At 35.7% G+C, this 288,358-nt stretch overlaps 7 protein-coding genes and 8 long non-coding RNA genes across 22 annotated transcripts in view; 14 read left to right on the top strand and 1 right to left on the bottom strand.

Moving 5' to 3' along the window:
• Positions 1 to 98,901, top strand: part of LOC106161885 (uncharacterized) — a 104,149-nt gene extending 5,248 nt beyond the window's left edge. Inside the window, exons 2-12 of one of the 3 annotated variants that reach the window (XR_015335697.1) lie at positions 78,495 to 78,731; positions 79,982 to 80,095; positions 84,441 to 84,567; positions 85,037 to 85,239; positions 87,064 to 87,413; positions 87,749 to 87,885; positions 88,091 to 88,204; positions 95,902 to 96,048; positions 96,347 to 96,446; positions 97,497 to 97,654; positions 97,916 to 98,901. This is a non-coding gene — a long non-coding RNA (uncharacterized LOC106161885). Of the gene's footprint in view, positions 1 to 1,662; positions 1,904 to 7,636; positions 7,780 to 8,026; positions 8,777 to 78,494; positions 78,732 to 79,981; positions 80,096 to 84,440; positions 84,568 to 85,036; positions 85,240 to 87,063; positions 87,414 to 87,748; positions 87,886 to 88,090; positions 88,205 to 95,901; positions 96,049 to 96,346; positions 96,447 to 97,496; positions 97,655 to 97,915 lie in introns of those variants that run through there. The other 2 variants (XR_015335695.1, XR_015335696.1) reach the window with 2 other exon arrangements.
• Positions 3,034 to 76,108, bottom strand: LOC147760190 (uncharacterized). Its single transcript, XM_087019205.1, has 2 exons — positions 74,665 to 76,108; positions 3,034 to 4,223 (listed from the first exon to the last, which is right to left on the bottom strand). Exons 1-2 carry the CDS (start codon positions 75,601 to 75,603, stop codon positions 3,945 to 3,947), a joined length of 1,218 nt encoding a protein of 405 aa, XP_086875331.1. The 5' UTR covers positions 75,604 to 76,108; the 3' UTR covers positions 3,034 to 3,944.
• On the top strand, positions 15,065 to 18,466 carry LOC106166307 (uncharacterized). The gene is made up of 3 exons (XR_001238787.2): positions 15,065 to 15,333; positions 15,590 to 15,682; positions 16,445 to 18,466. It is a non-coding gene; the product is annotated as an uncharacterized LOC106166307 (long non-coding RNA).
• LOC147760191 (uncharacterized) lies at positions 45,167 to 46,335 on the top strand. The gene is made up of 2 exons (XR_015330798.1): positions 45,167 to 45,333; positions 45,858 to 46,335. It is a non-coding gene; the product is annotated as an uncharacterized LOC147760191 (long non-coding RNA).
• Positions 89,353 to 93,462, top strand: LOC106155276 (retrovirus-related Pol polyprotein from transposon 17.6). Its single transcript, XM_013530019.2, has one exon. The coding sequence runs from the start codon at positions 89,353 to 89,355 to the stop codon at positions 93,460 to 93,462; it is 4,110 nt and encodes a 1,369-aa protein (XP_013385473.2).
• Positions 98,902 to 109,385: 10,484 nt separating the features above from the next.
• On the top strand, positions 109,386 to 132,798 carry LOC106174103 (protein bark beetle-like). Its single transcript, XM_086994084.1, has 17 exons — positions 109,386 to 109,861; positions 110,584 to 110,802; positions 120,379 to 120,926; positions 121,187 to 121,370; positions 121,781 to 123,973; positions 125,135 to 127,141; positions 127,327 to 128,151; positions 128,560 to 128,763; positions 128,969 to 129,063; positions 129,217 to 129,339; positions 129,597 to 129,705; positions 129,939 to 130,120; positions 130,381 to 130,584; positions 130,956 to 131,057; positions 131,365 to 131,539; positions 131,966 to 132,082; positions 132,539 to 132,798. The coding sequence occupies exons 1-17, from the start codon at positions 109,450 to 109,452 to the stop codon at positions 132,796 to 132,798; spliced, it is 7,959 nt and encodes a 2,652-aa protein (XP_086850210.1). The 5' UTR covers positions 109,386 to 109,449.
• Positions 132,799 to 132,938: 140 nt separating this feature from the next.
• LOC147760189 (uncharacterized) lies at positions 132,939 to 134,272 on the top strand. The gene is made up of 3 exons (XM_086994674.1): positions 132,939 to 133,166; positions 133,564 to 133,729; positions 133,984 to 134,272. Exons 1-3 carry the CDS (start codon positions 133,021 to 133,023, stop codon positions 134,245 to 134,247), a joined length of 576 nt encoding a protein of 191 aa, XP_086850800.1. The 5' UTR covers positions 132,939 to 133,020; the 3' UTR covers positions 134,248 to 134,272.
• A 250-nt stretch (positions 134,273 to 134,522) lies between these two features.
• Positions 134,523 to 135,135, top strand: LOC147760188 (uncharacterized). Its single transcript, XR_015330797.1, has 2 exons — positions 134,523 to 134,685; positions 134,973 to 135,135. It is a non-coding gene; the product is annotated as an uncharacterized LOC147760188 (long non-coding RNA).
• A 213-nt stretch (positions 135,136 to 135,348) lies between these two features.
• On the top strand, positions 135,349 to 153,835 carry LOC106158307 (uncharacterized). The gene is made up of 21 exons (XM_087019321.1): positions 135,349 to 135,447; positions 136,090 to 136,258; positions 142,452 to 142,695; positions 142,961 to 143,045; positions 143,306 to 143,446; positions 143,770 to 143,903; positions 144,091 to 144,263; positions 144,510 to 144,653; positions 144,968 to 145,163; positions 145,461 to 145,600; positions 146,007 to 146,207; positions 146,503 to 146,663; positions 147,106 to 147,223; positions 147,732 to 147,821; positions 148,573 to 148,662; positions 149,145 to 149,234; positions 150,026 to 150,178; positions 150,411 to 150,669; positions 150,963 to 151,132; positions 151,438 to 152,427; positions 152,786 to 153,835. Exons 2-21 carry the CDS (start codon positions 136,129 to 136,131, stop codon positions 153,121 to 153,123), a joined length of 4,047 nt encoding a protein of 1,348 aa, XP_086875447.1. The 5' UTR covers positions 135,349 to 135,447; positions 136,090 to 136,128; the 3' UTR covers positions 153,124 to 153,835.
• A 4,819-nt stretch (positions 153,836 to 158,654) lies between these two features.
• LOC147760187 (uncharacterized) lies at positions 158,655 to 162,429 on the top strand. Of its 2 annotated transcripts, none has more exons than XR_015335712.1 (3): positions 158,655 to 158,977; positions 159,156 to 159,248; positions 160,206 to 162,429. It is a non-coding gene; the product is annotated as an uncharacterized LOC147760187 (long non-coding RNA). The 2 variants fall into 2 exon arrangements; XR_015335713.1 differs by having other exon boundaries at positions 158,671 to 158,899; positions 159,156 to 159,231.
• A 2,050-nt stretch (positions 162,430 to 164,479) lies between these two features.
• LOC147760186 (uncharacterized) lies at positions 164,480 to 183,960 on the top strand. Its single transcript, XR_015335718.1, has 3 exons — positions 164,480 to 165,227; positions 182,867 to 183,064; positions 183,341 to 183,960. It is a non-coding gene; the product is annotated as an uncharacterized LOC147760186 (long non-coding RNA).
• A 10,735-nt stretch (positions 183,961 to 194,695) lies between these two features.
• On the top strand, positions 194,696 to 215,963 carry LOC147760185 (uncharacterized). Of its 2 annotated transcripts, none has more exons than XR_015335714.1 (7): positions 194,696 to 195,279; positions 197,263 to 197,848; positions 210,419 to 210,532; positions 211,745 to 211,860; positions 213,933 to 214,065; positions 214,407 to 214,543; positions 214,749 to 215,963. It is a non-coding gene; the product is annotated as an uncharacterized LOC147760185 (long non-coding RNA). The 2 variants fall into 2 exon arrangements; XR_015335715.1 differs by lacking the exon at positions 194,696 to 195,279 and adding an exon at positions 195,725 to 196,328.
• Positions 215,964 to 216,627: 664 nt separating this feature from the next.
• On the top strand, positions 216,628 to 220,873 carry LOC147760184 (uncharacterized). The gene is made up of 4 exons (XR_015335717.1): positions 216,628 to 216,763; positions 218,838 to 218,970; positions 219,312 to 219,448; positions 219,655 to 220,873. It is a non-coding gene; the product is annotated as an uncharacterized LOC147760184 (long non-coding RNA).
• A 660-nt stretch (positions 220,874 to 221,533) lies between these two features.
• On the top strand, positions 221,534 to 231,598 carry LOC106159501 (uncharacterized). Of its 4 annotated transcripts, XM_087019325.1 has the most exons (8): positions 221,534 to 221,669; positions 223,742 to 223,874; positions 224,216 to 224,352; positions 224,560 to 224,673; positions 226,215 to 226,293; positions 226,809 to 227,043; positions 228,910 to 229,009; positions 230,067 to 230,226. In XM_087019325.1, the coding sequence occupies exons 3-6, from the start codon at positions 224,324 to 224,326 to the stop codon at positions 226,824 to 226,826; spliced, it is 240 nt and encodes a 79-aa protein (XP_086875451.1). In that variant the 5' UTR covers positions 221,534 to 221,669; positions 223,742 to 223,874; positions 224,216 to 224,323; the 3' UTR covers positions 226,827 to 227,043; positions 228,910 to 229,009; positions 230,067 to 230,226. The 4 variants fall into 4 exon arrangements, with proteins under 4 accessions (XP_086875451.1, XP_086875448.1, XP_086875450.1 ...); XM_087019322.1 differs by lacking the exons at positions 226,215 to 226,293; positions 226,809 to 227,043 and adding an exon at positions 230,475 to 231,598 and having other exon boundaries at positions 221,535 to 221,669; positions 228,910 to 228,992; XM_087019324.1 differs by lacking the exons at positions 221,534 to 221,669; positions 223,742 to 223,874 and adding an exon at positions 230,475 to 231,598 and having other exon boundaries at positions 224,333 to 224,352; positions 228,910 to 228,992.
• An 11,564-nt stretch (positions 231,599 to 243,162) lies between these two features.
• LOC106172693 (uncharacterized) lies at positions 243,163 to 246,879 on the top strand. Its single transcript, XM_086994083.1, has 4 exons — positions 243,163 to 243,166; positions 243,745 to 243,935; positions 244,181 to 244,256; positions 244,928 to 246,879. Exons 1-4 carry the CDS (start codon positions 243,163 to 243,165, stop codon positions 245,047 to 245,049), a joined length of 393 nt encoding a protein of 130 aa, XP_086850209.1. The 3' UTR covers positions 245,050 to 246,879.
• Positions 246,880 to 288,358: the final 41,479 nt, after the last annotated feature.

The following is a 288,358-nucleotide window of genomic DNA, read 5'->3' as shown; positions in this document are numbered from 1 at the left end:
ACATGCATGCGCATGGGCATTCGCAGGGGGGGTCAATGGGGTCACTTGTGCCCCCCTCCCCCTCTCCTGGAATTTTGGCGGGCACATTAATTGTGGGTATACAGCCAATCATTATCTCCCCCTTCAATGACTTTGAGCCCCCCCCCCCCCCCCCCACTCCGCCCTGGAAAATTTTCTGCAGACGTCCATGTACACGCGTAAACATTGTTTCCCATTAGGTATGAAATGGCAAGTTTACAGGCATGACATGGAAGCCATCAGCACTTAGTATGCTGCAGCTGTCATTACTGGTACTGGTTCAAAGGGCTAATATACAGATTACATTTTTAAAAGAAGCTTCATGGTTTCTGTTTCGCTAAAGTTTTCCCTTGTTGTATATAAGTGGTTTTCCTCAGAATTAATATATTAAGCATGTCAATTAACAGCCTCATTATTGAATTAATTAGATGGGTAAAAGTGTTATTTTGACATTTTCTGCATTGTGGTACATTGTTGTACATATTTAGTTGATCATATTAAAATAATGGTAAACCTGTTATCATGTATTGTGCAGTACTTAAAGTGTCAAAAATGGGAGATAAACCCATGTCATTGCCATTTGTCAGATGATTTCACTATGTTCAAAATATCAGAATGGAGCAAATTTGACATTTAAAAATGTTCTATTGCTATTTTTCCTATCTCAGCAATTTTTTTAATTGATCATATGAAGATGACATTAAATTGTTTATTTTGTATTATGTAAAAAAAAAGTGTAGAAAATGGAAATAAACTTATTTCAGTGTAGTTATCTCTTGTCTGTACAGTTGGCAATTTTGCTGCCTGGTTTTAGCACTGTTGAAAAAGATTTTTATTTTGGGTGTTTGTATATTTATTAGTACCACCAGGGTGTACACTGGGGGTACTCATGGTTGTAGTCCTGGCCTGTATCGTACGGCTCTGCTGGCTCCGTGAGCTCCGCTGGCTCTGCAGGGTGGCGTGGGATACAAGTCACCTTTACTGCTTTTCCTCCTAGACCGCAAGGACCTGTGTCTCTACTGGCAATATAACTGTGACCTTGAAATTGACCTTTGACTTACATTTCATGACAAACTGTTTTCTGGCCTTTATATCTCCAAAACTGGCAAAGATATGCCCATAGTTACTATTGAACTTGAATAGGAAGTCATGTACTGGCAATTTAACTGTGACTTTGAAATTGACCTTTGACCTTCTTTTTACCATGAACTGAACTTTGCAAATTTTCCATCCCTTGTATTTCAAAAACTGGCAGAGATGGGCCTATTTCTTTTTTCAACATATATTTAACACTGATTACGCATTCCAAGGAAAACTGACAATCCTATTAATTGTCTAGAAAATTGGCTTGATTGGACAATTTTTATAAAAGTTGTGCTGTTTTTTTTTTTTTTTTTTTTTTTTTTTTTTTGAGGGGGGGGCACATTTCTTGTCTTGTTTATTGCATTTTGTAGAGCTTAATTGTCAAACACAGCACTTTGTTTTTGGTTTTCAGTACGAGTGTGCTTACTCCAGCTGATGGTACAATATCCGGAGGCAGTTTCGCCTCTCTGATCCTCTAGTTAACTTTGCTGTCTAGTTTCAATTATTTTCTTTCATGACAAACGCAAATAAGTTTTAATTTTTTATTTCTTTGATTTTTAGTGTATGGAAAAGGATGTGATACTGGGTATAATACCGTATATTGTTGAAACGGGGGAAGATGGACTTAGAGAACTGATATGATGCACTGTAAGATGTGCTATCCAGGAAGATTGCAGCTTCATTCAGTCCCCCATACTACTGTTATCTGATGTGCTTTACAAAGTGTAGCTGCCCAAACCATCTCAGAACTTTTAACCACTGTATAACCTAGAGAATAGTTCAAGGTTATGAGGGAAGACAGGTAAGAAAATTATTTTGGTCACTTTACCACTTTATAATACAAGATAAAACTTTGCTACATATTGTATTCAATTTAATATCTCTTGTTGTTGGAAATTTATTGAGCATTTAAACAACAGCAATTGCTGATGTATTATGGGAATTAAAACATTGAACTCTGCTATCAAGTCTTGCTTTTGTATTATGGTTAGACATTAAACATTGTGACATCAACAATTGCTGTTGTATTATGGGAAGACATTGAACATTGTGACATCAACAATTGCTGTTGTATTATGGGAAGACATTGAAAATTGTGACATCAACAATTGCTGTTGTATTATGGTAAGACATTGAACATTGTGACATCAACAATTGCTGTTGTATTATGGTAAGACATTGAACATTGTGACATCAACAATTGCTGTTGTATCATGGTAAGACATTGAAACATTGTGACATCAACAATTGCTGTTTATTATGGAAAGACATTGAACATTGTGACATCATTAATTGCTGTTGTATTATGGGAAGACATTGAACATTGTGACATCAACAATTGCTGTTGTATTATGGGAAGACATTGAACATTGTGACATCAACAATTGCTGTTTATTATGGAAAGACATTGAACATTGTGACATCAACAATTGCTGTTGTATTATGGGAAGACATTGAACATTGTGACATCAACAATTGCTGTTTATTATGGAAAGACATTGAACATTGTGACATCAACAATTGCTGTTGTATTATGGAAAGACATTGAACATTGTGACATCAACAATTGCTGTTGTATTGTGGTTAGACATTAAACATTGGGACATCAACAATTGCTGTTGTATTATTGAAAGACATTGAACATGTGACATCCACAATTACTGTTGTATTATGGGAAGCAGTAGGCAAATACAAAATTGCATGTCTCTGTAAGACTATTAACCCCCTCACTCTCAGCTAAACATTTTCAAATGTAATAACTTTATTGTACCAACAGTGTAGGTGCTGGCGGTACAAATGGTTTTAGTCCTGTCCGGATCGTTCCGCCGGCTCTGCCGGCTCCTGCGGCTCCGCTGTGTAATAACCAGTCGGTGGTTATACACTTTCTTTAAGTTACTTTTTTACCAATAAGTCAGCCGAGACAGGCGGGTATAGTTTTCTGCTACATGATTTATTCAACCAACTGAAGACTCAGGTCTCTTCTACCATCTCTCTCTCTGTGGTATCTATAACTATCTCTAACTCTCTCAGTCTGTAAGTCTATCTCAGTGGCTAAGTCACTGCCTTTATACTCTATCTTAATTTGCATTTCAAATTAGCTTTCGTAACTGTCATGAAACATATCATGCCTATGTACATTAACTTAATTGTAGATACATTTAAATTAAATCTTGATTTGCATTTTAAATGAACTTCTCTTAAACTTCCATGCAACATGTCATGTCTATGTATATTTGAATAATTAAAACGTACAAATATATACATATCTGATGTATGCAAATTTAGAAGACTCAGTTCTAATTAACGGATCACTACACATATATCTCCCTTTTTTACCGAAAAAAATTAAGAAACTTAATTTTTTTTTTTAAACCTATTTCACTGACACCTATTTATACACTGTAATTAATAGACTGTTAAGCTATAATACAAAGTACATGAACATCTTCTAATCAAATTTAACCAATTTTTAACAATTTAAACAATAATATAACAACTATAGCTTCACATAAGCATTTAAGGACTTTTATACATACTTTAGCTTTGCATAGACATACACACATATTTAAAAATAAAAATCTTACTGCCTTACATCTTTTACTTAAATCAGTCAATAGATAGTACACATTTCACAACATAAAAACTGGTGCATGCATTTTAAAAAAATTGGATGCAAATAAAGGAAAGTACCACATATAAAAATTAACAGAAAATTTCATGAAAATCAATCTTAGGACAATTTAGTTGCCTTATTGAAAAAAATCCAGTGAAGTTGATACCTCCATTTTTTTATACATTGAATAAAAGAAAAAATAATTATTAAAAAATTACTCATGGACAACTTACTTATTAGAAAAATGCCTTATTTTGCAATGAGGTGGGTACCTCCATTTCTCTATACCTTTCAAGTGAGGTTTTTCAGTTCTTTCTAAAACATCAAACAAGTCATTCGTTTTCTTCCCTTGTTTTTCATTTCTGTCTTTATCCTTGTAATAAGCAGGTATATTCAAATTCACCATATCATTGTCCCTTTCCTCAGTACGCAGATCATTCTCTTCCTTCACTTGTTCGTCATTTTCTTCATTGTCCTCATGGTAACACACATTTTCAAACAGCTTGGCCTTATCATTGTCCGTTTCCCCAACATGCATTTTTTCCTTTTCCATTACTTGATCATCATTTCCGTCATTGTCCTCATAGTATCTCTTTTGCTCAATCTTTTCCTTCTTTGTTCGTCATTTTCTTCGTTGTCTTCCTGGTAATTAACACTCATTTTCAATCAGTTTGGTCTTATTGGTGGCCATTTCTTCAACACGCAGCATTTCGACATCAGGGGTTTTCATCATCTTCTCACAGGGAAACTTCATCTTATCATCAGTAGACTTCAACAGTTCAGCATCACTGGGCCACAACCTCTCTTCACCAGGGAACAGCAACATTTCTGCATCAGGGGAATTTAATACATCAGAATCACCACTGGTCATAAAGGGTTTCAAAATCTCATATTCGGGAGATTTTGCTTCGTCAGCAACGTCACTGACCACATTATTGTTGCCTCCATCGGGGAGCTGCAACATCTCGGCACCAGGGAATTCATCTTTTGGAGATTTGTTAGCAACACCGCTGACCACAATCTCATTGCTCTGGATCCTCTCTCCAACTTCTTTACATGTTACGGTATCTTCACCACAGCTGTCATCATCCATTTCCCTTCTCTGCCCCGCTTCCATCTGAATGCTACGTATTATTGCTTCGAAAGATAGTTCGTTTCTGTTGTCAAACTCTGTTGTTTCTTTTTTCATAACTTCCCACAGATTTGCAAGGGAATTTGACAATAAAAGTGCATCTTCTTTGCTAGTTTCCTGCGTCTTCAGAACACTACTGATTCCACCCAGACAATCTAACAGCCTGCTGTAGATGTCTGGGTCTTCATACTGGTCCTCGTCTTCATACAGCATCTTGACTATAAACTGCCTTTCTGTCTCAGCTGCTTAAGGTGAAACCTGGGAGCTCACCATTTGTAATAACCGGTCGGTGGTTATACACTTTCTTTAAGTTACTTTTTCACCAATAAGTCAGCCGAGACAGGCAGGTATAGTTTTCTGTTACATGGTTTATTCAAGCGCCTGAAGACTCAGGTCTCTTCTACCGTATCTATAACTATCTCTCTCTCTCTGTCAGTCTGTAAGTCTATCTCAGTGGCTAAGTCACTGCCTTTATACTCTATCTTAATTTGCATTTCAAATTAGCTTTCGTAACTGTCATGAAACATATCATGCCTATGTACATTAACTTAATTGTAGATACATTTAAATTAAATCTTGATTTGCATTTTAAATGAACTTCTCTTAAACTTCCATGCAACATGTCATGTCTATGTATATTTGAATAATTAAAACGTACAAATATATACATATCTGATGTATGCAAATTTAGAAGACTCAGTTCTAATTAACGGATCACTACAGCCGGCATGTTACCGTTACCGCTTCTCCTCCTAGACGGTAAGGGCCTCCGTACCTATCTCTGAAAACTGTGTCTAATTCGGGAACCGTTAATGCTAGAGACCCATTCTTTTTTGCATTTTGTAGAGCATGTAAAGCCCAACACTGGAGGTGGTCTCCGTTTTTTTGTATTCCATACGGTTTTCGAGTTATGCTGTATCAAAAAGTACATTTTGGTGGTGAAAGCAAAATGTGCAGTACAGTAATGGATAATAAATTTTGAACCCCGGAAAAATAAAACATAAGGCTTGGCGAGGCAGACAACTTGTGTTCAAAAATGACATTATTTCATCAAATTTGAACATTTGGAACTTCAGAGCACCTCCCATTTCAAGAATTTTGACCAAAATGACCTTTTCTTTATTTTAATTTTTTCTGTAGGAAATTTATGGCACATTATTGTAACTCCAAAATTATAACATTTAGCCCCTTATATCTCCAAAACTGGCATAGATAGGTCCATTGTTACTATTGAAGTTGAATAGGAAGTCATATACTGGCAATCTAAATGTGACCTTGAAATTGACCTTTGACCTACTTTTAACCATGAACTGAACTTGGCAAATTTTGGTTCCCTTTTATCTCCAAAACTGACAGAGATAGGTCCATAGTTGCTATTGAACTTGAATAGGAAGTCATATACTGACAATCTAAATGTGACCTTAAAATTGACCTTTGACCTATCTTTTACCATGAACTTAACTTTGCAAATTTTGGTTCCCTTTTATCTCCAAAACTGGCAAAGATACGCGCATAGTTACTATTGAATTTGAATAAGAAGTCACATACTGGCAATCTTAGTGTGACCTTGAAATTGACCTTTGACCTACTTTTTATCATGAATTGAAGTTTACAAATTTTGGTTCCCTTTTATCTCCAAAACTAGCAGAGATAGGTCCATAGTTGCTATTGAACTTGAATAGGAAGTCATATACTGAAAATTTACTGTGACCTTGAAATTGACCTTTGACCTACCTTACTATGAACTTAACTTTGATTGTACCATTTTTAGTTATATATTTTTTTTGCATTTTTTGAGAATTCTTGTTGATTGCATTTTTTACAGCTTGTCAAGCACAAGACTGGTGGTGGTGTCCCTTTTTTGTGTGTGGGGGGTCTATACCATCGCGCTTACTCCAGCTGGTGGTACAATATTCGGAGGCGGTATCGCCTCTCTGATCCTCTAGTTTGTTTTAATATTTATTCAACTGAACTTGCTAGGGGGCAATTAATTATTATTTAGCAGGTTCAGTAGGTGTAGACATCTAAGCTGAAAGCAACTGAGCGAGAAACCCTTTGGAGTTGGACTGATTCTGATGGATCGATCTAAGTAGGGGAACCCAGTCTTCATATTTGCTATGTCTAAAGGTTGATGTACTAATAGATAATATTTTCTCCTATTACATGAATTAATATTATTGAATCAATATTATATAACCTATATTTGGGTTTTATATAAATATGATGATGGTTTACTCAAACTGCCAATGTTAATGAATGGTTGTGTTCAGTTGATAGATTTAAATATTGAAAGAATACAGACAAAGTAATATTGATGACTGGCCAGAAAATTAAACCAAACCGACCTAAAAGATTTGGAACAATGAAAAACAAAAATTCACTTCTATTATAGACAGACCATACCTGTTGAGGTGAAATATCTGATTTTTTCAAAGAATTTACCATCTCTCCTGCCTATAGATAAATCTGCTTCATATAGCACAGAAGATATTTGTTTGATGCGTGTCTTTGTGTGTATATATTCTGATCTCTATGGGCTCTCACAGACACCATGGGTCAACTTAGAGTGATCCAACTCTGTGCCTAGACTCTTGCAAAGTGCAATCAGCTTAATTGACTGAAGCGCCTCCGCAGGCATTGAATAGAATACAAAATAACTGCTGATTATGCAAGTATGTTGGAAACAAGAGGAGGCATGTCATTCATTTAAGCTGTTTGCACTCAGCAAGAGTCCCTGCAAATCTAAGATCAATGTCAGATTTGTTTTTTAGTTGTTTTTTTCATTTCAGAATTTCTTGCGGAAGTAGTGAGCAAGGACCAGAAATTATGGGTAGTTACTAAGCCTCTGGACTCCATCGTTGATCATCTGGATCTGTTGTCATGGAGATCAGAGTGACAGACATACTCCAGACCATATGGTACCACAGCTAAGGTAAAACTACTCCCTGTGGTTTTCTTTATATATTTATTTTTTATTTACCAAAACAATTAAAGACAGCAGTTCCATCATCTGCGTAGTGAACAATAAAAAAAAGTGTCATGTTTTGCTTACTAAAATGATTCCTGCAGTTGGGTATTTAACATATTCTTTTACAGTGTAATAATATCTTTATTTCAAGACATATTGATCAATTAAAGCAATGGGTATCTTCTGAAAGAATATTGTGAAAATTTTCCAGATTCATCAACAGAAAAGCAGCCTGGGAGCCCACCTTCTTATCAATGTGACAGCAAGGACAAATCTGGTTCAGTTCATCAAATACAAGTCTTGACCAGTAGATTAAATTAGACCCATTCCCATACCTAGATCGATCTAGCAGGATCGACCCATCCCTGAGGGAATTCTCACTAAATTTGAGTTCAGATTAAGCAGCTTAGATATCTGGCACACCTACTAAACTGTATGAGTGCTAATGCGTTTAATTCTAAAAAATAAAAGATAATATACATATCGTAATTTTGATGTGATGAAAAACTCGAAAACTGGATTAGGAAAGACAAGGGAGCCAAGGTTCAGATTTATGCATCAGGTATTATTTTCGGAAATGATGATAAGTAAATAAATCTTGTAATTTCTCAGGTAAAATAATACATTTACAGAAAATCAAAAAAATGGAGGGCATCTATAATTTAGTGACATCGAATTTTTTCTGAACAAAAATATAATGCTTTGCTTGTCTATATATGTATTTATTCTATACAGTAGTTACATGTAGCACACAATAAAGTGGCATGGTAGGGTATATGGATATGAATGTATGTTTTTGAGAAATGTGTATGTGAGAAGTGATTTGTATTGTACTGCACATTTTAATGCTTATTTCTTAAGTTTTATTAAAGAAGATATACATTCTATTTCGAAATATACATCTTTAATAATCCTTACATAGAATACATGTGTAAATGTTTGTACCATGTATAGTTTATTTCTTTTAAGATTAATTATTAAATGTAAAATTTAAATAAAATAAATTTAGAAAAAGAATTTACTTTAACATTTTTAAACGTAAATCAGAAGTCAAATATTGGTGTATTGGATGAAATAATTATTAAAGTGCTTCATTTATTATAAATAAAAGTCAAGTTCTGGCTTCTTGCCTGACGTCCGAAATGCCTTTAAATAAGAATTGCTATTATTATTATTATTATTATTATTCTGCTTTTTCAAACTTTTTCACTTAAAGGGTCCCATTGGGTATACGTACATGTACTGTATTTTTGAATTTGTTACCTGTGTAAGCCACTTTTTATTTCCCCGAGATGCGTGAAATGTTCATATCATTTAGAGTGGTCTGTGAAGCACCCCATTCACGTGACTTGTGAATGTACCTTTTTATTCTTTGCCCTTTGTGAAACGAAGTATTATACTCGTCGATTCGTGATTATCAAGATTTTCGATTTGCATTATCAGTGAGATATGATTCAAGTTTGATTTACTGTGATTTGTACACACACACACCAATGGTAACCTCAATCAAAGAAAGAAAAAACTAATTTGTTTACAAAAACTAATGTTTTATTGTAAAATTAAGGGAATGACATTCTGAAGGTTTTCAACTGGCTGCTACAGAGGCGATAACAGTTCTGCACTGACGATCATAAAAAAGTAAAAGATGAAAATATTAGCAATTCAGTTTTCCTTCATTCTGTATTAGCTGTAAAAAGATGTTGACGGTACCACCAGCTCCCGACTGCTATGATATAATTACTAATTTTACCAGCTAATTGATATTGTTTTAATATATCCTCTAAAAAACTGAAAGAAAATCCGCCCCATTACTATGAGAGGAAGATCCAAAATTAAGGGTGGGTGGCTGGGTGAAAAGACGAGTGTCCACGTACTGGGAACAGAAGGCGACAATTTCCAAAAAAGTTACATTTTTTAATAAAAAATGAGATTGAACTAAATTATTTACTGTATAAAAGTTTAAAAAGCGAATTTGCAACGACTGCAGACTCAAAAGTAAAAGACGAAAAACGAACAAGGGCAAAAGACTGCATTTTCGCTAAGGCATACACTGGAGAATACTCGTACTTTACTCTTATTGAACTTTAATTCTTTTTCATCCTCTTTTTTTGGCTAAACTATCTGCCACTGTGAAGAATATTTTAAGTGAACAACCTTTGTTCAGAAGTGAAATGTGCCACAGGCTGCGGTGTCTTGTTATGACTGTCTCAACCATGATTGTGACGAACTCCACAAAAACCACACAATTGTGTTAGTGAAGACAACGTGAGACGGGGCTGGGGGAATAAAGATGTTTCTTCGAGTAATAATTCATGACTCGTTACTTGTACTGCACGTTAGATGAAAAAAAAAGAAAGTGTTATGACGGACTCAAGCAAATTGTTACTGTGCCTGGGTCGCGGATTGCTCGGTGATTCGAGGGGGTGGGGGGAGGAGGAGTAAAGAGTCAGCCCATGTAGGCCTATCAGGAAAGTATACCACTCCGCTGAAACTGTGTTACAGCATGCACGCACGCACACAAACACCCACGCACACACACACACACACACACACACACACACACACACACACTGAAAGCTGGTTTTGTTCTATTAACAACCAGATGGAAAAGAGCTGATCTTTGTGTGCAGTTCATTCGTCTGACCAGAAGCTCCAGCTTAGAAATGAAGTAATTGTTTCGATTTTTATTCATGTCTCGGCCAAATCTACTCTTATTAGCCTTGAACTCTTTTTCATCCCCTTCTCTTATTTATTTATTTATTTATTTATTTATTTATTTATTGCTAATCTATCTGCCACTGTAAATTTTTTAAAGTAAACAATCTCTGTTCATAAGGGAAATGTACCGCAGGCTGTTATGTTTTGATTTTGATGCTGGCTCAACCATAATTGTGACGGACAAATACAGGGCAGCTGCCCCCCCTGGGATTTGAGGTGCAAAAAAAATAATCGCAAAAGTGAAAAAAAATAATTGCAAAGTTGGTATCAATTCTGTGAGAAAATGCACTCATGGCCACTAGACAATCATTCAACAATCTGTTAACAAAGGTGTACTGTTTTTAGCCAACTCAGTTCATGCCAAAAAGCTCACCCTCCCTTAGGGAGCTATCCCCCAGGCTGTTATCAGGTTATTGTTTACCCTGAATGTTTGAAATGAAGTCCAATTGGCGTGTTGTGTTGAAAAAATGACTGTACTTATGGCAAAATGAACCCACAATTTCTGACTTCTGATTGAGCAATAAATAACAGTTAAAATGCACCAGAATGCAGTATTATACATACACTTTTTAAAAATTTTCCACACCGTGGGAAGGGGACAACCCCTCCCACACCCTCCCCCCTCGGGGGTTTCGCCCCCTCGTGTCCGCTTACTGCCCCCCCCCCCCCGGCATTTTGCTCAGGCTACGGCCCTGAAATATCACCCAATTGTGTTAGTGAAGACATAACGCGAGACAGGGAGGGGGGGATGTTCTTAAGTAATGAAATAATAATTCATGGGTACTATTGGAAGACTATTTTAGTTAAGAGTAAATGTCGTGAAACTTACATATACAGTACTGCACGGTAGATTAAACGGCAATGTGATGAAACCAGCCTTCGACAAAATATCCAGTGTTATGAGGAAAGTGTGCGGTGTGGGTTGTGTGTGTGGGGGGGGGGGGTCAAATATGACAACAGATAAAGGTGTGAGGTAATTTGTGAAAATTGAGTTTCGGATGTGCTTGAGTACGTGTATTGATACCCTTCAACATGGATGAAGCGTACCCTCGCGTATATTAGTCAGGAACGCCAGCATCAGGACACATCCTGACATAGGGACACAACTGGTTAATTCTCCACCTTCATAGAACATTTGCCCTCCCGAACTTGTCCCAGTAACGAGAAAATCCTCCAACAAGCTGTACACCGATACAATCATTGCGGTCCAAGCTGTCCGTCTTAGAGCAGGACGCCTTGAATGCCATGCTTCTTCCATGAGGATCGTGACCAATTTTCGATGGCGTCATGGCGTCCTGAGTAAATGTCACTTGGACTTCGTCTTCTCTGAACAACAAGCAACATTCCAGCAGGTAAGAGGATTAAAGACGCCTGGTTGTGTCAGAGACTCTGTGGCAAAGACAACGTTCCTGTAAGAGGGACACGTACAGTCGCTATTCAAAAAATGCCCCTATACCATCTTTATCCGCCCTATCTTGATTCTTGCCTCTTTTCGCCCTACAAAGTAATTCAGGGTAGTATAGATACGCCAGGCTACCATGCACTTACTCATTTCCGTTTTATTCGTATTTAAAAATTAACCCATTGAGTAGATTGCACTGTAATGTAATCTCTTTCAAATTTCACATGAGAAAGAATCAAGATTATTTTAATATAGTAATTACGTACATTAATAGTTTTTTATCTACTTTACATAAATATTTTTCTACGTATTTTTGATGTGTAAACATACACTAGTAGTATTAAAAGTAGCACAGATACTCAACGTTTACACGCAACATCAAGACCCGAGTAAATCATTATTATAGTAAAGTCACAGGAAATAATGTAACGAAGGGGGAATACTGAGGGAGAAGTCATACATATAAACTCTCTGAAGTATCTGGTAACAGTTTTTCGAAAAAAGATTAGTATGGACAAACTTTAAAATTCAAGTCATATGTTAAAGATTCATATGCCCTATATAATACGTGCTTAATAAATAGAAAAGATTAACAGAACATCTGCAGTTTATTTCACTCTGTTCATTTGGGTATATATTTATCTTTTCAATTGATTTAATTCTTTAATAATGTGTCTACGTGAATCGATGATGAGTTCTTCGGCAAATATAACAAAGGCGCCCACGGACTTCAGGAATAGGGCGCACAAAATATATCCGACCAACGATACATAACGTTTTACTAAAATCTTACATGTGACGCCAATGCCATATTAATATTTTAATGAGATGGTCAAAATACCGAAATCAAGTGAGCCATATGCAACGCCCGCGTCAAGCCAGAACACGTTCGCCGTTCTCTACCCGTTCAATGCCCCTTGCCGTAAAAGTCTTTACTACTGCATACAAATTAACACAGGCGGATGCTCATTCCATTGCAATAAATGAAGAGCAAAATTAAGGACTGAAAATATATCTCTGAGATACATGTAGAGATGTATGAGATATTTGTATAGGAAAATTAAATAAGTCATTGGCAGTGATGACATGCTATTTAAACTTGAAATTAAAGGCCATCACTTGTACTGAAGGGTAGATAAAAAAAATTAGTGATATGATGGACTCAAGCAAACTGTAACTGTACCTAGGACGCAGATTGGTCGGTGCTTGGCCCGGGAGGGGGCAAAGTGTCAGTAGATGTGTCAGGAAAGTTTACGGCTCCGATAAAAAGTGTGTTACAGCATACACGCATACACACACACACACACACACACACACTCATACACACTGAAGGCTGATTTTGTTGTATTTGAAACCAAATGGAAGAGCGCAGTGGTAAATACATTTGCGTTGTGCTGGTTAATTCGCGGGTTATGTGTTATAGATGGGTGTTAGAGCTAAAAGATCTGCGGGGAGGGTAAGTTAACGCCTAGAATCCGTTGATAAGGCCTGGCAGCTCCTGCTTTTAAACGAAGTGATTATTTTATAACGTCTTTGCTAAATCTACTTTACTCGTATTGGCCTTTAACTCTTTGTCATTCCCCTTTTTAGCTAATCTATCTGCCACTGTGAAGTGAACAACCTTTGTTCATAAGAAAAATGTGCATATAAGTTTTATGACGCTGTCTCAACCATGATTGTGACGAACTCCACAAAAATCACACAATTGTGTTAGTGAAGACAGCGTGAGACGCTTACGGGGCTGGGGGAGTAAAGATGTTATTCAAGTAATAAATCATGGATAGTTTTGGAAAGCTATTTTAGTTTAAGAGTTAATGTCGTGAATCTAAAATATACTATACTATACTGTAGGTACGTCTCGACATATACCTCTTGACAAATAACGACACCCGGCACTGTAAACCCATAAATGTACTGATAAATGCACGTGCCGACAGAATAATAGCCTAGAGTCTGCTTTTGAAAATGGAGCTTCTTAAAAATTATAGAAATCACAACCCAGAGAGTACATGGTATCTGATAACATAACAGTATTAGTCTACTGAAACACGTACTGAAACATCAGTGGTTGTCATAGGTAAATGTTCTGACAAGCTCACCTTATTTACTTGTTATTTAATAAAGATTATTTCTTGTGATTAAACAGCAATTACCATTATTTGAGGGTCATGGGGAAGACACATTTACCATGTTTTACCCTCAGTAACTAAATTTTGATAACTAAATTAAAACTTCGCCTTGATATCTATTATAGAAAGCATTATATTTACCCTCGACCTTGAAGTTTGATACAGTTTACCATACAAACATTGACAGCGTTGCTACATGTAGCTCTCTAATGTTACTTCCATCTTTAGTCAGATTTGTGCTGTGTGAAAAATAAACATACGGAGATATTTGGGTCCTAAACATATACCAGTATCTTTAAACACATAATTTGATCATATAAAATTGGAAATTTACCTTTCACAAAATGCGTCCTTTCTCTGAAATACTATACTGGTAGAGACTGAGAACATTGCGTTTTTCAGGCGTATGGGCTGGTAGTTTAATTTGATGCTTGGGAGGGGGAAAACATCTTCAACTTTGCAAAAGTGAACTTCTAAGAGTAGGTACTGTAGCTGAATTTTCGTTCGCAAAGGTAATTAAAACATTTGGAAGTATTGTTCGTACTCTGGTTATCACAGCCCGATACAAGGTATTTTGCTTACCCTTGAAAGACACTTTTTACCTCCCAAGATGCGTGAAACGTTCATTTTATTTAGCGTGAAGCACCCCATTCCTGTGACTCGTACATGCGGCTTTTTACTCTCCGTTATTCGTGAAACAAAGTCATTATATTTATGCACGGTGATACGTGATTCGTGATTTTTGACGCGCATTTTTCAATGAAATACATGTATGAGTATAGTTTTATTTACTGTGATTTGTGAATTAATGATTTTATTTCCCGTGAATTGTGATCCCCCCCCCCCCCCCCCTCGGTGGTGCCCTCTCATACGGCAGCTGGGCTGTATCCTCCCGAGACAGGTGAGAATATTTACACCTAGTCTGAGTCAGTAAAAAAAACGCATCTTGTCTTCTCTAACACAACCCAGCACAGGTGATTTTTTTTCGGGAGGGGGGGAGTGAAACATAGCCAAATAATTTGACATCAAACCTAATGGTTGATAAGATGTAATTATTTTTGCCATTATGATGGTAGAAAGCCTAAATCACCATCACGGGATTAAGACCCCTAGCGCCATATCAAATAACAAAAAAATATTTTAAATCGAAACTTGCGTTCAAAAAGCGGGTGCCCTTGTACATTATTATGTAATACAGGTGAGCATTTCGGTGAGAGGTGTTCAGGTTGGACCAAGGTCAGTAGAAGATGGAGAAGACAGAGGTTCTTGGTATGTTGTTGCAATTTCCACATGTAGGCAACACATTTAGCACAGAAAATGACAGGAAGTTGTCGTAGTATTGTATAGGTGATATAAGATAATGCTGTGTATTTTGTGTTGACGACAATTGCCCAAATGATGCTTTTCGCACTAGGACATTTTAGTCCTTATGACTGTGGGAACATTGCACTTATGTCCAATCCACTCTCCATTAGAATTTCAAAATCAGCTCAAAGTTTGAATGATTTATTTTCTGTAATTTCAGAGAAGGAACGCACTTGCTAATGAGGAAGTGAGAGGCTTATTGCAGCTGTCCAAAGGTCTGAACAAGTCCTCGACAAATAAGACGACTGGACAGGTATCTACACTATCTTAATTGTTTTATTGGCGAGATCATTGACCTGTTTTCAAAGTATCAAAAATTTCTTGTATATGAAAGTAAACTTCAAACAAACAAATGCACGTTCAGTAACAAGATGTTGTACTATTGTGTCATTGCATTCCTGGAAACGACGGGACCAGGTTGGGGAGGTGAGGGATGGGGACGGGACCAGGTTGGGGAGGTGAGGGGTGGGGACGGGACCAGGTTGGGGAGGTGAGGGGTGGGTGGGGGGTGGTCGGGGGTACAGTGTCCCTCTCTTAGTTTAAGAGATATCCCTTTTCCCTCCCAAAATAACAAATCAAAATAAAAACAAGAACAAATCAAAAGCGCAAAAAATGTACATGGCACGAAACTAGACGAAATACAGCTGATGTATCCTCGCCCCCCGCCGCCTGAAAACCCTGGCTTGGTCAGTGAAAACGTGCCTAAGGTCTTTTTTAGATCCTGTCAATTTTATACTAATTGGGCCCATCTGCCAAATGTTTTCATTCACTGAATTTCATTTCCGTGAATATTTCCGTAATTCGGGCACCTGGTCCTTTCATACCGCATCTTACATATGAATGCAAAGAAGTATGTTGTCATTAAACAGTGTGCACAGGGTAGAAAAGAATAGGAATGGCACAATAATGTTTTGTTAACATAATCCCTTGTGTTCCAAAATAGCATGCTGTAAAGATATACACACACTGCTTCTTCAAACCGTGTCGTGAATGTGATTTTCCTCTTTTATTTCAGTGGCTCCCAACTGCTGTTTACCGGGTGATTGGATGCGTCGCTGATCAAAGACATCATATTCATGTTGGACATCGCCTACGCCCATGCCAAGATTGTCTCGCTTCTTGAAGTTTGTCTTGTAGTTTATTTGCAGGGTTGACATTTTATATGAAATGTAATCTTTGCCTTGGACAGTAATATTCTGCATAAAATTTGTATAAAATAATTGTTGTACGCAGCAAAAATTTTTAACGAAACTTCTGATCAAGGAAAAAAAAAGAAATGAATGACGTCGACCCTGCATGTCGCTGGTTATATATGATACATTCTTTCTAAATCGTAGTACAGTACTCTATCCGCTCATATCGTTTCAATGAATTTTATTTATTATGTATATTTATTATTGTGTCGGAAGTAAGTACCCATCAATTCTCAAACAAAAATACGGTACTTTTTGGAGTTCACTTTTAACAAAGTAATTTTAATGCAAAAAGTATTTTGCTGAAATGATCGATGAAAACAGAAATGATAGTTATCAAATATTATTATTATTATTATTATTATTATTATTATAAGGCGATTTTTAGGTAGAGCACTGTGCCAGTGCTATTGTTTTTCAAGTTGAAGGTAAAATTGTCTGTGGGCAAATCTTCAGTTAGTCACTTAGCTGTGCATTTGAGGATATTTGAAATATTTCTTTTGAATTAAATTGAATTGAATTCTGAGATTCCGATAAGAAAAATATCTCAACTTCATTACATGAAACTTTTGAGACACAAACGGTTTCATACAATAACCGTTAAGTTTGAAAAATGAACAAGTTGTTAATTTAGAATAACTTACAAACACTGTTCTTCAAGTTATAATGCTTTGGAAATTACAGCGTTAGGAAAATGATAAATTTGTCCACGTGATTGCAGAATTGCCCATGTATAAGAAACGATCCTTCTTTAAATTGCGGACATACGTTTGTGACACATGTTAAGAATGAACTTACTTTGGTTTCGGTGTTTTGATATTTTTGTCTGATCAGTGACAGGTACACATGTACTGTGCTGGGAGGGGTCTAAAACAATGTTAACAAAATGAAACCAGGAGAGAAATAGGGATTTTCACGAAATTACTGCGCATTCGTTATTGCAGTAGGGGAATATATGTTACCAACGTGATAAAAACTGCCCGTGCTGAGGGCCACCCAAATTTATCAGCATTGCATGAGCTCATTTGTGTGTTGTTCTACTTTTTGCCAATATCGCAAAGCAGAAATGTAAGTGCTCCCCTGGAAAACGTCTTTGTTCATATGCATAAAAATATTTATTATTAATTGATATTTCTTTGGTTGTGATTGAGGGGTGATTGAGAGAAAAAGGTCTGATTAGATGCCAGTCTCGCGCGTCCTGTTGGGGTATTTTTGCTAAGTGTTTCTTGATCACTGAGCACCGGAGACCAGAGTAAGGGTGTTAGCATTTGTGTATAAATGAATTTTAAGTCACCGTTTTTCTTTCTGCGTAATCTTTTCAGTTTTGTTTGTATATTTTTCTTAAATTGTCATGACTAGAATAAGCTTGGAAATTGACCATGTCTTTATGCCGTTCCTGATTCGCATGTGTGCAAATTTAAGTTTTCGCTCAAAGTCGTGCCATTAACCTACCAATATATGGATGTAATGATATGAAAACAAAACGTAAAACACTCGATTCTTAAAAATGACCATTTTTGACTACCTTTTTCTGTGCGAGAATCACTACGACGGCATAGAACAAGGTGTGCGTGAGTGCACGTGCACGTGAGGGGGAGACGCCTATGTGAGATTATATGCATTTAGGAATTTCGATATCATTCACACCACTGAAATTGGACACTTTGCTCCTCAATGGAATTAGTAATCAATTATTAACGTCAACTTTGAACAAAATTTGACAAGTACGATATGATTTCATTTTATATACCACTCCTGGTCATTTTTTATATGAATTTTGTTTTAGTAAGAATTATGTCGAAATCCTCTTTTATATAAATAAATAGAATTTGTTTGAGCTGCAATTTCCAAAGTGCATAAAATCCTTCATATGTGTTAGTTAGTCTACTATCAGGTAGACTTCTTGTATTGTTTTTGTAAAAGCATAATTTAAAGAATTTTTTAGAAATTTGACACTATTGTAATGGTTGCTATCAACGTAGAAAAAATGTAACTTCACGTATTTTGTTTTGTATAAAACTTCGTTGAAATTACTTGGAATTTGTTGAAACAATAAATAATGAAAATAATGTACATATATTTGTATGTTGAATTTCCTTTCATTTTTCACCTACTTTCCCCTTTAACTCTCGTTCTCTAGTTCACATGTCTTACCTATAGAGCCTCTTGTATTAGTTTACCTTGATTATTTGAATATTTTTTTGCAAAAGGTAATTTGCTGGGACCCAGAAGCGCCAGGTTTCGAACTTGGGACTTTTTGACTCAGAGGCAAGCGCGTTACCTACTCCTCTAACTGTTCCCACCCACCCTCCGCGAGAAGACTTTCCTCTTATAGTAACCAAAGGGAAATTTCTGTAAAGCCCCTTGAAAAGTATTCAATGATTTACAAGTACCCGAACCAAGAAACGAACCCAAACCCGAGGGGTACCACTAAGTCAAAGAAATTATTGTAGTAACCAAAGTAAAATTCTAAAAAAATCGTAATACATTAAAGAAATTTTAGAAACGTAAGACAAGTTTGAAGCCCAACCCCAGGTTGCCGCTGAGAAACGCAACCGTCAAAGAAATAACTAAGACATTTTGTATATTTGGAAAGTCTTTATTTAGTGCCAAACAACTATGTATTAATATTTAAGTATTTCATTGTAAAACTACCAAGTTTAAGAACACTTAAATCACTACTTAATCACTTTGAATATCTGTAAGACATGCATATAAGACAAAGTTATACCTCAAAGGTGTAACATATACAACAAATGTATTACATTTCACTAATAAATGGTCAACTTAACTACTCGTTCATGGTTTGGTGTTATCAATATCTACAAGCATTTCTAAAAAAATAGAACAAATTTGAGAAATTGACAGTAATCAAAAAGATATAAAGCAGTTCATCAATTATTACACAAAATGTGTGCGTCACTGACTAATAAGATCAATAACTTGTGGCTGTTTCTATATTTACATGATGTATTTGATTAATTATTACCATAGCATAAAACATGGAAAAGGAACAGATCATGAAAATCGCTGTCGGGAAAATATATCAGTAAATTGTTTAACTTCCAAATGATCTTTCTAAACACTCACTTTTGTCAAATGAAAAAATTGTAAAACTGAGCTATTTAAGCTTTTCTGGACAATCAAAAGTTTCCATATTTATGCGTAATTTATTCGCACGACAACGTAACGCCAAGTCACCACTCGTTACCTTGCTGGTACTTTCGCCCTAAAAAGTTCGGAAACATCGTTATTTTGAATAGTTATAAAATAACCATGTTTAGTTACGGTAAATATTTTAACCAAATATTGTTGGTTAATGAACCCACAATTTGTTAATCTTTATTTACACAGGTAATTTTCCCAACACATTACATTTTTTTATTATTATTGAAAAACAATTTCACGTTTCCGAACTTTCTTGGTCGCGTGTATCATAACCAACAATCTCCAAGGGCCGCTGATTTCATGTGCGCTTTTCTCTGACGCATGCAGGTCAGAAAAGTCCCATCGTTTAACTAGAAACATATCTGTGAAAACGTGTATCTAGTGAAAAACCAATCTGTGGCCCTGGTAGAGGGTAATCATTATTGTAGTACCATTTAACAAAGGCCACGGCGGCAAACTTGAAGGTCTTACGAGAATAGAGCACGTTGAAAGGCATAAGGGGCAGATATCTTTACTAAAATAAACCAAACCTGTATCTGACGACCACGCAGTCTTAGACATGCCATGTTTCTAGTACCCAATGCTTTATTTTAAAGGTATCAACATGATGTATCAACAGAACGATTAACATTTGTTTGAAACAGTATTTTGCGCTATCAGTTCGCCCCCTATGCCTTGAAGGGTTTACATTGTTGGCCAGTGAACCCACAATTTTTAAAGCTCCCGTCATACAAAAATCTGTACAGTGTAGCTATAATTCAACTCATATATTCAACGGACTGAAATAGTACAACTGGACTAGTGAAATCGTGCCGAAGTTAGAAGTGTAATACTTATACAGTGTACCTACTGTCTGTTATGCTTTTATTTCGACCTCCAACCGCTTACTACAAATATTTACATGTCAGTAAATGGGAATTTATATGGGAGATTCCACAGCATTTCCCCTTTTTTGTCTGCTTCTTGTAAATATACTCCTTGTACGTCTTCAACTGACGATACTTTTTCTACCAACGAAGTTCGAAATAATTGTCATTTTCATAGGACGTTATAAGGTGAAGTAATGGAGGAAGCAAAATGTTGTGGGGGGAAAACACTTGGGAGTGGTCAAGCCATTTTTATGCATGCACGCGTCACAGTACTTCTTATAAAATAAATTACAAATAAGTGAACATTAAATCCCTAACACTGATACAATAAAACGTTATACTGAATAGGTTGAAACATAAATATTCGTATACTTAGTTTCCAGACCGCCTCGCATCCACTCCCTGATCACGTAAGGTGTAACAACTCTTCCCAGAGTAGGTTCAATTTGCTTTATGGGGGAGGGGCTAAAGCTTTTCAGTCCAACCCTCACCCTTATCTGACGAACAAAACTTGATTAAAAATTTACTAAAATCAAAATGCATATATATAGTGCATTTGTGTTAAATATATTTAAAAAAGAAACCAGAAGAAAACACCCAAAATGAAATATTATTATGTAGGTCAATGGCGATTCTAAATTGGTCCACTGCTTTTATCTGAACAGTTTTCTCCATGTTTGACAAACTGGGCAGTACTATAACGCCACCTGGAGGAAAATATGATCGTCTCTGTTGCAATAAGTACCTACCACATTATGATATCAACATACTACATGTAGCTGTATATGATATCTACGTCTTTGTATGTCCACACATGAATCTACAGTGTATGCACAGGTGTATGTGAGCAAAAAACTAATAAGGTTGGTTTTTAAACGTTAGACCTACATCTGTGTTTCAGTCTAGAAATAGCAACTTGATTATGATTGAGGTAAGCTTATCTGTTGAATGTGTGTAATTGAAGTGAATTTTTGAGAAGTGAAAACAAGACTTAAAAGACTGGCAAGTTCCGATGATAAAAACAGTCAAATGTTAATAATAATGACATAACAAGTCCAATGGTTGTGACATTTGTACAACTGAAGCTTAACAACTGTATAAATCTGAGATAAGCTTATCAGTTGATTGTGTATCACGAAAAAGATTTTTTGGACAATATATTTCATTATTACATTTAAAAACTGGCAAATCACATGGCTTACAATAGTTAAGCATTAATAATTTTGACAAATCTAGTCCATTATTTGTGATACTTGTACAAATGCTGCTTAACAGCAACAGGAATGTGATAACTCATCAGTTACACTGTGTGATTACTGATGACTGTGTAACTGCATATTTTTAAAACATTTTAAAAGAGTGAAAATTACATTTAAAAAACTGCTAAATTCAACAGATTAAAATAGGTAAACGTTAATAACTCAGTTCAGTTCATGGTAAAAAGTAGGTCTAGGGTCAAGTTCAAGGTCAAAGTTAGATTGCCAATGTATGACTATGGGCATATCTCTGCCAGTTTTGGAGATATATTGATGGAAAACTTGCAAAGTTCAGTTCATGGTGAAAAGTGGGCAAAAGTAAATTTCAAGGTCATATATTGCCAGTATATTACTTCCTGTTCAAGTTGAATAGTAACTTTGGGCATGTATCTGGCAGTTTTGGAGATATAAGGGACAAAAAAGTTGCACAGTTCAGTTCATGGTGAAAAGTAGGTCAGAGGTCAAATTCAAGGTGACAGATTGCCAGTATGTGACTTCCTATTCAAGTTTTATAGTAACTGTGGGCATAATTCAGGCAGTTTTGGAATATAAGGGACAGAGAGGTGTAAAGTTCAGTTCAAATTGAAAATTAGGTCAAAGGTCAATCTCAAGGTGACAGATTGCAAGTCTATGACTTCCTATTGAAGGTCTATAGTAACTATGGGGGTACCTCTAATTTTGGAGTTATTTCACATTTTATTTTCACCAATGGATATTGCAACATTGTACTTTCTGATATGGTGCAACTCGTTTACCATATGGCAAACAAAAACAGACACCATCCCCAGTGTTGTGCTTGACAAGATCTATAAAATGCACTAAACAAAAGGTTTCTAGCATTTATGGTTCCAGGATTAGAGATTGCAGTCAAGAAATCTGGCTGCTTCTCCCATAAAAATGCACCAACTGACCTCAAACTCACGAAGATGAAAGATAACCCTAAGGGTAATACCTGCCCATAATTTTATAGGATAGGTCTGTGTAGATTCAGAAAATCAGCATGAATGAAAAAAATTTTAAAGAAAATTTTGGCCCATTTAACCTTAAATGGGCATATTTCAAATCCCACATACCACTTTCAGTCATCCATAGAAACTTTCTGCAATGCCTTCAGTTTGGGAGATATTTTGCATTTCATTTTGCAAATTTTGGACAAGGGTGCAATGTGACGAACACCACACCTACACCCCAGCACCGTGCACCCAAAATTCACATAGATCAAGTTGAGATTATATCTGACCTACATACAAGAGATGGATACATGGTCTCTTACAGTTTATGAGGAGAAGCAGTAACAGGTGGCAGAGCACAATGTGCAATAAGACTTAAAATGTATCAAAATTACCATCATGAATATAATTAAATATTAACAATTTTGTCAATTATATTTTATTTCTTTTTAATTTTGAAAAAATGACATTTGACAACTGCAGATATCTGCGATAAGCTTATCAGTTGACTGTGTGTAACAGAAGTGCAGCCTATTGGCAATTTATATGAGAAGAGTGAGAATTATTGAAAACAAATATTTTAATACGCCAATATATCATATATATCATTCAATATATGATTCAGTCTCCAAAGAAACATCAAATGTGATAATTTGTTTGCTTGTGTAGAGGTGACAAATTGTCCAGAAATGTGACCTAGAAAACAACATATACCCATTCAAGACTTCTTACTACCAATACCAGGTGCAGATTCCTCCTTACAATCAGTTTCTGGAATCGGGGTTTAGCACACCATTTGACAAAATATATTTGAAAAAAGTGTAAATTAAATATTAAAAAGTGATAAATTTCCCAGATTAAAATAGTTAAACATAAATACTTTTGATACAGTTTAGCTAAATAGATGACTGTGTTTAATAAAAAGGATATTTTCAGTCAATATATTTGAGAAGCTGAAAATAACATTGAAAAAAATGCCAAATTCGATAACTTAAAATAGTTAAACATTAATAATGTTGGCAAATCTACTCCAATACTTGTGAAATTTGTACAAATCATGCTTAACATCTAAAAAATCTGTGGAAAGCACATCAGTTGACAATGTCAAATGAAAAAGATTTTTTCAGAACATATATTTTTGAGAAAACTGAAAATGACATTGAAAAGACTGCCAAATTCCATGACTTACAATAGTTAAACATTAATAATTTTGACAAATCTGGTCCAATCTTTGTGAAATTTGTACAAATGATGCATAACAACAATAATAACTTCATCAGTTGACTGGGTCCTATGAAGAAAATTTTTTCAGACAATATAATTGAGAAAAATTAATATTACATTAAAAAAGCTGGCAATTTTCATGGTATAAAATAGTTAAATGTTAATAGTTTTGACAAATCTAGTCCAATATTTTTGAAATTTGGATAGATGATGCATAACAACAATAAAATTCTGTGATAAGCTCATCAGTTGACTGTGTCTCATTAAAAATATTTTTTTGGACAATAAATAAATCTTGTCTAATATTTGTGAAATTTGGATAGATGATGCATAACAATAATAAAAATCTGTGATAAGCTCATCAGTTGACTGTGTCTCATGAAAAACATTTTTCAGAGCATATAAATGTGAGAAAACTGAAAATGACATTGAAAAGACTGCAAAATGCCGTGCCTTAAAATAGTTAAACGTTAATAATTTTCACAAATCTTGTTCAATATTTGTGAAATTTGAACAGATGATGCATAACAACAATAAAAATCTGTGATAAGCTCATCAGTTGACTGTGACCCATGAAAAAGAATTTTCAGAGCATATAAATGTGAGAAAACTGAAAATGACATTGCAAAGACTGCCAAATTCCATGGCTTAAAATAGTTAAACGTTAATAATTTTCACAAATCTTGTCTAATATTTGTGAAATTTGGATAGATGATGCATAACAACAATAAAATTCTGTGATAAGCTCATCAGTTGACTGTGTCTCATTAAAAAGATTTTTTTGGACAATAAATAAAGCTCATCAGTTGACTGTGTCTCATTAAAAATATTTTTTTGGACAATAAATTTGAGAAAATTGAAAATGACACTGAGAAGACTGCAAAAGGCGGTGCCTTAAAATAGTTAAACGTTAATAATTTTCACAAAACTTGTTCAGTATTTGTTAAATTTGGAGAGATGATGCTTAACAATAACAAAAATCTGTGATAAGTTTAACAGTTGACAGTGTGTGATAGAATTGTAGTTGTTTGACATTTTGTATGCGAAGAGTGAGAATTATCTACAATATTTTTTTTTCAATTTCACAACATCTAATTAGACTCACATTAAACATCAAATATTATGATTTGAATTTGTTTGTGTAAGAGGTGACAAATTACCCATAATTTTCCTCTGGAAAAGAATATATACCCATTTAAGACATCTCCTTACTACCAATACCAGATGCAGATTCCTCCTTGCAATCGGTTTCTGGAATCGGGTTTAGCACACCATTTGACAATGTCTTTAAGCTTGCCATATACCATCTATTGTACACATGGATGAGACATAGCATTGCTCTTGCTGTTTTCTTTTTCTGTCTGTTTTTTCTATAGGAATTAGCCCTGACCAGACAGGAAGAATCAGTTCACCAAAAAAGTCATCATGCTGTATGGAAAAGGTCACCTGGAAAAAGAACAATATGTTTGATAAAAGTGAAAATTAAATTCTAAAAATTGACAAATTTCCCACACTAAAATAGTTGAACAATAATTTTGATAAACTTAACCTAAACAGTTGACTATGTCTAATAAAAAGGATATTTTCAGAACATATAAATTTGAGAAATAATGCAAATGACATTGAAAAGACTGCCAAATGCGGTGCCTTAAAATAGTTAAATGTTAATAATTTTCACAAATCTTGTCCAATATTTGTGGAATTTGGAGAGATGATGCATAACAATAATAAAAAACTGTGATAAGCTCATTAGTTGACTGTGACCCATGAAAAACATTTTTCAGAGCAAATAAATGTGAGAAAACTGAAAATGGCACTGAAAAGACTGCCAAATTCTATGGTACAAAATAGTTAAACGTTAATAATTTTCACAAATCTTGTCTAATATTTGTGAAATTTGGATAGATAATGCATAACAACAATAAAAATCTGTGATAAGCTCATCAGTTGACTGTGTCTCATGAAAAAGTTTTTTTTGGACAATAAAATTGAGAAAACTGAAAATGTCACTGAAACGACTGCCAAATTCCATGGCTTTAAATAGTTAAACGTTAATAATTTTCACAAATCTTGTCTAATATTTGTGAAATTTGGACAGATGATGCATAACAACAATAAAAATCTGTGATTAGCTCATCAGTTGACTGTGTCTCATGAAAAACATTTTTCAGAGCATATAAATGTGAGAAAACTGAAAATGACATTGCAAAGACTGCCAAATTCCATGGCTTAAAATAGTTAAACGTTAATAATTTTCACAAATCTTGTCTAATATTTGTGAAATTTGGATAGATGATGCATAACAATAATAAAAATCTGTGATAAGCTCATCAGTTGACTGTGTCTCATGAAAAACATTTTTCAGAGCATATAAATGTGAGAAAACTGAAAATGACATTGAAAAGACTGCAAAATGCGGTGCCTTAAAATAGTTAAACGTTAATAATTTTCACAAATCTTGTTCAATATTTGTGAAATTTGAACAGATGATGCATAACAACAAAAAAAATCTGTGATAAGCTCATCAGTTGACTGTGACCCATGAAAAAGAATTTTCAGAGCATATAAATGTGAGAAAACTGAAAATGACATTGCAAAGACTGCCAAATTCCATGGCTTAAAATAGTTAAACGTTAATAATTTTCACAAATCTTGTCTAATATTTGTGAAATTTGGATAGATGATGCATAACAACAATAAAATTCTGTGATAAGCTCATCAGTTGACTGTGTCTCATTAAAAAGATTTTTTTGGACAATAAATTTGAGAAAATTGAAAATGACACTGAGAAGACTGCAAAAGGCTTAAAATAGTTAAAGGTTAATAATTTTCACAAAACTTGTTCAATATTTGTGAAATTTGGAGAGATGATGCTTAACAATAACAAAAATCTGTGATAAGCTTAACAGTTGACAGTGTGTGATAGAATTGTAGTTGTTTGACATTTTGTATGCGAAGAGTGAGAATTATCTACAATATTTTTTTTTCAATTTCACAACATCTAAGTAGACTCACATTAAACATCAAATATTATGATTTTAGTTTGTTTGTGTAAGAGGTGACAAATTAACAATAATTTTCCTCTGAAAAAGAATATATACCCATTTAAGACATCTCCTTACTACCAATACCAGATGCAGATTCCTCCTTACAATCGGTTTCTGGAATTGAGGTTTAGCACACCATTTGACAATGTCCTAAAGCTTGCCATATACCATCTATTGTACACATGGAGGAGACATAGCATTGCTCTTGCTGTTGTCTTTTGCTGTCTGTTTTTTCTATAGGAATTAGCCCTGACCAGACAGGAAAAATCAGTTCACCAAAAAAGCCATCACGCTGTATGGAAAAGGTCACCTGGAAAAATAACAATATGTTTGATAAAAGTGAAAATTAAATTCTAAAAATTGATAAATTTCCCACACTAAAATAGTTGAACAATAATTTTGATAAACTTAACCTAAACAGTTGACTATGTCTAATAAAAAGGATATTTTCAGAACATATAAATTTGAGAAATACTGAAAATGCTATTGAAAAGACTGCCAAATGTGGTGCCTTAAAATAGTTAAACGTTAATAATTTTCACAAATCTTGTCTAATATTTGTGAAATTTGGATAGATAATGCATAACAACAATAAAAATCTGTGATAAGCTCATCAGTTGACTGTGTCTCATGAAAAAGTTTTTTTTGGACAATAAAATTGAGAAAACTGAAAATGTCACTGAAACGACTGCCAAATTCCATGGCTTAAAATAGTTAAACGTTAATAATTTTTACAAATCTTGTCTAATATTTGTGAAATTTGGATAGATGATGCATAACAATGATAAAAATCTGTGATAAGCTCATCAGTTGACTGTGTCTCATGAAAAACATTTTTCAGAGCATATAAATGTGAGAAAACTGAAAATGACATTGAAAAGACTGCAAAATGCGGTGCCTTAAAATAGTTAAACGTTAATAATTTTCACAAATCTTGTTCAATATTTGTGAAATTTGAACAGATGATGCATAACAACAATAAAAATCTGTGATAAGCTCATCAGTTGACTGTGACCCATGTAAAAGAATTTTCAGAGCATATAAATGTGAGAAAACTGAAAATGACATTGCAAAGACTGCCAAATTCCATGGCTTAAAATAGTTAAACGTTAATAATTTTCACAAATCTTGTCTAATATTTGTGAAATTTGGATAGATGATGCATAACAACAATAAAATTCTGTGATAAGCTCATCAGTTGACTGTGTCTCATTAAAAAGATTTTTTTGGACAATAAATTTGAGAAAATTGAAAATGACACTGAGAAGACTGCAAAAGGCTTAAAATAGTTAAAGGTTAATAATTTTCACAAAACTTGTTCAATATTTGTGAAATTTGGAGAGATGATGCTTAACAATAACAAAAATCTGTGATAAGCTTAACAGTTGACAGTGTGTGATAGAATTGTAGTTGTTTGACATTTTGTATGCGAAGAGTGAGAATTATCTACAATATTTTTTTTTCAATTTCACAACATCTAAGTAGACTCACATTAAACATCAAATATTATGATTTGAGTTTGTTTGTGTAAGAGGTGACAAATTAACAATAATTTTCCTCTGAAAAAGAATATATACCCATTTAAGACATCTCCTTACTACCAATACCAGATGCAGATTCCTCCTTACAATCGGTTTCTGGAATTGAGGTTTAGCACACCATTTGACAATGTCCTAAAGCTTGCCATATACCATCTATTGTACACATGGAGGAGACATAGCATTGCTCTTGCTGTTGTCTTTTGCTGTCTGTTTTTTCTATAGGAATTAGCCCTGACCAGACAGGAAGAATCAGTTCACCAAAAAAGCCATCGCGCTGTATGGAAAAGGTCACCTGGAAAAATAACAATATGTTTGATAAAAGTGAAAATTAAATTCTAAAAATTGACAAATTTCCCACACTAAAATAGTTGAACAATAATTTTGATAAACTTAACCTAAATAGTTGAATATGTCTAATAAAAAGGATATTTTCAGAACATATAAATTTGAGAAATACTGCAAATGACATTGAAAAGAATGCCAAATGCGGTGCCTTCAAATAGTTAAATGTAAATAATTTTCACAAATCTTGTCTAATATTTGTGAAATTTGGACAGATGATGCATAACAACAGTAAAAATCTGTGATTAGCTTATCAGTTGACTGTGTCTCATGAAAAAGTTTTTTTTGGACAATAAAATTGAGAAAACTGAAAATGTCACTGAAACGACTGCCAAAATCCATGACTTGAAATAGTTAAACGTTAATAATTTTCACAAATCTTGTCTAATATTTGTGAAATTTGGATAGATGATGCATAACATTAATAAAAATCTGTGATAAGCTCATCAGTTGACTGTGTCTCATGAAAAACATTTTTCAGAGCATATAAATGTGAGAAAACTGAAAATGACATTGCAAAGACTGCCAAATTCCATGGCTTAAAATAGTTAAACGTTAATAATTTTCACAAATCTTGTCTAATATTTGTGAAATTTGGATAGATGATGCATAACAACAATAAAATTCTGTGATAAGCTCATCAGTTGACTGTGTCTCATTAAAAAGATTTTTTTGGACAATAAATTTGAGAAAATTGAAAATGACACTGAGAAGACTGCAAAAGGCGGTGCCTTAAAATAGTTAAATGTTAATAATTTTCACAAAACTTGTTCAATATTTGTGAAATTTGGAGAGATGATGCTTAACAATAACAAAAATCTGTGATAAGCTTAACAGTTGACAGTGTGTGATAGAATTGTAGTTGTTTGACATTTTGTATGCGAAGAGTGAGAATTATCTACAATATTTTTTTTCAATTTCACAACATCTAAGTAGACTCACATTAAACATCAAATATTATGATTTGAGTTTGTTTGTGTAAGAGGTGACAAATTAACAATAATTTTCCTCTGAAAAAGAATATATACCCATTTAAGACATCTCCTTACTACCAATACCAGATGCAGATTCCTCCTTACAATCGGTTTCTGGAATTGAGGTTTAGCACACCATTTGACAATGTCCTAAAGCTTGCCATATACCATCTATTGTACACATGGATGAGACATAGCATTGCTCTTGCTGTTGTCTTTTGCTGTCTGTTTTTTCTATAGGAATTAGCCCTGACCAGACAGGAAAAATCAGTTCACCAAAAAAGCCATCACGCTGTATGGAAAAGGTCACCTGGAAAAATAACAATATGTTTGATAAAAGTGAAAATTAAATTCTAAAAATTGATAAATTTCCCACACTAAAATAGTTGAACAATAATTTTGATAAACTTAACCTAAACAGTTGACTATGTCTAATAAAAAGGATATTTTCAGAACATATAAATTTGAGAAATACTGAAAATGCTATTGAAAAGACTGCCAAATGTGGTGCCTTAAAATAGTTAAATGTTAATAATTTTCACAAATCTTGTCCAATATTTGTGGAATTTGGAGAGATGATGCTTAACAATAATAAAAATCTGTAATAAGCTCATCAGTTGACTGTGTCTCATGAAAAACATTTTTCAGAGCATATAAATGTGAGAAAACTGAAAATGACATTGAAAAGACTGCAAAATTCCATGGCTTAAAATAGTTAAATGTTAATAATTTTCACAAATCTTGTCTAATATTTGTGAAATTTGGATAGATGATGCATAACAACAATAAAATTCTGTGATAAGCTCATCAGTTGACTGTGTCTCATTAAAAATATTTTTTTGGACAATAAATTTGAGAAAATTGAAAATGACACTGAGAAGACTGCAAAAGGCGGTGCCTTAAAATAGTTAAACGTTAATAATTTTCACAAAACTTGTTCAGTATTTGTGAAATTTGGAGAGATGATGCTTAACAATAACAAGAATCTGTGATAAGTTTAACAGTTGACAGTGTGTGATAGAATTGTAGTTGTTTGACATTTTGTATGCGAAGAGTGAGAATTATCTACAATATTTTTTTTTCAATTTCAATACATCTAATTAGACTCACATTAAACATCAAATATTATGATTTGAGTTTGTTTGTGTAAGAGGTGACAAATTACCCATAATTTTCCTCTGGAAAAGAATATATACCCATTTAAGACATCTCCTTACTTCCAATACCAGATGCAGATTCCTCCTTACAATCGGTTTCTGGAATAGGGTTTAGCACACCATTTGACAATGTCCTAAAGCTTGCCATATACCATCTATTGTACACATGGAGGAGACATAGCATTGCTCTTGCTGTTTTCTTTTGCTGTCTGTTTTTTCTATAGGAATTAGCCCTGACCAGACAGGAAGAATCAGTTCACCAAAAAAGCCATCGCGCTGTATGGAAAAGGTCACCTGGAAAAATAACAATATGTTTGATAAAAGTGAAAATTAAATTCTAAAAATTGACAAATTTCCCACACTAAAATAGTTGAACAATAATTTTGATAAACTTAACCTAAATAGTTGAATATGTCAATAAAAAGGATATTTTCAGAACATATAAATTTGAGAAATACTGCAAATGACATTGAAAAGACTGCCAAATGCGGTGCCTTCAAATAGTTAAATGTTAATAATTTTCACAAATCTTGTCTAATATTTGTGAAATTTGGATAGATGATGCATAACAACAATAAAAATCTGTGATTAGCTCATCAGTTGACTGTGTCTCATGAAAAAGTTTTTTTTGGACAATAAAATTGAGAAAACTGAAAATGTCACTGAAACGACTGCCAAAATCCATGACTTGAAATAGTTAAACGTTAATAATTTTCACAAATCTTGTCTAATATTTGTTAAATTTGGATAGGTGATGCATAACATTAATAAAAATCTGTGATAAGCTCAACAGTTGACTGTGTCTCATGAAAAACATTTTTCAGAGCATATAAATGTGAGAAAACTGAAAATGACATTGCAAAGACTGCCAAATTCCATGGCTTAAAATAGTTCAACGTTAATAATTTTCACAAATCTTGTCTAATATTTGTGAAATTTGGATAGATGATGCATAACAACAATAAAATTCTGTGATAAGCTCATCAGTTGACTGTGTCTCATTAAAAAGATTTTTTTGGACAATAAATTTGAGAAAATTGAAAATGACACTGAGAAGACTGCAAAAGGCGGTGCCTTAAAATAGTTAAATGTTAATAATTTTCACAAAACTTGTTCAATATTTGTGAAATTTGGAGAGATGATGCTTAACAATAACAAAAATCTGTGATAAGCTTAACAGTTGACAGTGTGTGATAGAATTGTAGTTGTTTGACATTTTGTATGCGAAGAGTGAGAATTATCTACAATATTTTTTTTTCAATTTCACAACATCTAATTAGTCTCACATTAAACATCAAATATTATGATTTGAGTTTGTTTGTGTAAGAGGTGACAAATTACCCATAATTTTCCTCTGGAAAAGAATATATACCCATTGAAGACATCTCCTTACTACCAATACCAGATGCAGATTCCTCCTTACAATCGGTTTCTGGAATAGGGTTTAGCACACCATTTGATAATGTCCTAAAGCTTGCCATAAACCATCTATTGTACACATGGATGAGACATAGCATTGCTCTTGCTGTTGTCTTTTGCTGTCTGTTTTTTCTATAGGAATTAGCCCTGACCAGACAGGAAAAATCAGTTCACCAAAAAAGCCATCACGCTGTATGGAAAAGGTCACCTGGAAAAATAACAATATGTTTGATAAAAGTGAAAATTAAATTCTAAAAATTGACAAATTTCCCACACTAAAATAGTTGAACAATAATTTTGATAAACTTAACCTAAACAGTTGACTATGTCTAATAAAAAGGATATTTTCAGAACATATAAATTTGAGAAATACTGAAAATGACATTGAAAAGACTGCCAAATGCAGTGCCTTAAAATAGTTAAATGTTAATAATTTTCACAAATCTTGTCCAATATTTGTGGAATTTGGGGAGATGATGCATAACAATAATAAAAATCTGTGATAAGCTCATCAGTTGACTGTGACCCATGAAAAACATTTTTCAGAGCAAATAAATGTGAGAAAACTGAAAATGGCACTGAAAAGACTGCCAAATTCTATGGTACAAAATAGTTAAACGTTAATAATTTTCACAAATCTTGTCTAATATTTGTGAAATTTGGATAGATAATGCATAACAACAATAAAAATCTGTGATAAGCTCATCAGTTGACTGTGTCTCATGAAAAAGTTTTTTTTGGACAATAAAATTGAGAAAACTGAAAATGTCACTGACACGACTGCCAAAATCCATGGCTTAAAATAGTTAAATGTTAATAATTTTCACAAAACTTGTCTAATATTTGTGAAATTTGGACAGATGATGCATAACAATAATAAAAATCTGTGATAAGCTCATCAGTTGACTGTGTCTCATGAAAAACATTTTTCAGACCATATAAATGTGAGAAAACTGAAAATGACATTGCAAAGACTGCCAAATTCCATGGCTTAAAATAGTTAAACGTTGATAATTTTCACAAATCTTGTCTAATATTTGTGAAATTTGGATAGATGATGCATAACAACAATAAAATTCTGTGATTAGCTCATCAAATGACTGTGTCTCATGAAAAAGTTTTTTTTGGACAATAAAATTGAGAAAACTGAAAATGTCACTGAAACGACTGCCAAATTCCATGGCTTAAAATAGTTAAACGTTAATAATTTTTACAAATCTTGTCTAATATTTGTGAAATTTGGATAGATGATGCATAACAATAATAAAAATCTGTGATAAGCTCATCAGTTGACTGTGTCTCATGAAAAACATTTTTCAGAGCATATAAATGTGAGAAAACTGAAAATGACATTGAAAAGACTGCCAAATTCCATGGCTTAAAATAGTTAAACGTTAATAATTTTCACAAATATTGTCTAATATTTGTGAAATTTGGATAGATGATGCATAACAACAATAAAATTCTGTGATAAGCTCATCAGTTGACTGTGTCTCATTAAAAAGATTTTTTTGGACAATAAATAAAGCTCATCAGTTGACTGTGTCTCATTAAAAATATTTTTTTGGACAATAAATTTGAGAAAATTGAAAATGACACTGAGAAGACTGCAAAAGGCGGTGCCTTTAAATAGTTAAACGTTAATAATTTTCACAAAACTTGTTCAGTATTTGTGAAATTTGGAGAGATGATGCTTAACAATAACAAAAATCTGTGATAAGTTTAACAGCTGACAGTGTGTGATAGAATTGTAGTTGTTTGACATTTTGTATGCGAAGAGTGAGAATTATCTACAATATTTTTTTTTCAATTTCACAACATCTAATTAGACTCACATTAAACATCAAATATTATGATTTGAGTTTGTTTGTGTAAGAGGTGACAAATTACCCATAATTTTCCTCTGGAAAAGAATATATACCCATTTAAGACATCTCCTTACTACCAATACCAGATGCAGATTCCTCCTTACAATCGGTTTCTGGAATAGGGTTTAGCACACCATTTGACAATGTCCTAAAGCTTGCCATATACCATGTATTGTACACATGGATGAGACATAGCATTGCTCTTGCTGTTTTCTTTTGCTGTCTGTTTTTTCTATAGGAATTAGCCCTGACCAGACAGGAAGAATCAGTTCACCAAAAAAGTCATCATGCTGTATGGAAAAGGTCACCTGGAAAAAGAACAATATGTTTGATAAAAGTGAAAATTAAATTCTAAAAATTGACAAATTTCCCACACTAAAATAGTTGAACAATAATTTTGATAAACTTAACCTAAACAGTTGACTGTGTCTAATAAAAATGATATTTTCAGAACATATAAATTTGAGAAATACTGAAAATGACATTGAAAAGACTGCCAAATGCGGTGCCTTAAAATAGTTAAATGTTAATAATTTTCACAAATCTTGTCCAATATTTGTGGAATTTTGAGAGATGATGCTTAACAATAATAAAAATCTATGATAAGCTCATCAATTGACTGTGATCCATGAAAAACATTTTTCAGAGCATACAAATGTGAGAAAACTGAAAATGACATTGAAAAGACTGCCAAATTCCATGGCTTAAAATAGTTAAATGTTAGTAATTTTCACAAATCTTGTCTAATATTTGTGAAATTTGGATAGATGATGCATAACAACAATAAAAATCTGTGATTAGCTCATCAGTTGACGGTGTCTCATGAAAAAGTTTTTTTTTTGGACAATAAAATTGAGAAAACTGAAAATGTCACTGAAACGACTGCCAAATTCTATGGTGTAAAATAGTTAAACGTTAATGATTTTCACAAATCTTGTCTTATATTTGTGAAATTTGGATAGATGATGCATAACAACAATGAAAATCTGTGATTAGCTCATCAGTTGACTGTGTCTCATGAAAAAGTTTTTTTTGGACAATAAAATTGAGAAAACTGAAAATGTCACTGAAACGACTGCCAAAATCCATGCCTTAAAATAGTTAAACGTAAATAATTTTCACAAATCTTGTTCAACATTTGTGAAATTTGAACAGATGATGCATAACAACAATAAAAATCTGTGATAAGCTCATCAGTTGACTGTGACCCATGAAAAAGAATTTTCAGAGCATATAAATGTGAGAAAACTGAAAATGACATTGCAAAGACTGCCAAATTCCATGGCTTAAAATAGTTAAACGTTAATAATTTTCACAAATCTTGTCTAATATTTGTGAAATTTGAATAGATGATGCATAACAACAATAAAATTCTGTGATAAGCTCATCAGTTGACTGTGTCTCATTAAAAAGATTTTTTGGGACAATAAATTTGAGAAAATTGAAAATGACACTGAGAAGACTGCAAAAGGCGGTGCCTTAAAATAGTTAAACGTTAATAATTTTCACAAAACTTGTTCAGTATTTGTGAAATTTGGAGAGATGATGCTTAACAATAACAAAAATCTGTGATAAGTTTAACAGTTGACAGTGTGTGATAGAAATGTAGTTGTTTGACATTTTGTATGCGAAGAGTGAGAATTATCTACAATATTTTTTTCTTCAATTTCACAACATCTAATTAGACTCACATTAAACATCAAATATTATGATTTGAGTTTGTTTGTGTAAGAGGTGACAAATTACCCATAATTTTCCTCTGGAAAAGAATATATACCCATTTAAGACATCTCCTTACAACCAATACCAGATGCAGATTCCTCCTTACAATTGGTTTCTCGAATAGGGTTTAGCACACCATTTGACAATGTCCTAAAGCTTGCCATATACCATGTATTGTACACATGGATGAGACATAGCATTGCTCTTGCTGTTTTCTTTTGCTGTCTGTTTTTTCTATAGGAATTAGCCCTGACCAGACAGGAAGAATCAGTTCACCAAAAAAGTCATCATGCTGTATGGAAAAGGTCACCTGGAAAAATAACAATATGTTTGATAAAAGTGAAAATTAAATTCTAAAAATTGACAAATTTCCCACACTAAAATAGTTGAACAATAAATTTGATAAACTTAACCTAAATAGTTGAATATGTCTAATAAAAAGGATATTTTCAGAACATATAAATTTGAGAAATACTGAAAATGACATTGAAAAGACTGCCATATTCCATGGCTTAAAATAGTTAAATGTTAATAATTTTCACAAATCTTGTCTAATATTTGTGAAATTTGGATAGATGATGCATAACAACAATAAAAATCTGTGATTAGCTAATCAGTTGACTGTGTCTCATGAAAAAGTTTTTTTTTTTGGACAATAAAATTGAGAAAACTGAATATGTCACTGAAACGACTGCCAAAATCCATGGCTTAAAATAGTAAAAACATTAATAATTTTCACAAATCTTGTCTAATATTTGTGAAATTTGGATAGATGATGCATAACAATAATAAAAATCTGTGATAAGCTCATCAGTTGACTGTGTCTCATGAAAAACATTTTTCAGAGCATATAAATTGGAGAAAAATGAAAATGACATTGGAAAGACTGCCAAATTCCATGGCTTAAAATAGTTAAACGTTAATAATTTTCACAAATCTTGTCTAATATTTGTGAAATTTGGAAAGATGATGCATAACAACAATAAAATTCTGTGATAAGCTCATCAGTTGACTGTGTCTCATTAAAAATCTTTTTTTGGACAATAAATTTGAGAAAATTGAAAATGACACTGAGAAGACTGCAAAAGGCGGTGCCTTAAAATAGTTAAACGTTAATAATTTTCACAAAACTTGTTCAGTATTTGTGAAATTTGGAGAGATGATGCTTAGCAATAACAAAAATCTGTGATATTCTTAACAGTTGACTGTGTGTGACAGAATTGTAGTTGTTTGACATTTTGTATGCGAAGAGTGAGAATTATCTACAATATTTTTTTTTTCAATTTCACAACATCTAATTAGACTCACATTAAACATCAAATCTTATGATTTGAGTTTGTTTGTGTAAGAGGTGACAAATTACCCATAATTTTCCTCTGGAAAAGAATATATACCCATTGAAGACATCTCCTTACTACCAATACCAGATGCAGATTCCTCCTTACAATCGGTTTCTGGAATAGGGTTTAGCACACCATTTGACAATGTCCTAAAGCTTGCCATATACCATCTATTGTACACATGGATGAGACATAGCATTGCTCTTGCTGTTGTCTTTTGCTGTCTGTTTTTTCTATAGGAATTAGCCCTGACCAGACAGGAAGAATCAGTTCACCAAAAAAGCCATCACGCTGTATGGAAAAGGTCACCTGGAAAAATAACAATATGTTTGATAAAAGTGAAAATTAAATTCTAAAAAATTGACAAATTTCCCACACTAAAATAGTTGAACAATAAATTTGATAAACTTCACCTAAATAGTTGAATATGTCTAATAAAAAGGATATTTTCAGAACATATAAATTTGAGAAATACTGAAAATGACATTGAAAAGACTGCCAAATTCCATAGCTTAAAATAGTTAAATGTTAATAATTTTCACAAATCTTGTCTAATATTTGTGAAATTTGGATAGATGATGCATAACAACAATAAAAATCTGTGATTAGCTAATCAGTTGACTGTGTCTCATGAAAAAGTTTTTTTTGGACAATAAAATTGAGAAAACTGAAAATGTCACTGAAACGACTGCCAAAATCCATGGCTTAAAATAGTTAAACGTTAATAATTTTCACAAATCTTGTCTAATATTTGTGAAATTTGGATAGATGATGCATAACAATAATAAAAATCTGTGATAAGCTCATCAGTTGACTGTGTCTCATGAAAAACATTTTTCAGAGCATATAAATGTGAGAAAACTGAAAATGACATTGCAAAGACTGCCTAATTCCATGGCTTAAAATAGTTAAACGTTAATAATTTTCACAAATCTTGTCTAATATTTGTGAAATTTGGATAGATGATGCATAACAACAGTAAAATTCTGTGATAAGCTCATCAGTTGACTGTGTCTCATTAAAAAGATTTTTTGGGACAATAAATTTGAGAAAATTGAAAATGACACTGAGAAGACTGCAAAAGGCGGTGCCTTTAAATAGTTAAACGTTAATAATTTTCACAAAACTTGTTCAATATTTGTGAAATTTGGAGAGATGATGCTTAACAATAACAAAAATCTGTGATAAGCTTAACAGTTGACAGTGTGTGATAGAATTGTAGTTGTTTGACATTTTGTATGCGAAGAGTGAGAATTATCTACAATATTTTTTTTTTTCAATTTCACAACATCTAATTAGACTCACATTAAACATCAAATATTATGATTTGAGTTTGTTTGTGTAAGAGGTGACAAATTACCCATAATTTTCCTCTGGAAAAGAATCTATACCCATTTAAGACATCTCCTTACAACCAATACCAGATGCAGATTCCTCCTTACAATCGGTTTCTGGAATAGGGTTTAGCACACCATTTGACAATGTCCTAAAGCTTGCCATATACCATCTATTGTACACATGGATGAGACATAGCATTGCTCTTGCTGTTGTCTTTTGCTGTCTGTTTTTTCTATAGGAATTAGCCCTGACCAGACAGGAAAAATCAGTTCACCAAAAAAGCCATCACGCTGTATGGAAAAGGTCACCTGGAAAAATAACAATATGTTTGATAAAAGTGAAAATTAAATTCTAAAAATTGACAAATTTCCCACACTAAAATAGTTGAACAATAAATTTGATAAACTTTACCTAAATAGTTGAATATGTCTAATAAAAAGGATATTTTCAGAACATATAAATTTGAGAAATACTGAAAATGACATTGAAAAGACTGCCAAACTCCATGGCTTAAAATAGTTAAATGTTAATAATTTTCACAAATCTTGTCCAATATTTGTGAAATTTGGACAGATGATGCATAACAATAATAAAAATCTGTGATAAGCTCATCAGTTGACTGTGTCTCATGAAAAATATTTTTCAGAGCATATAAATGTGAGAAAACTGAAAATGACACTGAAAAGACTGCCAAATTCCATGGTATAAAATATTTAAACGTTAATATTTTTCAAAAATCTTGTCTAATATTTGTGGAATTTGGAGAGATGATGCTTATCAATAATAAATATCTGTGATAAGCTCATCAGTTGACTGTGTCTCATGAAAAACATTTCTGAGAGCATATAAATGTGAGAAAACTGAAAATGACATTGAAAAGAGTGCCAAATGCGGTGCCATAAAATAGTTAAACGTTAATAATTTTCAGAAATCATGTCCAATATTTGTGAAATTGGGACAGATGATGCATAACAGCAATAAAATCTGTGATAAGCTTATCAGCTGACTGTGTCTCATGGAAAAGATTTTTTCAGAGCATATTATTTGGAGAAAACTGAAAATTACATTGAAAAGACCTGCAAATTCCATGGCATAAAATAGTTAAATATTAATGATTTTGACAAACCCAGTCCAATATTTGTGAAATTTGTACAAATGATGCTTAAAATCAATAAAAATCTGTTCTAAGCTTATCAGCTGACTGTGTGTAATAGAAGTGTAGCTTATTAACAATTTGTATGAGAAGAGTGAGAATTATCAAAAAAATGTTTTTTCAATTTCACAACATCTAATTAGGCTCTTATTTAACATCAAATGTTATGATTTGAGTTTGTTTGTGTAGGAGGTGACAAATTACCCATAATTGTCCTGTGGAAAACAATATATACCCATTCAAGACTTCTCCTTACTACCAATACCAGATGCAGATTCCTCCTTACAATCGGTTTCTGGAATAGGGTTTAGCACACCATTTGACAATGTCCTAAAGCTTCCCACATACCATCATGAGACACAGCATTGCTCTTGCTGTTGTCTTTTGCTGCCTGTTTTTTCTATAGGAATTAGCCATGACTAGACAGGAAGAATCAGTTCACCAAAAAAGCCACTAGCTGTATGGAAAAGGTCACCTGGAAAAAGAACAATATATTTGAAAAAAGTGAAAATTTTAAAAATTGACAAATTTCACAGACTGATATAGTTAAACAATAAGAATTTTTATAAAGTTAACCTTAACAGTTGACTGTCTAATAAAAGGATATTTTCGGTACATATAAATTTGAGAAAACTGAAAATTACATTAATAAGACTTCCAAATTCCATGGCTTAAAATAGTTAAACATTAATAATTTTCACAAATTTCGTCCAATGTTTGTGAAATTTGGACAGATGATGAATAACAATAATAAAAATCTGTGATAAGCTCATCAGTTGACTGTGTCTCATGAAAAAGATTTTTCAGAGCATATGAATTGGAGAAAACTGAAAATTACATTGAAAAGACTGCCAAATTCCATGGCTTAAAATAGTTAAACGTTAATTATTTTCACAAATCTTGTCCAATATTTGTGAAATTTGGACAGATGATGCATAACAATAATAAAAATCTGTGATAAGCTCATCAGTTGACTGTGTCTCATGGAAAAGATTTTTTCAGAGCATATAATTTGGAGAAAACTAAAAATTACATTAAAAGACCGGCAAATTCCATGGCATAAAATAGTTAAATATTGACAATTTTGACAAATCTTGTCCAATATTTGTGAAATTTGTATATATCATGCTTAACATCAATAAAAATCTGAAAAAGCACAAAAGTTGACAATGTCCAAAGAAAAAGATTTTTTCAGAGCATATAAATTTGAGAAAACTGAAAATGACATTGAAAAGACTGCCAAATTCCATGGATTAAAATAGTTAAATGTTAATATTTTCACAAATCTAGTCCAATATTTGTGAAATTTTTACAAATAATTCCTTAGATCAATAAAAATCTGTGATAAGCTCATCAGTTGCCTGGGTTCAATGAAAAAGATTTTTTTTTTTTTTTTTTTTTTTTTTTTTTGGACAATATATTTGAGAAAACTGAAAATATCACTGAAAAGACTGCCAAATTCCAAGGTATAAAATAGTTAAACGTTAATAATTTTGACAAATCTTGTTCATTATTTGTGGAATTTGGACAAATGATACTTTACAATAATAAAAATCTGTGATAAGCTTATCAGCTGACTGTGTGTAATAGAAGTGTAGCTTATTGACAATTTGTGTGAGAAGACTGAGAATTATCAAAAACATTTTTTTTTTTTCAATTTCACAACATCTAATTAGCTTCATATTAAACATCAAATGTTATGATTTGAGTTTGTTTGTGTAAGAGGTGACAAATTACCCATAATTGTCTTCTGGAAAACAATATATACCCATTCAAGACTTCTCCTTACTACCAATACCAGATGCAGATTCCTCCTTACAATTTGTTTTTGGAATTGGGGTTTAGCATACCATTTGACAATGTCCCAAAGCTTGCCTACCATCTATTGTAGACATGGATGACACAATCCATTGCTCTTGCTGTTGTCTTTTGCTGCCTGTTTTTTCTATAGGAATTGGCCATGACCAGACAGGAAGAATCAGTTCACCAAAAAAGCCCCCACGCTGTATGGAAAAGGTCACCTGGAAGAGAAATGTACGATGTATTTAAAAAAAAAAATGGAAATTAAATTTTAAAAAGTGATAAATTTATCAGACTAAAATAGCTAAGCATTAATAATTTTGATAAAGTTGGATTTAAAAGTTGATTGTGTCTAATGGAAAGGCTCATCTGGAAAAAGAACAGTAAGTTTGAAAAAAAGTGAAAATATCGCCAGTTTTCGAGATATAAGGGATAGAAAATTTGCAAAGCTCAGTTCATGGTGAAAATTAGGTCAAAGGTCAATTTCAGGATCACAGTTAGATTGGCAGTATATGACATCCTATTCAAGTTCAATGAGGGTAAGAAATACTCCCCCTTAATCACCAATCACGAAGAATTAAAACAGGTCAATCACCAATCACGAAGATATATTCAGGTCAATCACCAATCACGAAGATTTGAAAGCTATCACCATTCATCAAGATAGAAAATTGCTATACTTGCAGGAATGCAAAGAATTCATAACATTCCCAGAATAATTAATTTCGTATGTTGAATGACATGAATCGTCTGTTTAGAGATATTCAGCCATTCTTATTGGTCAGGATTCCCGTGACAGAGACTAAGGCGATGATATACGAATAGAACAGGAAAGTAGCAAACTACTCACATTTCCACTTTCCCAGATAGCAAGATGACGTTGGGCCAACGTCGGCACCGTTGGCAATTGGTCGGCATTGGCATGCCGCCATCGGGCCAACGTTGGGCCAACGTTGGCACTGTTGACGTTGGCCTGCCGTCGTTGGGCCAACGTCGGGCCAACGTCCTTTTTTTGACGTTGATCCGATGTAGGGCCAACGTTGGGCCAATGTAGGACCAACATCATTTTTTGTCGTTGATCCAATGTAGGGCCAACGTCATTTTTTAAGTATTAAAGTATTAAACTTATGTTGGACCAGTCTTTTTTAATTTCATGTCAAACCGCCATCAAGCCAATATATGATGTCATTTTTTTATTTACTTTTATTATTTTTTATTTTTTATTTATTTTTTTATAGACCAGTGAGCTGAATGCATTGAACTAACATCATTTGATCAATTTTGATTTAATTTATCTCAATCTCTTTCTCTCTTTTTTTCAAAATCCCCTCATTAATCCACTATTTGTTTAATTTGACTTGACATTTGAATGATCTGTTAATTTGTTAGAGCTATTCGTTCCGCTTTTTTAAAATTCCGCCTTTTATGATAAGCCGGTCAAGGACCCGGATGTAGCGTTTCTTAGAGTTATGGATATGAAAAAAGCACAAGTGTATCAAACCAATACAATTCGTCGAGTGATTTGATTCGTGATGCGATTTAATTCGAAGACATCAACACTGGCGACGAGGATTAACTCTAGTGCAAAACTGCGAGCCAACTTTCTTTGAGAAAATGGAGGAAAAATGTGAAATTACGAAATTCGAACCGTACAGAAGTCCGGAGCGGGAGACATTAGGGCCACGCTGGACGCGCTGGCTTTACAGTTTTAAACTCTTCGCTGACGGAAAAGGATTGATCGTTTCAGAACCAACGGACGGAATAAATAATGAACAAAGACAGAAAATTAAAAATACATGTCAGAGGAGACGCGCGCTTATGTTGCATTCAGCAGGGACAGGTGTACTGTACAAGATATTTTCAGGGGCCGGTTTCACAAAGCAGTAGTTAGTTAGAACAACTAACTACTGAACTACCTCGCTAACGAGCAAACTTAGCGATTTTCGAGGGGTGTTTCACGAAGCAGTCGTTAACTCATCGCTAAGTTCAGTCGTAAAGTTCGGTCGTTAGTTCTCTCGTTACTCTCCGTAGTCTCGAAACCGTCTGCCGGAAGTGGAACTCTTGCGTAAAAGTGTCACGAAAGCACTAACTCTCCAATTTTTGGTGGCTGAAAATGCATAAGAACGTCTGCTTTGAGGTCGTCGTAAAGGATCTCCACCACCTTTTTGCCGCTCTTTTTGTCACAGCTAGGCGCAACCTCTTGTAAATTGCATCATCGTGTGTATATTCTAATAGATTCTGCCTTTCATGAAAACGTCGTAGTCTACGTTGCCGTCTGGCGGTACGGATAGCAAGAAAAGTAGCCGCCATATTGGATACAAAGACAAACGACAGACAACGGTAACTAAGCAACCTTTTTATTTCACTCATTACGCATGCGTACGATGAAACTCTAGAGTTAGCGACTGGTCTGACCAGTCGTTAAATATCCAAGGCAACAACGAGACAATAACGAGCGAGAGAACTAGCGACTGCTTCGTGAAACGGCACTATAACTAGCGAGAGGCTAACTACCGATCGCTAACTAACTACTGCTTTGTGAAACCGGCCCCAGGACTCTCTCAAACACTGTTACACAGGTGAGAAACATGAATAACGCTTTAAATGAAAGTGGAACACCAGAAACTGTGAGTATGGTGAGACCGAAGTCATTTAACAAACCAACTCAGTCTAAACACCACGAGTTCAGACATGAAAAACGAAGTAGAAACCCACCGACTGAGAAAACATGGAACGTTGGATCACTTTGCAAAAGTCTGCAAAACTGAAACTATTGTTCATGTAAATGACAGTTATGAACATGATAATCCAGGGGTGCATATACATTTGGTGTGGGAACCAATGCAATATACACAGACATGCCAAATATGGTGGAAATAGAGATAGGCGGCGTTGATCTCAGTGTATTACCAGATTCAGGTGCATATTTTAATATCATTGATGAAAATACATGGGGAATGCTGAAATCCAAAAAAAAAAATAAATAAATAAAAATAATAATAATAATAATAATTATAAAAATGAAAATAAGAAAAATAAATGTGGCTCAGGCTCTTGTGGAGGACCACAAAACAAACAGTATTATTCATACACGTCTGAGAAATCTTTAAAAGTGAAGGGAACATTTGAATGTGACATATTGACCCATTAGAGCCTGCGTCATCAAAACAAACGGCAGCCATACTGGAGGGAGACCGGAATCGTCTGCTGCGCATGAACAAGTCATGTCTGTACAAATGTAGTTCAGTTTTCGTTTTCTGTATTTTCTTTCATATTTAACCGAGCAAAATGATGAATTACTGCAGGGTATTTGGTCGAGAGAAGGTAACTAACTTTACAAGCGTTCACAGACTGCCTGCAGTGGTAAAAATCCATGGTGAAGGAACTAAAACCATAAACGGAGGAGAGACGGCGAGGTGGCTTTGAATCAAGACTCTTCGGAATAGTAAAGGATAAAACTAATTTATTTTATAGCAAAGAATGAAGAGCCAACTGTGCAGATTTTACCATAAAAGAAAAAAAAGTAGAACACCAAAGACCTAGGTGTGTACGTTTGGGGCGCACGTATATATTTAAAGTAGTGCCCAAAAAGTGTGGGTGGAGAGTGTGTTAATTTGTTAAAACGTGTTGAAATACCCAGGCAGGGTTTCGACTTTTATAATAAAGACTCACCTATTGCCTTGGGTGTAATTTGTTATCAGTTACGGTGCTCTCTAGATTTTATCGGCTGTCACCTACCTCTTTTATACCTGGTTAGCATTATTCCCAATTAGTGTCAAGGCTATATTTGTACTGTACACAGCTGAGCTGGGCCAATTAAATCAATTACCTGTATGAAGTGTATTTGGAAGTTAGTGGCTTCGATTTGGTGTAGTGATAAGAGTAATTTTATTTTGCAAGTAAATTCTTCCTCAGGTGTAATTGACATATAACTTTGATAACCTCATGAAATAATTTTGCACTTTTCTCTGTAAAAATGTTAAATTCTGCTCCTTTCAACTGTAATGTTGTAAGTTATAATATGAATAAAAATCACTATTGTTATCTTTCTATTAATTTACATTTAGGAAATTGATCAGGCATTTCCCACCAAGCCACACTGATTGGGTGCAAGTAAATTATATAAAAAAAAAAAAAGGAAGCTTTTGATGACAGGTACAAAAGGCAGCTAGATGACACACAAGGTAGAAGCAGCAAAAAATATTCCTAGATCTCTGTGACCAGCTGAGGAGACAGGATCTGAACATCAGGAGAGTGAAATCCAGTGCATGACAGGAGTTATTTAATTGAAGCGACACTCAGAACTCAGCATTTCATGTTCACTTTTATTCATACAAAATGTGCACTTTTCCTATATGTTTAAGCAAATGGTTGTAGAAATCAATTCATGAACTGAATTATTGTTATTTTACATTGGACATCATAAATACATAAGTGTGAAAAATGCCTTGCTTCTGTGAATGACTGAATAATAATAAAATCCTAACAATGTTGCTTATATGAATGGTTGCATTCATGGTGAATATTAAACTCTCTCAAACAACAGTCTTGTTACATGTATTTTCTAATGAACTAAAATGAAGTACAAGAATGCTGAAATAATTTAAAAAGTTGATGATGTAATAGAGCAAATGTTCTGCATACTTTACTTATGTATAAACAATAGCATCTGAAAATCCCCAATATAGTTAGGCTTTACATTAAAAAAAGAGAACAACAAATACCTGATATTGCAGTTTTAAAGTTAATTTAAAACATATGAATTTTGTTCACTGAATACCTAGCAAAATATTTTCAATACAAATGGTATATTAAATTTTATAAAATCAGTTTGATACAATACTTTTTATGACAGTAGATGTATTTTGAAAACTTATTTACAACACAACTTACCACCTTTATTTTGATACAAAGGACACGTCTTTTTCATCATTGACATAGTTTCTATTGCTCCATTGTTATCAAGTGTATAGTCCCATGGCAAATTCCCATTCTCTAAGAGCGGATTCTCAACGAATTAAGCCAGGCTTTACAAAGCCGGTGACCTAAAAATGGCGGACGTACATGAAAGAAAAACCGCCTAATCTTTTAATAGTCTCTCCGCCTCCCCACACGTCGTCCCTGCGGGGTACAGTAATTAAATCGCGTCTCCGTTCGCCATGCGGAAGCTACCTGAGAAATATTAAGTGCGCATGCTCATCAGTTAAACTCGTGGTGAAGAAAGCATGGCGGCTGAAGGCGATCGAAGGAAAAAAGCTCTTCTGTTCTATTATCTTTGAAAACAGAGACGAAAAAGGAATAATTTGGCCCGTAGAGCAGCAATGAATCGACTATCTACGGAGATAATATCACCAGAGATATTCACGGAAATATTAATGTTCGGAGCCGAGATTTAATTACTGTACCCCGCAGGGACGACGTGTGGGGAGGCGTGTGAGAGGCGGAGAGACTATTAAAAGATTAGGCGGTTTTTCTTTCATGTACGTCCGCCATTTTTAGGTCACCGGCTTTGTAAAGCCTGGCTTTATTCGTTGAGAATGCGCTCTAAGTCCCACGTAAACTGAGGTTTGAAGATATTTGTAGTGCCTAACAAATGCTTCTGTGAATGACTGAACTAATAATAAAATGCTAACAATGTTGCTTATATGAATTAACAACAGTCTTGTTACATGTACTTTCTAATGAACCAATATGAAGTACAAGAATGCTGAAATAATTTCTGACAGCTTCACGATGTAAAGATAAGTCATAACTAACAGCAATATTTCATGTCATAAGACAATCATACATTCTTCCTTGAATCCACAAGGGTTTATCCTGATGATCAGCTCAAATTTCTTATATCTATCCTTTATGAAAACAGTTGCTTCTTTTTAAGGTTAAACTTATGATTACACATTAAACTCTCTCAAACTATAACTGTTATTACCCAATGAACAAGAAAAATGAAGTACAAGATAACTGAACTATCTTCTGACAACACGATGTTGGGTAAGTAGCATTTAGTAGGATTTCACGTTTTTAGACTGTCTTGAGTTCATATCGGTCGATCCCGCTGAGCAGCTGAAGCCTCAGCTTGTATATATCCTTTTCCCTTTGGTGTCCTTGATCGTGATATGAAGTTTACTTTATTTTATTTGGTTTACCTATATTTACGCTACTATTCCCCGTCGTTCATTCCCTCCAGCATGGCCGCGGGACTAGTGTTACGGAGCAAATATGACGTCACTGTAATCGGTTAATAGGCAGGTAAAGGAAGAGACCGTGTGGAATTTGTAGTAGTGAAAGGACATGGGGTTTGATATGAGTTGATTAGATTTGAGAATTTTCAGTGTGGTTAAAAGAATTATAGTTGGAGGTCATATGTTATTCTGCAAATGTTTGAAAAGACAATTTAAAGAGTGAACTGTCAATTAGCATATTTTGAAAGGACCGTTTCTCTCCATGAAAGGAAGGGATGTGTTTTGACTTGACATTTGAATAAACTGTTGTTAACTTAGTAGAGTTACTTGTTCCATTGTTAATTCCTTTAATTATTATTAGCTTGTCAAGGAGCCGGATGTATCATTTCTTAGTGTTATGAATATGAAAAAAGCACAAGCGTTGCAAACTGGTTCAATTCATTGAGTGATTTGAATTGTGATGTAATTTAATTCAAAAGCATCAACAATATACTGGGGTTTGTCTTTGTGCACATGTAATTCTCTTTTTATTGTACATCTATATCTATGCTAGGGTATACATAATTCTTTTTCAGAGTTTATATGTATGTAGCCAGCATGCAAGTTGAATACATTGAAACAGTTACTGCATGGTTATTTATAATTTTATTATAACTCACCATCATCTAAAAAACAAAGTTTTTTTTTTCATTCATTATTCAAGATTTATTCATTACAGAACTACAGTGATTTGTGATTATGATTATTAATGATATGTTTGAATTAGTTTAAAAATGACAATGTATAATATTATTTAGGTTAAAGTGTGCAAAAATATTTTTCCTCCTCGAACCCATTGTACATGCAGAATTAATTACAATTTTGGTATTTTTGTGTTAGCTCAGATTCGATGAGCAGCTTTGTTTTGTAAAAAAAATGTATATAAGTGACATTTGCCCCTGTTTAGTGTCTGAGTATTTGCCCTTTTGCAGTGTTGTTATTTTAAACTTACATTGTTTTGTACAAAAAGACAAGTTTCTTTTTTATTAAATGTATTGACACTGTATTTACTGTTGATTTGGTTACACACACACACACACACACACACACACACATATATAATTTTAACATAATTGAACAGATTTTAACTTTAACTAAAAAATGAAGCCATAAATAAAGTGATTCAGGCCTTTTAAAACTGAAAACATCCTGTAGAACTTAATGTATAGGGCTAATATAAGGTTCATTCATAAATAACTTTTATGTAACTAATTAAATATTCAGTTAATATAATTTTCAGACTTTATCTAAAGTAGGAATTTTCAGCAATGAAATTTGGCCATGAAATCACCACTATGATATAATAAAGAATATATTTGTGTTGGAGACAGACAAAGTGTTGTTGTTTTTGCTTATAATTTCGTTAAGTCGATTAATCACTTACTTTGGAACAAAAAAAAAAAAAAGGTAATTTTGGGCCTACGTAGGGCCAATAAGCTGGATGGCATAATTACATTGGGCCAACATCGTACCAACGTCATAACCCTGATGCTGGGCCACCATCGGGCCAACCATTACCCACCATCGGGCCAACGTCGGCCCACCATCGGGCCAACGTCAGCTGGTCGGCAAAACGACGTTGGGCCGACGTCGGGCCAACAGATGGCCGATGAGCACGGACGTCGGCCCGACGCCGGCACCGTCGCTGGCCCGACGTTGGCCCAGTGTACTGGTCAGCCTTACGACGTTGGCCCGACGTCGTAAGGCCAACCATGCCGACGTTGGCCCAGCGTCGGGCCAACGCCTTCTTGCTATCTGGGAATTTCTACCTGCCTTGTTTGAAGAGTTTGTTGAATTTATCTCCAGTGAATGATCGCCCTACAATCATGATACAAAGTTTGGGACTATCTAGAACAAATTCCTCTAATGCTAATTAAACATTTTTACGAATCACGTTGATGAATTCATACCAATTAATAACGCGGAACAAAGAAGTTCCTGAATCACGATTCACGCAGAATATTGTGCTTCAATATTGTACCACGCTCGAAAAATAAGGCCAGTCACGTGTAACGCAAAAGGTATTAATTATGGGTGTATCTTTGCCAGTTTTGGAGACATGAAGATTGGAAAACTTGCAAAGTGCAGTTCATAATGAAAAGTAGGTCAAAGGTCAATTTTAAGGTCACAGTTACAGTAGATTACCAGTATATGACTTCCTTAGTTCAATAGTAACTATGGGCATATCTCTGCTAATTTTGGAATAATTGTATAGTGCAATGAAAAAACCATGTCGAAAACAAAAAAAAAAAAAAAAAAAGGACACCACCTCCAGTATTACATTTGACAAGTTCTACAAAAAATGCAAAAAAAAAAAGGTCTCTAGCTTTTACGGTTCCAGAATTAGAGAGAGTTTTCAGTTTCCGTATCTAATGATTGCTTCTTCCATGAAAATGCACCGATTAACCCCAAACTCCCAAAGATGAAAGGAGTTGCTGATTGTAATCCCTCACTATAATATGACAGCTTAGGTCTGTGTAGTTTCTGAAAATTGGTACAAACAATTGATCATCAGCTGAGTTTATTTTTCCAAATGAAAGTCATTGACATAGGAACTGTAAAGGTAAAAGTCAGGCTCTTTAAGTTTATTTATGATAACTATGTCACTTATTAAATTTAGTGCTAATGATTTAACTTACAGTACTTTTCAAAAGTTTTAAGTTTTTGCTATAACATACTGAAACAAACAAGAAGTATAGCTTTCAGTTTAAGGTTGACAAAAATAGTTTTCTGTTATTAATTTATGCAAATTAAACATGACTTCCAGCCAGTTGTGGATAGCTGCAAAATGGACTTGAAGGTCATTAAAGAAGGATCTGTGCATCTAGACCTTTAGCAAACAATTAGAGGAGCACCTTATTGGAGCTACTTTCAAAGTGAACCATGTGGTTGCACACTCAAAGTACAAGACTGAGGTTACTAAAAGGGATTCCATCCAAGCTATGCTTGATAATTCTGAAAAAAGGTAATTAATATTTTGATTTTAAACCCATATGATATTAATTGATTTCACCAATACATTACAAGTTGTGCCATTAAAGATTATGAGTTTTTCTTAAATTATTCATTCCTTTTAAGTACTCGCTTTGATTTATAACAAATTTAATGACTTTTTCAATTATAGCCAAATATTATGTACAATTATTTTTAAATCAATAATTTAATTTTTCTTTTTATTAAAAAGAAGTTTTTACTTTGTGTGCATCTTAGAATTTAGTTCTGTATTGTATTATTCCCAGATTCCCTGACCAGGAGCTGATGTCCTCTTTCTGTGTTTTGGGGATGAAGCCCATTTCTCTACTCAGTCAGGATGAGCTGCAGTGTTGGGGGGGATGAATCCATGGAAATGCTGACATCTCACTTTGGAGAGAAAATGCACACAAAGAAATCAAAGGAATCTGTGTCCAAGACCCTTATTGATGCTCAAGAGGTGAAGAAAGAATGGAGAATTATAAAAAATGATCTTCTCACTCAGTGTTACCCAAGGCATTCAACTGCAAAACTCTGGGAATTGATAGCTACTGATCATAAGGATCAATTTCCAAATCTCATAATGTTAGCCTCTTTGGCACTGGCACATCCAGTGCACACAGCGGTAAATTTCATATTGATCATTAAATTTGAAAAAAGTTTCCTTTATTAGTGCAATCTTTGCCATAAACTTTTCAGTTTTCTGGCCAATTGGACCACCAGTTTCCTAAAATCTACTGAATTCACTGAGGTCCAAGTGAATTTTTGAACAAACTAGACATTTTCACTATTGCATTACTATTTGTAATAACAAGACAATGTCTCTGTCATTCTTTTTAGAATCATCATATATCAGTTATATTGAATAAAAAATTAGATCAAAAGTCAACTATCTGGCACATACCTAGTGTCATTATTATTCTCTTCACGTAGCCAATGCCAGCTTGCAAGGTCTATAATTATACATGGCACAGGGCTGCAATACTGCATGACCTATTTTCTTGTGTGAAAACTAGGCATTGTGTGTGACTGTAGATTATCTATTTCACTGGCCAGTCATTTTAAACTAAAAATGGAATAAATATAGAATTCCAAGTGTAGGACGGGTCAAGCAGCAGTTAGTGAGTAGGAGAAAATTGCTCCTTACCCCAGGAAAATTCATGGGGGGGGGGGGGGGGGGGGGGGGGGGGGGGGGGTTAGATCCGGTGGAGAACTTCTTTAACTATAAGAAATAAGTTGAACAAATACCATGGGCAGTTTTTAAATAATGTGACATTTTAAAAAGTTTGAATCAACTGCAGCTACACAGTATTACACTCATGACATTTTGGCTATATTTTTAGCTTTTCACTTTTACTTTTTTTTTAATAAGCTTTTTTTTTATTTTGCAGTTATGAACAATCTTATTGAGAGATAAAACAGTGTTATAAGTTTTACATTACAGCAATTTTTACAAAATTTCTAAAATTTCATTCAAAAATTTTAAAATAGCCCATAAGGCTATACATGTATTTGACAATCATGCAGCAATAGATGGGTATCCAAGGAAGCTTTGTTACTATGGAAACACATTCTAAGAAAACCAGATAAAATTAAAGTTTTCTAGGCATGTGATTTCCTGTTTTTCCACTCACATATATATATTATATACCTGATCCTGCCAGGTGTCTAATAACAGAGATGCCCACCTCTAGAAATCTAAAATCTGGACATTCTAAAATTTTGCTAAATAGCAGGGGGGGGGGGGGGGGGGGGGGGGCGTTGTGATCAGGTGCTCAGTGGGGGGTGGGGTGGGGGACCCCTATCTCAAAATATGAAGTTTTCAAAAGATCATCCAACTAGTCTGAAGATAAATCGACAGGGCGTTAGCTGACAGTGGTGCAAATTTTCAAAGTCGCTTTTATCCGGGAGATTTGGTTAACTTTATTGCTTGTACGGGTGACGGGGAGATTCGTTCTGTATCCGGGAGACTCCCAGATTATCCGGGAGAGTCGACATGTATACAACAAGCCCAAATGAATGTTTACCCGACGACTTTGACTTCAGGAAAAGTTGGATGACTGAACACCGTTTTGTGTTGATTAGATCTATGATTTTGTAGAAAGAGAATGAAAGACACGAATGAAGATAAGATTTGTTCGTTATCACAAACCAGAAGTCTTGAAGCATTTATTAGAAGGGAATCAAATAGTCTTTATACTAATACCCAATAAACTAAAATGCACTCCTCTTCGATTGTGTTAACTTGCAACTTGTTAACTTGTATTCTGCTCTTTCACATCCCAAAAAATCTTCACTGAATGTTTGCATATGTAAGGCGAGGTGCCAGTGGCAATTGAATGGGAGAAGATGACATTTTCTTACGGCGTTAATATTCCTAGATATATTCCATAACGTGCGAAATGCATGAAAATAGTATTCCGATCCGAAAGAACAAGTCTGTTGATGAAAAAAAGACCCGCAGTGAAAACGCAATCAACATATCTGTCACAACTAACACACTATATCGGAGGAGAATCGGGGCACATCAAGCGCATCCCAGTTCAGCGCTACGTTCAAGCTATTTCTGCCTAGAGTCTACATCTTGTGATTTTTAGTTCAAATATAAATTGATAATATATTGGTTGAAAAGGATTTGATTTTATAAATATTGTTCATTACTTAAAAGTAAAGGAAGTTATTTTTACACTCCCTTTTTTTATTTCAATTTTCGCAGACGGTAGGCCTATATGTAGGCCCTATCTGTCTTGCCTGAGTTCTATACTCTGGTAGTTGACACTACTCTGGTAGGACTAGTGTACATATTGTGATAGCAACAACACTGTCCTCTCTACGTTACTCGTTAATGCGTGGACAAGGGATGGGCCAGGGTTATTAGGGTATAAAATGAACCAATGTCCCCCACAACCGGCAGTTTTACAGAATTATTAAACCCCATTCTACCTATCATTTAGATATATTTTCTTGATTTAATTTGGTTAGATAAGAAAAGGAAGACAGAATGTGTCCCTCAATGTTCTAGGTTATTTCTGAACTATGCGCGGAGCCTGGAGAACTATAACAAGGCAATCAAATATCAATAACGTGCAGCAGACGAGATAATTGACGCTCATTAGTTTACGTTGTCTGCGGACAAAGATCAATAACAGCGTCCGATGAGGTGAAATCCTGAGTCCATGTTGTGTACATATATCAGATGAACGCCGACAATGGTGATATTAAATAAATAGTGCAATAAAAAAGGGATATATGTTCTCAATCACAACATTTTCCTATATAGTGCATCAGAAAAGCGTTGGTGAACGACGTACTGCACATAGCTGCCACTGGGGGGGGGGGGGGGTGCTCTAGTCAAATGTTGCGTTTTCCTAAATTAAAAGAAACATCTTCTTGAGAAAATTCAGAATTTTTTATAGAAATTGGCGTTAATTCATTGCATTTCGACCCCTACAAAGAAAATTCAGCAGGCAATAGCCGAACTTTCTCCATTCATGACACATACAGCTGTACTCGCCTAGTGTAGAAATGGCACATGAAATACAACTATGTACCTCAAGTGGAGAAGGCCGTGGGGGGAGAGTAGGGACGTGGAGAAGGCTGCAGGGAGGTGTAAATCCGTGGGGAAGGCCGCGGGGAGGGGCAGGGACGTGGAGAAGGCTGTGGGGAGGGGCAGGGATGTGGAGAAGACCGTGAGGAGGGGCAGGGACGTGGAGAAGACCGTGGGGAGGGGCAGGGACGTGGAGAAGGCCGTGGGGAGGGGCAGGGATGTGGAGAAGGCCTCTGGGAGGGGCAGGGATGTGGAAAAGACCGTGGAGGGGGGGGAAGCAAAGCCATTAAGAAGGCCGTGGGGAGGCACAGGGACGTGGAGAAGCCGTGGGGAGAAGCCGTTGGTCATTTGCCATTACATGTCATTTTTTAATCAAACTAATACTACCATTTTCTCTATTTTTTTTTTTTTCTGAAAGCAAACAAATATCATTTTATCTGCATTTTATTTGATGTAAGTGAGGTTTCTGAACAACAGGTTAAGTAAATAATAATAATGAAACTAGAAAAAAGAAGATAAATTTCGGAGCTTGTTTATTTCTGTCATGGGGCAGTGGTAAAATAATTAAAACGTACAGTAATTTCATCAAAGAGATACCTGTAGAGTGAGGTTTTCTGCTTACCCACCACCTGGAGATAGAATTTTATTAAAAGCAGGCATTTATAATTTTTCTCAATGTGACATTTTCATTTTCATTATTATATTCTTTGCAGGAGGGAATTGTCCGGGGGGGGGGGTGTCCTGATACCTGGATCGATATTTGATCTCTTAGATTATCTAAAGACCAAGATGAATAAGAAAACTTGAAGTTTTTTTTAGTTATACATCAACGAAATTGCTTTGGGAAGATAAGGATTAAGAAATGTAAGTTGACTTATCAACTCTGTCATGTATGGCAGCAGTTTCAATAAAATTTTGTTTGGGACTTCCAGGCCTTATAAACGGATCAGGCGTTTACTGACACTAGCTGCAGATCTTTAGTACTAACGCCTATATTAACCACAAAACCCACGGATTAGCCAACGCACCACACAGTTATTTAACACCAACGAAGCAAAACCTATAGCACTAACATTCATCCGCTCTGGTAGTGTTGGATAATTTGAATGTTTTGTGGTTAAAATGGGTGTTAGAGCTAAAAGATAGCGAGTAGTGTTAGTAAAAGCAGTGGCGGATTTGGAGGGGGTGGGTTCTGAAAAAAATCACACTAATATTCCCCTCTTGGATTTAGAATATTGACTAGATGATTTATGGTGCTAAATCGAACCAAATACCAAATGGCACCGTTCGCCCTCTAAAAATACCGAAAGTTTTAGGGACCTTCATCGGGCCTCGAACCCCACGCCATGTAGAAGTGGGGGGGGGGTTGATTTCGCATCCGCGGACCCCCCTACCTTCAAATAACCCTGGATCCGCCCCTGTAAAGCTGTCGAAGAGGAAATACGTCGAAGAGAGCCACGGCCCCGGAAGTATAAATTTGACTCAGAGCTGTCTGAAAAAGAAATTAAAAAACCAAGTTTTCAGCTCACCTTATCTACACCTGAATAAAGTTGACCAACCATGCCAGGTTAGGAATGGGAGGAAAAAATGTAAAATTCGAACACATGCTCATTCGCCGCCAGTTTTAACTCGACTGCTGGGATTATGTGATGGGCGGTCGCACTTGCCAATACTTCCATGTACCAGTGAATAACCAGTTATCATGCACGAATGGTAACAGTTTACTTTACGGATGACAGGCCTCAGATGCGAAGCCGACCCTCGCCCCCTCCTCCATCCCCTTTGACGTGGGGTTCGGGGCCCGCTGAAGGGTACTGAAAATTTTTGGTATGTTAGAGGGCGAACAGTGCCATTTGCTACGGTCTAGAACTATGATTAAGCTAGTCAAGAGAGGAGTATTGGTGTGGTTTAATATCCAGAAACTGAAGGGGGGGGCAGGACCCCCCCTGAGACCCCCCTAAACCAGCCACTGCTCAGGCTGCAGTGTTTTGCCTATGCTGCGGTCTCGGTCTCATTGTGACGACTAGCACAAAATCCATGCGTTGTGCTTACGGACGGCAGGAAAGGTCTCAAAAAGTGTTAAATTTCGACCAGTTTGCGCTCCCACAAAAAAAAAAAAGAAGAAGAAGGAGAAGAAGAAATAGAAGCCTGTCCCTTCCTGTGTTGACGTGAAAAAAGTGGGCTTTAAAAACAACTTCATTAAATTAAACCAAGAATTTCAAGTCTTTGATTAGACCAGACCGACTTATTCCTATTCACACGTTATTGAAATCTGGAGTTTTTATACTTATGAAGTACTAAAAATATATCGCATATTAAAGCTCGAAAGATTGTTAACGCATTGCATAAAATTGTTTTCAGTTTTATCTTGTCAGTTTTAATTGTGTAGTTTATTTGAAAACAACAGTTTTCACGCACGCTCCTGTCAATATACAGAGACGGGCTACTTATTGCTCCGGCCCTTTGTAAGGAAGGAACAAAACCGGTAGTTTTTAATTTTACCTGGTCACCAACATCATTATCTCGGCCTTTCTCTCTCCGTAGCTTATGAAAAAGATGGCAAGGTTTTACTTTTTATACCATTCGTTCTCTAAAAATGACCCAAAAATATTCATCGGGTGTAAAAGAACATGAGTATGATTAAAGTAATATGTTCAGTTCGTATACGAAGTTCCGATTTCGTACGAGCACCAAAGAAAGGATCATGGAGCAACAAACATCGACAACAACGTTAATTCATGTATAGTCATTTTACATCATATCCAGAAAAAGAATAACAACTGATTTTTAGTACAATTAAAAACGCCTGTGAAAGAACCCGGGACTCTTTCACGTTTTTAAATTTCAGTCTCTCGGTTGAAATAAAAAAAACCGATGTTTTTAACGCGCTGCAAGAAAAAAAAAGGAAGAAAAGAAAATGCCCTCTACCTTCAGAATGTTACGACATGTAGGCCTATTGATATAGACAGGAATGTGTCAAATTCAAACAGGCTAATTCAGCTTTGATGAAAGCTGTTAATCGCACACGACTATGAATGACAGTTTTTTAAACAAACGACAAACACAATTACTACACTCTTCTCTCCGAACATGTAAAAACCCCTATATCCTTTGATTGACAAGATGCCAATCAAATTCATTAGTTTTAATAGCTGCTGTCAAATAATAATAGCTTGATTGGCAGGTTATATAAACAAACGTCAATCACAATCATTACACGGTAGATCACTCTAGTCATCGAACACATTTAGTTCAAGCTTCCTACACCTTTTGATTGACAAGGTGCCAATCAAATTCAGTTAGTTTTGATAGTTGCTGTCAAAAAATAACAGATCGATTGGCAGGTTATTTAAGCAAACGTCAATCATTGCGCACTGTGATTTCTCTCGCTGTGAAACAGTGAGTACGCCGAAAGAGAGCGCTAAAAATATGAAGTTAGTAATTAAATTGCAAAATATTTTAAGAGAATATGTGCAACATGTTTCCAAAACTAGTTCTTTTTCTTAACCCTTCAGCTTGTCTAATACGACACTCTAGATTACAAACTATTTTGTAAAAAGAAGAATTTAGCAAAAGAAACCAATTTAAAAACAGATTCAAGTAAAGAAATATGACATTTGACGTTATTCTGGAGGTAGCGCATGGGTCATTTCAAAATTAGTTAAACTATGTTCCCCAGTATGTGCGTGGAAGAAGGAAGGATAATTTTTTTTTGCATTATGTGTGGAATATTGACAGGTTCTTCTACTGTCAAAGACTTTCTGCAAATAAATAAATAAATAAATAAATAAATAAATAAATAAAACGATACTAATTCATCTTCATTAAAGGTGACGTTCGTGTTGTGGTTGAGGTAAGTGGTTTAATTTTTGCGGGGGTAATTGTCAGCAAGGACCTGTGATAATAAGATACGTGGATGGGAAAGAAAAATATTAACTGTTAACAAAAATATTACTATCCTATTTAACAAACAAACCGCTACTTCGCTCTTGTAACCATTTTGTTGGTTTATTTTACCGCAGTAAAGCGTGGATACAATAGTTCAAAACGCCCTCACAGTGCCCTTGTTTTTGCGACTTCAGCTGCTGGGGTTAGGTGAAGGGGCGAGGACAGGTGTGACTTATTTTTCAGAAACCGAAGAGGGGGGGTGTCATGACCCCCCCCCCCACTCTAAATCGCCACTAGTTTATTATAACTCGCCAATCCTCCAGCCATTTCAAGCGGTCAATACACGTCTTCAACACATATCAGAAATAACATGATTATTTGACATGGCACTACAACACTTATAGGACATTCAAGTTTATCTTATATAAGAATTTAAAGCGATGCATGTATTTTACTTCCTCGAGAAATGACATTTTGACATAGGGGGCCCGGTCCATATGTAAAAACTACTTTTTATACGCGGTAATATTAATATTCTGTAGTTTGTCTTGTCTCAACATGGTTGTGACGTCTACCACAGAATTGGTGGAAATGTGCTAGATGTGACAAGCCGTTGGCCTTCGTAAATTATGTATATAGTAGGCCATAATAACCGATTTTTACCCATTTAGGCCACACTTTTTTAATTTTATGGATGACATCCTGCGCGCGCACCGATTTTCGTCCGTTCTCCAAAAAAAAAAAAAAAAAAAAATCCCCCCCCCCCCCCCAAAGGAAGTCGGTTGTCGCAAACATCGTTATTGAATTTGCCGGAAAATGCAATCGGCAATTCTCTGCTAATTCCGCAAGCTCCATACTGTCATTGTCGACTGCGGAGACATCCGAGTAGTTCCGAGTGTGGAAAATGAGCTTTCTGCGCATGCGTATTATCACCACATGGAAATATGGCCGTTTTGCCGTCAACTTCATCTCTAGCATTAATTTCAAAATACACGACAATTAAAGTCATAAAGAGAACGGGGGCCGTCGTTTTGGATTGGTTTGCCATTGATATTGGACATGGAGATATCACCCTTTTACAATTTTACGAAAGGCTGGCCGCGGCCAGCAATCATCGCCCGGAAAATTTCAGTGACATTCTGTCCAAAGCAGCACATACCAGTTTCTTTTTGGAGCGAAAAAAGGGTCGACAAGAGCGTCGCGGTATTTGGTGGACTGAAGGTCGGACAGGCCACCCGATAGTTGGCTGCTAGCGTGTGAGTCGAAGTAGACAAAATGGCATCGACCGAAATTACCTTAGTAGTAGGAAGCATAGGCCTATCTTTGCTTAATTTTTTTAACAATTCTGTGAAGTGTTTACAATGCTTTAATTTTCTGAGAGTACAAATAAAGACACGCTATTTATTTGATATTTGTTTTATTGGTTTCTATACCAACAGAATGCATGAAATAACCTTAAATAGATTTGGTAATATGCAGCATATATATTCATGACTTTTTACCTTTCTACGAAGTAGGCCCTATTCACAATGCTTTAATATTTTGAGAGCATGGATAAAGACATGTTGTTAGTTTGATACGTGTTTCTGTGGTAAATAAGTGTTTCCAGCTGTGTACTGAAAACATAACTTTTCTTAAGCAGTTTTTTTTTTTGGACTGTTTTTTTTTTTCGCCCGCTCGCACCGACTTTGGGGTCCCCAGAGGATGTCATCCATAAAAATAAAAAAGTGTGGCCTTACCTAAAATATCTTGTTAAACGGTTTTCCTCATCTACTGATACGGGTAGTTGAAATTGTAATATAAACTTTTTCATGAATCTTTCAAATGTAGTATTACTTGTAAGATATACCATCAACACACAAGACACGATGCTTTTTCACTTGTGTCTTACATGTACGACAAGACACAACACCACACACAATGAGGGATTTTTTCATGATTTGGTCACTTATTCAGTGGATCTAAGAGGGAGGGGGCCACGTGCCCCTCCCTTTATACCTATAACTTCTGAAATACACATTTTCCCAATCCCACCCCTCTTCCACGCACATTTGCACTTTTGCACTTCTTCTAGCTATTCTGATCAAAGTGAAGTGATATTATAAGTAATTGTAAAGTAAGTTACTCTACTAAATTTGACATCTACTAAAAACAATTTTTTACACGCGGTATATTTTGGCTTCTGTCCTGTCTCAACATGGCTGTGACGACAACCACAGATTTCATGGAAATGTGCTAGATGTGACAAGCACTTGGCAGCTGTAAATATGTACATATATCAACGGGTTTTAACCATTTATCTCAATAAAGAATATCGTTAAACTGTTTTAATGCATGTCTCTTGGCCCTTTGGTTCCTCGTCTACCGATCCGAAATAAGAGAAGACATATGTAAAATATAGGTGTTCATAAATCTGTAATAAGAAGTATTACTTGCAATGTACAAGTATAATGTGTTTTATATGTGTGTCATACTACACTGTTTTACATTTGCCGAGCGAAGAGAGATATATTTTTATCCTATGTCACCCTTCCTCTTTCAACACAAAGTCTTAGATCCCCGAGTGAAATACTTATAGGTTTTGGTAACATGATGAGAATCTTCTCTCTTCGTCGAGGTAGGCCTACATTCTATTTCACTAAAGACTGGAACCCAAAGTGATGTTAGCTGGTACCTCACGACAACCATGATTATATTTTTAACCGAATATGTTTATCACGAGTGTTGCATCTGAATTCTCTTGATTATTCATTTCATGTGTTCAAACTTCATAGAAAGTTGATTTTCAGGTAACTGTTTAGTCTGCAATAAAAATGAGAAATATAAATCATACATTTAATTTTAACGAGATAATGAGTATGCTCTTACTTAAAAAGTTGAAATAAAGTCAACTGGTAATTTACTGCATTTGGATTGCAGAAAAAATAAAAACATGCAGTCACATATATGTTCCCTGAATTTGACAGTTTTTGTTATTTTCTGCAACTATAAATTGCAAAACCTTGTTACTTTAGACTTGTTTTAAAACTAGTCATTGTAAGTGAGGTCCACAAACATGATGTCTACCACATTCAAAAAGGACATCCTTTTTCAAATGAGAGTCAAAGAAGTTACATTGTATAGTTTAATACCAGTGACGGATTTGGGGGGGGGGGGGGGGTCAGTGCGGGCCCTGACCTCACCCCCCCCCCCCCCCCCCCACCTTCGATTTCTGAAAAAAATCAATGGTCCCCTCTTGAAATTAGAATTTTGACTAGCTGAATCATTGTATAAACTGTACCAAATGGCACAGTTTGTTTTCTGAAATACCAAAATTTTTAGGGGCCCTTCCCAGAGCCCACGCTAAGGGTATGGGGGGGAGGGGGGGGGGAGGGTCGGCTTCGCATCCGCTGCCTGTCATTCCTAAAAACCGACCCCCCCCTTCAAATAATCCTGGATCCGCCCCTGAATACCATGCTTAAATACGAAGTACATGTACGTTTAATAAATACTGTCTCTGGCGTACGCACTCACATGCAAGAACAATAAAGTCACAGACAGACTACACCTACATGTGTATTCCTTGTGCATCTACAGTAACTATGGCAACCTTTCCTGGGATTTGTACAGGCAAATGTTTGATCTTTTGCTGGCACAGAAGATCACTCCTAAATACTCACACGGCTATATCTATAACTTTTATAAAGGGTCATTCTTCTGAAACGTTCCTTAACATCAGCCCTTCAAAGGTGAAATGCGTTTAGCCAAGAAAGGGGCCTACTTAACAACTCGCTGGCCCAAAGTAAAAGGTCTCGAATAATTATCAAAATTGGGTAGACTTTTGCAGATTAATGTTATTTCGGAGAAGATGAAAGTCCTGGAATCAAAGACAAATGATGAATTTACTTGCTTCATCTTTGTAGTGCTTACATTTTTTGTACTTCTACTACAGAGAGAGAGAGAGAGAGAGAGAGACGCTATTACTACGGTAAAACTAAACTGCAAATGAGCACAAAGCTTAATTTTTTTTGGGAAAAAATGTATTTTATTTTATCTTATTTATTTGTGTGTGTGTGTGTGTGTGTGTGTGTGTAATCTGTGTCGGCGTTACATTATATAAGTCTTTATTTGCCTTTCATATCGTTATTTTCCTACTGGTTATAACAAAGTTAAAGATAAATGTTCACTGACTCAATAATATACATAAAAATATCATGAATCATCCGAGTTCATGAAAGCGAGAACTGGAGCAAATATAAAAAGCCGTCTCGAAGACATCTGGACGCCCCCCCTCCCCCCCACTTCACAATACCCTGTTTTCAACACCATTATAAATAGACTCTGTCTCATTTCCAGAATTCAGAACTGATGGTCAAACTGTGGTATTTGGATTTATTTCCTTTCATGCAGAGAACCTGATTATAATCATTGGTTTGAATGAACAGTAATAAAAAGAAGTGGGTGAAACTATTTCTGGCAATCAAGTTAAAATTCGTAGCTGCTGCATCAGTCTTTGAAGCTGAAAGGATATAAATATTTTTGCGTCTTTTATTATGGTCATTTAATTTGCATCAGTACTTGAATTACACGTAAGCTTACACAAAAGGAGATCTAATAACAGAAGTCCAGTAACAGACACACCCTTCCTCGTCTTAATACATGTATCTACACATTAATTGGGCCACAGAGGGCAGCACTGGGAAAGTCCGATGCGTTTATTTTTAACTGTAAAATAGATAAAATAAGAAACAAACGCACAATTATTTTGAGGAACTTAAATTTTGTTTTAACAAACACACATTTTAATATATTCCTTATGCAGAATACATATATCTAAACTACTATCTCTGTGTCAGTTATTAAACTCATCACACACGTATGAGTTGCAGAAGATACAGGTATATCTAACAATGTAAACGAAGGTGTAGATTGCCACTCTAAATGAAGCTGATGGCGGTAACTCATTCAAAATACAGAACATAGCACTCAAACTTGCACAAAAGTTTACGAGCATCACTGAAGGATTTATTGGGGAGGGGAGGGGCAGGGACCATCCGTGCAAACTGAAGCACGCGAGCCACAGTGGGATAATGCAACGCGGGCAGTCCGTGTTTGATTCCCAACCGATGCAAAACTTGTTAGATCGACAAAAATCTGGAAAAGATGTTGTGATTGAACCCTGTCATGAGAAACGAATTCTTTGCATTAGGGAGTTTCCTGGGTAGAATATTTTATGGTACGGCAGCTTTGTAATTTTTCTTAAATGAACTACTGGGTGACAAGCTTTCTCAATGATATGCTGTTATAACTGTTCTTTAATAACTACAGGAAACTTTTGTTATTTGTTCTTAAAAACGCTGGTAAAAGACCCACCTTCGGTTTCTGAAAAATATATCGTACCAATATTCCCCTCTTGAAACTAGAGTTTTGACTAGCTAAATTATAGTTCTAAACCGTACAAACGCACTGTTTGCTCTCTAAAATTTTCGGGGTCCTTCAGCAGGGCCTGAACCCCACACCAAGGAGGCTATGGTCGGCTTAGCATCAGAGGCCTGTCGTTCCGCCCCCCCCCCCTTCAAATAATCCTCGATACATATGTTACCGATACATACGTTACCAAATTGAGCGTAGATTGTTGTTGTTGTTTACGTTGTTTGTTGTCCGTCGTTGCAACTATGTGTGTGCGTGAGACGTCATACATGCACGCATGTTTGTTTTTACGTCGGAATTTTTTTTAGATTGTCATAAAGAGTTTCCGTCGATACATACATTTCCTTTGTTTTTAATAACTGTTAGCTGCTTTCAACTTATGGTGAGTCAACACCTATTTTTCTTACTGTATATTAGGTTACAATTAAATTGAAACGGGACAAAAGATGGAAGTCGTCTTGTTGTCTTTGTAAAAAATATCCACGTGACACATAAAATTAGAATTTTGAATAGCTGAATTATAGTTCTAAATCGTATCAAATGGCACCGTTTGCCCTCTGAAATACCAAAAAATTTCGGGCCCCATCAGTGGACCCCGAACCCACGCCAATTTTTTTTTTTTTTGGGGGGGGGGGGGGGGGGCGCTTCGTATCCGCGGACCCCCCCTCCTCCCCTCTTCTAACAATCCTGGATCCGCCCCTGGGTGCAATTACATAGTAGGTGCCAAAAATAAAGCTTAGTTAGTTTGTGACCCACCCTAAATGAATGGCTTAATTTTTTGACCCACCCCTTTAAGTAGACCAAGAGAAATGTTACCCCCCCCCCCCCACTTTTTCCAGTCCCACCCCGTACTTTGTGGTGATCATCATCTTTATCCCGTTCCTCCGCATATCGAAGATTGTCGGCACACTCCATGGACCAAGCTCCTCTACTTCTTTCTATCAACTGCCATCCTCGTGACCTCTGTTAAACTTTTTCTTGTCCATTTGTATGTTGAATTTCCATCCACACCTTGGCCAGCCACGTTTTCTCTTTATTGGGACGCTTAGAAATGTTGATGTAAACATCTGTAATTTTTCCAATGGCAACTTTATGATCTGTCCCTCAACAAAGATATAGAGCAATTTACTTTTTATAAGCACCTCAATATTAGGAATCGTTCATTCATAAAAAGGAAAAAGGATATAGAATGGATATAAGTAAAGTAACAGTGTGTAGAGGGTAAACGTTGTCTGGATAGGGCATACATGTACAACACATTGGGGGGGGGGGGGGGGGGGGGGGCGTACTCTCAGGCCCTTCTGGCTGTTACTAAATTCATCCCAGGAGCGGGTTGAGCATTGGTTCGTAATTAGAAAAAAAACTTTTGAGAAATATTTGATTTGGTAGCTTCAATTATATTTTACTAATATTAATATTATCAATAGATTTAATATCAAAATACAGATTAATCAAGATCACCACCTTTGAAATCTCTGGTTTGAGCATCACTTCCTGTCAGCTTTATTACTAAAGACAATCTAATTTGCATATAAGAGAAAAATGCAGTTTTTATCTTGTGTTGGGTTCTTTACATATTTTTTTCATTATTTTTAAAAAGCAATGTTCCTTTTTTACAGACACATTTATAGATATTTTGTCAATATGTGTAATTTATTAATTATATAATTATAAAAACAACATATTCCAGGCGTGTATGACGTAATCTCTCCCAAGTCATAAAAGTAGTAAAATAGCGATGACTGGTGAAGTAGGTCAATTGCCTGTGTTATTCTCCCATACGATTATTGATTTTTTCTAACGTGGAACATTTTAGGGGGAGGATGAAGAGAGAGAGAGGGTCAAATAACCAAAAATATTTGGAATGCCTAGAATAACTGAAAGAAGAATATACTGCAAATTTAAGAAAAAAATCAAAAAACAAGATCTATTTATTTAATTTCAGCGATTACAAGTTTACAGATATTATGAGATCTCTGTGTTCTATCTGCCTCTCCCTAAAATGGCGCTGACCGCGTTAACTCTTCCGCTCCCGGGAAACGCAGAGAATCCAGCGCCCAGTGGCAGCATGAGACCCGACAACGATACCGGATACGTGCACACAGTAGCTGGGGTGGGTTAGGAGGGGGTTAAACTCCCCCCCCCCCTCCAACACACACATTTCCAACCACGTCAGTATTCAGCGGAGAGAGTGTGGTGGACTAACATTATATACATGTACTTTCCCTCAGCTCGAGGAAGACAGTACCAGGGACACTCAGGTAAACTGATTAGATATGTGGTCAGCAGTGAACTGGATGCAATGGTCAGTGTCACTGTCACTGGGTTATATTGATATTATTGTACCACCAGCGTAGGCGCTGGCGGTACACATGGTTTTAGTCCCGACCCGTATGTTCCGCCGGCTCCTGCGGCTCCTGCGGCTCCGCCGCCAAGTCACCGTTACCGCTTCTCCTCCTAGACGGTAAGGGCCTCCATACCCATCTCTTGGATTTAGGTCACCTATAATCTCAACTCGTTCCACGTAAAATTTGGGCTTTGTCGGTATTGGGGTCTAGGTGTGGCACTCATTGCAATGCACCCTTGTCCAAAAATGGCAAAATTAAATGCTAATTATCTCCCCTACAGAAGGAATTATGGGAAAAATTTCTACAGACAGCTTTCCAAAAGTCATATGTGTAGATTTCAAATATGCCCTTGGATTTGACCTTTGACCTTTATTTTAAGGTCAAACGGGCCAAAATTTTCAAAAAAACAAAATTTTTGCCAAAAAAAAAAATTATTTGCGGTCTTATTCAGACACCACACAGACTTAACTAATAATATTAATGGAAAGTGTTACCCTTCAGGTCATCTTTCATCTCCGTGAATTTGGGGTCAATCGGTGCATTTTCACGGGAGTAGCGGCCATAAGATATCGAAACTGAAAACTGTCTCTAATTCGGGAACCGTTAATGCTAGACACCCATTCTTTTTTGCATTTTGTAGAGCATGTAAAGCCCAACACTGGAGGTGGTCTCCGTTTTTTTGTATTCCATACGGTTTTCGAGTTACGCTGTATCAAAAAGTACATATTGGTGGTGAAAGCAAAATGTGCAGTACGGTAATGGATAATAAATTTTGAACTCCGGAAAAATAAAACATAAGGCTTGGCAAAGCAGACAACTTGTGGTCAAAAATGACATTATTTCAACAAATTTGAACATCTGGAACTTCAGAGCACCTCCCATTTCAAGAATTTTGACCAAAATGACCTTTTCTTTATTTTAATTAATTTTTTTTGTAGGAAATTTATGGCACATTATGGTAACTCCAAAATTATAACATTTAGTCCCTTATATCTCCAAAACTGGCAGAGATAGGTCCATAGTTACTATTGAACTTGAATAGGAAGTCATATACTGGCAATCTAAATGTGACCTTAAAATTGACCTTTGACCTACTTTTCACCATGAACTGAACTTTGCAAATTTTGCTTCCCATTTATCTCCAAAACTTGCAGAGATAGGTCCATAGTTACTATTGAAGTTGAATAGGAAGTCATATACTGGCAATCTAAATGTGACCTTAAAATTGACCTTTGACCTACTTTTCACCATGAACTGAACTTTGCAAATTTTGCTTCCCTTTTATCTCCAAAACTGGCAGAGATAGGTCCATAGTTACTATTGAAGTTGAATAGGAAGTCATATACTGGCAATCTAAATGTGACCTTAAAATTGACCTTTGACCTACTTTTCACCATGAACTGAACTTTGCAAATTTTGCTTCCCTTTTATCTCCAAAACTGGCAGAGATAGGTCCATAGTTACTATTGAAGTTGAATAGGAAGTCATATACTGGCAATCTAAATGTGACCTTAAAATTGACCTTTGACCTACTTTACACCATGAACTGAATTTTGCAAATTTTGATTCCCTTTTATCTCCAAAACTGGCAGAGATAGGTCCATAGTTACTATTGAAGTTGAATAGGAAGTCATATACTGGCAATCCAAATGTGACCTTAAAATTGACCTTTGACCTTCTTTTCACCAAGAACTGAACTTTGCAAATTTTGCTTCCCTTTTATCTCCAAAACTGGCAGAGATAGGTCCATAGTTACTATTGAAGTTGAATAGGAAGACATATACTGGCAATCTAAATGTGACCTTAAAATTGACCTTTGACCTACTTTTCACCATGAACTGAACTTTGCAAATTTTGCTTCCCTTTTATCTCCAAAACTGGCAGAGATAGGTCCATAGTCTCTATTGAACTTGAACAGGAAGTCATATACTGGCAATCTACATGTGACCTTAAAATTGACCTTTGACCTACTTTTCACCATGAACTGAACTTTGCAAATTTTGATTCCCTTTTATCTCCAAAACTGGCAGAGATAGGTCCATAGTCTCTATTGAAGTTGAATAGGAAGTCATATACTGGCAATCTTAAAGTGACCTTAAAATTGACCTTTGACCTACTTTTCACCATGAACTGAACTTTGCATAGTTTGCTTCCCCTTTATCTCCAAAACTGGCAGAGATAGGTCCATAGTTACTATTGAAGTTGAATAGGAAGTCCTATACTGGCAATCTAAGTGTGACCTTGAAATTGACCTTTGACCTACTTATTATCATGAACTGAACTCTGCTAATTTCTTTCTCTTTTAACTCCAAACCTGGCAGAGATAGGCCCATAGTTACTATTGAAGTTGAATAGGAAGTCATATACTGGCAATTTACTGTGACCTTGGAATTGACCTTTGACCTACCTTGCGATGAACTTAACTTTGATTGTACCATTTTTAGTAACATATATATTTTTTGCATATTTTGAAAATTCTTGTTGATTGCATTTTTACAGCTTGTCAAGCACAAGACTGGTGGCTGTGTTCCTTATTTTGTATATGTGGGGGTCTATATGAATGCGCTTGCTCCAGCTGGTGGTACAATATTTGGAGGCGGTATCGCCTCTCTGATCCTCTAGTTATATAAATCTATTTGGTATCAATGCTATGTTTATATATCATCAGTATCTTTTTGGGTTCAGGCATGGGGTTTCTGTCACCAGATTTCTGTTATGTCTAAAAGTTCGCTCTGGGAATCTGTGCAGATAGGAAGTAAAAATCAGTGTACGCAGAGGAACAGAAAAGATTTTTTCCCTGAACCACTTTTCCATGTTTTGAAATCTCCATATTCAGTTCTAGGTCGGCAGAACTGTTTACTTTTGAAATGCATTCTTTTATTTTGGTGAAAAAAATAATAAAAATTTTAACCAGTACACTAACAGTGCACATGTATCAGTATTGTCACATTCCTGTGGGCAGTGTCCAGATAGATAGCCACAGTTAACACCTTATGACAGCATCCAGGTCTTGGAGTAGATGTTATAGTTAGGAACATGTGACATGATTATATTTTAATGTTTTGATGCAAGAATATCATTTTCTTTTCTTCAGTTATCCTACAAATGTACACATATTTTGTTGACAAGAAAAACTTTGATTTCTTTTTACAGAGGATTTAAATTTGACCTTGTTTGATTTAATTTATTGCCTTATCAACAAATATTTGTAAATGGAGAAGTTTTTTGCTTTTAAAAAATGACATGATTGTTAAGATAAACTTTTTTTTCAAATCTGCTTCATAATTTTCTGGAAATTGACTGTAAATGACAGCGTTGATGTTTGTGACAAAATGATTGATGCAGATGTGTTGAATCCATTGTTTGCTCTGCAAAAAGAGGTAAATTCATATTCCTTATCTAAAAATAATGTCTTATTTTCAAAAAATTGTTATAAATTTTGTAAAAGGTGCTGAAATGTCAAACTTATTATAAAATGTGTATTACAGCATATAAAGTCTTGCACATTGTAGGCATTTGAAAATTACCCTAAGTCAATGTTACAGTCTGTATATCCTTTAAACATCTTTCCTCATTCAGTTCTGATCTTTAAAAGAGGATGACGGTATAATCTGATTTAACCCAAAGGTGAATTGAAGTCCCAGTGAACTGTACCATGGGATATTTTTATTCCTCAAAAGACAATTGCAATCTCTCTAGGCTGCTTTGGGCTCTCATTAACATGTTAATTTCTGGTTGGTGAAATTTTATGAGTTTTTGACAGAAGTGATTGATTTATTACAGTTTTTCATTATCATATAAGGATGGGTTTGTCTTTGTTGTGCATCTGGCATCATCTTAAAGTGTGTTGTAGTCTCAGTGGACCACTGTGTAACTTTACATGTTGGAAAGGATAGGTGAACCATTGTCTAGTGTGGTATAAGCATGGTTATCCCTTTATTTACTTGTGCACATTATGGAAAAGTGATTGTGATTTTGCTGGCAAACAAAGTAATATTACATAAAAATTGACAACAAACCTGTTTTGTACATTGTTGAATTATTATTATTATCTGCTTTATGACAGTATATTTAACAGCTTTGCTGTCTTGTTTTCATAATGCTTGTCATTCAGTTAAGCAATGTCATACTTTCTCAAACAAAAATCAAATATCTCTTCTTTGAACTTGGTTCTTGCTAATTAAACCTCTGCAGTTCATATATCCTATTTTAATGTTTGTCATATACGTACATTACACAACATATAATGCAACATACATACAATGAATGGGTCAAAGTTATGAGGGATCGAAGAAAATCATTTTGGTAACTTTACCACAGCATAACACCAGATAGAACTTTGCCTCACATTGGTTTCTCTTGTTGTGTTAAAAGAATGAACATTTATAAATAACAATAATTGCTGTTTTATAACAGAAAGACATTGGAAATTGTGATTTCAACTGTTGCTAACTTGTTAACAGTTTAAAGCTTGCTGTTGTATTATACATAGGGACCATTCAGAACGAGAAGAGCCCAGTGCTAGCCAGGCCATGACCTAAATATGGCAGACCTACATGAAAGGAAGACCGCTTCATCCTGTTATAGTCTCTCCACCTCTTAAATGCCTCCCCAGGCATCGTTTCTGCAGAGACACAGTAATTTAATCTCGGTTCAATTCAACCAGTTGCAGTTGCATTATGGGAATACATTGAACATTGTGACATCAACAATTGCAGTTGCTGCTTGCATTATGGGAATACATTGAGCATTGTGACATCAACAATTGCAGTTGCTGCTTGCATTATGGGAATACATTGAGCATTGTGACATCAACAATTGCAGTTGCTGCTTGCATTATGGGAATACATTGAGCATTGTGACATCAACAATTGCAGTTGCTGCTTGCATTATGGGAATACATTGAGCATTGTGACATCAACAATTGCAGTTGCATTATGGGAATACATTGAGCATTGTGACATCAACAATTGCAGTTGCATTATGGGAATACATTGAGCATTTCAGCATCAACAGCTGCTGCTGTATTTTGGTAAGAGATTGAGCATTGTGACATCAGCAAGTGGTGTTAGATTATTGAGAATACATTGCTTTTTTCACTTGCTTAGTATATTATTCAGTCATATTGTTTGTCAATCATATTGTAATATTTTTACTGTTTTATGTACAGACACACTGTGCCTGTATATGTAGCCATCACTTGCATCTGTTGTTGTTGTCCCCAACATTTCTGTTGTCTCTGTGCACTTTCATTGTTAATAAGTTGAAAACTGGTAGATCTGTTGTCTTCAAACTGGCAGAACTGATGAACATTCATGATAAACAGGCAGAATTAAAAAATTGGCATGCTCCCACCAATTTTTTTCTCAAAGGTTAATCTTTTTTTTTTCACTTTTATCAGCATGTATGCAATACAAGCAACACATTTCAAGGAAAACCAATAGGCTTTTTGTTTTCAAACCTTCAGGAGTCAGTGATCAGTATTTTTGTTATGAGTTTTTTTTATGGCATAAAGATAACACCTTCCATATAAACTTATAGGACTGACAAATGTGACTTAGATACAGGTTGGATTTCAAATCCAGCTTCATCAGAGTTTTTTTAAAAGTTATGCGTTTTTTTTTTTTTTTTTCAGTATGTATTATTCTTACCAGTATATATATATATATATATATATATATATATATATATATATATATACGTAATATGCAATGCAGATACCCTATTTCATGGAAAAAAATTGCCTGTCTTCAAACTTTCAGGACTGAAAAATATGACTTAGATACAACTGGCATTTTAAAACCAGTCTGATCGTATACTGGTACTTTTTTTGTTGTTGCAATTAAAGGAGTTTGTGTGTATGTGTGTGGAAAATTTAATTTTTTTTCATCATGGTAATTTCAAAGTATGCCTTAGAACTTCAATGGGCCTGAAGACTTTTGCTAGTCTCATTTCTAAATACCTATCATCTGCAGTACAACATTAAAATTGGTGGTGATTATGAGCATTATGTATGTAGTATTGCATCGAACTTGAAGAAAACCCTATTTTGGGCACTGCCGCAGTAATGGCAATTTAAAGTAAACCAGATACTTACAATTCTCAAACCTACAGAAAAGAATGGTAGGACTGAAATACAGCTTGTCACCGTAAATACAATAAAAAGAAAACCGTGTGACGCATTTTGGAACTTATAAAAAAGATACATAGAATTGACGTTTGTTTTATTTTGTTTGTTGCCCCAGTTATGCTTTACAATGTTTAGCTTTAATTACTGTTATGGTGTTTTTAGACATCCCCGTCCCAATACAAAACAAAACAATACAATACAATATAGTTTATTTCATGTCAGAAAGAATAAATGTACAAACATTAGCTGAGTAGCTATTCACCAACAGAATAAATTAAATAATGATACAGTGTTTACTAATATTGTTTCTAACTACTTCTGTTGATTGAAATTACAACAGGAAAATAAGGCCAAGCAGCTGACATAGTATGATACATTATTATAGTGGGTAATAATTAAGTTTACATTGAGACATCCATGGCATTGCAGAGATTACACTTGCACTTAGGTCCTTCCCTTTTTTTTTTAATCATTGTTTTTACTTCATTCAGACTAACACAAGCTTTTGGGTATTTTGTGGCTTTGAGGTTAAGCATAAGTTTTTGAAGTGGTTGTGACTATTTCCTTGATAAGTTTAAAACAAGTTTTATTTTTTGTTGTGTCACAATAAAGACTTCTCTGACATCTATTTATAGTAAATTAAAGTATATAAATTAGGAGTGCATGCTTAGCTAGATGTAATTGGATAAAAAGTTTGCTGTTATAATATAAAGAGAAGGGGAAGTGGTGAACAATGCTAATTAACATCTATTTATAGTAAATTAAAGTATATAAATTAGGAGTGCATGCTGAGCTAGATGTAATTGGATAAAAAGTTTGCTGTTATAATATAAAGAGAAGGGGAAGTGGTGAACAATGCTAATTAACATCTATTTATAGTAAATTAAAGTATATAAATTAGGAGTGCATGCTGAGCTAGATGTAATTGGATAAAAAGTTTGCTGTTATAATATAAAGAGAATAGGAGGTGGTGAACAATGTTAATTGAAAGCTAATTAACATTTGATAGCATCTCGGTCATTCCAGAAGAAAGGGTACAATTCCAAAATGAGAAATGCAGAAATATGAACTTTGCAAAACTGGGAAACTTTTCACAATATTTTAATGAAGAGGTATTCAGATAGTAGCAGAAGAACCCAAACCATTACTGTATTTCAAGAAATATCCACGTGTAAACATTTAAGGGGCCCGCACACGGTGAGCATTTGGCGCGCTGTAATAACCGGTCGGTGGTTATACACTTGTTCTTTGAGATACTTTTTCACCAATAAGACAACTGAGACAGGCAGGAATAGTTTTCTGTTACATGGTTTATTCAAGCGCCTGAAGACTCAGGTCTCTTCTACCGTATCTATAACTATATCTAACTCTCTCAGTATGTAAGTCTCTCCAGTCTCTGTGGCTCAGTCACTGCCTTTATACTCTATCTTAATTTGCATTTCAAATTAGCTTTCATAACTGTCATGAAACATGCCATGCCTATGTACATTAACTTAATTGTAGATACATTTAAATTAAATCTTGATTTGCATTTTAAATGAACTTCTCTTAAACTGCCATGCAACATGTCATGTCTAAGTATATTTGAATAATTAAAACTTACAAATATATACATATCTGATGTATGCAAATTTAGAAGACTCAGCTCTAATTAACGGATCACTACACATATATCTCCCTTTTTTACCGAAAAAAATTAAGAAACTTAATTTTTTTTAAAAAAACCTATTTCACTGACACCTATTTATATTCTGTAATTCATAGAATGTTAAGCTATAATACAAAGTACTTGAACATCTTCTAATCAAATTTAACCAAGAATTAACAATAATAAAACAATTTTAGCTTCACATAAGCATTAAAGGACTTTTAAACATACTTTAGCTTTGCATAGACATACACACATATTTAAAAATAAAAATCTTACTGCCTTACATCTTTTACTTAAATCAGTCAATAGATAATACACATTTCACAACATAAAAACTGGTGCATGCATTTTAAAAAAATTGTATGCAAATAAAGGAAAGTGCCACATATAAAAATTAACAGAAAATTTCATGAAAATCAATCTTAGGACAATTTAGTAGCCTTATTGAAAAAAAATCCAGTGAAGTTGATACCTCCTTTTTTTTTCATACATTGAATAAAAGAAACAATAATTATTAAAAATTACTCATAGACAACTTACTTATTAGAAAAATGCCTTATTTTGCAATGAGGTGGGTACCTCCATTTCTCTATACCTTTCAAGTGAGGTTTTTCAGTTCTTTCTAAAACATCAAACAAGTCATTCGTTTTCTTCCCTTGTTTTTCATTTCTGTCTTTATCCTTGTAATAAGCAGGTATATTCAAATTCACCATATCATTGTCCCTTTCCTCAGTACGCAGATCATTCTCTTCCTTCACTTGTTCGTCATTTTCTTCATTGTCCTCATTGTAACACACATTTTCAAACAGCTTGGCCTTATCATTGTCCGTTTCTCCAACATGCAGTTTTTCCTTTTCCATTACTTGTTCATCATTTCCGTCATTGTCCTCATAGTATCTCTTTTGCTCAATCTTTTCCTTCGCTTGTTTGTCATTTTCTTCGTTGTCTTCCTGGTAACACTCATTTTCGATCAGTTTGGTCTTATTGGTGGCCATTTCTTCAACACGCAGCATTTCGACATCAGGGGTTTTCATCATCTTCTCACAGGGAAACTTCATCTTATCATCAGTAGACTTCAACAGTTCAGCATCACTGGGCCACAACCTCTCTTCACCAGGGAACAGCAACATTTCTGCATCAGGGGAATTTAATACATCAGAATCACCACTGGTCATAAAGGGTTTCAAAATCTCAAATTCGGGAGATTTTGCTTTGTCAGCAACGTCACTGACCACATCATCGTTGCCTCCATCGGGGAGCTGCAACATCTCGGCACCAGGGAATTCTTCTTTTGGAGATTTGTTAGCAACACCGCTAATCACAACCTCATTGCTCTGGATCCTCTCTCTAACTTCTTTCCCTATTGCAGTCTCTTCATCACAGCTGTCCTCACCCACTTTGCTTCTCTGCCCCACTTCTATCTGGATGTTGCTTATCATTGCTTCGAAAGATAGTTTGTTTCCATCATCATATTCTGTTGTTTCTTCTTTCATTATTTCCCACACATTTGCGAGGGAATTTGACAATAAAAGTACATCTTCTTTGCTTGTTTCCTGCGTCTTCAGAACACTACTGATTCCACCCAGACAATCTAACAGCCTGCTGTAGATGTCTGGGTCTTCATACTGGTCCTCGTCTTCATACAGCATCTTGACTATAGACTGCCTTTCTGTCTCAGCTGCTTAAGGTGAAACCTGGGACCCCGCCATTTGTAATAACCGGTCGGTGGTTATACACACCTTAAAGTTACATTTTCACCAATAAGACAACTGAGACAGGCAAGAATTGTTTTCTGTTACATGGTTTATTCAAGCGCCTGAAGACTCAGGTCTCTTCTACCGTATCTATAACTATATCTAACTCTCTCAGTATGTAAGTCTCTCCAGTCTCTGTGGCTCAGTCACTGCCTTTATACTCTATCTTAATTTGCATTTCAAATTAGCTTTCATAACTGTCATGAAACATGCCATGCCTATGTACATTAACTTAATTGTAGATACATTTAAATTAAATCTTGATTTGCATTTTAAATGAACTTCTCTTAAACTGCCATGCAACATGTCATGTCTAAGTATATTTGAATAATTAAAACTTACAAATATATACATATCTGATGTATGCAAATTTAGAAGACTCAGCTCTAATTAACGGATCACTACAGCGCGCCACTTGCACTGCGCCGTTTTCTCATCATGTGCGGGGCTTTTTTGGTGAGATTTTTGCCTCTCGCGCGGCTGAGCAAAATATCTCACGTGTTTGATATTTTTGGTCTCTTGAGGCAAATGTCTCAGCGTGTGCGGGGTGCAAGCACCGATTACTCACACCATGCCAACAATGCGCATGTGCCGGTAGCCGGAAACAAAGAAAAATGGCAGCCTCCAGCGAAGTAAACAAAAATGTACACAGTTATAGTTAGTCTGATTGATTAACGTGGTCACCATTTGTCATTACTTTCAGAAAAAAAAATGTAATGTTTCGTTAATCACATGATCCCACAGTTCGCGGTGCGTCAGATAGGGGCAGGCCGGGAGGCATCTCTGCTGAGCAAAGAGCGCATCATTTGTGGGGAGCTGAGGAGCGCGAGCATCTGGCGCAGTGCAAGTGGCGTGCGCCGAATGCTCACCGTGTGCGGGCCCCTTAATACAATAATTTTTCGTTATGGAGGTTAGGTAACATCTAAATTGGGTTATATTTCAATCATTCCATAGGTCATAGGTTCCATTTTTGATTCAGTTGCCAAGATTTTGTATGAATTCAAAAATATTGAACATTACTAATTTAACATTTCTCTTCAATTATAGAAAATGTGGTGCAAACACTTTGGTAATAAGTCACATGTTTTCTATAAATACAAAGCCTGAGGTATTCCAATTTAAATATGATTTTAGAAATCACTGGGAACAGACTTTCTTTTATATCATACTAGTTGTTTATGAACAAAGTGCTATCCATCTGTTGTAATATGAATGTAGATCAATCAGCACAAACATATCCAATGTGCAAATGAAAAATAAACAATTTGGTAATGAAGGTTAGGTCCAAAGCAACAGTTTTCATTTTAATTTCTTTAAGTTAAAAATCAACTTTAGAAGCTGAATATGATATGATACAGATATGACAAATGTCACACGATAAGAAAGCAAAATTAATAAAACATTTATTCAAATCAACAAATAGTAAATGGTTACAGTGGGTGTTTTACTTTTCAAGGACTACATAAATACCTTTACCACTACTGGATACATTGCATCACTAATATGTTGATTTCTACGTCTGTAGAATTTACATTCCATATTTTACCAGAATAAGAGTTTATTTTATTATCTTAGCAACAGAGGTTAGGTAAAACTTTAGTGAAAATTATGCCAACATTTAAACCATTAAAAATGTCTGCATGGTGGTGTTGTAAAACATCATTTGCTCTTCCGAGAAGAGTAGGGTGGATCAGGTAGTTTCTGGATGATCTTTTCAAAACTTGTCCAGATTTCATCTCTTGTTGTTGGCCACTTTAAACATATTATTGCACTTGCCACATTTTGTTAAAAACTTACCAAGTACAGTAAAATCGTTCAAGTCAATTTCTCTTATTTGTCTAATGTAAGATGGTAAGGTGCATGTAAGATCGCATTCACAATGATTTGAGCCAGGCTTTACAAATCCTTAGACTAAATATGGCGGATGTACATGAAAGGAAAACTGCCTAATCTTTTAAAAGTCTCTCCGCCTCTCACACGCCTCCTCACACGTCGTCCCTGCGGGGTACAGTCATTAAATCTCAGCTCCGTTCGCCATGTGGAAGCTACCTGAGAAAAAGAAATGAATTGGGCCGTAGAGCAGCTATGAATCGGGATCAAAATCGTGAAAACACCCCCCCCTTCCAGTTGGATCAGGCTTAGGGAACAAGGCAAACATCAGCATCAGAACGAACTGCGCCCTCTGACGAGACTGCATATGCAAAAATTCTGCCCTCCTCCTCCTCCATCTACTGGGGCAGGGTATCTCCGTGAATATCTCTGGTGACATTATCTCCGTAGATAGCCGATTCATTGCTGCTCTACGGGCCAATTCATTTCTTTTTTGTCTCTGTTTTGAGAGATAATAGAACAGAAGAGCTTTTTTCCTTCGATCGCCTCCAGCCGCCATGCTTTCTTCACCTCGAGTTTAATTGATGAGCATGCGCACTTAATATTTCTCAGGTAGCTTCCGCGCGCATGGCGAACGGAGCCGAGATTTACTGTGTGAATTTGCACTCATGAGCATTATGCTGGTTACATATTCCTAACGTCCACCTTGCCTGTTGCTGTTGACTTTACTGTTAAAGATATACATATTATTGCATCAAAATTGACAAAGTAACCTTTTTGTGCATCATTTTCTGCCTTTTGTCTGTACATTCGACAACTTTTCTGCCTTGCTTTAGCATTGTTGAAACAATTTATTTGGTATTTGTATATTTATAAGCTTTGCTCTCTAGTTTTAATTATTTTCTTTCATGACAAATGCAAATTAGTTTTAATTATTTCATTTCTTTGAATTTTAGTGTATGGAAAAGGATGTGGTACATGGGTATATTGCTGAAAAAGGAGAAGATGGACTTAGAGAACTGATATGATACACTGTAAGATGAGCTATCCAGTAAGATGACAGCTTCATTCAGTCACCCCATACTACAGTACTGTTATCTGATGTGCTTTACAAAGTGTGGCTGCCCAAACCATCTTAGAGCTTTTACCACTGTATAGCCTATAGAATGTGTCACAGTCATGGGGGAAGACAGGTAAGAAAATCATTTTGGACACTTCAATACTTTGTAATACAAGATAAAACTTTGCTACATATTGTATTCAATTTAGGCTTCGTTCACATGCAATGTCTGTTTTCTAAATTCTATTTTCTATTCGCGCTATCTTATGATCACGGTCTGTGCCCTGAATATCCCGCCGCGTAATTACCGGCAGCGCGAGCCAGTTATTTATAGTAACTTATAGTAACTGGGTCGCGCTGCCAGTATTTACGCCGCGGGATATTCAGGGCACAGACGGTGATCACAACACATGCCGCGAATAGAAAGTAGAATTTAGAAAATAGACATTGCATGTGAATGAAGCCTTAGTCTCTTGTTGTTGGAAATTTATTGAGCATTAACAACAGCAATTGCTGATGTATTATGGGAATTAAGACATTGAACATTGAGACATCAACAATTGCTGTTGTATTATGGGAAGACATTATACATTGTGATGTCAACAATTGCTGTTGTATTATGGGAATTAAGACACATTTTGACATCAAGAATTGCTGTTGTATTATGGAAAGACATTGAACATTGTGACGTCAACAACTGCTGTTGTATTATGGGAAGACATTGAACATTGTGACATCAACAGTTGCTGTTGTATTATGGGAATCCATTGAACATTGTGACATCAACAATTGCTGTTGTATTATGGGAAGACATTGGACATTATGACATCAACAGTTGCTGTTGTATTATGGAAATACATTGAACATTGTGACATCAACAGTTGCTGTTGTATTATGGTAAGACATTGAACATTGTGACATCAACAACTGCTGTTGTAATATTGGAAGACATTGAACATTGTGACATCAACAATTGCTGTTGATTATGGGAAGACATTGAACATTGTGACATCAACAATGGCTGTTGTATTATGGGAAGACATTGAACATTGTGACATCAACATTGCTGTTGCATTATGGGAATGTATTGTACATTGTGACATCAACAATTGCTGTTGCATTATGGCAAGGTATTGTACATTGTGACATCAACAATTGCTGTTGCATTATGGGAAGGTATTGAAAGGGCAGAAACCATGGCATTAAATGGACCAATCACCAACTGTTATAGACAAAGGTAGTTCAGAAAGAGAGAAAATTAATGCTTTTTTCCATTGTTTCCTGTCATTTCTTGTGTGTTGCTAGGGTAAATTTTGTTGTCAACTAGCAGGCTAGGGTGTAAACTACTGCCAGTTTTTTTTTTTTTTTTTTTTTTTTTTTCAGGACCAGGCACAGTTGTGTTGCAGTCGTGAGACCTCTGGCGGAGGGAGCTACAGACTGCGAATGGTACAGTGGTTTGTTTACAAACAGAGGGGTGCACATGTTCAAGTAGTGTCGGTAAGAAAGTTTACTTGTTTCACCCATTTCTTTTTTGTTCATGTAGTTTTGCAGGCATTTCTTCGTATGGTTGTTATTTGGTGGTTTCTGCCCTGAAGGGGAAAATGACAACTGTTCACCTTTGGCTTAGTTTCTAAATTTAAAGCAGCACAGGCTATAAAAGTGGTGGTCTTGCATCATTTCACTCAAAAAATGGCAAATCATCAATTTTTTGATCAATCAAATAAAAACTTACACAGAAATGTTTTATTTATTTATTTACTTATTTTTATGTACAGACACAGATGTGTCTGTACATATAGCCGTCACCTGCGTCTGTCGTCGCCGTTGCCGTTGGCGTGCACTTTTACCGTAAACACGATAAGTGGAAAACGGTTTTACGTTTTGACTTGAAACTTACAGAACTGATGAATATTCATAATATTCAGGTCAAGTTCGAAAATCAGCATGATCGGGCCATTTTTAGGGAAGTTATGCTGTTTTTTCACTTTTTTCAGCATATATGCAACACCGTAAACACGATAAGTGGAAAACCGTTTTACCTTTTGGTTTGAAACTTACAGAACTGATGAATTTGTATAATACGCAGGTCAAGTTTGAAAATCAGCATGATCGGGTCATTTTTAGGGAAGTTTTGCTTTTTTTTCACTTTTTTCAGCATATATGCAACATCGTAAACACGATAAGTGGAAAACCGTTTTACCTTTTGGTTTGAAACTTACAGAACTGATGAATTTGTATAAAACGCAGGTCAAGTTTGAAAATCAGCATGATCGGGTCATTTTTAGGGAAGTTTTGCTTTTTTTTTCACTTTTTTCAGCATATATGCAACACCGTAAACACGATAAGTGGAAAACCGTTTTACCTTTTGGTTTGAAACTTACAGAACTGATGAATATTTATAATACGCAGGTCAAGTTCAAAAATCAGCATGATTGGGTCATTTTTAGGGAAGTTATGCTTTTTTTTCACATTTTCTCTGATTCAATTCTTAGGCATGTTAATAGTCTCATTATTGAACAAATAAGATATGTAAAAGTGTTTTTTTGACATTTCCTGCATCTTTACAACATTGTTAGTTGATTATGTAAAAATGATGGTAAACTTGTTATCGTGTATTGTGTAATGAAGTGTCAAAAATGGAAATAAACACATATCATCGCAGTTTGTCAGATTCAATCATCCACTATGTTCAGAATCTCAGAATGAAGGAAATTGGACATTTAATACTGTTCTATTGATATTTTTCCCATCTCATCAATTTTATTAGTTGGTCATATAAAAATGGCAGTAAACTGTTAATTTTGTTTTATGTTAAAAAAGTGTTAAAATGGAAATAAACCCATTTCAGAAAAGTGCTGTCTTGTTTACATTTTGGCATTTTCAAGATGTGACTTTGAAGTTCCATGGGCCTGAAGACCTTTGCTAGTCACATTTTCTGAATATCCATGATACTAATATTTTATTATTAAAAATTGATGGTCATTATGCTGTTAAACATTATGTAATATTGCATCAAAATTTGAAGAAACCCCTATTTTGGGCACTGCTCCCATGATGAATATTTAAGGAAAATCATGTCACTTATTGTTCTCAAACTTACAGGAAAGAAACATGGGACTAAAATACAGCTTCAGTAGGCAATGCAGTCTGTTTGGTAATTTTTTCTGGCAGTTAAACAGTTTTTTGTGAAAATTTAATTTTTCACATATTGGCATTTTCAAGGTGTGACTTTGAAGTTCTATGATCCTGAAGACCTTTGCTTGTCACATTTTCTGAATGTCCATGTTACTAATATTCTATTATTAAAAATTGATGGTCATTATGCTGTTAAACATTATGTAATGTTACATTAAAATTTGAAGAAACCCCTATTTTGGGCACTGCTCCCATGATGAGCACTTAAGGAAAATCATGTCACTTACTGTTCTCAAACTTACAGGGAAGAAACATGGGACTAAAATACAGCTTCAGTAGGAAATGTAGTCTGTTTGGTAAATTTTTCTGGCAGTTAAACAGTTTTTTGTGAAAATTTCATTTTTCACTTATTGGCATTTTCAAGGTGTGACTTAGAACCTCCACGGGCTTGAAGACCCATGCTAGTCACATTTTCTGAAAATCCATGATACGTGTATATTATTATTAAAAATTGATGGTCATTATGCTGTTAACCATTATGTAATATTGCATCAGAATAGAAGAAATCACAATTTTTGGTGCTGCTGCCATGATGACCATTATGGGAAAACCGTGTTACTTATGACTGTCAAACTTTCAAAAAAGAAACACAGGACTAAAATGCAGCCTGAGTTGGAAAAGCAGTCTAATTGGCTTCTTTTTCTGGAAGTTATACATTTTAGTGAAAAATTCATTATTATCGTGTTGGCATATTCATTGTGGGACTCGGAGCTCCCATGGACATGAAGCCGAATAGTAATCAAATTTTCTAAATGCCCATGCTATTTATAGTCAATAATCAAAAATTGGTGATAATTATTATATAATTTATTATGTAATGTTACATCAAAATTGACAAAAATCTTTTTGCACTGCTACTGCAAACATTATGAAAAGAAAACTGTGTTACTTATTATTATTTTTAACTTACAAGTATGATTTTTAGGATTGGCATGCAGTTCAAATTAGAAAGCCAGCTCAATTGGGTTATCTTTTATCACTGAATTCATGCAATTTTGTGTGAAATTTTCATTTTTCTCATTCTGGCACTTTCTACGTATAAACTTGAACTCTGATGGGCCTGAAGCCTTATGCTTTTACTTTCGTTGATGTTACCTGTTGTGCATAATTAAAATTTGATGTTGACTGTGCAGTTAAACATAATATATTATTGCATCAGAATTGGTAGTCTCCTATTTTGTGCATTATTGTTATGTGCTTTTCTTAAGATGTGACTTATGGGCCTGAAAGATCTTTGAGAGGGTCAGTCTGTAAATTTCCCTTGGGTATCACTTAGCTAAGTTCAGAGTTATAAAGTCATTAATAGGCCATTAAATGAGATTACATAAAGCACACTTGTTGATATTTCCCTGTAAACTCCCAAAGGTTAAGCTCTCTGCTAGATTAATAATAAGTAAGCAGTGATAATTATGCAGGTAAATTTTGTTTAATATTGCAAATAAGTTTTTAATATATATATATATATATATATATATATATATATATATATATCAAAAAAGATTAAAAGTTTGAATGGCAGCATCTTTGGAATTATATTTACCTCTGCCAAGGAGGTTATGTTTTCACCCCTGTTTGTCTGTCATCAACATAACTCAAAAAGTTACGGACCGATTTTGATGAAATTTTCAGGAACTGTCAGAAGTGGGCAAGGAGGACAATGATTAGTTTTTGGTGGTGGTCCAGATCAATAATCAATCAATAATAATCAACAATTGCTGTCTTGGCAGAGGTCTGCGCTCTTGGAGTGCTTTTCTAGTTTTGTTATGTTTTCCTTTTTAATTTTTTCTCAAACACTGGCATTTGTGACTTTTAACTCTCATCTGCCTGAGGCTCTGCACATTTTCTCTATTTCCACATAAGCAGTTGTATTGTTTTTAAACATTATGTAATATTATTTTATGCACTGTCATCATTTTTCAAATATTGAGACTTTCATCATGAGAATTTGAAAACTCATGGTCCTGAAACTGTAATCTTACTGAAGGGGTGGATTGAGACCATCTTCTGGGTCTTCCGGAAGACGGTCAGGTTATTAAGTTTATATTGACTGGTATCTATTTTTTTCTGTTGGAAGACCATAAAAATGGAGGATGGATCAACATAGATACTTTGGAATACTGTCAGAAAATATCTCTGGGTTCGCTCCTGTTATTGACCATGGTACCTGTTGTGCATGATTAAAATTCAGTGTTGACTGACAGTGCTATTATAAGCATTATTTATTACTGCATCAAAATTGACAAAATGACCTATTTTGCATCTTTATTTTCTGTTTTTTGTCTGTACATTTGACAGCTTTGCTGCCTTGTTTTTACATTTAGTTCATTTCTAGATTTCTCAATTATATTTTTAAGTTTTAAGTAGAAGAAAGACCAACAAACTCTTGTATATTTCACAACCAGTTTATTACATAGTGGTATCTTGAAATCATTTTTTTTCTTTAAAGTACATGTTCTCTTTGAATAACTGTGATCAGGAAATACAAGTTTGGGCATAGACATGCATATTCTATAGTCATAACTTTTCAATGCTTTAGATCTGTCATACTTTATGTAGCGTTTAAGGATTCTCTTCTAGCTCTTAACTTGATTGCAAGTGTCTTACTGTGATTCACTCTCATTTTCATCTGTTTTTCGCCTTTCTCCAGATATTTAATGACTGAAGAAGTTGGCACAATACCAACAGAGGCCATCTCATTCAAAGTGGATTGTTTAAGTCCATTATTCTATAAGTGGACTGCACTGTTAATCCTTCCTGCAAAGTTCTGAGAAAAGGTGACATCTTTATTATTAGTTTTCTGAAATGTATGGGTTAAAGACTCCACTTTTTGTGTGTTGGTATTTTAATTAAAATTAAGTTTTGTTGATTAAATTGCCCTTGGGCCCAGTCTATAATTTAGGCACTGTCTTAAGATGTGCATATCTTCAGAGTTGCTAAAGTCTAGTTTGCCTATCTCAGGGAAAATAGTTTCTGAGCCACTTTTACATACATAAGAGTACTTTAAACAATTTTGACAATCACCACTGTAACAACTAATTATAGAGTCAATAACATATCTCAGTGCCCTTTTAATCAACTCTATGGCCCCTTGATTTGTTTTAAGCAAGCATCAAATTCAGAATAGCAGCGCATTGCTATATATGCGCTGAGCAAAGTGTTTTCGCATTTTGTCTCTAGTGTTTTTGATTTTGCTGGAAACACTTGACCAGAAAATGGTGCTTTTTTTTCTATTTGTTTTTTCAGAGCTTTGGTAAAGTGTTGTGTGTCCTGAAGACTTTCAACACTGTCATATGCAGAGTGGGCTCGGCTATCACCATCAGTAGCTAGTTAAGGTGCCAACTGTGACCTCTCCAGAAATATCCTCAAGGATCTGCTGCACATAGATTGGCTGTGCAGACTCCACTGTGCTCTGGACAGTAGACATCTTCCCTTCTACTTCTAAGCAGGTAAGCAGTATGGCAGTGCTTGTTATCAGTGTAAACACCATTTAAGTCCTTCTTGCTGGTCACATTCTCTGCTTCAGTGTACACAGTCTGAGTGGCTGGCTGGTATGGTGTTTTGTTCCCTCCACTGAACAGGCTATTATTGTATCTCCCATCTACTTCCACTGCTCTGGGCTGTCCTCCATACCCTCTGAGATCCTGAATGTGACATAAGTTTTCACGGTGTCGCTGCATGTCAGCTTTGTTCAATTCTGTTATCGCTGTACTGACTTTGTTAGCTTGCTTCTGCATGGCTGATGGGCTGGGTGGGGTCACATTGCTGGCCATTAGGATCTGCCTCATTGCTGTATTAGAGGTCATATTCTGTGACAGGCCTACTTGCAAGCCTGCATTCACTGTTGCTGCTCTCGGGCCATGCTGCTTGCTTTGTACTTTTCTACTTCCCTGTCCTATACTGACATGTGTAACATGTTAGTCCCAAGCCACTCCCCACATGCTCTCTGCCTCTTTTTCTCCTGAAACCAACTTGTATTCATCATCTGGGGGGGGGGGGGGGAGGCTGGCTACTGAACAAACTAAACTCTCTGGCTGGGCCCTCCTATGTCTTAGTGTCACAGGTGCATCAAGGTTGCTGCTTAGGGTTGTTGATGACCCAGCAGGGGGTGGAGAGGAGGCTGCCTGGTACAACTCTTAGCTGGGTCTGATGTATCTTCTCACAATGGGCTCTGGAGGGCTGTCAGACATCAGGATTGCTGCTGAGGGTTGTTGATGGCCCAGGAGGGGGTGGAGAGGAGGCTGCCTGGTACAACTCTTGGCTGGGTCTGATGTATCTTCTCACAATGGGCTCTGGAACAGGAGGGATGGTTTTTGTGAAGGGCAGAAACCACTAAATGGACCAATCACCGACTGTTATAGACAAATGTAGTTCAGTGAGAGAAAATTAGTGCTTTTTTTCATTTTTTTTCTGGCTTTTCTTGTGTGTTGCTAGGGTTAATTTTGTTGTCAACTAGCAGGCTAGGGTGTAAACTACTGCCAGTTTTTTTTTTTCTCGGGCCACGCTGCTTGCTTTGAACTTCATTCTATAGTTTCTGCTTCCCTGTCCTGTACTGACATGTGTCACATTTTAGTCCCATTGACCAAGCCACTCCCCACTTGCTCTCTGCATCACTGTCTCAAACCATTTAGCCAGCTAGTGCACTCTGGTGTGTGCTCTGACAAAACTTTGTTGACCAGATTGACAATCTTTTCTCCTGAAACCAACTTGTATTCATCATCTGAAGGGGTTGGGGCTTGCTACTGGACAAACTATAAACTCTCTGGCTGGACCCTACTATGACTTAGGGTGCATTCCCAGAGATTTAGATTTAGATTGACCTAGCTCCCTGGGGGTTCACGCTAAATTGAAGCCTTTTGTAGGCGGGACAGATACTTAAGCTGGCTAAGCTGACAGTAATCTAGTGACACTCCCCACAGGGATAGATAGATCTAAAATCTATGGGAATGGGGTCTTAGTGTAATGGTGCATCAAGATTGCTGCTGAGGGTTGTTGATGGCCCAGGAGGGGGTGGAGATGAGGCTGCCTGGTACAACTCTTAGCTGGGTCTGATGTATCTTCTCACAATGGGCTCTGGAGGGCTGTCAGACATCAGGGTTGCTGCTGAGGGTTGTTGATGGCCCAGGAGGGGGTGGAGATGAGGCTGCCTGGTACAACTCTTGGCTGGGTCTGATGTAACTTCTTACAATGGGCTCTGGAGGGCTGTCAGACTCCTGTCTTCTAAAGGCTAGCTTGTGTCCCTTCACAAATACACTTTTTCTTCATTTTTCCAGGTACCTTTACCATACAGCATGGTTAGCAAGTGACTACTGAGACAGGAGTGAGGGACAGGTGTTTTTATAGTAATGTCTCTCCCAGGTGTGCAGAAAAACAGGAAACTGCATGGTCCCAGTGGTAAACAGGAAACTGCATGACCCCAGTGGTAAACAGGAAACTGCATGGTCCCAGTGGTAAACAGGCAACTGCATGGTCCCAGTGGTAAACAGGAAACTGCATAGCCCCAGTGGTAAACAGGAAACTGCATGGTCCCAGTGGTAAACAGGAAACTGCATGACCCCAGTGGTAAACAGGAAACTGCATAGCCCCAGTACAGGGCAGGGGGGGAGGGGTACCCAGCTTAGTGGTGGGTATTGTTATGCAGAGAAAGACATTTTCCTGTGTTCTCACAACACAAACAAACAACACAAACAACAGTTGTGACAATTAGCCTTGCACTTGAGTTTAAGTAATTTTTAAATATTGTAAAATCTTTTTATTAGTAATTTTACACTTCTCTCGCTTTATTCCTCAGCAAAGTGCACTTACACTAGTCACATCCAGTTAATATGCTTATCTCAGATTTTCACTCATGTCCAGCATCAGGTGTCCAAATTTCAAAACAATTGAAGCAAATTCAGGCACAGAAATTTGCATTTAACTTTTTATTATTTGTGAAATTGTGCCTTTCTCACCATGCAGGTGCAATGTGGGCTTAGTGACATATACAGCAACCACATTTTCAACTTGACAGGGCTCAGTCACCAAGAGATCATTCTCAGTCATATCGGGCAGAGCAGTTGGCAGTGTATGAAGGTTATAATTTTTGGTGTCTGAAGGTAAGAACAGGGGGGGTGATTACTGTGAATGGCAGAAACCACTAAATGGACCAATCACCAACTGTTATTGACAAATGTAGTTCAGTGAGAGAAAATTAGTGCTTTTTTTCTATTTTTTCCTGACATTTCTTGTGTGTTGCTTGGGTTAATTTTGTTGTCAACTAGCAGGCTAGCATGTAAACTACTGTCAGTTTTTTTTTTTCAGGACCAGGCACAGTTGTGGTGCAGTCGTGAGACCTCTGGTGGAGGGAGCTACTGACTGTGAGTAGTGCAGTGGTTTGTTTACAAACAGAGGGGTGCACATGTTCAAGTAATGCTGGTAAGAAAGTTTTCTTGATGACAGTATATTTTGTGCCATTGGGAGTTATGTCAGTGTGTCTGCTGTCCATTGGGATGTGAAATGTTTCACCCATTTATTTTGTTCTTGCAGTTTTGCAGGCATTTCTTAGTATGGCCATCAGTGGGAAATTATATGGTGGTTTCTGCCCTGAACATTGTGACATCAACAATATTAGTAGTATTATGGGAAGACATTGAAAATTGTGTTAACAAATTGCATTATAGGAATACATTGAACATTGTGACATCAACAATTGCTATTGTATTATGGGAAGACATTGAACATTGTGACATCAACAATAGCTGTTGTATTATGGGAAGATATTGAACATTGTGACATCAACAATTGCTGTTTATTATGGAAAGACATTGAACATTGTGACATCAACATTTGCTGTTGTATTATGGGAAGACATTGAACATTGTGACATCAACAATAGCTGTTGTATTATGGGAAGACATTGAACATTGTGACATCAACAATAGCTGTTGCATTATGGAAAGACATTGAACATTGTGACATCAACAATTGCTGTTGTATTATGGGAAGACACTGAACATTGTGACATCAACAATTGCTGTTGTATTATGGGAAGACATAATTTGAAGAATGGGTTACTCGTTGAGTGTTATTTTCATTTCCACTTGGCGGCAGCAGAAGCATGTTTTATCTTTCACATATTGACATTGTTAAGGGATGCTCCCTCTTATTGATACTTGTTATATAATAAACGCTCCCAGAGCACTTCCGGTTCAGTTATATCCACGTGTTTGACTTATTCCATTAACATGGTGTCAGAATTTCGTGCTCACGTCTACATAAGCTGAAGACACGATTTCTAATGTGGTCAAGAACTAAGTTAAAGGACCAGAGAAACAGAAGGTATGTGTGATACAAAGAAGAAATCTGTTGATCATACGATTTTATGGATGAAAAGTGGAACCGACTGAACAGAAATTCAGGCATCGGAAGTCGATAATAAAAAAACTCTGGTGATTAGTGAAAGACATATATTCATGAGTTTTTTTTTAGAAGTTACAAACGGGACAGATTTAACAAGCAAATACTGCTGAGTGTGACCTTAAAGTAGAACTGCAGAAGCTGTGTATTTGTTACATAGATTAATCATGTCTACCAGTACTAGTACACCCCCAGTTACCCCTGCAACAGCGAATTTGTTACCTCCGCCACAACCTATGGACGTGAAGGGACATTGTGCAACTAACTGGCAATTTTTTAGAGACACATGGAAGAATTATGAAATTGCAACAGAACTAAATCTTAAGTCGGAAGAGATAAGAGTAGCTACCTTACTTACGGTCATGGGCAAAGACTGTTTTCAAATATTTCAGAATTTAGCCCTGAGTGATGATGATCGCAAGGATTCTAAAATAATACTGGAAGCTTTGACAAATCATTTTGAGCCACAACGCAACATTGTTTATGAGAGATACGTGTTTAATACTTGTACACAAGAGCCCGGTGAAGAGATTGATGCCTATGTGAACAGGCTGCGGAAACTCAGTGCCACTTGCAAGTATGGAACGCTTTTAGATGAAATGATCAGAGACCGTATTGTGATAGGGGTGAGAGATTCTGTTGTCCGGGCTAGATTGTTGCGTGAAAAGGACCTTACATTAGCAAAGTGTATTGACACGTGTCGTGCGAGTGAAATGACGACGCAGCAACTTAAAGCCATAGATGGTGAGGTTGAAACTGTGCATGCTGTGAAACCAAAAATGAAAAAAGCCGGGACAAAGATGAAGACGGCAGTATCTGAACACAAGACAGACAAGAAAGGAGAGCAAAAACAGAAGAGCCATTCGGATTGTAGCTACTGCGGGACGCAACATCCCAAGCGTCAATGCCCAGCATGGGGTCGCCGCTGTAAGAAGTGTGGACGACTAAATCATTTCGCTAGCATGTGTAGGTCACAAGGGGCCAAAGTCCACCAAGTCGATAATTCTGATCCTGAAGATAGCGACTCCGAATCGTCAGTATTCACAGTTAAAACCGGCAGGACCACATATCTTGTTGAACCATCAGTCCAATACAAGAGAAGCAGCTCTTGGATGCCACAAGTATTCCAATTAGACAATGGAGCAGGTGTAAACTGTTTGAGATATGAGGATTGCTGTCGCATAATGAGCACTAATGAGCCAGTCTTGAAGAAAAGCAGCAAGAGACTAACCTCATACAGTGGTAACCGTGTTGAGAGTATGGGGCAGGTGACACTTAACATGAGAATAAACAACCGTGAAGAATACGTAAAGTTTCATGTAGTGAAAAATGTCACTTGTTCGTTACTCAATGGAGAGACATCAGAGAGATTTGGTCTGATGAAGATAAAGAGAGATGTTCTCATCAACGTTGTTAGCACGGAACTGTCAGAGGATGATATCTTCGCCAAGTATAATGATGTGTTTAGTGGTTTAGGTGACCTAGGAGAATACCACATTGAGCTGGACCCTAAGGTTATACCAAAACAAGACTCACCAAGGTCCGTACCAGTAGCTTTGAGAAAAGAGCTAAAAGAAAAGCTGGCGAGCATGGTGAAACAAGGCATCATTGAGAGGGTAAATCAGCCAACGGATTGGATAAGCTCGATGGTGGCGGTGAGGAAGCCAGGCAAGTTAAGAATATGCCTAGACCCAAAAGAGCTCAACAAAGCTGTAAAGATTCCAAAATTCAAACTTCCAACCTTGGAGGAAGTAAGTGCAAACTTGACTAATGCAAAAGTATTTAGCGTTATAGATGCTAGAGATGGTTTCCTTCAGGTGAGATTAGATGAGGAGTCCAGCCTTCTTACGACATTCAATACGCCATTTGGCAGGTATCGTTGGCGACGTTTACCATTCGGCATCTCATCAGCCCCGGAAGAGTTCCAGAGGCGAGTTATAGACCTACTGGACGGTCTTGACGGAGTCCAGACCATCGCAGACGACATCCTGGTGTATGGTAAAGGAGATACCTCTGAGGAAGCGATCAAGAATCATGACGAAAATATGATAGCACTATTAGAGAGATGTCGTGAGAGGAACTTCAAAATGAACAAGACTAAGCTTCGATTCAAATTGAATTCAGTTACTTATCACGGGCACGTGATCTCAGATGAAGGTTTGAAAGCAGATCCATTGAAGGTGCAGGCCATAGTAGAAATGGAAAGGCCGGAGAACGCTAAAGCGGTGAAAAGACTAATTGGCATGGTGAATTACCTGGCCAAGTTCTGCCCTCATTTATCAACAGTGAGCGAACCACTGAGACGCTTGACGACTGAAGATGCACCCTTTATATGGTCAGATCAGCATGAGCAGACGTTCTGTACATTGAAACAAATGTTGACAATGACCCCAGTTTTGAGATACTATAGCCTAACAGAGGAAGTTACAGTAGAAGCCGATAGCAGCGATTACGGGTTAGGTGCAGTCTTACTGCAAGCTGGACAACCTGTAGCTTTTGCATCAAGGGCATTGTCCAAAACAGAGCGCAACTATTCTCAGATGGAAAAAGAATGTTTGGCCATAACATTTGCATGTAACCGTTTCGATCAGTATCTCCATGGCCGAGACTATATCACAGTACTCACGGATCACCAAAACCTAGAGACAATATTCAAGAAACCAATCTTGGCTGCCCCAAAGCGACTTCAACGCATGCGCCTCAGGCTACAGAAATACCATATTGAGGTGAAGTACCAGCGTGGTAAAAAGATGTATATCTCTGATGCATTATCTAGAGCAACTGTGTCCAAGTCAGTAACTACCAAGGAGAACTCAGATTACGAGATTTATGCAGTAGAATCCGAGCAGAAGTTGGCCAAAGAAGTCGAGGAGATTGATTACTCGCAGTACAACAATGTGTCCGATGAGTCTCTGGAGCAAGTAAAGACTCATACACTTCGGGATGACGCTATGCAGTCACTGCTGATCCTAGTCATGGAAGGATGGCCTAGTGACAAAACTCAAGTTCCCCTGTTATGCCGTGAATACTGGCCATATAGAGACGAGTTATCCTGTCAAGATGGCATCCTCTATCGAGGCACCAGAGTAGTAATTCCTACTAGCTTACGTAAACAGATGCTGGAGAGAGTCCATGCAACTCATCAAGGAACAGAGACAGCTATACGTAAAGCAAGAGATGCGATTTTCTGGCCTCAGATCAGCAATGACATTCGCAATGTGGTAGCAACTTGCAACGTCTGTCAGGAAAATCAGCCTCGCCAACAGAAAGAGCCAATGCATTCTCAGCCTATACCCAAGGAGCGATTTGAAATCGTCAGCAGTGATTTATTTTCCATTCAAGGGGAACATTATTTGCTGCTTGTAGATCATTTCTCAAAGTACTGGGAGATCACTCAACTCAGTGACACTACTTCAGAAGCAGTGATCAATGAATTGAAGCAGCAGTTTGCTCGACATGGCATTCCAAAGCTGTTTATCTCTGACAACGGGCCTCAATATCAGTGTCAGCAATTCCGAGAGTTCACCGAGGCGTGGAAGATTAACCATCATACATCATCTCCCCACCACCCCAGTGGTAACGGCACAGCTGAGGCAGCTGTTAAAGTGGCAAAGACCCTGATCAAGAGAACAAAACAAGACGGTACCGATTTGTGGTTAGCAGTTTTAGAGCACAGAAACACGCCAGCCGCAGACAACACAGGGAGTGCAGCACAAAAGTTGATGAGTAGGCGCACTAGATCGCTCATTCCCGTACGCTGTGACAAACTAGAGCCAATAGTAGTACCAAAAGACCAGGTATTTCAGAAACAAGTAAACCAGAAGAGAATAGCAAAGAAGTGTTATGACAAAGGAAGCAAGGAACTGCCTCCTCTGGTTATCGGACAGCCTGTGCGTACCAATCTAAGGCCGCAATCGTCAGTCTCATGGTCTGCTGGCAGAATAGTGGAGAAACTCGCCCCTCGATCCTATCTAGTGGAGCAAGACAACAAAATTTACCGCAGGAACCGTAGTCACCTCAGACCTAGTCGAGAGGTCACCACTCCAAACCAATCCCGGGGGACAGTAGCTGCAGAAACACCAGAGGTACCGATTAAACCCACTGACGTTACCAGCGAACCAATTATGATACCCAGTCCCATTAAGTCAACTCCCAGTACGCCGTGCAAAACTACACCTCCACCACAGAGCAGTGAAGAGGAGGTCCATACCACTCGGTTCGGTAGACTCTTGAAGAAGCCAAAATACTTAGGAGATTATGTTGTGTATTCTAAGTGATGGGTCAGAATAATACCCATGGCAGAAAAGGGTGAGAGGCAGTCTACCTCAATGACCCCATTGTAAAATAGTAGTTTGTTTTTTAGTTATAGTATATTGTTTTGAGTAGTGCTCCATATTACAAAGTCGGGACAATATATACCAGAAAGTGACTTAAGTTGATCTTAGAACATAATTAAACATATGATATGGACTTGTTCAGATTTAAAAAAAAAAAAAAAAAAAAAAACATTTACACTGTTTCAAGTTATTGCGTTTATTTTGAAATGTTGACTAGTTCGTGATTATTATAGTTGTTTTTTTGTTTTTTTTTTCTTTTTTTTTTATGGGAAAAGGAGGATGTTAAGGGATGCTCCCTCTTATTGATACTTGTTATATAATAAACGCTCCCAGAGCACTTCCGGTTCAGTTATATCCACGTGTTTGACTTATTCCATTAACAGACATTTTCAAGGAGTGAATTTGAACTTCATTTGGCTTGAATACCTTTGCAAGTCACATTTTCTGAATATCCTTGGTACTTTTATTTTATTATTAATAATTGATGGTTATTATGTGGATTAGCATTATGTTATATTGAATCAAAATTGACAAAAAAACCTACTTTGTGCACTGTCACCACAATCATAATGAAAAGAAAACGGTGTTACTCATTTTTTTTAACTTGCAAGAATGATTTTTAGGATTGACATACAGCTTAAATTAGAAAACCACCTTTATTATTTTATCATTTTATTGAATTTATGCAATTTTTTGTGAAATTTTCATTTTTCTCATTCTGGCAACTTCAAAGTGTGGACTTGAACTCTCATGGGCGTGAAGCCTTATGCTTTTACTTTCATCAGTATTACCTGTTGTGCATTATTAAAATTTGATGTTGACTTTACAGTTAAGCGTAATGTATTAATGCATCAGAATTGACAGCATGGGCGTAACTAGGCATACGCACGGATGCACTGTGCGTACAGTTTTTTTGGGCAACCATGATATTATTTTATAGAAATTAAGTGTAGTTTTCACGGAATATAATCGAAAATCCTCTGCCAGTTAAAGTCACCTGTATGTACAAACCCTCTGTATCAATTGTAAACGCGCCATTGTTCTGACACCCCATCTTGCATACTTTTATGGAACTGAGGTAAACAATTCCTGTTACCTTTACAAGTCCTATCTTAATCGTCCATCTATCTGGAACTTCCTTTACCTGTTAATCGAAGTGTTAAGTGGCTTCAACCCTCCTGTAGCCTTTGTCTTCAGAGTATCGAACGCACTGTCGCTGGCGATATTTATCTCAGGTAAAAATCTACCTGTGCTTTATATTTAAAGAGCAGCTCCTGCAGACCTGGGGGCACTAGATAAAATCTGGACACCAAGCTTAAAAAGGAGCTAGAGAAACAAAGGAAGATTTTTTCCTGCAAAGCTTCATAGGAATATTAACACAGACTTGACCCAGCTTAGCCCTAACTAACAGGGTGGCATAGGCAATTTTCACAAACAAATAATTAAACTAAGTTTATGTTTCAGTTAGAATCCTTTTAAATAAATATACCGTTCTGTGTAAAATAGAATATTGAAACTTTATTAAATTGCGATAATATTATTGACTTAAATGATGATTTTATTATTAAGGGAAATTAAGCTACAATGCGTGTTACATATGCTGCGATTACGCTGTCCTTCATCTGTTGCGTTACTTTACATTTTGCTGTACGTGCTGGGAATTTTAAAAATCTGTGCATACAATTTTTAAAGGTCTGTTTACACCCCTGGACAGTATCCTGTTTTGTGCATTATTATTTTCTGCTTTTTATCTGTACATTTGAGAGCTTTGTTGCCTTGTTTTGTTTTACTTTCCATACAGATTTACTTTCTCCAGCTCACGGTAGAAGATTGGAAGGTGGTATTGCCTCTCTGATCCTCTAGTAGTATACTTTTGCTTAAAATGCTTTGCCCTTTTGTAAGTGCTCTATTTGGTGGAAATAAGTTATTTTGCGAGGCTAGGAAATATGCTAGCACAGCCTTTGTTAGAAGTTGACTTATTAGAATATATTAAAGAAAAATGAAAGCTCATTGATATATTCTTATCAAGTAAAACGTTAATTCACGGGGCAAGTCTGGTGGGATAAAGGGAGCACACTATCCTACACGTCCTGCACTCTGCTGGCTTAAAGTTTAAAATGGGTGATTTTTGGAAGATGGACAGGAAAAACATAGTTTCGTTATTAATTTACTAATATGATTTCAGAAGTAAAACAAGCATTCATGCCCAAACACACGCCAACACACACACACACACACACACACACACACACCATTTCCGCATTCTAACAGATACCTTGGCTTTGTAAAGGCTGAAGATATATAAGTTCCCTTTCTTTTCATTTTTATGAAAATTGGCAAAGTGTTATAATTTTAATGTAGTCATTTATATATTTTCAGGCTGCAATGTTTCACAAGTCCATGATGAAGAAGATATTCCCTGTAATTGGCCAGAGGTAGCCATGAAGGATTCTGTATTTAGAAAAGTCTTTGAATTCCAAGAAAAAGAGGAGGTAGGCTGAAAGGGAGCTGTGATCAATAGCAGAGGTGAGGAAACCATATGATTAACAGAAAATATTGACGCTTTTGGCAAATACAAAATTGCATAATATCACTGTAAGACAGATAACTCCTCACTGTCAGCTAAACATTTTTAAATATTTGTGTATAGAAAAGATCTTTCAGAAAAATTGTGAAATAGTTATTTCATTTATTGATTGTGGCAGTTGATAAAGATTTATTTTGTAAAATGTATATTAAATAAATTATTGGATACTTTTCCCAAACTCATGACTTATTTAAATGAAAACAATGATTAATTCAAGAATTGATATAAAATCTGTAGGTATCATTATGTGGATATAAAGAAGGGTTGTGTAATGATCCTCTTTAGCACTGAGTTCGGAGACCTAGATAATGTCAACACTAGAAAGGTGTTTATGTAGGTGAGTCATGAGTTTGTAAAAACAATATGCACTGCCTGTTGTTTTATCACTATGAAATTAGTTTGGAAGAATTCCTGCTTTAAAATGGCAATTCCATTGCACAGCTTTTTTAAATTGTCTTCAGTTAAAAGATCCAAAGAATGGCTTAACTAAAGAGTAAGTACCATAATTTCTGAATGATGTATATTATTTCACTAGATGTCTGTCATGCCTACTGAACCTGCTAGGGGGTAATTATTGTCGTTTAGCATGTTCAGTAGTTGTGTCAGACATCTAAGCCACTTAAGCTGAAAGCAATTGAGCGAGAAATCCTTTGGAGATGGATCGATCCTCTTGGATCGATCTAGGTATGGGAACCCAGTCTTAATATTTGCTATGTCTAAAGGTTGATTTACTAATAGATAATATGTTCTCCTATTACATGAATTAATATTATATGAATCAATATTATATAACCTATTTGGGTTTTATATAAATATGATGATGGTTTACTCATACTGCCAGTGTTAATGAATGGTTGTGTTCGGTTGATAGATTTGAATATTAAAAGAGTACAGACAAAGTAGTATTGATGACTGGCCAGAAAATTAAACCAAACTAAACCAAAAGATTTGGAACAATGAAAAACAAAAATTCACTTCTATTATAGACAGACCATACCTGTTGAGATGAAAATGTCTGATTATTTCAAAGAATTGATAATTCTTGTGTCACCTCTCTTGCCTATAGATGAATCTGCTTCATATACATAGAAGATATTTGTTTGATGTGTGTATTTGTGTGTATATATTCTGATCTCTATGGGCTCTCACAAACACCATAGGTCAATTAAGAGTGATCAAACTCTGTGCCGAGACTCGCAAAGTGCAATCAGCTTAATTGACTGAAGCGCCTCTGCAGGCAGTGAATAAAATATAAAATAACTGCTGATTATGCGTGTTGGAAACAAGAGGATGCATATCATTCACTTATGCTGTTTGCACTCAGCAAGAGTCCCTGCAAATCTACAGTCAATGTCATATTTGTTGTTTAGTTGATTTTTCTCTTCAGAATTTTTGCACATTTCTTGTGGAAGAAGTAAGCAAAAGACCAGAAATTGTGGGTGGTTACTGTGACTCTGGACACTGTTGATCATCAGCACCTGTTGTCATGGAGATCAGGGTAACAGACAAACTGCAGACCATATGGTACCACAGCTGACAACTGAGGTAAAACTGCTCCCTGTGGTTTTATTTATTTATTTATTTATTTATTTTTATCAAAACAATTAAAGACCTATATCAGCAGTAGTTCCATCATCTGCGTTGTAAACAATATAAAAATCATCATGTTTTGCTTACTAAAATGATTCCTGCAGTTGGGTATTTGATATAGTCTTTTACAGTGTATAATAATATCTTTATTTAAAGATATATTGATCAATTAAAGGAAAGGATATCTTCTGAAGGAATATTTTGAATCTTTTCCAGATTCATCAACAGAAAAGCAGCCTGGGAGCCCACCTTCCTATCAGTATGACAGCAAGGACAAATGTGGTTCAGTTCATCAAATACAAGTCTTGACCAGTAGATTAACTAAGACACATTCCCATACCTAGATGGATCTAGCAGGATCGACCCATCTCCAATGGGATTCTCACTAAATTGCATTCATAATAAGCAGCTGAAATGTCTGGCACACCTACTGAAGCTGCTAAATGATAGTTAATTACCTTCTAACGGCTTCAGTAGGTGTGCCAGACATCAGAGCCACTTAAGCTGAATGTACTTCAATAAGAAATCCCCCAGAGATGGGTCGATCCTGCTAGATCAATCTAGGTACAAGGATAGGGTCTCAGTCATGTTTTTCTTCTGAAGTGTCTTAAATCTTGGCAGTAATTTGGATCAGAGAAATAATTAGAGTGTAGCACGTCAAGTTCCATAGCTTTCTGGTGTTAGGTCAGTTTTATATCAGGTAATACTGATATTTAGAATAAATATATGTTCATTCTTTTTTTCTGCGACTCTTATGATAGTCCTATTGGATGATTCGTGTGTTATGAAACTGATGTGAAACTTGTTTTTGTTTTCTGCCTTTTCTTTCAAAATGAAATATCAAAATGTGTGGGGCTGTATTGTCTGTTTAAACTTTGACCCACTAACTGAGACAGCCAAGTGATTTAATTTCCAATATAATGATTTTTTATGAAATTATTGTTTTTGTGAGGCTTAAGTTGTCTACATCACATTGAATTGGTTTGCTTTGATTAAACTTTGTATGACTGTCTGACGTTCTAGAATTACAGTTTTAAATCTATGTGGATGTTAATAAAATATATTTCCTTTATTTTATGTGAAGCTGAAGATGTAATGTTGTTTGAAGTATGGTTCATTAGTTTCATTTATCTAGAATGTTTACATTGTATGACAGCATGCTGGAGTAATGCTCTATAAATTACATATTATTTTAAAGCTGGTGTGTATGTTTAAAAGAATTAGTTATTCACGGAGGAGTGTTCTGAACCCTCAATGATTCAAACGGTTTTTATCAAGGCACTGGCCTAGTATCTTCACGTGACAGACCGGGGCCACGATACACCTCTGGTGTGAAGAAAGACTGAACTGATTTCAGACGAGATTAAAGTCCTGGAATGATGATGGAAAAAAGTTGAATTTATTGTTTCACTTCTATTGTACTCCCGTACTCCCGTTTTAGGTATCCTCTTACTACATTGTATATTAACGTTAACCCGCCCTGTGATATCAGGGTCTCTAAAATAGTATACAGTCCCTTTCAACAATTTTGTAACAGACTTCTATCGCACCCTATGGTCAGAGAGAAACGTTAAGCAATAATTGTGCGCGTATCGTTGGCTTAAAATATTGATTTTTTTTAAAACATTTATTTCTACAATAAAGATATACATAATAAATACATTCAAAGCAGGCGGCACGTCGCCACAGCATTATGTGCTCGCCTGTGTTAATATAATTCATTGTAACAAAATGAATCAATTACGGTTATATAGAAGTAATGATAATAATTGTGATAACACTAATTAGTACTCATTGTTGTAAAGGAGAGCAACAGGGAAGGGGGCACAGGCACGGGGCGATATATGCGGGAAGTGATATATTAGTTGATCAGGAGAAGGAGGGTCGGGAGGGTGAACTTATGAAAGCAATTAAGCATTATCAATTAGGAACGTCGAGACAATCTCAAAGATTTTATCGTTCTGTCCAGTTGTTAAAGTTTTGTGACTGTGTAGAAACAAAAAATCTTGTCAAGCTGTGTTCTAAAATATGTGTTGTTAGCACCCAGGACATTCTGAATAGACAAATGAAAATCACGATATTTCAACTGCCTCAGTGGGCACTGGAAGAAAAAATGGCGTTAGAAAATATTGATAAGTTGATGCCCATCACGATAGTTTCAAATTGATATCAATCACGCTCGTTAAGCGACGTAACGTCTCAAGCAATGTGAATAAATTATAATAATCTTGAAACTCCCGCCTGGAAACTCTCTGCTCTATTTATTCATGATTTTACATGAGACCACGCCTTTCCTCGTGGTAATTTCCACATGATTCCACTTATCTTTTTTAATTACCCCCAAAACTAAACCTTTACGTCAGCCGAAGTCAAGTAAAGTCAGATGCGTTTAATTCGTAAAAATAAATAAAAGATAATATACATATCGTTAACTTTGATGCTGTTTAAAACTTGCGGAAAAACTCGAAAACTTAATCTAGTGAAGGAGAGGGAGCTAATGTTCAGATTTACGCATCGGATATTATTCCCGGAAATGATGATAAGAAAATAAATCTACTAATTTCTCAGGTGAAATGATACATTTACAGAAAATTTAAAAAAAATGGAGGGTATCCGTAATCCGGGGACATCGAATGTTTTCTGAACTAAAAAATAATTATTTGCTTGTCTTTATATGTATTTATTTTACACAGTAGTTACATGTAGCACGCAATAAAGTGGCATGGTAGGGTATACGGATATGTATCTATCCGTATGCTTTTTGAGAAATGTATATGTGAGAAGTGATTTGTATTGTATTGTAATGCTTATTTCTTAAGTCTAATTAAAAAATACATTCCATTTCTAGATACACATCTTTAATAATCCTTAAACAGAATACATTAATCATATGTTACTGAACATGTCAAACTACTGTCTTTCAGTCAGTAAATTATAAACTCATCACAGGCATCTGTAAGTAGCAGGAGAACGAGATCATGATGGGTAATTTAAATTAATCTGCAGCTTGTTACTTTTCATGAAATTTATATTTTCAACTTATTCAAAATAGATGAAATGTTTGCACACACTTATAGAAAAGTGTACGACTATCAGGGTGGTATTACTGGGTAGTGGGTCGAGAAATGTGGCTGGGGGTCAATACACAGTCTGCACATCAGGACTTGACTCTTCAATGATGGCAATTGGTCAATTTTGACTGGATACATGATTCTAGGACTCCCCCTACCCTGACAATTCCCCCTGGACCCCCCCCCCCCAAAGACGACCCCCCCCCCCAAGACAGTCCCATCTTCCCAGAAAATAAAACACTCTGGTTTTAAATTATCTATATTATACATGTATTCCATTTATACACTTCTTGAATGCTTTACTGACTATAAGAAATGAGACAAAATGAAATAAAAACAAAAGTATTGGCTATATTGGGGGGGGGGGGGGTTGTCCGGGGGGTGTCATGATACCCGGTTAGATGTTTGAGCTCTAATACAGACTTGACATTTAATATGGAATATTTCAGTTTTAAAGGTATACCTAGGTAGAAATGCGTTCTTTTTCATAAAACTCAGATCTCATATAAGACATCTGACTGGAGAAGTGTGAAGTCAGGTGTGTCGCTGCCAATAACTGACTACCAAGTCTGTTGCTGTGTTGCCTTGTGTAATATGCAGTGATTTAATTGGGTAGTGCTCCTTTGGGCTGGTCAAAGCTTGGCTTTGGCGAAGCATGGTTCTGTCAAAAAAGTATCCATATATCGGCAACTACTGCATAGAAGAATTTGAAATTTTGTATGCAAGCGGTCGGTTTTGCAGTGCGTAAAATGAAATAAGCAGTGTTTTACAAAATTGTTAAGCTGTGCCAGAATGGTGCGAAAAGCACAGACATTGCCAGACAGATTATTGTGTCAAACGGAATGGTCTATACAGTTTTATAGAGTAATGCCCAGACTGATGTACCTACACAGAGACCACGCCCAATGCATTGACGTCTTACCACCAGGGTACAGAACTTGCTGTCCTTCAGGATATGCTGCTGCAATTAAACCAAAACCACCCAGTCCGTTTTGAATGAGGGGCAAATTGTCACCAAAACGCGTTTTTCAAGGCTCTTAGCGAACACCAAACTGGTTTCAGCAGGTTAAGATACCAGATGACCTCTGAGGAAGCCACTGTAAGCAGCACAGCAGCGTAGTCTGTTTCTCTAATGAATTGGGGACCATTACCGTTTCTGGGTAGAACACTGAAACCGCGTGGCTTTCTTTATTGGGGTCAAACTTCACCTGTACCGTTAAACTGGTCAAAACAGAGTTTACAGACATCCTGAAGAGGCCTACGACGAAACGTGTGCCACTTCTTAAGTGACCAGGGTCATTGACAGTGTCAGTATTTGGAGTGGATACCACATTGGTGCCAAAACACCAATGGTAGTCATCGATGAAAACCTGAACCAGATGAAATAAAGGAATAATCTGGGAACCACTTGACTATCATTTGATAGAGGGCATCTTAGGAACAATTTTAGGTTGCACGATTAGATTGCCGGTTCACACAGAGCACTTTTAATAGCAGATAACTTACAGAACCAAGGGAATGAGTAGCTACCTTGGTCATCAAAATCGCCATAATTGAACCACATAGACAATATGTCGGTAGGTCATTACTCGCCGTATCAACGGCCTGCATGTCCTACAACAAAACTGAGCCAAATTGGACAAGTTTTAACCGTTGCCTGGAATTTTATTTCAGATTAAACTCTAAAAACCTATAACAAGGAATACCTTGCGACTTGAAACCTCTGGTGGCAGCAAGATGAGGTCAAGCGTAACAGCGACTGTTGCTGTGACTAGACAATGACATGGGGGGGCCTTTGTGGGACGTGTAACTCTTTTAAAGGCAATGATTAGGAAAATATGGAGATCCAATATATCGCTTTCAATGGTTGTCGTATGACTTAAAATAGGCAATGTATTTTTTTATGCTTCACTGGCGAATTCAGTTAATGAACTGATGTCACACTGACATCGAATAGATTATCAAAAGTTATTAAAACACGATTTTAATCCTTATTTTCATTTTTCAGCCAGCAAAATAGGAAAAAAAACTGATGAATTATGATTTGGAAAAAATATTCCATATTAAATGTCAAGTCTGTATTATCTGATGACCAAGATGAATAAGAACATTTGATCCTTTTTTCAAATAATATGTCCACGAAATTGCTCTTGGGAGATAAGGATTAAGAAATTTAAGTTGACTTATCAGCTCTATTATTAATGGCAGCAGTTTCAATAAAATTTTGTTCGGGACTTCCAGACCTTATAAAACGGATTAGGCGTTTACTGACACTAGCCGCAGATCTTTCAGCACTAACGCTCATATAACCACAAATCCCACGAATTAACCAACACACCACACACTTATTTAGCACCAACAAAACGATACCTAGCACTAACATTCATCCGCTCTGGTAGTACTTTAAGACTAAAGACTCCTCAGGTAAACATTAAGCTTCGTGGATCACCCCATACTCCATTACCCCAGTCAGTAGAAGGTGAAAACAACCCGCCGCACTTGACATATATCACTGCACTAAATTCTGATGAATTGTTGACACGCTTCTACAGTTGATACACCTTTAAAATATCAATACACTCGTAACGTCAGACATAACCTTGTTCGCACCGAGAGGTACATTTTTAAAGTTAAAACTGGAATTCTTCACTTTGTGAGGTTGTATAACACGTAAATCCTCTGCAGAGGCTTTTACTACCTTTCGCAAGTTCTTCGGGTGGCGTTTTATTATTTTTGTTTTCAAAGTTTCTCGCTGGACAACATAAAAACTGTTAAGAATTGACCAGAAAAATATCTGTGACATTTTAATGAACAATTCTCTGTGTGGCCCTGGTAGGGGTTACTACTATCCTTTCAACATTACAAGCGAGATTCCAGCTGATTCTGATGCCGTCTCAACCATGATTGTGACGGGTTCCACAGATATCACCCCATTGTGTTAGTGAAGACATAACGTGAGACGGGGAGGGGAGGGAGATAGCATGTACGTGTATTGCAATGATTGGAGTGTTTGAAGGGGAATGTGGTGGTGGGGGGAGGATAACGGGGATGGATGTAGGAGAGACGAAGGGAGACACAAAAAGATCAGTTCGTTACAGCAGTCGTACTAACTCACGGGGAACAAATATTTTCAGGTTGTCCACGACGGCATGTAAGAGATTTCTGGAAACTCGCCTCAGCATAGGCCTATATATGGAGAGGTGTAAGTAGTAGTAGCAGTGCATGTAGTAGTAGGCCTACAAGATGAAGTCGTCCACTGTGGTAGTTATAGTAGTAGTATTTAGAGTGGAACTATAGAAGGCAATATATCACTGGTATAGGCGGTATATAAGTAATACTCACTGCACGTGGCTGTGATGACAATACAATTAGATCTAGAATACCAATCGATTGAACAATGAGCAGATCTCTTTTCATTACTCTTCTAAAGGACCGACCCCCTCCCCCCTCCCCACACACACGCGTACAAACATTTTGATATTATTAATAATAATAATGAAATTATGAGACCTAAATTTCTCTCAGGTGCTCCCGCAAACATTTCAAAAACTGTACGCATAATTCCTGACCCTTGGCGACCAAATATATTAAAATTTTACCAGATATCTAATTCTAGGTTACATTTGTCGTATACGATGTCTCTATGGTGTCCATGTATTGCCCATATGCCCTACTCGTACGGCGTCCGTTACTTAACCTCAAATTCATGTGGGACAAATGGTACGGCGCCCGTACCGAACGTAAGAATGCTAGTCCATAGACACATTTCCGGTGCAAAAAATACGGCAAATTGATGTCGATTTCACCGTACGGCGTCTGTGAAAAATGTAGCTTCACCCGATGGTGATCCCTGATACATCTAGATACTTCTGTGTAATTTAGTATTGACCATCAAAATGCTCATGCTTCTAATTAATTTAATTTGGTTTTCGATTTTGTTAATGTCTCAACTAAAGCTATTTTTAACTTTTCTGTCCCCACTCTCTCTCGCACGCGTTTTTAACCTTCAAATTAGCAATGTCAGTTTAAAATACGGGAAGAGTCATAGGCTTCCCTCTACCAAGGCCGCAGTTTTTGTGCTGTGGACATTTTTTTTTTTTTTTTTTTTTTTTTTTTTGTTTTGTTTTTTGCTTTTACAGTACAGAGATTAGCCATCTATTTAACCAGAGATGCATCTTTAAATATCTAGAGAAAAGCCAATCTATGGCCCTGGTAGAGGGTAGCCAGAGGCTGCGGTGTGTTGACTTTAATGCTGTCTCAACCATGATTGTGACGGACTCCACAAATATCAGCCAATTGTGTTAGTGAAGACATAACGCGAGACGGGGAGGGGGATGAAATGTTTATAAAGAAATGACCTAATAAGTCATTGAAAATGAAAACATGCTATTTTAGTTTAAATTAGATGTCAATGAACCTTTAAGTAGAGAAAGTTGGATTAAAAGGAAATATGTTGAAATAAAACGGCACAAAAATGATTGGGGGAGGGTATGATGATGGTATAAAAAGTTTGGGAGAGTAGGGGAAATTGAGTTTTGGGAGCGTTCGGGTGTTTACTGGTGTCCTTTAAATTTAACACACCAGGTTATACAAACTTTTACAACTTTTGTCTTTAAAGAAAATATTTACATATTATCTTTTTTATATACCTACCGCATGTTTCAGCTATAGTAATTCATAAAAATGTACTTTAAGGATGACTTTTGAGAAAGAGCGCCATTTCTAAAATCGCAGCACTGGAAAATTAACTGGCAAAGCGTCAGCACTACGAAAGGAACTAAAATAGGTTAAAAATGGAACATAAAGTGACGACAGAATTTACGTGGAGTCAGAGTTTCCTAATTTTGAACTACACAAACTGTCGGCGATTAATTTTCACATCAAGTATGTTTGCCGACTTGCACGAAATATTGCACATTTTCATTTATGCACTGGGACCTATTTGCGTGACAATCCAGAATATATACAACAGAAAACATAAAACAGAAGTGGTAATGAATGAGCCATATTGCCGAACTGTCCACATTGCCAATGGGCTAAAATAGTACAGATTGCGGGTTGAAGGACAGAATGATAATTTTATTTTATTTTTTAAATTAAAAATGAATTCGTTACGAGGTGAGATATTCGAGACTTCACAAAGAAATCTAAACAATATTTCAAAAATGTTCAAGTAATATAAAAAGTTAGGCTAACTTTTGAGGTGAGTGTCACCTCTACCTGAGGTGTGCAATAAGCCACACAACGGAGACTGAAATATCGGAGAGCAAAAATTGAATTGTTTTAATTATTGATTATAACAGGCTGTTAGTATGACTAAATTGTAAAACAACCGGAATAATTCTTGAAACATTGAAAGACTTGAATTGGAATATAATAAATTTCTTAATTGCCGATTTAGTTTTTCTATATTATTTTGTATAGTCAAAGTATTTTAGCAAACTGCTAACAACACATTAATAACCGAGGCGTTTCTTTCCAATAGCGTGTGTGTGTCTGTGTGTGTATGTGTATGTGTGTGTATGTGTGCGTGTGTGTATGTGTGTGTATGTGTGCGTGTGTGTGTGTGTGTATGTGTGTGTATGTGTGCGCGTGTGTGTGTGTGTGTGTGTCGTGGGGGGCGTAGGGCGTGCGCGGGAATCTCCCTCTCTGGCAATTGTCAATATTGACAGGTACGTAATGGTCTGGGAGAATCGAGGAAGTTGAGTTACAACAGTGTTAATACTACAGTATTTGACCTCAGAGTCTATCTCAACATGATTGTGACGGTGTCCATGAATTTCATCATATTGTGCTAGTGAAGACAGCGATAAATGATAGAGGGCGCTGATATGATAATTTTCTTAAAATTTTCCGGAGTACCAAAATAATTTTTTTTTAAATACTCGAAACTTTTTGTACTGAATACACTTATTTCAGAAGTGTCCAACTTTCTTGAATCTCATTTATATGGAAAAAGAGTACCATGTAACAGTGATAACTGTACTTGAGGCCCCTGCATGCTATATATTTTTTTCTCTGGGAATTGACGTCGAGACGTTGTCTAGGATCAAGAAGCCGAAACAACAAAAGCTAATTATTTTTAAACTTTTACCTTTTTATAATGATACACTTTATATTAATGATCATCGGCCTATTTGATCAATGCTTTTATCAAGCTTTATTATTTTCTTTCCTAGCGACTCATAATATATCATAATACAGTATACCCCAGTAAATTTGAATAGCAAAAAAAAAAGCCACACGGTTATCAATTTAGGACCATAACAGTGAAATATGCACGGTGACGACGACGGACGTAGGCGATGGCTTTACTTGTACAGCTATATACACACATATACACTGTATGCGACTTTTTAAGGCTGACTATGCAACGAATAACATTTACTTCAATTGGAGGATATCGTCTTTTGTTTCATCACTGATTAAAAATATTGTGTTACTTGAAAGCTTAAATCAATTATTGAAAGATCGCTCAACATGAAATATTTTCTATTTGCCCCGTATTTATTTATTTATTTATTTATTTATTTATTTATTAACTTTGAAATTTTCCGTGGTGGGATGGTCTACGTTACATTTACTTCAATTTTGCTGAGAGGTGCGATTCAAACGGAGGAATATGTAGTCTGTGACTGCATACATACGGCTGAGTGCCCAGATCTGTTTCGTTCAATACACAATTTTGAAGAACGTTTTCACCAGTCTTCGAATTACAGAAGCACGTATATGTATAAGACTTTGTTTGACTAAATATTAGTAATATATTGTTCAAACCTCTGTATAATAATGTGGATTGCTGATGTTATTGTCTGTGGGAATAAAACCCCCTAACTAACGCAGACCGTGAACAGTCTGACAACACTCGAAAAGGAAATAAATCTTCAGAGAGAATTATTTTTGGGGTAATAATTAACTTGCATTATGCTAAACAAATACAAAAACAAATGTGGACTAAGAGGAACAGTTTTCAGTCGTGTTATACTGTTGCGTTTTCAATCTCAGTGACTGTAATTGTGTTTGACATGGGATTGACGCGCCGCTAGCACGTGCTAGCTATAGGTCAGCGGCGCAGATTTGGTTTTCGCTAGATCCGCAGATTTGGCTCCCAGCCAGATTTCTGCCAGGCGCAGATTTGGCTTCCACACACAGATTTCTGCTGGGCGCAGATTTGGACTCTGTCCAGATTTCTGCTCTGTGGAGATTTGAGTGGTATCCAAATTTCCGTCAATGGGGTACAGAGCGGGCTGCATGCGCTTGAGCTTCTGTCGCATATATATATATATATATATATATATATATATATATATATATATATATATATATATATATATATATAATATGAAAGTTTGAAAAAAAAACGGTACATCCGTCAATAGCAATGATCCTTTTATTCTGTGCTGCTTCCCAGTAATCATTCCATAAGTATTTGTATAGATTTGTATAGCTGTTATAAACTTGTTATGAGTAAAGAACCTGTAAAATGTAACATGTACACTTTTTAGTGCTCAATAAAGATTATTATTATTATTGTAATAAAAAATTACGCGTGAAAAAAATTGTATTTTTCACTATGGCCTATACGGCATGTCACAAAAAAAATAACTTTTCTCAATAACCCCTTATTTGTCATTTTCAATTTTCAAGACCTCCTTAATATTTACTTGAAAAATTTCAGACACCCTTTTTCCCCCTCCACTTTCCCCTTCCAACTTAAGTAATGATCGGTCCCTAAGTCGCGTTTCAGCCGGTGCCATTCCATTCCTCCCGCTTTCTCAAGCGTTCACATATATCTGTGATAACTTTTAACCTTCCTGGTTGCTTTGCTGCCGTTATATGAGTACGTCGCCATTGGAAACGCAAAACAGACGTACACAGAGTAGTCCATAAAAGCTACCTATATTACTTTCCATCTTAGATCCTATTTAGACGTACATTTAATTAAGATATTCCCAGCTTTCTTTCGCCAAGTTGTTCCATATAAATGATAATTTTATCCTTCCACATTCTGCGGAAATTGGAAACCTTTAAAGTAGCCAAATTTCAATAATTAATAATGTGCTCTATCCATGCTCCTCGCTGCTGCTGAATAACGGCGGCCACGCGTATGGGCGAACATTGGCAATGGCTCTTGTAATCATGCCAGCCGGACTGTTCCTTACTTTGGTCTTCAAAGTGCCTCGAATTTGATGCTTTTAAACATTATTTTTTCCTTAAGGTACCCCCAAAGGAAGAAATCTGGAGATTCAGATCTGGCGAGAATGGTGGCCAAGAAAAGTCTATGCGGCGTGAGTTGATGATTGAAATTAAAATGATTCATACACATACCAGTAGCACAACAAGAAGGAAGTTGGCATTTTGTGCATATTTGTAAACACATAAAGGTTGCTATGGCAAAGTATAAACATTTGGTTGGAAGAAAACAACTAAATTGATCGAAAGAGAACATTTTTTTCCTTTTTGCATTAGGAAAAAACAGCGCTTATAATGCTATTTTTAAACTAGTCTCCTGTGGTGTTTCGTTTCAAATTTGACTAAATATTTGCAAGTCAGCCAACGTTTGAACAAGACGGAAGTGTTGATATTGTTTCCTTGTTGATGAGATATGTTTTTCATTGGAATTATACCCTTAACCATAAACAATATGCATGATTAAATAACCTCACTCGAAGGTGAGAGATGGAATCGACCGGAGTTGGAGGGAAATTACTCTCCGTCTTTTTCATAATTTTCGGGACTCTTTCGGCGCTTTCGAATGCCTATACTGTCATAGACACCTCGCCTACCGCGGATCTGACGTTACGTTTATCATATCAACCGTTCCACGTCAACATTTCCATCACAGTGCCGCCAGGGGTAACGCTGAAGGTAGAACCTGGCGTTACCGTTAAATTCGGCCCGGCTGTCGGTGTGCGCGTTGAGGGACGGCTTTTGGCAGTGGGACAACCCGACAAACGTATCCTTTTCACGGCTGCAGACCCACCCAACGTTGAAAGAGATGATGAGCAGCCACCTATTTGGTTCGATGGTGCCCGATTGGCCGGGGACTTCACGGAAAATCATCATGGACGCCTAGAACTTTTATACCAAGGTATCTGCAGTGTAGAATGTCTTTGTGTTTTTGAAGAGTTTATTTTTCTTTTTTCTCTTTTTATTTTTGTAAGTTATCTATTAGAATAAAATGTTGATTATCTGTTACAACTCAAGTGTTCATTGTTACGAAATGACGGTACAAAACTCTTACCTCGAAGTTGGGGGAATGAAATCTTATAGAAAAACTGTACATGTACATGTACAGTTTCCTAAAATAAAATATTTTCTGTGTCTACATTTCCTGCAAGGCAATAAATATTTCCCAATTCAGACCTTGCAAACTATTACAACAATAATTTCTGCTGCCCAGTTATTTAGAACTATATAAAAAAAATAAAAATTGAATTTATGTTATACGTCGGGTACAAGTGCAGGTTCTATACGGGCCCAGTAGTGTTTCGTGAGTAGGGGACAGCTTATTCCCGTCGAATATTGATATTGACTGGTAAACCACATAAAGAGTACATTTAATCATTATTTGGCTTATTATCGTAGGAGCTTAGGGGGTAGGGGTCCATGGCAAATTACTACTCCTTCTCACATATTCAAATATATCAGTTATAAATGCAAGAGTCCCCCCCCCCCCCACGACCACATACAGGCGTTATTCTAGAATCGTTTTGAAATGTTAGCGCTCATCTGAACCGAACCTCCTACTAGACCGAATATTCATTTTCCACAAATGTTTGTTAAAGAGAAGGTGTTATTTTCTCCTTTAAGGTAGTTTTGGCACCGTTTGTCAGAATGGCTGGGGTAGCTCCTACTACTACAACAATAACAACAGAGTTGTTGCCAGGATGTTGGGATATAAAACGTGTACCAAAGTATATAACAAAGGCAGTGGCACTGGAAGTATTCTTCTGAACAACGTGAGATGCAATGGACATGAGAGCTCCCTCTGGGACTGTCCTCACGATGGGGTCCGTGTACACAAATGTTGTAAGTATCTTACTGACCTGTTATCTTTATTCATGTATTTACTACTTTTGAGAACCATGATATTGCAATTGTGTAATCTTTTGTAATAGCCTAAGGCCAATGTCAGGAATGTTTCTTTGTTTGGTGAATTTCAGAGTGATCTTTTACGAAAAAATTAAACTTAATAATGGGGTTGGGTTGTATGAAAGCCGTATAACACTATACGTCGGATAACTCTATATACGGTATGTAAATGCCCTATACGGCCTTTTGCTAAACGGTGGATATATATGCATTGTATAAAGAGCGTATAAACAGGCAGGTAGCTAACCGGTGAATAAAATCACCATACAGTGGAAAGTTGCTAAGAACAACCTCATTTTGAAGATATTTGCTATAGTAGGGGAGCCAAACTCCAAAAGCCTTCAAAAAAGGGCAGTAAAAAATTAATGATATAAAATTTTCGAACACATCGTTGAAAAGCCTGATACCTGGGATTTATGAATCTGCTTATTGGACAAATGGGCTCAATTGCGAAAGTGACCAAAAATCCAATATGGCCGCCATCCATGGTGAATACATAGAATTAGCATCAGTTATGAAAAGTGATTAATATTACTTCTTTGCTGAAGTGTATAATACTTTCATTGTGTATTTATTGTGGAATTATGTACTTACTTGTGATCTGTAGCAATAATTTGACAACTGGATTCAAAATGGCCGCTTCATCCAAGATGGCGGACAATATTTCACAAATTTTTGCAATTAAGTCATGTTTTCTTCAATCTAGAATTTCTTTTAATCGTGATATAAGCAAACTGTCATCACATATAGCTTTTCTATAATATTTCACACATTTCTGTTGTCTGCATGCACTATGGAAGCTTTTTGATTAAGAGAAAAATCCAATATGGCCGCCACACACCCCTCACCATTATGAGTCAGAAGCATAACGAATATCTTTTTGAAAGTTGAAATACCTTATTAAATGAAGTGTATTTTATTTTTATTTTACAATATGCAGGTAAAGGACAATTGTTTTAAATTTTAAAGGTAAATTTGAGATGGTGTCTTGACCCAAGATGGCTGCTTTATTCAAGATGGCGGCCAAAAATTTGCCAATTTTTGCAGTTAAGCCATGTTTTATTTAATCTAGAATTACTTTCAATCATGATAGAAGCAATACACCATCAAATATTAATTATGTACAGTATGACCTGTACTTCCTCTCTCTGTACAGTATGAAGCTTTATGATTAGGAAAAAATCCAACATGGCCACCATGCACCCCGACCTTTATGGCCCAAAAGTGCGCACAGCATGCACCTTATTTGCAAGATCAAATATCTTCTTCAATGAAGTATATTTCATGTTTCCTTTGCAATTTATTGGTAAAGGACAATTGTTTATTTTTAAAGGTAAAGCTAAGACCATATTTTTTTCAATATGGCTTCTTTATCCAAGATGGCTGCCATTATATTACCAATTTTCACAACTGAGGCACATGTTCTATAATCTAGAAATTATTTCAACCACGGTAAAAGCAATATTCCAAGAAATATAAATTCTCTTAAATATTTCCCACATTTTAATACCTGTAAAGAATATGATTAGGCCTTTTTCATTAGAGAAAAATCCAATGTGGCTGCCATATACCCCTTACCATTACAAATCAATGGTACCATGTGTGCTTTACTGACAGTTGAAATCTCTTATTTAATGAAGTATATTTTTCAGGTGGCAGTGATATAGATTTTATAGATGACATCCAACACTTGTCATTTCTAGATGACATGTAATGAACTTTTCTTTATATATGGAGTGAATGTCGTAAACTTAAAAAAAATTAGGATGCTTAATTCAAGTGTGAGTATGAAATAGGAAATCTTGATTTCGACTAACTTAGTGGATAATGCAATCTAAAGATTCCACGCTTCATGTCAGATTTACATTAGGTAGCACAAAGAAAACCCAAGTCCACATAATGACCAGTTAAACGATTTATTCGTTGACGTGTCTAAGTCTCCAACTCCTAACTTCTTGAAAACACGTCTGCTCCGTCTTTCCCAATCTCCTCTCCCCTCTTCTTTTCTCTCCCAAAGGTATCAATTCTCATCGCTTTTATACTAATTTCTTATCTTATGTGGATTTGAACGTTAATTGCCTATAATTGTTTAGTTAAATTGCAGTATAAAAGGAGAAGAAATGCGAAGACAAAACAACGTCGGTCTTTGTGTGACTTTCTCCCTAAACACTTTCTATGTTGCTGTCAAAAAAAAAAAAAAAAAAAAAAAAAAAAAGAACCGAGATAGCGACCATTTAAACTGCCGCTGCTGCTTTTACAGGTAGACATCCTCGTTTATCATTTAGATGCTGAGGAATGTCATAGTAGCTACAATACACTGTATAGCAAACCTCGATCCAAGTTATGGAAGGTTTAAGCACAAAACGATAAGTTGAGGGTATTTTTTCATTCAAGACAAAATTCAGTATCTATGATGTGTGACAATAGGGACTTTACAAAGCTTCACGTGTACTTAAATATATTCCAGTAACATATGGATTTAGGTTAGCGACGTAACCGTACTTCACAACCTGAGGTATCCCCGATGAAAGCACCAGGATAAGCATTGAAAAGCGGAGTACAATAATTAACTTTTTTAAATATCGATTACAACATGCTGTACAATGGCTGAGTCGTAAAAGGGTTAATGAACTTCTTTGTCTTAAAAACATTTCATTTCGAAATTAAAAGAATCAGTTTTTTCGAGAGGCATGGGAGGGGGAGACATAGTTCACGTCAGGTGATTCATTAAAGCCGAGGAGTGTTTCACTATCAAATATGTAAAGCACATGTCATAAAAACACTATAACACATTTTTGTTACATTATGCAACATGTGTTCATTTATATAGCAGGGCGAAGTTAACGCCAAAGGTAAACAGTAACTCATACCGTAATCCTTCTTGTCCATTTATTTAAATCGTATCAAAATGTTTGATACACAATGTTCATAAATGTCATACTTTTGTCGATTTATTGGAACCCTATTTGTACAAAGTAGGTTAGCATAAGTTAAGCAACAACCAGTATGAAGAACAACTCCCTTTTTAAGTGAGGCAAGACACCCTTTTCACACTGATTATAACCTTGATAAAGACATTATGCAACAAGGAAAAGGAGTTATGTAAAGTCCTATCAACTCGAGTGTGAAAACAACACATTCTTTGTCACTTTACAAGACAATGGAGGCGAGCAAGTGGAGTAATTACAATATACAATCAAAAGGAAATTAGTTTAGAAAGCTTACTTCGGGTCAGCCCTTTGCTTGTTCGAAGGAGAGAGTTAGATATCGCGACGCGACCTTTGTGTGTTCGTGTTTAAACGTGTGAAAGACAGTCTTGTCTTGAATCGCTGTTGATATTGTTTATAGTCAATATTGAAGTATACCCCTTCGCCCACATGTACATGTAAACGTGTTAGATTGCCTCATGTTCACTATATTTCTTTCAGGTGGATCAGACAAGGCGTTGAGATGACCTTCAGGGTTACCACTTAATATGGAATATTATTTTTTGGCGAGAAAATTTTCTACAAAATATTTAATTTCTCTCTAACTACTTTAAATATCCAAAGCTGAGGTGTCACTCCATATGTAGCCAGGTGTGTTACCTAATTACCACACAACTCTCGAAACAATTGATGCATGCAGTTGCATGTTCTGTGGTCAGAAATGTGAGGGTTGGTCTTTTCGGCAATTTCTGCCCTTGTATAAAAACGCATGGGTTGGTCAATCTTTGGAGTGTGTTTAGAGAAGCAACAAAGGGATCGCTCTGAAACTTGACAGGTACCTTAGTGAAGATATGGATCGACAGCTAAGCAACGCAGCTTACTATGGGATTCTTGCTCTCAGTGAAAATGGCCAGAAACGGACAGCCATTGCCAGGTAATTCGACATTTATCAGGAACCGTTTGTGAAGTCCTCCAAAGAAACGCTGCAACAGGACACCTACTCCAATACCTTGACCAGGGTGTCCGCGTATCACACCAAGAAGACAGGATCGCCTTCTCCTTAGAAGACGCCGTACTGATCGTACAAAGACAACCAGTGTCCTCAGAAAAGAGAGGCAGAATGTCATTCAAACGCCCGTTTCAAGGTCCCACGTGAACAAGAGATTTCTGCAAGCCGATTATTTTGCACGAAGGCCAAGAGGGAAACCACTGTTAACAGCAGGCAATATACAGCAACGTTTGCAATGGGCTGGGGACCACGTGCGTTTGCAGCCAAAACACTGGAATCACGTCGTTTTCAGTGATGAGGCCAGCTATGGATTTTTTAGGGTTGATCGTCGAATCCGTGTACACCGACGTGTACGAGGGGCATAAAACAATGATTGTGTACTGCATAGGGTGCAAGCAGGGGATGGTAACGTCTCTGTTTGGGGAGCATTTCATGTCGGTGCCCAGAACCAGTTGGTTTTTCTAGGAGGCAACCTCATCCAGGATTTCTACAGAGACATTCTACAGCAAACAATGCTTCGATTGGTAAGAGTCATCTTCAGGAACAACTTTGTGTACCAAGACGACTGCGCAACCCCACATCGAGGCCGCAGATTCACTGTTCTTTTTCAAAACCAATGGGTTCAGCAACTGCACTGGCCTGTAAACTCTCCAGATATGAACCCAATTGAAAATCTGTGGGCGGAAATAAATCACAGAATTAATAGCTATGGTCCTCGGCCGGTAAATTGTGATGAACTGCGACAGGCAAATATCACTGCGTTGAATGATATCCCCACTCAAACTCTAAAAAACGTGTCACAGGGTATGCCATGTAGGATGAGGGCGTTGCAGGCGGCTGCTGGAGGTCATACCCGCAATTACTGACTTTTCATGATTTACTGTAGTGAGTCCTTTGACTGTGTAACATATCACTGTCCGGAGGCTATCATTTTCTTTAATATCTTATCTTAAAGTTTATATCAAACTGGTTAGTTGACATCAAACTGGTGATATGGTTTTCTGGGGGTGTTCCTTTCTTTTGAATGGCATCTTATGTCAAATTTGATATTATTGTCCAAAATATCTCACAACAGAAGACTGGATGTTATTATCACTCAGTGACATGCGTTTTTAATGACTCAAGCCAAAAATTTAATCAGCACTCAAAAATAACAATGAATAAAAAATATTCCATATTAAGTAGCAACCCTGTAAGTGATGTGCACGAACCTAGCATGTTTAAATTCTAGAAATTTCAATTTGTACAATCTTTCATACACGGCCTCATATTTATATTACTCCCAGGCTATACTCTTCGGTGTTATTGTATTACACGGGACTCTAGGGAAACCTGAAGCACAGAGCATTGTGAAAGTTAATTCGCTACGCAGTCTTGTTATATTCTTCATGCAGTTTTATACATGTAGCTAGGATAAACACTGTGAACTTGAAACAGGCTTTATTTAGCTTTACATGTACTTATTTTACGACAATTTAAACAAAACCAGTCAGCAAGGCTTGCTTTGATCAAGGAGTTACATCAGTTGTACTTCCTTGCTTTGATTTGGTGTTAACCTGACACTGGTTTTAAAAGAACTACAGGTAATATAAATATGTTTGATGGATTAAATCGCCGACATCGTTATAATTTAACTAAATGTAGTCATTTACACAGTAACACAGGTGATATTTATAAGTTGTCTGTCATTCAGCACGCATTACAGTGAGAGTAGCCAAACAGTGACGATGATCAATTCAAGCACAGTCTAGACAAGTGTTGTTTACAAAATAGATCATGATGAATACGCTTACGCTTTAATCAATAATCAGCACACGGTTCGGTTAATGTCACTTAAAAGCTTTCTATCAAAGACGTTCAATGAAATCACAAATCATTTGACCATTAAAAAAGGACAGGTTCAAGTGGCAGTATTTGGCTTCGTTCACATGCAATGTCTATTTTCTATTTTCTATTTTCGGTATGTCTTATGATCACGGTCTGTGCACTGAATATCCCGCCGCGTAATTACTGGCAGCGCGAGCCAGTTACTTATAGTAACTTATAGTAACTGGCTCGCGCTGCCAGTAATTACGCCGCGGGATATTCAGTGCACAGACCGTGATCATAAGACATACCGAAAATAGAAAATAGAAAATAGAAAATAGACATTGCATGTGAACGAAGCCTTTGTTTCAGCTAGGGGGACTTCAGGTTCAGGTAGAGGGTTCAGTGTAGGTGTTTAATCGGATGATAGTAGCATTACGCCCTAGGTCTAAGCGAGTTGAATAGAAGATTTTTGTTTAAGCTTGTTCGAGAGATAATAACAGTCGCGTTTAACAATAGATATCAAGCTATAGTAAGACCCCTCCTCTTTAACTGATGATTTACACTGTTAATTGACCGTACTTTCATAAATTGTGTTATCACACAGTCAGACTTCCCTCTGTTGGATTTAGATTGTCCTTGCGCCTCTGTCAATGCACCTCATTTAATTTCAATATAATAATATAAGTATAGTATTAGTAACACATTCTTTCCTTATTCCTCATACATTTATATACTTGAATGCAGTATATTTATAATTAATGATACATTTATAAATTAATGCAATAAGATTTTTTTGAGACAGGTTGGTGCTGACGCTCATGCATGTTAATCAAACAAACAATAGTTCAGTTTTTGACTGCGGAAAAATTCACATTGAATGAAGTAACTGATAACAAATTTCACTAGCAGTTTGTTGGCAACACGAAAAACATAATCAGCTGCGCGTGCCAAATTAGTGAACGAGAGGACAGTTCGCTACGCGTGGCACGCGTTAGCATGGGTTCTAGCCTCTTAAAGCTATAATCCAATCGCCGCAACAAATAATGGGGACCTTCTGGCTGATGTATCCTGCTGTTAATAACACCTAGTTACAGCGGAAATGTCGCGCTCGCGCTGGACCACATAAACCGGCGTCATGGGGTTCACTTGCCTAAGGTATTGTGTTATTACGTCTAAACTATTGTTTTTGCGTTCGAATTTTGAAGGGATTTAGACGGCTCTCCATTGTTTATCCGCCCCTTTCTATTCACAGGATAGGGATTAAAACATTTCAAACGTTTTTAAAACGTTGTACAACGGAAACAAAATTATTACTAGCTTCCGTTTTCTGAGAGCACTGTTTATAAACTTTACAAGTGCGAACACACCTCTCTCATTTGACACATTTAAAAGGGCGGGTAGTGTATCGTCTGCTAGACCCTGCACATTTACCTCTGGTAAGGCAGCAAATAATATTTCTCTATCTAGTTTATAAGTAGTACACTCAAGAAAAAAGTGAACTTCATCTTCCACTGCATTACAGTGAGGACACTTTCTATCTTCAATTTTTGTTTTGGGGTGGGTATATCTGCCTCTTTCAATTTCTAACTCGTGGTCACTGACCCTCATTTGGGCTAGAATTTTTTTATATGTAAAAGAGACTTTTAATTCCAAAAATGGCTCAGCTTCATAGGATTTCTTAATGCTGTAGGTGCGGAGTTTGTTGGTATTTCTATGGATTTCTTACCAAAATTTTCGTTTTATTTCATTAATTATTTCTATTTCAAGATCTGGGTAGTTGTGGATTTGGCAAGTATGTCTGTTTGTATTAAGTTCCCAACAAATTTTAATATTTGACATTGTCTGATACCAGTTACTTCCATTTTCTATTTTTTTCCCTGTTATATGCTTGTTTAACAATTCTGTTATCTGGGACTTCTTGGAGTCTAGCACTGTATTTTGAGACTAATTTTACTATGTCCAAATATATTGGGAGGCGATCCAGTTCTGCTCGGCAGGCATTATTGCTGGCAGATTTCCTAATGCCCATTTACAAAATTTCAAGTGTACTTGCTCGAAAGGCATTTTATTTATTTTTTCCAAAGTCATCTTTTTTGTGATAATATTTCTTGTCCCCAGACTTCGCACCCATAAAGTAGTATGGGCTTAATCATTTTGTCAAAGAGTGACATTGTAAGAAGTGGAAAGGATATTTCATTTGATGCTAGTGTTCCTTTTAAGTCTAAGATTGCTTTGAGAGCTTTTTGTTTTAGATTTCCCAAGGTTTTCTTTAGTGATCCCGTGTTAGTAAATATTACCCCTAAGTATTGATATTGTTTAACTATTTCAGTTGGTCTATCATTTATGACAAAATTAAGTGATTCAGTTCTACCAGATTTATGAAAAACTATAACTTTTGATTTCTCTTTGTTTACACGTAATTTCCATCTCTCACAATACCTCTCAAGTTTATTCAACAGGGTTTGCAAGCCATCTTTTGTTTTAGAAATCAAAACCAAGTCATCTGCATACAGTATATGACTTAATTCCTCAACTTTGGAGCTGTAATTAACAGTGTAAAGTTCAGCTTTTATGTCATCAATAAAGATCGATGTTAAACAATATGGGACTAAGGTTGTCCCCTTGTCTTATGCCAATTTTAGATAAAAAAGGTTGAGTATATCCTTTGTCTAATGATACACCTCATCTTGTGTTTTCATACATGTATTTAATAATGTTGTATACTCTGCCTCAAATTCCGGTTTTGAGAAGTTTCAGGAAAAGTCCTTTATGCCATACTGTGTCAAAAGCTTTGCGTATACCAATGAAACAAGCATATAAGCGTTTTTTTTTTCATGTACTTGTTTATCAGTGATTTTAGTGTAAAAATATGATCGGTTGTCCGATATCCAGGTCTAAAACCTGTGTAATGTGTTTTTATTCATCCACAATGTTAAATTTGATTAAGAATGAAAGATTAATTGTCAGGACTGAGATATCCAAAATTAATGTTTGGTTTGATCATAGAGTCTCATTGACGGACACATTGCTTTTTGTTTTGTATTATTTAACCAGAGAATATGTTTTATTGTTTGCTTTCTTTACCACAGAGATATCGTTTCCTACTTTATATATATTTATATTTGATTCATTTAAGGTTTAATAAAACTCAGAGTGGAAGTGGGCCAATTTAGTTTTACCATCATTGAAGACTAAGTAGTTGGACCTGAGCCAAGATCTAAGTTCGTACACACAAGCCTCAATAGTTCCGGGTAAAAGATGTGGTCTTAGTCGATCTTGCAAGGGCTTTGGGTTTTGATATTTTACATAGAAAGTTTGAACCTACATTGTAGCTCTTCAAAACTGTTGTTGCACTCTTGTCTTTGATCCCAATACGCTACAATGCTACTGATGTAGTCTTTGGGGTTGTGTAGTCATCCCTTTGTTCTTTTGATCTTTTTTGCAATGATCTGCATACCATATGTTAATAAACAGTATTATCAAGACGTTCCACTTGTGTCCTAGTTCTCCACCTCCTAGACCATCTATTTGTCGTGAGTAAAAACACAAATTGAAATAGCTGCCACCAATGCCGCCTGTCCTTCTGTGGTCTTCCAATGTTTTTGTCTTTGTCGTTCTCCTAGTGCTAAGCGACTTTCAGAAATGTGTAAAATGAGTCAGTCAACTGTAACCAAAATAAACTGTGAACAATAACATCGAGTTCTGTTCACATACCGTTTCCCTAAGTTGATCATAATATGCAAGCCTTTATGTTGTTGAATTTTTCAGTTCACAGTCAAGACGTGTGGCTGCAGTGCTCAGGTTACTCTGGTTATCGTGGGATTGCCAACGAAACAGCCAAGTACTGGTCTGGGATAGAGCTGGCGACTAACTCCTCCGTGTCAGGTTTAAGTGATCTCCAATATGTCGACATCGAATTCGCTGGTCTTCCTAACATCGGGACACACTCAAATGATACTGCAGCCATATCGATTAGTGGAAGCCCACCTGTGCTTGATAACCTGAACATCACAAATGTCATCGGTAATGGTGTTCTTCTCAGAGATATAACTGGACATGCGGCGATCAAGAATAGTAGCATTGAGGATAGCATGGGCAACGGGGTTTCCTTCAGAAGCTTTGGTGGTGACCTGGCAATGGACAATGTCCAGATATCTAATGTCCACAAAGCAGGTTTATATTACAACAGAACTTCCCCGCTGCCCTCGTATAAGATGTGCCAACTGCCGGAAACAACCGTTCCTGATGGAGAACCGCTCATTGTCAGCTTTGACACGACTGACCTTCATCTGGGGTCAAGGTCTTCCTGTTCTCAGGTAGGTACTTACTGGAACTTAGCAGCTCAGTGACTTGTCATATGTAAAGGTTAGCTTGTCCAATGCATGGCCCATTGTAAAACAGAGTAGAAAAATATTAACTTTTTACAAAAGATTCTGGCCATACATCTTGACATTTTGCTTTAATTATCATTTAGCAAGCGTTGAATTATTTAAGTACATGTGTAAATGATAATACTTACATTAGCGATGTTGTTTCATATTACATGTATTTCAATTTCTTGTGTTCCATCATATAGGTGTTTCGAAGTCAAAACCCAGGATATATTTTGGCGTTGCGTGTACTATATATAAGGACACGTTGGCATACAAATCGTAACATACTGGATATATTTGACGGAAACAGTTCGTCCTCCCGGCGGCTGGAGAGAGTGTATATGTACGGTACCGAGGTAAACATGCCGTCTCCTCTCTACACAAGTGGTGGGTCAGTCTTGCTGTCATTTTCAAGACTCAATATTGACTCTAGCGAACGATATCAAGGAATGTTTACAGTTCAGTCCGTTGCCGGTGAGTAAATATTAATTTTGTGAGAGAAAATAATTCGGTGCATCTCCATATATCGCAGTATATCGAATTCATTTTCACTTTCAGTTCATAATGACTAAGTGAGTCATGCCTGTCATAATGTCAGCATATACAGCTAAATATCCCATGAAAATGTTTGATAAGAATATGCTATTGTTACGTAAAGTTATATACTAGTACGTAAACTCGTATTTTTACAGCTTATTCAGGTCACTCGAGGGGTTTATCATTGAATATCGTCAAAGTTACAACATCCGGATATGGAATTTTTATCGAGAATCAACTGCAACCAATTCGCATATCAGGCTCTCGTGTGGCACATTCCTCAGAGACAGGTCTGCACGTGTATAAGGGCTCCGGTACAATTGTGCTTCAAGACAGCACCTTTGTGAATAACATCAACCATGTGTACTTTGAGCACATCCAGAGGAATGTTACCGTGAAGAACAGTGAACTCATTAACTCCTCTAACTATGCTTTGTCTGTTGGCACAACCCCGGTGTGGACATTATCAGATAAAATCAGCTTCATTTTTCAAAACAACACCCTGATGGATAATTTATTTGGTATATCAGTACCGCAAGCCAAACAGTGTGCCCTAACAGACATCGTAGTGTCCGGCAATGTCTTCCACAATCAAAGTGAAACTGCCCTGGAGTTAGGGTCGAGTTATAGATGTGGATCAAACAGACTCAGTTCCGTCCAAGTGAATGAGAATTCGGTTTCTAAAACTAATGGGACTGCAGCTTTTATAATAGATACTTACAGCTGGGACACCCAATTTCTCAACAACACGTTATCCGATAATGACGTGTCCCAGTGTGTTCTTTGTGTTTCTGCCTCCAGTTTGTTCATGACTGGAAATAAATTTAGAAACAACAGTGTAAGAACGGAAAACAAAAGACATGAGGTTGGTGCTATCACGGCCTTGATAAATGCTCCGAGTAGTTTCACATTCACAGACAATATTTTCGAAAACTTGTTGGTCGAATATCAACTGGCCACATGGCACGAGAATTCCGTCTTTAGAACACTAGATGTGTCACGCAATTACTGGGGAACATCAAACCCGCAAGATGTTTACTCTGGGATTATGGATAATACAAGGCGCTACACTCTGAGAACCGAGTTCCTATACACTCCGTTCTATATCACGTCTGATCTCTCCAGTTTGTCCTCAGCAACGATAGATGGGGATCCAGCACCATCTCCCTACACACTCGGTGGCCGCATTGACACCGACCTAACTCTAATGGACACTGGTAGGCCGTACACGGTGACACGTGACTTGAACGTGACAGCCAACGCCACATTAACCATAGAACCAGGCGTGGTTTTAGAATTTGAAGATTCTTTGGGGCTGTACATTGAAGGAAGACTTAATGTCAGTGGAACAGAGAGTAAGAAGTGCATCTTTACCGCCAAGGGGAAGTTGGCTACAACGAAAAATGTCACATCTAAAACAGATTTTGGTAAATTTTCGTTGCTTCGAGGACCATCGCAATCATATGACGCGGTATCGTTTTATGGACTACTTTACGGAGAAGAAAGAGGAGATATATTGCCAGTCTGTTATGATTCTTCATTGAGAGGGCCGATGTTGACAACATGGTTGGACGGAGAATGCAGGCGACTTGGATATGTTTCTCTTAGGCACATGAGCTCGATTTCTGATACGAATAAACTGGGGTTAAATATAAATTGTGCTGGGACTGAAACGGACTTTGAAAATGACTGCTTTACGGGTATGCAAAGATATAGGTGCACTATGTTCTTCAGAGTTGTGTGCACCAAGTATTCACGAGAGTCCACGTGGACCGGTATACGATTAGGTCTGACGGCTCGTCCCAGCTCTATACAACATGCGGTGATGCAGTTTGCTGGATACTTTGAGTCCGGGTCAAGCAGAACAGGCCCTTCTTTGCAGGTCGATTTCAACCGACATATCATTGACAACGTGGCCATTCTTACCTCTGGGGGAGGCATTCGACAAGTATACGTAGATGGACTGGATCGAAATATGACTAACATGGTGATGGCAGACATCGATACCAACGCCTTTGAAACATATACACTGAGCGCAACTCTAAGGCATTCACGAATGGAAGACATAAACTCTTATGCTGTATTGTTTCAATCAGGACCACACAGTTGGACAAGGACACCGTACTTTACTTCCTATAAAGAAGACTGTGGTGTATCATATCTGGCCAATGAAGGCGATATGATCCCATTTTATCACTACATGTATGCGCGTACACAATGCGGAACCTTTACAACCAGGTCAGACCTCAGACTACGGGTTTTTATCATCTACGGTGGTTATCGTGACTTCGAGCTACTTTTGACAGATACTGTGAAAAACTGGACAGTAGGTCTGAACTCGACGGATTCCGTTATCACCACCTCTACTAACACACTACAGTTCCTGAAGGGTTGGAGAAACAGCTGCACTGGATGCAGTTTATATATGTACGCAGTAGTTATGGCGGTGAAAGGTAAGCACCAGAAACTAATAGGTGTTAACTTGTAATTAGATATGATAGTTGGCTCAAACGCATCGTCTAACTCAGTAATTGTTTCATAAATTGTTTTTATCTGTCATATATTGATTTGCAGTTTTGCACACTCCAGAAAGTGAACCGAAATAAAAAGCGTGTTTCTTTCATAGAACATACTTGACAGAGAAAAATAACGAACTAAGTTTTCCGATATTGAATAGATATTTGAAGTGCACAGATATACCCTACTATCGCTTGCATCTTGGTATACATAAAAGAGCGCAATTGTTTCGGCATGGCTCGCAACGTGAATTCATGAGAAATGTTTGCTTCGACAAAAATGCCTGGAAATGAGGAATTACCCAACATTAAGGTAGACAAAGAGATAACCATAAACTTTCATTAAATGAATTTCATAAATATGTGCCCTTTGTTCCAAGATTTTAGGATCAAATGGTTAGGGAACTTTTGCAATTTAAATGTGAGTAAGATGGATTATTTATAAGACTAATGGGCACAAAAGAAACTCATGTGTTACGCAGCGTTGCTTTATTTTTGATAAATGCAGAAAAAATAAGACTAGAGCTTACTACTTCTGTAGACATATAGTTGTGAAATATGAATTTTTTTGCACTATAGTTTAAATGCACTCATGTATTATTTCTTTTATTATTATTACTTCTAAAAGAAATAATACATAAGTGCATTTAAACTATAGTGCAAAAAAATTCAAATGTAATGTAAGAACAACTGTAATATAAGACCGAAGGCCTATATATTTACAGAAATAAACAACTCTCATTCATAAATATGAATGTTATATAGCATGTTAGTAAACAATCAAGCTAAAACAATTTAATATATAACCGGCTGTAATGATATAATGTAATGATATACATGAACATTATTTGTCAACAAAAAGCGTGTGGTCATTTTGAAGATGACGTCAAATCACCAGTTTTGGGGTTAAAATGCTGTTCGTGGGTTTGTTGTGTTCTGTATTTACCTGGACTAGCAACATAAAAATGCCGATATGATAGATTGATACACGCTGATAAGATTAAAGAATGATTGAGGAACGCATATAAGGCGAAATAATGACATATTTAGGGGATATAATCTATGGTGTGATCATCAAAGGATATTTGTAATTTTCAGACGACCTGCCACCATACAAACCAAGTCTAACATTGAACAATGTTATAATCAGCGGGTCCTCCACAGCAGTGTATGTCCCATACCAAGGCTACACTAATGGAATATGGACTGACAGGAGACATCCAGAAGACCCCGATGTTGGCCAGTTAGGTATTGACATTAAAGACTCAGTCATAGTAGGAAACAACAGACTGGTGGATGTTAGGTTATATAGTGTATCTAATGTTCCACTGGTGAATGAATTGTTACCATCTTTCGCCATCTCAATCAAAAATACAACCTTAGATTCCAATGACTATGGAGTTTATATCCACAATTACCGTGGAAATCGAGAACAGTTTACCATTGACGGATGTAAGATCAGAAATACCAGGAACACATTGTTACAGTACAGTGTCCGGGAAGACAACCCCAAAGATGTGGACATTCAGTTCTTGAACAACGAAATCACTGATAACAGACATCATGTACTTGACATCAGCGGTGGTGCTCTACATATGACAGTATCGGGGAATAACATCACAGACAATGAGTACAGCTCTGGGTCAATGACCTTGTATCGGGGATACGAAAAGACAATACAATTCGTGAACAATGATATATTAGGTAACCATTACAGAAATATCATCGTCATGAATATGGAGAAAACATCCTATGACCTAAGCAAAACCCCAAACGTTGGACTGGTAGGGAATATCATTGCTAACAACACTTATTCATTCGGCAACAACGAACGTCAGCCATCACAGCCCCCAATGTCAGCTGCTCTCGTTTTAGATGGTTATGGAAATGTCTACATTCAAAACAACACGCTTCAAAACCCGGGCCTGGAGGCAGAGGTATATGTCAAGACTCGTTCTACAAAATGGACAGACACCACTGAAGCCAGGTACAACACGTGGGGATGTGAAAATACCGGCTGCGTGAGAAAACGTATATATGATGCACACAACGACATGTATCTACCGGAAGTGCGAATACTTCCATTTGTGTCAAGATCGAACGAGATGGTGTACACTCCTGACGTCACAGAGGGACTTCCACAAAGAAACGTCCTTGGCGGGTGGCTGAACAAGTCCATCACATTAGAAGCAACAGGTTCTCCATTCTATCTAAAAGAAGACTGGACTATTTTGCCCGGCGTTGAGGTTTTCATTGAACCTGGTGTTTGGATTAAGCCAGCAAGGGACAAAGGGATCCTCGTTCTGGGACGGATAGTTGCCAGGGGAGAAAAGAAAAAAAGGGTTGTCTTTGGCTGTCAATACCAAACAGCTAATTGCTCTTATTGGCAAGGATTGGTGTTTGCTTCAGATGACGTCAGTACTAGCCCTTCGGAATTGGTCTTTGTAGACGTTTTAAATGCAGGTTACAAAGGGAACATGTACGGCGCGACTGTGCAGTCTTTCAGCCCCAGTATCATCATACAGAACTCACGAGTGGTCCAGTCAAGGTTGAACGGTATTGAACTAATTGGACCAGCAGTGAAATCCAGCATCATTAAACGTAACGAGTTCCTTAACAACAGAGGTGTTGGGATAAATGCTGTTGTGGCTTCCCCGAGAAGTGTACCACTCAATACTAGGGTCAAACAAGAATCTGTGGGATGGCCTAGTGACGTTTATGGGGTCGATAATATTTGCGAAAGAACTTCCAAAATGCTCATTGTTAATAATAGAACTTTGGTTTATTATTCTCACGGAAAACAGCACGGAGGAAATTATTTTAATTGTACGCGTGCAATACGTTCTGAACTTGGACGGAATATCACAATCCAAATTGTACAGTTTAATCTGCAACGTTTTCAACTGGAAATATTCAAGGGATCGTCTCCTCTTCTCTCAAGGCGACTTCTTTATGCTGACCAGACAAACGATTCACTTCCTTCAGATGTTCCAATAAACAGTTCTAGTGTAACCATCCGGTTATATAGCAGGGCCAGTAACTGGGACACATATGGTTTGCAAAGCATGGTCTTTGGTATCAAGATCTTCAACGACACATCTACAGGTAAGATGTACATTCTCACATATACATACTAGTAGCATGTCATTGTGTTATTTGTCATTCATACAAAACTGTCAATTAATAGGAGTTCTTATGGAAAGAGTTTAAAATTTACAGTATGTAAAAATACAAGTAAACGTGTATATTTTACATGTTTCATAATCCATACTGTTGGGTTTGCTTTTTAGGGTTAAATGGCAACTTTGGCATCGAGGAAAACACTTTCTTTAACAATGGTCTGGGTGGAATTAACATAACTACATTTGGACAGAGTAATTTGGATATAAACATCAACAAAAACATATTTCATAGAAATGGACTTTCGACTTCCCATCGAGCTGAACATTCCAAAGCAGCTATTCGGCTTAATATCGCTGACACCATTGCTACATTAGCAAACAATTACATGGAAGGGAACCAGGGTGGCATCCACGCCAGGACTCACAGCGTATTCCAAAACAATAAGTTGAACGTTTGGAGCAACCAGATTCTCTTTACAACCCAGCAAGAGAGCATTCAGGTGGTAGAAGTAGAGGACGGTCCTCATACACAGCAATGCAGTATAGATGGGAATGTGATACAACACGGACAGGGAGATGGGTACAGTGATGTCATCCACCTGGAGGGTGTGTCTGGAACCGTCACAAACAACTACATCTACAACAACACGGGTTTACATGTGATGTGGTGGACAACTCCAGCCACTAGAAACACGAGTGACGTCACCACTGACAACATCATATACTACAATATTGCAAGAGATGCAAACAACATGGCAGCCATAGTTGCTGGTGGCTCATCGTTTCTCCACGACAACGTCTTCCAAAACCCTACATTTATATTTGAGATGACAAGTGAAGGGGCCTCTTCAACTGTGAATGCGTCTTCCAACTGGTGGGGTCTGACAGAGCATGCGCAGATCAAGCAGAGGCTACGAGATAGGGGCACGGGGTTCCCATACCCCGAGGTCTCTATACACCCAATCATCAATTCCATGTCTTCTTATCAAACAGGTGAGAATGTTTTTAACTCTGACGCCCCTGTAGCTGAAACAAGTCATATTTGCATTTTTTTATTTTTATTCTGTTATATCATGATGTCTATTGGTTATTTTAAATGAAAAAGTTGATCCGATACATTAATAATGTTTCATGTGATTTCATCATTGTATTTCTTGAATTACTTTTGGTATATTTTGTTAGGATAACAAAAATCTATTGATGATAATAATAATAACAATAACAAGTAAATTAAAACAAATCAACCAATATTTTGGTGTTGAACAGATAAATGGATTGGCATAAAATTCACCAAATTATTTACATAAAGGATTAAGGTTCCAAAGGCCTGATTATCCTTTCTTTGTATTAAAACATTACAACTGGCAATATCTTACGATATTTCTTTATGTTATATTTCAGGGCCCAGCGTTTTCCCTGCTGATTATCCCCGTCAGATAACAAAGTGCCCCGTAGGGCAGTTCATTCCCGACTCCAGAGTTTGTCGGCGGTATTACAGCTGCACTGAAGGAGGCGTTATTCCCCAGATGTGCCCAAACCATCTTGTCTGGAATCCGGAAATACAGGAGTGTGGCAGAGACGGTTGTGAGCCACAGGAAGCTTCTGGTAGGTGGTTTGGTTCTCGGCTACAATGAATACAAAAATACACTCAATGAAGTTCGTTTTGAACGTAATTTGATAAACCATATGTGAATTACCCTAGGGATATTTATAAACCAGGTACAGTATCTATCTGGTAAATCTAAAACAATTGGTTTCATGGTAAATCGTTTGGGTGAATTGCTGATGATACAGAATTTATCTGTTCCAGATTCGTGTCCTCTTGGTTGGCTGCAGAATAAGATGGTGTGTTACTTGTACGTCGGGGGAGCACAAAACTTCACTCAAGCTCGAGCTTCTTGTGAGGTATTCAATTGACATTTATTCATTAAGTCGTTGGTCTACTAACAAGGATAAATATTGTATTCAGAGAGGGATATACACTGTAGCAAATATTTGATGAATCTTGTGAGATAACGTTATTGATTGCTTACATATATTTCCACTACTTTGTTCAAGAGTCAATACAGTATGTTGGTCAATCTTGCTACGAAGTCTGAGCGAGCATTTGCAATCAGTATACTACGGTCACTAGCGGTGGGAGAGCGCAGTTTTGGCATATGGACAGAGACGTGGGATAAGGTATGGTATTTTGTGTTCTTCCATCCGGTTTTGAATAGAAAAGATTGACAATGACAAATGAAATACAGACAGAACAAGAGGTTAACAATATCAATGTGTAGTATGTGACATGTTAGCATACATGTTATAAAACAAATACATACATACATGGAATAAACATACGGTAGTGAGAATTTGGATTATATGGCATAGTTTATACATATTTTTATTTTTCGATTTATCTACTCGCATACATGTATCCTTGTAACGGTTTCCAGGAGGACGGAAAATGCCCACTGTTCAATTTGTCGAGTATTGACGGCAATGCACACATCTACAAAGATGATTGTTTCAGTCTTTCTCCGTATATTTGTAAACGGTCCGCAGGTAATAATTTTACTACAAACTATCATAAATGACATTCTAATAACATAACCTAATTTTCAAATGTACATAAGGGGCCAACTACTTGTATGCTCAAGCTGGCTGCTTGCGTTTGAAGTACGCTATTATATTTTAGTATGCCCTAATTTCCACTGTATTTTTCATTGTATTTACAAAGTACCTCCTCATTCCTATCCCCATCGTTATACAGCTTTGTCCTTCTATATGTACCATAGTTAACGAGTGTCCCAATGGCTGCACCTACAATGGGAGGTGTGGTAAAGATAAACGATGTCACTGTAACCGTGGCTGGGAAGGAAAGGACTGCTCTGTGTACCACTGTAGAGACAGGAACAAGTGTGGACAGTACGGGACATGTGTGGGACCGAACCAGTGCAAGTGTCAGCCTGGGTGGCAGGTAAATCCTTCATTGGATACGAGGTTGTCTCGATGGTGTTACGTATATTGAAGTTCATTAGAAGAAGATCCTGAATAAATGAATCAAGCAAAATTGTTGTGCACAATATCAGATGTTCGGTCCTGTTTCCACGACCAAACTATGATGCAGACAAATGGGCTAAATAACTGTGCACTAATTTTAAAATGCCTTTATCAAAACATGTAATATCTTATCACTGACAAACAGTTTTTCAATTGCATGACCCTTTTTGTTCATAGGGCCGCGCCTGTTCAGTAAGCTACTGCCCCGTGTACAGCACATGTAGATCTTGCACTGAACAGCCCGGGTGTGGGTGGTGTGACCACAAACAAAGATGTCTGCCAGGCCACGAGTCTCAGCCGTGGAGAGAGCAGTGTGGAACATGGTTCTATCACGACTGTTTCTCTGTAGACACACACATGGGATGTTCTAGTCAAGTTGAGGTATGTTGATTAAAGAAAGCTTTTATGATACGTTTGTTATTACAATATATACGCTATTACCTTAAGCAGAAGCTACACATGATTTGAATAGTATGAAAATGAATTTGTGGGGTGTGAAAGTCCCAGTTAGGTGCCAAATGTAAAATTAATAACAGATTAAACAAAACTGAGATCTGATACAATATTAGTTAGATTTTAAATGGATTGTATGATCACTGTACTTCAGCTGTTTCTTTTACCATACTATGTCAATTCCAAGTGATTCACAAATATCATGTCCGAAAATATACACTTCGTGTGAAAAAATCGATAACGGCTTAAATCACCATCATCTCGTTTTTGACATAATGCTGTATATTTAATGTATTCAGTATATCGGCTGTGACTACCGCCAGTGTAACTCCACCATACGGTATTCCAATGATGAGCTTTGTCACAGGTGTAGAGACGTGGAGGCCTGTTTCAGTGACGATGTGAGTAAGAGTATTTATAATGTAAATAAAAATAATAAGAACAATAAACCATTAATGGACCCGCAATCTGTTTAATGGGTGCCGTTATAATCCTTCAGTAAAGTATTTGTGTAAATATGTAAATGCCATTTCTTGTAAGTAAGCAAATGATGACTGCACTATATAATAACATACATATGTGTTTCTTCATATTTAATAACTGAACGCATACCATTCACCGATAAATGTAGAATATTAAAGTTTTTATGTCTAATTATTCTGCAAATTACCTTAGGAAATATGTTTTCTTGCATATTACACCGGTTAGATCTCATATAGCTGCCGTCAATGGGACATGAGGAAATGCCTAAATGGCCTAGTGCGACCAGTCTATAACCATGGCGACCGAGCCCTAGATACGACATTGCACGCACACGTGAAGGTCATTCAGCCTGGCAATGCAGAGTTTTATGTGTGCCCTATATCAAATACAGAACAAAGAGGTGAGCATTCATGTATGATATCTGTAATGTTTATGAGTTATTAAAATATGATGCAAAGTGGAATACGAGATATCTCATTATATGCCTTTTATGAGTTCTATCAAAAGTTTGCAAGTCTGTAAGTACATTTTGTTGAACATAGCGTCATGTTACTGCAATACTTGTGACGAATGTGACAAATATTACAAATAAAAGCAACGTTATCGATAACTTTTATATATAATTAATAAAAAGTCTTATCCCTTTTACTACAAATGTATTACTGTACCAAAGGTTAACCCACAGTTCATCATAAAGATACAGGTATTCCAGTGGGCATGCTGATCCTATTTCAGTTACGCTTCAATATTCACTTTCGCACGCAATTGAATTAAAATTTAAAACGCATGCTGATTTTTTTCCATCTGTCTGAATAATTTTTAATAGGTCACTCCATTCTTGTGACCAGAGACAAGGTCAAGTATTCCAGGTTTAGAGATTTTGTCATTGTCAGCAAGCAAGCTGGAGGAATCATGCATAAAGTGTACGCAACTCAAGAAAAAGGTGAGTTTATTATACTACATGTAACACTATTTGTCAACCAAATAAACAATGTGTGGAAATACTTCTGGCTAATTGTACAATGTCGAATACTTTTTTGACGTAACTTATGACTTTACATGTATGTCAGTAGTAGTTCTCTCTGGTTCAGTGATATTTCTAACGCATTAATATAGCACAACCTGAATATATTACTAAAGTACGCTTTATAAAAGTTGCATTTCAATGGCGTTTAACCAATAATCGGCATAAAATATAAACATGCATTTTTGGACAAAGTGTATGTCGTGATTTTCAATGTATGAATAGCATCAATGGTACATTTCATTAAAGCGAGATTTTAATTTAATCCTCCCCTTTAAATGTATTTTAATAGGCTTATAACATTTGCATGATTCAGTATACACCACTATACTAGTATTATATGTTTTTATCAGCTATGGCAATCGTTTTGTTCAGGAACATACCAATATTTTGCTGCTGTAAGGGCCTCGTTGGAAGATGTCATCCAGTATGCCAACTTTAACCAAACAGTTCCTGTCCGTTCCCTCATGGATGATAGGACGCTAGAGCACGTGCCGGAGAAACGCATCTTTAAAATTGCCTACATGTGGGAAGGCGCAGCCATTAGAGGTTCCTTAGTTCACGTGCTAAAAGGTGAATCTCGAGGAGGTCTGATTTCAAATTGTTCCCCAAATAATAATAATGATAAACGATAAATATAAATGGTTGAAAAACTGAATGCAAAGTTTACTTATATAAATTATTTACCTTACACTACAGGAAGTAGCGTACGTTTTTATTTGATGAATATGTGAACCACAGCTGATAAAAATATCTCATTTCTCATTTTAGATGATCATGTTTTTAAATGTCTTGGACATTGGTACAATGTCACCATAAGACCTGTGGCGTCTCAGTACATTGTGCTACGACAGAGTATGTCAAAACACATTAACGTTGGTGATGTGGTAGTCGGCGGGGAAAGCCAGGGCTTCCTCGAGGACATAGAGGGTATTGTAACAGAATCTGAGGCTGTGACGTATCACGCCAAAGTGAAGACGTGTAGTCAGGCTATGTCTTTTAGGTGAATGACATATTTGTATACAATGTATACTTTCTGTCTCATTACATCTTTGTTACGTCAAAACGTGACACATTATATCATGTGTAGTACATCATATTTAATTTCCGGTCCCGGTCGAGCTGTACATAATATTTTTAGTAACGACAACTCTTATTTTTGTCGTCTTTTTGCAATATTCTGAGATTTTTCTATGAATACTGACACGGTACAATTCAGTTTTTGCTTATTATTGGTCAACAGTGGGGCGTAAAACATATTTAAATTTGAAAAAATGTATTCAATGCCATAGGAAAGTTTACTGTACATTTTTAATGTGTTCGCACATGCATATAAAGGACACTTAATATTTTTATATAGAAAAGCGCATAACATGTGGCGTACTCAATGTGTTTTCTAGTCCCATTGCTGTCTCCCCTGTCTCCACATCTAACACAATGTACTGTCACGGCGGAGAACAAAATGACAGAAGCCTGCACATTAGTGAGTCAGTGAATCAAGAGACGGCGCCACCAGTCGTAGGTGACGTTATTCCAGGACGTACATCCGGCGCCTTTCTCGGTCAGGTAAACTGATGACTTGACTGGTATATCATATCACCATTTGACTCTGCAGCACATACATGTAGACTATAGCATTGTGTTACAAGGGGAGATGAGCCGTTTTGGATATTGTGCATATAACGTTAAAACTATATAATGCATAATTGTTCCACATTTTCTGCATGACTTTTGTAGAATAAAAATATGAAGATGTAGTTGCATGTTTAGCATACCAATCGCCAATCTGGGCTTCACGAGAGATACATATTTCTATTCAGGTTATTTCAAGGTTTGAGAAAGGGGGCTACGTTTTCCTGGAGTGTATCCCCATCCAGGACTTAAACAAAGACACAGTGCTGACGTCTGCTCCCTACACAGCTTTCCACCCCGACAGACGGCTGAACAACCAAATATCCACTGATGGCATATTTACATCACTGAAAAAGAAGGCGATGTTTGAGGTACCTGCGCTGCCAACTTGCATGTTGTTCCTGCATGTTTTGAATACAGTGGCTATTACAAACATTGTAGCTTGTCGTTAACCTAAATCATGATATGGAAAACGTAACGGTAAATACTTAAGTTACCGATGCATCGACCTAATAATACAATGAATTTAATTATATCATGTGTTGTATTAAGGCTACGTACTTACTTCTTATAATACACACGAAACATTTATTCTGGAATACATGTATACACATGGTACTCCAAAGCTTCGCTTTGTACTCCATCCCCCTTCGCTTTGTGCAAGTTTTCCTTTCCCTTAAGTATATCGCAGTGTATAAGACGAACGTTTACCTTTGTATATAGACAACCTCAGCATTAAGAAAGCAGCTGTCAGTTGACATGAATATAGTGGTGACAGCAGGACTGCAGCTCCATCTACAGTCCACTGTTCCCAAAGCACAGAAGATAGGGATCCGACTGGATGCAACCATTGACTACAATATGAACAACAGTTATGAGGCATTGGTCAGGTGCGGATGGTCCAGTGATTCACTTTTTTAACGTAGACAACGTAATGTGCACACGGCGAAGTTGTAGGTTGTTGAATAAAAGTCATGGCTTTTTTTTTACTTTCATTGTTTGCAACCATTATTGTAATTACTTCAAATAAGGAAAACGTACTTGCTACAAGCAATGCCTGCCCATTAAGGAAATATCACAGGTTGGCCATTTTTCAATTGCAACATACGGTACATGTACAACTATTCTTAAGTAATCTGTATGCTGTTTTAAACTAGTGCGTTCCTTTAATTTTCAGATACACCGAAGTCAACGAAGATCATTATCTTGTATCTGAACGTACATCTCTTGGCGTGCACTGCTTGGCTATCTCACAAGACGTCTGCTTGCCTCTTAATATCGCTCTCCTCAACATGAAGTACAGTTTTACGGCAGCGTCCCAGGTAAGTGGGAAGCAGTAATACCGACCAAAAACGGTTTAACTGTAGTCAGTCGAGGTCGCCTGTTTGAGATGGGGACGGGCGCCCTTCAACCTATGTTCGCAGTTTATAACACACTTTTATTACGCGACCACCCACAGTGAAGCCATAGTGTTCTGTTGTTCCTGCAATCCCCAGCTGCCTATGTGTATGTGTGTGTTTTTTTAATCCTGGAACTCGCCCAAATTTCAGGGTACCGGCATATTGCGACACCATTCCCGAGGACGAGTCCGGCAAACTCTCGGTGCAACTTGGAGATATGGAGCCGACGGGGAGCACTTTCCCAGAGCTGCTGTAAGTTTCAGTTCGCTGGGTATTGATATTATTATTAATAAATTATTTGCAACTTATTTGAAACTTTTTCTTTACTGCAACCAGAAATTCAACCAGAATTTGTTCTTAACAATAAAACAATGTTGATTTATCTTTGCGAAAAAGAAAGAAACCCCCCCCCCCCTGCATCACTAGCTGCTACTAGTCTATTCAAAGGCGCCCACTTTTTCTGTGAGGTGCCGATGTATGTTTCTGTTATTGATGTTCGTAGTGAACGGTCTACTCACATTATTTGTCTATTCAGTTTAACCATTGTACCATTGGTATTTTCATTGTTCTAAGGAGTGTAATATTTGAGCGGTTTTTCTGTACTTTATTAATAAAATTATTTATAGTAGTAGATATTAATGCAGGTTATCAAAGAATTAACATGCTGGGAGTACATATTTAAAAGACAATAAATTCCAATTTTTAAAATTAAAATTCTGAATATAGTTGTGATTATGGCTTTCAGATATTAATTTGTCGTCTGGAAATAACTGTTTCTGTTGAATACAGGCAACCTGATGAGTTGATTCTGATATAAAAAGTAATGAGCCTTTAGTGGGAACAGAGTTATACGCCACTGTAGCTATAATTAAATTGAAGGATCTGTTTTTCCAGGTGACTGACGTGACACATGATGTAGATCACGCAGATGACATGGGCAGTGTTCATCTAAACGTTGCCATAGAACCAGCGTTGCACGTGCAGTTTCCCAGTGCCTCGGATACCATAGTTTACGACCTCGTCAACCCTTCGCTCGTTCTTCGTTTTCTAAAGGATTTGATAGGTAAGTCCTACTCCAGAGTCCTCGTGTTCCAATACGGTTGTCACATGTCTCTGCATATCATTATACGTCCCCTAGTAATATTGGTCCCAATAACACAGATGCTTCGACGTACACATAGTTAGACCGCATAATGAAGCCATCAGAAAACAGGGCATAGAACAACCGCAGATCCTACGTGTATGTACACATGTAGCACGGCCGAACACCTATGCCTTGGCACATTTGTTTACGTTGCTTTATAAATTTGCTGTTGGAACTGGTTTGTAGTATTGTAAAAATTCCGTTAGTATTATCCTTTCAGAAACGACTATACGCATGTTAGGGACTCTTAAAGATGCATACAAAGTCATTTTTTTTCACAAAAACCAAAAAAATGTCACCATATAGTTTCAAGTAGTATAACTAAGAGAATTACCAAAAGGCATTATTTAATTTTACCCGAAAATGATGTTTGTACGGATTTTTCTGCTGGCATTCTAAGCTGTATGTCAATGGGGCAGGAAAGTAGGTCACGAAGGTAGGTTAAATTTACAACCAAAAATTTAAAGAAAGGAGCAGTCTAAATGTCTTTTACGGCTATTCAGTTTATCCCTTGGCATGTCGAATTTATTTGAGTCATATAAGAATCTAGTAGAAGTGGTTTACATGTGTTACTGGGAATCCACGCTCCACCGATGCTCGGTTCGTATGTACCTTTAAGCGATGGCTGCTTTATTAGAGTATTGCAGTGTAGTAGAAGACACATGTAGGTGGTGTGCATGCACGTACGTGAGTGTGTGAATACAATACACGGAGCTTATTTTGGATTGGAGTGCAGAAAACACGTCTGTTAAGATACTTCATGGTATATTACCACTTCATGGGATAAATGCTCTGATTTTACTGTCAAATCGACTTCATAGGATAAATTGCGACTTCATCTCCACATAAGATATTGCCTGCGACTTCATGGGATAATGGTGAAATAGTACCTGTTGTTGGCCCAACGCTATGAGAGAGAGCGTTTTTGAAATATAATGTTTTTGTACTGTAAATATTATCCAAAATAGGTAAACTTTAATTCACTTGTATGACTGAATAGGGTTTCTTTAGTGGTATTGGGTGCATGTTTTGAGTAATTTTTAAATGCACAGGCGTATGTAGGTGAGGATTCAGTATTTCTAAAAATCAGTATACATTATAGGACATTATGGTCAGCGTTGAAGAAAAGGGGGTCCAGACCCCCTGGGCCCTCCCTTCCTAGATCCGCTTGATGCATAAAACTAATGGATCAGGTAAACCAGGCTATGAAAACATAATTTACGCGTAGGTTACTGGATTATAAGATGGATAAATAAACAAAGATGAATAAATAGATAATAAAAAGAAGCAGAGAAGGTCGTGTATATACAGTGCCGCCGGAATGTCCCCTTACTTACCCTCCGGGTCGCTGCGGGTTGTACGGACGGCCTGGCTCGGTAACTATGGAAATAACATTGTCATCCATACGCTGTTTGGTTTCTGTTAACAATAGTTCCATACCCTGCCCGTCGGGCAATTATCGTGACAAACTTTCTGCTAACAAAAGAGCCTAACCCTAGCTCGCTGAGATAAAGATCGAAGGTGAGCGTGGTCGCAATTAAGTGTTCATCCAAGCGTTAATTTACCTTTAATGCGCGGTGGCTTCACTCTACTTTGATCACTCTACTCTGATACGGAGATTTTAAGTATAAGAACTTGCCAACAGTGATTTTTAAAAGTCGCTTTACCAAAAAGATTCGGTGATGACAGCAATTTTCGTGTACATTGTAGCTATGAATTGATTGAATTTACATAGAGTTTAATAAATGAATTTATGAATTTATTAAAGATCAAATAAAACACTACTCGTACTTGTACATGTAATATTTATTAGGCTTCAAACTGTCTTTACTATATACACTGAACAATTTCTATTTTGTCGTAAAGGGGTCCAGTCCAGGTGTGCATGAATTACTTAATGATGCCCGCATGCTTCCAAATTACTTGCTTTTAAAATTAGCCTAAAGTTTAAATTGACCTTTATTATTGTAAGAGTACCGTTGGAATACTCGGAATGCGCTTGAATTCGCCTGGAATGATAAGTGCACTTTCGTCTGTTTTAGCTCTCAAATGCAGTTCGAATGTATTTGGAAAACTAGGAATATCTATAATGCTGTCAGAAGGCAACTGTTTCTCTATCATTGTTTGATATGTAATTCAAAACGATAGGAATAGTTCATCTTTACGATCTAAAGCCCAAACTTAACCAAAAGCCTTCTTCATACTTAAAAGCATCAAAAGAAATTAATTTAAAAAGCTGGATTACATTCCCTCGGGCTTACTTCACTGGTTGGCACGTGTCATCTCACATTAATTAACAATCAGTTCAGGTTAGCTTTATTCATGCTGGGTAAACACAGTGATAAATCCCTGACTATTACATAATCACTACTGTGTGACGCGCGTCGTCTAAAATTAATGTTAACATTGCGATGACGCTCTTCAATCCAAACTAATCAATTGCACATAATTCTAAATCAACTGACACGTGTCAACAGGATTGTTTGTGTATCTGGACTTCCTAAATGGCCAGAGAGGATTTTGTTTAATATGACATGTTAATGTCACTGATTTCCATGCCATCGTGTCACCTGCCAAGTGAACGGTATAAGTGAGGCAATTAAGAAGGGTCAGACCGTATTCGTTGAACCGACTAATTTGGGTGTCCGATAAGGATTGCTTGGGGATTCCCCTACCCTGCAATTATCATACGGCCTCTATTGTTCGACCATATGGGGCAGGGTTGGGAAACCATACGGCCATTTGGTAAGGGGACATTCCGGCGGCACTGTAATTGTGCTCTACAATTGTCTTGATCAAGTCGCGTCCCACTCTGAAAAGACTAATTTTTCCATGAGGAAAGACACGCGCAAGTGTAATGATTTACGTTTGTCCCTTGGTTTCCGAGATGCTCTGTTCTGGTCCTACACCTGTGAATGTCCATCATGATGTGATCAATGGTGTCCCCGAAATGTGCCCTTGGCTGGCTCTCAATTGACCCGAAAGTATTATCTGCGGCACAGTTTGCATTTGGAAACCTGTTAATAAGGCGTTCGGAGGTGGGGGGGTAGGCCTACTCGTTGTTTAGCAGGCTTACTAACGTAATTGATCTGAGAGATCAACAGGCTTGATATTTATTCAGAATTGTGGTTGATTGTAATTTTTACATCGTAATTTCTGCTATCTACCCGTAGACCTTTAGTAGAGGGACTTTGCAGTCCTTTGGGGGGGGGGGTATATATTTTTTATATCGTTGTTAATGGTATCCTCTATCCATTAAAGTGAGGAGCATGAGACGTTGGGGATATTTAAACTTGCCATTAGGGATGTGCACGTGTCCTTCGGATTTTTGGTGACTTTGGTGACCTAGGGGTGGTTGACTATTATTATCTTTAAATTGTATTTTCTGCTATATACCCATAGGTCTTTAGGTTGAGGAAACTAAAATGTCGGGGTGTGCATAGGCAGGGTTTTTTTTTTTTTTTTTTTTTTTTGTGACCTGGGGTGTGGCTGTCCCTGGGGATGGTACACATATATATTACCGTAATTTATTTCATCTCCCCCTAGACCATTCGAATTAGGAACATGAGTCTTTGGTGCATGGGTGGGCTACATTAGTGTGACTTGGGGTGTGGCCGTCCCTAGGGGGTGGAGTGATTAGTGGTTTGTCAGGCAATGAAACTGATTCCATAGATTGCACTTAAGATTCCTTGCAGAGTTGGACCGACCCAGCTAGTACTACATCCTATTTGTGAATCTGATGGCGGTCTTCGAGTTAAGAAGGAAGGGGAATGTAGAGCAAGCAGCAGACTAAATAACAGACCTTCAGTCGTATTCTTGAATATAGGTCAAGTTAATTAAAACCCATTCAAGACCCCATACTCTCAGGAATCCTAGGGTCCAAGTCCCATTGTTCTTTAACATAAAACACATATGTTAATTACTGCTCTTGGAAAATAAACATTTTTGTTTTTTGGTTTTTTGTTAAGACACATCAGCAGTTAAACGCTAGGATTCCTGATCGAGTGTGTGGGGCCTTGAATTAGTTTTTAATTGGATTCCCTGACCTATATTTATGCATATGGCTGGAAGTCCATTTAGTTCTGTATGTGCTTCTGCTGTTCTCTACATTTCTCAAGGACCCATGCACATTCATTAAAATGACTGGTTCATCAATCTCCGATTCATGTTCATTAAAATTTAAGGGTATAGATGGCAGAAATAAAGTTGTGAAAAATTGAATCAACCACCCCCCGGGATAGCCACACCTGAAATATCATACTAACATTCCCGGAAACCTAGATGCATATCCTCAATGGTAAGCTTATCAGCCCGGAAGATTTCATGTTCCCAACTGTAATGGCGTAGGCCTAAGGGTAGAAGCACGAATAACGATGTAAAATTTAAAATCAATCTCCCCAGGGACGGCCACACCCAATGTCACAAAAACCCAGAAGGACCCATACACATCCCCAAAGACAGATTTTTCAATCCCCATAGCCTTACGTTCCCAGCTTTATTGGTCTAAGGAAGCAGGAATAACAATGCCAATTAGACTCAACGCCCCCAGCCCCCCCCCCCCCCAAAAAAAAAAAATTCCGAAGTGCCCTTCCACATTCAAAATAGTTTGTACCCACGTTTCATGTTCCTAGCGTAAAATACGATGAAAAAATTAGAATAGACCACCCCCAGGGTCGACCACACCCCAAGTCACAATTGAATTCTGAAGAGCCTTTGCAAATTTCTATAATGATAGGTTTATTAATCCCCGATGTATCAAGTTCCTAACTATGATGGTTTAGGAAGTAACAATGTGAAATAGATTATGTATGTATATAATAAATTGTCCACCACAGGGAAAGCTTGACCAATGTAAGCGTTCCTAGCCTAGACAACCCCGTCCCCATTCCAATTTTACCTCTATAGAACTTCACACTAGCTATTTATTGACTTAGAAAAAACTCTGGTTGCAAAATGCGTTCCGGTTGAAAAATTCGTTTTCACGATTTTCTTGGTTGCAAAATGCGTTGCAGTTGCAAAATGCGGCTCTACACCAGTTTTATGAATCCCCAGTATTTCATTCTCCCCAACATCTACATGTATCTGGACAGTTGACCGTTTCAAATCATTCAGATTTCAGACTTTCCGACCTAAGCGTTTTCATTAAGTATATAGGCCAGGAGGTCTATCTTTTTAAACGACCGAAATATTTTCGAAACATTTATGTTGCATATCAATAGAAAAGCCTATTTTTACAGCTTGTTATTGCAAGTCAGAACATTTACGTCATAGTTACAAAAGAGATACTTGATACTTCTATAACACGAATAATGGAATAGACGGTTTGTTAAAGATATTAATGTACACCTAGTGTGGAGCAAAATTAAAACCTCTCTGCCTAGTAGAGTTCTCTACCTACAGTGGAAAGACATACATTCTTGCTACTATGTACTAGCCACATCTATAAACCTGCGCCGCCAATCAAACCACACATGGTCAGTTTTATGCCCTAGTTTAAAGGCAGGCAATGTGTTTATTTATACACTTCGTTTGTCTTATACATCTAGTGCCTTAGACCCGCCATGATTCAACGTCCAAATATTATCAGTTTTTAATCGTCCTGAAATCTGAAAAATCTCAAAACTAAATGGGTAAAACAAAAAACTAGCTTTATGCTTTCCGTCACTGGACCGGAGCTCTTGAAATAAAGTACATTATTTATAGAAGTTAATCTCACGGGTATCTACGAGAACATCTGAAAATAACAGCTTCATTAAACTTCAACGAGATAAAATACGCACTATCATGAGAGTGAGTAATGTTACTCCCCCCCCCCCCCCCCCACACACACACACACACACACACACACACCATTTCAAATACACGCGTCACTCTGGAAATCATGGTCTAGAATGAAACTTCATATCGACCTTTACGCCTAATTTCCACATCCAACCAGAACTGAAACATGTTTGGATACAATGTACCATGAAGTGGTAATATACTACGAAGTCTCCTAAGGGTCCTTATTTTTTAACCAATGAAGTCGCCTTCTATCATGAAGTAGTAATTCTTATCCTATGAAGTGGTAATATACCATGAAGTATCTTAACACACGTCATTGTTGTTTCAGACCCCGGTGTTGTCAGTCAGTCTGAGACTGTCACATACACGACTACAGCCCCTATCACGGACAGTTTGGACATTACCACGTGTTCTAAGACCTGTTCCGGGCGTGAGGGCGTGCACCTTGTGGTCCACAAAGCGGGGCCGGGGTACAGAAAAGACGCTGGGTTTCTTCGTTTAGAAGCGGCATATTCGATTTTCAGAAGCCTTGAAGAATATGTGCTTGTTCCTGATTCTGTAAAAGTTTCTGCGTAAGTGTGTGAACCGTTATGTTTGACATCTTCATATCCGATGTGTGTATTACGTATTTCAGTTCAAGCGCCATCAGTTAGGTGTTTCAATATCAAGGTGCATTACCATACAGTTATGTTAAATGTTAACCAAGAGCGTCAGCTTATCAATTCGAGGCCATGATATTAGAACTTAAATTATGTCTTTTTTATACCACATTTAGGTATATTTTTTAAGGGCATTGAATGGTGATCATTAATAAATATAATTTAACCGGCATTACAGGCACTGTAGGCCAGCTACCGTAGCCAGCACGTGTGCTGTTGGACCTGGTACCTGCCTATGTCCTGATGGAAGCAGTAGTATTGAGGTGATTTGTGTCATTTGTGTTTTTATTGCCTGGACAATCCTGATACTAAAAAGTTTGTGTTGCAGGTAAATTTCTATCGCTTAATACGTTTCTGTGTCCGTTCTCGACATTAAATTAGTCTTTCAACATCAAAACTTCATGGCCGAAAGCAACCAAATAAAACATTTACAAATTTAAGTCGATGGCAAATTTTTGAAATATAATATGAAAGTCATATTATGATATTGAATCAGTTGTTAATATTTGGTTATGATTCACAGTATAACCACAGTTGCCAGTGTGACAAGTGCCCGGATGGTAAAACTAAAAAGGTGGTCACTGATGACCCATCTCAGCCTGCGTGTCCATGTCACTGTGCGGACGGTTGGCCACGGAAGATGAACGCAGACGGCACGTGTGAGGTACGGTACATGTACATATTCATAAAATAAAATTTGGTGTTTTTTTGTAAATTTTCATGAAGGTTTTAAGAAGGTTTAAAGAATTTTTAAGATTATGGTTGAATCGAATGATTTCTATGCGCAGTGCAATCCAGACATCATTGTTATCATTTTGATTATGTTTCAAAATAATGGAACCAAGGCAAATCGTTAATATTTCAGTGAATTTTTGTGTACAACTTTAACTGACCTAATGCTTTTGACATCCGTATATCAATCGATCTTGAAACCATATTTTACTGTTATTATATTTCTGCCCATTCTATCAATGTGTATATTTCTAGTGTGGCTGTGAGTGTCCCAATGGCGGTTATGGTACCGTTAAACCTGATGGTGGCTGTCATTGTTCATGTGAATGTAAAAACTGCCAGAACTCGGTTATAGCTAGTGATGGAACGTGTTACTGTCCGAATGATATGTGAGTATATTGCACCCCGCGTAGAAGCATAGACAGGAATATTCTTATATTGATGAACGTGGACGCCTGGTGTATTCGGAAATTTTTCGAACATGCTTGTAATGGGGGAACTATTTGCAGTTACGTGTTATAAGTTTCGGAACTACTGATGTCAACTGATTTGAATGTCTAGTTTTTGCTTCTACAGCTGCCCGGTGTGTGACTCTGCCTACAAGCCCGTGTGGGAAGACTGTCGTTGTGTTTGCCGTGAGAAGACCCAGTGTGGACTGTACCCTGCCTGTGTACGAGGTCGACGTGGAGAGCAGTGTGACCAGCCGGACTGTGAGCCATGCAGTTTACAGACGGACAACGGGTTGCAAGGTGAATCGCCCCAAATTTAAGTGTAAATGCACCATATGCTGTCTTGAATTTACACAGCAAAATAGACATTTATTTTCAATTTTTTTTTTTTTTTTTTGACAAATGCTTTCCTTCGAAATATTTATCACTATATCAACTTTATTATTTCTTTGTGTCTTATCTTTGCTAAATGTTCTATAAACTAGCCGCTGAATTCATACAATCAGATAGAGCCTTTACATTACAAACACCCCTTTTGCATTTCAGAATGTTTTGGCAATGGTGATTGCACCCCTCAGTCGTACTTCTGTAGCTCCAGGTGTGTGTGTTCCCAATTCTGGACCGGCGTCTGTTGTAGTGTCAGAATACCAAGAAACATGGGAGGTGATCCTCACTTACAAACAGCAGATGGTAGGTAAACATCGTCAAAATTTCTCATCGAATTTAAATCACTTTATCTTTAGACATGTTTTTCAAAATGGAAAGGCATAATATACTGCGGTTCTTTGAATCACATTTGTAACATACGTGTTTATTTTAGAGTATTAATATATTTTTTCTTTACACTTCTTTGGCGGTTTAGTGTGCATCGATGTTAATTTCCTGATTTAATCATACCATCTCGAAAAACAAAGGAAAGTAGTCGTTGAAATGAAATAACCGTTGTGCTCCATGTTTGCTAAAGTAATGGTATAACTTGCTGTATGAATTCATTGTTTCCTAAGGTATTTCCTATGACTACCATGGTATCGGGGAGTTCTGGGATTGTATGAGTACAGCTAACGACTTTGGCGTACAAGTCAGGTTCTTTGGCTATAAACAAGCGTCACTTGTCGGTGCTGCCGCGCTCAAGGTCGGACACAGTGTGGCCACCATTACTACACCGGTCACTGCTACTGAAACCACTCTTCCTACTTTAAGGTGAATTGGAAGTGTATAAAGAGTGTACTAGTAATATTGCCTTTGAATAATATGACATTAAAATCCGGAACTATTCTATCAAACTTTGGATCTAACAAACAGCATGATGGTTGCGCTTGTTTTATCAATCATATGGTCAATAAAACGAATGGATGTATTGTTCTTAGATTTTTTAAAAATATCATTAAAATGATCGTTATTGTAGACGTCTTACTACACGTGCCATGTACCTCACGGTAATATCTGGCATATAAAACACACATACGTACGTTAAGATAAAAATTCTTTTTTACTCAGAATTGACGGGCTAGTCCAGAGCATAACCAAAAACAACACAAGATTGACGCTTAACAACGACACCGTCATTGTAGATATTGCTAAGGTCAGGAACAACACCACTGGTGCCGTGATGATGATTGCAATCCAGTATGACACCGGTATGTATACTGTAATATTTATGTTCTTTCACCTAGGCACGTAATTTGAAGAGAATATTCTCATACAGGATAGCCTCTGGATGTGATATACAATGTAGCTGTGAGTTGCTAATATGTGTTCCACTATATATGGTGCGGCATAGCCGCAGGAGCTGGGAAGGGGGGTAGGCGGGATTAGCTACGTATTTCAACCATGTTAGTCCTAGGGGCAGAACGAATGGCTCAGTGACTGCTTATACTGTGATTGCATCTTTAGTTTATAATTAATGTCGTGGACGATGCCCAATACAAAAGAAGTTTAAAGAAAGTCCATTTAATTTTTCCATCATCTGAACAGTTACTCCGTTTCTTTCCTCACGCCTGTGTTGATTGGCACTGATATTGTCAACGCTTTATTTCCCCTTAGGTGTATCTGTCACAGTAGACGTCCGGTTCAGTCCGGTGATGGGGCGTCTCTTCCTTAACGTACGTTCTGGTCTAACTGCCAGTTTTAAGGGGCAGACGTCTGGACTATGCGGACTGATGGACGACAACCAGGACAACGATTTCACCATGGCCAATGGTACCGTGGTCACCAAGGACAAGGCAGTGGAATTTGCCGAGTCATGTGAGTCATAAGGAAAAAAAATAATACAACAACTATTAGAGAGAATGATCAATGTACTGATGAGCTTGATTACATATTTATTCTTGACTTCTTCTCTTTGAAATTCAGAGTATGGCGATGAAACACCATATTGTCTGTAGACTGCATATAGATGTGTAGAAAATCAGACTTGTAATTAATATGTCATATTCTTTAGCATGTTTAGAAATCGGTGATAACAACACTGCCTTAACTGTTCGAATTTCAACCATTTACTCCTTTGAAACATTTTTAACATTTGTCGTTATCACCACAGGGAGAATAAGTACTTCGTTTTCTGGTTCTGGATTATACGGCAGTTGGTCCTGGGACAGTTCAAACTTCCACGCTGATGACGTCATGGACCCCTCCTACACCGACCCCAGTCTATACAATCCGGTCTACAGTCCTGTGAACGTATCACAGGCTGAGATGAAGGTCAGTGACCTCTTACCTGTATATAACGCTTAGCCATTGTGGCCAAAATGACTGTGTTTATCACAAATACGCAATGTCACCCTGGTATATCAATACAGAATTATGCTGTTAACGTATGGTAAACAATTTGATAAGATACTTAATATGAAACCGGTCTGTTTCAAGACGACTTTTATCAACTGATAAAGTACTTTTGTATGGAACACTTATTGTTGCATATGCTTCACTTGTGCTTTACATCACCGCATAGTTTTAGAAAGCTCTTGAAGTTATTTCCAAATACCCCAGTACATTCAAGGAAAACGGGTACATGGGTTAATTCCAAATCATTGGATTATCAAAATTAGTAGCATAGTAGGTAAGGTGTAAAGATGAGCCCGAGTAGGTAACATTAACATTTGCAACCTATATAATGCTATACCGTCATTACCCCAATATTCAGGCTGCAGAGACGGTATGTCAGGGAAAAGGACTGGAGGGCGTATTACTGCAGGAGTGTGTCTATGACATCGTGGTCACGAAAGATATCACTTTCTCCAACCAAGAAACATACGAATTAAGTGAGTATTAATATATATATATATATATATATATATATATATATATATATATATAATTTCTAACACCACTGCTTGCCTTATCTGCCTGGCTTAAATAAAAATCGATAAATATTCCGTATAAAAACGCTAACATACTTTGTACATGTGCAGTTTCACAGTCTGGTAGCACGTAGAGAGTTGGAAAAAAGAATATATATATATATATATATATATATATATATATATATATATATATATATATATATATATATATACAGTGGCACAACCAGATATAATAACTGATTGATAAAACTGAGAATATTAATGGATATTATAAAACCATAAATAAAGGTGTATGTGCGCATGCGTTACCATTCTTTATCTTATTTTCAAATCCCAGTTTTATTTTGTGTTATTTTAACTGCTTAATTAATATCCTTTGCTAGACGTATACAATAATATATGCATACCTGCATGCTTATACAACCACATCTGTGTCTGTGGTCTTATAATATAACGTTATTGCCAGGTTGTCCCGGTCAGTGTAATGGTAAAGGGAGGTGTGTGAACAGCACTTGTCAATGTAACGACGGCTGGACTGGAACCGACTGCTCAATAGGTAGGTACATGTAACATGTCACTTTGGACAACGCCCTACAAGGAGATATACAAAGGTGGAGTTGACATATATCTTAGCAAAAAGATATTCAATGTCTATTTAGATATTGTTACGGGTCAGAGTAGGGGCCTACCCAATGCCAGGAAAAATCAATGACAAAAGATTTAAAGAAGTTTTAATATTTTATTAAAACTAAATAAACTAATGACAATAACAATAAGCTATTCTTAATACACAAATAAACCTATCTGAAAGCATGAAGTGTCCTGTGTGAAAGTCCGATGTGAATCCGTCGACTGGAGATTGAATGGAGATAAATCGGCTCAAAGTTCAGTGAAAGTGTCCGATGAAATCCCACAGTAATTACGATGCAAGTTCCAGTAGAAAATATGAGCGTCGGTTCAGTGGTAAATAGGCTCCAAAAAAAAATATTCTCCTTCAAAAGTCCCAAAACAAAACAAAAAAAAAAACAGTCTCCTATCCGTTCATACTCCAGCGTCTGTCTAAACTAACGCTCTCGAGATACTCATGCTCTCGCTATATGGTGACGTCATAAGCTGACCTACTTATACACAACAATATTTTTTCCACTTTTTTCTTTTCCACTTTGTTTCTAAACATGTTTCTTATGAAACTGCGACATCCACTGCTCTGTGCAATAATAATAATAATAATTTATATAAATATAGATATGGTTTGAATTATAATACAAGTGACAATACTTATGCCAATATCACTCTGGTTCATACAGGTTCCTGTGGTGCCTGCGTCAATGGTGTGTGTGACAGCGGTTTCTGTGTGTGTACTGTGGGCTGGGAAGGGACAGCCTGTGACCAGAAAGGTAACTTTAAGGAACTTACAAAACACCCGTTTACTGCATGCACTCGATTGCTCTTCTGGAGCACTCTATTTTGTACGATAGTCACAGTTGTGTACTGTATAGCATTTATTCTCCTTTCGCTCGCCACGCTTCACCACCAAACATTCCTCTGACGGTTGTGGCCTAACCATTATCAGTCTTGTTAATAAACAAATGTATCGCAGTCACGATTTCAAGTCTTCTTTGGTCAGGAAGAGACTTATAAAACGCATCAAGAAACAAGAAGTTATGTCTAGTAGAATTAATTTAATCATTATGATGTATTTTATTTTAAGAACATTGTGTTGAATAGAAAGCTTCAAAGCATCGCAACAGTAACGCTATAATATGAGTAAGTGTATAGAAGAGGAATAGGTATGATGCATATCATAATGTGCCATACCTCACAATACATAAGTTTTCTTAAAATGTGCTATTAACATCAACGCCATACTCTATTCCAGCAACGTGTCTGTATGTTAATAACTGCACTGACGAGGATCACGGTGTGTGCTACAAAACCAACAGGTGTCGCTGTCTACCAGGATTTGTGGGTATGTATTGAGTACCACGGCGTGTGTTACAGGACCAACAGGTGTTGGTGTCTACCAGGATTTGTGGGTATGCGTTACAATAAGGATTAACTTTCGTGTTGTTGTGAACCGTCTAAAATGACTTTAACTTTAATTTATAACTGTACTGAATTTCAGTGCATCAATTTCCATTAACGAATTAACTAATCTATGGGCTCCGACATGACTCCAGATTCGACTCAGTCTTTCACTTTACGTGCACAGAGAAGCATAACAGAACAACCTCACATCTTCAGTCTCAGATCAAAAAAGTGTCTTTATTATGTACAGGCTTCAAGTTATATACAGATTATCTACAGGGAATCAATGCGTACATGCATGTACATGTGGCTGCTACTTATTACATACTAACATACTACAATACATACTAATCGTTGTGCAATATTAACAGGTGATATGCATCTGTCTCAAGCATAGGCCTACCTATGGGCCTCTACAGAAAATAACATTTATGTTTACAGGACAGACGCAAATTAGATAATAACATGTTGATTAACTATGACTTCACAATGTGGAATTGTGTGGAATACTGCGTAAATTCCACAGTGTGTTTTCAAGGCAGAGGGCAAAATCTTCCAGAAGCCGAGCGCAAACTGAAGTTAATCACCCGAGTTGGATGGCAGTTGGATCGATCTAAGTAAAAATTGTTTATTTGGAATGCACCTTACCTGTATATAAATTAATGTACCATGTTTCTGTGGCAAAAATGCACGAACACTTATTTATGCACGTCTTCAATTCTGTATATTTAGGTAGTGACTGTAGCATCGTTGCAACTTGTTTCAACGTGTCTGACTGCTCCGGTCACGGGGTCTGCGTGGACTTTGACGTATGCAAATGTGACAGCGGATGGGCGGGGCCAAATTGCACAGAGTTTTCTTGTGAACGTCTGGCGGCGTGCTCAGGTGTGTTGTTCATAGGAGAGATTTTTACGATTGTTTTTACGTGAATAATATGAAAAAAGGATGAATTTGAGAAAGTACACAAAAATAGAAATACAAAACGTTTTTTGTATAATTGTAACAATATGCGATAGAATAAAGCAGTACTATACGATATGCCAGTATACACTGTGTATGTAACTGTTATGTGGTCAGTAGTTCAATTATAAGAATGTTGAAGCATGTACCTTTCCAGGCCACGGTCAGTGTAAAGGATACGACGTATGCAGTTGTGACAATGGTTGGCAAGGTGACAGCTGCGCTCTGCCAGACTGTTCTTCAAATAATGACTGCTCCCTACACGGGGTGTGTACGTCACCTCACACCTGCACGTGTTATGACGGTTACCATGGTGAAAACTGTACCGCAGTGAAAAATTGCACATCGTTAAATGGCTGTAGTGGCCACGGTATATGCGCTGCCTTTGAAGGGAATGATACGGCTGTTATGTGCAGGTATGGTACTTTCCGTTACCTTCATTTAGAGGTGGTAGGCGTTTGGTTATATATATCATAATAACAGAAATCCCACAGCAATTGTCTATTAAATCGACACGTAACAACTGTTTTTAAAATATATGTAAGATCAAAGTATGGGCTGGGTCTCTTTGTGACACTTAAAATAAGATGATATTAAAATTGTTACAACTGGCCGTATGACAAATTTAGAGAATTTCAGAGGGGGGAAAACAGTACCTACATGTATTTATGATTTTATTTTCTCCCTTCTAAAATGATATTTGTAACAGGTGTTTTGAAGGCTACCGTGGCGACACGTGTGACACCGTCTCATGTTCAACCGTAAACAACTGTTCAGGACACGGTGTGTGTTTGGAGCCCAACCTCTGTAACTGTGACACAGGCTTCGGGGGAAATGGCTGCTCTAATTTCTCATGTGAAGCTCTTGGATACTGCTCTGGTAATAACTGTATAACTCAATACGTACTCACAATGTCATATTATATATGGTTGTATATATTTATTCTATCTGTGCGACTAACCCGTTTACTTTCAAAGAAAAGCGTTAAAACATCCACTTGACCAGCAGGTATCTGCCAGTAATGCGTTCATTGGGAGTTTGCACACGATTGCATTGCCTTAGTGCGGAATAAACTAGTTTAAAACAAAGTCGTAAGTCTCATGGGTTAGCGCCTCAACGATTGCATTAGTTGCTCTCCCTATTACGCTATGTAACATACTTGTGTTCGTATTTCCTTTATGCAGGCAATGGACAGTGTGTATCTTTGGACACGTGCTTGTGTTCTCCCGGCTGGCTGGGTGAACGCTGTGACGAGCCCGTCTGCAGTGATGTGGCCAACTGCTCTGGTAATGGAAGTTGTGTCTCACCTAACCAGTGCGAGTGTCTGGATGAATACGACGGTGTCGACTGTTCTATTAGAATTGGTTCTAACTATCACAGCCCAATGTTTGCATACAACTGGTACAATGGCACTGTGCCGGAGAATGCCCCACCAGGGACTGTTATCGTGTTTCAAGAGAACATTACCGTGGTTAACGCGACAGACTTAGATACAGGGCGAAATGGCAAACTAGAGTATACTTTCTCTGGAAGCAACGGAGCGGAGCGGTTCTTCAACATGGACAGTCAGGGACAGTTATCAGTGGTAGCCAAACTGGACTACGACACTCTTCCGCAGGAGTTCATTATGACAGTAGTGGCATCTGACAAGGGCGTACCGCCCAAGAGTGCTGCCACCAAGGTTGCCATCATTGTCCAAGACGTCAACGATAACGCGCCAGTTTTTCAGTTGGTTGGTTTCCCAGATATCCCAGTGAATGCCAGTGGCGAGCTAGGACGCACGGTAGGGCGGTTCCTGGCCACAGACAAAGACAGTGGGTCGTACGGAACGGTTCGACACTCTATAACCAACGAAAGCAACCCTGATGCTGTATTTGCTGTCAATGAAGACACTGGAGAGCTGATCGTCGTCCGGTACCCAGTCCAGTATCGATATGACCTTACCATTTTGGCGGAGGATGGAGGAGAACCACCAAAGTCCGCCATCTTGCCTGTTGTTATTTCTGTCTACGGACACCTTGTTGAGGGGCGAAATGATACAGTCGTTGTGACCCCTACGACTAGCACCGTAGCATCGGTTTCCACGACCCTTGGGAGTTCTTCAACCACGGGCACCGCTGGTAAAGTGACAGATAGTGGGACAGTACCAACGCCGAAGACGACGACAACGCAAGGTATGTTATAGTAGCTCAAAATAATGACCAAGTTAACATGTATCTAAACGAACACAAACACCTGATAATTTCCACGCCCGATGATGTATAGGCTAATAGCGTAATTTTATAATAATACGTTTTTCAAATACGTTTTGCACGTATTACTAATTATAAGTCCTTAGTTATGCGTGCAATACCTGTATGTTTTCTGAACATGTACATGTATATTTACAAATAACGCATTTGGGGACACGCCAAGCTAAGAAAAAAGTAAAATGACCAAAAAATGAAAGAAATAAAGAAGGTAAACCGAGGATGATGTACAGGAAAAGATTACCGCAAGTAAATGAAACAAATTATATTCTCTTTATTTCAGCGACTGTGGTAAAGTCCCCACAAGAACCATGGTACCAGACGGTGGGCTTCAAGGCCGGCGCAGGCGCAGTTGGTGGAGTGGTGGCACTGTGCCTTACTGCTGTTATTGCCTATCGCTGTGTATGGGGACAGAAATATAAAGTCGGCTCAATGCCAGAACATCCTCGTGGGTCGTCCCCCATGGCCTACACACACCAGATGACATCTGTCGGGGCAAACAAATACGTCACGGAAGGAGACATCGGCGACAATGAGGACATTAATGCCTCGGCGGATAGTGAGAACGAGACTTCATTTCCACCTGGGAGACATGCATTTAGCAATCAGGCATTCACTTAGACATTGTTTTATTTTCTAAGATATTATAAACAATGCTTTTAGAAGCAAAGCACTAAAGTGGTGATGACGATACATGCGATATCTGATCCGTGCCGGCTTTGATTTTGAGAGATGAATGTTAGATGCGCAGATTCAAGAAAACTAGAAAAATTATTTGGAAATGAAATGCATGTTTTGATTATTACGGTGCTTCAAGATAATAAAATTGACCAAAAAATAACAACAAATATCAGATATCAAGAAGGTTATTGATATTTTGAATATGTAATACACATGCCATCTTAATCTCGAGAAATTTATGGTAGTCAAAATTAGGAATTATTAATTGATCATAATATATTAAATAAGAAACGCTGCTAGTTTATTGGAGGCTTGCTGCAATGTGATATGGATCACGGAACAACAAGAATAATTCCATGCCTTATTAGCAGTTATATACGGGACCAACTGACATTTATAATTTAAATTTATTAATAATGAATTTTTTCCAAGTATTTTTTTTTCAAAAAAAGTAAAACCCACTTGTACTGTTTTTATATCATATAAGCTGCTGCTTGTCCAGCGAGGTCACACAGTGAAAGTGGTTGTGATTGAAAAATATTTCACTTAGTGCAGGCAAAATGTGTCCTTTGCTTGCGTTATAATGCTCAACCTTGAATATCTTTTGAAAAACCCTTGTTAATTCCCAACACCCCAACATTGCAAACCCATTGCATGAAATGTCATAGATCCCTCTTATAATAAAGTTCTAAATAGCCAAATACAATACTTTTCAATGCTAATCATTCTGTAGTATTTTAGTGGGAATCGCCTTAATTTATTATAAACAGCAGACGGCACAGCTTTGTTACTTTAAATTAAGTCCCCTTTACACTGGACGGTGTCATTTCAGCGTCCCTTCTACAATCAATAATGTGGTCAAGAAGCTCAATTGTCGCCAAAGCAATTAAATCATGTCTCAGTGTAAATCATTCTTCGTCCCTTGTGCCTTCTTTGAACGACCGAATATAGGTTTTACTGGTAAAATAGCGAGCGACCTGTGCGTCCAATGAGCTACCCGCCTGCCTCCGCTGTGCGTGCCCTGCACAACCTGCGGTGTTCAAGGATTCATTACGAACCCTTCGTTACGTTCTCTGTACCTTCATCGACGTTTAGTGGCTGTCATTCTTAGATATTTCAACCCTCCTGCTAGACCGATAAACGATGCTTGGACGTTCTGTGTGCGATCTAAACGATCTCCGTGTTCTTTGAGCGTCCAACGGGAACCTGACAAGTTTTATGGCCGCACAAAGGACGCAAAAAGGACGCCGTCCAAGTGTAAAGAGGGTTTTACTCCCAAGATCAATTTACAATATTGCAGAGGTATATCTGACGATTTACGAAACCCCCAGACTTCGCTTCCATAGTTCAGGTTCGGTAACATATTTACATGTATCAAAGAGAAAAAGTTCAGTTTCTACATTTGAGAGTACGTCTCTACTGATATTTTAACTGCCAACATTGCTTCAGTTCCCTGATCAGCTATGGCTTTCTGTGTGGTGAGGAACTTTCCATTGTGATTTAACAATAACCCTAGGTACGGAAAACTATTGGGTATACACAGGGGCGGATCCAGATATATTTTCTGACAGTCTTCCAAATTATCTTTGATGATCCATCCTCGTTTTTGACCGTCTTCCGAGAGAAAAAGTTAGATACCCGTCTATATAAAATCTTGAAAAGACTTGAAATTCTGACCGTCTTCCGGAAGACCCAGAAGACGGCCTAAATCCGCCCCTGATACACTATATTTTCTTCAAAATTAAATCGAACCGAAAGCCCACTGATGTTGCTAGACGCCGATTCTTTATAAACAAATAAACTGTATTTACATTTTTACCGCAACTACTATAACTTTATGTATATATACTATAACAGTTTTCATCAAGCCCAGACCTGTATCCTCCCTTTTATACCACCCGCGTCAATCTTCATTGGACGTGCATTGAACTACTAATCATAACTGGGCCTCATTACGTCATCCACCCAAACATCTCCACGTACCTTCTTTTTCATCACAAAACGTGAATACAAACGAAACGCGGAAAATATTAATTATCTTAATATGTACTGTGCAGAAAACAACTCAAGACAACGCTACTAATTCACTAATATCCTTTATTTGAATTCCTCTCGGTCGCCCACTCAGCCGAATATAGCTTTTTTATGGCCACGTTTGCCTCGAGTGCAATGAATTCTTCTTAATGTAATTTATATAATGAGTTACACTAGATTGATCTAAAGTGCCAAGCACATATCTATTTATTTTATTATTATTATTATTATTGTTATATATGAAATAATATGGAAAAAATATAATCTATTAAGATATCAAGTAAAAATGCTGTCTAAGAACAGTGTCAGGGGGTCCTGCCCCCCTTCAATTTCTGGAAAAAAATTACACCAAAGGTCCCCGCTTGAAATTGGAATTTTGACTTACAGAATCATAGTTCTAAACAGTACCGAAAGTCACCGTTCGCTCTCTCAAATACCATAATTTTTTGGCGGGCCCCGAGTCCCACGCCAAAGCATCCGCGGCCTGTTAATCCTGAAAACCGGCCAGCCTTAAAATAATCCTGGATCTGCCCCTGAAGAATATATATTGTGGCTTTTTTTATTAAGTATTAACATCGAACGCCACGCAACAGGTTACGGTATGCACCATTTCGGTTTGGTTAGATTATTGTCCCTCGCCCCCAAATAGGCTAATAAGAGAAATATACCATGACAGTACCCTCTACCAGGGTGGCAGATTATATAGGGAAAAACGGGAAAATCCAGACCAAAATGACTATTTATCTTGAGACATCTGCGAGTATCTGTGAAAAATCAATCTATCGACTGGTAGAGGGTACCATGACAGCAGCTACAGTACATAAGAACTTTTCAGAATTCTCTGTTCTCAACAATTTCTTTGAAAAAAATTTACAGATTTTATAAAAAGAGGAAGAACGATTATATTGCCTAGAGGATAATGCTTGCAAATAACAGGAACAAACTAGACTGTTGCAGATGTATTCTTTAAAGACTACCAGTTGTGACAGGAAAAAACAAAGAATGAAACCATGTACAGATGTAGGTGTAAACAATAAAGAACACTTTTCGAGAATTAATTTTGTCAGTATTGAATACCACGTACAAAGGAATGTGGAAACATCACCCCCCTCCACTCCCGCTCAGTGTAGAAAGACACAATAGGGAGGAAAATATGGCGTGGTGGAGCTAGGTGTCATCTTCAAGACAACATTACTTGAAGAAATTCCGGAATGAATGCGTAGTGAAACTTCTTTAAATTTTTAAAAAGATTTTTCGAAAAAGAGGAACAAAGATTATATTTCCTCAGGGGAAATGCTTTCAAATAACAGGAACAAACTAGACCGTTAAAGATGTATTCTTGAAAGACTGTCTTTTGTGACAGGAAAAAGAATAAAGTCATGTAGATGAAAGTAATAAAAAACAATTTTCAATAATAAATTTTAGCAGTACTTACTAAGTTTGAAAATTTTTGAAACTTTATAAAGTATATTTTTATTAACTGCCATTTCTTATATATACCGATAATTTAAATGTATGCACCAGTGATAAGACTGAAATAAACTAAACAACTTTGTAGGAGAGAAATTGCTGAACGGTCGAGCGATGTGAGGTACGCACGCAACTTCCCACGCACAGCAAATAACACTGTACGGAAAAAATAACAAATAAGATAAAATAATGGGTAAAAACTGAGCTTTAGTAATGGGAATTTTTATAATTTGACCTAAAGGGATGGATTAAGACGACCAAAACCTCAGATGGGGATTTTTTTGTCTCTGCGTCTGCTTGTCCCTATCACAATTGACGTTTGTTTATACTGTATAACCCGTCAATCAAGCTGTTATTACTTGACGGGATTTGTCAAAACTGAGTGATTTGATTGGCTCGTTGTCAATCAAATGGTGAAGGAAGCTGGCACTTTACATGTTCGACAACTGTACTTATGAACTGCGTAATGATTGTGATTGACGTTTGTTTATAAACTGTCAATCAAAGTCGTGTGCTTTTGACAGCTTCCGTCAAAATTGAATTAAACCGTATGAGTTTGATTGGTACCTGTCTATCACAACACTTTTGTTACCTTTAGTTAGTTCATTTAGTAGTTAGTACTTTTTTCCATCCAGCTCAATTAAGTCTCAATTCCTACCAGTCCTGATAGGTACGTCTTGACAGATATGTCTTGACAGATAACGGAACCCGATACTTTCCCATACCTTTCAACCCATGTACCGATAAATGCACGTGCCGATAGAATAATTAGACAAGAGTCTGCTTTTGAAAATGCTATTTAAAGGTGGCACCTTATTTATTTTTAATCAATTAAAATTATTTCTTGTAATTAAACATCAATTACCATTACCTGAGGGCCATGGGGAAGACAAAAATTTAATTCACTATGTTTTATCCTAAATAACTATTTTTCATAAATAAATAAATAAAGGGTCGCTTTGTTATTTATTATAAAAAGCATTATATTTACCCCCGCGACCTTGAATTTTGATACGGATTACCGTACAAACATTGACAGCGTTGCTAGCTCTCAAATGTTACTTCATTCTTCAGTAAGACTTGTGCTGTGTGAAAAATAAACATACGGAGACATTTGCTCCCAAATATATACTAGGCTCCATAAAAACATGTAATTTGATCATATAAATTTTGAAAGTTCCCTTTCAGAAAATGTGTCCTTACTTTGAAATACTGGTACAGACTGAGAACATGCGTTTTTCAGGCGTCTGGACTGGTAGTTTAATTTGGTGCTTTGCAAAAGTAATCTTCTAAGAGTAGGTAGTTGTAACTTAAGTTTCGTTCGCTAAGGTAATTGAAACATTTGGCAGTATTGATCGTACGCTAGTTTTCTCAGCCCCCATACGAGGCTGCCATTGGGTTCTTTCCTTACCTGAGAAAGCCACTATTTACTTCTCAAAATGCATGAAACTTTCATTTTATTTAGCGTGAAGCACCCCTTTCCTGTGACTCGTACATGCAGCTTTTTATTCTCCGTTATTCGTGAAAGAAAGTCGTTATACCCAGTGATTCATGATACGTGATTTTTGACGAGCATTTTCAGTGGAATTTGAATAAAGTTTTAATTACTTCGATTTGTGAATTGATAATTTTATTTCCCGTGAATTGTGAATTGCCCTCCCCCCCTCCGCCAATGGTACCCTCTCTGGGCTGTATCCTCCTGAGGGAGGTGAGGACATTTACACCTATTCTGAGTCGGTATTAGTTTTTTATGAAACTTTATAAAACACATCTGTTAAGTCAATCCTAGCTGTGACAGCTCTAGTTAACTAAGCTGTACTCACTCTAGGTCCTAATGAACGCTGTCACTAATTTTAACGTTCTATACAAATCGGGTAAACAAAAAACGCATCTTGTCTTCTCTAACACAATCGGTACAGGTTTTTTTTTTTTGGGGGGGGGGGGTGAAACATAGCCAAATTATTTGATATCAAACTTAATGGTTGATAAAATGTTATTATTTTTGCCATTATGATGGTAGAAAGCCTAAATCACCATCGCGGGATTAGGACCCCTAGCGCCATATCAAATAAAAAAAAATATTTTAAATCGAAACTTGCGTTCAAAAAGCGGGTGCCCTTGTACATTATTATGTAATACAGGTGAGCATTTCGGTGAGAGGTGTTCAGGTTGGACCAAGGTCAGTAGAAGATGGAGAAGACAGAGGTTCTTGGTACGTTGCTGCAATTTCCACATGTAGGCCAAAAATTTAGCACAGAAAATGACAGGAAGCTGCCGTAGTATTGTATAGGTGATATAAGATAACGCTGTGTATTTTGTGTAGACGACAATTGCCCAAATGATGCTTTTCGCACTGGGACATTTTAGTCCTTAGGACAGTGGGAACATTACACTTATGTCCAGTACACTCTCCATTAGAATTTCAAAATCAGATCAAAGTTTTAATGATTTATTTTCTGTAATTTCAGAGAAGGAACGCACTTGTCAATGAGGAAGTGAGAGGCTTATTGCCGCTGTCCAAAGGTCTGAACAAGTCCTCAACAAGTAAGATGACTGGGCAGGTATCTACATTCTCCTAATTGATTTATTGGTGAGGTCACTGGCCTGTTTTCAAAGTATCAAAAATTTAATGTTTATAAAAGTAAACTTCAAACAGACAAATGCACATTCATTAACAAGATGTTGTACTATTGTGTCATTGCATTCCTGGAAACGACGGGACCAGGTTGGGGAGGTGAGGGGTGGGGACGGGACCAGGTTGGGGAGGTAAGGGGTGGGGACGGGACCAGGTTGGGGAGGTGAGGGGTGGGGACGGGACCAGGTTGGGGAGGTGAGGGGTGGGGACGGGACCAGGTTGGGGAGGTAAGGGGTGGGGACGGGACCAGGGTGGGGAGGTGAGGGGTGTGGACGGGACCAGGTTGGGGAGGTGAGGGGTGGGGACGGGACCAGGTTGGGGAGGTGAGGGGTGGGGACGGGACCAGGGTGGGGAGGTGAGTGGTGGGTGGGGGTGGGCGGGGGTACAGTGTCCGTCCCTTAATTTAAGAGGTATTCCTTCTCTCTTCCAAAATAACAAATCAAAACAAGAACAAGAACAAATGAAAAGCGGAAAAAATTGTACATGAAACGAAACTAGACGAAATCCAGCTAATGTATCCTCGCCCCCTCCCCCTGAAAACCCTGGCTTGGGCAGTGAAAACGTGACTAATGTCTTTTTTTTTAGATCCTGTCAATTTTATACTAATTGGCCCCATCTGCCAAATGTTTTCATTCACTGACTTTCATTTCCTTGAATATTTCTGTTATCCGGGCGCCTGGTCCTTTCATATCGCATCTTACATATGAATGCAAAGAAGTATGTTGTCATTTAACAGTGTGCACAGGGTAGAAAAGAATAGGAATGGCACAATAGTGTTTTGTTAACATAATCCCTTGTGTTCCAAACTAGCATGCTGTAAAGATATACACATACTGCTTCATCAATGTGATGTCGTGAATGTGATTTTCTTCGTTTATTTCAGTGGCTCCCAACTGCTGTTTACCGGGTGATTGGATGCGTCGCCGATCAAAGACATCAGATTCATGTTAAACATCGTCTGCGCCCATGCCAAGATTGTCTCGCTTGTTGAAGTTTGTCTTGTAGTTTATTTGCAGGGTTCACATTTGATATCAAATGTAATCTTTGCCTTGGATGGTAATATTCTGCATAAAATGTCACACATTGTGTATAAAAATAATTGTACGCAAAGAAATGAATGGCGTCGACCCTACATGTCGCTGGTTATATATGATACATTCTTTCTAAATCGTAGTACACCACTCTATCCGCTCATATCGTTTCAAGGTATTTTATATATTATGTATATTTATTATTGTGTCGGAAGGAAGTACCCATCAATTGTCAAACAAAAATACGGCACTTTTTGGAGTTCACCTTTAACAAAATAGTTTTAATGCAAAAAGTATTTTGCTGAAATGATAGATGAAAACAAAAATGATAGTTATCAAATATTATTATTATTATTAAATTATTATTATTCGATTTTTAGATAGAGTACTGCGCGAGCACTATTGATTTTCTAGTTGAAGGTAAAAATTGTCTGTGGGCGAATCTTCAGTTAGACACTCAGCTGTACATTTGAAGATATTTTAGATATTTATTTTGAATTAAATTGAATTGAATTGAATTCTGAGATTCCGATAAGAAAATATCTCAACTTCATTAATGAAACTTTTGAGAGACCAACGGTTTCATACAGTGACCGTTAAGTTTGATAAAAAAAAACAAGTTGTTAATTTAAAATAAGTTACAAACACTGTTCTTTCAAGTTATAAAGCTTTGGAAATTATAGCGTTATGAAAATGATAAAATTTGTCCACGTGATTCCAGAATTGCCCATGTATAAGAAACGATCCTTTTTTAAATTGTGGATGTACGTTTGAGACGCATGTTAAGAATGAACTTACTTTGGTTTCTGTGTTTTGATATCGTGTCTGATCAGTGACAGATACACTTTTACTGTGCTGGGAGGGGTCTAAAACAATGTTAAGAAAATGAAACCAGGAGAGATATAGGGATTTTCACGAAATTACTGCGCATTCGTTATTGCAGTAAGGGAATACACGTTACCCTCGTGATAAATACTGCCCGTTCTGAGGGCCACCCAAATTTATCAGCATTGCATGAGCTCCTTTGTGTGTTGTTCGACTTTTTGCCAATATCGCAAAGCAGGAATGTAAGTGATCTCCTGAAAAAACTTTGTTCATATGCATAAAAATTATCTATTATTAATTAATATGTCTTTGGTTGTGATTGAGGGGTGATTGAGAGAAAAAGGTCTGATTAGATGCCAGTCTCGCGCGTCCTGTTGGGGTATTTTTGCTAAGTGTTTCTTGGTCACTGAGCACCGGAGACCAAAGTAAGGGTATTAGCATTTATGAATTGATGAATTTTAAGTCACCGTTTTTTTTTCTGCGTAATCTTTTCAGTTTTGTTTGTATATTTTTTCTTAAATTGTCATGACTAGAATAAGCTTGGAAATTGACCATGTCTTTATGCCGTTCCTGATTCGCATGAGTGCAAATTTAAGTTTTCGCTCAAATTCGTGCCATTAACAAATATTAAGGATGTAATGAAATGAAAACAAAATAACGGAAAACACTCGATTCTTAAAAATAACTATTTTTGTCTACCTTTTTTCTGTGCGAGAATCAGCACGACGGCATAGAACAAGGTGTGCGTGAGTGCGAGTGCACGTGAGGGGAAAACGCCTAAGTGAGATTATATGCATTTAGGAATTTCGATATCATTCACACCACTGAAATTGGACACTTTGCTCCTCAATGGAATTAGTAATCAATCATTAACGTCAACTTTGAACAAAATTTGACAAGAACGATATGATTTCATTTTATATACCAGTCCTGGTCATTTTTTTATATGAATTTTGTTTTAGTAAGAATTATGTCGAAATTCTCTTTTATATAAATAAATAGAATTTGTTTGAGCTGCAATTTCCAAAGTGCATAAAATCCTTCATATGTGTTAGTTAGTCTACTATCAGGTAGACTTCTTGTCTTGTTTTTGTAAAAGCATAATTTATAGAATTTTTTAGAAATTTGACGCTATTGTAATGATTGCTATCAACGTAGAAAAAACGTAACTTCATGTATTCATGTATAAAACTTCGTTGAAATTACTTGGAATTTGTTGAAACAATAAATAATAAAAATATTGTACATATATTTGTATGTTGAATTCCCTTACATTTTTCACCTTCTGTTCCCTTTAGCTCTCGTTCTCTAGTTCACAGGTCTTACCTATAGAGCCTCTTGTATTAGTTTACCTTGATTATTTGAATATTTTTTTTGCAAAAGGTAATTTGCTTGGACCCAGAAGCGCCAGGTTTCGAACTTGGGACTTTTTGACTCAGAGGCAAGCGCGTTACCTACTCCTCTAACTGTCCCCACCCACCCTCCTCAGGAAAACTTCCCTCTTATAGTAATCAAAGGGAAATTTCTGTAATGCCCCTTGAAAAGTATTCAATGATTTACAAGTACCCGAACCAAGAAACGAACCCAAACCCGAGGGGTACCACTGAGTCAATGAAATTATTGTAGTGACCTAAGTAAAATTCTAAAGAAAATCGTAATACATTAAAGAAATTTTAGAAACGTAAGACGAGTTTGAAGCCCAACCCCAGGTTGCCACTGAGAAACGCAACCGTCAAAGAAATAACTAAGACATTTTGTATATTTGGAAAGTCTTTATTTAGTGCCAAACAACTATCTATTAATTATATTTAAGTATTTCATTGTAAAACTACCAAGTTTAAGAACACTTAAATCACTACTTAATCACTTTGAATATCTGTAAGACATGCATATAAGACAAAGCTATATCTCTATAACATATACAACAAATGTATTACATTTCACCAATAAATGGTCAACTTAACTACTCGTTCATGGTTTGGTGTTATCAATATCTACAAGCATTTCTAAAAAAATTAGAACAAATTTGAGAAATTGACAGTAATTAAAGAGATATAAAGCAGTTCATCAATTATCACACAAAATGTGTGCGTCACCAACTTATAAGATCAATAACTTGTGGCTATTTCTATATTTACACGATGTATTTGATTTATCATTAGCAAAGCATAAAACATGGAAAAAGGAACATATATCATGAAAATCGCTGTCGGGAAAGTATATCAGTAAATTGTTTAACTTTCAAATGAACTTTCTAAACACTCACTTTTGTCATATTTAAGCTTTTCTGGACAATCAAATTTTCCATATTTATGCTTATCTTATTCGCAAGACAACGTAACGCCAAGTCACCACTAGTTACCTTGCTGGTACTTTCGCCCTAAAAAGTTCGGAAACATCGTTATTTTGAATAGTTATAAAATAACCATTATTATTTATGGTAAATATTTTAACCAAATATTGTTGGATAATGAACCCACCATTTGTTAATCTTTATTTACACAGAAGATTTTCCCAACACATTACATTTTTTTTATTATTGAGAACAAATTTTACGTTTCCGAACTTTCTTGGTCGCGTGTATGATAACCAACAATCTCCCAGGGCCGCTGATTCATGTGCACTTTTCTATGACGCAGGGCAGAAAATTACCATTGTTTGACTAGAAACATATCTGTGAAAACGTGTATCTAGTGAAAAACCAATCTGTGGCCCTGGTAGAGGGTAACCATTATTGTAGTACCATTTAACAAAGGCCACGTCGACAAACTTGAAGGTCTTACGAAAAAAGAGCACGTTGAAAGGCATAAGGGGCAGATATCTTTACTGAAATAAACTAAACCAGTATCTGACGACCACACAGTCTTAAACACGCCATGCTTCTAGTACTCAATGCCTTATTTTAAAGGTATCAACATGAGGTATCAACAGAACCATTAACATTTGTTTGAAAGAGTATTTTTTCGCTATCAGTTCGCCCCCTATGCCTTGAAGGGTTTACATTGTTGGCCAGTGAACCCACAATTTTTAAAACTCCGTCACACAAAGATCTGTACGTGTAGCTATAATTAAACTTATATATTCAACGGACTGAAATAGTACAACTGGACTAGTGAAATCGTTTTTAGAAATGGAAGTCTTATACAGTGTACCTACTGTCTGTTATGCTCTTTTTATTTCGACCTCAAACCGCTTACTACAAATATTTACATGTCAGTAAATAGGAATTTAAATGGGAGATTCCACAGCATTTCCCCTTTTTTGTCTGCTTCTAGTAAATATACTCCTGGTACGACTTCAACTGACGATATTTTTTCTACTAACGAAGTCCGAAATAGTTTTCATTTCCATAGGACGTGATAAGGTGAAGTAATGGAGGAAGCAAAATGTTGTGGGGGAAACACTGGGGAATGGCCAAACCATTTTTATGCATGCACGCGTCACAATACTTCTTATAAAATTAATTACAAATAAGTGAACATTAAATCCCTAACACTGATAAATTGAAACGTTATACCGAATTGGTTGAAACGTAAATATTCGTATACTTAGTGTCCAGACCGCCTCGCATCCACTCCCTGATCACGTAAGGTGTAACAACTCTTCCTAGAGAGTAGGTTCAATTTGCTTTATGGGGGAGGGGCTAAAGCTTTTCTGTTCAACTCTCACTCTTATCTGACAAGCAAAACTTGATTAAAATTTTACTAAAATCAAAATGCATATATATGTATATATAGTGCATTTGTGTTAAATATATTCCAAAAAAGAAACCAGAAGAAAACAGCCAAAATGAAATAATGTAATGAGGTCAATGGCGATTCTAAAATGGTCCACTGCTTTTATCTGAACAGTTTTCGCCATGTTTGACAAACTGGGCAGTACTATAACACCACCTGGAGGAAAATATGATCGTCTCTGTTGCAATAAGTACCTACCACATTATGATATCAACATACTACATGTAGCTGTATATGACATCTACGTCTTTGTATGTCCACACATGAATCTACAGTGTATGTACGGATGTATGTGAGCAAAAATCTAATAAGGTTGGTTTTTTAACGTTAGACCTACATCTGTGTTTCAGTCTAGAAAGAGCAACTTGATTATGATTGAAGTAAGCTTATCTGTTGACTGTGTGTAGTTGAAGTGAAGTTTTGAGAAGTGAAAACTAGACTTAAAAGACTGGCAAATTCTGATGATAAAAACAGTATGTTAATAATAATGAGAAATCAAGTCCAATGTTTGTGACATTTGTACAACTGAAGCTTAACAACTGTATAAATTTGAGATAAGCTTATCAGTTGATTGTGTATCATGAAAAAGATTTTTTGGACAATATGTTTTATTATTACATTAAAAAACTGGCAAATCACATGGCTTACAATAGTAAAGCATTAATAATTTTGACAAATCTAGTCCATTATTTGTGATACTTGTACAAATGCTGCTTAACAGCAACAGAAATGTGATAACTCATCAGTTACACTGTGTGATTACTGATGACTGTGTAACTGCATATTTTTAAAACATTTTAAAAGAGCGAAAATTACATTTAAAAAACTGCTAAATTCAACGGATTAAAATAGGTAAACGTTAATAACTCTGCGAGATGTACTGTCATGTTTGTAAAACTTGTACAACTGTGGCTTAATTAGCAACTGAAATAATCTAAAATAAGCTGATCTGTTAACTGTATGTAATGAAAGTAATATTTAGGACAACATATTTGAGAAAGCTGGCAAATTCCATGGATAAAAATAATTTTAAAAATCTAGTCCAATGTTTGTGAAATGTATACCACTTAAGTAAAAAAAAAAAAAAAAAAAAAAAAAAAAAAAACAAGTTAATCTGCTATGTGTAATTAAAGTGTTTTTTTTTTCACAATTCATTTGAGAAAGGTGAAAACCAGCTGGAGTAAGCACATTCTTATAGAAACTAAAAAGGGAAACCACCTTAAGTGTTGTGCTTGACAAAATACGGTAAACAACAGTTCTCAATTTTTTGAAGAATACATATATTACAATTCATAACAAATTGTGGGGAGAAGTAATGTTCAAATTCAAGGTTGCAGTAAGAATGAGAATATAGGACTTCCCATCCAAGTTCAATTGTATATATCAGAGCTAGGAAATTTAAAAAGTGCGCTTCATGCTAAAAGTAGGTCAAGGGTCAAATTCAAGGCCACAGGAAGACTGTCAACGTATGAGTTCTTATTCAAGTTCGGTAGTATCTGTGGGCATGCCAGTTTTGGAGACATAAGGGACAGAAAATTTGCAAAGTTCAGTTCATGGTGAAAAGTGGGCAAAGTAAATTTCAAGGTCATATATTGCCAGTATATTACTTCGTGTTCAAGTTTAATAGTAACTTTGGGCATGTATCTGGCCGTTTTGGAGATATAAGGGACAAAAAAGTTGCAAAGTTCAGTTCATGGTGAAAAGTAGGTCAGAGGTCAAATTCAAGGTGACAGATTGCCAGTATGTGACTTCCTATTCAAGTTTTATAGTAACTGTGGGCATATCTCTGGCAGTTTTGGAAATATAAGGGACAGAGAGTTGTGAAGTTCAGTTCAAATTGAAAATTAGGTCAAAGGTCAATCTCAAGGTGACAGATTGCAAGTATATGACTTCCTATTGAAGGTCTATAGTAACTATGGGGTTACCTCTAATTTTGGAGTTATTTCACATTTTATTTTCACCAATGGATATTGCATCATTGTACTTTCTGATATGTTGCAACTCGTATACCACTTGGAAAACAAAATCAGACACCATCCCCAGTGTTGTGCTTGACAAGATCTATAAAATGCACTAAACAAAAGGTTTCTAGCATTTATGGTTCCAGGATTAGAGATTGCAGTCAAGAAATCTGGCTGCTTCTCCCATAAAAATGCACCAACTGACCTCAAACTCACGAAGATGAAAGATAACCCTAAGGGTAATACCTGCCCATAATATTATAGAATAGGTCTGTGTAGATTCAGAAAATCAGCATGAATGAAAAAAAATTTAAAAGAAAATTTTGGCCCATTTAACCTTAAATGGGCATATTTTAAATCCCACATACCACTTTCAGTCATCCATAGAAACTTTTCCTGCAATGCCTTCAGTTTGGGAGATATTTTGCATTTCATTTTGCAAATTTTGGACAAGGGTGCAATGTGACGAACACCACACCTACACCCCAGCACCGCGCACCCAAAATTCACATGGATCAAGTTGAGATTATATCTGACCTACATACAAGAGACGTGGTGGCAGAGCACAATGTGCAATAAGACTTAAAATGTATCAAAATTACCATCATGAATATAATTAAATATTAACAATTTTGTCAATTATATTTTATTTCTTTTTAATTTTGAAAAAATGACATTTAACAACTGCAGATATCTGTGATAAGCTTATCAGTTGACTGTGTGTAACAGAAGTGTAGCTTATATGCGATTTGTATGAGAAGAGTGAGAATTATTGAAAACAAATATTTTAATACGCCAATATATCATATATATCATTCAATATATCATTCAGTCTCCAAAGAAATATCAAATGTGATAATTTGTTTGCTTGTGTAGAGGTGACAAATTGTCCAGAAATGTGACCTAGAAAACAACATATACCCATTTAAGACTTCTTACTACCAATACCAGGTGCAGATTCCTCCTTACAATCAATTTCTGGAATCGGGGTTTAGCACACCGGTTGACAAAATATATTTGAAAAAAGTGTAAATTAAATATTAAAAAGTGATAAATTTCCCAGATTAAAATAGTTAAACATAAATACTTTTGATAAGGTTTAGCTAAATAGATGACTGTGTTTAATAAAAAGGATATTTTCAGTCAATATATTTGAGAAGCTGAAAATAACATTGAAAAAAATGCCAAATTCGATAACTTAAAATAGTTAAACATTAATAATGTTGGCAAATCTACTCCAATACTTGTGAAATTTGTACAAATCATGCTTAACATCTAAAAAATCTGTGGAAAGCACATCAGTTGACAATGTCAAATGAAAAAGATTTTTTCAGAACATATATTTGAGAAAACTGAAAATGACATTGAAAAGACTGCCAAATTCCATGACTTACAATAGTTAAACATTAATAATTTTGACAAATCTGGTCCAATCTTTGTGAAATTTGTACAAATGATGCATAACAACAATAATAACTTCATCAGTTGACTGGGTTCTATGAATAAAATTTTTTCAGACAATATAATTGAGAAAAATGAATATTACATTAAAAAGACTGGCAATTTTCATGGTATAAAATAGTTAAATGTTAATAGTTTTGACAAATCTAGTCCAATATTTTTGAAATTTGTACAAATGATGCTTAAATCGATAAAAAATTCTGAAAAACTCATCAGTTGACTGTGTCTCATTAAAAATATTTTTAAGATCATATTAATTGGAGAAAACTGAAAATTACATTGAAAAGACTGCCAAATTCCATGGTCTAAAATAGTTAAACGTTAAAAATTTTGACAAATCTTGTCCAATATTTGTGGAATTTGGAGAGATGATGCTTAACAATAACAAAAATCTGTGATAAGTTTAACAGTTGACAGTGTGTAATAGAATTGTAGTTGTTTGACATTTTGTATGCGAAGAGTGAGAATTATCTACAATATTTTTTTTTCAATTTCAAAACATCTAATAAGACTCACATTAAACATCAAATATTATGATTTGAGTTTGTTTGTGTAAGAGGTGACAAATTACCCATAATTTACCTCTGGAAAAGAATATATACCAATTTAAGACATCTCCTTACTACCAATACCAGATGCAGATTCCTCCTTACAACCAGTTTCTGGAATCTGGTTTAGCACACCATTTGACAATGTCCTAAAGCTTGCCATATACCATGTATTGTACACATGGATGAGACATAGCATTGCTCTTGCTGTTTTCTTTTGCTGTCTGTTTTTTCTATAGTAATTAGCCCTGACCAGACAGGAAGAATCAGTTCAACAAAAAAGCCATCACGCTGTATGGAAAAGGTCACCTGGAAAAATAACAATATGTTTGATAAAAGTGAAAATTAAATTCTAAAAATTGACAAATTTCCCACACTAAAATAGTTAAACAATAATTTTGATAAACTTAACCTAAACAGTTGACTATGTCTAATAAAAAGGATATTTTCAGAACATATAAATTTGAGAAATACTGAAAATGACATTGAAAAGACTGCCAAATGCGGTGCCTTAAAATATTTAAATGTTAATAATTTTCACAAATCTTGTCCAATATTTGTGAAATTTAGACAGATGATGCATAACAATAATTAAAATCTGTGATAAGCTCATCAGTTGACTGTGTCTCATGAAAAACATTTTTCAGAGCAAATAAATGTGAGAAAACTGAAAATGGCACTGAAAAGACTGCCAAATTCTATGGTATAAAATAGTTAAAGGTTAATAATTTTCACAAATCTTGTCTAATATTTGTGAAATTTGGATAAATGATGCATAACAATAATAAAAATCTGTGAAAAGCTGAACAGTTGACTGTGTCTCATAAAAAATATTTTTTTGGACAATAAAATTGAGAAAACTGAAAATGACATTGAAAAGACTGCAAAATGCGGTGCCTTAAAATAGTTAAGTGTTAATAATTTTCACAAATCTTGTCCAATATTTTTGAAATTTGGACAGATGATTCATAACAATAATAAAAATCTGTGATAAGCTCATCAGTTGACGGTGACTCATGAAAAACATTTTTCAGAGCATATAAATGTGAGAAAACTGAAAATGACATTGAAAAGACTACAAAATGCGGTGCCTTAAAATAGTTAAACGTTAATAATTTTCACAAATCTTGTTCAATATTTGTGAAATTTGGAGAGATGATGCTTAACAATAATGAAAATCTGTGATAAACTCATCAGTTGACTGTGTCTCATGAAAAACATTTTTCAGAGCATATAAATGTGAGAAAACTGAAAATGACATTGAAAAGACTGCCAAATTCCATGGCTTAAAATAGTTAAATGTTAATAATTTTCACAAATCTTGTCTAATATTTGTGAAATTTGGATAGATGATGCATAACAACAATAAAAATCTGTGATTAGCTCATCAGTTGACTGTGTCTCATGAAAAAGATTTTTTTTTGGACAATAAAATTAAGAAAACTGAAAATGTCACTGAAACTAGAGGATCAGAGAGGCGATACCGCCTCCGAATATTGTACCACCAGCTGGAGCAAGCGCATTCGTATAGACCCCCACATACACAAAGTAAGGGACACAGCCACCAGTCTTGTGCTTGACAAGCTGTAAAAATGCAATCAACAAGAATTTTCAAAATATGCAAAAAAATATATATAACTTAAAATGGTACAATCAAAGTGAATTCATCGTAAGGTAGGTCAAAGGTCAATTTCAAGGTCACAGTAAATTGCCAGTATATGACTTCCTATTCAAGTTCAATAGTAACTATGGACCTATCTCTGCCAGTTTTGGAGATAAAAGGGAAGCAAAATTTGCAAAGTTCAGTTCATGGTGAAAAGTAGGTCAAAGGTCAATTTCAAGGTCACAGTAAGATTGCCAGTATATGACTTCCTATTCAACTTCAATAGTAACTATGGACCTATCTCTGCCAGTTTTGGAGATATAAGGGACTAAATGTTATAATTTTGGAGTGACCATAATGTGCCATAAATTTCCTACAGAAAAAAATAATTAAAATAAAGAAAAGGTCATTTTGGTCAAAATTCTTGAAATGGGAGGTGTTCTGAAATTCGAGATGTTCAAATTTGATGATATAATGTCATTTTTGACCACGAGTTGTCTGCTTTGCCAAGCCTTATGTTTTATTTTTCTGGAGTTCAAAATTTATTATCCATTACCGTACTGCACATTTTGCTTTCACCACCAATGTACTTTTTGATACAGCATAACTTTGGAGATAAAAGGGAAGCAAAATTTGCAAAGTTCAGTTCATGGTGAAAAGTAGGTCAAAGGTCAATTTTAATGTCACATTTAGATTGCCAGTATATGACTTCCTATTCAAGTTCTATAGTAATTATGGACCTATCTCTGCCAGTTTTGAAGAAAAAAGGGAAGCAAAATTTGCAAAGTTCAGTTCATGGTGAAAAGTAGGTCAAAGGTCAATTTTAAGGTCACAGTAAGATTGCCAGTATATGACTTCCTATTCAAGTTCAATAGTAACCATGGACATATTTCTGCCAGTTTTGAAGATAAAAGGGAAGCAAAATATGCAAAGTTCAGTTCATGGTGAAAAGAAGGTCAAAGGTCAATTTCAAGGTCACAGTAAATTGCCAGAATATGACTTCATATTTAACTTCAATAGTAACTATGGACCTATCTCTGCCAGGTTTGGAGTTAAAAGAGAAAGAAATTAGCAGAGTTCAGTTCATGATAATAAGAAGGTCAAAGGTCAATTTCAAGGTCACTCTTAGATTGCCAGGATATGACTTCCTATTCAAGTTCAATAGCAACTATGGACCTATCTCTGCCAGTTTTGGAGATAAAAGGGAACCAAAATTTGCAAAGTTCAATTCATGGTGAAAAGAAGGTCAAAGGTCAATTTCAAGGTCACATATAGATTGCCAGTATATGACTTCCTATTCAACTTCAATAGTAACTATGGACCTATCTCTGCCAGGTTTGGAGTTATAGGAGAAAGAAATTAACAGAGTTCAGTTCATGGTGAAAAGTAGGTCAAAGGTCAATTTTAAGGTCACATTAAGATTGCCAGTATATGACTTCCTATTCAAGTTCAATAGAAAATATGGACCTATCTCTGCCAGTTTTGGAGATAAAAGGGAAGCAAAATTTGCAGAGTTCAATTCATGGTGAAAAGTAGGTCAAAGGTCAATTTTAAGGTCACATTTAGATTGCCTGTATATGACTTCCTATTCAAGTTCAATAGAAACTATGGACCTATCTCTGCCAGTTTTGGAGATAAAAGGGAAGCAAAATTTGCAAAGTTCAATTCATGGTGAAAAGTAGGTCAAAGGTCAATTTTAAGGTCACATCTAGATTGCCAGTATATGACTTCCTATTCAAGTTCAATAGTAACTATGGACCTATCTCTGCCAGTTTTGGAGATAAAAGGGAAGGAAAATTTGCAAAGTTAAGTTCATGGTGAAAAGTAGGTCAAAGGTCAATTTCAAAGGTCACAGTAAGATTGCCAGTATATGACTTCCTATTCAACTTCAATAGTAACTATGGACCTTTCTCCACCAGTTTTGGAGATATGAGGGACTAAATGTTAAAATTTTGGAGTTACCAAAATGTGCCATAAATTTCCTACAGAAAAAAATTAATTAAAATAAAGAAAAGGTCATTTTGGTCAAAATTCTTGAAATGGGAGGTGCTCTGAAGTTCCAGAAGTTCAAATTTGATGAAATAATGTCATTTTTGACCACAAGTTGTCTGCTTTGCCAAGCCTTATATTTTTTTTTTCTGGAGTTCAAAATTTATTATCCATTACCGTATTGCACATTTTGCTTTCACCACCAATATGTACTTTTTGATACAGCGTAACTCGAAAACCGTATGGAATACAAAAAAACGGAGACCACTTCCAGTGTTGGGCTTTACATGCTCTACAAAATGCAAAAAAGAATGGGTCTCTAGCGTTAACGGTTCCCAAATTAGAGACAGTTTTCAGTTTCGGTATCTTATGGCCGCTACTCCTGTGAAAATGCACCGATTGACCCCAAATTAACGGAGATGAAAGATGACCTGAAGGGTAACAACTTCCAATAATATTATTGGTTAAGTCTGTGTGGTGTCTGAATAACAGGGCAAATAATTTTTTTTTCGTAAAAAAATTAATTTTTTTAAAAATTTTTGCCCGTTTGACCTTGAAATAAAGGTCAAAGGTCAAATCCAAGGGCATATTTGAAATCTACACATGTGACTTTTGGAAAGCCGTCTGTAGAAATTTTTCCCATAATTCCATCCGTAGGGTAGATAATTAGCATTTAATTTTGCCATTTTTAGACAAGGGTGCATTGCAATGAGTGCCACACCTAGACCCCAATACCGACAAAGCCCAAATTTTACGTGGAACGAGTTGAGATTATAGGTGACCTAAATCCAAGAGATGGGTACGGGGGCCCTTACCGTCTGGGAGGAGAAGCGGTAACGGTAGCCGTCCGGCGGAACGATCCGGCGGAACGATCCGGACGGGACTAAAACCATGTGTACCGCCAGCGCTAACGCTGGTGGTACAATGACTGCCAAATTCCATGGCTTAAAATAGTTAAACGTTAATAATTTTCACAAATCTTGTCTAATATTTGTGAAATTTAGATAGATGATAGATGATGCATAACAACAATAAAAATCTGTGATAAGCTCATCAGTTGACTGTGTCTCATGAAAAACATTTTTCAGAGCATATAAATGTGAGAAAACTGAAAATGGCATTGCAAAGACTGCCAAATTCCATTGCTTAAAATAGTTAAACGTTAATAATTTTCACAAATCTTGTCTAATATTTGTGAAATTTAGATAGATGATGCATAACAACAATAAAATTCTGTGATAAGCTCATCAGTTGACTGTGTCTCATTAAAAAGATTTTTTTGGACAATAAATTTGAGAAAATTGAAAATGACACTGAGAAGACTGCAAAAGGCGGTGCCTGAAAATAGTTAAACGTTAATAATTTTCACAAAACTTGTTCAATATTTTTGAAATTTGGAGAGATGATGCTTAACAATAACAAAAATCTGTGATAAGCTTAACAGTTGACAATGTGTGATAGAATTGTAGTTGTTTGACATTTTGTATGTGAAGAGTGAGAATTATCTACAATATTTTTTTTTCGATTTCACAACATCTAATTAGACTCACATTAAACATTAAATATTATGATTTGAGTTTGTTTGTGTAAGAGGTGACAAATTACCCATAATTTTCCTCTGGAAAAGAATATATACCCATTTAAGACATCTCCTTACTACCAATACCAGATACAGATTCCTCCTTACAATCGGTTTCTGAAATAGGGTTTAGCACACCATTTGATAATGTCCTAAAGCTTGCCATATACCATCTATTGTGCACATGGATGAGACATAGCATTGCTCTTGCTGTTGTCTTTTGCTGTCTGTTTTTTCTATAGGAATTAGCCCTGACCAGACAGGAAGAATCGGTTCACCAAAAAAGCCATCACGCTGTATGGAAAAGGTCACCTGGAAAAATAACAATATGTTTGATAAAAGTGAAAATTAAATTCTAAAAATTGACAAATTTCCCACACTAAAATAGTTGAACAATAATTTTGATAAACTTAACCTAAACAGTTGACTATGTCTAATAAAAAGGATATTTTCAGAACATATAAATTTGAGAAATACTGAAAATGACATTGAAAAGACTGCCAAATGCGGTGCCTTAAAATAGTTAAATGTTAATAATTTTCACAAATCTTGTCCAATATTTGTGAAATTTGGACAGATGATGCATAACAATAATAAAAATCTGTGATAAGCTCATCAGTTGACTATGACCCATGAAAAACATTTTTCAGAGCAAATAAATGTGAGAAAACTGAAAATGGCACTGAAAAGACTGCCAAATTCTATGGTATAAAATAGTTAAAGGTTAATAATTTTCACAAATCTTGTCTAATATTTGTGAAATTTGGATAGATGATGCATAACAACAATAAAAATCTGTGATTAGCTCATCAGTTGACTGTGTCTCATGAAAAAGATTTTTTTTGGACAATAAAATTGAGAAAACTGAAAATGTCACTGAAATGACTGCCAAATTCCATGGCTTAAAATAGTTAAACGTTAATAATTTTCACAAATCTTGTCTAATATTTGTGAAATTTAGATAGATGATGCATAACAATAATAAAAATCTAAGATAAGCTGATCAGTTGACTGTGTCTCATGAAAAACATTTTTCAGAGCATATAAATGTGAGAAAACTGAAAATGACATTGCAAAGACTGCCAAATTCCATTGCTTAAAATAGTTAAACGTTAATAATTTTCACAAATCTTGTCTAATATTTGTGAAATTTAGATAGATGATGCATAACAACAATAAAATTCTGTGATAAGCTCATCAGTTGACTGTGTCTCATTAAAAAGATTTTTTTGGACAATAAATTTGAGAAAATTGAAAATGACACTGAGAAGACTGCAAAAGGCGGTGCCTGAAAATAGTTAAACGTTAATAATTTTCACAAAACTTGTTGCCTTAAAATAGTTAAATGTTAATAATTTTCACAAATCTTGTCCAATATTTGTGAAATTTGGACAGATGATGCATAACAATAATAAAAATCTGTGATAAGCTCATCAGTTGACTGTGACCCATGAAAAACATTTTTCAGAGCAAATAAATGTGAGAAAACTGAAAATGGCACTGAAAAGACTGCCAAATTCTATGGTATAAAATAGTTAAAGGTTAATAATTTTCACAAATCTTGTCTAATATTTGTGAAATTTGGCTAGATGATGCATAACAACAATAAAAATCTGTGAATAGCTCAACAGTTGACTGTGTCTCATTAAAAAGTTTTTTTTGGACAATAAAATTGAGAAAACTGAAAATGTCACTGAAACGACTACCAAATTCCATGGCTTAAAATAGTTAAACGTTAATAATTTTCACAAATCTTGTCTAATATTTGTGAAATTTGGATAGATGATGCATAACAACAATAAAATTCTGTGATAAGCTCATCAGTTGACTGTGTCTCATTAAAAAGATTTTTTTGGACAATAAATTTGAGAAAATTGAAAATGACACTGAGAAGACTGCAAAAGGCGGTGCCTGAAAATAGTTAAACGTTAATAATTTTCACAAAACTTGTTCAATATTTGTGAAATTTGGAGAGATGATGCTTAACAATAACAAAAATCTGTGATAAGCTTAACAGTTGACAGTGTGTGATAGAATTGTAGTTGTTTGACATTTTGTATGCGAAGAGTGAGAATTATCTACAATATTTTTTTTTCAATTTCACAACATCTAATTAGACTCACATTAAACATCAAATATTATGATTTGAGTTTGTTTGTGTAAGAGGTGACAAATTACCCATAATTTTCCTCTGGAAACACACACCATTTGACAATGTCCTAAAGCTTGCCATATACCATCTATTGTACACATGGATGAGACATAGCATTGCTCTTGCTGTTTTCTTGTGCTGTCTGTTTTTTCTATAGTAATTAGCCCTGACCAGACAGGAAGAATCAGTTCAACAAAAAAGCCATCACGCTGTATGGAAAAGGTCACCTGGAAAAATAACAATATGTTTGATAAAAGTGAAAATTAAATTCTAAAAATTGACAAATTTCCCACACTAAAATAGTTGAACAATAATTTTGATAAACTTAAGCTAAACAGTTGACTATGTCTAATAAAAAGGATATTTTCAGAACATATAAATTTGAGAAATACTCAAAATGACATTGAAAAGACTGCCAAATGCGGTGCCTTAAAATAGTTAAATGTTAATAATTTTCACAAATCTTGTCCAATATTTGTGAAATTTGGACAGATGATGCATAACAATAATAAAAATCTGTGTTAAGCTCATCAGTTGACTATGACCCATGTAAAACATTTTTCAGGGCAAATAAATGTGAGTAAACTGCAAATGGCACTGAAAAGACTGCCAAATGCGGTGCCTTAAAATAGTTAAATGTTAATAATTTTCACAAATCTTGTCTAATATTTGTGAAATTTGGATAGATGATGCATAACAACAATAAAAATCTGTGATTAGCTCATCAGTTGACTGTGTCTCATGAAAAAGATTTTTTTTGGACAATAAAATTGAGAAAACTGAAAATGTCACTGAAATGACTGCCAAATTCCATGGCTTAAAATAGTTTAACGTTAATAATTTTCACAAATCTTGTCTAATATTTGTGAAATTTGGGTAGATGATGCATAACAATAATAGAAATCTGTGATAAGCTCATCAGTTGACTGTGTCTCATGAAAAACATTTTTCACGGCATATAAATGTGAGAAAACTGAAAATGACATTGCAAAGACTGCGAAATTCCATGGCTTAAAATAGTTAAACGTTAATAATTTTCACAAATCTTGTCTAATATTTGTGAAATTTGGATAGATGATGCATAACAACAATAAAATCCTGTGATAAGCTCATCAGTTGACTGTGTCTCATTAAAAAAATTTTTTTGGACAATAAATTTGAGAAAATTGAAAATGACACTGGGAAGACTGCAAAAGGCGGTGCCTGAAAATAGTTAAACGTTAATAATTTTCACAAAACTTGTTCAATATTTGTGAAATTTAGAGAGATGATGCTTAACAATAACAAAAATCTGTGATAAGCTTAACAGTTGACAGTGTGTGATAGAATTGTAGTTGTTTGACTTTTTGTATGCAAAGAGTGAGAATTATCTACAATATTTTTTTTTCGATTTCACAACATCTAATTAGACTCACATTAAACATCAAATATTATGATTTGAGTTTGTTTGTGTAAGAGGTGACAAATTACCCATAATTTTCCTCTGGAAAAGAATATATACCCATTTAAGACATCTCCTTACTACCAATACCAGATACAGATTCCTCCTTACAATCGGTTTCTGAAATAGGGTTTAGCACACCATTTGATAATGTCCTAAAGCTTGCCATATACCATCTATTGTGCACATGGATGAGACATAGCATTGCTCTTGCTGTTGTCTTTTGCTGTCTGTTTTTTCTATAGGAATTAGCCCTGACCAGACAGGAAGAATCGGTTCACCAAAAAAGCCATCACGCTGTATGGAAAAGGTCACCTGGAAAAATAACAATATGTTTGATAAAAGTGAAAATTAAATTCTAAAAATTGACAAATTTCCCACACTAAAATAGTTGAACAATAATTTTGATAAACTTAACCTAAACAGTTGACTATGTCTAATAAAAAGGATATTTTCAGAACATATAAATTTGAGAAATACTCAAAATGACATTGAAAAGACTGCCAAATGCGGTGCCTTAAAATAGTTAAATGTTAATAATTTTCACAAATCTTGTCCAATATTTGTGAAATTTGGACAGATGATGCATAACAATAATAAAAATCTGTGATAAGCTCATCAGTTGACTGTGTCTCATGAAAAACATTTTTCAGAGCAAATAAATGTGAGAAAACTGAAAATGGCACTTAAAAGACTGCCAAATTCTATGGTATAAAATAGTTAAACGTTAATAATTTTCACAAATCTTGTCTAATATTTGTGAAATTTGGATAGATGATGCATAACAACAATAAGAATCTGTGATTAGCTCATCAGTTGACTGTGTCTCATGAAAAAGATTTTTTTTGGACAATAAATTTGAGAAAACTGAAAATGACACTGAAACGACTGCTCAATTCCATGGCTTAAAATAGTTGAACGTTAATACTTTTTACAAATCTTGTCTAATATTTGTGAAATTTGGATAGATGATGCATAACAAAAATAAAAATCTGTGATTAGCTCATCAGTTGACTGTGTCTCATGAAAAAGTTTTTTTTGGACAATAAAATTGAGAAAACTGAAAATGTCACTGAAATGACTGCCAAATTCCATGGCTTAAAATAGTTAAACGTTAATAATTTTCACAAATCTTGTCTAATATTTGTGAAATTTAGATAGATGATGCATAACAATAATAGAAATCTGTGATAAGCTCATCAGTTGACTGTGTCTCATGAAAAACATTTTTCACGGCATATAAATGTGAGAAAACTGAAAATGACATTGCAAAGACTGCCAAATTCCATGCTTAAAATAGTTAAACGTTAATAATTTTCACAAATCTTGTCTAATATTTGTGAAATTTGGATGAATGATGCATAACAACAATAAAAATCTGTAATTAGCTCATCAGTTGACTGTGTCTCATGAAAAAGATTTTTTTTGGACAATAAATTTGAGAAAACTGAAAATGGCACTGAAAAGACTGCCAAATTCTATGGTATAAAAAAGTTAAACGTTAATAATTTTCACAAATCTTGTCTAATATTTGTGAAATTTGGATAAATGATGCATAACAACAATAAAAATCTGTGATTAGCTCGTCAGTTGACTTTGTCTCATGCAAAAGTTTTTTTTGGACAATAAAATTGAGAAAACAAAATGTCACTGAAACGACTGATAAATTCCATGGCTTAAAATAGTTAAACGTTAATAATTTTTACAAATCTTGTCTAATATTTGTGAAATTTGGGTAGATGATGCATAACAATAATAAAAATCTGTGATAAGCTCATCAGTTGACTGTGTCTCATGAAAAACATTTTTCACGGCATATAAATGTGAGAAAACTGAAAATGACATTGCAAAGACTGCGAAATTCCATGGCTTAAAATAGTTAAACGTTAATAATTTTCACAAATCTTGTCTAATATTTGTGAAATTTGGATAGATGATGCATAACAACAATAAAATTCTGTGATAAGCTCATCAGTTGACTGTGTCTCATTAAAAAAATTTTTTTGGACAATAAATTTGAGAAAATTGAAAATGACACTGGGAAGACTGCAAAAGGCGGTGCCTGAAAATAGTTAAACGTTAATAATTTTCACAAAACTTGTTCAATATTTGTGAAATTTAGAGAGATGATGCTTAACAATAACAAAAATCTGTGATAAGCTTAACAGTTGACAGTGTGTGATAGAATTGTAGTTGTTTGACTTTTTGTATGCAAAGAGTGAGAATTATCTACAATATTTTTTTTCAATTTCACAACATCTAATTAGACTCACATTAAACATCAAATATTATGATTTCAGTTTGTATGTGTAAGAGGTGACAAATTAACCATAATTTTCCTCTGGAAAAGAATATATACCCATTTAAGACATCTCCTTACTACCAATACCAGATGCAGATTCCTCCTTACAATCGGTTTCTGGAATAGGGTTTAGCACACCATTTGACAATGTCCTAAAGCTTGCCATATACCATCTATTGTACACATGGATGAGACATAGCATTGCTCTTGCTGTTGTCTTTTGCTGTCTGTTTTTTCTATAGGAATTAGCCCTGACCAGACAGGAAGAATCAGTTCACCAAAAAAGCCATCACGCTGTATGGAAAAGGTCACCTGGAAAAATAACAATATGTTTGATAAAAGTGAAAATTAAATTCTAAAAATTGACAAATTTCCCACACTAAAATAGTTAAACAATAATTTTGATAAACTTAACCTAAACAGTTGACTATGTCTAATAAAAAGGATATTTTCAGAACATATAAATTTGAGAAATACTCAAAATGACATTGAAAAGACTGCCAAATGCGGTGCCTTAAAATAGTTAAATGTTAATAATTTTCACAAATCTTGTCCAATATTTGTGAAATTTAGACAGATGATGCATAACAATACTAAATATCTGTGATAAGCTCATCAGTTGACTGTGTCTCATGAAAAACATTTTTCAGAGCAAATAAATGTGAGAAAACTGAAAATGGCACTGAAAAGACTGCCAAATTCTATGGTATAAAATAGTTAAACGTTAATAATTTTCACAAATCTTGTCTAATATTTGTGAAATTTAGAGAGATGATGCATAACAACAATAAAAATCTGTGATTAGCTCATCAGTTGACAGTGTGTGATAGAATTGTAGTTGTTTGACATTTTGAATGCGAAGAGTGAGAATTATCTACAATATTTTTTTTTCAATTTCACAACATCTAATTAGACTCACATTAAACATCAAATATTATGATTTGAGTTTGTTTGTGTAAGAGGTGACAAATTAACCATAATTTTCCTCTGGAAAAGAATATGTACCCATTTAAGACATCTCCTTACTACCAATACCAGATGCAGATTCCTCCTTACAATTTGTTTTTGGAATTGAGGTTTAGCATACCATTTGACAATGTCCCAAAGCTTGCCTACCATCTATTGTAGACATGGATGACACAATCCATTGCTCTTGCTATTGTCTTTTGCTGCCTGTTTTTTCTATAGGAATTGGCCATGACCAGACAGGAAGTATCAGTTCACCAAAAAAGCCCCCACGCTGTATGGAAAAGGTCACCTGGAAGAGAAATGTACAATGTATTTAAAAAAAATATGGAAATTAAAATTTAAAAAGTGATAAATTTATCAGACTAATATAGCTAAACATTAATAATTTTGATTGTGTCTAATGGAAAGGCTCATCTGGAAAAAGAACAGTAAGTTTGAAAAAAAGTGAAAATATTGCCAGTTTTCAAGATATAAGGGATAGAAAATTTGCAAAGCTCAGTTCATGGTGAAAATTAGGTCAAAAGGTCAATTTCAGGATCACAGTTAGATTGGCAGTATATGGCATCCTATTCAAGTTCAATGAGGGTAAGAAATACTCCCCCTTAATCACCAATCACGAAGAATTAAAACAGGTCAATCACCAATCACGAAGATATATTCAGGTCAATCACCAATCACGAAGATTTGAGAGCTATCACCATTCATCAAGATAGAAAATTGCTATACTTGCAGGAATGCAAAGAATTCATAACATTCCCAGAATAATTAATTTCGTATGTTGAATGACATGAATCGTCTGTTTAGAGATATTCAGCCATTCTTATTGGTCAGGATTCCCGTGACAGAGACTAAGGCGATGATATACGAATAGAACAGGAAAGTAGCAAACTACTCACATTTCCACTTTTCTACCTGCCTTGTTTGAAGAGTTTGTTGAATTTATCTCCAGTGAATGATCGCCCTACAATCATGATACAAAGTTTGGGACTATCTAGAACAAATTCCTCTAATGCTAATTAAACATTTTTACGAATCACGTTGATGAATTCATACCAATTAATAACGCGGAACAAAGAAGTTCCTGAATCATGTTTCACGCAGAATATTGCGCTCCAATAATGTACCACGCTCGAAAAATAAGGCCAGTCACGTGTAACGCAAAAGGTATTAATTATGGGTGTATCTTTGCCAGTTTTGGAGACATGAAGATTGGAAAACTTGCAAAGTGCAGTTCATAATGAAAAGTAGGTCAAAGGTCAATTTTAAGGTCACAGTTAGATTACCAGTATATGACTTCCTTAGTTCAATAGTAACTATGTGCATATCTCTGCTAATTTGGGAATAATTCACATTTCATTTTCACCACTGAATATTGCAACATTGTATTTTTTTATATAGTGCAATGAAAAAACCACGTCGAAAACAAAAAAAAAAAAAAAGGACACCACCTCCAGTATTACATTTGACAAGTTCTACAAAAAATGCAAAAAACAAAAGGTCTCTAGCTTTTACGGTTCCAGAATTAGAGAGAGTTTTCAGTTTCCGTATCTAATGATTGCTTCTCCCATGAAAATGCACCAATTAACCCCAAACTCCCAAAGATGAAAGGAGTTGCTGATTGTAATCCCTCACTATAATGTGACAGCTTAGGTCTGTGTAGTTTCTGAAAATTGGTACAAACAATTGATCATCAGCTGAGTTTATTTTTCCAAATGAAAGTCATTGACATAGGAACTGTAAAGGTAAAAGTCAGGCTCTTTAAGTTTATTTATGATAACTATGTCACTTATTAAATTTAGTGCTAATGATTTAACTTACGGTACTTTTCAAAAGTTTTAAGTTTTTGCTATAACATACTGAAACAAACAAGAAGTATAGCTTTCAGTTTAAGGTTGACAAAAATAGTTTTCTGTTATTAATTTATGCAAATTAAACATGACTTCCAGCCAGTTGTGGATAGCTGCAAAATGGACTTGAAGGTCATTAAAGATGGATCTATGCATCTAGACCTTTAGCAAACAATTAGAGGAGCACCTTATTGGAGCTACTTTCAAAGTGAACCATGTGGTTGCACACTCAAAGTACAAGACTGAGGTTACTAAAAGGGATTCCATCCAAGCTATGCTTGATAATTCTGAAAAAAGGTAATTAATATTTTGATTTTAAACCCATATGATATTGATTGATTTCACCAATACATTACAAGTTGTGCCATTAAAGATTATGAGTTTTCTTAAATTATTCATTCCTTTTAAGTACTCGCTTTGATTTATAACAAATTTAATGACTTTTTCAATTATAGCCAAATATTATTATGTATAATTATTTTTAAATCAATAATTTAATTTTTCTTTTTATTAAAAAGAAGTTTTTACTTTGTGTGCATCTTAGAATTTAGTTCTGTATTGTATTATTCCCAGATTCCCTGACCAGGAGCTGATGTCCTCTTTCTGTGTTTTGGGGATGAAGCCCATTTCTCTACTCAGTCAGGATGAGCTGCAGTATTGGGGGGATGAATCCATGGAAATGCTGACATCTCACTTTGGGGAGAAAATGCACACAATGAATTCAAAGGAATCTGTGTCCAAGACCCTTATTGATGCTCAAGAGGTGAAGAAAGAATGGAGAATTATAAAAAATGATCTTCTCACTCAGTGTTACCCAAGGCATTCAACTGCAAAACTCTGGGAATTGATAGCTACTGATCATAAGGATCAATTTCCAAATCTCATAATGTTAGCCTTTTTGGCACTGGCACATCCAGTGCACACAGCGGATTGGAAAAAAATTAATTACAACTGCACTAAGAAATAGACTCAATCCAGAGAAAATTGATGCACTCATTAGAATAAAAATAGAAAGAAGGGATTACTTTGATTTTGTTAGTTGTCTCAAAAAATGGAGGCAAAAAAAGCAGAGGGTGATTTTCCACAATCATAAGTAAACTGACTTTGCTTTTAAGAGACAGTGCATGAGAATTAAACTGTTGTTTCTGTCAATAAAACAGGCCCTCCTGATATGGATGTGGTTTGAAACATCACTAGGGATTTTATTGTTATTAAAGAGAAAAAAAATCAGATTGAATAAAAAAAAAAGGAATAAAGCACCAAATCAATATGTAATTTACCTCTAGTATTATAATATTGATGACCATCAAACGTATTAAAACATGATTACCAAAAAAAATCCCACTCATAGGCAAAAATCCCACTGCTTCATTTCCAGTGGGATAAAATATCCCTGCATTTAGCATAGTTACACTCCTCACATATGTATATATTTGACATGAGGACTATAATGGAAGGGCAGCATTAACCCTCTGCCACCCAAAGGCACTTGTGATGACACAAAAACGTAAATTTAACTGATGGTTTAAAAAGTATAAATTTACGAAAATCTTATTCGTGTAACACAATAGAAAAAAAATTATCTAAGCTATATTTTGGTAAATTTGACATTGATCTTTAAATTTGAATAAAGGTTCCTTTACAGGACCGTAGCCAGAAATTTCAAAAGGGGGGGTTGTTTTTCTGAAAAAGTGGACCTTTAAACATGAAACTTTCATGTACCTTAATTAAACTTCACCTAGAGGGGACCTATTCCCTTCAAAAGGGGGGTTCTTTCGAACTCCCCGAACCCCCCCTGGCTACGGGCCTGCTTTATTAGTGCAATCTTTGCCATAAACTTTTCAGTTTTCTGGCCAATTGGACCACCAGTTTCCTAAAATCTACTGGATTTACTGAGGTCCAAGTAAATTTTTGAATAAACTACACATTTTCACCTATTGCATTACTATTTGTAATAACAAGACACAGGTTTTGTCACATTTTTTCTTTAGAATCATCATATAACAGTTAAATTGAACAAAAAAATAGATCAAAAGTCACCTATCTGGTGCATACCTAGTGTCATTATTATTTTCTTAGCACCTAGCCAGTGCCAGCTTGCAAGGTCTATAATTATACATGGCACAGGGCTGCAATACTGCACAACCTATTTTCTTGTGTGAAAAATAGGCAATGTGTATGACCGTAGATGATCTATTTCACTGGCCAGTCATTTTAAACTAAAAATGGAATAAACATAGAATCCATGGGTCAAGCAGTTAGTGAGTAGGAGAAAATTGCTCCTTACCCCAGGAAAATTCATTGGGGGGGGGGGGGTTAGATCCAGTGGAGAACTTTTTCTAACTACAAGCAATAAGTTGAACAAATGCCATGAACAGTTTTTAAATAATGTGACCTTTAAAAAGTTCGAATCAATTGCAGCTAAACAGTGTTATGCTCATGACATTTTGGCTATATTTTCAGCTTTTCACTTTTACTTTTTTTTTAATACTTTAAACTTTTTTTTTGCAGTTACGAACAACCTTGTGGGGAGATAAAACAGTTTTATAAGTTTTACATTGCAGCAGTTTTTACAAAATGTCTTAAATTTCATTCAAAAATTTTAAAATGGCCCATAAGGCCATATTTGACAATCATGCTGCAACAGATGGGTATCCACGGAAGTTTTGTTACTATGGACACACATTCTAAGAAAGATATAATTAAAGTTATCTAGGCATGTAATTTCCTACTTTTCCACTCACATATATATATTGTATACCTAATCCCGCCAGGTGTCCAGTAACATTTAAAATCTAAAATCTGGAGATTCTAAACTTTTGCTCAATAAGGGGGGGGGTTGTGCTCAGGTGCTCAGTGGGGGGGGGGGACCCTTTCTCAAACAATAAGAAGAGAAGTTTTCAAGAGATCACCCAACTATTCTGAAAATAAATCGACAGGGCGTTAGCTAACAGTGGTGAATATTTGTAAAAGTCGGGGGGGGGGGGGGTGCTCAGGTGCTCAGTGGGGGGGGGGGACCCCTATCTCAAACAATTAGAAGAGAAGTTTTCAAGAGATCACCCAACTATTCTGAAAATAAATCGACAGGGCGTTACCTGACAGTGGTGAAAATTTGTAAAAGTCGCTTTTATCCGGGAGATATGGATACATGTACGGGTGACGGGTAGATTCGTTCTGTATCCGGGAGACTCCCAGATTATCCGGGAGAGTCGACATGTATACAACAAACCCAAATGAATGTCTATTGGGTAAGTCTTTATACTTACCCAATAAACTAAAATGCACTCCTTTTCGATTGTGTTAACTTGCAAAACTACATGTATTCCGCGCTTTCCAATCCCGAAAAATCTTCACTGAATCTTTGAATATGTAAGGCAAGGTGCCAGTGGCAATTGAATGGGAAAGATGGCATTTTGTTACGTAGTAAATAATCCTAGATATATTCCATAACGTGCGAAATGCTTGAAAATAGTATTCCGATCCGAAAGAACAAGTCTGTTGATGAAAAAAAAAAAGACCCGCAGTGAAAACGCAATCAACATATCTGTCACAACTAACACACTATATCGGAGGAGAATCGGGGCACATCAGGCGCATCCCAGTTCAAGATATTTCGGCCAAGAGATCTTTTGATTTTTAGTTCAAATATAAATTGATGATATATTGGTTGAAAAGAATTTGATTTTATAAGCATTGTTCATTATTTAAAAGGAAGGATGTTTTTTGAAAACGGTAGGCCTATATGTAGGCCCTATCTGTCTTGTTTGAGTTCTATACTCTGGTAGTTGACACCCTCCATGGACTAGTGTACGGCAGTTTTACAGAATTATTAAACCCCATTCTATCTCTCATTCAGATATTGTCTTGATTTAATTTGGTTAGATAAGAAAAGGAAGACAGAATGTGGCCCTCAAGTTCTAGGTCATTTCTGAACTAAGGGTGGAGCCTGGAGAGCTATAACAAGGCCATCAAATATCAATAACGTTCAGCAGACGAGAACAATCGGCTCTCCAGCCAATCGTTGCATTTTCCTAAATTAAAAAAAAAAAAAAAAAAAAAATCTGCTTGAGAAAATTAAGAAATTTTTATAGAATTTGGCGTTAATACAAAAAATATTCAGCAGGCAATAGCCGAACTTTCTCCATTCATGTTACACACAGCTGTACTCGCCTAGTGTAGAAATGGCACATGAAATACAACTATGTACCTCACGTGGAGAAGGCCGGGGGGGGGGGGGGGAGTAGGGACGTGGAGAAGGCTGCAGAGAGGTGTAAATCCGTGGGGAAGGCCGCGGGGAGGGGTAGAGACATGGAGAAGGCCGTGGGGAGGGGCAGGGACGTGGAGAAGGCCGTGGGGAGGGGCAGGGACGTGGAGAAGGCCGTGGGGAGGGGCAGGGACGTGGAGAAGGTCGTGGGGAGGGGCAGGGATGTGGAGAAGGTCGTGGGGAGGGGAAGGGACGTGGAGAAGGTCGTGGGGAGGGGCAGGGACGTGGAGAAGGTCGTGGGGAGGGGCAGGGATGTGGAGAAGGCCGTGGGGAGGGGCAGGGACGTGGAGAAGGCTGCAGGGAGTGGCAGGGAGGTGGAGAAGGCCGTGGGGAGGGGCAGGGAAGTGGAAAAGGCCGTGGGGAGGGGAAGGGATGTGGAGAAGGCCGTGGGGAGGGGAAGGGATGTGGAGAAGGCCGTGGATGGGGGGCAAAAATGAAATTAGAAAAAAAGATGATAAATTTCGGAGCTTGTTTATTTCTGTCATGGGGCAGTGGTAAAACAATAAAAACTTCCAGTAATTTCATCAAAGAGATACCTGTAGAGTGAGGTTATCTGCTTACCCACCACCTGGAGATAGAGTTTTATTAAAAGCAGGCATTTATAATTTTTCTCAATATGGCATTTTCATTTTCATTGTTATATTCATTACAGGGGGATTGTCCGGGGGGGGGGGGGGGGGGGGGGGGGGGGCGTCCTGATACCTGGATAGATATTTGATCTCTTAGATTATCTAAAGACCAAGATGAATAAGAAAATTTGAAGCTTTTTTTAATTATACATCAACGAAATTGCTTTGGGAAGAGGATTAAAAAATGTAAGTTGACTTATCAACTCTATCATTTATGGCAGCAGTTTCAATAAATTTTGGTTGGGACTTCCAGGCCTTATAAACGGATGAGGCGTTTACTGACACTAGCTGCAGATCTTCAGTACTAACGCCTATATTAACCACAAAACCCACGGATTAGCCAACGCACCACACAGTTATTTAGCACCAACGAAGCAAAACCTTTAGCACTAACATTCATCAGCTCTGGTAGTGTTGGATAATTTGTATGTTTTGTGGTTAAAATGGGTGTTAGAGCTAAAAGATCTGCGGGTAGTGTTAGTAAAAGCAGTGGCGGATTTGGAGGGGGTGAGTTCTGAAAAAAATCACACTAATATTCCCCTCTTGGATTTAGAATATTGACTAGATGATTTATGGTGCTAAATCGTACCAAATACCAAATGGCACCGTTCGCCTTCTAAAAATACCAAAAGTTTTAGGGCCCTTCACCGGTAGAACCTAACGCCATGTAGAAGGGGGTGTTGATTTCGCATCCGCGGACCCCCCCCCCTCCCACCTTCAAATAACCCTGGATCCGCCCCTGTAAAGCTGTCGAAGAGGAAATACGTCGAAGAGAGCCACGGCCCCGGAAGTATAAATTTGACTGAGAGCTGTCTGAAAAAGAAATTTAAAAACCAAGTTTTCAGCTCACCTTATCTACACCTGAATAAAGTTGACCAACCATGCCAGGTTAGGAATGGGAGGAAAAAATGTAAAATTCGAACACATGTTCATTCGCCGCCAGTTTTAACTCGACTGCTGGGATTATGTGATGGGCGGTCGCACTTGCCAATACTTCCACGTACCAGTGAATAACCAGTTATCATGCACGAATGGTAACAGTTTACTCAGGGGCGGATGACAGGCCTCAGATGCGAAGCCGACCCTCGCCCCCTCCTCCATCCCCTTTGACGTGGGGTTCGGGGCCCGCTGAAGGGTACCGAAAATTTTTGGTATGTTAGAGGACGAACAGTGCCATTTGCTACGGTCTAGAACTATGATTAAGCTAGTCAAGAGAGGAGTAGTGGTGTGGTTTAATATCCAGAAACTGAAGGGGGGGCAGGACCCCCCCTGAGACCCCCCTAAACCAGCCACTGCTCAGGCTGCAGTGTTTTGCCTGTGCTGCGGTCTCGGTTTCATTGTGACGACTAGCACAAAATCCATGCGTTGTGCTTACGGACGGCAGGAAAGGTCTCAAAAAGTGTTAAATTTCGACCAGTTTGCGCTCCCACAAAAAAAAAGAAGAAGAAGGAGAAGAAGAAATAGAAGCCTGTCCCTTCCTGTGTTGACGTGAAAAAAGTGGGCAGGGGGCTTTAAAAACAACTTCATTAAATTAAACCAAGAATTTCAAGTCTTTGATTAGACCAGACCGACTTATTCCTATTCACACGTTATTGAAATCTGGAGTTTTTATACTTATGAAGTACTAAAAATATATCGCATATTAAAGCTCGAAAGATTGTTAACGCATTGCATAAAATTGTTTTCAGTTTTAACTTGTCAGTTTTAATTGTGTAGTTTATTTGAAAACAACAGTTTTCACGCACGCTCCTGTCAATATACAGAGACGGGCTACTTATTGCTCCGGCCCTTTGTAAGGAACGAACAAAACCGGTAGTTTTTAATTTTACCTGGTCACCAACATCATTATCTCGGCCTTTCTCTCTCCGTAGCTTATGAAAAAGATGGCAAGGTTTTACTTTTTATACCATTCGTTCTCTAAAAATGACCCAAAAATATTCATCGGGTGTAAAAGAACATGCGTATGATTAAAGTAATATGTTCAGTTCGTATACGAAGTTCCGATTTCGTACGAGCACCAAAGAAAGGATCATGGAGCAACAAACAACGACAACAACGTTAATTCATGTATAGTCATTTTACATCATATCCAGAAAAAGAATGACAACTGATTTTTAGTACAATTAAAAACGCCTGTGAAAGAACCCGGGACTCTTTCACGTTGTTAAATTTCAGTCTCTCGGTTGAAATAAAAAAACCGATGTTTTTAACGCGCTGCAAGAAAAAAAAAGAAGAAAAGAAAATGCCCTCTACCTTCAGAATGTTACGACATGTATTGATATAGACAGGAATGTGTCAAATTCAAACAGGCTAATTCAGCTTTGATGAAAGCTGTTAATCGCACACGACTATGAATGACAGTTTTTTAAACAAACGTCAAACACAATTACTACACTCTTCTCTCCGAACATGTAAAAACCCCCGATATCCTTTGATTGACAAGATGCCAATCAAATTCATTAGTTTTAATAGCTGCTGTCAAATAATAATAGCTTGATTGGCAGGTTATATAAACAAACGTCAATCACAATCATTACACGGTAGATCACTATAGTCGTCGAACACATTTAGTTCAAGCTTCCTACACCTTTTGATTGACAAGGTGCCAATCAAATTCAGTTAGTTTTGATAGATCGATTGGCAGGTTATATAAACAAACGTCAATCATTGCGCACTGTGATTTCTCTCGCTGTGAAACAGTGAGTACGCCGAAAGAGAGCGCTAAAGAGAGCGTGTCATGACCCCCCCCCCCCCTCTAAATCGCCACTAGTTTATTATAACTCGCCAATCCTCCAGCCATTTCAAGCGGTCAATACACGTCTTCAACACATATCAGAAATAACATGATTATTTGACATGGCACTACAACACTTATAGGACATTCAAGTTTATCTTATATAAGAATTTAAAGCGATGCATGTATTTTACTTCCTCGAGAAATGACATTTTGACATAGGGGGCCCGGTCCATATGTAAAAACTACTTTTTATACGCGGTAATATTAATATTCTGTAGTTTGTCTTGTCTCAACATGGTTGTGACGTCTACCACAGAATTGGTGGAAATGTGCTAGATGTGACAAGCCGTTGGCCGCTGTAAATGCATATAGTAGGCCATAATAACCGATTTTTACCCATTTACCTAAAATATCTTGTTAAACGGTTTTCCTCATCTACTGATACGGGTAGTTGAAATTGTAATATAAACTTTTTCATGAATCTTTCAAATGTAGTATTACTTGTAAGATATACCATCAACACACAAGACACGATGCTTTTTCACTTGTGTCTTACATGTACGACAAGACACAACACCACACACAATGAGGGATTTTTTCATGATTTGGTCACTTATTCAGTGGATCTAAGAGGGAGGGGGCCACGTGCCCCTCCCTTTATACCTATAACTTCTGAAATACACATTTTCCCAATCCCACCCCTCTTCCACGCACATTTGCACTTTTGCACTTCTTCTAGCTATTCTGATCAAAGTGAAGTGATATTATAAGTAATTGTAAAGTAAGTTACTCTACTAAATTTGACATCTACTAAAAACAATTTTTTACACGCGGTATATTTTGGCTTCTGTCCTGTCTCAACATGGTTGTGACGACAACCACAGATTTCATGGAAATGTGCTAGATGTGACAAGCACCTGGCAGCTGTAAATATGTACATATATCAACGGGTTTTAACCATTTATCTCAATAAAGAATATCGTTAAACTGTTTTAATGCATGTCTCTTGGCCCTTTGGTTCCTCGTCTACCGATCCGAAATAAGAGAAGACATATGTAAAATATAGGTGTTCATAAATCTGTAATAAGAAGTATTACTTGCAATGTACATGTATAATGTGTTTTATATGTGTGTCATACTACACTGTTTTACATTTGCCGAGCGAAGAGAGATATATTTTTATCCTATGTCACCCTTCCTCTTTCAACACAAAGTCTTAGATCCCCGAGTGAAATACTTATAGGTTTTGGTGACATGATGAGAATCTTCTCTCTTCGTCGAGGTAGGCCTACATTCTATTTCACTAAAGACTGGAACCCAAAGTGATGTTAGCTGGTACCTCACGACAACCATGATTATATTTTTAACCGAATATGTTTATCACGAGTGTTGCATCTGAATTCTCTTGATTATTCATTTCATGTGTTCAAACTTCATAGAAAGTTGATTTTCAGGTAACTGTTTAGTCTGCAATAAAAATGAGAAATATAAATCATACATTTAATTTTAACGAGATAATGAGTATGCTCTTACTTAAAAAGTTGAAATAAAGTCAACTGGTAATTTACTGCATTTGGATTGCAGAAAAAATAAAAACATGCAGTCACATATATGTTCCCTGAATTTGACAGTTTTTGTTATTTTCTGCAACTATAAATTGCAAAACCTTGTTACTTTAGACTTGTTTTAAAACTAGTCATTGTAAGTGAGGTCAAATTCCACAAACATGATGTCTACCACATTCAAAAAGGACATCCTTTTTCAAATGAGAGTCAAAGAAGTTACATTGTATAGTTTAAAACCAGTGACGGATTTAGGGGGGGGGGGGGGGGGTCAGTGCGGGCCCTGACCTCCCCCCCCCTCCCCCCACCTTCGATTTCTGAAAAAAATCAATGGTCCCCTCTTGAAATTAGAATTTTGACTAGCTGAATCATTGTATAAACTGTACCAAATGGCACAGTTTGTTTTCTGAAATACCAAAATTTTTAGGGGCCCTTCCCAGAGCCCACGCTAAGGGTATGGGGGGGAGGGGGGGGGGAGGGTCGGCTTCGCATCCGCTGCCTGTCATTCCTAAAAACCGACCCCCCCCTTCAAATAATCCTGGATCCGCCCCTGAATACCATGCTTAAATACGAAGTACATGTACGTTTAATAAATACTGTCTCTGGCGTACGCACTCACATGCAAGAACAATAAAGTCACAGACAGACTACACCTACATGTATTCCTTGTGCATCTACAGTAACTATGGCAACCTTTCCTGGGATTTGTACAGGCAAATGTTTGATCTTTTGCTGGCACAGAAGATCACTCCTAAATACTCACACGGCTATATCTATAACTTTTATAAAGGGTCATTCTTCTGAAACGTTCCTTAACATCAGCCCTTCAAAGGTGAAATGCGTTTAGCCAAGAAAGGGGCCTACTTAACAACTCGCTGGCCCAAAGTAAAAAGTCTCGAATAATTATCAAAATTGGGTAGACTTTTGCAGATTAATGTTATTTCGGAGAAGATGAAAGTCCTGGAATCAAAGACAAATGATGAATTTACTTGCTTCATCTTTGTAGTGCTTACATTTTTTTGTACTTCTACTACAGAGAGAGAGAGAGAGAGAGAGAGAGACGCTATTACTACGGTAAAACTAAACTGCAAATGAGCACAAAGCTTAATTTTTTTTTTGGAAAAAATGTATTTTATTTTATCTTATTTATTTGTGTGTGTGTGTGTGTGTGTGTGTAATCTGTGTCGGCGTTACATTATATAAGTCTTTATTTGCCTTTTATATCGTTATTTTCCTATTGGTTATAACAAGATAACAAAGTTAAAGATAAATGTTCACTGACTCAATAATATACATAAAAATATCATGAATCATCCGAGTTCATGAAAGCGAGATCTGGAGCAAATATAAAAAGCCGTCTCGAAGACATCTGGACGCCCCCCCTCCCCCCCACTTCACAATATCCTGTTTTCAACACCATTATAAATAGACTCTGTCTCATTTCCAGAATTCAGAACTGATGGTCAAACTGTGGTATTTGGATTTATTTCCTTTCATGCAGAGAATCTGATTATAATCATTGGTTTGAATGAACAGTAATAAAAAGAAGTGGGTGAAACTATTTCTGGCAATCAAGTTAAAATTCGTAGCTGCTACATCAGTCTTTGAAGCTGAAAGGATATGAATATTTTTGCGTCTTTTATTATGGTCATTTAATTTGCATCAGTACTTGAATTACACGTAAGCTTACACAAAAGGAGATCTAATGACAGAAGTCCAGTAACAGACACACCCTTCCTCATCTTAATACATGTATCTACACATTAATTGGGCCACAGAGGGCAGCACTGGGAAAGTCCCATGCGTTTATTTTCAAATATAAAATAGATAAAATAAGAAACAAACGAACAATTAATTTGAGGAACTTTAATTTTGTTTTAACAAACACACATTTTAATATGTTCCTTATGCAGAATACATATATCTAAACTACTATCTCTGTGTCAGTTATTAAACTTATCACACACGTATGAGTTGCAGAAGATACAGGTAATCTAATAATGTAAACGGAGGTGTAGATTGCCAATTAAAATGAAGCTGATGTCGGTAACTCATTCAAAATACAGAACATAGCACTCAAACTTGCACAAAAGTTTACGAGCATCACGGAAGGATTTATTGGGGGGAGGGGAGGGGCAGGGACCATCCGTGCAAACTGAAGCACGCGAGCTACAGTGGGATAATGCTCGCCTGCCAACCGATGCAAAATCTGTTAAACCGACATCAATTTGGAAAAAAAAAGATATAAGTAAAGTAACAATGTGTAGAGGGTAAACGTTGTCTGGATAGGGCATACACGTAAAACACATTGGAGTATTGGGGGGGGGGGGGGGGGGGGGGGGGGGCGTGCACTCCTTATGGCTGTTACTAAATTCATCCCAGGAGCGAGTCGAGCATCGATTCGTAATTAGAAAAAAAAAACTCTTGAGGAATAATTGATTTAGTAGCTTCAATTTTATTTTACTATTATTAATATTATCAATCAATTTAATATCAAAATACAGATTAATCAAGATCACCACCTTTGAAATTTCTGGTCTGAGTATCACTTCCTGTCAGCTTTATTACTAAAGACAATCTAATTTGCATATAAGAGAAAAAAGCCATTTTTATCTTATGTTGGGTCCTTTACATATTTTTTTCATTGTTTTTAAAAAGCGATGTTCCTTTTTCACTGACGCATTTATAGACATTTTATCAATATGTGAAATTTATTAATTATATAATCACAAAAAAAACTTATTCCAGACGTGTATGACGTAATCTCTCCCAAGTCATAAAAGTAGTAAAATAGCGATGACTGGTGAAGTAGGTCAATTGCCTGTGTTATTCTCCCATACGATTATTGATTTTTTCTAACGTGGAACATTTTAGGGGGAGGATGAAGAGAGAGAGAGGGGTCAAATAACCAAAAATATTTGGAATGCCTAGAATAACAGAAAGGAGACTATACTGCACATTTAATAAAAGTTTAAAAAAAAAGATCCATTTATTCAATTTTAGCGAGTACAAGTTTACAGATATTAGGAGATATTTTTATTTCATCTGCCTCTCCCTAAAATGGCGCTGACCGCGTTAACTCTTCCGCTCCCGGGAAACGCAGAGAATCCAGCGCCTAGTGGCAGCATGAGACCCGACAACGATAGTGGATATACGTACACAGTAGCTGGGGTGGGTTAGGAGGGGGTTAAACCTCCCCCCCCCCCCCCCCCAACACACACATTTCCAACCACGTCAGTATTCAGAGAGAGTGTGGTGGACTAACATTATATACATGTACTTTCCCTCAGCTCGAGGAAGACAGTACCAGGGACACTCAGGTAAACAGATTAGAGATGTGGTCAGCAGTGAACTGGATGCAATGGTCAGTGTCACTGTCAGTGGGTTATATTGATATTATATATATATATATATATATATATATATATATATATATATATATATATATATAGATCTATTTAGCATCAGTGCTATGTTTATATCATTAGGATCTTTCTGGGATCAGGCATGGGATTTCTGTCACCAGATTTCTGTTAAGTCTAAAAGTCTCGATAGTCCGAAGGTTCATTGGTCCGAAGGTTCATTGGTCCGAAAAGTGGTAACGTTTTTATCGATTTTTTAATCAAGGGTTCATTGGTCCGAAGGTTCTATAGTGAACATTCGGACCAATGAACCTTCGGACTATTGAACCTTCGGACTATCGCTACGGCCCCCTAAAAGTTCGCTCTGGGACTGTGCAGATAGATGTAAAAATCAGTGTGCAGATAGGAATAGGAAAGCTTTTTCCCCCCGGGACCACTTTTCCATGTTTTGAAATCTACATATTCAGTTCTAGGTCGGCAGAACTGTTTACTTTTGAAATGCATTCTTTTATTTTGGTGAAAAAAATAATAAAAATTTTAACCAGTACACTAACACATGTAGCTGTATTGTCACATGCCTGTGGACAGTGTCCAGATAGATAGCCACAGTTAACACCTTATGACAGCATCCAGGTCTTGGAATAGATGTTATAGTTAGGAACATGTGACATGATTATATTTTAATGTTTTGATGCAAGAATATCATTTTCTTTTCTTCAGTTATCCTACAAATGTACACATATTTTGTTGACAAGAAAAACTTTGATTTCTTTTTACAGAGGATTTAAATTTGACCTTGTTTGATTTATATTTATTGCCTTATCAACAAATATTTGTAAATGGAGAAGTTATTTGCTTTTAAAAAATGACATGATTGTTAAGATAAACTTTTTTTTCAAATCTGCTTCATAATTTTCTGGAAGTTGACTCTAAATGACAGCGTTGATGTTTGTGACAAAATGATTGATGCAGACGTGTTGAATCCATTGTTTGCTCTGCAAAAAGAGGTAAATTCATATTCCTTATCTAAAAATTATGTCTTATTTTCAATAAATTGTGATAAATTTTGTAAAAGGTGCTGAAATGTCAAACTTATTATAAAATGTGTATTACAGCATATAAAGTCTTGCACACTGTAGGCATTTGAAAATTACCCTAAGTCAATGTTTCAGTCTGTTTATCCTTTAAACATCTTTCCTCATTCAGTTCTGATCTTTAAAAGAGGTTGACAGTATAATCTGATTTAACCCAAAGGTGAATTGAAGTCCCAGTGAACTGTACCATGGGATATTTTTATTCCTCAAAAGACAATTGCAATCTCTCTAGGCTGCTTTGGGCTCTCATTAACATGTTAATTTCTGGTTGGTGAAATTTGATGAGTTTTTGACAGAAGTGATTGATTTATGATAGTTTTTCATTATCATATAGGGATGGGTTTGTCTTTGTTGTTCATCTGGCATCACCTTAAAGTGTGTTGTAGTCTCAGTGGACCACTGTGTAACTTTAAATGTTGGAAAGGATAGGTGAAACATTGTCTAGTGTGGTATAAGCATGGTTATCCCTTTATTTACTTGTGCACATTATGGAAAAGTGATTGTGATTTTGCTGGCAAACAAAGTAATATTACATAAAAATTGACAACAAACCTGTTTTGTACATTGTTGAATTATTATTATTATCATTACACAACATATAACGCAACATACATACAATGAATGGGTCAAAGTTATGAGGGATCGAAGAAAATCATTTTGGTAACTTTACCACCGCATAACACCAGATAGAACTTTGCCTCACATTGGTTTCTCTTGTTGTGTTAAAAGAATGAACATTTATAAATAACAATAATTGCTGTTTTATAACAGAAAGACATTGGAAATTGTGATTTCAACTGTTGCTAACTTGTTGACAGTTTAAAGCTTGCTGTTGTATTATACATAGGGACCATTCAGAATGAGAAGAGCCCAGTGCTAGCCAGGCCATGACCTAAATATGGCGGACCTACATGAAAGGAAGACTGCTTCATCCTGTTATAGTCTCTCCACCTCTTAAATGCCTCCCCACGCATCGTTTCAGCAGGGCCACAGTTATTTAATCTCGGTTCAATTCAACCAGTTGCAGTTGCATTATGGGAATACATTGAGCATTGTGACATCAACAATTGCAGTTGCATTATGGGTATACATTTAGCATTCTGACATCAACATTGTGACATCAACAATTGTGGTTACATTATTGGAATACATTGAGTGTTGAGACATCAACAATTGCAGTTGCTGCTTGCATTATTGGAATACATTGAGCATTGTGCCATCGACAATTGCAGTTGCTGCTTGCATTATGGGAATACATTGAGCATTGTGACATCAACAATTGCAGTTGCATTATGGGAATACACTGAGCATTGTGACATCAACAATTGCAGTTGCATTATGGGAATACATTGAGCATTGTGACATCAACAATTGCAGTTGCATTATGGGAATACATTGAGCATTTCAACATCAACAGCTGCTGCTGTATTTTGGTAAGAGATTGAATATTTTTACTGTTTTATGTACAGACACATCGTGCCTGTATATGTAGCCATCACTTGCATCTGTTGTTGCTGTTGTTGTTGTCCCCAACATTTCTGTTGTCGCTGTGCACTTTCATTGTTAATAAGTTGAAAACTGGTAGATCTGTTGTCCTCAAACTGGCAGAACTGATGAACATTCATGATATACAGGCAGAATTCAAAAATTGGCATGCTCCCACCAATTTTTATGTACAGACACAGATGTGTCTGTACATATAGCCATCACCTGCGTCTGTCGTCGCCGTCGCTGTCGTTGCTGTCGTCGCCGTCGCCGTGCACTTTTACCGATAGCACGATAAGTGGAAAACCGTTTTTTCTTTTGGCTTGAAAGTTACAGAACTGATAAATATTCATAATAAGCAGGTCAAGTTCGAAAATCAGCATGATCGGGCCATTTTCGGGGAATTTATGCTGTTTTTTCACTTTTTTCAGCATTTATGTAGCACCGATAACACGATAAGTGGAAAACCGTTTTACCTTTTGGCTTGAAACTTACAGAACTGATGAATATTCATAATACGCAGGTCAAGTTCGAATATCAGCATGATCGGGCCATTAATATGGAAGTAATGCAGTTTTTTCACTTTTTTCAGCATTTATGTAGCACCAATAACACAATTTTTGAAAAACCGCTTTACTTTTTGGCTTGAAACTTACAGAACTGATGAATATCTATAATACGCAAGTCAAGTTCGAAAATTGGCATGATCAGAGCATTTTTATAGAAGTTTTGCTGTTTTTTCACTTTTTTTCAGCATATATGCAACACCTATAACACATTTTAAGGAAAATCGATTGGCCAATTGTCTTGAAATTCACGGTAGTGATCAATGTTACTGAAATACAGATTAAGTTTTGAAAATAAGCTTGATCAGTAAAGGTTTGGTGAAGTTATGCCTTTTTTGTATATAAGTGTTTTTTTCCTCAAATTTAATTCTCAGGCATGCTAACAGTCTCATATTTGAACTAATTAGATATGTTAAGTTGTTCTTTTGACATTTTCTGCATCTTAACAACATTGTTAGTTGATTATAAAAAAATGTTGGTAAACCTGATATTGTGTATTGTTTAATAAGTGTCAAAAATGGAAAAAAACACATATCTTTACAGTTTGTCAGATTCAACCATTCACTATGTTCAGAATTTCAGAATGGAGCAAGTTGGACATTAATAATTGTTCTATTGATATTTTTGCTTTGACAACATATTTTTGATTGATCATATAAAAATGACAGTAAATTGATTATTTTGCTTTATGTAAAAAAGGTGTTGAAAATGAAAGTAAACTCTTTCAATACAGTTTTCTCTTGTTTACATTTTGGGATTTTCAAAGTATGACTCTGAACTCTATAGGCTAGTCACATTTTCTGAATATCCATGATACTTTTATTTTATTATTAAAAAATTTATGGTTATTATGCTGTTAAGCATTGTGTAATATTGCATCAAAATTGAACAAAACCCTATTCTGGGCACTGCCTCCGTAGTGGCGGTGAAAGGATAACCATGTCACTTGCTCTTCTCACAGGAAAGAAACATAGGACTGAAATACAGCTTCAGTTGAAAAATTGTCTCATTAGTTAATTGTTTGGAAGTAATACAGGTTTTTTGTGAAAATTTTTATCTTTCACATGTTGCAATTTTCAATGTGGGACTTAGAGCTCCCTTGGGCATGAAGCTCAGTGGTAATCAAATTTTTTTAATGTCCATGTTTTTAATAGTAGATATTTTAAAATTGGTGGTATTTAATTAGTTAATCATTATGTAATGTTGCATCAAAATTGACAAAAAACCTACTTTGTGCTCTGCCACCATTAATATTATGTAAAGTAAAGTGTAACTTTCTATTTTTTTAACTATTCTTACAAAAATGATTCTTAGGATTGACATACAGCTCATATTAGAGAACCAGCTCTATTGGATTATCATTTTTATTAAATTTATGAATTTTTTGTGAAATTTTCATTTTTCTCACTCTGGCACTTTCTAATTGTAAACTTGAACTCTGATGGGCCTGGAGCCTTATGCTTTTACTTTCATCATGATCAGTGTTACCTGTACGTTGTGCATAATTAAAATTTGATGTTGACTGTGCAGTTAAACATAATGTATTATTGCATCAGAATTGGCAGTCTCCTGTTTTATTTTGTACATTATTGTTTTCTGCTTTTCTTAAGGTGTGCCTTATGGGCCTGAAGACCTTTGATAGACAAATTTGTGTGGTCAGTCTGTAAATTCCCCTTGGGTATTCATTAGGCTAATTTCAGTGCTATAAACTCATTTGCCTAAGTAAGCGGCCATTAAATGAAATTTCATAAAGCACACTTGTTGATATTTCCCTGTAAACTCCCAAAGGTTAAGCTCTCTGCTAGATAACTTGCACCCCATTCTCATAGATTAGATCGACCTACATTGGATCGACCTAACTCCCTGGGGGTTCACGCTAAATAGCTGTCAGCCGGGCGGACACGAAAGTTAATTACCCCTTAAAGCTTGTAGTAGGCGGGGACGGACACTTAAGGGGGATTATCTGACAGTAATCTAGTGAGACTCCCCGCGGTGATAGATCGATCTAAAAGTTGTGAGAACAGAGCCATAGTGTCCATAATAAGGAAGCAGTGAATAGCAGCTTCATTGGAATTATATTTTTGTTGTTTTCTTTTTAATTTTTTCTCCAACACTGGCATTTTTAACTCCCATCCACCTGAGGCTCTGCACATTTTCAGTATTTCCACATAAGCAGTTGTATTGGTATTTGTCTTTAAACACGCTGTAATATTATTTTATGCACTGTCATCATTTTTCATATATTGGGACTTTCATCATGTGAATTTTAACTCTCATGGTCCTGAAACTGTAATCTTATTGAAGGGGTGGATTGAGACCATTTTCTGGGTCTCCTGGAAGACAGTCAGATTTTAGAGTTTATATTTACGGGTTTCTGTTGGAAGACCATCAAAATGGAGGATGGATCAACAAAGATACTTTGGAATACTGTCAGAAAATATCTCTGGAACTGCTCCTGTTATTGACCATGTTACCTGTTGTGCATGATTAAAAATCAGTGTTGACTGACTGTGCTATTATAAGCATATATTATTGCATCAAAATTGACAAAATGACCTATTTTGCATCTTTTTTTTCTGTTTTTTGTCTGTACATTTGACAGCTTTGCTGCCTTGTTTTCTCAAAGGTTAATCTTTTTTTTTCACTTTTATCAGCATGTATGCAATACAAGCAACACATTTCAAGGAAAACCAATAGGGTTTTTGTTTTCAAACCTTCAGGAGTGATCAGTATTATTGTTATGCATTTTTTTTTTTTGGTTGGTTGGTTTGTTTTGTTTGTGTGTTTTTTGGCATGTATTATTATACATGGGCAGATCCAAGATTATTTGAAGGGGTGTCTGCACATGTAATGTCGACCTTCCCCCCCCCCTCCCCCCTGCGCAACATATACACACACACATTGGCACAGGGTTAGGGCCCTTCAGAGGGCCCTGAAAAATTCTGGTATTTTAAAAGGCAAACGGTGCCATGCATTTGGTACAGTTTAGAACTATGGTTCAGCTAGTAAAAATTCTAATTTCAAGAAGAGACCAGAAATCATAAGGGGGGGGGGGAAAGAGGTCCAGGGCCCCCTTAACCCCTCCCTCTAAATCTGCCACTGTAATATATGCTATACAGATAACACATTTCAAGGAAAATTGGCAGGCTTGTTGTCTTCAAACTTGTAGGACTGAAGGACTGATCAATAGTATCAATATACAGGATGAGTCTGGAAATTGGCTTGATGGGATCATTTTTCTTGAATTTATGTGCTTTTTGTTTTATTTTTCAACATATAATATATGGCATAAAGATAACACCTTTCATAAAAACTTATAGGACAAATGTGACAAATGTGACTTAGATACAGGTTGAATTTCAAAACCAGCTTCATCAGAGTTTTTTAAAAATTTATGCATTTTTTTTTCAGTATGCATTATTCTTACCAGTACAAATATATATATATATACGTAATATGCAATGCAGATACCCTATTTCATGGAAAAAAATCCCTTGTCTTCAGACTTTCAATACTGAAAAATATGACTTCGATATAACTGGCATTTTAAAACCAGTCTGATCGTATACCGGTACTTTTTTGTTGTTGTAATTAAAGGAGTTTGTGTGTATGTGTGTGTATTTGTGTGTATGGAAAATTCAATTTTTTTTCATCATGGTATTTTCAAAGTATACCTTTGAACTTCAATGGGCCTGAAGACTTTTGCTAGTCTCATTTCTAAATACCTATCATCTGCACTACAACATTAAAATTGGTGGTGATTATAAGCATTATGTATGTAGTATTGCATCGAACTTGAAGAAAACCCTATTTTGGGCACTGCCGCAGTAATGGCAATTTTAAGTAAAGCAGATACTTACAATTCTCAAACCTACAGAAAAGAATGGTAGGACTGAAATACAGCTTGTCACCATAAATACAATAAAAAGAAAACGGTGTGACTCATTTTGGAACTTATAAAAAAGATACATAGAATTGACGTTTGTTTTATTTTGTTTGTTGCCCCAGTTATGCTTTACAATGTTTAGCTTTAATTACTATTATGGTGTTTTTAGACATCCCCCGTCCCAATACAATACGATACAATACAATACAATACAATATAGTTTATTTCATGTCAGAAAGAATAAATGTACAAACATTAGCTGAGTAGCTATTCACCAACAGAATAAATTAAATAATGATACAGTGTTTACTACTATTGTTTCTAACTACTTCTGTTGATTGAAATTACAACAGGAAAATAAGGCCAAGCAGCTGACATAGTATGATACATTATTATAGTGGGTAATAATTAAGTTTACATTGAGACATCCATGGCATTGCAGAGATTACACTTGCACTTAGGTCCTTCCCTTTTTTTTTTAATCATTGTTTTTACTTCATTCAGACTAACATGAGCTTTTGGGTATTTTGTGGCTTTGAGGTTAAGCATAAGTTTTTGAAGTGGTTGTGACTATTTCCTTGATAAGTTTAAAACAAGTTTTATTTTTTGTTGTGTTACAATAAAGACTTCTCTCACGTCTATTAATAGTAAATCATGAAAGTATTTAAATAAGGAGTGCATGCTGAGCTAGATGTAATTGGATAAAAAGTTTGCTGTTATAATATAAAGAGAAGGGGAGGTGGTGAACAATGCTAATTAACATTTGATAGCTTCTTGGTCATTCCAGAAGAAAGGGTAAAATTCCAAAATGAGAAATGCAGAAATATGAACTTTGCAAAACTGGAAAACTTTTTACATTATTTTAATGAAGAGGTATTCAGAGAGTAGCAGAAGAATTTTAACCCACTCTGTTACTGTATTTCAAGAAATATGCACGTGTAAACATAATACAATAATTTTTCGTTATGGAGGTTAGGTAACATCTAAATTAGGTTATATTTCAATCATTCCATAGGTCATAGGTTCCATTTTTGATTTAGTTGCCAAGATTTTGTATGAATTCAAAAATATTGTTACTTATTTAATATTTCTCTTCAATTATAGAAAATGTGGTGCAAACACTTTGGTAATAAGTCACATGTTTTCTATAAATACAAAGCCTGAGGTATTCCAATTTAAATATGATTTTAGAAATCACTGGGAACAGACTTGCTTTTATATCACACTAGTTGTTTATGAACAAAGTGCTATCCATCTATTGTGATATGAACATAGATCAATCAGCACACACATATCCAATGTTCAAATAAAAAATGAACAATTTGTAATGGAGGTTAGATCAAAAGGAACAGTATTTGTTTTAATTTTTTTAAGTCAAAAGTAAACTTTAGAAGCTGAATTCGGGATTCTTAGTATTACAGATATGACAAATGTCACACGATAAGGTGGCAAAATTAAAACATTTATTCAAATCAACAAATGGTTAATGGTTACAATGGGTGTTTTACTTACTTTTCAAGGACTACATAAATACCTTTACCACTACTGGATACATTGCATCACTAATATGTTGATTTCTACGTCTGTAGAATTTACATTCCATATTTTACCAGAAAAAGAGTTTATTTTATTATCTTAGCAACAGAGGTAAGGTAAAATTGTAGTGTAAATTATGTGATCATTTAAACCGTTCAAAATGTCTGGTGGTGTTGTAAAACATCATTTGCTCTTCTGAGAAGAGTAGGTTGGATCAGGTAGTTTCTGGATAATCTTTTCAAAACTTATCCAGTTTTCATCTTTTGTTGTTGGCCATAAACATATTATTGGACTTGCCACATTTTGTTAAAAGGTTACCAAGCACAGTAAAATTGTCCGAGTCAATTTCTATTATTTGTCCAATATAAGATATGATAAGGTGCATATAAGATGCATGTAACTGAGGATTAGCTTCACTGATCATGATTAATACACTAGTACATGTGTTGCGGATCCCACGCCAAACGAACACAAACAATGGGAAAATGTTCACACCTTTATTCACGCACATACACTGACATGGTAAAACTAAAAAATAACAAAATAATGAAAGATAAACACCAAACTGATAATATAAAAATACACAAATATAATATAAACTGAATACAAATATAAAAAGAAACAATGAATTAATTATAAGAAATGGGAAATGTTGTGCATACTATAAATTTGGCGAGACAAAATGACTTGTGCTTTTACACAAACATTATGCAATTGGTTAACAATACGTACAGAGAAATGTGGCTTTTCCCGCCCGAGGGTGATCCACAGATTTTGCCAAAGTGACTACACTAAATCTTGAGACTTGGCGACCTGAGCCTTCTGCTGTGCAATTACAAACGTGGCCGCGCCCAGAACTACTGCTGGCCATATATATACTGAGCAAATCATTTGCATAACAAAACAAAGATGGCTAGTAATACGACCGTAATCGCAACTTGTTGTTGTAAGTGACAACACTCCCACTAAAACAGAAAAATAAACAAATAAATAAATAAAAATTAAAATTAAAATGGCATTTTATTTGTACAAAAATGCATTTATCTGCCTCACTACATACTCAAACAAACACATATTCACTCATATTATCTGTTATAAACAAAAATCAACAAAATTACTTATGCTTATTCAAATTTACTTACAATTTATTGTTAAAACAATACCACTTAAACAATATTGTAATAATATAACATATCTTAACAGTCTCCCTCTAAAAATTCCAATTTTGTGATGGGTCGACTGTAGTGGGACAATTTAGTACGAACTGTGGCGCTACGCACTAAGCTATCTCTCCCAATCTTAACATCATCTACTACAGCTAGAGGCCATGAACCACGGGGCATAGAGGCATCAACTAAAAGCTAAGGACAAGGTCCCCCCTCTTTAAATTTTGCTTGATCTCCCGCCATTTATGTCTAGACTGAAGCAAAGATAAATATTCCCTAGTCCATCGCTTCCAGAACTGGGAAACAAGAAATTGACAATGTCTCCACAACCGTCTATACGCATCTGCTATTTCAAAATCACCCCAAGGAAGAGAGGGATTGTTACGGAGTAGTAACAGATGGTTAGGAGTAAGAGCGTCACAGTCATTTGAGGCTGACTTTTGTCATGGGTCTTCCATTTATAATGCTTTCGCACTCACATAAAATTGTTTGTAATACCCAATCAGACAATGAGTTGGTAGACACATTTGACAACAGTGCTGTCAGAATTTTTCTGACAGTTCTTATCATGCGTTCCCAGATCCCTCCATGTACATGGGGAATTAAATTTTCACTCGACGCCTCTGCGTCTTTTTTCCATGAGTGTTTTACTCTTGTCTATGCATAAATTGGCATTTATGATTGGTACATTTCAACAACCTTTGATTATTATGCTATTTATGCTGTTTTCTTTCAATCCAGTTATATTTGGATACCTTGTATAATGTATAACAATGAAGTTCTTTGTGTTACTTTTGACTAGGATAGTAGTATTACAGTTTTTAGATAAACAGGAATTAAGATGTACTGCTATATGTAGAATTTGTATAATGTAGCATTCTCATGGGTAGATAGTGAGTTACTGCAGAGCATGAATCATGGAAACCAGTTCAGAATGTCTCAGTGCACAAACTATTAACTTTCTGGAAAATAAAGTTTATTGTACCACCAGCGTAGGCGCTGGCGGTACACATAGTTTTAGTCCCGACCCGTATGTTCCGCCGGCTCTGCCGGCTCCTGCGGCTCCGCCGCCATGTCATCATTACCACTTCTCCTCCTAGACTACAAGGGCCTCCGTACCCATCTCTTGGATTTAGGTCACCTATAATTTCAATACGTTCCACGTAAAATTTGGGCTTTGTCGGTATTGGGGTCTAGGTGTGGTGCTCATTGCAATGCACCCTTGTCTAAAAATGGCAAAATTAAATGCTAATTATCTACCCTACAGAAGGAATTATGGGAAAATTTTCTACAGACGGCTTTCCAAAAGTCATATGTGTAGATTTCAAATATGCCCTTGGATTTGACCTTTGACCTTTATTTCAAGGTCAAACGGGCCAAATTTTCAAAAAAATGAAATTTTTTACAAAAAAAAAAAAATCTTTGCGCTGATATTCAGACACTACACAGACTTAACCAATAATATTATTGGAAAGTGTTACCCTTCGGGTCATCTTTCGTCTCCGTGAATTTGGGGTCAATCGGTGCATTTTCACGGGAGTAGCGGCCATAAGTCAGACATATCAAATATCAATAGTCAGACATTTCAAATTTCTTGGCATACATATATCTGATGATCTTAAATGGCACATTAACATAGATGATATTGTCCGCAAAGCTCAGCAAAGACTCTACTTTCTACGACGGTTGAGGTCATTCTATGTCAACCAAGAACTGCTGGCAAAATTTTACCGGGCTAACACAATCTTTCACCGTCTGGTACAGTAGTGCTACAGTAGAGGACAAGAATCGCCTCAATCGCGTAGTAAAAACTGCCAGGCGCATTGTAGGTAGGGACCTGCCGTCTATTGAATGTTTGTATACGAGACGAGTGCTCAAGAAAGTAAAGTCAATCACGAATGACCCTGGTCACCCAGCGAATAGCCTACTTATGCATATGTCAACAAGCTGACTGCGGTCATTAAAAGCAACCTCCACGCGCACTAAGAATAGTTTTTATCCATCAGCAGTATGTATTTTTAATGAACAAAATGTATTTTAATAATTCCACTGTATCACATTTTATCGACAGATCATACCAATTTTCATTTTATATTTGTATAAATATGACAATAAATTATTATTATTATTATTATAAGATACCGAAACTGAAAACTGTCTCTAATTCGGGAACCGTTTATGCTAGAGACCTATTCTTTTTTGCATTTTGTAGAGCATGTAAAGCCCAACACTGAAGGTGGTCTCCGTTTTTTTGTATTCCATATGGTTTTCGAGTTACGCTGTATCAAAAAGTACATATTGGTGGTGAAAGCAAAATGTGCAGTACGGTAATGGATAATAAATTTTGAACCCCGGGAAAATAAAACAAGGCTTGGCTAGGCAGACAATTTCTGGTCAAAAATGACATTATTTCATCAAATTTGAACATCTGGAACTTCAGAGCACCTCCCATTTCAAGAATTTTGACCAAAATGACCTTTTCTTTATTTTAATTAATTTTTTTCTGTACGAAATTTATGGCACATTATTGTAACTCCACAATTATAACATTTAGTCCCTTATATCTTAAAAACTGGCAGAGATAGGTCCATAGTTACTATTGAACTTGAATAGGAAGTCATATACTGGCAATCTAAATGTGACCTTGAAATTGACCTTTGACCTACTTTTCACCATGAATTGAACTTTGCAAATTTTGGTTCCCTTTTATCTCCAAAACTGGCAGAGATAGGTCCATAGTTACTATGGAACTTAAGTAGGAAGTCATATACTGGCAATCTAAATGTGACCTTAAAATTGACCTTTGACCTACTTTTCACCATGAACTGAACTTTGCAAGTTTTTGTTCCCTTTTATCTCCAAAACTGGCAGAGATAGGTCCATAGTTACTACTGAACTTGAATAGGAAGTCATATACTGGCAATCTAAATGTGACCTTAAAATTGACCTTTGACCTACTTTTCACCATGAACTGAACTTTGCAAGTTTTTGTTCCCTTTTATCTCCAAAACTGGCAGAGATAGGTCCATAGTTACTACTAAACTTGAATAGGAAGTCATATACTGGCAATCTAAATGTGACCTTGAAATTGACCTTTGACCTACTTTTCACCATGAACTGAACTTTGCAAGTTTTGGTTCCCTTTTATCTCCAAAACTGGCAGAGATAGGTCCATAGTTACTACTGAACTTGAATAGGAAGTCATATACTGGCAATCTAAATGTGACCTTGAAATTGACCTTTGACCTACTTTTCACCATGAACTGAACTTTGCAAGTTTTTGTTCCCTTTTATCTCCAAAACTGGCAGAGATAGGTCCATAGTTACTATTGAACTTGAATGGGAAGTCATATAGTGGCAATCTAAATGTGACCTTAAAATTGACCTTTGACCCTCTTTTCACCATGAACTGAACTTTGCACATTTTCATTCCCTTATATCTCCAAAAGTGGCAGAGATAGGTCCATAGTTACTGTCAAAGTTGAATAGGAAGTCACATACTGGCAATTTAACAGTAACCTTAAAATTGACCTTTGACTTACTTTTCACCATGAATTGAACTTTGCAAATTTTCCTTCCCATTTAACTCCAAAACTGGCAGAGATAGGTCCATAGTTACTATTGAACTTGAATAGGAAGTCACATACTGGCAATTTACTGTGACCTTAAAATTGACCTTTGACCTACTTTTTACCATGAACTGAACTTTGCAAATTTGCATTCCCTTTTATCTCCAAAACTGGCAAAGATGCACCCATAGTTACTATTGAATTTGAATAGAAAGTCATTAGAGGCAATTTACTGTGACCTTTAAATTGACCTTTGACCTACTTTTCACCATGAACTGAACTTTGCAAATTTTTTTGTTCCCTTTTATCTCCAAAACTGGCAGAGATAGGTCCATAGTTACTATTGAACTTGGATAGAAATTCATATACTGTGACCTTTAAATTGACCTTTGACCTACTTCTCCATGAACTGAGCTTTGCATATTTTCTTGCCTCTCATATCTTTAAAACTAGCAGAGATGTGCCAATTGTTGCCCGTAGGTTTTCTCTTTTGTCAGCATATATGCACCACTGACAACACATTTCAAGGAAAACCAATAAGACTTTTGTCTAGAGAATACAGGAGTGATCAAGGGTAGGAAAATGCAAGTCAATAAGAAAATCTGCTTAATTGTACCATTTTTAGTTACATTTTTTTGCATATTTTGAGAACTTTTGTTGATTGCATTTTAAAGAGCTTGTCAAGCACAAGACTGGTGATGGTGTCCCTTTTTGGAGGGGGAGGGGGTCCATACGAATGCGCTTACTCCAGCTGGTGGTACAATATCCGGAGGCGGTATCGCCTCTCTGATCCTCTAGTTTTCAGTTGTCCCTCATGGATAATTAATACTAGTTGCTAGCTAATAACTTAGAATTTCTTAAATGCCACATTAAGTAATGTTGTACCAAAATTGACATAAATTAGGACTACCAGTAAAATACAGCTTGAATTAGAAAACCAGCTTCATTATATTCTTTTTCTGGAAACACTCACTAATGCAGTTTTTTTTTTTTTTTTTTTTTTGTGAAATTTTCATTTTTCACATATTGGCATTTTCATTGTGGGACTTAGACCTCCCAGAGGCATGAAGCTGTATGGTAGTTACACTTTCTCAATGTCAAAGTTGATAATTAAAAATTGGTGATGATTATGCTGTTTTAACATTAAATTCATTATATCATATTAGCTCAGAGACAATGTGCAATTTCATTTTATCTGATAAGTTTTTACGATACTGCCCAAAAATTGGATTTTAGGGAACTTGTCCCTCTGGTGTATAGGCCCTGGTTGAGTGAAAAGGCAGTTCCAGCAGAGAAATATACCCCTACACTTATCTCGTCCAAGGTTTGTATGGAGCTTGTGGAGTCAGCCGAGGGTTGCCAATTGGTATATGGGAAGACACTGAACATTGTGACATCAACAATTGCTGTTGTATTATGGGAAGACACTGAACATTGTGACATCAACAATTGCTGTTGTATTATGGGAAGACACTGAACATTGTGACATCAACAATTGTTGTTGTATTATGGAAAGACATTGAACATTGTGACATCAACAATTGCTGTTGTATTATGGGAAGACATTGAACATTGTGACATCAACAATTGCTGTTGTATTATGGGAATTAGACATTGAAGGGCAGAAACCACTAAATGGAGCAATCACTGACTGTTATAGACAAATGTAGTTCAGTGAGAGAAAGTTAATTGGTGCTTTTTACCTATTTTTCCTGGCATTTCTTGTGTGTTGCTAGGGTTAATTTTGGTGTCAACTAGCAGGCTAGGGTGTAAAATACTGCCATTTTTTTTTCAGAACCAGGCATAGTTGTGGTGCAGTCGTGAGACCTCTGGTGGAGGAAGCTACTGACTGTGAGTGGTGCAGTGGTTTGTTTACCAACAGAGGGGTGCACATGTTCAAGTAATGCTGGTAAGAAAGTTTACTTGATGACAGTATATTTTTGTGCCATTGGGAGTTATGTCAGTGTGTCTGCTGTCCATGGGGATGGGAAATATTTCACCCATTTATTTCGTTCATGCAATTTTGCAGGCATTTCTTAGCATGGCCATCAATGAGAAATTATATGCCAGGTTGATTCTGTCCTGAAGGGGGAAAATATATAAGGGGTGGTCTGGCTAATTATCAATTTTTTGATCAATTAAATGAAAAATTACACATAAATTTGTATAACACACAGGAGGGATACTGTTGGCTTTGGACTGGGGGCACCAGTTGTTCCATTGGGGTCTGTTATGGGATGATGAGGGTTACATTTCCTGGGGCCGGATACTCAGTTACTGTTGGAGTGCACAGGGTGGCATTAATGCTAAAGGAAAGGATTCTCAACATACCGAGAGAGACAGAAGTATCTCACCTGTGTGGAGTCGCCTCACAGAAGCAACAATAACAGATTACGTTGTCATAATCTGGGAAGGTGCATAGGACACGGACATGGCCAAACTGTGTACATGATAATTAATATTTTAATTTATTTTATTTTTTATTTATTTATTTTTTACATTTACTTAATTCTAGATTTCTCAATTATATTTTTAAGTTTTAAGAAGAAGAAAGACCAACACACTTGTGTATATTTAAAAACCAGTTTATTACAGAGTAGTATCTTGAAATCATACATTTTCTCGTTCTCTTTGGCCACATTCACATCGAGTTGAGCCATGGCTCTACAAAGCCACAACCTAAATATGGCAGACGTACATGAAAGAAAAAACGCCTAATCTTTTAATAGTTTCTCTGCCTCTCACACGCCTCCCCATGCGTCGTCCCTGCGGGGGGGACAGTCATTAAATCTCAGCTCCATTGGGATGATACATGGGGGACGTGTGAGAGGCGGAGAGCCTATTAAAAGATTAGGCCGTTTTCCTGTCATGTACCTCCGCCATATTTAGGTCGCTTTGAAGAGCCATGGCTCAGCCCGATGTGAATGCGGCTTTTGAATAACTGTGATCAGGAAATACAAGTTTTGGCATCATTGCATTTTCTATAGTCATTACTTTTCAATGCTTTAGATCTGTCATACTTTATGTAGCGATTAAGGATTCTCCTTCTAGCTCTTAACTTGAATGCAAGTGTCTTATTGTGATTCACTATCATTTGCATCTGTTTTTCATCTTTTTCCAGATATTTTAATGACTGAAGAAGTTGGCACAATACCAACAGAGGCCATCTTACTCAAAGTGAATAGTTTAAGTCCATTATTCCTTAAGTGGACTGGCACTGCAAAGTTCCGAGAAAAGGTGACATCTTTATTATTAGTTTTCTGAAATGTCCGGTTTAATTAAAGACTCCACTTTTTGTGTGTTGTTACTAATTAAGTTTTGTTGATTCAATTGCCTTTGGGCCCAGTCTATAATTTAGGCACTGTCTCAAGATTTGCATGTCTTCAGAGTTGCTAAAGTCTAGTTTGCCTTTCTCAGGGAAAATTGTTTCTGAGCCACCTTTACATACATAACAGTACTTTAAACAATTTTGACAATCACCACTGTAACAACTAATTATAGAGTTAATAACATATCTCAGTGCTCTTTTAATCAACTCTATTTCCCCTTGGTTTGCTCTAAAGCAAGCATCAAATTCAGAATAGCAGCACATTGCTATGCACTGAGAAAAGCATTGTTGCATTTTGTCTCTAGTGTTTTTTGTTTTTGCTGGAAACACTTAAAGAAAATGGTTCCTTTTTCCTTTTGTTTTTTCAGAGCTATGGTAAAGTGTTGTTTGTCCCGAAGACTTTCAACATTGTCACGTGTAGTGTGGGATTGGCTGTCCCCATCAGTAGTTAAGGTGCCAACTGTGACCTCTCAAGAAAATTCCTCAAGGATCTGCTGCATGGCGCATTGTTTGTCCCCAATACTATCCTCTTCTTGTAGATTGGTTGTACAGACTCCACTGTGATCTGGACAAGAGACATCTTCTCCTCTACTTCTGAGCAGATGAGCAGTACTGGGGAAGCGCTTACACTTGCCAATTTAGCCAAATGCTAAAACTGACTGAAATTGGCTAAAGAAAAAGGGCTTGATTTGACATGTTTTAGCCAAATTATACCCATTTTGATAACAAATTGACAAAAATGTGGTGATATGGCTAAGCGAAAAAAATTGCAAGCGCTACCCCAGCAGTATGACAGAGCTTGTCACTAATGTAAACACCACTGTGCTCTGGACAAGAGACTTCTTCCCCTCTAATGTCCTTCTGGCTGGTCACATTCTCTGCTACAGTGTACACATTCTGAGTGGCTGGCTGGTCACATTCTCTGCTACAGTGTACACAGTCTGAGTGGCTGGCTGGTCACATTCTCTGCTACAGTGTACGCAGTCTGAGTGGCTGGCTGGTCACATTCTCTGCTACAGTGTACACAGTCTGAGTGGCTGGCTGGTATGGTATTTTGTTCCCTCCACTGAACAGGCTATTATTGTATCTCCCATCTCCTTCCACTGCTATATGGGCTGTCCTCCATACCCTGTGAGATCCTGAATGTGACATAAGTTTTCACAGCGTTGCTGCATGTCAGCTTTGTTCAATTCTGTTATCACTGCACTGACTTTGTTAGCTTGTGTCTGCATGGCTGATGGGCTGGGCAGGGTAGGGTCACATTGCTTGCCATTATGATCCAACTCATTGCTGTGTTAGAGATCATATTCTGTGACAGGCCATAACTTGCAAGCCTGCATTTACTGTTACTAATCTCCAGCCACGCTGCTTGCTTTGGACTTCATTCTATAGTTTCTACTTCCCCGTCCTGTACTGACATGTGTCACATTTTAGTCCCGTTGACCAAGCCACTCCCCACTTGCTCTCTGCCTTGCTGTCCCAAACCATTTAGCCAGCTAGTGCACCCAGATGTGTGCCCTGACAAGACTTTGTTAACCAGATTGACAATTAATTTTTTCTCCTGAAACCAACTTGTATTCATCATCTGTGTGTGTGTATGGGGGGGGGGGGGGGGGGGCTACTGGACAAACTAAACTCTCTGGCTGGACCCTACTATGTCTTAGAGTCACGGTGCATCAAGATTGCTGCTGAGGGTTGTTGATGGCCCAGGAGGGGGTGGAGAGGAGGCTGCCTGGTACAACTCTTAGCTGGGTCTGATGTATCTTCTCACAATGGGCTCTGGAGGGCTGTCAGACATCAGGATTGCTGCTGAGGGTTGTTGATGGCCCGGCAGGGGGTGGAGAGGAGGCTGCCTGGTACAACTCTTAGCTGGGTCTGATGTATCTTCTCACAATGGGCTCTGGAGGGCTGTTTGACTCCTGTCATCTAAAGGCTAGCTTGTGTCCTTTCACAAATACACCTTTTCTTCATTTTTTTCCAGGTACCTTTACCATACAGCATGGTTAGCAAGTGACTACGGAGACAGGTTTTTTATAGTCACGCCAGGGACAGGTTTTTTATAGTGTTGTTTCTCCCAGGTGTGCAGGGCAGGGGGGGTGTTACCCAGCTTAGTGGTGAGTATTGTTATGCAGAGAAAGACATTTTCCTGTGTCCTCACAACACAAACAAACAACACAAACAACAGTTGTGACAATTAGCCTTGCACTTGAGTTTAAGTAATTTTTAGATATTTTTAAATATTTTTAAATCTTTTTATAAGCAATTTTCCACTTCTCTCACTTTATTCCTCAGCAAAGTGCTCCTAAACTAGTCATAATCAGTTAAGATGCTTATCTCAGATTTTCACACATGCCCAGCATCATGTGTCCACATTTCAAAACAATTGAAGTAAATTCAGGCACAGAAATTTGCATTTAACTTTTTATTACTCATGAAATTGTGCCTTTCTCACCAGGTGCAATGTGTGCTTGGTGGCGTATTCAGCAACCACATTTTCAACTTGACCGTACTCAGGAACCAACAGACCATTCTCAGTCATATTTGGAAGAGCAGTTGGCAGTGTATGAAGGTTTTAATATTTGGTGTCAGAAGGTAAGAACGGGGGGGGGGGGGGGGGAAGGGCATAAACCACTAAATCAGCCAATCACCGCCTGTTATAGACTAATGTAGTTCAGTGAGAGAAAAATAGTGCTTTTTTTCAATTTTTCCTGGCATTTCTTGTGTGTTGCTAGGGTTAATGTTGGTGTCAACTAGCAGGCTAGCATATAAACTACTGCCAGTTTTTTTTTCTTTTCAGGACCAGGCATAGTTGTGGTGCAGTCGTGAGACCTCTGGTGGAGGGGGCTACTGACTGTGAGCGGTGCAGTGGTTTGTTTACAAACAGAGGGGTGCGCATGTTCAAGTTATGCCGGTAAGAAAGTTTACTTGATGACAGTATATTTTTGTGCCATTGGGAGTTATGTCAGTGTGTCTCCTGTCCATGGGGATGTGAAATGTTTCACCCATTTATTTTGTTCATGCAGTTTTGCAGGCATTTCTTAGTATGGCCGTCATTGGGAAATTATATGGTGGTTTCTACACTGAACAATGTGACATCAACAATATTGGTTGCATTGTGGGAAGACATTCAACATTGTGACATCAACAATTGCTGTTGTATTATGGGAAGACATTGAACATTGTGACATCAATAATTGCTGTTGTATTATGGGAAGACATTGAACATTGTGACATCAACAATTGCTGCTGTATTATGGAAAGACATTGAACATTGTGACATAACAATTGCTGTTGTATTATGGGAAGACATTGAACATTGTGACATCAACAATTGCTTCTGTATTATGGGAAGACATTGAACATTGTGACATCAACAATTGCTGTTGTATTATGGGAAGACATTGAACATTGTGACATCAACAATTGCTGTTGTATTATGGGAAGACATTGAACATTGTGACATCAACAATTGCTGTTGTATTATGGGAATTAGACATTGAACATTGTGTATATTTTTGTGCCATTGGGAGTTATGTCAGTGTGTCTGCTGTCCATGGGGATGTGAAATGTTTCACCTATTTATTTTGTTCATGCAATTTTGCAGGTATTTCTTGGTATGGCCATCAATGGGAAATTATATGCCATGTTGTTTCTGTCCTGAAGGGGGAAAATATATAAGGGGTGGTCTGGCTAATTATCAATTTTTTGATCAATTAAATGATAAATTACACATAAATTTGCATACCACACAGGAGGGATACTGTTGGCTGTGGACTGGGGGCACCAGTTGTTCCATTGGGGTCTGTTATGGGATGATGAGGGTTACATTTCCTGGGGCCGGATACTCAGTTACTGTTGGAGTGCACAGGGTGGCATTAATGCTAAAGGAAAGGATTCTCAACATACCGAGAGAGACAGAAGTATCTCACCTGTGTGGAGTCGCCTCACAGAAGCAACAATAACAGATTACGTTGTCATAATCTGGGAAGGTGCATAGGACACGGACATGGCCAAACTGTGTACATGATAATTAATATTTTAATTTATTTTATTTTTTATTTATTTATTTTTTACATTTACTTAATTCTAGATTTCTCAATTATATTTTTAAGTTTTAAGAAGAAGAAAGACCAACACACTTGTGTATATTTAAAAACCAGTTTATTACAGAGTAGTATCTTGAAATCATACATTTTCTCGTTCTCTTTGGCCACATTCACATCGAGTTGAGCCATGGCTCTACAAAGCCACAACCTAAATATGGCAGACGTACATGAAAGAAAAAACGCCTAATCTTTTAATAGTTTCTCTGCCTCTCACACGCCTCCCCATGCGTCGTCCCTGCGGGGGGGACAGTCATTAAATCTCAGCTCCATTGGGATGATACATGGGGGACGTGTGAGAGGCGGAGAGCCTATTAAAAGATTAGGCCGTTTTCCTGTCATGTACCTCCGCCATATTTAGGTCGCTTTGAAGAGCCATGGCTCAGCCCGATGTGAATGCGGCTTTTGAATAACTGTGATCAGGAAATACAAGTTTTGGCATCATTGCATTTTCTATAGTCATTACTTTTCAATGCTTTAGATCTGTCATACTTTATGTAGCGATTAAGGATTCTCCTTCTAGCTCTTAACTTGAATGCAAGTGTCTTATTGTGATTCACTATCATTTGCATCTGTTTTTCATCTTTTTCCAGATATTTTAATGACTGAAGAAGTTGGCACAATACCAACAGAGGCCATCTTACTCAAAGTGAATAGTTTAAGTCCATTATTCCTTAAGTGGACTGGCACTGCAAAGTTCCGAGAAAAGGTGACATCTTTATTATTAGTTTTCTGAAATGTCCGGTTTAATTAAAGACTCCACTTTTTGTGTGTTGTTACTAATTAAGTTTTGTTGATTCAATTGCCTTTGGGCCCAGTCTATAATTTAGGCACTGTCTCAAGATTTGCATGTCTTCAGAGTTGCTAAAGTCTAGTTTGCCTTTCTCAGGGAAAATTGTTTCTGAGCCACCTTTACATACATAACAGTACTTTAAACAATTTTGACAATCACCACTGTAACAACTAATTATAGAGTTAATAACATATCTCAGTGCTCTTTTAATCAACTCTATTTCCCCTTGGTTTGCTCTAAAGCAAGCATCAAATTCAGAATAGCAGCACATTGCTATGCACTGAGAAAAGCATTGTTGCATTTTGTCTCTAGTGTTTTTTGTTTTTGCTGGAAACACTTAAAGAAAATGGTTCCTTTTTCCTTTTGTTTTTTCAGAGCTATGGTAAAGTGTTGTTTGTCCCGAAGACTTTCAACATTGTCACGTGTAGTGTGGGATTGGCTGTCCCCATCAGTAGTTAAGGTGCCAACTGTGACCTCTCAAGAAAATTCCTCAAGGATCTGCTGCATGGCGCATTGTTTGTCCCCAATACTATCCTCTTCTTGTAGATTGGTTGTACAGACTCCACTGTGATCTGGACAAGAGACATCTTCTCCTCTACTTCTGAGCAGATGAGCAGTACTGGGGAAGCGCTTACACTTGCCAATTTAGCCAAATGCTAAAACTGACTGAAATTGGCTAAAGAAAAAGGGCTTGATTTGACATGTTTTAGCCAAATTATACCCATTTTGATAACAAATTGACAAAAATGTGGTGATATGGCTAAGCGAAAAAAATTGCAAGCGCTACCCCAGCAGTATGACAGAGCTTGTCACTAATGTAAACACCACTGTGCTCTGGACAAGAGACTTCTTCCCCTCTAATGTCCTTCTGGCTGGTCACATTCTCTGCTACAGTGTACACATTCTGAGTGGCTGGCTGGTCACATTCTCTGCTACAGTGTACACAGTCTGAGTGGCTGGCTGGTCACATTCTCTGCTACAGTGTACGCAGTCTGAGTGGCTGGCTGGTCACATTCTCTGCTACAGTGTACACAGTCTGAGTGGCTGGCTGGTATGGTATTTTGTTCCCTCCACTGAACAGGCTATTATTGTATCTCCCATCTCCTTCCACTGCTATATGGGCTGTCCTCCATACCCTGTGAGATCCTGAATGTGACATAAGTTTTCACAGCGTTGCTGCATGTCAGCTTTGTTCAATTCTGTTATCACTGCACTGACTTTGTTAGCTTGTGTCTGCATGGCTGATGGGCTGGGCAGGGTAGGGTCACATTGCTTGCCATTATGATCCAACTCATTGCTGTGTTAGAGATCATATTCTGTGACAGGCCATAACTTGCAAGCCTGCATTTACTGTTACTAATCTCCAGCCACGCTGCTTGCTTTGGACTTCATTCTATAGTTTCTACTTCCCCGTCCTGTACTGACATGTGTCACATTTTAGTCCCGTTGACCAAGCCACTCCCCACTTGCTCTCTGCCTTGCTGTCCCAAACCATTTAGCCAGCTAGTGCACCCAGATGTGTGCCCTGACAAGACTTTGTTAACCAGATTGACAATTAATTTTTTCTCCTGAAACCAACTTGTATTCATCATCTGTGTGTGTGTATGGGGGGGGGGGGGGGGGGGGGCTACTGGACAAACTAAACTCTCTGGCTGGACCCTACTATGTCTTAGAGTCACGGTGCATCAAGATTGCTGCTGAGGGTTGTTGATGGCCCAGGAGGGGGTGGAGAGGAGGCTGCCTGGTACAACTCTTAGCTGGGTCTGATGTATCTTCTCACAATGGGCTCTGGAGGGCTGTCAGACATCAGGATTGCTGCTGAGGGTTGTTGATGGCCCGGCAGGGGGTGGAGAGGAGGCTGCCTGGTACAACTCTTAGCTGGGTCTGATGTATCTTCTCACAATGGGCTCTGGAGGGCTGTTTGACTCCTGTCATCTAAAGGCTAGCTTGTGTCCTTTCACAAATACACCTTTTCTTCATTTTTTTCCAGGTACCTTTACCATACAGCATGGTTAGCAAGTGACTACGGAGACAGGTTTTTTATAGTCACGCCAGGGACAGGTTTTTTATAGTGTTGTTTCTCCCAGGTGTGCAGGGCAGGGGGGGTGTTACCCAGCTTAGTGGTGAGTATTGTTATGCAGAGAAAGACATTTTCCTGTGTCCTCACAACACAAACAAACAACACAAACAACAGTTGTGACAATTAGCCTTGCACTTGAGTTTAAGTAATTTTTAGATATTTTTAAATATTTTTAAATCTTTTTATAAGCAATTTTCCACTTCTCTCACTTTATTCCTCAGCAAAGTGCTCCTAAACTAGTCATAATCAGTTAAGATGCTTATCTCAGATTTTCACACATGCCCAGCATCATGTGCCCACATTTCAAAACAATTGAAGTAAATTCAGGCACAGAAATTTGCATTTAACTTTTTATTACTCATGAAATTGTGCCTTTCTCACCAGGTGCAATGTGTGCTTGGTGGCGTATTCAGCAACCACATTTTCAACTTGACCGTACTCAGGAACCAACAGACCATTCTCAGTCATATTTGGAAGAGCAGTTGGCAGTGTATGAAGGTTTTAATATTTGGTGTCAGAAGGTAAGAACGGGGGGGGGGGGGGGGGGAAGGGCATAAACCACTAAATCAGCCAATCACCGCCTGTTATAGACTAATGTAGTTCAGTGAGAGAAAAATAGTGCTTTTTTTCAATTTTTCCTGGCATTTCTTGTGTGTTGCTAGGGTTAATGTTGGTGTCAACTAGCAGGCTAGCATATAAACTACTGCCAGTTTTTTTTTCTTTTCAGGACCAGGCATAGTTGTGGTGCAGTCGTGAGACCTCTGGTGGAGGGGGCTACTGACTGTGAGCGGTGCAGTGGTTTGTTTACAAACAGAGGGGTGCGCATGTTCAAGTTATGCCGGTAAGAAAGTTTACTTGATGACAGTATATTTTTGTGCCATTGGGAGTTATGTCAGTGTGTCTCCTGTCCATGGGGATGTGAAATGTTTCACCCATTTATTTTGTTCATGCAGTTTTGCAGGCATTTCTTAGTATGGCCGTCATTGGGAAATTATATGGTGGTTTCTACACTGAACAATGTGACATCAACAATATTGGTTGCATTGTGGGAAGACATTCAACATTGTGACATCAACAATTGCTGTTGTATTATGGGAAGACATTGAACATTGTGACATCAATAATTGCTGTTGTATTATGGGAAGACATTGAACATTGTGACATCAACAATTGCTGCTGTATTATGGAAAGACATTGAACATTGTGACATAACAATTGCTGTTGTATTATGGGAAGACATTGAACATTGTGACATCAACAATTGCTTCTGTATTATGGGAAGACATTGAACATTGTGACATCAACAATTGCTGTTGTATTATGGGAAGACATTGAACATTGTGACATCAACAATTGCTGTTGTATTATGGGAAGACATTGAACATTGTGACATCAACAATTGCTGTTGTATTATGGGAATTAGACATTGAACATTGTGTATATTTTTGTGCCATTGGGAGTTATGTCAGTGTGTCTGCTGTCCATGGGGATGTGAAATGTTTCACCTATTTATTTTGTTCATGCAATTTTGCAGGTATTTCTTGGTATGGCCATCAATGGGAAATTATATGCCATGTTGTTTCTGTCCTGAAGGGGGAAAATATATAAGGGGTGGTCTGGCTAATTATCAATTTTTTGATCAATTAAATGATAAATTACACATAAATTTGCATACCACACAGGAGGGATACTGTTGGCTGTGGACTGGGGGCACCAGTTGTTCCATTGGGGTCTGTTATGGGATGATGAGGGTTACATTTCCTGGGGCCGGATACTCAGTTACTGTTGGAGTGCACAGGGTGGCATTAATGCTAAAGGAAAGGATTCTCAACATACCGAGAGAGACAGAAGTATCTCACCTGTGTGGAGTCGCCTCACAGAAGCAACAATAACAGATTACGTTGTCATAATCTGGGAAGGTGCATAGGACACGGACATGGCCAAACTGTGTACATGATAATTAATATTTTAATTTATTTTATTTTTTATTTATTTATTTTTTACATTTACTTAATTCTAGATTTCTCAATTATATTTTTAAGTTTTAAGAAGAAGAAAGACCAACACACTTGTGTATATTTAAAAACCAGTTTATTACAGAGTAGTATCTTGAAATCATACATTTTCTCGTTCTCTTTGGCCACATTCACATCGAGTTGAGCCATGGCTCTACAAAGCCACAACCTAAATATGGCAGACGTACATGAAAGAAAAAACGCCTAATCTTTTAATAGTTTCTCTGCCTCTCACACGCCTCCCCATGCGTCGTCCCTGCGGGGGGGACAGTCATTAAATCTCAGCTCCATTGGGATGATACATGGGGGACGTGTGAGAGGCGGAGAGCCTATTAAAAGATTAGGCCGTTTTCCTGTCATGTACCTCCGCCATATTTAGGTCGCTTTGAAGAGCCATGGCTCAGCCCGATGTGAATGCGGCTTTTGAATAACTGTGATCAGGAAATACAAGTTTTGGCATCATTGCATTTTCTATAGTCATTACTTTTCAATGCTTTAGATCTGTCATACTTTATGTAGCGATTAAGGATTCTCCTTCTAGCTCTTAACTTGAATGCAAGTGTCTTATTGTGATTCACTATCATTTGCATCTGTTTTTCATCTTTTTCCAGATATTTTAATGACTGAAGAAGTTGGCACAATACCAACAGAGGCCATCTTACTCAAAGTGAATAGTTTAAGTCCATTATTCCTTAAGTGGACTGGCACTGCAAAGTTCCGAGAAAAGGTGACATCTTTATTATTAGTTTTCTGAAATGTCCGGTTTAATTAAAGACTCCACTTTTTGTGTGTTGTTACTAATTAAGTTTTGTTGATTCAATTGCCTTTGGGCCCAGTCTATAATTTAGGCACTGTCTCAAGATTTGCATGTCTTCAGAGTTGCTAAAGTCTAGTTTGCCTTTCTCAGGGAAAATTGTTTCTGAGCCACCTTTACATACATAACAGTACTTTAAACAATTTTGACAATCACCACTGTAACAACTAATTATAGAGTTAATAACATATCTCAGTGCTCTTTTAATCAACTCTATTTCCCCTTGGTTTGCTCTAAAGCAAGCATCAAATTCAGAATAGCAGCACATTGCTATGCACTGAGAAAAGCATTGTTGCATTTTGTCTCTAGTGTTTTTTGTTTTTGCTGGAAACACTTAAAGAAAATGGTTCCTTTTTCCTTTTGTTTTTTCAGAGCTATGGTAAAGTGTTGTTTGTCCCGAAGACTTTCAACATTGTCACGTGTAGTGTGGGATTGGCTGTCCCCATCAGTAGTTAAGGTGCCAACTGTGACCTCTCAAGAAAATTCCTCAAGGATCTGCTGCATGGCGCATTGTTTGTCCCCAATACTATCCTCTTCTTGTAGATTGGTTGTACAGACTCCACTGTGATCTGGACAAGAGACATCTTCTCCTCTACTTCTGAGCAGATGAGCAGTACTGGGGAAGCGCTTACACTTGCCAATTTAGCCAAATGCTAAAACTGACTGAAATTGGCTAAAGAAAAAGGGCTTGATTTGACATGTTTTAGCCAAATTATACCCATTTTGATAACAAATTGACAAAAATGTGGTGATATGGCTAAGCGAAAAAAATTGCAAGCGCTACCCCAGCAGTATGACAGAGCTTGTCACTAATGTAAACACCACTGTGCTCTGGACAAGAGACTTCTTCCCCTCTAATGTCCTTCTGGCTGGTCACATTCTCTGCTACAGTGTACACATTCTGAGTGGCTGGCTGGTCACATTCTCTGCTACAGTGTACACAGTCTGAGTGGCTGGCTGGTCACATTCTCTGCTACAGTGTACGCAGTCTGAGTGGCTGGCTGGTCACATTCTCTGCTACAGTGTACACAGTCTGAGTGGCTGGCTGGTATGGTATTTTGTTCCCTCCACTGAACAGGCTATTATTGTATCTCCCATCTCCTTCCACTGCTATATGGGCTGTCCTCCATACCCTGTGAGATCCTGAATGTGACATAAGTTTTCACAGCGTTGCTGCATGTCAGCTTTGTTCAATTCTGTTATCACTGCACTGACTTTGTTAGCTTGTGTCTGCATGGCTGATGGGCTGGGCAGGGTAGGGTCACATTGCTTGCCATTATGATCCAACTCATTGCTGTGTTAGAGATCATATTCTGTGACAGGCCATAACTTGCAAGCCTGCATTTACTGTTACTAATCTCCAGCCACGCTGCTTGCTTTGGACTTCATTCTATAGTTTCTACTTCCCCGTCCTGTACTGACATGTGTCACATTTTAGTCCCGTTGACCAAGCCACTCCCCACTTGCTCTCTGCCTTGCTGTCCCAAACCATTTAGCCAGCTAGTGCACCCAGATGTGTGCCCTGACAAGACTTTGTTAACCAGATTGACAATTAATTTTTTCTCCTGAAACCAACTTGTATTCATCATCTGTGTGTGTGTATGGGGGGGGGGGGGGGGGGGCTACTGGACAAACTAAACTCTCTGGCTGGACCCTACTATGTCTTAGAGTCACGGTGCATCAAGATTGCTGCTGAGGGTTGTTGATGGCCCAGGAGGGGGTGGAGAGGAGGCTGCCTGGTACAACTCTTAGCTGGGTCTGATGTATCTTCTCACAATGGGCTCTGGAGGGCTGTCAGACATCAGGATTGCTGCTGAGGGTTGTTGATGGCCCGGCAGGGGGTGGAGAGGAGGCTGCCTGGTACAACTCTTAGCTGGGTCTGATGTATCTTCTCACAATGGGCTCTGGAGGGCTGTTTGACTCCTGTCATCTAAAGGCTAGCTTGTGTCCTTTCACAAATACACCTTTTCTTCATTTTTTTCCAGGTACCTTTACCATACAGCATGGTTAGCAAGTGACTACGGAGACAGGTTTTTTATAGTCACGCCAGGGACAGGTTTTTTATAGTGTTGTTTCTCCCAGGTGTGCAGGGCAGGGGGGGTGTTACCCAGCTTAGTGGTGAGTATTGTTATGCAGAGAAAGACATTTTCCTGTGTCCTCACAACACAAACAAACAACACAAACAACAGTTGTGACAATTAGCCTTGCACTTGAGTTTAAGTAATTTTTAGATATTTTTAAATATTTTTAAATCTTTTTATAAGCAATTTTCCACTTCTCTCACTTTATTCCTCAGCAAAGTGCTCCTAAACTAGTCATAATCAGTTAAGATGCTTATCTCAGATTTTCACACATGCCCAGCATCATGTGTCCACATTTCAAAACAATTGAAGTAAATTCAGGCACAGAAATTTGCATTTAACTTTTTATTACTCATGAAATTGTGCCTTTCTCACCAGGTGCAATGTGTGCTTGGTGGCGTATTCAGCAACCACATTTTCAACTTGACCGTACTCAGGAACCAACAGACCATTCTCAGTCATATTTGGAAGAGCAGTTGGCAGTGTATGAAGGTTTTAATATTTGGTGTCAGAAGGTAAGAACGGGGGGGGGGGGGGGGGGGAAGGGCATAAACCACTAAATCAGCCAATCACCGCCTGTTATAGACTAATGTAGTTCAGTGAGAGAAAAATAGTGCTTTTTTTCAATTTTTCCTGGCATTTCTTGTGTGTTGCTAGGGTTAATGTTGGTGTCAACTAGCAGGCTAGCATATAAACTACTGCCAGTTTTTTTTTCTTTTCAGGACCAGGCATAGTTGTGGTGCAGTCGTGAGACCTCTGGTGGAGGGGGCTACTGACTGTGAGCGGTGCAGTGGTTTGTTTACAAACAGAGGGGTGCGCATGTTCAAGTTATGCCGGTAAGAAAGTTTACTTGATGACAGTATATTTTTGTGCCATTGGGAGTTATGTCAGTGTGTCTCCTGTCCATGGGGATGTGAAATGTTTCACCCATTTATTTTGTTCATGCAGTTTTGCAGGCATTTCTTAGTATGGCCGTCATTGGGAAATTATATGGTGGTTTCTACACTGAACAATGTGACATCAACAATATTGGTTGCATTGTGGGAAGACATTCAACATTGTGACATCAACAATTGCTGTTGTATTATGGGAAGACATTGAACATTGTGACATCAATAATTGCTGTTGTATTATGGGAAGACATTGAACATTGTGACATCAACAATTGCTGCTGTATTATGGAAAGACATTGAACATTGTGACATAACAATTGCTGTTGTATTATGGGAAGACATTGAACATTGTGACATCAACAATTGCTTCTGTATTATGGGAAGACATTGAACATTGTGACATCAACAATTGCTGTTGTATTATGGGAAGACATTGAACATTGTGACATCAACAATTGCTGTTGTATTATGGGAAGACATTGAACATTGTGACATCAACAATTGCTGTTGTATTATGGGAATTAGACATTGAACATTGTGTATATTTTTGTGCCATTGGGAGTTATGTCAGTGTGTCTGCTGTCCATGGGGATGTGAAATGTTTCACCTATTTATTTTGTTCATGCAATTTTGCAGGTATTTCTTGGTATGGCCATCAATGGGAAATTATATGCCATGTTGTTTCTGTCCTGAAGGGGGAAAATATATAAGGGGTGGTCTGGCTAATTATCAATTTTTTGATCAATTAAATGATAAATTACACATAAATTTGCATACCACACAGGAGGGATACTGTTGGCTGTGGACTGGGGGCACCAGTTGTTCCATTGGGGTCTGTTATGGGATGATGAGGGTTACATTTCCTGGGGCCGGATACTCAGTTACTGTTGGAGTGCACAGGGTGGCATTAATGCTAAAGGAAAGGATTCTCAACATACCGAGAGAGACAGAAGTATCTCACCTGTGTGGAGTCCCTCTGTGCTGTAACCCAGATCATCTCACAGCAGAGCTTCACGGAATCAACAATAACAGTCTACATTGTCATAATCTGGGAAGGCCCATCGAACACGGACAGCATCATTGTGTACATGATAATTATTATTTTATTTTAATTTATTTTTATTATTTTTTTTTATTTATATTTTTTTTACATTTACTTAATTTCTAGATTTCTCAATTATATTTTTAAGTTTTGAGTAAAAGAAAGACCAACAAACTTGTGTATATTTCACAACCAGTTTATTACAGAGTAGTATCTTGAAATCATACATTTTCTTTTAAGTACATGTTCTCTTTGAATAACTGTGATCAGAAAATACGAGATTTGGCATAGATATGCGTTTTCTATAGTCATTATTTTTCAATGCTTTAGATCTGTCATACTTTATGTAGCAGTTAAGGATTCTCCTTCTAGCTGTTAACTTGAATGCAAGTGTCTTATTGTTATTCACTTTCATTTTCATCTGTTTTTCACCTTTCTCCAGATATTTAATGACTGAGGAGTTTGCACACTACCAACAGAGGCCATCTTACTCAAAGTGGATAGTTAAAGTCCATTATTCTGTAAGTGGACTGCACTGTTAATCCTTCCTGCAAAGTTCTGAGAAAAGGTGACATCTTTATTATTAGTTTTCTGAATTGTACGGGTTAAAGTCTCCACTTTTTGTGTGTTGGTATTTTAATTAAAATTAAGTTTTGTTGATTCAATTGCCCTTGGGCCCAGTCTATAATTCAGGCACTGTCTCAAGATTTGCATGTCTTCAGTGTTGCTAAAGTCTAGTTTGCCTTTCTCAGGGAAAATAGTTTCTGAGTCATCTTTACATACATGAGAGTACTTTAAACAATTTTGACAATCACCACTGTAACAATACTAATATTAGAGTCAATAACATAACTCATTGCTCTTTTAATCAAAACCACGTCTCCTTGATTTTCTCTAAAGCAAGCATCAAATTCAGAATAGCAGTGCATTGCTATGCACTGAGCAAAGTGTTTTTGCATTTTGTCCCTAGTGTTTTTTTTTCTTTTGCTGTAAACACTTGACCATAAGATGGTGCTTTTTCCATTTTTTTTTTCAGAGCTTTGGTAAAGTGTAAAGAGTCGTGTTGTTTGTCCGGAAGACTTTCAACATTGTCATATGCAGAGTGGGCTTGGCTGTCCATCCAGTAGTTAAGGTGCCAACTGTGACCTCTCCTCAAGGATCTGCTACATGGCGCGTTGGTTGTCCCCAATGCTGTCATCTTCTTGTAGATTGGCTGTGCAGATACCACTGTGCTCTGGACAAGAGACATCTTCCCTTCTACTTATGAGCAGGTGAGCAGTATGGCAGAGCTTGTTACCAGTATAAACACCAATAATGTCCTATAAAAAAACAAACAGATAAATAAATATTAATAAAGTGAACACATTCAATAATAATGAAAATTGCTACACTACTTTTGAAATTATCCACGTGTCCACACCCAAATTTTACTAAAACTTGTAAACTACAATATACATACCCTAAACCAAAATTTAACTCCATATAAATTTAATAGTGATAATGACAGTTTTATAAAGTACAAGTAAATGAAACTTACAATCTTATGTCCTCTTTTGTATGACTACATTTTTGCTTCTTAGGTGTCTGCATAAAAATGAACTGCTAGCTTCTAAGGTGTCTGTGTAAATGAACTGCTCACTCTAGGTGGCATTGTCTATTATTCAATAGGGGTGTGTGGACTATACTAAACTGAAGGGGTGGTAGGTTATGTCCTTTACACCGGCCCCTTAAATGTGAGATTATAAAACAAACATTTACCTAATATACTATTAAAGGACAGAACTGAACTCTGTATGTATGAAGTACATTTTAAAACATAAACATATCAGTTATATGGTACATCTTAAATTAACTATACTCCTTAAATGCCCACCGTTTAATTAATGTCACTTTATCCAATGTCCTTCATGGTAACCTCCATGAATTATTGTCCTCATTGATCACTTTCCATGTCTTAAATGTCCTCCATGAATATCCTTTCCGTGAATAAAATCCAATTTTATAACAGTCTCTGACTTTAACATAAACTGTCTCTGACTTTAACATAAACTTATTCATGAAATTGTGCCTTTCTCACCAGGTGCAATGTGAGCTTAGTGGCCTATACAGCAACCACATTTTCAACTTGATGGTTCTCAGGAACCAAGAGATTGTTCTCAGTCATATTGTGCGGAGTAGTTGGCAGTGTATGAAAGTTTTAATATTTGGTGTCAGAAGTTAAGAACGGGGGGGGGGGGGGGGGGGGGGGGGGGGGGGGGGGGGGGTTCTGTGAAGGGCAAATGTCCTGTCCATGGGGATGTGAAATGTTTCACCCATTTATTTTGTTCATGCAGTTTTGCAGGCATTTCTTAGTATGGCCATCATTGGGAAATTATATGGTGGTTTTTACACTGAACATTGTGACATCAACAATATTGGTTGCATTGTGGGAAGACATTCAACATTGTGACATCAACAATTGCTGTTGTATTATGAGAAGACATTGAACATTGTGACATCAACAATTACTGTTGTATTAATTATGGGAAGACATTGAACATTGTGACATCAACAATTACTGTTGTATTAATTATGGGAAGACATTGAACATTGTGACATCAACAATTGCTGTTGTATTATGAGAAGACATTGAACATTGTGACATCAACAATTACTGTTGTATTAATTATTGGAAGACATTCAACATTGTGACATCAACAATTGCTGTTGTATTATGAGAAGACATTGAACATTGTGACATCAACAATTACTGTTGTATTAATTATGGGAAGACATTGAACATTGGGACATCAACAATTACTGTTGTATTATGGGAAGCAGTAGGCAAATACAAAATTGCATAATGTCTCTGTAAGACTGATAACTTCTCACTGTCTCTGTAAGACTGATAACTTCTCACTGTCAGCTAAACATTTTTAATTGTTAGTGTATAGAAATGAGATCTTTCCGAAAAATTGTGAAATAGTTATTCCATTTATTGATTGAGGCAGTTGATAATGATTAAAAAAATTATATATAAATAAATTGTTGAATAATTTTCCCAAATTTATTATTTTTTTCTCATTTATTTATTTATTTATTTTTACTAATTTAAATGAAAACAATGATTAATTCAAGAATTGATATAAAATCTGTAGGTATCATTGTGTGGATATAAAGAAGGGCTGTGTGATGATCCTCTTTAGCACAGAGTTCAGAGACCTAGATAATGTCAACACTGGTAAGGTGTTTATGTAGGTGAGTCATGAGTTTGTAAAAACAATATGCACTGCCTGTTGTTTTTATCACTATGAAATTAGCTTAGAAGAATTCCTGCTTTAAAATGGCAATTCCATTGCACAGCCTTTAAATTGTCTTCAGTTATAGAAAAAGATCCAAAGAATGGCTTAACTTCCGAGTTATTACCATAATTTCTAAATGATATACATTATTTCACTAGATGTCTGTCATGCCTACTGAACCTGCTAGGGGGTAATTAATTATCATTTAACAGGTTCAGTAGGTGTGTCAGACATCTAATTAAGCAACTTAAGCTGAAAGCAATGAGCGAGAAACCCTTTGGAGATGGATTGATCCTGTTAGATTGATCTAAGTATGTGGGAACCCAGTCTTAATATTTGCTATGTCTAAAGGTTGATGTACTAATAGATAAAATTTTCTCCTATTACATGAATTAATATTATATGAATCAATATTATATAACCTATTTGTGTTTTATGTAAATATGTTGATGGTTTACTCATACTGCCAATGTTAATGAATGGTTGTGTTCAGTTGATAGATTAAAATATTGAAAGAGTACAGACACAGTAGTATTGATGACTGGCCAGAAACCAAAAAATAAGATTTGGAACAATGAAAAACAAAAATTCATTTCTATTATAGAAAGACCATACCTGTTGAGGTGAAAATATCTGATTTTTTCAAAGAATTTACAATTCTTGTGTCACCTCTCTTGCCTATAGATGAATCTGCTTCATATAGTGAAGAAGATATTTGTTTGATGTGTGTATTTGTGTCTATATATTCTGATTTCTATGGGCTCTCACAGACACCATAGGTCAACGTAGAGTGATTCAACTCTGTGCCTGGACTCTCGCAAAGTGCAATCGGCTTAATTGACTGAAGCGCCTCTGCAGGCATTGAATAGAATAAAAAAACAGCTGCTGATTATGCAAGTATGTTAGAAACAAGAGAAGCCATGTCATTCACTTACGCTGTTTGCACTCAGCAAGAGTCCCTGCAAATCTAAGATCAATGTCAGATTTGTTTTTTAGTTGATTTTTCATTTCAGAATTTTTGCACATTTCTTGTGGAAGTAGTGAGCAAGGACCAGAAATTGTTGGTGGTTACTGCGGCTCTGGACATCAGTGTTGATCATCTGTACCTGTTGTCATGGAGATCAGGTTAACATACATACTCCAGACCATATGGTGCCACAGCTGACAGCTGAGGTAAAACTGCTCCCTGTGGTTTTATTTATTTATTTACCAAAACAATTAAAGACCTATAACAGCAACAGTTCCATCATCTGCATAGTGGACAACATATAAAAGCATCATGTTTTGCTTATTAAAATGATTCCTGCATTTGGGTATTTGATATAGTCTTTTACAGTGTATAATAATATCTTTATTTAAAGACATATTGATCAATTAAAGCAAGGGGTATCTTCTGAAAGAATATTGTGAAAATTTTCCAGATTCATCAACAGAAAAGCAGCCTGGGAGCCCACCTTCCTATCAGTATGACAGCAAGGACAAATCTGGTTCAGTTCATCAAATACAAGTCTTGACCAATAGATTAACTTAGACCCATTCCCAGACCTAGATCGATCTAGCAGGATCGACCCATCTCTGAGGGAATTCTCACTAAATTTGAGTTCAGATTAAGCAGCTTAGATGTCTGGCACACCTACTGAACTTTTCGTCAATCGAAATCAAGTGAAGTCTAATTCATTTAATTCTAAAAAATAAAAGATAATATATACATATCGTAAACTTTGATGTTGTGAAAAACTCAAAAACTGGATAAGGGAAGAAAAGGAAGCCAGTGTTCAGATTTACGCATCAGATATTATTTTCAGAAATGATGATAAGTAAATAAATATTGTAATTTCTCAGGTAAAATAATACATTTACAGAAAATAAAAAAAATGGAGGGCATCTGTATTACAGTGACATCGAATTCCTTCTGAACTAAAAAATTATGCTTTGCTTGTCTTTATATGTATTTATTTCATACAGTAGTTACATATATGTAGCTCGCAATAAAGTGGCATGGTAGGGTATATGGATATGTATTTATGTTATACAGTACAGTAGTTACATATATGTAGCTCGCAATAAAGTGGCATGGTAGGGTATACGGATATGTATTTATGTTATACAGTACAGTAGTTACATATATGTAGCTCGCAATAAAGTGGCATGGTAGGGTATACGGATATGTATTTATGTTATACAGTACAGTAGTTACATATATGTAGCTCGCAATAAAGTGGCATGGTAGGGTATATGGATATGTGTGAATGCGTATGTTTTTGAGAAATGTGTATGTGAGAAGTGATTTGTATTGTATTGTACATTGTAATGTTTATTTCTTAAGTCTAATTAAAGAAAATATACATTCTATTTCGAAATATACATCTTTAATAATCCTTACATAGAATACATGTTTAAATGTTTGTACGATGTATAGTTTATTTCTTTTAAGAACTATTAAATGTAAAAGTTTAATAACATAAATTTAGAAAAAAGAAATTTACTTTAAACGTAAATCAGAAGTCAAATATTGATGTATTGGAATAAAGTAATTATTAAAGTGCTTCATTTATTGTAAATAAAAGTCAAGTGCTGGCTTCTTGCCTGACGTCATAAATGTCTTTAAATAAGAATCCCTATTATTGTACCACCAGCGTTAGCGCTGGCGGTACACATGGTTTTAGTCCCGTCCGGATCGTTCCGCCGGCTCCGCCGGACGGCTACCGTTACCGCTTCTCCTCCTAGACGGTAAGGGCCCCCGTACCCATCTCTTGGATTTAGGTCACCTATAATCTCAACTCGTTCCACGTAAAATTTGGGCTTTGTCGGTTTTGGGGTCTAGGTGTGGCACTCATTGCAATGTACCCTTGTCTAAAAATGGCAAAATTAAATGCTAATTATCTACCCTACGGAAGGAATTATGGGAAAAAGTTCTACAGACGGCTTTCCAAAAGTCATATGTGTAGATTTCAAATATGCCCTTGGATTTGACCTTTGACCTTTATTTCAAGGTCAAACAGGCCAAAATTTTCAAAAAAATTAATTTTTTTACGAAAAAAAAATTATTTGCCCTGTTTTTCAGACACCACACAGACTTAACCAATAATATTATTGGAAAGTGTTACCCTTCAGGTCATCTTTCATCTCTGTGAATTTGGGGTCAATCGGTGCATTTTCACGGGAGTAGAGGCCATAAGATACCGAAACTGAAAACTGTCTCTAATTCGGGAACCGTTAATGCTAGAGACCCATTCTTATTTGCATTTTGTAGAGCATGTAAAGCCCAACACTGGAGGTGGTCTCGGTTTTTTTGTATTCCATACGGCTTTAGAGTTACACTGTATTAAAAAGTACATATTGGTGGTGAAAGCAAAATGTGCAGTACGGTAATGGATAATAAATTTTGAACTCCGGAAAAATAAAACATAAGGCTTGGCAAAGCAGACAACTTGTGGTCAAAAATGACATTATTTCATCAAATTTGAACATCTGGAACTTCAGAGCACTTCAGAGCTTTTGACCAAAATGACCTTTTCTTTATTTTAATTAATTTTTTCTGTTGGAAATTTATGGCACATTATGGTAACTCCAAAATTATAACATTTAGTCCCTTATATCTCCAAAACTGGCAAAAAGTTGCTATTGAACATGAATAGGAAGTCATATACTGGCAATCTAAATGTGACCTTGAAATTGACCTTTGACCTACTTTTCACCATGAAGTTGAATAGGAAGTCACATACTGGCAATTTAACTGTGACCTTGAAATTGACCTTTGATCTACTTTTCACAATGAACAACTTTGCAAGTTTTTGTTCCCTTTTATCTCCAAAACTGGCAGAGATAGGTCCATAGTTACTATTGAACTTGAATAGGAAGTCATATACTGGCAATCTAAATGTGACCTTGAAATTGATCTTTGACCTACTTTTCATCATGAATTGAACTTTGCAAATTTTCGTTCCCTTTTATCTCCAAAACTGGCAAAGATACACCCAAAGTTACTATTGAATTTGAATAGAAAGTCATTAGAGGCAATTTACTGTGACCTTAAAATTGACCTTTGACCTACTATTCACCATGAACTGAACTTTGCAAATTTTCGTTTCTTTTTATCTCCAAAACTGGCAGAGATAGGTCCATAGGTACTATTGAAGTTGAATAGGAAGTCACATACTGGCAATTTAACTGTGACCTTGAAATTGACCTTTGATCTACTTTTCACAATGAACTGAACTTTGCAAATTTTCGTTCCCTTTTATCTCCAAAACTGGCAGAGATAGGTCCATAGTTACTATTGAACTTGAATAGAAAGTCATATACTGGCAATCTAAATGTGACCTTAAAATTGACCTTTGACCTACTTTTCACCATGAACTGAACTTTGCAAATTTTGCTTCCCTTTTATCTCCAAAACTGGCAGAGATAGGTCCATAGTTACTATTGAACTTGAATAGGAAGTCATATACTGGAAATCTATATGTGACCTTGAAATTGACCTTTGACCTACTTTTCACCATGAACTGAACTTTGCAAATTTTGCTTCCCTTTTATCTCCAAAACTGGCAGAGATAGGTCCATAGTTACTATTGAACTTGAATAGGAAGTCATATACTGGCAATCTAAATGTGACCTTAAAATTGACCTTTGACCTACTTTTCACCATGAACTGAACTTTGCAAATTTTGCTTCCCTTTTATCTCCAAAACTGGCAGAGATAGGTCCATAGTTACTATTGAACTTGAATAGGAAGTCATATACTGGCAATCTAAATGTGACCTTGAAATTGACCTTTGACCTACTTTTCGCCATGAACTGAACTTTGCAAATTTTGCTTGACTTTTATCTCCAAAGTTACGCTGTATCAAAAAGTACATATTGGTGGTGAAAGCAAAATGTGCAGTACGGTAATGGATAATGAATTTTGAACTCCGGAAAAATAAAACATAAGGCTTGGCAAAGCAGACAACTTGTGGTCAAAAATGACATTATTTCATCAAATTTGAACATCTGGAACTTCGGAGCACCTCCCATTTCAAGAATTTTGACCAAAATGACCTTTTCTTTATTTTAATTAATTTCTTCTGTAGGAAATTTATGGCACATTATGGTATCTCCAAAATTATAACATTAAGTCCCTTATATCTCCAAAACTGGCAAAAAGTTGCTATTGAACATGAATAGGAAGTCATATACTGGCAATCTAAATGTGACCTTGAAATTGACCTTTGACCTACTTTTCACCATGAACTGAACTGAACACCATGAAGTTGAATAGGAAGTCACATACTGGCAATTTAACTGTGACCTTGAAATTGACCTTTGATCTACTTTTCACAATGAACTGAACTTTGCAAGTTTTTGTTCCCTTTTTTCTCCAAAACTGGCAGAGATAGGTCCATAGTTACTATTGAACTTGAATAGGAAGTCATATACTGGCAATCTAAATGTGACCTTGAAATTGACCTTTGACCTACTTTTCATCATGAATTGAACTTTGCAAATTTTCGTTCCCTTTTATCTCCAAAACTGGCAAAGATACACCCATAGTTACTATTGAATTTGAATAGAAAGTCAATAGAGGCAATTTACTGTGACCTTAAAATTGACCTTTGACCTACTATTCACCATGAACTGAACTTTGCAAATTTTCGTTTCTTTTTATCTCCAAAACTGGCAGAGATAGGTCCATAGGTACTATTGAAGTTGAATAGGAAGTCACATACTGGCAATTTAACTGTGACCTTGAAATTGACCTTTGATCTACTTTTCACAATGAACTGAACTTTGCAAATTTTCGTTCCCTTTTATCTCCAAAACTGGCAGAGATAGGTCCTCAGGTACTATTGAAGTTGAATAGGAAGTCATATACTGGTAATTTTACTGTGACCTTTAAATTGACCTTTGACCTACTTTACACCATAAACTGAACTTTGCAACTTTTTTAATGCTTATACTTTCAAAACTGGCAAAGATACACCCATAGTTACTATTGAATTTGAATAGAAAGTCATTAGAGGCAATTTACTGTGACCTTAAAATTGACCTTTGACCCACTTTTCACCATGAACTGAACTTTGCAAATTGTCTTTCCTTTTTATCTCCAAAACTGGCAGAGATAGGTCCATAGGTACTATTGAAGTTGAATAAGAAGTCATGTACTGGTAATTTTACTGTGACCTTTAAATTGACCTTTGACCTACTTTACACCATAAACTGAACTTTGCAACTTTTTTAATGTTTATACTTTCAAAACTGGCAAAGATACACCCATAGTTACTATTGAATTTGAATAGGAAGTCATTAGAGGCAATTTATTGTGACCTTGAAATTGACCTTTGACCTACTTTTTATCATGAATTGAACTTTGCAAATTTTGGTTCTCTTTTATCTCCAAAACTGGAAGAGATAGGTCCATAGTTACCATTGAACTTGAATAGGAAGTCATATACTGGCAATTTACTGTGACCTTAAAATTGACCTTTGACCTACTTTTTACAGTGAACTGAACTTTGATTGTACCATTTTTAGTTTTTTTCTTTTTTTGCATATTTTGAGAATTCCTATTGATTGCATTTAATACAGCTTGTCAAGCACAAGACTGGTGGTGGTGCCCCTTTTTTTTTTTGGGGGGGGGTCCATTCGAATGCGCTTACTCCAGCTGGTGGTACAATATCCGGAGGCGGTATCGCCTCTCTGATCCTCTAGTTATTATTATTATTATTATTATTATTATTATTATGCTTTTTAAAACTTTTTCACATAATGTGTCCCATGGGGTATACGTATTTTCGAATTAGTTACCTGTGTAAGCCACTTTTTATTTCCCCGTGATGCGTGAAATGTTCATATCATTTACAGTGATCTGTGAAGCACCCCATTCCCGTGACTCGTGAATGTACCTTTTTATTCTTTGCCCTTTGTGAAACGAAGTATTTTTCTCGGTGATTCGTGATTATCAAGATTTTAATTTGCATTATCAGTGAGATATGATTCAAGTTTTATTTACTGTGATTTGTAAATTAATGATTTTATTTCCCATGAACAGTGATCAATTCCCCCCCCCCCCCCCCCCACACACACACACATCCCACACACACACACCAATGGTACCCTCAATTAAAAAGAAAGAAAAAAACTAATTTGGTTACAAAAATTAATGTTTTATTGTAAAATTAAGAGAATAACATTTTGAAGGTTTTCAACTGGCTGCTACAGAGGCAATAATAGTTCTGCACTGACGATCGTAAAAAAAAAAGAAAATATTAGTAATTCAGTTAAAATGTATTAACTGTAAAAAGATGTTGACGGTATAACCAGCTCCCGACTGCTATGATATATTTAATGCTTTTATGTACAAGTTTTACCAGCTAAATAACATAGTTTTCCTCTAAATAACTGAAAGAAAATCCGTCCCATTACTATGAGAGGAAGATCCCAAATTAAGGGTGGTTGGCTGGGTGAAAAGACGAACCGGTCACGTACTGGAAACAGAAGGTAACAATTTCCAAAGAAATTACATTTTTTAATAATAATAAAAAAAGAGATTCAACTAAATTATTTGCCATGAAAGTTTGAAAAGCGAATTTGCTACGACTGCAGAATCAAAAGTTAAAGACAAAAAAAAAACGAACAAGGGCGAAAGACTTCATTTTTATTAAAGATTCGCTAAGGCATACACTGGAGAATACTCGTACTTTACTCTTATTGAACTTTAACTCTTTTTCATCCTCTTTTTTAGCTAATCTGTCTGCCACTGTGAAGAATATTTTAAGTGAACAACCTTTGTTCATAAGAAAAATGTGCCTCAGGCTGCGGTCTCTCGTTTAAAATGCTGTCTCAACCATGATTGTGACGGCCTCCACAAAAATCCACCCAATTGTGTTAGTGAAGACAACGTGAGACGGGGCTGGGGGAATAAAGATGTTATTCGAGTAATAAGTCATGACTCGTCACTTGTACTGAACGTTAGATGAAAAAAAAAGAAAGTGTTATGAGGGACTCAAGCAAACTTTAACTGTACCTGGGTCGCGGATTGCTCGGTGCTTCGCCCGGGGGGGGGGTTAAGAGTCAGCCCATGTAGGCCTATCAGGAGAGTTTATCACTCCGCTGAAACTGTGTTACAGCATGCACGCACGCACACAAACACACACGCGCGCGCGCACACACACACACACACACACACACACACACACACACACACACACTGAAGGCTGGTTTTGTTCTATTAACAACCAGATGGAAAAGAGATAATCTTTGTGTGCAGTTCATTCGTCTGACCAGAAGCTCCAGCTTAGAAATGAAGTAATTGTTTCGATTTTTATTCATGTCTCTGCCAAATCTACTCTTATTAGCCTTGAACTCTTTTTCATCCCCTTCTCTTATTTATTTATTGCTAATCTATCTACCACTATGAAAATTTTAAGTAACAATATCTGTTCATAAGAGAAATGTACCACAGACTTTTGATGCTGTCTCAACCATGATTGTGACCGACTCTACAAATATCACCCAATTGTGTTAGTGAAGACGTAACGCGAGACAGGGAGGGTGAGATGTTCTTAAAGTAATGAAATAATAATTCATGGGTACTGTTGGAAAACTATTTTCGTTTAAGAGTAATTGTCGTGAAACTTACATATATACTGTACGGTAGATTAAAAGGCAATGTGATGAAACCAGCCTTCGACAAAATATCCAGTGTTATGAGGGATGTGTGCGGTGCGGGTTGTGTGTGTGTGTGTGGGGGGGGGGGGGGGTCAAATATGACAACAGATAAAGGTGTGAGGTAATTGTGGAAATTGAGCTTCGGATGTGCTTGAGTACGTGTATTGATACCTTTCAACATGGATGAAGCGTACCCTCGCGTATATTAACCAGGAACGCCAACATAAGGACACAGCCTGACATAAGAACACAACTGCTTAATTCTCCATCTTTATAGAAAATTTGAGCTCCCGAACTTGTCCCAGTAACGAGAAAATCCCCCAACAAGCTGTACACAGATACAAGCCGTGCTCATTGCGGTACAAGGTGTACACAGATACAAGCCGTGCTCATTGCGGTACAAGCTGTACACAGATACAAGCCGTGCTCACTGCGGTACAAGCTGTACACAGATACAAGCCGTGCTCACTGCGGTACAAGCTGTACACAGATACAAGCCGTGCTCATTGCGGTACAAGCTGTACACAGATACAAGCCGTGCTCATTGCGGTACAAGCTGTACACAGATACAAGCCGTGCTCATTGCGGTACAAGCTGTACACAGATACAAGCCGTGCTCATTGCGGTACAAGCTGTACACAGATACAAGCCGTGCTCATTGCGGTACAAGCTGTACACAGATACAAGCCGTGCTCATTGCGGTACAAGCTGTACACAGATACAAGCCGTGCTCACTGCGGTACAAGCTGTACACAGATACAAGCCGTGCTCACTGCGGTACAAGCTGTACACAGATACAAGCCGTGCTCACTGCGGTACAAGCTGTACACAGATACAAGCCGTGCTCACTGCGGTACAAGCTGTACACAGATACAAGCCGTGCTCACTGCGGTACAAGCTGTACACAGATACAAGCCGTGCTCACTGCGGTACAAGCTGTACACAGATACAAGCCGTGCTCACTGCGGTACAAGCTGTACACAGATACAAGCCGTGCTCACTGCGGTACAAGCTGTACACAGATACAAGCCGTGCTCACTGCGGTACAAGCTGTACACAGATACAAGCCGTGCTCACTGCGGTACAAGCTGTACACAGATACAAGCCGTGCTCATTGCGGTACAAGCTGTACACAGATACAAGCCGTGCTCATTGCGGTACAAGCTGTCCATCTTAGATCAGGACGCGTTGAATGCCATGCTTCTTCCATGAGGATCGTGACCACCTTTCGAGTTCTTTCCCTCCCGTCATGGCGTCCTGAGTAAATTTCGCTTGGACTTCGCCTTCTCTGAACAACAAACAATATTCCAGCAGGTAAGAGGACCAAAGACGCCTGGTTGTGTCAGAGACCCTGTGGCAAAGACAACGTTCCTATAAGAGCGACACGCACAGTCGCTTTTCAAAAATATGTCCCCATACCATCTTTATCCGCCCTATCTTGATTCTTGCCTCTTTTCGTTCTACAAAGTAATTCACGGTAGTATAGATACCACAGGCTACAATGCGCTTGCTCACTTCCGTTTTATTCGTATTTAAAACTTAACCCATTTAAATTACACACGAGAAAGAATCAAGATCATTTTAATATTATAATTACGTACATTAATAGTTTTTTATCTACTTTATATAATTATTTTTCTACGTATTTTTGATGCGTAAACATGCACTAGTAGTATTAAAAGTAGCACAGATACTCAACAATGTTTACACGTAACATCAAGACCGAGTATATCATTATAACAGTAAAGATACAGGAAACAATGTAACGAAGGGGGAATACTGAGGGAGAAGTCATACATATTAACTCTTTGAAATATTGTGTATCTGGTAATAGTTTGTCGAAAAAAGGTTGATATGGACAAACTTTAAAATTCAAATCATATGTTAAAGATTCCTAGGCCCTATTTAATACGTGCTTAATAAATAGAAAAGATTGACAGAACATCTGCAGTTTATTTCACTCTGTTCATTTGGGTATATATTTATCTTTTTAATTGATTTAATTTTTTCATAATGTGTCTACGTGAATCGATGATGAGTTCTTCGCCACATATAACAAAGGCGCCCACAGACTTCAGGAATAGTGCGCACAAAATATGTCCGACCAACGATACATAACGTTTTACTAAAACCTTACATCTGACGCCAATGCCATATTAATATTTTTAATGAGATGTGTCTACGACACGACATGGTCAAAATACAGAAATCAAGTGGGCCATATGCAACGCCGGCGTCAAGCTAGAACACGTTCGTCGCTCTCTGCCCGTTCAATGCCCCTTGCCGTAAAAATCTTTACTACTGCATACAAACACAGGCGGATGCTCATTCCACTGCAATAAATGAAGAGCAAAATTAAGGACTGAAAATATTTCTCTGAGATATATGTAGAGATGTATGAAATATTTGTATAGGAAAATTAAATTTCACTGACTAGATAAGTCATGGGCAGTGATGACATGCTATTTAAACTTAAAATTAAAGGCCATCACTTGTACTGAAGGGTAGATAAAAAATTTAGTGATATGATGGACTCAAGCAAACTGTAACTGTACCTAGGACGCAGATTGGTCGGTGCTTAGCCCGGGCAAAGTGTCATTAGATGTGTCAGGAGAGCTTACGACTCCGATAAAAAAGTGTTTTACAGCATACACGCACACACACACACACACACACACACACACACGCTGAAGGCTGGTTTTGTTGAATTTGAAACCAAATGGAAGAGCGCAGTGGTAAATACATTTACGGTGTGCTGGTTAATTCGCGGATTATGTGGTATAGATGGGTGTTAGAGCTAAAAGATCTGCGGGTAGAGTTAGTTAACGCCTAGAATCCGTTGATAAGGCCTGGCAGCTCCTGCTTTTAAACGAAGTGATATTTTTTAATGTCTTTGCTAAATCTACTTTACTCCTTTAACTCTTTTTCATTCCCCTTTTTTAGCTAATCTATCTGCCACTGTGTAGAATATTTTAATACAACCTTTGTTCATAAGAAAAATGGCTGCGGTGTCTTGTTTATGACGCTGTCTCAACCATGATTGTGACGAACTCCACAAAAATCACCCAATTGTGTTAGTGAAGACAACGTGAGACGCGTACGGGGCTGGGGGAATAAAGATGGTATCCAAGTAATAAATCATGGATAGTGTTGGAAAGCTATTTTAGTTTAAGAGTTAATGTCGTGAATCTAACATATACTATACTAGGCTTACCCAACTACCAGACTGGGCACCGAATGATCCTGAATTCACTGGTAGATCAGACGCCGCTACCCCCCCCCCCCCCCCCACCCCCGTTCAGTGTACAAAGAAACAATAGGGAGGAAAATATGGGGCGGTGGAGCTAGGTGCCATCTTCAAGTCAACATTACTTGAAGAATTCCGGTATGTGTGCATAGTGAAACTTCTTTTAATTATATTTCCTTTTTTTTTTTTTTTTTAAACATCTTTATTCTCAAGAGGGTTAAATATTGATACAGTATAAATAAAGGTGGCAATTCGCCTAGGCATTATATGCTCACCTTTGAAATTTAATACTAATGATAATAATAATAATAATAATAATAATAATAATAATAATAATAATAATATTCAAGAAAAAGACGGTGACGAGGACATGAGTGGCATTAGAGGGGAGTGAGGGACAGGGCATGGGGGAAAGGTAATTATGGGGGGGGGGGGGCAATGGGCCATCAGGAGAGAGTGGTAGGCGCCAGAACAGAAATGGAAGAAGATTCAGACATTTTTGATTAAGAAATCTGACACTATTTCGAAAATTATATTTCCTGAGGGGAAATGCTTTCAAATAACAGGAACAAACTAGACGGTTACAGATGTATTCTTGAGTCTCTTGTGACAGGAAAAAGAATAAAGTCATGTAGTTAAAGGTTTTGAAAAATAATTTTCAATAATTAATTTAAGCAGTACTTACTAAGTTTGAAAAGATTTGAAACTTTATAAAGTATATTTTATTTACTGCCATTCCTTATATATATGCCGATAACTGAAATGTATGCACCAGTGATAAGACTGAAAAAACTAGGCATCTTTGTAGGAGAGACAATGCTGAACGGTCGAGCGATGTAAGGTACGCACGCAACTTTCCACGCACAGCAAATAACATGGTACGGAAAAAATAACAAATAAGATAAAATAATGGGTAAAAACTGAGCTTTAAAAATGGGAATTTTCATAATTTGACCTAAAGGGATGGATTAAGACGACCAAAACCTCAGATTTTTTTTTTTTTTTTTTTTGTCTCTGCGTCTGCTTGTCCCTATCATAATTGACGTTTGTTTATATAACCCGTCAATCAAGCAGTTATTACTTGATGGGATCTGTCAAAACTGAATGATTTAATTGGCACGTTGTCAATCAAATGGTGAAGGAAGCTGGAACTTTGCATGTTCGACAACTGTAGTTATCAACAACGTAATGATTGTGATTGACGTTTGTTTATAAAACTGTCAATCAAAGTCGTGTACTTTTGACAGCTTCCGTCAAAATTGAATTAAACTGTATGAGTTTGATTGGCACCTGTCTATCACAACACTTTTGTTACCTTTAGTTAGTAGAAAGCAAAGTACATTTTTCCATGCAGCTCTATTAAGTCTCAATTTTTCCATGCAGCTCTATTAACTCTACCAGTCCTGATAGGTACGTCTTGACAGATACGTCTTGACAGATAACAGGACCCTATACTTCTATGTCGCCATACCTATAAACCCATTTACCGATAAATGCACGTACCGATAGAATAATTAGACTAGAGTCTGCTTTTGAAAATAGCACCTATCTAATGGTGGCACCTTATTCATTTTTAATCAATGAAAATTATTTCTTGTAATTAAACATCTATGACCATTACCTGAGGTCCATGGGGAAGACAAAAATTTAATTAACTATGTATTATCCTCAATAACTATTTTATATAAATAAATAAATAAAAACTTAGCTTTGTTATTTATTATAAAAAGCATTATATTTACCCCGCGACCTTGAATTTTGATACGGATTAACGTACAAACATTGGCAGCGTTGCTAGCTCTCAAATGTTACTTCATTCTTCAGTAAGGCTTTTGCTGTGTGCAAAATAAACATACGGAGACATTTGCGCCCAAATATATACTAAGCTCCATAAAAACATGTAATTTGATCATATAAATTTTGAAAGTTCCCTTTCAGAAAATATGTCCTTACTCTGAAATACTGGTAAAGACTGAGAACATGCGTTTTTGTGGCGTCTGGACTGGTAGTTTAATTTGGTGCATGGGGGAGGGGGTAATATCTTCAGCTTTGTAAAAGTGATTTTCTAAGAGTAGGTAGTTGTAGCTGAAGTTTCGATGCAAAGGTAATTGAAACATTTGGCAGTATTGTTCGTATGCTAGTTTTCACAGCCCCATACGAGGCTTCCATTGGGTATTTTCCTTACCCTTGAAAGCCATTATTCACTTCCCAAGATGCGTGAGACGTTCATTTTATTTAGCGTGAAGAACCCCATTCCTGTGACTCGTACATGCAGCTTTTTATTCTCCGTTATTCGTGAAAGAAAGTCGTTATACCCGGTAATTCGTGATACGTGATTTTTGACGCGCATTTTCAGTGAAATCTGAATAAAGTTTTATTTACTGTGTTTTGTGAAATGATAATTTTTTCCCGTGAATTGTGATCACCCCCCCCCCCCCCTCAATGGTACCCTCTCTGGGCTGTATCCTCCCAAGGAAGGTGAGAACATTTACACCTAGTCTGAGTCAGTATTAGTTTTTTTATGTACTTTATAAGAACATCTGTTAAGTCAATCCTAGCTGTGACAGCTGTAGTTAACTAAGCTGTACTCACTCTAGGTCCTAATGAACGCTGTCACTAATTTTAACGTTCTATACAAATCGGGTAAACAAAAAACGCATCTTGTCTTCTCTAACACAATCGGTACAGATGACTTTTTTTTTGGGGGGGGGGGGGGGGGTGAAACATAGCCAAATAATTTGATATCAAACTTAATGGTTGATAAGATGTTATTATTTTTGCCATTGTGGTGGTAGAAAGCCAAAATCACCATCCCAGTATTAGGACCCCTTGTGCCATATCAAATAATAAAAACAAGTTTAAATCGAAACTTGCGTTCAAAAAGAGGGTGCCCTGTACATTATTATGTAATACAGGTGAGCCTTTCGGTGAGAGGTGTTCAGGTTGGACCAAGGTCAGTAGAAGATGGAGAAGACAGAGGTTCTTGGTACGTTGCTGCAATTTCCACATGTAGGCCAAAAATTTAGCACAGAAAATGACAGGAAGCTGCCGTAGTATTGTATAGGTGATATAAGATAATGCTGTGTATTTTGTGTAGACGATGTTTGCCCAGATGATGCGTTTCGTACAGGGACATTTTAGTCCTTATGGCTGCACTTATGTCCAATACACTCTCCATCAGAATTTCAAAATCAGCTCAAAGTTTGAATGATTTATTATCTGTAATTTCAGAGAAGGAACGCACTTGTCAATGAGGAAGTGAGGGGCTTATTGCAGCTGTCCAAAGGTCTGAACAATTCCTCAACAAGTAAGACGACTGGGTAGGTATCTACATTCTCCTAACTGTTTTATTGGCGAGGTCACTGGCCTGTTTTTTATAGTATCAAAAATATCTGGTTTATAAAAGTAAACTTGATACAGACAAGTGCACATTCATTAATAAGATGTTGAACTATTGTGTCACTGCATTCCTGGAAACGACGGGGGGGGGTTACAGGTTCCTTTCCCTAGTTTAAGAGGTATCCCGTCTCCTTCACAAAACCACAAATCAAAACAAGAACAAGAACAAATCAAAAGCGCACAAATTGTACATGGCACGAAACTAGACAAAATCCAGATAATGTATCGCCCCCTCCCCCTGAAAACCCTGGCTTGGTCAGTGAAAAAGTGCCAAAATAATGTCTTTTTTAAGATCCTGTCAATTTTATACTAATTGGACCCATCTGCCAAATGTTTTCATTCACTGACTTTCATTTCCGTGAATATCTCCGTAATCCGGGCACCTGGTCCTTTCATATGACATCTTACGTAAAGAAGTGTTGTCATTAAACAGTGTGCACAGGGTAGAAAAGAATAGGAATGGCACAATAGTGGTTTGTTAACATAATTTCATGTGTTCCAAAATAGCATGCTGTAAAGATATACACATACTGCTTCATCAAACTGTGTCGTGAATGTGATTTTCTTCGTTTATTTCAGTGGCTCCCAACCGCTGTTTACCGGGTGATTGGATGCGTCGCCGATCAAAGACATCAGATTCATGTTGGACATCGCCTGCGCCCATGCCAAGATTGTCTCGCTTGTTGAAGTTTGTCTTGTAGTTTATTTGCAGGGTTGACATTTGATATGAAATGTAATCTTTGTCTTGGATAGTAAGATTCTGCATAAAATGTGTATCAAATTAATTGTTGTACGCAGCAAGAATTTTTAACGAAACTTCTGATCAGAGAAAAAGAAAGAAATGGATGGCGTCGACCCTGCATGTCGCTGGTTATATATGATACATTCTTTCTAAATCGTAGTACAGTACTCTATTCGCTCATATCGTTTCAAGGTATTTTATTTATTATGTATATTTATTATTGTGTCGGAAGTAAGTACCCATCATTTCTCAAACAAAAATACGGTACTTTAACAAAGTAATTTTAATGCAAAAAATTATTTTGCTGAAATGATCGATGAAAACAGAAATGATAGTAATCAAATATTGTTATTATTATTATTATTATTATTATTATTATTATATGGTAGAGTACTGTGCCAGCACTATTGTTTTTCTAGTTGAAGGTAAAAATTGTCTGTGGGCAAATCTTCAGTTAGTCACTTAGCTGTGCATTTGAGGATATTTGAAATATTTATTTTGAATTAAATTGAATTGAATTCTGAGATTCCGATAAGAAAAATATCTCAACTTCATTACATGAAACTTTTGAGACACAAATGGTTTCATACAGTGACCGTAAAGTTTGAGAAAAGAACAAGTTGTTAATTTAAAATAACTTGCAAACACTGTTCTTCAAGTTATAATGCTTTGGAAATTTCAGCGTTAGGAAAATGATAAATTTGTCCACATGATTGCAGAATTGCCCATGTATAAGAAACGATCCTTTTTTAAATTGCGGACATACTTTTGTGACACATGTTAAGAATGAACTTACTTTGGTTTCGGTGTTTTGATATTTTGTCTGATCAGTGACAGATACACATGTACTGTGCTGGGATGGGTCTAAAACAATGTTAAGAAAATGAAACCAGGAGAGAAATAGGGATTTTCACGAAATTACTCCGAATTCGTTAATGTAGTAGGGGAATACATATTACCAACGTGATAAAAACTATCCGTTCTTGGGGCCACCCAAATTTATCAGCATTGCATGAGCTCCTTTGTGTGTTGTTCTACTTTTTGCCAATATCGCAAAGCAGAAATGTAAGTGCTCTCCTGGAAAAACTTCTTTGCTCATATGCATGAAAATATCTATTGTTAATTAATATGTCTTTGGTTGTGATTGAGGGGTGATTGAGAGAAAAAGGGTCTGATTGGATGCCAGTCCCGCGCGTCCTGTTGGGGTATTTTTGCTAAGTGTTTCTTGATCACTGAGCACCGGAGACCAGAGTAAGGGTGTTAGCATATATGGATTAATGAATTTTAAGTCGCCGTTTTTCTTTCTGCGTAATCTTTTCAGTTTTGTTTGTATATTTTTCTTAAATTGTCTTGACTAGAATAAGCTTGGAAATTGACCATGTCTTTATGCCGTTCCTGATTCGCATGTGTGCAAATTTAAGTTTTCGCTCAAATTCGTGTCATTATTAAGGATGTAATGAAATGAAAACAAAATAACGTAAAACACTCGATTCTTAAAATGACTATTTTGTCTACCTTTTTCTCTGCGAGAATCAGCATGACGGCATAGAACAAGGTGTGCGTAAGTGCGAGAGCACGTGAGACGCCTATGTGAGATTATATGCATTTAGGAATTTCGATATCATTCACACCACTGAAATTGGACACTTTGCTCCTCAGTGGAATTAGTAATCAATTATTAACGTCAACTTTGAACAAAATTTGACAAGTACGATATGATTGGCCTTTCAATTTATCTACCAGTCCTGGTCAATTTTTTATATGAATTTTGTTTTAGTAAGAGTTATGTCTGTTATGTTATGCAATTTCCAAAGCGCATAAAAACCTTCATATGTGTTAGTTAGTTTACTATCTGGTAGACTTCTTGTATATTTTTTGTAAAAGCATAATTCATAGAATTTTTTAGAAATTTGACGCTATTGTAATGGTTGCTATCAACGTAGAAAAACGTAACTTCACGTATTTTGTTTTGTTTAAAACTTTGTTGAAATTACTTGGAATTTGTTGAAACAATAAATAATAAAAATAATGTACAGATATTTGTATATTGAATTTCCTTTCATTTTTCACCTTCTGTTCCCTTTAGCTCTCGTTCTCTAGTTCACAGGTCTTACCTATAGAGCCTCTTGTATTAGTTTACCTTGATTATTTGAATATCTTTTTGCAAAAGGTAATTTGCTTGGACCCAGAAGCGCCAGGTTTCGAACTTGGGACTTTTTGACTCAGAGGCAAGCGCGTTACCTACTCCTCTAACTGTTCCCACCCACCCTCCCCGGGAAGACTTTCCTCTTATAGTAACCAAAGGGAAATTTCTGTAAAGCCCCTTGAAAAGTATTCAATGTTTTACAAGTACCCAAACCAAGAAACGAACCCAAACCCGAGGGGTACCACTGAGTCAATGAAATTATTGTAGTAACCCAAGTAAAATTCTAAAGAAAATCGTAATACATTGAAGAAATTTTAGAAACGTAAGACAAGTTTGAAGCCCAACCCCAGCTTGCCGCTGAGAAACTCAACCGTCAAAGAAATAACTAAGACATTTTGTATATTTGGAAAGTCTTTATTTAATGCTAAACATCTATGTATTAATTATATCTAAGTATTTCATTGTAAAACTACCAAGTTTAAGAACACTTAAATCACTACTTAATCACTTTGAATATCTGTAAGACATGCATATAAGATAAAGTTATATCTCAAAGGTATAACATATACAACAAATGTATTACATTTCACCAATAAACGGTCAACTTAACTACTCGTTCATGATTTGGTGTTATCAATATCTACAAGCATTTCTAAAAAAAAATAGAACAAATTTCAGAAATTGACAATAATTAAAGAGATATAAAGCAGTTCATCAATTATTACACAAAATGTGTGCGTCACTGACTAATAAGATCAATAACTTGTGGCTATTTCTATATTAACACGATGTATTTGATTTATCATTAGCATAGCATAAAGCATGGAAAAAGGAACATATCATGAAAATCGCTGTCGGGAAAATATATCAGTAAATTGTTTAATTTCCAAATGATCTTTCTAAACACTCACTTTTGCCAAATGAAAAAATTGTAAAAGTGCGCTATTTAAGCTTTTCTGGACAATCAAAAGTTTCCATATTTATGCTTATTTTATTCGCAGGACAACGTAACGCCAAGTCAACACTCGTTACCTTGCTGGCACTTTCGCCCTAAAAAGTTCGGAAACATTGTTATTTTGAATAGTTATAAAATAACCATATTTTGTTACGGTAAATATTTTAACCAAATATTGTTGGTTAATGAACCCACAATTTGTTAATCTTTATTTACACAGAAGATTTTCCCAACACATTACATTTTTTTTTATTATTGAGAACAAATTTTACGTTTCCGAACTTTTTTGGTCGCGTGTATAATAACTAACAATCTCCCAGGACCGCTGATTCATGTGCACTTTTCTCTGACGCAGGACAGAAAAGTCCCATTGTTTAACTAGAGACATATCTGTGAAAACGTGTATCTAGTGAAGAATCAATCTGTGGCCCTGGTTGAGGGTAATCATTATTGTAGTACCATTTAACAAAGGCCACGTCGGCAAACTTGAAGGTCTTACGAGAACAGAGCACGTTGAAAGGCATAAGGGACAGATATATTTACTGAAATAAACCAAACCTGTATCTGACGACCACGCAGTCTTAAACACGCCATGTTTCTAGTACCCAATGCCTTATTTTAAAGGTATCGACATGAGGTATCAACAGAACGCTTAACATTTGTTTGAAAGAGTATTTTGCGCTATCAGTTCGCCCCCTATGCCTTGAAGGATTGACATTGTTGGCCAGTGAACCCACAATTTTTAAAACTCCGTCACACAACGATCTGTACGTGTAGCTATAATTAAACTTATATATTCAACGGACTGAAATAGTACAAATGGACTAGTGAAATCGTTTTTAGAAATGGAAGTCCTATACAGTGTACCTACTGTCTGTTATGCTCTTTTTATTTCGACCTCCAACCGCTTACTACAAATATTTACATGTCAGTAAATAGGAATTTAAATGAGAGATTCCACAGCATTTCCCCTTTTTTGTCTGCTTCTAGTAAATATACTCCTGGTACGTCTTCAACTGACGATATTTTTTCTACTAACGAAGTCCGAAATAGTTTTCATTTCCATAGGATGTGATAAGGTGAAGTAATTGAGGAAGCAAAATGTTGTGGGGGAAACACTGGGGAATGGCCAAACCATTTTTATGCATGCACGCGTCACAATACTTCTTATAAAATTAATTACAAATAAGTGAACATTAAATCCCTAACACTGATAAATTGAAACGTTATACCGAATTGGTTGAAACGTAAATATTCGTATACTTAGTGTCCAGACCGCCTCGCATCCACTCCCTGATCACGTAAGGTGTAACAACTCTTCCTAGAGAGTAGGTTCAATTTGCTTTATGGGGGAGGGGCTAAAGCTTTTCTGTTCAACTCTCACCCTTATCTGACGAACAAAACTTGATTAAAAATTTATTAAAATCAAAATGCATATATATGTATATATATAGTGCAGTTGTGTTAAATATATTTAAAAAAGAAACCAGAAGAAAACACCCAAAATGAAATAATATTATGTAGGTCAATGGCGATTCTAAAATGGTCCACTGCTTTTATCTGAACAGTTTTCGCCATGTTTGACAAACTGGGCAGTACTATAACACCACCTGGCGGAAAATATGATCGTCTCTGTTGCAATAAGTACCTACCACATTATGATATCAACATACTACATGTAGTTGTATATGACATCTACGTCTTTGTATGTCCACACATGAATCTACAGTGTATGTACGGATGTATGTGAGCAAATATCTAATAAGGTTGGTTTTTAAACGTTAGACCTACATCTGTGTTTCAGTCTAGAAAGAGCAACTTGATTATGATTGAAGTAAGCTTATCTGTTGACTGTGTGTAGTTGAAGTGAATTTTTGAGAAGTGAAAACTAGACATAAAAGACTGGCAAATTCCGATAATAAAAACAGTGTGTTAATAATAATGACAAATCAAGTCCAATGTTTGTACAACTGAAGCTTAACAACTGTATAAATCTGAGATAAGCTTTTTTGAACAATATAAAATAAAAGATTTTTTGGACAATATGTTTTATTATTACATTAAAAAACTGGCAAATCACATGGCTTACAATAGTTAAGCATTAATAATTTTGACAAATCTAGTCCATTATTTGTGATACTTGTACAAATGCTGCTTAACAGCAACAGAAATGTGATAACTCATCAGTTGCACTGTGTGATTACTGATGACTGTGTAACTGCATATTTTTAAGACATTTTAAAAGAGCGAAAATTACATTAAAAAACGTTAAACGTTAATAACTCTGCGAGATGTACTGTCATGTTTGTAAAACTTGTACAACTGTGGCTTAATTAGCAACTGGAATAATCTAAAATAAGCTGTATGTAATAAAAGTAATATTTAGGACAACATATTTGAGAAAACTGATAACAATTATAAAAAACTGGCAAATTCCATGGATAAAAATAGTTTAAAAAATCTAGTCTAATGTTTGTGAAATGTATACCACTTAAGTAAAAAAAAAAAACAAGTTAATCTGCTATGTGTAATTAAAGTGTTTTTTTTTTCACAATTCATTTGAGAAAGGTGAAAACCAGCTGGAGTAAGCACATTCTTATAGAAACAAAAAAGGGAAACCACCTTAAGTGTTGTGCTTGACAAAATACGGTAAACAACAGTTCTCAATTTTTTGAACAATACATATATTTCAATTTATAACAAATTGTGGGGAGAAGTAATGTTCAAATTCAAGGTTTCAAAAAGAATGAGAATATAGGACTTCCCATCCAAGTTCAATTGTATATATCAGAGCTTGGAAATTTGAAAAGTGCGCTTCATGGCTAAAAGTAGGTCAAGGGTCAAATTCAAGGCCACAGGAAGACTGTCAACATATGAGTTCTTATTCAAGCTCGGTAGTATCTGTGGGCGGTTTTGGAGACATAAGGGACAGAAAATTTGCAAAGTTCAGTTCATGGTAAAAAGTAGGTCTAGGGTCAAGTTCAAGGTCACAGCTAGATTGCCAATGTATGACTATGGGCATACCTCTGCCAGTTTTGGAGATATATTGATGGAAAACTTGCAAAGTTCAGTTCATGGTGAAAAGTGGGCAAAAGTAAATTTCAAGGTCATTTATTGCCAGTATATTACTTCCTGTTCAAGTTTAATAGTAACTTTGGGCATGTATCTGGCAGTTTTGGAGATATAAGGGACAAAAAAGATGCAAAGTTCAGTTCATGGTGAAAAGTAGGTCAGAGGTCAAATTTAAGGTGACAGATTGCCAGTATGTGACTTCCTATTCAAGTTTTATAGTAACTGTGGGCATAACTCTGGCAGTTTTGGAAATATAAGGGGCAGAGAGGTGTAAAGTTCAGTTCAAATTGAAAATTAGGTCAAAGGTCAATCTCAAGGTGACAGATTGCAAGTGTATGACTTCCTATTGAAGGTCTTTAGTAACTATGGGGGTACCTCTAATTTTGGAGTTATTTCACATTTTATTTTCACCAATGGATATTGCAACATTGTACTTTCTGATATGGTGCAACTCGTATACCATATGGAAAACAAAAACAGACCCCATCCCCAGTGTTGTGCTTGACAAGATCTATAAAATGCACTAAACAAAAGGTTTCTAGCATTTATGGTTCCAGGATTAGAGATTGCATTTAAGAAATCTGGCTGCTTCTCCCATAAAAATGCACCAACTGACCCCAAACTCATGAAGATGAAAGATAACCCTAAGGGTAATACCTGCCCATAATATTATAGGATAGGTCTGTGTAGATTCAGAAAATCAGCATGAATGAAAAAAATTTTAAAGAAAATTTTGGCCCATTTAACCGTAAATGGGCATATTTCAAATCCCACATACCACTTTCAGTCATCCATAGAAACTTTTCCTGCAATGCCTTTAGTTTGGGAGATATTTTGCATTTCATTTTGCAAATTTTGGACAAGGGTGCAATGTGACGAACACCACACCTACACCCCAGCACCGCGTACCCAAAATTCACATGGATCAAGTTGAGATTATATCTGACCTACATACAAGAGATGGATACATGGTCTCTTATAGTTTAAGAGGAGAAGCAGTAACAGTGACGTGGTGGCAGAGAACAATGTGCAATAAGACTTAAAATGTATCAAAATTACCAGCATGAATATAATTATATTTTATTTCTTTTTAATTTTGAAAAAATGACATTTGACAACTGCAGATATCTGTGATAAGCTTATCAGTTGACTGTGTGTAACAAAAGTGCGGCTTATTGGCAATTTATATGAGAAGAGTGAGAATTATTGAAAACAAATATTTTAATACGCCAATATATCATATATATCATTCAATATATCATTCAGTCTCCAAAGAAACATCAAATGTGATAATTTGTTTGCTTGTGTAGAGGTGACAAATTGTCCAGAAATGTGACCTAGAAAACAACATATACCCATTCAAGACTTCTTCTTACTACCAATACCAGGTGCAGATTCTTCCTTACAATCAGTTTCTGGAATAGGGTTTAGCACACCATTTGACAAAATATATTTGAAAAAAGTGTAAATTAAATATCAAAAAGTGATAAATTTCCCAGTTTAAAATAGTTAAACATAAATACTTTTGAAAAAGTTTAGCTAAAAAATGACTGTGTTTAATATATTTTCAGTCAATATATTTGAGAAGCTGGAAATAACATTGAAAAAAATGCCAAATTCGATAACTTAAAATAGTTAAACATTAATAATGTTGGCAAATCTACTCCAATATTTGTGAAATTTGTACAAATCATGCTTAACATCTAAAAAATCTGTGAAAAGCACATCAGTTGACAATGTCAAATGAAAAAGATTTTTTCAGAACATATATTTTTGAGAAAACTGAAAATGACATTGAAAAGACTGCCAAATTCCATGACTTAAAATAGTTAAACATTAACAATTTTGACAAATCTGGTCCAATCTTTGTGAAATTTGTACAAATGATGCATAACAACAATAATAACCTCATCAGATGACTGGGTCCAATGAGGAAAATTTTTTCAGACAATATAACTGAGAAAAATGAATATAACATTAAAAAGACTGGCAATTTTCATGGTATAAAATAGTTAAATGTTAACAGTTTTGACAAATCTAGTCCAATATTTTTGAAATTTGTACAAATGATGCTTAAAATCAATAAAAATCTCTGAAAAACTCATCAGTAGACTGTGTCTCATGAAAAACATTTTTCAAAGCATATAAATGTGAGAAAACTGAAAATGACATTGAAAAGACTGCCAAATTCCATGGTATAAAATAGTTAAACGTTAATATTTTTAAAAATCTTATCCAATATTAGTGGAAATTGGAGAAATGATGCTTAACAATAATAAAAATCTGTAATAAGCTCATCAGTTGATTATGTCTAATAAAAAGGACATTTTCAGAACATATAAATTTGAGAAATACTGAAAATGACATTGAAAAGACTGCAAAATGCGGTGCCTTAAAATAGTTAAACGTTAATAATTTTCACAAATCTTGTCTAATATTTGTGAAATTTGGATAGATGATGCATAACAACAATAAATATCTGTGATAAGCTCGTCAGTTGACTGTGTCTCATAAAAAAGATGTTTTTGGACAATAAATTTGAGAAAACTGAAAATAACACTGAAACGACTGCCAAATTCCATGGCTTAAAATAGTTAAACGTTAATAATTTTCACAAACCTTGTCTAATATTTGTGAAATTTGGATAGATGATGCATAACAACAATAAAAATCTGTGATAAGCTCATCAGTTGACTGTGTCTCATGAAAAAGATTTTTTTTGGACAATAAATTTGAGAAAACTGAAAATATCACTCAAACGACTGCCAAATTCCATGGTATTAAATAGTTAAACGTTAATATTTTTCACAAATCTTGTCCAATATTTATGGAAATTGGAGAAATGATGCTTAACAATAATGAAAATCTGTAATAAACTCATCAGTTGATGGTGTCTCATGAAAAACATTTTTCAGAGCATATAAATGTGAGAAAACAGAAAATGACATTGAAAAGACTGCAAAATGCGGTGCCTTAAAATAGTTAAACGTTAATAATTTTCACAAATCTTCTTCAAGATTTGTGAAATTTGGACAGATGATGCATAACAATAATACAAATCTGTGAAAAGCTCATCAGTTGACTGTGTCTCATGGAAAAGAATTTTCAGAGCATATAAATGTGAGAAAACTGAAAATGACATTGAAAAGACTGCCAAATTCCATGGCTTAAAATAGTTAAATGTTAATAATTTTCACAAATCTTGTCTAATATTTGTGAAATTTGGATAGATAATGCATAACAGTTGACTGTGTTTCATTTAAAAGATTTTTTTGACAATAAATTTGAGAAAATTGAAAATGACACTGAGAAGACTGCAAAATGCGGTGCCTTAAAATAGTTAAACGTTAATAATTTTCACAAAACTTGTTCAAAATTTGTGAAATTTGGAGAGATGATGCTTAACAATAACAAAAATCTGTGATAAGCTTAACAGTTGACAGTGTGTGATAGAATTGTAGTTGTTTGACATTTTGTATGCGAAGAGTGAAAATTATCTACAATATTTTTTTTTTCAATTTCACAACATCTAATTAGACTCACATTAAACATCAAATATTATGATTTGAGTTTGTTTGTGTAAGAGGTGACAAATTACCCATAATTGTCCTCTGGAAAAGAATATATACCCATTTAAGACATCTCCTTACTACCAATACCAGATGCAGATTCCTCCTTACAATCGGTTTCTGGAATAGGGTTTAGCTCACCATTTGACAATGTCCTAAAGCTTGCCATATACCATCTATTGTACACATGGATGAGACATAGCATTGCTCTTGCTGTTGTCTTTTGCTGTCTGTTTTTTCTATAGGAATTAGCCCTGACCAGACAGGAAGAATCAGTTCACCAAAAAAGCCATCACGCTGTATGGAAAAGGTCACCTGGAAAAAGAACAATATGTTTGATAAAAGTGAAAATTAAATTCTAAAAATTGACAAATTTCCCACACTAAAATAGTTGAACAATAATTTTCATAAACTTAACCTAAACAGTTGACTATGTCTAATAAAAAGGACATTTTCAGAACATATAAATTTGAGAAATACTGAAAATGACATTGAAAAGACTGCCAAATTCCATGGCTTAAAATAGTTAAACGTTAATAATTTTCACAAATCTTGTCTAATATTTGTGAAATTTGGATAGATGATGCATAACAACAATAAAAATCTGTGATAAGCTCATCAGTTGACTGTGTGTCATGAAAAAGAATTTTCAGAGCATATAAATGTGAGAAAACTGGAAATGACATTGAAAAGACTGCCAAATTCCATGGCTTAAAATAGTTAAACGTTAACAATTTTCACAAATCTTGTCTAATATTTGTGAAATTTGGATAGATGATGCATAACAACAAAAAAAATCTGTGATAAGCTCATCAGTTGACTGTGTCCCGTGTAAAAAGATTTTTTTTGGACAATAAATTTGAGAAAACTGACAATAACACTGAAAAGACTGCCAAATTCCATGGCTTAAAATAGTTAAACGTTAATAATTTTCACAAATCTTGTCTAATATATGTGAAATTTGGATAGATGATGCATAACAACAATAAAAATCTGTAATAAGCTCATCAGTTGACTGTGTCTCGTGAAAAAGATTTTTTTTGGACAATAAATTTGAGAAAACTGACAATAACACTGAAAAGACTGCCAAATTCCATGGCTTAAAATAGTTAAACGTAAATAATTTTTACAAATCTTGTCTAATGTTTGTGGAATTTGGAGAGATGATGCATAACAACAATACAAATCTGTGATCAGCTCATCAGTTGACTGTGTCTCATGAAAAAGCATTTTCAGAGCATATAAATGTGAAAAAATTGAAAATGACATTGCTAAGACTGCAAAATTCCATGGCTTAAAATAGTTAAACGTTAATTATTTTCACAAATCTTGTCTAATGTTTGTGGAATTTGGAGAGATGATGCATAACAACAATACAAATCTGTGATAAGCTCATCAGTTTACTGTGTCTCATGAAAAACATTTTTGAGAGCATATAAATGTGAGAAAACTGAAAATGACATTGAAAAGACAGCCAAATTCCATGGCTAAAAATAGTTAAACATTAATAATTTTCACAAATCTTGTCTAATATTTGTGAAATTTGGATAGATGATGCATAACAATAATGACAATCTGTGATAAGCTCATCAGTTGACTATGTCTCATAAAAAAAGATTTTTTTGGACAATAAAATTGAGAAAACTGAAAATGACATTGAAAAGACTGCAAAATGCGGTGCCTTAAAATAGTTAAACGTTATTAATTTTAACAAATCTTGTCTAATATTTGTGAAATTTGGATAGATGATGCATAACAACAATAAAAATCTGTGATAAGCTCATCAGTTGACTGTGGCTCATTAAAAAGATTTTTTTGGACAATAAAATTGAGAAAACTGAAAATGACATTGAAAAGACTGCAAAATGCGGTGCCTTAAAATAGTTAAACGTTAATAATTTTCACAAAACTTGTTCAATATTTGTGAAATTTGGAGAGATGATGCTTAACAATAACAAAAATCTGTGATAAGCTTAACAGTTGACAGTGCGTGATAGAATTGTAGTTGTTTGACATTTTGTATGCGGAGAGTGAGAATTATCTACAATATTTTTTTTTCAATTTCACATCTAATTAGACTCACATTAAACATCAAATATTATGATTTGAGTTTGTTTGTGTAAGAGGTGACAAATTACCCATAATTGTCCTCTGGAAAAGAATATATACCCATTTAAGACATCTCCTTACTACCAATACCAGATGCAGATTCCTCCTTACAATGGGTTTCTGGAATAGGGTTTAGCACACCATTTGACAATGTCCTAAAGCTTGCCATATACCATCTATTGTACACATGGATGAGACATAGCATTGCTCTTGCTGTTGTCTTTTGCTGTCTGTTTTTTCTATAGGAATTAGCCCTGACCAGACAGGAAGAATCAGTTCACCAAAAAAGCCATCACGCTGTATGGAAAAGGTCACCTGGAAAAAGAACAATATGTTTGATAAAAGTGAAAATTAAATTCTAAAAATTGACAAATTTCCCACACTAAAATAGTTGAACAATAATTTTCATAAACTTAACCTAAACAGTTGACTATGTCTAATAAAAAGGACATTTTCAGAACATATAAATTTGAGAAATACTGAAAATGACATTGAAAAGACTGCCAAATTCCATGGCTTAAAATAGTTAAACGTTAATAATTTTCACAAATCTTGTCTAATATTTGTGAAATTTGGATAGATGATGCATAACAACAATAAAAATCTGTGATAAGCTCATCAGTTGACTGTGTCTCGTGAAAAAGATTTTTTTTGGACAATAAATTTGAGAAAACTGACAATAACACTGAAAAGACTGCCAAATTCCATGGCTTAAAATAGTTAAACGTTAATAATTTTCACAAATCTTGTCTAATGTTTGTGGAATTTGGAGAGATGATGCATAACAATAATAAAATTTTGTGATAAGCTCATCAGTTTACTGTGTCTCATGAAAAACATTTTTGAGAGCATATAAATGTGAAAAAACTGAAAATGACATTACAAAGACTGCAAAATTCCATGGCTAAAAATAGTTAAACGTTAATAATTTTCACAAATCTTGTCTAATGTTTGTGGAATTTGGAGAGATGATGCATAACAACAATAAAAATCTGTGATAAGCTCATCAGTTGACAGTGTCTCATAAAAAAGATTTTTTTAAACAATAAAATTGAGAAAACTGAAAATGACATTGAAAAGACTGCAAAATGCGGTGCCTTAAAATAGTTAAACGTTAATAATTTTCACAAATCTTGTTCAAGATTTGTGAAATTTGGACAGATCATGCATAACAACAATAAAAATCTGTGATAAGCTCATCAGTTGACTGTGTGTCATGAAAAAGAATTTTCAGAGCATATAAATGTGAGAAAACTGGAAATGACATTGAAAAGACTGCCAAATTCCATGGCTTAAAATAGTTAAACGTTAATAATTTTCACAAATCTTGTCTAATATTTGTGAAATTTGGATAGATGATGCATAACAACAATAAAAATCTGTGATAAGCTCATCAGTTGACTGTGGCTCATTAAAAAGATTTTTTTGGACAATAAATTTGAGAAAATTGAAAATGACACTGAGAAGACTGCAAAATGCGGTGCCTTAAAATAGTTAAACGTTAATAATTTTCACAAAACTTGTTCAATATTTGTGAAATTTGGAGAGATGATGCTTAACAATAACAAAAATCTGTGATAAGCTTAACAGTTGACAGTGCGTGATAGAATTGTAGTTGTTTGACATTTTGTATGCGGAGATTGAGAATTATCTACAATATTTTTTTTTCAATTTCACATCTAATTAGACTCACATTAAACATCAAATATTATGATTTGAGTTTGTTTGTGTAAGAGGTGACAAATTACCCATAATTGTCCTCTGGAAAAGAATATATACCCATTTAAGACATCTCCTTACTACCAATACCAGATGCAGATTCCTCCTTACAATCGGTTTCTGGAATAGGGTTTAGCACACCATTTGACAATGTCCTAAAGCTTGCCATATACCATCTATTGTATACATGGATGAGACATAGCATTGCTCTTGCTGTTGTCTTTTGCTGTCTGTTTTTTCTATAGGAATTAGCCCTGACCAGACAGGAAGAATCAGTTCACCAAAAAAGCCATCACGCTGTATGGAAAAGGTCACCTGGAAAAAGAACAATATGTTTGATAAAAGTGAAAATTAAATTCTAAAAATTGCAAATTTCCCACACTAAAATAGTTGAACAATAATTTTGATAAACTTAACCTAAACAGTTGACTATGTCTAATAAAAAGGACATTTTCAGAACATATAAATTTGAGAAATACTGAAAATGACATTGAAAAGACTGCCAAATTCCATGGCTTAAGATAGTTAAACGTTAATAATTTTCACAAATCTTGTCTAATATTTGTGAAATTTGGATAGATGATGCATAACAACAATAAAAATCTGTGATAAGCTCATCAGTTGACTATGTCCCATAAAAAAAGATTTTTTTGGACAATAAAATTGAGAAAACTGAAAATGACATTGAAAAGACTGCAAAATGCGGTGCCTTAAAATAGTTAAACGTTAATAATTTTCACAAATCTTGTTCAAGATTTGTGAAATTTGGACAGATGATGCATAACAATAATAAAAATCTGTGATAAGCTCATCAGTTTACTGTGTGTCATGAAAAACATTTTTGAGAGCATATAAATGTGAGAAAACTGAAAATGACATTGAAAAGACTGCCAAATTCCATGGCTTAAAATAGTTAAACGTTAATAATTTTCACAAATCTTGTCTAATATTTGTGAAATTTGGATAGATGATGCATAACAACAATAAAAATCTGTGATAAGCTCATCAGTTGACTGTGGCTCATTAAAAAGATTTTTTTGGACAATAAATTTGAGAAAATTGAAAATGACACTGAGAAGACTGCAAAATGCGGTGCCTTAAAATAGTTAAACGTTAATAATTTTCACAAAACTTGTTCAACATTTGTGAAATTTGGAGAGATGATGCTTAACAATAACAAAAATCTGTGATAAGCTTAACAGTTGACAGTGTGTAATAGAATTGTAGTTGTTTGACATTTTGTATGCGAAGAGTGTGAATTATCTACAAAATTTTTTTTTTCAATTTCACATCTAATTAGACTCACATTAAACATCAAATATTATGATTTGAGTTTGTTTGTGTAAGAGGTGACAAATTACCCATAATTGTCCTCTGGAAAAGAATATATACCCATTTAAGACATCTCCTTACTACCAATACCAGATGCAGATTCCTCCTTACAATCGGTTTTTTGGAATAGGGTTTAGCACACCATTTGACAATGTCCTAAAGCTTGCCATATACCATCTATTGTACACATGGATGAGACATAGCATTGCTCTTGCTGTTGTCTTTTGCTGTCTGTTTTTTCTATAGGAATTAGCCCTGACCAGACAGGAAGAATCAGTTCACCAAAAAAGCCATCACGCTGTATGGAAAAGGTCACCTGGAAAAAGAACAATATGTTTGATAAAAGTGAAAATTAAATTCTAAAAATTGACAAATTTCCCACACTAAAATAGTTGAACAATAATTTTGATAAACTTGACCTAAACAGTTGCTTATGTCTAATAAAAAGGACATTTTCAGAACATATAAATTTGAGAAATACTGAAAATGACATTGAAAAGACTGCAAAATGCGGTGCCTTAAAATAGTTAAACGTTATTAATTTTCACAAATCTTGTCTAATATTTGTGAAATTTGGATAGATGATGCATAACAACAATAAAAATCTGTGATAAGCTCATCAGTTGACTATGTCCCATAAAAAAAGATTTTTTTGGACAATAAAATTGAGAAAACTGAAAATGACATTGAAAAGACTGCAAAATGCGGTGCCTTAAAATAGTTAAACGTTAATAATTTTCACAAATCTTGTTCAAGATTTGTGAAATTTGGACAGATGATGCATAACAATAATAAAAATCTGTGATAAGCTCATCAGTTGACTGTGTGTCATGAAAAAGAATTTTCAGAGCATATAAATGTGAAAAAACTGAAAATGACATTACAAAGACTGCAAAATTCCATGGCTTAAAATAGTTAAACGTTAATAATTTTCACAAATCTTGTCTAATATTTGTGAAATTTGGATAGATGATGCATAACAACAATAAAAATCTGTGATAAGCTCATCAGTTGACTGTGTGTCATGAAAAAGAATTTTCAGAGCATATAAATGTGAAAAAACTGAAAATGACATTGCTAAGACTGCAAAATTCCATGGCTTAAAATAGTTAAACGTTAATAATTTTCACAAATCTTGTTCAAGATTTGTGAAATTTGGAAAGATGATGCTTAACAATAACACAAATCTGTGATAAGCTTAACAATTGACAGTGTGTGATAGAATTGTAGTTGTTTGAAATTTTGTATGCGAAGAGTGAGAATTATCTACAATATTTTTTTTTCAATTTCACAACATCTAATTAGACTCACATTAAACATCAAATATTATGATTTGAGTTTGTTTGTGTAAGAGGTGACAAACTACCCATAATTGTCCTCTGGAAAAGAATATATACCCATTTAAGACATCTCCTTACTACCAATACCAGATGCAGATTCCTCCTTACAATCGGTTTCTGGAATAGGGTTTAGCACACCATTTGACAATGTCCTAAAGCTTGCCATATACCATTTATTGTACACATGGATGAGACATAGCATTGCTCTTGCTGTTGTCTTTTGCTGTCTGTTTTTTCTATAGGAATTAGCCCTGACCAGACAGGAAGAATCAGTTCACCAAAAAAGCCATCACGCTGTATGGAAAAGGTCACCTGGAAAAAGAACAATATGTTTGATAAAAGTGAAAATAAAATTCTAAAAATTGACAAATTTCCCACACTAAAATAGTTGAACAATAATTTTGATAAACTTAACCTAAACAGTTGACTATGTCTAATAAAAAAGACATTTTCAGAACATATAAATTTGAGAAATACTGAAAATGACATTGAAAAGACTGCCAAATTCCATGGCTTAAAATAGTTAAACGTTAATAATTTTCACAAATCTTGTCTAATGTTTGTGGAATTTGGAGAGATGACGCATAACAACAATACAAATCTGTGATAAGCTCATCAGTTGACTGTGTCTCATGAAAAAGAATTTTCAGAGCATATAAATGTGAAAAAACTGAAAATGACATTGCTAAGACTGCAAAATTCCATGGCTTAAAATAGTTAAACGTTAATAATTTTCACAAATCTTGTCTAATATTTATGAAATTTGGATAGATGATGCATAACAACAATAAAAATCTGTGATAAGCTGATCAGTTGACTGTGTCTCATGAAAAAGATTTTTTTTGGACAATAAATTTGAGAAAACTGAAGATAACACTGAAACGACTGCCAAATTCCATGGCTTAAAATAGTTAAACGTTAATAATTTTCACAAATCTTGTCTAATATTTGTGAAATTTGGATAGATGATGCATAACAACAATAAAAATCTGTAATAAGCTCATCAGTTGACTGTGTCTCATAAAAAAGATTTTTTTGGACAATAAAATTGAGAAAACTGAAAATGACATTGAAAAGACTGCAAAATGCGGTACCTTAAAATAGTTAAACGTTAATAATTTTCACAAATCTTGTTCAAGATTTGTGAAATTTGGACAGATGATGCATAACAATAATAAAAATCTGTGATAAGCTCATCAGTTGACTGTGTGTCATGAAAAAGAATTTTCAGAGCATATAAATGTGAGAAAACTGGAAATGACATTGAAAAGACTGCCAAATTCCATGGCTTAAAATAGTTAAACGTTAATAATTTTCACAAATCTTGTCTAATATTTGTGAAATTTGGATAGATGATGCATAACAACAATAAAAATCTGTGATAAGCTCATCAGTTGACTATGTCTCATAAAAAAAGATTTTTATGGACAATAAAATTGAGAAAACTGAAAATGACACTGAAAAGACTGCAAAATGCGGTGCCTTAAAATAGTTTAACGTTAATAATTTTCACAAATCTTGTTCAAGATTTGTGAAATTTGGACAGATCATGCATAACAATAATTAAAATCTGTGATAAGCTCATCGGTTGACTGTGTCTCATGAAAAAGAATTTTCAGAGCATATAAATGTGAAAAAACTGAAAATGACATTGCAAAGACTGCAAAATTCTTTGGCTTTAAATAGTTAAACGTTAATAATTTTCACAAATCTTGTCTAATATTTGTGAAATTTGGATAGATGATGCATAACAACAATAAAAATCTGTGATAAGCTCATCAGTTGACTGTGTGTCATGAAAAAGAATTTTCAGAGCATATAAACGTGAAAAAACTGAAAATGACATTGCTAAGACTGCAAAATTCCATGGCTTAAAATAGTTAAACGTTAATAATTTTCACAAATCTTGTTCAAGATTTGTGAAATTTGGAAAGATGATGCTTAACAATAACACAAATCTGTGATAAGCTTAACAATTGACAGTGTGTGATAGAATTGTAGTTGTTTGAAATTTTGTATGCGAAGAGTGAGAATTATCTACAATATTTTTTTTTCAATTTCACAACATCTAATTAGACTCACATTAAACATCAAATATTATGATTTGAGTTTGTTTGTGTAAGAGGTGACAAATTACCCATAATTGTCCTCTGGAAAAGAATATATACCCATTTAAGACATCTCCTTACTACCAATACCAGATGCAGATTCCTCCTTACAATCGGTTTCTGGAATAGGGTTTAGCACACCATTTGACAATGTCCTAAAGCTTGCCATATACCATCTATTGTACACATGGATGAGACATAGCATTGCTCTTGCTGTTGTCTTTTGCTGTCTGTTTTTTCTATAGGAATTAGCCCTGACCAGACAGGAAGAATCAGTTCACCAAAAAAGCCATCACGCTGTATGGAAAAGGTCACCTGGAAAAAGAACAATATGTTTGATAAAAGTGAAAATTAAATTCTAAAAATTGACAAATTTCCCACACTAAAATAGTTGAACAATAATTTTGATAAACTTAACCTAAACAGTTGACTATGTCTAATAAAAAGGACATTTTCAGAACATATAAATTTGAGAAATACTGAAAATGACATTGAAAAGACTGCCAAATTCCATGGCTTAAAATAGTTAAACGTTAATAATTTTCACAAATCTTGTCTAATGTTTGTGGAATTTGGAGAGATGACGCATAACAACAATACAAATCTGTGATAAGCTCATCAGTTGACTGTGTCTCATGAAAAAGAATTTTCAGAGCATATAAATGTGAAAAAACTGAAAATGACATTGCTAAGACTGCAAAATTCCATGGCTTAAAATAGTTAAACGTTAATAATTTTCACAAATCTTGTCTAATATTTATGAAATTTGGATAGATGATGCATAACAACAATAAAAATCTGTGATAAGCTGATCAGTTGACTGTGTCTCATGAAAAAGATTTTTTTTTGGACAATAAATTTGAGAAAACTGAAGATAACACTGAAACGACTGCCAAATTCCATGGCTTAAAATAGTTAAACGTTAATAATTTTCACAAATCTTGTCTAATATTTGTGAAATTTGGATAGATGATGCATAACAACAATAAAAATCTGTGATAAGCTCATCAGTTGACTGTGTCTCATAAAAAAGATTTTTTTAGACAATAAAATTGAGAAAACTGAAAATGACATTGAAAAGACTGCAAAATGCGGTGCCTTAAAATAGTTAAACGTTAATAATTTTCACAAATCTTGTTCAAGATTTGTGAAATTTGGACAGATGATGCATAACAATAATAAAAATCTGTGATAAGCTCATCAGTTGACTGTGTGTCATGAAAAAGAATTTTCAGAGCATATAAATGTGAGAAAACTGGAAATGACATTGAAAAGACTGCCAAATTCCATGGCTTAAAATAGTTAAACGTTAATAATTTTCACAAATCTTGTCTAATATTTGTGAAATTTGGATAGATGATGCATAACAACAATAAAAATCTGTGATAAGCTCATCAGTTGACTGTGGATCATTAAAAAGATTTTTTTGGACAATAAATTTGAGAAAATTGAAAATGACACTGAGAAGACTGCAAAATGCGGTGCCTTAAAATAGTTAAACGTTAATAATTTTCACAAAACTTGTTCAATATTTGTGAAATTTGGAGAGATGATGCTTAACAATAACAAAAATCTGTGATAAGCTTAACAGTTGACAGTGCGTGATAGAATTGTAGTTGTTTGACATTTTGTATGCGGAGATTGAGAATTATCTACAATATTTTTTTTTCAATTTCACATCTAATTAGACTCACATTAAACATCAAATATTATGATTTGAGTTTGTTTGTGTAAGAGGTGACAAATTACCCATAATTGTCCTCTGGAAAAGAATATATACCCATTTAAGACATCTCCTTACTACCAATACCAGATGCAGATTCCTCCTTACAATCGGTTTCTGGAATAGGGTTTAGCACACCATTTGACAATGTCCTAAAGCTTGCCATATACCATCTATTGTACACATGGATGAGACATAGCATTGCTCTTGCTGTTGTCTTTTGCTGTCTGTTTTTTCTATAGGAATTAGCCCTGACCAGACAGGAAGAATCAGTTCACCAAAAAAGCCATCACGCTGTATGGAAAAGGTCACCTGGAAAAAGAACAATATGTTTGATAAAAGTGAAAATTAAATTCTAAAAATTGACAAATTTCCCACACTAAAATAGTTGAACAATAATTTTGATAAACTTGACCTAAACAGTTGCTTATGTCTAATAAAAAGGACATTTTCAGAACATATAAATTTGAGAAATACTGAAAATGACATTGAAAAGACTGCAAAATGCGGTGCCTTAAAATAGTTAAACGTTATTAATTTTCACAAATCTTGTCTAATATTTGTGAAATTTGGATAGATGATGCATAACAATAATGAAAATCTGTGATAAGCTCATCAGTTGACTATGTCTCATAAAAAAAGATTTTTTTGGACAATAAAATTGAGAAAACTGAAAATGACATTGAAAAGACTGCAAAATGCGGTGCCTTAAAATAGTTAAACGTTATTAATTTTAACAAATCTTGTCTAATATTTGTGAAATTTGGATAGATGATGCATAACAACAATAAAAATCTGTGATAAGCTCATCAGTTGACTGTGGCTCATTAAAAAGATTTTTTTGGACAATAAATTTGAGAAAATTGAAAATGACACTGAGAAGACTGCAAAATGCGGTGCCTTAAAATAGTTAAACGTTAATAATTTTCACAAAACTTGTTCAATATTTGTGAAATTTGGAGAGATGATGCTTAACAATAACAAAAATCTGTGATAAGCTTAACAGTTGACAGTGCGTGATAGAATTGTAGTTGTTTGACATTTTGTATGCGGAGATTGAGAATTATCTACAATATTTTTTTTTCAATTTCACATCTAATTAGACTCACATTAAACATCAAATATTATGATTTGAGTTTGTTTGTGTAAGAGGTGACAAATTACCCATAATTGTCCTCTGGAAAAGAATATATACCCATTTAAGACATCTCCTTACTACCAATACCAGATGCAGATTCCTCCTTACAATCGGTTTCTGGAATAGGGTTTAGCACACCATTTGACAATGTCCTAAAGCTTGCCATATACCATCTATTGTATACATGGATGAGACATAGCATTGCTCTTGCTGTTGTCTTTTGCTGTCTGTTTTTTCTATAGGAATTAGCCCTGACCAGACAGGAAGAATCAGTTCACCAAAAAAGCCATCACGCTGTATGGAAAAGGTCACCTGGAAAAAGAACAATATGTTTGATAAAAGTGAAAATTAAATTCTAAAAATTGCAAATTTCCCACACTAAAATAGTTGAACAATAATTTTGATAAACTTAACCTAAACAGTTGACTATGTCTAATAAAAAGGACATTTTCAGAACATATAAATTTGAGAAATACTGAAAATGACATTGAAAAGACTGCCAAATTCCATGGCTTAAGATAGTTAAACGTTAATAATTTTCACAAATCTTGTCTAATATTTGTGAAATTTGGATAGATGATGCATAACAACAATAAAAATCTGTGATAAGCTCATCAGTTGACTATGTCCCATAAAAAAAGATTTTTTTGGACAATAAAATTGAGAAAACTGAAAATGACATTGAAAAGACTGCAAAATGCGGTGCCTTAAAATAGTTAAACGTTAATAATTTTCACAAATCTTGTTCAAGATTTGTGAAATTTGGACAGATGATGCATAACAATAATAAAAATCTGTGATAAGCTCATCAGTTTACTGTGTGTCATGAAAAACATTTTTGAGAGCATATAAATGTGAGAAAACTGAAAATGACATTGAAAAGACTGCCAAATTCCATGGCTTAAAATAGTTAAACGTTAATAATTTTCACAAATCTTGTCTAATATTTGTGAAATTTGGATAGATGATGCATAACAACAATAAAAATCTGTGATAAGCTCATCAGTTGACTGTGGCTCATTAAAAAGATTTTTTTGGACAATAAATTTGAGAAAATTGAAAATGACACTGAGAAGACTGCAAAATGCGGTGCCTTAAAATAGTTAAACGTTAATAATTTTCACAAAACTTGTTCAACATTTGTGAAATTTGGAGAGATGATGCTTAACAATAACAAAAATCTGTGATAAGCTTAACAGTTGACAGTGCGTAATAGAATTGTAGTTGTTTGACATTTTGTATGCGAAGAGTGTGAATTATCTACAAAATTTTTTTTTTCAATTTCACATCTAATTAGACTCACATTAAACATCAAATATTATGATTTGAGTTTGTTTGTGTAAGAGGTGACAAATTACCCATAATTGTCCTCTGGAAAAGAATATATACCCATTTAAGACATCTCCTTACTACCAATACCAGATGCAGATTCCTCCTTACAATCGGTTTTTTGGAATAGGGTTTAGCACACCATTTGACAATGTCCTAAAGCTTGCCATATACCATCTATTGTACACATGGATGAGACATAGCATTGCTCTTGCTGTTGTCTTTTGCTGTCTGTTTTTTCTATAGGAATTAGCCCTGACCAGACAGGAAGAATCGGTTCACCAAAAAAGCCATCACGCTGTATGGAAAAGGTCACCTGGAAAAAGAACAATATGTTTGATAAAAGTGAAAATTAAATTCTAAAAATTGACAAATTTCCCACACTAAAATAGTTGAACAATAATTTTGATAAACTTGACCTAAACAGTTGATTATGTCTAATAAAAAGGACATTTTCAGAACATATAAATTTGAGAAATACTGAAAATGACATTGAAAAGACTGCAAAATGCGGTGCCTTAAAATAGTTAAACGTTATTAATTTTCACAAATCTTGTCTAATATTTGTGAAATTTGGATAGATGATGCATAACAACAATAAAAATCTGTGATAAGCTCATCAGTTGACTATGTCCCATAAAAAAAGATTTTTTTGGACAATAAAATTGAGAAAACTGAAAATGACATTGAAAAGACTGCAAAATGCGGTGCCTTAAAATAGTTAAACGTTAATAATTTTCACAAATCTTGTTCAAGATTTGTGAAATTTGGACAGATGATGCATAACAATAATAAAAATCTGTGATAAGCTCATCAGTTGACTGTGTGTCATGAAAAAGAATTTTCAGAGCATATAAATGTGAAAAAATTGAAAATGACATTACAAAGACTGCAAAATTCCATGGCTTAAAATAGTTAAACGTTAATAATTTTCACAAATCTTGTCTAATATTTGTGAAATTTGGATAGATGATGCATAACAACAATAAAAATCTGTGATAAGCTCATCAGTTGACTGTGTGTCATGAAAAAGAATTTTCAGAGCATATAAATGTGAAAAAACTGAAAATGACATTGCTAAGACTGCAAAATTCCATGGCTTAAAATAGTTAAACGTTAATAATTTTCACAAATCTTGTTCAAGATTTGTGAAATTTGGAAAGATGATGCTTAACAATAACACAAATCTGTGATAAGCTTAACAATTGACAGTGTGTGATAGAATTGTAGTTGTTTGAAATTTTGTATGCGAAGAGTGAGAATTATCTATAATATTTTTTTTTTCAATTTCACAACATCTAATTAGACTCACATTAAACATCAAATATTATGATTTGAGTTTGTTTGTGTAAGAGGTGACAAATTACCCATAATTGTCCTCTGGAAAAGAATATATACCCATTTAAGACATCTCCTTACTACCAATACCAGATGCAGATTCCTCCTTACAATCGGTTTCTGGAATAGGGTTTAGCACACCATTTGACAATGTCCTAAAGCTTGCCATATACCATCTATTGTACACATGGATGAGACATAGCATTGCTCTTGCTGTTGTCTTTTGCTGTCTGTTTTTTCTATAGGAATTAGCCCTGACCAGACAGGAAGAATCAGTTCACCAAAAAAGCCATCACGCTGTATGGAAAAGGTCACCTGGAAAAAGAACAATATGTTTGATAAAAGTGAAAATTAAATTCTAAAAATTGACAAATTTCCCACACTAAAATAGTTGAACAATAATTTTGATAAACTTAACCTAAACAGTTGACTATGTCTAATAAAAAGGACATTTTCAGAACATATAAATTTGAGAAATACTGAAAATGACATTGAAAAGACTGCCAAATTCCATGGCTTAAAATAGTTAAACGTTAATAATTTTCACAAATCTTGTCTAATATTTGTGAAATTTGGATAGATGATGCATAACAACAATAAAAATCTGTGATAAGCTCATCAGTTGACTGTGTGTCATGAAAAAGAATTTTCAGAGCATATAAATGTGAAAAAACTGAAAATGACATTGCTAAGACTGCAAAATTCCATGGCTTAAAATAGTTAAACGTTAATAATTTTCACAAATCTTGTCTAATATTTATGAAATTTGGATAGATGATGCATAACAACAATAAAAATCTGTGATAAGCTGATCAGTTGACTGTGTCTCATGAAAAAGATTTTTTTTTGGACAATAAATTTGAGAAAACTGAAGATAACACTGAAACGACTGCCAAATTCCATGGCTTAAAATAGTTAAACGTTAATAATTTTCACAAATCTTGTCTAATATTTGTGAAATTTGGATAGATGATGCATAACAACAATAAAAATCTGTGATAAGCTCATCAGTTGACTGTGTCTCATAAAAAAGATTTTTTTAGACAATAAAATTGAGAAAACTGAAAATGACATTGAAAAGACTGCAAAATGCGGTGCCTTAAAATAGTTAAACGTTAATAATTTTCACAAATCTTGTTCAAGATTTGTGAAATTTGGACAGATGATGCATAACAATAATAAAAATCTGTGATAAGCTCATCAGTTGACTGTGTGTCATGAAAAAGAATTTTCAGAGCATATAAATGTGAGAAAACTGGAAATGACATTGAAAAGACTGCCAAATTCCATGGCTTAAAATAGTTAAACGTTAATAATTTTCACAAATCTTGTCTAATATTTGTGAAATTTGGATAGATGATGCATAACAACAATAAAAATCTGTGATAAGCTCATCAGTTGACTGTGGCTCATTAAAAAGATTTTTTTGGACAATAAATTTGAGAAAATTGAAAATGACACTGAGAAGACTGCAAAATGCGGTGCCTTAAAATAGTTAAACGTTAATAATTTTCACAAAACTTGTTCAACATTTGTGAAATTTGGAGAGATGATGCTTAACAATAACAAAAATCTGTGATAAGCTTAACAGTTGACAGTGCATGATAGAATTGTAGTTGTTTGACATTTTGTATGCGAAGAGTGAGAATTATCTACAATATTTCTTTTTCAATTTCACATCTAATTAGACTCACATTAAACATCAAATATTATGATTTGAGTTTGTTTGTGTAAGAGGTGACAAATTACCCATAATTGTCCTCTGGAAAAGAATATATACCCATTTAAGACATCTCCTTACTACCAATACCAGATGCAGATTCCTCCTTACAATCGGTTTTTTGGAATAGGGTTTAGCACACCATTTGACAATGTCCTAAAGCTTGCCATATACCATCTATTGTACACATGGATGAGACATAGCATTGCTCTTGCTGTTGTCTTTTGCTGTCTGTTTTTTCTATAGGAATTAGCCCTGACCAGACAGGAAGAATCAGTTCACCAAAAAAGCCATCACGCTGTATGGAAAAGGTCACCTGGAAAAAGAACAATATGTTTGATAAAAGTGAAAATTAAATTCTAAAAATTGACAAATTTCCCACACTAAAATAGTTGAACAATAATTTTGATAAACTTGACCTAAACAGATGATTATGTCTAATAAAAAGGACATTTTCAGAACATATAAATTTGAGAAATACTGAAAATGACATTGAAAAGACTGCAAAATGCGGTGCCTTAAAATAGTTAAACGTTATTAATTTTCACAAATCTTGTCTAATATTTGTGAAATTTGGATAGATGATGCATAACAACAATAAAAATCTGTGATAAGCTCATCAGTTGACTGTGTCTCATAAAAAAGATTTTTTTGGACAATAAAATTGAGAAAACTGAAAATGACATTGAAAAGACTGCAAAATGCAGTGCCTTAAAATAGTTAAACGTTAATAATTTTCACAAATCTTGTCTAATATTTGTGAAATTTGGATAGATGATGCATAACAACAATAAAAATCTGTGATAAGCTCATCAGTTGACTTTGTGTCATGAAAAAGAATTTTCAGAGCATATAAATGTGAAAAAACTGAAAATGACATTGCTAAGACTGCAAAATTCCATGGCTTAAAATAGTTAAACGTTAATAATTTTCACAAATCTTGTTCAAGATTTGTGAAATTTGGAAAGATGATGCTTAACAATAACACAAATCTGTGATAAGCTTAACAATTGACAGTGTGTGATAGAATTGTAGTTGTTTGAAATTTTGTATGCGAAGAGTGAGAATTATCTACAATATTTTTTTTTCAATTTCACAACATCTAATTAGACTCACATTAAACATCAAATATTATGATTTGAGTTTGTTTGTGTAAGAGGTGACAAATTACCCATAATTGTCCTCTGGAAAAGAATATATACCCATTTAAGACATCTCCTTACTACCAATACCAGATGCAGATTCCTCCTTACAATCGGTTTCTGGAATAGGGTTTAGCACACCATTTGACAATGTCCTAAAGCTTGCCATATACCATCTATTGTACACATGGATGAGACATAGCATTGCTCTTGCTGTTGTCTTTTGCTGTCTGTTTTTTCTATAGGAATTAGCCCTGACCAGACAGGAAGAATCAGTTCACCAAAAAAGCCATCACGCTGTATGGAAAAGGTCACCTGGAAAAAGAACAATATGTTTGATAAAAGTGAAAATAAAATTCTAAAAATTGACAAATTTCCCACACTAAAATAGTTGAACAATAATTTTGATAAACTTAACCTAAACAGTTGACTATGTCTAATAAAAAGGACATTTTCAGAACATATAAATTTGAGAAATACTGAAAATGACATTGAAAAGACTGCCAAATTCCATGGCTTAAAATAGTTAAACGTTAATAATTTTCACAAATCTTGTCTAATGTTTGTGGAATTTGGAGAGATGACGCATAACAACAATACAAATCTGTGATAAGCTCATCAGTTGACTGTGTCTCATGAAAAAGAATTTTCAGAGCATATAAATGTGAAAAAACTGAAAATGACATTGCTAAGACTGCCAAATTCCATGGCTTAAAATAGTTAAACGTTAATAATTTTCACAAATCTTGTCTAATATTTATGAAATTTGGATAGATGATGCATAACAACAATAAAAATCTGTGATAAGCTGATCAGTTGACTGTGTCTCATGAAAAAGATTTTTTTTTGGACAATAAATTTGAGAAAACTGAAGATAACACTGAAACGACTGCCAAATTCCATGGCTTAAAATAGTTAAACGTTAATAATTTTCACAAATCTTGTCTAATATTTGTGAAATTTGGATAGATGATGCATAACAACAATACAAATCTGTGATAAGCTCATCAGTTGACTGTGTCTCATAAAAAAGATTTTTTTGGACAATAAAATTGAGAAAACTGAAAATGACATTGAAAAGACTGCAAAATGCGGTACCTTAAAATAGTTAAACGTTAATAATTTTCACAAATCTTGTTCAAGATTTGTGAAATTTGGACAGATGATGCATAACAATAATAAAAATCTGTGATAAGCTCATCAGTTGACTGTGTGTCATGAAAAAGAATTTTCAGAGCATATAAATGTGAGAAAACTGGAAATGACATTGAAAAGACTGCCAAATTCCATGGCTTAAAATAGTTAAACGTTAATAATTTTCACAAATCTTGTCTAATATTTGTGAAATTTGGATAGATGATGCATAACAACAATAAAAATCTGTGATAAGCTCATCAGTTGACTATGTCTCAGAAAAAAAGATTTTTATGGACAACAAAATTGAGAAAACTGAAAATGACACTGAAAAGACTGCAAAATGCGGTGCCTTAAAATAGTTTAACGTTAATAATTTTCACAAATCTTGTTCAAGATTTGTGAAATTTGGACAGATCATGCATAACAATAATTAAAATCTGTGATAAGCTCATCGGTTGACTGTGTCTCATGAAAAAGAATTTTCAGAGCATATAAATGTGAAAAAACTGAAAATGACATTGCAAAGACTGCAAAATTCTTTGGCTTTAAATAGTTAAACGTTAATAATTTTCACAAATCTTGTCTAATATTTGTGAAATTTGGATAGATGATGCATAACAACAATAAAAATCTGTGATAAGCTCATCAGTTGACTGTGTGTCATGAAAAAGAATTTTCAGAGCATATAAACGTGAAAAAACTGAAAATGACATTGCTAAGACTGCAAAATTCCATGGCTTAAAATAGTTAAACGTTAATAATTTTCACAAATCTTGTTCAAGATTTGTGAAATTTGGAAAGATGATGCTTAACAATAACACAAATCTGTGATAAGCTTAACAATTGACAGTGTGTGATAGAATTGTAGTTGTTTGAAATTTTGTATGCGAAGAGTGAGAATTATCTACAATATTTTTTTTTCAATTTCACAACATCTAATTAGACTCACATTAAACATCAAATATTATGATTTGAGTTTGTTTGTGTAAGAGGTGACAAATTACCCATAATTGTCCTCTGGAAAAGAATATATACCCATTTAAGACATCTCCTTACTACCAATACCAGATGCAGATTCCTCCTTACAATCGGTTTCTGGAATAGGGTTTAGCACACCATTTGACAATGTCCTAAAGCTTGCCATATACCATCTATTGTACACATGGATGAGACATAGCATTGCTCTTGCTGTTGTCTTTTGCTGTCTGTTTTTTCTATAGGAATTAGCCCTGACCAGACAGGAAGAATCAGTTCACCAAAAAAGCCATCACGCTGTATGGAAAAGGTCACCTGGAAAAAGAACAATATGTTTGATAAAAGTGAAAATTAAATTCTAAAAATTGACAAATTTCCCACACTAAAATAGTTGAACAATAATTTTGATAAACTTAACCTAAACAGTTGACTATGTCTAATAAAAAGGACATTTTCAGAACATATAAATTTGAGAAATACTGAAAATGACATTGAAAAGACTGCCAAATTCCATGGCTTAAAATAGTTAAACGTTAATAATTTTCACAAATCTTGTCTAATATTTGTGGAATTTGGAGAGATGACGCATAACAACAATACAAATCTGTGATAAGCTCATCAGTTGACTGTGTCTCATGAAAAAGAATTTTCAGAGCATATAAATGTGAAAAAACTGAAAATGACATTGCTAAGACTGCAAAATTCCATGGCTTAAAATAGTTAAACGTTAATAATTTTCACAAATCTTGTCTAATATTTATGAAATTTGGATAGATGATGCATAACAACAATAAAAATCTGTGATAAGCTGATCAGTTGACTGTGTCTCATGAAAAAGATTTTTTTTTGGACAATAAATTTGAGAAAACTGAAGATAACACTGAAACGACTGCCAAATTCCATGGCTTAAAATAGTTAAACGTTAATAATTTTCACAAATCTTGTCTAATATTTGTGAAATTTGGATAGATGATGCATAACAACAATAAAAATCTGTGATAAGCTCATCAGTTGACTGTGTCTCATAAAAAAGATTTTTTTAGACAATAAAATTGAGAAAACTGAAAATGACATTGAAAAGACTGCAAAATGCGGTGCCTTAAAATAGTTAAACGTTAATAATTTTCACAAATCTTGTTCAAGATTTGTGAAATTTGGACAGATGATGCATAACAATAATAAAAATCTGTGATAAGCTCATCAGTTGACTGTGTGTCATGAAAAAGAATTTTCAGAGCATATAAATGTGAGAAAACTGGAAATGACATTGAAAAGACTGCCAAATTCCATGGCTTAAAATAGTTAAACGTTAATAATTTTCACAAATCTTGTCTAATATTTGTGAAATTTGGATAGATGATGCATAACAACAATAAAAATCTGTGATAAGCTCATCAGTTGACTGTGGCTCATTAAAAAGATTTTTTTGGACAATAAATTTGAGAAAATTGAAAATGACACTGAGAAGACTGCAAAATGCGGTGCCTTAAAATAGTTAAACGTTAATAATTTTCACAAAACTTGTTCAATATTTGTGAAATTTGGAGAGATGATGCTTAACAATAACAAAAATCTGTGATAAGCTTAACAGTTGACAGTGCGTGATAGAATTGTAGTTGTTTGACATTTTGTATGCGGAGATTGAGAATTATCTACAATATTTTTTTTTCAATTTCACATCTAATTAGACTCACATTAAACATCAAATATTATGATTTGAGTTTGTTTGTGTAAGAGGTGACAAATTACCCATAATTGTCCTCTGGAAAAGAATATATACCCATTTAAGACATCTCCTTACTACCAATACCAGATGCAGATTCCTCCTTACAATCGGTTTCTGGAATAGGGTTTAGCACACCATTTGACAATGTCCTAAAGCTTGCCATATACCATCTATTGTATACATGGATGAGACATAGCATTGCTCTTGCTGTTGTCTTTTGCTGTCTGTTTTTTCTATAGGAATTAGCCCTGACCAGACAGGAAGAATCAGTTCACCAAAAAAGCCATCACGCTGTATGGAAAAGGTCACCTGGAAAAAGAACAATATGTTTGATAAAAGTGAAAATTAAATTCTAAAAATTGCAAATTTCCCACACTAAAATAGTTGAACAATAATTTTGATAAACTTAACCTAAACAGTTGACTATGTCTAATAAAAAGGACATTTTCAGAACATATAAATTTGAGAAATACTGAAAATGACATTGAAAAGACTGCCAAATTCCATGGCTTAAAATAGTTAAACGTTAATAATTTTCACAAATCTTGTCTAATATTTGTGAAATTTGGATAGATGATGCATAACAACAATAAAAATCTGTGATAAGCTCATCAGTTGACTATGTCCCATAAAAAAAGATTTTTTTGGACAATAAAATTGAGAAAACTGAAAATGACATTGAAAAGACTGCAAAATGCGGTGCCTTAAAATAGTTAAACGTTAATAATTTTCACAAATCTTGTTCAAGATTTGTGAAATTTGGACAGATGATGCATAACAATAATAAAAATCTGTGATAAGCTCATCAGTTTACTGTGTGTCATGAAAAACATTTTTGAGAGCATATAAATGTGAGAAAACTGAAAATGACATTGAAAAGACTGCCAAATTCCATGGCTTAAAATAGTTAAACGTTAATAATTTTCACAAATCTTGTCTAATATTTGTGAAATTTGGATAGATGATGCATAACAACAATAAAAATCTGTGATAAGCTCATCAGTTGACTGTGGCTCATTAAAAAGATTTTTTTGGACAATAAATTTGAGAAAATTGAAAATGACACTGAGAAGACTGCAAAATGCGGTGCCTTAAAATAGTTAAACGTTAATAATTTTCACAAAACTTGTTCAACATTTGTGAAATTTGGAGAGATGATGCTTAACAATAACAAAAATCTGTGATAAGCTTAACAGTTGACAGTGCATGATAGAATTGTAGTTGTTTGACATTTTGTATGCGAAGAGTGAGAATTATCTACAATATTTCTTTTTCAATTTCACATCTAATTAGACTCACATTAAACATCAAATATTATGATTTGAGTTTGTTTGTGTAAGAGGTGACAAATTACCCATAATTGTCCTCTGGAAAAGAATATATACCCATTTAAGACATCTCCTTACTACCAATACCAGATGCAGATTCCTCCTTACAATCGGTTTTTTGGAATAGGGTTTAGCACACCATTTGACAATGTCCTAAAGCTTGCCATATACCATCTATTGTACACATGGATGAGACATAGCATTGCTCTTGCTGTTGTCTTTTGCTGTCTGTTTTTTCTATAGGAATTAGCCCTGACCAGACAGGAAGAATCAGTTCACCAAAAAAGCCATCACGCTGTATGGAAAAGGTCACCTGGAAAAAGAACAATATGTTTGATAAAAGTGAAAATTAAATTCTAAAAATTGACAAATTTCCCACACTAAAATAGTTGAACAATAATTTTGATAAACTTGACCTAAACAGATGATTATGTCTAATAAAAAGGACATTTTCAGAACATATAAATTTGAGAAATACTGAAAATGACATTGAAAAGACTGCAAAATGCGGTGCCTTAAAATAGTTAAACGTTATTAATTTTCACAAATCTTGTCTAATATTTGTGAAATTTGGATAGATGATGCATAACAACAATAAAAATCTGTGATAAGCTCATCAGTTGACTGTGTCTCATAAAAAAGATTTTTTTGGACAATAAAATTGAGAAAACTGAAAATGACATTGAAAAGACTGCAAAATGCGGTGCCTTAAAATAGTTAAACGTTAATAATTTTCACAAATCTTGTCTAATATTTGTGAAATTTGGATAGATGATGCATAACAACAATAAAAATCTGTGATAAGCTCATCAGTTGACTGTGTGTCATGAAAAAGAATTTTCAGAGCATATAAATGTGAAAAAACTGAAAATGACATTGCTAAGACTGCAAAATTCCATGGCTTAAAATAGTTAAACGTTAATAATTTTCACAAATCTTGTTCAAGATTTGTGAAATTTGGAAAGATGATGCTTAACAATAACACAAATTTGTGATAAGCTTAACAATTGACAGTGCGTGATAGAATTGTAGTTGTTTGAAATTTTGTATGCGAAGAGTGAGAATTATCTACAATATTTTTTTTTTCAATTTCACATCTAATTAGACTCACATTAAACATCAAATATTATGATTTGAGTTTGTTTGTGTAAGAGGTGACAAATTACCCATAATTGTCCTCTGGAAAAGAATATATACCCATTTAAGACATCTCCTTACTACCAATACCAGATGCAGATTCCTCCTTACAATCGGTTTCTGGAATAGGGTTTAGCACACCATTTGACAATGTCCTAAAGCTTGCCATATACCATCTATTGTACACATGGATGAGACATAGCATTGCTCTTGCTGTTGTCTTTTGCTGTCTGTTTTTTCTATAGGAATTAGCCCTGACCAGACAGGAAGAATCAGTTCACCAAAAAAGCCATCACGCTGTATGGAAAAGGTCACCTGGAAAAAGAACAATATGTTTGATAAAAGTGAAAATAAAATTCTAAAAATTGACAAATTTCCCACACTAAAATAGTTGAACAATAATTTTGATAAACTTAACCTAAACAGTTGACTATGTCTAATAAAAAGGACATTTTCAGAACATATAAATTTGAGAAATACTGAAAATGACATTGAAAAGACTGCCAAATTCCATGGCTTAAAATAGTTAAACGTTAATAATTTTCACAAATCTTGTCTAATGTTTGTGGAATTTGGAGAGATGACGCATAACAACAATACAAATCTGTGATAAGCTCATCAGTTGACTGTGTCTCATGAAAAAGAATTTTCAGAGCATATAAATGTGAAAAAACTGAAAATGACATTGCTAAGACTGCAAAATTCCATGGCTTAAAATAGTTAAACGTTAATAATTTTCACAAATCTTGTCTAATATTTATGAAATTTGGATAGATGATGCATAACAACAATAAAAATCTGTGATAAGCTGATCAGTTGACTGTGTCTCATGAAAAAGATTTTTTTTGGACAATAAATTTGAGAAAACTGAAGATAACACTGAAACGACTGCCAAATTCCATGGCTTAAAATAGTTTAACGTTAATAATTTTCACAAATCTTGTCTAATATTTGTGAAATTTGGATAGATGATGCATAACAACAATAAAAATCTGTGATAAGCTCATCAGTTGACTATGTCCCATAAAAAAAGATTTTTTTGGACAATAAAATTGAGAAAACTGAAAATGACATTGAAAAGACTGCAAAATGCGGTGCCTTAAAATAGTTAAACGTTAATAATTTTCACAAATCTTGTTCAAGATTTGTGAAATTTGGACAGATGATGCATAACAATAATAAAAATCTGTGATAAGCTCATCAGTTTACTGTGTGTCATGAAAAACATTTTTGAGAGCATATAAATGTGAGAAAACTGAAAATGACATTGAAAAGACTGCCAAATTCCATGGCTTAAAATAGTTAAACGTTAATAATTTTCACAAATCTTGTCTAATATTTGTGAAATTTGGATAGATGATGCATAACAACAATAAAAATCTGTGATAAGCTCATCAGTTGACTGTGGCTCATTTAAAAGATTTTTTTGGACAATAAATTTGAGAAAATTGAAAATGACACTGAGAAGACTGCAAAATGCGGTGCCTTAAAATAGTTAAACGTTAATAATTTTCACAAATCTTGTTCAAGATTTGTGAAATTTGGACAGATGATGCATAACAATAACAAAAATCTGTGATAAGCTTAACAGTTGACAGTGCATGATAGAATTGTAGTCGTTTGACATTTTGTATGCGAAGAGTGAGAATTATCTACAATATTTCTTTTTCAATTTCACATCTAATTAGACTCACATTAAACATCAAATATTATGATTTGAGTTTGTTTGTGTAAGAGGTGACAAATTACCCATAATTGTCCTCTGGAAAAGAATATATACCCATTTAAGACATCTCCTTACTACCAATACCAGATGCAGATTCCTCCTTACAATCGGTTTTTTGGAATAGGGTTTAGCACACCATTTGACAATGTCCTAAAGCTTGCCATATACCATCTATTGTACACATGGATGAGACATAGCATTGCTCTTGCTGTTGTCTTTTGCTGTCTGTTTTTTCTATAGGAATTAGCCCTGACCAGACAGGAAGAATCAGTTCACCAAAAAAGCCATCACGCTGTATGGAAAAGGTCACCTGGAAAAAGAACAATATGTTTGATAAAAGTGAAAATTAAATTCTAAAAATTGACAAATTTCCCACACTAAAATAGTTGAACAATAATTTTGATAAACTTGACCTAAACAGATGATTATGTCTAATAAAAAGGACATTTTCAGAACATATAAATTTGAGAAATACTGAAAATGACATTGAAAAGACTGCAAAATGCGGTGCCTTAAAATAGTTAAACGTTATTAATTTTCACAAATCTTGTCTAATATTTGTGAAATTTGGATAGATGATGCATAACAACAATAAAAATCTGTGATAAGCTCATCAGTTGACTGTGTCTCATAAAAAAGATTTTTTTGGACAATAAAATTGAGAAAACTGAAAATGACATTGAAAAGACTGCAAAATGCGGTGCCTTAAAATAGTTAAACGTTAATAATTTTCACAAATCTTGTTCAAGATTTGTGAAATTTGGACAGATGATGCATAACAATAATAAAAATCTGTGATAAGCTCATCAGTTGACTGTGTGTCATGAAAAAGAATTTTCAGAGCATATAAATGTGAAAAAACTGAAAATGACATTACAAAGACTGCAAAATTCCATGCCTTAAAATAGTTAAACGTTAATAATTTTCACAAATCTTGTCTAATATTTGTGAAATTTGGATAGATGATGCATAACAACAATAAAAATCTGTGATAAGCTCATCAGTTGACTATGTCTCATAAAAAAAGATTTTTATGGACAATAAAATTGAGAAAACTGAAAATGACACTGAAAAGACTGCAAAATGCGGTGCCTTAAAATAGTTTAACGTTAATAATTTTCACAAATCTTGTTCAAGATTTGTGAAATTTGGACAGATCATGCATAACAATAATTAAAATCTGTGATAAGCTCATCGGTTGACTGTGTCTCATGAAAAAGAATTTTCAGAGCATATAAATGTGAAAAAACTGAAAATGACATTGCAAAGACTGCAAAATTCTTTGGCTTTAAATAGTTAAACGTTAATAATTTTCACAAATCTTGTCTAATATTTGTGAAATTTGGATAGATGATGCATAACAACAATAAAAATCTGTGATAAGCTCATCAGTTGACTGTGTGTCATGAAAAAGAATTTTCAGAGCATATAAACGTGAAAAAACTGAAAATGACATTGCTAAGACTGCAAAATTCCATGGCTTAAAATAGTTAAACGTTAATAATTTTCACAAATCTTGTTCAAGATTTGTGAAATTTGGAAAGATGATGCTTAACAATAACACAAATCTGTGATAAGCTTAACAATTGACAGTGTGTGATAGAATTGTAGTTGTTTGAAATTTTGTATGCGAAGAGTGAGAATTATCTACAATATTTTTTTTTCAATTTCACAACATCTAATTAGACTCACATTAAACATCAAATATTATGATTTGAGTTTGTTTGTGTAAGAGGTGACAAATTACCCATAATTGTCCTCTGGAAAAGAATATATACCCATTTAAGACATCTCCTTACTACCAATACCAGATGCAGATTCCTCCTTACAATCGGTTTCTGGAATAGGGTTTAGCACACCATTTGACAATGTCCTAAAGCTTGCCATATACCATCTATTGTACACATGGATGAGACATAGCATTGCTCTTGCTGTTGTCTTTTGCTGTCTGTTTTTTCTATAGGAATTAGCCCTGACCAGACAGGAAGAATCAGTTCACCAAAAAAGCCATCACGCTGTATGGAAAAGGTCACCTGGAAAAAGAACAATATGTTTGATAAAAGTGAAAATTAAATTCTAAAAATTGACAAATTTCCCACACTAAAATAGTTGAACAATAATTTTGATAAACTTAACCTAAACAGTTGACTATGTCTAATAAAAAGGACATTTTCAGAACATATAAATTTGAGAAATACTGAAAATGACATTGAAAAGACTGCCAAATTCCATGGCTTAAAATAGTTAAACGTTAATAATTTTCACAAATCTTGTCTAATGTTTGTGGAATTTGGAGAGATGACGCATAACAACAATACAAATCTGTGATAAGCTCATCAGTTGACTGTGTCTCATGAAAAAGAATTTTCAGAGCATATAAATGTGAAAAAACTGAAAATGACATTGCTAAGACTGCAAAATTCCATGGCTTAAAATAGTTAAACGTTAATAATTTTCACAAATCTTGTCTAATATTTATGAAATTTGGATAGATGATGCATAACAACAATAAAAATCTGTGATAAGCTGATCAGTTGACTGTGTCTCATGAAAAAGATTTTTTTTTGGACAATAAATTTGAGAAAACTGAAGATAACACTGAAACGACTGCCAAATTCCATGGCTTAAAATAGTTAAACGTTAATAATTTTCACAAATCTTGTCTAATATTTGTGAAATTTGGATAGATGATGCATAACAACAATAAAAATCTGTGATAAGCTCATCAGTTGACTGTGTCTCATAAAAAAGATTTTTTTAGACAATAAAATTGAGAAAACTGAAAATGACATTGAAAAGACTGCAAAATGCGGTGCCTTAAAATAGTTAAACGTTAATAATTTTCACAAATCTTGTTCAAGATTTGTGAAATTTGGACAGATGATGCATAACAATAATAAAAATCTGTGATAAGCTCATCAGTTGACTGTGTGTCATGAAAAAGAATTTTCAGAGCATATAAATGTGAGAAAACTGGAAATGACATTGAAAAGACTGCCAAATTCCATGGCTTAAAATAGTTAAACGTTAATAATTTTCACAAATCTTGTCTAATATTTGTGAAATTTGGATAGATGATGCATAACAACAATAAAAATCTGTGATAAGCTCATCAGTTGACTGTGGCTCATTAAAAAGATTTTTTTGGACAATAAATTTGAGAAAATTGAAAATGACACTGAGAAGACTGCAAAATGCGGTGCCTTAAAATAGTTAAACGTTAATAATTTTCACAAAACTTGTTCAATATTTGTGAAATTTGGAGAGATGATGCTTAACAATAACAAAAATCTGTGATAAGCTTAACAGTTGACAGTGCGTGATAGAATTGTAGTTGTTTGACATTTTGTATGCGGAGATTGAGATTTATCTACAATATTTTTTTTTCAATTTCACATCTAATTAGACTCACATTAAACATCAAATATTATGATTTGAGTTTGTTTGTGTAAGAGGTGACAAATTACCCATAATTGTCCTCTGGAAAAGAATATATACCCATTTAAGACATCTCCTTACTACCAATACCAGATGCAGATTCCTCCTTACAATCGGTTTCTGGAATAGGGTTTAGCACACCATTTGACAATGTCCTAAAGCTTGCCATATACCATCTATTGTATACATGGATGAGACATAGCATTGCTCTTGCTGTTGTCTTTTGCTGTCTGTTTTTTCTATAGGAATTAGCCCTGACCAGACAGGAAGAATCAGTTCACCAAAAAAGCCATCACGCTGTATGGAAAAGGTCACCTGGAAAAAGAACAATATGTTTGATAAAAGTGAAAATTAAATTCTAAAAATTGCAAATTTCCCACACTAAAATAGTTGAACAATAATTTTGATAAACTTAACCTAAACAGTTGACTATGTCTAATAAAAAGGACATTTTCAGAACATATAAATTTGAGAAATACTGAAAATGACATTGAAAAGACTGCCAAATTCCATGGCTTAAAATAGTTAAACGTTAATAATTTTCACAAATCTTGTCTAATATTTGTGAAATTTGGATAGATGATGCATAACAACAATAAAAATCTGTGATAAGCTCATCAGTTGACTATGTCCCATAAAAAAAGATTTTTTTGGACAATAAAATTGAGAAAACTGAAAATGACATTGAAAAGACTGCAAAATGCGGTGCCTTAAAATAGTTAAACGTTAATAATTTTCACAAATCTTGTTCAAGATTTGTGAAATTTGGACAGATGATGCATAACAATAATAAAAATCTGTGATAAGCTCATCAGTTTACTGTGTGTCATGAAAAACATTTTTGAGAGCATATAAATGTGAGAAAACTGAAAATGACATTGAAAAGACTGCCAAATTCCATGGCTTAAAATAGTTAAACGTTAATAATTTTCACAAATCTTGTCTAATATTTGTGAAATTTGGATAGATGATGCATAACAACAATAAAAATCTGTGATAAGCTCATCAGTTGACTGTGGCTCATTAAAAAGATTTTTTTGGACAATAAATTTGAGAAAATTGAAAATGACACTGAGAAGACTGCAAAATGCGGTGCCTTAAAATAGTTAAACGTTAATAATTTTCACAAAACTTGTTCAACATTTGTGAAATTTGGAGAGATGATGCTTAACAATAACAAAAATCTGTGATAAGCTTAACAGTTGACAGTGCATGATAGAATTGTAGTTGTTTGACATTTTGTATGCGAAGAGTGAGAATTATCTACAATATTTCTTTTTCAATTTCACATCTAATTAGACTCACATTAAACATCAAATATTATGATTTGAGTTTGTTTGTGTAAGAGGTGACAAATTACCCATAATTGTCCTCTGGAAAAGAATATATACCCATTTAAGACATCTCCTTACTACCAATACCAGATGCAGATTCCTCCTTACAATCGGTTTTTTGGAATAGGGTTTAGCACACCATTTGACAATGTCCTAAAGCTTGCCATATACCATCTATTGTACACATGGATGAGACATAGCATTGCTCTTGCTGTTGTCTTTTGCTGTCTGTTTTTTCTATAGGAATTAGCCCTGACCAGACAGGAAGAATCAGTTCACCAAAAAAGCCATCACGCTGTATGGAAAAGGTCACCTGGAAAAAGAACAATATGTTTGATAAAAGTGAAAATTAAATTCTAAAAATTGACAAATTTCCCACACTAAAATAGTTGAACAATAATTTTGATAAACTTGACCTAAACAGATGATTATGTCTAATAAAAAGGACATTTTCAGAACATATAAATTTGAGAAATACTGAAAATGACATTGAAAAGACTGCAAAATGCGGTGCCTTAAAATAGTTAAACGTTATTAATTTTCACAAATCTTGTCTAATATTTGTGAAATTTGGATAGATGATGCATAACAACAATAAAAATCTGTGATAAGCTCATCAGTTGACTGTGTCTCATAAAAAAGATTTTTTTGGACAATAAAATTGAGAAAACTGAAAATGACATTGAAAAGACTGCAAAATGCGGTGCCTTAAAATAGTTAAACGTTAATAATTTTCACAAATCTTGTCTAATATTTGTGAAATTTGGATAGATGATGCATAACAACAATAAAAATCTGTGATAAGCTCATCAGTTGACTGTGTGTCATGAAAAAGAATTTTCAGAGCATATAAATGTGAAAAAACTGAAAATGACATTGCTAAGACTGCAAAATTCCATGGCTTAAAATAGTTAAACGTTAATAATTTTCACAAATCTTGTTCAAGATTTGTGAAATTTGGAAAGATGATGCTTAACAATAACACAAATCTGTGATAAGCTTAACAATTGACAGTGTGTGATAGAATTGTAGTTGTTTGAAATTTTGTATGCGAAGAGTGAGAATTATCTACAATATTTTTTTTTCAATTTCACAACATCTAATTAGACTCACATTAAACATCAAATATTATGATTTGAGTTTGTTTGTGTAAGAGGTGACAAATTACCCATAATTGTCCTCTGGAAAAGAATATATACCCATTTAAGACATCTCCTTACTACCAATACCAGATGCAGATTCCTCCTTACAATCGGTTTCTGGAATAGGGTTTAGCACACCATTTGACAATGTCCTAAAGCTTGCCATATACCATCTATTGTACACATGGATGAGACATAGCATTGCTCTTGCTGTTGTCTTTTGCTGTCTGTTTTTTCTATAGGAATTAGCCCTGACCAGACAGGAAGAATCAGTTCACCAAAAAAGCCATCACGCTGTATGGAAAAGGTCACCTGGAAAAAGAACAATATGTTTGATAAAAGTGAAAATAAAATTCTAAAAATTGACAAATTTCCCACACTAAAATAGTTGAACAATAATTTTGATAAACTTAACCTAAACAGTTGACTATGTCTAATAAAAAGGACATTTTCAGAACATATAAATTTGAGAAATACTGAAAATGACATTGAAAAGACTGCCAAATTCCATGGCTTAAAATAGTTAAACGTTAATAATTTTCACAAATCTTGTCTAATGTTTGTGGAATTTGGAGAGATGACGCATAACAACAATACAAATCTGTGATAAGCTCATCAGTTGACTGTGTCTCATGAAAAAGAATTTTCAGAGCATATAAATGTGAAAAAACTGAAAATGACATTGCTAAGACTGCCAAATTCCATGGCTTAAAATAGTTAAACGTTAATAATTTTCACAAATCTTGTCTAATATTTATGAAATTTGGATAGATGATGCATATCAACAATAAAAATCTGTGATAAGCTGATCAGTTGACTGTGTCTCATGAAAAAGATTTTTTTTTGGACAATAAATTTGAGAAAACTGAAGATAACACTGAAACGACTGCCAAATTCCATGGCTTAAAATAGTTAAACGTTAATAATTTTCACAAATCTTGTCTAATATTTGTGAAATTTGGATAGATGATGCATAACAACAATACAAATCTGTGATAAGCTCATCAGTTGACTGTGTCTCATAAAAAAGATTTTTTTGGACAATAAATTTGAGAAAACTGAAAATGACATTGAAAAGACTGCAAAATGCGGTACCTTAAAATAGTTAAACGTTAATAATTTTCACAAATCTTGTTCAAGATTTGTGAAATTTGGACAGATGATGCATAACAATAATAAAAATCTGTGATAAGCTCATCAGTTGACTGTGTGTCATGAAAAAGAATTTTCAGAGCATATAAATGTGAGAAAACTGGAAATGACATTGAAAAGACTGCCAAATTCCATGGCTTAAAATAGTTAAACGTTAATAATTTTCACAAATCTTGTCTAATATTTGTGAAATTTGGATAGATGATGCATAACAACAATAAAAATCTGTGATAAGCTCATCAGTTGACTATGTCTCATAAAAAAAGATTTTTATGGACAATAAAATTGAGAAAACTGAAAATGACACTGAAAAGACTGCAAAATGCGGTGCCTTAAAATAGTTTAACGTTAATAATTTTCACAAATCTTGTTCAAGATTTGTGAAATTTGGACAGATCATGCATAACAATAATTAAAATCTGTGATAAGCTCATCGGTTGACTGTGTCTCATGAAAAAGAATTTTCAGAGCATATAAATGTGAAAAAACTGAAAATGACATTGCAAAGACTGCAAAATTCTTTGGCTTTAAATAGTTAAACGTTAATAATTTTCACAAATCTTGTCTAATATTTGTGAAATTTGGATAGATGATGCATAACAACAATAAAAATCTGTGATAAGCTCATCAGTTGACTGTGTGTCATGAAAAAGAATTTTCAGAGCATATAAACGTGAAAAAACTGAAAATGACATTGCTAAGACTGCAAAATTCCATGGCTTAAAATAGTTAAACGTTAATAATTTTCACAAATCTTGTTCAAGATTTGTGAAATTTGGAAAGATGATGCTTAACAATAACACAAATCTGTGATAAGCTTAACAATTGACAGTGTGTGATAGAATTGTAGTTGTTTGAAATTTTGTATGCGAAGAGTGAGAATTATCTACAATATTTTTTTTTCAATTTCACAACATCTAATTAGACTCACATTAAACATCAAATATTATGATTTGAGTTTGTTTGTGTAAGAGGTGACAAATTACCCATAATTGTCCTCTGGAAAAGAATATATACCCATTTAAGACATCTCCTTACTACCAATACCAGATGCAGATTCCTCCTTACAATCGGTTTCTGGAATAGGGTTTAGCACACCATTTGACAATGTCCTAAAGCTTGCCATATACCATCTATTGTACACATGGATGAGACATAGCATTGCTCTTGCTGTTGTCTTTTGCTGTCTGTTTTTTCTATAGGAATTAGCCCTGACCAGACAGGAAGAATCAGTTCACCAAAAAAGCCATCACGCTGTATGGAAAAGGTCACCTGGAAAAAGAACAATATGTTTGATAAAAGTGAAAATTAAATTCTAAAAATTGACAAATTTCCCACACTAAAATAGTTGAACAATAATTTTGATAAACTTAACCTAAACAGTTGACTATGTCTAATAAAAAGGACATTTTCAGAACATATAAATTTGAGAA

Source organism: Lingula anatina, chromosome 8 (assembly GCF_051362555.1).
Source record: "Lingula anatina isolate TDL-2025a chromosome 8, LinAna3.0, whole genome shotgun sequence".
Classification (NCBI taxonomy): domain Eukaryota; kingdom Metazoa; phylum Brachiopoda; class Lingulata; order Lingulida; family Lingulidae; genus Lingula; species Lingula anatina.
Note: the sequence above shows the minus strand (reverse complement) of the source record. Positions and strands in the feature narration are given on the sequence as shown.

Coding starts and splice junctions, on each gene's coding strand:
- LOC106159501 (XM_087019322.1), top strand. CDS start 224,324: ATGAAGGTTTTAATATTTGGTGTCAGAAG. Junction 224,353..224,559: donor TTAATATTTGGTGTCAGAAG/GTAAGAACGGGG, acceptor TTTTCTTTTCAG/GACCAGGCATAGTTGTGGTG. Junction 224,674..228,909: donor CGCATGTTCAAGTTATGCCG/GTAAGAAAGTTT, acceptor TAAAATCTGTAG/GTATCATTGTGTGGATATAA.
- LOC147760189 (XM_086994674.1), top strand. CDS start 133,021: ATGTCAAAACACATTAACGTTGGTGATGTGGTAGTCGGCGGGGAAAGC. Junction 133,167..133,563: donor AGTCAGGCTATGTCTTTTAG/GTGAATGACATA, acceptor TGTGTTTTCTAG/TCCCATTGCTGTCTCCCCTG. Junction 133,730..133,983: donor CCGGCGCCTTTCTCGGTCAG/GTAAACTGATGA, acceptor ATTTCTATTCAG/GTTATTTCAAGGTTTGAGAA.
- LOC106174103 (XM_086994084.1), top strand. CDS start 109,450: ATGGAATCGACCGGAGTTGGAGGGAAATTACTCTCCGTCTTTTTCATA. Junction 129,064..129,216: donor AAGCTCGAGCTTCTTGTGAG/GTATTCAATTGA, acceptor ACTTTGTTCAAG/AGTCAATACAGTATGTTGGT. Junction 130,585..130,955: donor GATGTTCTAGTCAAGTTGAG/GTATGTTGATTA, acceptor TAATGTATTCAG/TATATCGGCTGTGACTACCG.
- LOC106155276 (XM_013530019.2), top strand. CDS start 89,353: ATGTCTACCAGTACTAGTACACCCCCAGTTACCCCTGCAACAGCGAAT.
- LOC106158307 (XM_087019321.1), top strand. CDS start 136,129: ATGGGCAGTGTTCATCTAAACGTTGCCATAGAACCAGCGTTGCACGTG. Junction 146,664..147,105: donor TATCACAGGCTGAGATGAAG/GTCAGTGACCTC, acceptor CCCAATATTCAG/GCTGCAGAGACGGTATGTCA. Junction 152,428..152,785: donor GAAGACGACGACAACGCAAG/GTATGTTATAGT, acceptor TCTTTATTTCAG/CGACTGTGGTAAAGTCCCCA.
- LOC147760190 (XM_087019205.1), bottom strand. CDS start 75,603: ATGCTGTATGAAGACGAGGACCAGTATGAAGACCCAGACATCTACAGC. Junction 4,224..74,664: donor AGGAAAGGGACAATGATATG/GTGAATTTGAAT, acceptor GACAATGATAAG/GCCAAGCTGTTTGAAAATGT.
- LOC106172693 (XM_086994083.1), top strand. Junction 243,936..244,180: donor GGAGAAGACAGAGGTTCTTG/GTACGTTGCTGC, acceptor CTGTAATTTCAG/AGAAGGAACGCACTTGTCAA. Junction 244,257..244,927: donor TCTGAACAATTCCTCAACAA/GTAAGACGACTG, acceptor CGTTTATTTCAG/TGGCTCCCAACCGCTGTTTA.